Consider the following 288,358-nt stretch of genomic DNA (forward strand, 5'->3'; position numbering starts at 1 on the left):
AACATTAAAAGAAAGACAAATACCAAATAATATCCTAAAAGCTGTCACAAGTATATATGAAAATAATCAAATACAAATAAGATTAAATCATGAGCTATCATATGCAAGAGAGATAAACCAAGGGGGACAGTAATATTGTAATATCTACTTAAATTTTCATTTAAGTAGATATTAAAAAGAGTTGCTGTCCCCTCTCAGCAGCTCTTTTTAATATCTACTCATCATCATCAAATTCCTGCCATATACCCTCAAGGGGTGTACAGGATATGACAGTACTACATGAAAAAATTACATCGTTACTAACTTCCTATCTACAATTTTTATCCAAATCAGTCTGTTACTTGTCAAGATTCCAACATTATCAGATCTTATATTTCTATCATCTAAAGCACTTTGTACCATATCAATCCACCTATATCTTGGTCTTCCTCTGGGTCGTTTTCCTGCCAACCTGGCAGAGAACACTTGTTTTGCTAATCTTTCCTCTCCCATTCTATTTAAGTGACCATACCACCTGAGATTAGCTCTGCTAACGCATTCCTGGATGCTGACAATGTCAAGTTCTTTCCTAATATCCTCGTTTTTAATATGATATTGCCATTGATGCCATCTGTTCATGCTATAATCTTTCTCAGGACTCTCATATCTGTGGTCTCTAGTCTTTGGTCAAGTGTTTTACTTCTGACCCAGCTCTCAGATCCATAAGTTAAAACTGGTTTGAACACTGTCTTGTATACAGCTAATTTAGTGATCCGACTAATTTCTCTCTTATTCCATATGAATTTATTCAATTGACTTCCCACCATACCAGCTTTGCTGATTCTGTTGTCTATTTCTATATTTAATTTACCATCTTCGGTAAAAATCGTGCCTAAGTAGCTGAAATGTTTTACTTGTTCCACAGGTTCTCCATTCACAACACAGTTGACATTTTCAATGATTCTGCCTATTTTCATTGTCTTTTTTATTTCTGACCTTCATACCATATCTATTACAACGGTTATTCAATTTAGTCAGGGAATCTTGCAGAATTGTAGCAGATTTATTTAGAAGTATAACATTGTCTGCATAAAGCAAAGAGCTGACATTAACGTCTCCAATTTTGATATCAGGTTTAATACCACTTTCCTTCATAATGTGATCCATATAGATAATGAATAACAGAGGGGATAATGTACATCCTTGTCTCACACCAGATTTAACATTAAACCATCTTCCTGTACTTCCTACAATCCTAACTGCTGATTTACAACTCAAATAAAGACTAAGTATTGCTTGATATAATGCCCCTTTGACACCATATAACTGCAGCGTATTGAATAGCTTCTCTCTTAGCACCTTATCATATGCGTTTTTCAAATCGACAAAACTTAAATACAGATCTTTGTTGTATTCCCATGCTTTCTCAACTATTTGTCGTAAAGTGAAGATCTGATCCTGACAGCCTCTATATGGCCTGAATTCAGCTTGCTCTTCACCAAGCTTTTCTTCCACAATTCTTCTCAACCGTTTCTCAAGTATACTAGCATAAATCTTATCAGGAACACTCAGTAGAGAAATACCTCTGTAATTCTCAAATTCAGTTTTATTTCCCTTTTTATATATGGGTACTATGAGAGCTCTACTCCAATCATCGAGAATTCATCTCTCTCTGACCACACCTTCTGAACTATGCAGTGCAGCCACTGTACGACTTTTATACCACCGTACTTCAGCATTTCTGGTCGAATATCATCTCCTGCTACCTTTCCACATTTCAAGCCTTTGATAGCTTTTTCTACTTCAAGTATGGATATGTATTCCTGACTGTTTGCTTGTTGAGTATTTTTTATCACTGTGTTATCACTGCTTGTTTCATTTAGCAGTTTTTCAAAGTAATTACTCCATACTTCAAGGATATCTTTTTCTCCTGTTTTCATGTCACCTTTATCATCTCTAACTCCTTTTACAGCACTCTTTCTTCCATTTCTGAGCTTCTTCAACAACCTCCAGAATATTTTGCCACCTTCTTGATATTTATTTTCTATATTCTTGCCAAAGTCCTCCCATGACTTTTGTTTAGCTAGTTTTACACACTGTTTAGCTTTCTTACATTTGTCTCTGTATTCTGTAAGAGTAAAAGCTGACTTATTTGCCAGGAACTTTTGATATGCTTTCTTCTTTTCCTTCACTGCCTCTTTAACTTCCTGTGTCCACCAGGGAGTTCTGATTTTTTTTTATCCTTGCACACAACCTCACCACATGCCTCTCTGGCAGAATCAATCAATGTTTTCTTCAAAGTTTGCCACTGAATCTCCAAGGTTTGATATCTACTGTTTTAATATCTATGTTTAAACTATATTTTAATATCTACTTAAATGAAATAATAATAAAATGGAATAAAAATTTACATCAAGGAATTAAACTTTCTCCTACAGTAAACATAAACACTCTCCTCTTTGCCGACGACCAAATAATAATTACAAATTCTGAAGATAAACTACAGAAAGCTATTTTAGATCTAAATGAGATATCCAAAGATTATGGTATGATAATATCAACAGAAAAATCAAAAACTATGGCCTTTAAAGGACAAGATCCAGCAAGAACTAAAATAGTAATAGATAACAAGATCTTAGAACAGGTGAATTCATTTAACTATCTAGGATGTACGATCACATATGAAAATGAAAAAGATATAAATGTAAAAATTGCAAAATATTTAAAAATAACAGGTGTAATTAACTCTATATTTAAACTAAACCTAGTTCAAAAACAAACCAGACTAAAAGTATACAATGCATAAGCCCTACCAGTCTTAATGTATGGAAGCTTAATCTGGACAATAAAATAAAAAGACAAACAAAGATTAACAACAGCAGAAATGAAGTTTATGAGAAAAACTGCAAAGTATACTCTATTTGATCACAAAAGAAATTATGAAAGAATTAAAACAAGAACCAGTAATAGAAAAAATTAAAAAATATAAACATAAATGGAAGGAACATGTTCAAAGAACGAAAACCAAAAGATTACCAAAACAAGCCATTAGGAAAAAGAAAACCAGGACGTCCTCTTAAACGATGACTTCTAAGGCCGGAACAGGCCATGCTAGGCCTAAATCCTTGATATGCATGATGACGATGATGATGATTTTTCAGATTTACAAACTAGTGTGACTGGAAAGTGATAAAGTCCTTTTGTCACAATGTAAATTTGTGCCAATGTGTTATGAACACAAAAAGATCCCATTTACTGTCCTTCTCATGCAATTAAACAAAATAAATTATCCCCATGTACAAGTTCCAACTCAATATTCAAAAGAAGAAGAATAAACTCAATATCAGAAGAACTGAAGATAGGAACCATTAATATAAGGAACATTAATGGAAAGGAAGTCGAACTTGCAGAAGAATTGGAAAAGTACCACATGGACATAATTGGGCATTACTGAGACAGAAGACAAAAACAGGTGAGATATTACTAAATAATAAAGAATAAGATGCTATTTTCAGGCAATAATGATCAAGAAAAGGAAGGAGTAGCAATAGCATCCAACACCGAACATGAAGATAAACTATTTGATTGGAAAGCAGTTCCAAGTAGAATTATATGGACAACTTCCAAATGGGGAAATGGACAATGAAACTATTTGTGCCTATTGTCCCACAGAAGGTTCTTCTAAGGAAGAAGAAGAGTCATTGGAACAGGCAGCTAAAGAAAATGGAAAAAGTGGTTCTTGTTGGAGACCTGAACAGCAGAGTAGGAAATGAATCTCAGCAGGCATATAGGAATATTTTGGGAAATGGAGAAAAGGGCAAAGTTAATAATAATGGTAGGTATTTGCTGACTTATGCTCAAGATACAGACTAGTCATCATTACTAACACCATGTTTCAACATGAAGATATATGCACAAGTTGACATGGAGAGAAGACACAAGAAATAAGAAAGCCTCATTGACTACATCATTGTTGATAGTGATAGCATAAAGCTGATTTAGGATACAAGAATGTACACAGAATTTGAAATTGGAAGTGACTATTAATTAGTACTAAGCGGGATAAAAATGAATATCACATTGAAAAGAACAGTATGTAAGAAAGTTTAAAAATAATTAAAGCTGAGCAGCTTTTATAGGCAAATTGTAGACTCAACTATGCAAACATTATTAAAGAAAATTTGCAGCAGTTTGAAAACAAGAACCAAACATTGGAGTCTCAGTGGCAAACTCTGAAGAAGACATTAATTGATTAACCTAGGGAGATATGTGGTGAAGTTGTATGCAAGGATAGAAAAATAAAAAGACCATGGTGGACACAAGAAATTAACATAGCAGTCTGGGAAAAGAAGGAAGCATACAAAACATTTCTAGCATATAAGTCAGCAGATGCCTTAAAAAGAATACAGAGAAAAATGTAAGTGAGCTAAGTTAGGTCTAAAAGTAGCTAAACAAAGGTCATGGGGAGATTTTGGTAAGATTATGGAAAATAAATATCAGGAAGGTACAAACTGTTCTGGAGACTATTGAAGAAGCTTAGAAATGAAGGAAAGAGTACTGTAAAAGAAATCAAAGATGATAAAGGTGACATGAAAACTGAAGATAAGAATATCCTAGATGTCTGGAGTAATTACTTTGAAAGACTTAAATGAACCAAGCAGTGACAGAACCATACTAGAAAATTTTCAAGTGCAATGCAAAGAGCAGTACATATCGACTTGAAGTAGAAAAAGCCGTCCAAAACTTGAAATGTGGAAAGGCAGCTGGAGTAGATGATATTTGACCAGAAATGCTTAAGTATGGAGGTATAAAAGTTTTGCAGTGTCTACACTGCATAATTCACAGGGCCTGGACAGAAGGTCAAATTCCCAGTGATTAGAGTAAAGCTCACATACTACCCATCTATCTATATATATATATAAAAAGGAATAAAGCTGAATGTGAGAATTACAGAGGAATTTCTCTATTGAGTGTTCCAGGTAAGATTTATGCAAGAATACTTGAAAAGAGGTTGGGAAAGGGTGTGGAAGAGAAACTTGGAGAAGAACAAGCATTGTTCAGGCCAAATAGAGGTTGACAAGATCAGATCTGAAAAAGACATACAAGGTGCCCAGAGAAAAGCTTTTCAAAACACTACAATTATATGGGGCCAATGGATCATTATACAGAGCAATCCATAGTCTATATTTAAGTTGTCAGTTAGCAGTCAGAATTGAAGTTAATACAGGAAGATGGTTTGATGTAAAATCAGGGGTAAGACAAGGATGCATATTATCTCCACTCTTATTCATAATCTATATGGATCACATTATGAAAGAAAGTGGCATCAGGCCTGATATTAGAATTAGAGATGTCAAACTTAGCTGTTTGCTTTATGCAGGTGTATTCCAAAACACATCTAGTGCAAAGTTTCCAGAATTCTCTAACAAAATCGAATAATAGTTGTAAAAATCAGCAATAAAAAGACCAAAACTATGAAAATAGGCAGGAACATAGAAAACTTCAGCTGTATTCTGAATGTGATCCTATAGAACAAGTAAAATATTTCAGCTATTCAGGCATAATTTGTAGAAGATGGCAGAACTAACACAAATTAAATTAAATCTGGAAATAGACAACAAAATAAGAAGCTGGTATGATGGGTAGCCAGCTGAATAAATTTATATGGAACAAGGGAGAAATTAGCCAAAACACCAAACTAGCACTATACAAGACTGTGTTCAAACCAGTTTAAGTTATGGATTTGAGAGTTAGGTTAGAAATAAGGGACTTGATCAAAGACCAGAGACCACAGATGAGGGTTCTGAGAAAAATTATGGGAGTGAACCGATGGCAGAATCATATTAAAAATGAAGATATTAGAAAGGAACTTGATGTTATTAGCATTCAAGAATGCATCAGCTGAGTTAATCTAAGGTGGTATTGGCCACTAAAATAGAATGAGAGGAAGGAGTTAATAAAACAGGTGTTTTTGCCAAGATGGTAAGAAAGAGACCCAGAGGAAGACCAAGGTCTAGGTGGATTGAATCAGTAAAAACTGCCTTAGAAGAATGAAATGTTAGATATGACAATATAGGAGTGCTTACAAATAATAGACTAATTTGGAGGAAAATTGTGAACAGGAGATTAATAATATAAACTTAATCATTCAGTGATGTCATAGTAAATTGAATACCCCTTAGGGATACAGATCAGGAAACTTATGAATTACTCCAGTGTACTCTCAAACCAGCCCAATTTCCAAATACTCTCAAGTCAACCACACTCTTAACACAATTCACAAAAAGTCATGCGGCTAACTAAGTTTTCAGCACCCATCATGTTTGCTGCTGACTTACTATGCATATAAGGTTTTTTTTTTTTTTTTTTTTCAGTTCTTTCAACAAACTAATTCATAACATGGGAGTTTTCCCAGAAATAATATACCTAATTCATAATTTCTGCTCAGTCATCACTATCTTCCATTCATCACTTTGAATTGCATACTGTCTCGGTTCTGATCAAATCTTGTGTGTAGTTTTTACAATCTTTACCTTCGAAGTTTTTTTTTTTTTTTTTTACATAGGTATGTAAATTAATATCCTTTCATTAAAACCTCATTACAAAGGGACTGCTCCATCGCCATAAATAGCTTAGCTTTTTCTTTCATACAAAGTTAATTTTTTTTACTGTTAAGATTAAAAATGTGTGGAATGGTCTTCAGCAATGGGTTACAAAATTAATTTATGTGCCTATAAGAAAATTAGATAGTTATGGCTGAATAAAAATTATAATTTAGCACCGTTGCAAATATTGGTGTCACTGCCATGTTTGTATGTAAATATACATAAAAAACTTGGATGAGAGAAAATGAAAAGCTACTACAAGTGTGAATGTAACTAAGCCAATCTGTACCTGGAGGAGTGGTGAATTTTGTTCCACATACATTTACAAAGTAGTGGGTATTAGGGAGAAGTGTAAACAGTTCCCTGATGCTGGTACCTCTCTCTAGCACTAGGTCGGTCATCATTTCTGAAGGGTATAAAAGAATATTGCAACAAATAAGATAACAAAATAATAATTATAATAAAAAAAAAAAAACAGTAAAAGATAACTAAAACTAAGATAAATAAGTGGCTAACATTTTGATGGATTTTAAATCAGCATCTTTGAAGCCCAACTGCTTGTCATGATACACAAATGATAATGAGAATTGATAAAATTAATACAGTCTTTTTTTTGAGGTTGAAATCCTTGGTGATAACTTTAACAGTTCACTTGACTAAGGGCAATTTGTGTACTATCCTTGTCGTTCAACTTTTGTCAGGCAAAATGGATGCATTAGCCAATTGTATACTAATACTATAGCATGGCTGCTGCTGTCCACAAATAATTCCAGAACGAGGCTACTTTGGAAAACACTAAATATCTCTTGCTGTGCTGCAGTACAGTGATCTCCGTATAGGTGCTTTTATACCAGTACAAATTACACTGGCCAACAAAAAAAAAATTTTTTTTCTGCTGATTATGATCTGACACTTATTTTTTTTTACTAATTTGGGTGCGCTAATTTCAAATATTAAACCTATTTTTCTCTATCACGTCAGGTTTTTCCTCTATGGCATTTTCTTTTTGCAAATTTGTAAGTTTTTGATAGTTTTAAGGAGGCAGTACTATTTAGAGGATCAAAAAAATCGATTTTTTAATATTATTTTCTGAAAGTATGTACTTCTAAAAATCTGTTCCTAACTTTTTATGAAAAAATTCGAAAAATTCCCGAAGATATAGCCTATTATTCAAAGTGGTGCGCAGATCAGAATCTGAGCGCTCACCACTCTCGCTTGTTAGTAAACGAATAAACGCATAAGAACCTGCAATGGCACGTACTGGCGCTTTGAATGCGAGAGAGTCCGATAACCGACCTAATACATTTAGGTCATGAAAAGTAGGCGATGACAACTGCCTAAAACAAATGAATGCTATATGCGTCATAGCGGACAAAGAACGATCGAAACCAGTCAATTGTTAATCGATCGTGAAAGTATGACGAGCGCTTATAACGTTTCAATAAAGTCTCTGTTTTTCTTTGTCTGGTTAATTGCATGTTAGTCGGCAGTGAAGAAAACACATCATGTCTACTACTCGAAAATGTGTCAATAGTGTAGATTCCTTCTGCTACATTTGTGGCAGCTTTACTGTTCCCAGTCAAAGGACAAATATCACTGATTTCATTAAGAAAGTGTACTTTGCATACTTTGACGTAAAACTTGCAGACCAGGACAATTCATGGGTTCCAAATCAAGTGTGTAAGTCATGTGTAGAAAATTTACAACAGTGGAGCAAGGGAAAATGCCAAAAATTAGCTTTTGGCATTCCAATGATTTGGCGTGAACCGAAAAATCACATAGACGATTGCTATTTTTGTTTAGTTCAGACTTCTGGTCATAATAAGAAGAATAAGAAAAAAATTGTGTATCCAAATCTCGACTCAGCAATTTGGCCAGTTGCTCATTCCAATGAAATAGCCGTGCTAATTTATAAAGGACTTCCTTTACTTGAGAACGAGCACGATCGGGATATGCCACATGTTCTTGAGGAGCAAGACCTGGATGTTGATTTAGACAATGAAAATTTATTTCTAGTTCTGGACCGCAACGTTTTACTCAAGCAGAATTGAATGACTTAGTAAGAGATTTGGGCCTATAAAAGGAATCATCGGAATTGTTAGCTTCAAGATTAAATGAAAAAAACTTACTGGAGCAAGATACGAAGATAACTTTTTATCGTAATAGAGAAAGTAATCTTGTACAATATTTTAAACGCGAGTGTGGGTTTGTTTACTGTAACAATGTGTCAGGTTTACTAACTGAAATGAGTTGTACAATATCATCCAAATGAGTGGCATTTATTTATCAACAGTTCAAGCAGAAGTCTCAAGTGTGTCTTACTACACAATGGGAATGTATATGGCTCAATTCCTATTGGCTATTCAGTCCACTTAAAGGAAACATATGAGGACATTAAAAAAGTTCTGAAGTTATTAAAATATACAGACCATAACTGGATCATCTGTGTGGATCTTAAAATGGTGAACTTTTTACTTGGCTTTCAAAGAGGATATACAAAGTTTCCGTGTTTTCAATGCTTCTGGGATAGTCGAGCTAGAAACCAACACTGGAGTCAGAAACATTGGCCTCTTAGAATATCCTTAAATGTTGGACAACAGAATGTTATAAATCAACCTTTAATCGACAGAGAAAAAATCATTTTTCCACCTCTACACATCAAACTAGGTCTTATGAAGCAGTATGTTAAAGCTTTAGATTTACAAAGTGACTGTTTCCAATACATATGTGAAAAATTTCCACGACTTAGTTATGAAAAAATTAAAGTCATCAATTTGCGGTCCATCAAAAAAAAATATTTGATGGACCGCAAATTAGAACTTTAATGAGAGCCCCAAATTTCATCAACTCTATGAATGAAATTGAGAAAGAGGCTTGGACTTCATTTATGATGGTTGCGAATAATTTTCTTGGAAACAAAAAAGCATGCAATTACAAAGATCTAGTGGAAACAATGCTTGAAAATTTCCAGCGCCTAGGTTGCAACATGAGCATAAAGCTTCATTTCCTATACAGTCATCTTGATAGATTTCATCAAGACTTAAAAACTATGGAAGATCGGTAGCAAGGAAGATGGGATTCTCACATGATGGCTGACTACTGTTGGAGTATTCAAAGGGATTGCCAAAACAGAACAGACAGCAGAAATTGCTACAAACAAAAATTTATTCCCTGAAACTCATGTGTAAGTAAAATTGCTATTTTTTTTATAAATATTCTTGTAATTTTTAATGAATATTGTTAAATTATGTATCTAATTATCGGCCTCTCTCGCATTCAAAGTGCCAGTACATGCTGTTGCAGGTTCTTACGCATTTATTTGTTTACTAACAAGCGAGAGCGGCGAGCGCTCCGATTCTGATCTGCACACCGCTTTGAATAATAGGCTATATCTTCGGGAATTTTTCGAATTTCTTGATAAAAAGTTAGGAACAGATTTTTTAAAAGTACATACTTTCAAAAAATATTAAAAAATCGATTTTTTTGATCCTCTAAATAGTACTGCCTCTTTAAAACTATCAAAAACTTACAAATTTGCAAAAAGAAAATGCCATAGAGGAAAAATCTGATGTGATAGAGAAAAATAGGTTTGATATTTGAAATCGGCGCACCCAAATTAGTCAAAAAACAAGTCTCATATAAAAGTCAGCAAAAATTGTGTTGGACTGTGTTATCTGTGGCACATGGAATAGGAATGGTACATAGACTCTAAAAATTCTCCACTGTTTGTGTGTTGCACTGTAATTTTGGTGTACATTTGCATTTTCCATTTTCATGCTTAAATGAAACTGAAAATGGTCTTTAAGGATATTATAAATAAAATATGAATATGTTGAGGAGACAGTGATTTAATTTTCAAATAATACATAAAAACTGGATTTTTTTTCCCCTTCTATATAATCTATTTTACAAGTTCACACAAAATTTAAAACTATGCAGTTCGACAAAATAGAAGTAATATTATACATGTGGTATGTATGATATCTACATCCTGTAAAGCAAATCAAATGCAAAAAGTTGCACATTAAAATTAGACATAGCCATTATATAATATCAAAATTATTTCTGCAATTAAGTTAAACTGAAGCTATAACGTAACATTACCTAATTCCTGATAACAGCCTAGAGAAAATGCAATTCATACTTTAAATGTTTTCAAATGCATTAATGCCCTTTATATATCTTCAGTACATATTTATCTATATCTTAAGTTATCAGGTAGTCACTCAACATTCTAATCAATCCATATTTGTGAAATTAATAGGCACTATAAATTATAAAATTCTTTCTTGTTTCATCTGTTTATTTACATTATAGCAGTGATCTTTATTAACACTATTCACTGCATTAGCATTTCTGAACAGCAAAATTTAACTGTATATCTTTATTTAAAACTAAAAATTATTCAGAAGCCTTCAGTCTTGGGAAGTGTGGAGGGAGGAATTACAGAACACATAAAATGTTTAGCCTAAATTTTAATAGCATTATACACAAGATTCAAGCAATAGTTGATCTGCTGTGAATTAGGCTTCATTTACAACAAAAGAGGCACTAGTATGTGATATCACGGGATTCGGGAACAGGAAGAAAATATTTTCTAGTCCACATCATTCATATATACAAGATGACAAACTTTCAGCATATGTCATCTGAGAACCTTTTTCATACAAAAGAAATTTTTATTAATTCAATAAGAAAGACCAGCCTTTTGTCTACACTTCTGCATAAGAGCCCTTAACAAGAACTGCTTCCTTGAAAGATGACGAACATGCTGAAAGAGAAAAATGCATACATTCAAATTCACTATAAGTGCTTTTTTATATAGCCATACATGCAACTTGAAACATAGGTAAAGAATTTAAAAATAAGATCACAACTTTTGCAATTGCATAAGCACTCTTAAATATCTGAAGTCACTGCAGAACAGAACATGCTTAAATATTCTAGACCAATAAAGTTCAAATAACAGCAAGCTGCAATTTATCAGAATGTATGCTGCATGATATGTTAGTAAGATAACAGATTGCATTTTCATCATCATCAAATTCCTGACATGTACCGTCAAGGAGTGTACATGATATTTAGAGTACTACATGAAAAACTTACATCATTACTAACTTCCTATCAACAATTTTCCTCCAAATCAATCTGTTATCCGTCAAGACTCCAACATTATCAGATCTTATTTCTGTCTTCTAAGGCACTTTTTACTGTATCAATCCACCTACATCTTGGGCTTCCTCTGGGTCTTTTTCCTGGCAACCTGGCAGAGAACTCTGTTCATGCAACTAATCTTTTTGAGGACTCTCATATCTTTGGTCTCTGGTCAAGAGTTTTATTTCTAACCCAGCTCTCAGATCACACTGTCTTGTATACAGCTAATTTAATGTTTTGACTAATTCTATCTTATTCCATATAAATTTATTGATTTGACTACCTAACATGCTGGCTTTCTTCATTCTGTTGTTTATTTCCAAATTTAATTTGCCATCTTCAGTAAAAATTTGCCTAAATAGCTAAAATGTTTTACTTATTCTATAGGTTCTCCATTCACGATGCAGTTGATATTGTGTGCGGAGACTGGAAAGAGTGTTGCTGAATGAAGTGAAAATGGATGTGCAAAACCAGGGAAACTAGAACTACCAAGGGGGGGGGGGGGAATGGATATGCATACATCAGTGAGACAGATGAGTGTAAGAATGTATATAATGTACCCGAGCCAGCACTAAGGACAAAAAATGGGAATGGGTCATTTAGAATAACCTATCAATATAGGGGTGGGACTAAGGGATCACTGCATTTCAGGTATACTAATGCCAGGAGTATTAGGAACAAGAAGGAAGAATTTTTGGCCTTGATTGGCTCTTCCTGGCCACAGGTTATTGGCATTAGTAAAACATGGCTGACGGAAGAAGATATAGTTAGTGGGATAGAATGTGTAGGTTATAGTGTGTTTAGGAGGGACAGAGAGAATAAAATGGGGGGAGGGGTATTATTGATGATAGCTGATGAACTGCAGCCAAGGAGAATTGAAGTTGTATCGCAGGATAGTGAAAGGAGCTCATTTGAGGCTATTTGGTGTGAGATTGAGACTGGCAGAATAAAATATACAGTTGGGTGCTGCTATAGACCAGGTGATGGAATAGATGGTGGAGATAGTATGCATAGGGAAATTGATGAAATGAGTGGAAGGAGGGTAATTATTATGGGGGATTTCAACTATGGTAACATTGATTAGCAGGAGGAGAGGACACATGTGAGGAAGGAAAAGGATTTTATTCAATTATTAAGGGATAACTATCTGAGACAGCATGTAATTGAAAATACTAGGGGTGTGAGAGTGCTTGACCTGGTAATAGCATCTGAGAATTTGACTGTAATGAATATGACCATGTTGCCACCTATTGGTGAGAGTGATCATAAGGTCTTGACCTGGGAGGTGGCTAAATGTGTGGAATTTTCGATTAAGACAGGGTATATGTGGAATTACCGTGCTGGCAAGTATGACAAGCTTAGGAGATTGCTTGGATCAGTGCCATGGCATGTACAACTGCAAGGGCTGGACGTCGATAGAGCATGGGAAGTGGTCAAGGAGCATTTACAGGAGGTAATGGCTGATTGTATACCTAGGGTCCGAATAATAAAACAAGTAGGGGTTAAATGGATGAATAACACCATTAAGCTTGAGCTGCAAAAAAAGAAACAACTGTGGAGGGAATTTAAAGAAAGGGGTGACCTGCAGGCACACGAACGGTATAAAGTGCAGGCCAGAAAGGTAACGAGTGTGGTAAAAAAAGCAAAAGGGGATTATGAAAGGAAACTAGCTTTGCAAGCAAAAGAGAATCCAAAACAGTTCTTTCAATATGCTGCAAGCAAGAAAAAAACTGTACACGGTAAAATGATTTTAAGGAATGACGATGGTAAGGAGGTCACTGAATCAGTCGATATAGTGGAGTTACTGAGCACGCACTTTGCAAAAGCATATCATCCAGGTGGTGACATTGAAAAAATGAAGGAACCATTAGTTTATACGGGAATAGTGATGAATGAAGTGGAGGTGACTAGTCTATTACAGAACCTTAATGTGAACACATCTGTGGGATTGGATGGTATACCGGCACGGGTCTTGCGTGAAGTGGCTAAAGAATTATCAGTGCCCTTGACCATGTTGTTTAATCTGAGTCTCAGATCTGGCTTAGTCCCGAAGGTGTGGAAAGAAGGGAAAATAGTTTCACTGCATAAAGGAGGATCCAAGACTACGGTTGCAAATTACCGACCGATCAGCATATCAGGAGTCGTTGTCAAGGTCTTAGAGAAAGTAGTCAAGGGAAAAATACAGGAATGGATTGATGAAAACGAGATACTGTACAGGGGACAGCATGGCTTTGTGAAGGGTAGATCATGCTTCAGTAACTTGCTCAAGTTTTATAACAAGGTGATGGCTGAACTGGATAAGGGAAATGGGTTTACAGTGATACTGCTGGACCTGGCAAAGGCGTTTGACAGGATACCACATGGAATACTAATCCGTAAACTACAACATATGGGAATGGATATAGGGTTGGTGAGGTGGATAGGTGGTTGGTTGATGGAGAGATATCAAAGAGTAGTTTATTCAGGAGTAGAGTCCAAAAGATGGCCTGTGAGTAGTGGTGTGCCGCAGGGTTCTGTTCTTGGACCACTGCTGTTTAATCTGTTCATTAACGATATAGGGAAGGATCTAAGTGGAACAATTCATTTGCTCGCTGATGATGCAAAGTTGAGTAGGGCAATAGTGAATGCAGAAGATGTCAAAGTCTTGCAGGATGACTTAGATAGATTGGAGTTCTGGGCTAAGGAGAATGGATGTCAATTTAATGTGACAAAATGTGAGGTTATGCATTTTGGAGTGAAAAGATTAGCAGCAGTATACCACATTGGTGGAACTGTACTCCAAGAGATTGATGAGGCCAGGTACTTGGGAGTGTTGGTGGATAGGGAGATGAAGTTTAGGGGGCACACTGCAAAAGTAGCTAAATCAGCTCATCAACTCACTTGGTTGTTGAAAAATACCTTGACGAGCAGAGACAAGCAAGTTATTGTACCTCTGTACCGAGCCTTGATAAGACCTCATCTCGACTACTGTGCCCAGATTTGGTCACCTCGGTTCCTTCTTGATGGGGAGGAGGTGGAGAGGATCCAGAGGCGAGTGACTAAGATGATAACAGGTCTATGGAATGAACCATATGAGAACAGGTTGAAGATTTGTGGGTTTCAGAAACTAGTTGATAGGCGGAGGAGGGGAGATATGATTGAGACATTCAAATTGCTAAAGGGATTCTATAGGATTAATTCAGAGGATATTTTTGAGATCAGGACTGGTGGTGGGAGAACTAGGGGACACCTATGGAAGCTAGGCAAGAGTGTGGTTAGCAGGGGTGTTAGAGCTGGGTTCTTTACTTTTAGAGTGGTAAATGAGTGGAATAAGCTGCCAGAGTCTGCTGTGGGTGCTATGACGGTGAACGAGTTCAAGACAAGGTATGATAGATACTGTGAGAACGTAATCGCATAGTTGTGTGGACATGATGTTTAGGGCCTCCCTCGATGAGTCTAAGGACTCCTGGAGTCGCCCGAAATAATAATAATAATATTTTCAATGTTCATTATCTTTGTCTTGTTATTGATGATTTTCATATCAAATTTATTACAACAGTTATTCAATTTAATCAGGGAATCTTGCAGACTTGTACTGGATTTATTTAATAGTATAACATCATCTGCATAAAGTAAACAGCTGAGATTAACATCTCCAATTTCAATATCAGGTTTAATACCAATTCTTTCATAATGTGGTCCACATAGATAATAACAGAGGGGATAATATACATCCTTGTCTGACACCAGATTTAACATTAAACCATCTTCCTGTACTTCCTTCAATTCTAATTGCTGACTTACAACTCAAATAAAAACTACATATTGCTTGATATAATGCCCCATTCACACCATGTAACTGTAGCTTTTTGAATAGCTTTGGCCCTGGCACCTTGTCACATGCCTTTTACAGGTCTACAAAACTTAAATACAGATCTTTGTTATATTCCTACAATTTCTCAACTATTTGTTGTATGAAAATCTGATTCTGACAGCTTCTATTTGGCCTGAATCCAACTTGTTCTTCACCAAGCTTCTCTTTCACAATCCTTCTCAATCGTTTCTCATGCAAAAATCATACCAGGAACACTCATTAGGGAAATACCTCTAATTCTCAGATTCAGTTTTATTTTCCTATTTGTATATGGGTACTATGAGAGCTCTACTCCAATCATCTGGAATTCATCCCTCCATCCAAGCCTTCTGAACTATGCAGTGTAGTGCAGCCATTGCAAGCTTTTTATACTTCCATGCTTCAGCATTACTGGTCAAATATCATCTATTACTGCTGCCTTTCCACATTTCAATGCTTTTGATGGCATTTTCTACTTCAAGTATGGATATGTATTCCTGATTGCATGTCTGTTGTTTTTTTTACCACTGTGCTGTTACTGCTTGTTTCAATTTGCAATTTTTCTAAGTAATTCCTCCATACACAAAGGATAGCTTTTCATCAGTTTTCATGTTCACCCTTATGATCTCTAATTCCTTTTACAACACTTTTTCGTCATTTCTGAGCTTTATCAACAGCCTCCAGAATATTCTGCCACCTTCGTGATATTTCTTTTTTCATCCTTACACGGTGATCAGAATACATCACGAAAAAAGCTTTTTTTTTTTTTTTCGTTTGTTACCAGCATACTTTAGGACTAAGCAATTTTCAGCTTGTATTGGAAACTATTCCATACCAATTGGTTGAAATTTATATATATAGTCACATAGTTTTTGTTTGGTTTATATATATATATATATAAAAACATGCTCTCCAGCCCAATTTAATTTTGTAACCTAATAGATAATAATAGGACTCTAGGTTTGATGTAGTAAAGGTTTTTTTTTTTTTTCCCCCCTCACCAGAGGTCAGGCCAATAATTTTTGTAATGGTTGGTCAGTAACTTCATAAACCATGTAGATTGTTGTGCAGCTTGTTCCTTTGTATATATGTGTATGCTCCAGATGAGCCTTGATATGAAGGTCGAAACGTCGAGTGTTCATTTTGGTTTATATTAAACTAAAATTTTGCTCTAACACGGTAGTTGTCTCCATAATTTTTTCATGATGCTTCCTGATATTTATTTTGTATGTTCTTACCAAAGTCTTCCCATGACTTTTGTTTAGTTAGTTGTACAGTGTTTAGTTTTCTTACATTTGCCTCTGTATTCTCTAAGAGCACAAGCTGACTTATTTGCCATGAACTTTTGATATGTCCTCTTCTTTTCCTTCACTGCCTCAACTTTCTGGGTTCACCACGGAGTTCTGATTTTTCTATCCTTGCAACCTCACACATGCCTCTCTGGCTGAATCTCCAAGGTTTGGCTTCTGTTCTCAAACTCTTTCATTGTTTCTTGAGTAGTGTTTGTATATTTTAAGTCTATAGTTCACATCTGAGAGCTGCTCGACTTTTATTCGCTTTAAAACTTTCTTATATGTTCTTTTCAATATGAAATTCAATTTGCCGGCCTGGTTGGCTGAGTGGTTAGCATGTCTGCTCTCCAGCCAAAAGGCTGCAGGTTCGAATCCCGTCGTGGGCATGGATGTCTGTGAAAATAATAGTGGTGATGGTGGACAGTAAATGCCATTGGTGTAGATAAGGCGGTTTGTGCATGAGGTTCAGTGGTGGAGAAGGAGAGTTGTAGAGTAGGTGCCCTCCCTTGATGAGTCTTAGGACTCTCTGAAGGTGTCAAATAATAATAATAATAATTTTATCCTGCTCAAGACTAAATGGTGATCACTTCCAATTTCAAATCCTCTGTACATTCTAGTGTCCTGCATCAGTGAGAAAACATCACTATCAACAATAACATAGTCAAATGAGACTTTTCTTATTCTTTGCTTCTCTCCATGTGAATTTTGTGCACATTTTTACATTGGAACATTGTGTTAGTAATAACCAGTCCATGGCCTGAGCTGAAATTCAACAGATATTTGCCATTATTATTATATTTGCTTTTTTCTGAAAATTTTCCCAAAATATTTCTGTATGTCTGACAATCACTTCCTACTCTGCTATTTAGATTTCCACCAAGTACCAACTTTTCTTTTTTCATTCTGTCAGTTGCTTTCTTTAAAGCTTCAAAAAATTCCTCCACTTCTATCTTAGTAGAGCCTTCTGTGGGACCATAGGTACAAATAAGTCTCATTGTCCAGTTCCCCATTCTGATATTTGCACATCACTCTACTTGATCATGCCTGCCATTCAAGAAGATTAGCCTCGTATTTGATGTTGAATACTATAGCTACTCCTTCTGTTCCCCGATTGTTATTGCCTGAATATAACATTTTGTATTTACTGCTTAGAAAGGTCTCACCAGTTTTTGTCTGTTTTGTTTCAGTAACCCGTATTATGTCGATTTGGTAATTATCCAATTCCTCAGCCAGCTCCATTTCTTTGCCGTTCAGGCTTCTTATGTTGACAGTACTGATCTTGAACTCTGATGATGTTGAGTTGGGCTGTGTTTCAGGATTTGTTCCAGTAGCTGACTTTTCACTGTTCGGCCTGTTTCCCTGACAAAAACAATGGGGTCTTGTAAACCAAGTGAGACACCCCAGACAGCATGAAATTCTGTCATTTTGTACCATTATTTTACATTGTGATTTACGACAATAAGAATACAATTTGGTCGGCTAAATCCTAAATTTCCAGCCCATCCTCATTTGTTTGATATCCAGGTAGATACCTAACAGTGTACACCATGAAAAGGTGGGTATTGGACATTAAGTTAGAAGTCCTGGTGTCCTTTCTCTGCATTCTTTTAAAAGCTATGTGGAGGTCTCCTCTCAGTTATACAAGCTTTGACCCTTAAGCACCTCGTGCATTTTCATTTACATCTGTAAATAATTTCATTAATAAAATTTTCATATTTCATTTAGCTTCTTGTAAGTTTGAGAATAATACATCATAATTCATTCCAAAGTAAACTGGCATAGGAGATCAATAAAATCATTCACCAATCTGTTTTACATTTTTTCCCCTTCATGTTTTGAAATGACATTAACTCATTGGATCTCTCATTACTGTTTGTAATATTACTCATGAAATGTTGCAAACCTATCATTCATTAGCTGTGTGTAAATGATGCTGTGGGTGGGCTAGCAATTTATTTTTTAAAATTGTTTATATTTTACATAATCCTGTAAAAAAAATATAATCTGCAGATCAAACATAGAACTTTCAAGCCACTTTAGGCCCCCAATAAGTAGGAGAGTAGCATATCAAGTGATGAAACTCATCTATTTACAGCATTCACAAAATTCCCACAGAAGGATTTGAACCTGCAGCCTGTTGGTTGGAAAATGAGTATTATTTCCCTTCTTGAATTCATAGTTATGTGTCAGCCTGATTCATCAAGTTGTTACACTTGGTGAATCAGGCTGGCACATGATAACTATGAATTCAATAAAGGAAATAATGCAACTGCAAGAAAAACACTCGAGGAAATTTTAAATTCTGAACTCACTACAGCTAAGTTGATGAAGTGTGCTCATAATAACCTAGTCAATTCAATGACAATCAGCTGTTACCAAAACAGCAGAGAATACTGATGTGATTGCAAGATTCTCAAGAACTTGTGCAGAGGCCAGTTCAAGATACTATTCAATACTGCTTGTAACAGCTGAGACTTGGAAGGTTCTGAATCTTATTTTCTCCTTAACATCTCAAGCTCAATGGCTTTTACCAAGCAAGTAACTGGGCCTCATGGAAATCTAATTTGAACTATGACAGGATGAGTCTGCATAGCCTCATCCTGTCATAGTTTAATGAATGTATTTTCAGTCTGGTTTATCTGTATTATGAGCAGAGAAAATTCCTTATACCTCTACATGGAATCAGCTGAAGGTTAGTTAGCTGCTTTGCATCATAGTTATGACCTATGTCCTGCCCTTTGAAAGAACTAGGACACTTACAATTCCCGATTTAAATGACACTGGCATGTTCATTTAAAAATCAGGATTACAGTAGGACCCCCCCCCCGCCACTTTATAACCTAACTGATTTCCAGAAAACATTATTAAGAAAGCCATCATAAATCAAATGCTAATTTCTCACATACTCAGTTTCATGAATTGGGGGTTACATTTTCATGTCAATAGTTTTAATTCTATATAATATCAACTTTTTATGTATGTTTTAAGATGGTGCATATTGCAGAAGAACACAATAATTGAAACTTGGAGTAAATTCCATCAATTTCATACCAGATTCATGAAGACTAAAAATGTCATGGTTCTAAATCAATCACAGAACTGACATTATTTCAGACAGTAACATGTCCTATTAGGGTTAGGTACCAGAGATAGCAGCGCTTGTTTGCCCATCTCTTTATCCGTGCTGCCTATAATTAGTGATAGACATAGGCCAGCTATTTTTGATTAGCTACCGGTGGAGACTGAACTGCCCATTCAGTCTCCAAAAGCTATATAGGGTTTAAAGGCCTCATATATACTACCTATAAGGGAATAAAAGGCATTAGCTGATTATTATTATTATTTTTTTTTAATGTTAATGGCTTTCTGCTTCTAAGGATTTGTATTCTCAAATGTACTTTTCCTCTTTCAAGAGATTTTTGAGGCATAATTTTAAACTGAAAATAAATAAAAAGTGATCCAGGCAACTAAGTGTAAAAAAATATATATCATCATCAAATTCCTGCCATGTACCCTCAAGGGGTGTACAGGATATGATAGTATTACATGAAAAAAATTACATCATTACTAACTTCCTATCTACAATTTTCCTCCAAATCAGTCTGTTACTTGTCAAGACTCCAACATTATCAGATCTTATATTTCTATCGTCTAAGGCACTTTGTACCGTATCAATCCACCTATATCTTAGTCTTCCTCTGGGTCGTTTTCCTGCCAACCTGGCAGAGAACACTTGTTTTGCTAATCTTTCCTCGCCCATTCTGTTTAAGTGACCATACCACCTGAGATTAGCTCTGCTAACGCATTCCTGGATGCTGACAATGTCAAGTTCTTTCCTAATATCCTCGTTTTTAATATGATATTGCCATTGATGCCATCTGTTCATGCCTATAATCTTTCTCAGGACTCTCATATCTGTGGTCTCTAGTCTTTGGTCAAGTGTTTTACTTCTGACCCAGCTCTCAGATCCATAAGTTAAAACTGGTTTGAACACTGTCTTGTATACAGCTAATTTAGTGTTCCGACTAATTTCTCTCTTATTCCACATGAATTTATTCAATTGACTTCCCACCATACCAGCTTTGCTGATTCTGTTGTCTATTTCTATATTTAATTTACCATCTTCAGTAAAAATCGTGCCTAAATAGCTGAAATGTTTCACTTGTTCCACAGGTTCTCCATTCACAACACAGTTGACGTTTTCAATGATTCTGCCTATTTTCATTGTCTTTGTCTTTTTATTGTTGACCTTTTCATACCATATCTATTACAACAGCTATTCAATTTAGTCAGAGAATCTTGCAGACTTGTAGCAGATTTATTTAGAAGTATAACATCATCCGCATAAAGCAAAGAGCTGACATTAACATCTCCAATTTTGATATCATGTTTAATACCACTTTCCTTCATAAAAAATATAAATATATATATATATATATATTATTTTTTTTTAATGTAAATGTAAAAAAAAAAACCAAAATATTTTGCAATGTAAAACTCAAAGCTTTGGATAAGAATAAATCTTGTTGATTCAGTTATCAGAAATTATTTATACTAATTAAAATATTATGTTCTCAGTTGTGTACTGTGATCTCATTCAGTCAGCAACCTCAGATTAATATGATTCTACCAAGGATGCTGCTGTTCATTAACAGAATCATAAAATTAATTTTTCTCCTAATTTTTCTCAGAGCTCTCATCTGTTGCCTCTAATCTGATCAACATTTTTTTAAACCTAACATCAGATCCATATATTAAAATTATTCAAAACTGTCCTTGTAACAGCTTTTTCTTTTGCTACTTAAAGTTCATTCCACTGTTTGTCCCACTATATCTGAATTATATATTCTATCATAATTTAGTTTGCTATCTTCACTAAAAACTGTTATTTTTTCTGTTGCATTGGATCTCTTCTATAGATCTAATGCTGAGAATGCAGTTGTTTTCTGTTTATTTTCATATTTTCATGGTTAAATCATCAATAAAAAGTATCAAACTTTTTATTGCTGATTTTGTACCATATTTGTCAGAGCAATTACTGAATCCGGCTAAAGACTCTTGAAGACATATCAGGTTTATTTTAAGGGAACAGCACAGAATCTCATAATATGCAATTTATTTCTTGTGTTCAGTTTTTACAATATTGCAAATATATTCAACTGTAAATAGTTGAATTTAAATTTCCTTCACATAAGTGAAAGAAATTTAAACAAATCAGTGCACAGGCTGCCACTGTTACTGAACTTACTTTATGCATAGATAAAGACATTGTGAAGGAAAATTATAGAAGTGTAACAACTGAACTGCTTATCTGATAAAACAATCCTTTAAGAAGTGAGCAAAATACTAATATGATTTTGTATAGTTGTATGTTTAACACACACATTTGTAATATGAAATATTTGCTGTGAAATGAATGTTGTCACATAAGATTAGTTCTGGGTAGGGATGATTATGTTTATGTGTAATGCTAAAAGAATCAAACATTCAGTCACTCACATATGGAAATGTGTGTGTGTGTGTGTGTGTGTGTGTGTGTGTGTGTGTGTGTGTGTGTGTGTGTGTGTGTGTGTGTGAGGGATTGAGAGAGAGAGAGAGAGAGAGATCAAGAACAAAAAATCACATAGGGACTGTGTGAATTCCCAAACCATTTTACATATATTACTATGAATTTAAAAACAACAGTAACTGACAACATAGAAGGGCATAGTGCTATACAGTAGTAGTAGGCATACTACTGTATAACATTGTCATTAAGCAGCAACAATCAAATAAATCGGCCTGGCCAACAAAGTGGATATGTCCCTTTTTACCAGAAGGCTGCATGTTTGAATCTCACTACAAGTACATGGATATGAAAGAACATTTTCAGGTAGATGATTACTGATTGAAGTGAGAACAGCACCAGGCTTACTACAGGTCTGAAGTGGCTTGAAAAAGTACTATGTTTGGTCTTTAAGATAATTATGGTTCCAAATTGTTTTAACATTAACAGAGTTCAAGATAGGTACTATCAACATACGAAGCATCAATGGAAAAGAAATGGAACTAGCAGAAGAATTGGATAAGTACCAGATTTACATAATAGGTGTAAAAACAAAGAAGACAAAAACAGTTAAGATCTTTCTAAGCAGCAAATACAAAATGTTATATTCTGGCAATAATAATCCGGGAAAAGAGGGAGTAGCCATAGTATTCAAATATGAGGATAATCTTGAATGGCAGACAATATCAAGTAGAGTAATTTGGGAAAATATCAGAATGGGGAAACTGGATAATGAGACTTATTTGTTCTTATCGTCCCACAGAAGAGTCTACCAAGGAAGAAATGGAGGAATTTTTTGAGGCATTAGAGAAGGAGGAAGCTGCTCAATGAAAAAAAGAAAAGTTGATACTGGTTGAAGATCTAAACAGTAGAGTAGGAAATCATTAACAGACATATAGAAATGTTTTGAAAAAAATTGGAGAAAAGTGCAATGCTAATAATACTAACGGTAAATACCTGCTACATTTCTGTTCAGGACATGGATTAGTTATTAACACCACATTCCAACATAAAAATGTGCAAATTCACATGGAGAGAAGATGCAAGGAATAAGAAAAGTCTCACTGATTATGTTGTAGTTGACAGTGAAGGTTTTCCACTGGTTCCATACATAAGAGAATACAAAGGATTTGAAATAGTAAGTGATAACCATTTAGTGTTAGACAGGATAAATCTGAACTTCATATTAAAAAAAGGGTGTGTAAGAAAGTTTTGAAATGAATTAAAGTTGAGCAACTTTCAGAGGTAACTTAAATGCAAAACATTATTCAAAAAAAAAAAAAAAAGATGTTGCAAACAAGAACCAAATCTTCGAGATTTAGTAAGAAATCCAGAGAGGCATGTGGTGAGGTTATCGGTAAGGACAGTAAAATTGGAACTCCATGGTGGACAAGGAAGTTAAAGAGGCAGTGAAGGAAAAGAAGAAAGCATATTGAAAGTTCCTGGTAATAAATCAACTTTTGCTCTTAGAAAATACAGAGAAAAAGTAAGAAAGCAAAAGGACTGTGTAAAACTAGCTAAACAAAAGTCATTGGAAGACTTTGTAGTAAGAATATAGAAAATAAATATCAGAACGGTGGCAAAATATTCTCGTAGCTATTGAAAAAGCTTAGAAATAGAGGAAAGAGTACTGTAACAGGAATCAGCGATGATAAAAGTGACATGAAAACTGAAGATAAAAATATTCTAGATGTCTGGAGTAATAACCTTGAAAGACTGCTAAATGAAAGCAGTGTCAGTATGATGGTAGAAAAACTCCCAACAGGAATGTAGTCAGGAATACATATCCAATCCTTGGATATGTATTCCTGAAGTACTTGAAGTAGAAAAAGTCAAAAACCTGAAATGTGGAAAGGCAAATTGAGTAGATGAAATTCAGCCAGAAATGCTCAAGTATGGAGTTATAAAAGTTATACAGGGGCTGTATTGCATAATTCAGAAGGCCTGGTCAGAGAGTCGAATTCCAGATGATTGCAGCAATGATCTAGTAGTACCCATCAATAAAAAGGGAAATAAAACTGAATGCAAGAATTACAGAAGTAGTTCCCTAGTGAATGTTCCTGGTAAGATTTATACAAGTATACTAGAGAAATGGCTAGGAAAACTTGTGGAAGGGAAGCATGGCAAAGAACAAATGCATTCAGGCCAAACAGATTTTCACCTTAAGACAAATAGTTGAGAAATCTTGGGAACATAACAAGGATTTGTATTTAAAGTTCTGTTGATCTGGAAAAGGCATATGACAAGGTGCCAAGAGGAAAGCTCTTCAAAACATTCTGTTATATGGTATAAATGGGACATTATATCAAGCAATACATAGTCTGTATTTAAGTTATAAATCAGCAATTAGACTTGGAGGTACAGGAATATGGTCTGAGGTAAAATCAGGTATGTGACTCAGGTGAACATTATCTTCACTCTTATTCATTATCTATATGGATTGCATTATGAAGAAAAGTGGTATTAAATCTGATATCAAAAGTGGCGATGTTAATCTCAGTTCTTTACTTTATGCAAATGATGTTATACTTCTGAATAAATCCAGCACAGGTCTGCAAGATCCCCTGACTAAATTGGATAACTGTATAAATTTGATATGAAAATCTGCAATAAATAGACAAAAACAATGAAAATAGGCAGAATCATTGAAAAATCAACTGTCTTGAATGGTGAACCCATTAGTGGAGTGAATAGATGGCATCAATCACATTAAAAATGAGGATATTAGGAAAGAACTTACCATTGTTGACATTCAGGAATGTGTTAATAGAGCTAATCTCAGGTGTTGTGGTCACTTAAACAGAATGTGACAAGAAATATTAGCTAAACAAGAGTTCTTTGCCTGGTTGGCAGGGAAAAGATTCAGAGGAAGACCAAGATGTATGAGGGTGTGCTGAAAAGTTGTGATAATCACCGTGAAGTAATTCAGGTAGAACCATGTAACTTACACATTATTCTATATATTCCCCATGAAGTGTTATACACTTGTTACAACACTGCTGCATCATTTGCAATCCTCTGAGAAAAAGGTCTTTCCCTTGTTGCACAAACCAGTCTCAACTACAGATATGACTTCATTATTTTGTTCCTTTCAAAATTTCTTTAAATTTGGGAATAGGAAATAGGCAGATGTGGCAGACGGTGAAAGCCCAAGTTGTGTAGCATCTGTTGGATTTCATGAGCAGCGTGAGCAGGTGCATTGTCCTGCAAAAGCAACATGCCTCTGTCAGTTTGCAGTGTTTTTTCCTTCAGTACTTTCTTTAATTCATTCATTCAGTTATTGAATAAACAGTTTCATTTTATTGAGGTATCCGGTAAGGATTATACCATCCATATCCCAAAAGATAATGGCAAGAAAGAACCTTCCCTGCTGGCTTTTAAGTTCGGAACTTCTTTGGCCGTGGAGAACCTCTGGGTTTCCACTCCATTGACTGTTGTTTAGTCTCTGGGTCATAGTGATGAAGCTATGTTCCATCAACAGTCACAATATGAGCCAAAAAATTTGCACCTGATTTCTCAAAATGACCCAAAATCCCTTGAGATGACAGGGATTTTGGGACCCACTTTGCTGAGAGATTTTTCATGTCCTGTTGTTGGTGGATAATGACCCCAACTCATTCTCTGGATATCCCCAGAGTCTTTGCAATGTTTTGCTGTTATTTATCATCAAGGATCATGGCATGCACTGCATTGATGTTTCAGGTGTGATTGTTGTGGAAAGTCTTCCTGACCTTCTTAATGTTTATTTCATTATAATTATCAGAATGAGGACCAAGTTTCTTTGTGAGAGATAAATATTCCCTCTCTTCTCCAGAGTTCTAATTTAGTGCAAGGACATCTGGAGCCTCTGGAGCTCAGGCGAAGCCTGTTCGTCGGAAAGACCTGGGTTCGATTCCTGTATATGATGTGAAGAAACTTTATCTGGTCTTATTCGGCTAAAGGTGAGTTAGCCAATCTCACATGAAAGTAAAGGGGTTTTTCACTTGGAAACTCAGATTTTTTTGTCCCTCAGAACTGGCAAACCTAGTCCCACGAACATACACTGATTTACAGCCATGAATACTTAAGACAATATGTGGAAGAGATAGGGTCATTATAATGGCCAATACTGGGATAACTAAGAATGTAATTAACTCACTGTTTCAAATTTCAGCACTGAGGTTAACAGATAGATGTCTTTCCATCCTATTGAAGTGCCATCTCCTATCCAGGGGGTTGACTACCATGATGTGACTCATGGTTAACTATAGGCGTAACAACATGTGATGAGGACCCTATCTCTTACACATATTAACTTAATTTTAATAATGTTGTAATTATGTCTCAGTTCTGAGTAAAATGAGATTGCACATACCATAGATGGCAAACCTATGGCACGTCTCAGAATTTTGCTGGCATGTCAACGATTTACAGGTGATATCCTTTTATACTCATAAATTATTCAGCTTTTTTTTTTTTTTTTAATTGTTACAATATGTACAAGTTAAATTTTGTTTTACAGGAGAGAGCAGCTATGAAGACGTGCATATGATTGGTGCGGTATTAAAAGATAGCGTGACCCAAAGGCAACCAACTATTTTTGAAATAGTCGGTTGTCTAGTGGTGAAATACTAATTCTCTTCAACCTAATTCTATAACATCTGAAGCTGACAAAACAACATTGACTATATATTTCTTAGTTTTAACACATACACGAAGGGATGTCGTTTGTCTCTTTCCGACGGAATTTCTCATTACCAGTGGACTCAACTCGCATAAAGTTTCAACCCTTAGTTGCATTTTATTGCTGCCTATTTGAGCTGGCAGACAAACTCACGCACGCATTATATAGCATGTTTCAATTCGTCGTAGAATTTTATTTGAGGTTAGCCTTTGTGATCTGTCATAATGACATCGAGAATTTCAAATGCAATAAAACAAATACTTATTTCATGTAATTGAAAAATTGGACAATAGTTTTTAGTTAGATACTGTGTTTCTGATGCAACATATGGTTTTGCTTGAGTCTATACAGCATAGTTTCTGTGAGAGTGGACATGTGATTCATCAGTTAGCGCCGTTTTTATTCCAGCTGTCTGTAATTGCACCATTTGTTGAGAAATATATTACACACACACACAGCAAAAGGCTCTGCACCTTATTCTGGGATACAATAAAACTACTTGTTTTTCTTGCATCTGCAGTATAATGGCTGTTGGGGAGGGTGTGTTCTTAACCACGGGGATCGAGTTATCGCCTCGACGTGAACATGTTCAAACATCGAATTATATATTTAGTTTAATCCTTTATCCAAGTATAAGCTAGTTAAGTTTGCACCTGAAGTATCTTCAGGACTGGGATTCGTGGCAAAGGTAGACTGACTTCACATCACTTGCCTTAGTATCCCATAATGCAAAGCACATCTCCTTGCAGACATGTATAATGCTATGCATTAAGGGAAGAGTCACTACCCAGACCCAAAGGTGATACCAAGGTTGAAATAATGCAGAAGTCATATTTTCCTATACCAGTTGCCAAAAGGTGTCATACCTTATTATTAAATTACTCTGGATTAGAGAAAGATATTGGAAGTTTTTTTCACTTATCTTAGTATCCCATAAGGCAAAGCACATCTCCTTGTGGATATGTATAATGCTATGCAGTATGGGAAGGGTCACTACCCAGACTGGCATCGACCTTCATTGAGGTCTCTTCAGTGGGAGCCAGACACAGAGGTGATACCAAAGTTGAAGTAATGCAGAAGTCATATTTTCCTATACCAGTTGCCAAAAGGTGTCACACTTCCAACATCTTTCTCTAATCCAGAGTAATTTAAAAATAAGGTGTGAAAATATGATTTCTGCATTACTTCAACCTTGGTATCACTACTGGATCTGGTTCTCACTGAAGAGACCTCAATAAAGATCGAAATCGGTCTGGGTAGTGATCCTTCCCTTAATGCATAGCGGTATACATGTCCACAAGGAGATGTGCTTTGCATTATGGTATACTAAGGCAAGTAATGTGAAGTCAGTCCACTTTTGCCACGAGTTGCCCCAGTCCTGAAGATACTTCAGGTGCAAACTTCATTTGCTTGCACTTGGATAAAGGATTAAACTAAATATATAATTTATAGTCTAACCAAGTGAAAAAAGTTTCAATGTTCAAACATTTTTCGTCTATGAGATATATGCAAAACTTTTTAATGTCTGTTTTCATAAAGTAAAAGCATGGGTGCGAGTTATACTCTAGGACAAGTTATATTCGAGTAAATACAGTAAGCATTTCGCCGACAAGTTGACATCCTTCTGCTGCTGCTTCCCCTGCTCAGCTGGCTTCTAAGGTGAGTTACAATGCATAAATATTTTTCTCATTACCGTTTTTTTTTCCAAACCAACATCATTAAAATCAATTTAATAATACAATAATCAATTTTACACTGAATAATAGGTCAAAGCTGTAGCTGAGAGGAGACCTCCACATAGCCTTTAAAGGAATGCGGAGAACCAACCAGGGCTTCTGATCTAATGTCCAATCCTCACTTTCTTGTGGTGCACCCTGTTGGGCATCTACCTGGATGCTAAATGAACAAGGATGGGCTGGCAATTTGGGATTTAGCCTACCAAATTGTATTCTTATTGGCTTAAACCAAAATACAAAATCATGGTACAACATGACAAAATTTCATGCCAGCTGGGGCTTCGCCCGGTTAAACAAGGCTCCCACTGTTTTTGCTAGGAACCAGGGCGAACAGCAAAAAGTCAGCTACTGGAACAAACCCTAAACACACCCCAACTCAATATCACCAGAGTTGAAGATCGGTACTATCAACATAAAAAGCCTGAATGGCAAAGAAATGGAGCTAGCTGAGGAATTAATTAAGTACCAGATCAACATAATAGGGTGACAAACAAAAAAGGCAAAAACTGGTGAGACCTTTCAGAGCAATAAATACAAAATGTTATATTCAGGCAATGACAATTAAGGAAAAGAAGGAGTAGCCATAGTATTCAACACTAAATATGAGGCTAATCTTCTTAAATGGCAAGCAGTCTCAAGTAGAGTGATATGGGCAAATATGAGAATGGGGAACCGGACAATGAGACTAATTTGCACCTATGGTCCCACAGAAGGCTCTACTACGGTAGAAGTGGAAGAATTTTTTGAGGCTCTAGAGAAAGCTATTGACACAATGAAAAAGGAACACTTGGTCCTTGTTGGGGATCTAAATAGCAGAGTAGGAAGTGATTGTGAGACATACAAAATATTTTGGGGAAATTTGGAGAAAAGAGCAAAGCTAATAATAATGGCAAATACCTGTTTGATTTCTTCTCATGACATGGACTGGTTATTACTAACACCATGTTCCAACATAAAAATGTGCACAAATTCACATGGAGAGAAGAGGCAAGGAATAAGAAAAGTCTCATTGACTATATTATTGTTGATAGTGATGTATTCTCCCTGGTGCAAGACACCAGAGTGTACACAGGATTTGAAATTGGAAGTGATCACTATTTAGTCTTGAGCAGGATAAAATTGAATTTCACAATTAAAAAGAATAAAATGTAAGAAAGTTTTAAAGAGAATAAAAGTTGAGCAGCTCTCAGATGTGAACTGTAGACTAAAATACACAAAGATTATTGAAGAAAAAATGAAAGAGTTTGAGAATAGGAACCAAACCTTGAAGAAAACCCTGATTGATTCAGCCAGAGAGGCATGTGGTGAGGTTGTTTGCAAGAATACAAAAATCAGAACTCCATGGCAGATACAAAAAGAAGGAAGCATATCAAAATTTCCTGGCAAATAAGTCAGCTTGTGCTCTTAGAGAATACAGAGACAAATGTAAGAAAGCTAAACAGTGTGTAAAACTAGCTAAATAAAAGTCATGGGAGGACTTTGGCAAGAACATAGAAAAGAAATATCAAGACGGTGGCAAAATATTCTGGAGGTTGTTGAAGAAGCTCAGAAATGGAAGAAAGAGTGCTGTAAAAGGAGTTAGAGATGATAAAGGTGACATGAAAACAGGAGAAAAAGATATCCTTGAAGTATGGAGTAATTACTTTGAAAAACTGCTAAATGAAACAAGCAGTGATAACACAGTGATAAAAAATACTCAACAAGCAAACAGTCAGGAATACATATCCATACTTGAAGTAGAAAAAGCTATCAAAGGCTTGAAATGTGGAAAGGTAGCAGGAGATGATATTCGACCAGAAATGCTGAAGTACGGTGGTATAAAAGTCGTACAGTGGCTGCACTGCATAGTTCAGAAGGTGTGGTCAGAGAGAGATGAATTCTCGATGATTGGAGTAGAGCTCTCATAGTACCCATATATAAAAAGGGAAATAAAACTGAATTTGAGAATTACAGAGGTATTTCTCTACTGAGTGTTCCTGATAAGATTTATGCTAGTATACTTGAGAAACGGTTGAGAAGAATTGTGGAAGAAAAGCTTGGTGAAGAGCAAGCTGAATTCAGGCCATATAGAGGCTGTCAGGATCAGATCTTCACTTTACGACAAATAGTTGAGAAAGCATGGGAATACAACAAAGATCTGTATTTAAGTTTTGTCGATTTGAAAAACGCATATGATAAGGTGCTAAGAGAGAAGCTATTCAATACGCTGCAGTTATATGGTGTCAAAGGGGCATTATATCAAGCAATACTTAGTCTTTATTTGAGTTGTAAATCAGCAGTTAAGATTGTAGGAAGTACAGGAAGATGGTTTAATGTTAAATCTGGTGTGAGACAAGGATGTACATTATCTCCTCTTTTATTCATTATCTATATGGATCACATTATGAAGGAAAGTGGTATTAAACCTGATATCAAAATTGGAGACGTTAATGTCAGCTCTTTGCTTTATGCAGACAATGTTATACTTCTAAATAAATCTGCTACAATTCTGCAAGATTCCCTGACTAAATTGAATAACCGTTGTAATAGATATGGTATGAAGGTCAGAAATAAAAAAGACAATGAAAAAAAGCAGAGTCATTGAAAATGTCAACTGTGTTGTGAATGGAGAACCTGTGGAACAAGTAAAATATTTCAGCTACTTAGGCACGATTTTTAGTGAAGATGGTAAATTAAATATGGAAACAGACAACAGAATCAACAAAGCTGGTCTGGTAGGAAGTCAATTGAATAAATTCATATGGAATAAGAGAAATTAGTCAGAACACTAAATTAGCTGTATACAAGACCGTGTTCAAACCAGTTTTAACGTACGGATCTGAGAGCTAGGTCAGAAGTAAAATACTTGACTAAAGACCGCAGATATGAGAGTCCTGAGAAAAATTAGAGGCATGAACAGATGGCATCAATGGCAATATCATATTAAAAACGAGGATATTAGGAAAGAACTTGACACTGTCAGCATCCAGGAATGTGTTAGCAGAGCTAATGTAAGATGGTATGGACACTTAAACAAAATGGGCGAGGAAAGATTGGCAAAACAAGGGTTCTCTGCCAGGTTGGCAGGAAAATGACCCAGAAGAAGACCAAGATATAGGTGGATTGATACGGTACAAAGTGCCTTAGACGATAGAAATATAAGATCTGATAATGTTGGAGTCTTGACAAGTTACAGACTGATTTGGAGGAAAATTGTAGATAGGAAGTTAGTAATGATGTAAATTTTTCATGTAATACTATCATATCCTGTACACTCCTTGAGGGTGCATGGCAGGAATTTGATGATGATTTGAATATAAATAAAATTATAAATAATTATTTATAAAATATTATACATATATATATATATATATACATATATATATATATATATATATATATATATTATAAATTCATAAATAAATAAATAAATTAAGTTAGATTAATTTTCTATTAAGTTTTCCTCTATTAAAAACTGCCTGGCACGTCAGCAACTCGATTGGTAAATTTTTGGCACACCGCCATGTCAGCAACCGATTTGTAAATGTTTCGAACGAGCACATAAAAAGGTTCACCACCACTGGGATATACCATATCATATAAATTAATAATGTATATATTTAAATTTGAAAGAATATATAAATATTTCTTTTGTCTTGATCCTTCTCCTCCATTGCATTTATCACATGGATTTTGAAGTTAATGTGCCAGGAACAAAGGACATAAATTCTTATTTAATCTAACCAATCATATAACCTATACTTGAAGTCAAGACAGGTTGATTAAGGAAAGGTATCTGCACAGAATAAAGAGCTGGACCAGAATAATATACCTTTATGAGTGATTTTAAGAAATGAGTGATAAACTTTTCAAAAGTTTGAAAATCATGTACTTATTATATGAAAGAGAAAACATAACACTGTCAGTCTTACCTTTAGAAAGACATCTAAATCTATAATTCCTTTCCTTAAAGCCTCTCCTAAATAATAAATGGCATCCTCAGTGGCATTTTCTTCTGCAAATGCATTGAGTAACCTAGGAGGAACAAAAAAAGTCTACAGAGTCCTAACAGTATAAATATCTAAAATACAACTGTCTTGCTAGGCACAGAAACAATGTTATAGGTGATAGTTTGCAGCAGTTTTAGCTATAGTGAGCATCAAAATAGTATTATGGCATGTGTCCATTTAATGTCAGTTACATAAACATGAAAGTTTTAGTCAATTAAAGAAATAGACTGAAAATGAAAAATAAAAAAAATTCAACTGAAGAGAATCTAGGAAAAAAAAAGTTAATCTCATCACATAGAATCAAACCTATAACTTTTGTCTTCAGCCAGTCTAGTATTCAAGTAGTCATGAGGCTGTGCATATTATCATAGAAATAATATGGATAAGAAATGTGTATATTTTGCCCACATGGCCAATTAGGTGGATAAAAATAACACCTATGTTTAATCTTCACACACACACACCTTAACTTTTTTTTTTTTTAAAGAAGTAGATTTCATATTTATCATACAAATATTTACACGGATTAACTGTTCAGCATGTGCTTGTTTTTCATATATCCAGGAGCAGTTATGATACAATTTCCAATAAGCAAAAAACACATAATGTAATTTTATGTCTGCAGTTACTCTACATAGGAACCGCAGACATAAAATTACATTATGTATTTTTTGCTTATTGGAAATTGTATCATAACTGCTCCTGGATATATGAAAAACAAGCACATGCTGAACAGTTAATCTGTGTAAATATTTGTATGATAAATATGAAATCTACTTCTTTAAAAAAAAAAGAAGTAAGGTGTGTGTGTGTGTGTGTGTGAAGATTAAACATAGGTGTTACTTTTATCCACTTAATTGGCCATGTGGGCAAAATATACACACTTCTTATCCATATTATTTCTATAACATCCAAAGGTTATATTGACTTCAATAGGCACTTCACATCCATGTAATCATCATCATCATCATCATCAAATTCCTGCCATGTACCCTCAAGGGGTGTACAGGATATGACAGTACTACATGAAAAAATTACATCATTACTAACTTCCTATCTACAATTTTCCTCCAAATCAGTCTGTTACTTGTCAAGACTCCAACATTATCAGATCTTATATTTCTATCGTCTAAGGCACTTTGTACCGTATCAATCCACCTATATCTTGGTCTTCCTCTGGGTCGTTTTCCTGTAAACCTGGCAGAGAACACTTGTTTTGCTAATCTTTCCTCTCCCATTCTATTTAAGTGACCATACCATCTGAGATTAGCTCTGCTAAAGCATTCCTGGATGCTGACAATGTCAAGTTCTTTCCTAATATCCTCATTTTTAATATGATATTGCCATTGATGCCATCTGTTCACGCCTCTAATCTTTCTCAGGACTCTCATATCTGCGGTCTCTAGTCTTTGGTCAAGTGTTTTACTTCTGACCCAGCTCTCAGATCCATAAGTTAAAATTGGTTTGAACACAGTTTTGTATACAGCTAATTTAGTGTTCCGACTAATTTCTTTCTTATTCCATATGAATTTATTCAATTGACTTCCCACGATACCAGCTTTGCTGATTCTGTTGTCTATTTCTATATTTAGTTTACCATCTTCAGTAAAAATTGTGCCCAAGTAGCTAAAATGTTTTACTTGTTCCACAGGTTCTCCATTCACAACACAGTTGACATTTTCAATGATTCTGCCTATTTTCATTGTCTTTGTCTTTTTATTGCTAACCTTCATACCATATCTATTACAACAGCTATTCAATTTAGTCAGAGAATCTTGCAGACTTGTAGCGGATTTATTTAGAAGTATAACATCATCCGCATAAAGCAAAGAGCTGACATTAACATCTCCAATTTTGATATCAGGTTTAATACCACATTCCTTCATAATGTGATCCATATAGATAATGAATAACAGAGGGGATAATGTACATCCTTGTCTCACACCAGATTTAACATTAAACCATCTTCCTGTACTTCCTTCAATTCTAACTGCTGACTCACAACTCAAATACAGACTAAGTATTGCTTGATATAATGCCCCATTGACACCATATAACTGCAGCGTATTGAATAGCTTCTCTCTTGGCACATTGTCATATGCCTTTTCCAAATCAACAAAACTTAAATACAGATCTTTGTTATATTCCCATGCTTTCTCGACTATTTGTCGTAAAGTGAAGATCTGATCCTGACAGCCTCTATTTGGCCTGAATCCAGCTTGTTCTTCACCAAGCTTTTCTTCCACAATTCTTCTCAACCGTTTCTCAAGTATACTTGCATAGATCTTGCCAGGAACACTCAGTAGGGAAATACCTCTGTAATTCTCACATTCAGTTTTATTTCCCTTTTTATATATGGGTACTATGAGAGCTCTACTCCAATCATAAGGAATTCGTCCCTCTGTCCAGGCTTTCTGAACTATGCAGTGCAGCCACTGTAAGACTCTTATACCACCATACTTCAGCATTTCTGGTCGAATATCATCTACTCCTCCTGCCTTTCCACATTTCAAGCCTTTGATGGCTTTTTCTACTTCAAGTATGGATATGTATTCCTGACTGCATGCCTGGTCAGTGTTTTTTATCACTGTGCTGTCATCACTGCTTGTTTCATTTAGCAGTTTTTCAAAGTAATTACGCCATACTTCAAGGATATCTTTTTCTCCTGTTTTCATTTCACCTTTATCATCTCTAATTCCTTTTACAGCACTCTTTCCTCCATTCCTAAGCTTCTTCAACAACCTCCAGAATATTTTGCCACCTTCTTGATATTTATTTTCTATATTCTTGCCAAAGTCCTCCCATGACTTTTGTTTAGCTAGTTTTACACACTGTTTAGCTTTCTTGCACTTGTCTCTGTATTCTGTAAGAGTAAAAGCTGACTTATTTGCCAGGAACTTTTGATATGCTTTCTTCTTTTCCTTCACTGCCTCTTTAACTTCCTGTGTCCACCAGGGAGTTCTGATTTTTTTATCTTTGCACACAACCTCACCACATGCCTCTCTGGCAGAATCAATCAATGTTTCCTTCAGAGTTTGCCACTGAATCTCCAAGGTTTGATTCCTGTTCTCAAACTCTTTCATTTTCTTTTCAATAATATTTCTGTATTTTAGTCTACAGTTTACATCTGAGAGCTGCTCAACTTTTATTCGCTTTAAAACTTTCTTACATGTTATTCTTTTCAATATGAAATTCAATTTTATCCTGCTCAAGACTAAATAGTGATCACTTCCAATTTCAAATCCTCTGTACACTCTGGTGTCCTGCACCAGGGAGAAAACATCACTATCAACAATAACATAGTCAATGAGACTTTTCTTATTCCTAGCCTCTTCTCTCCATGTGAATTTGTGCACATTTTTATGTTGGAACATGGTGTTAGTAATAACCAGTCCATGTCCTGAGCAGAAATCCAACAGATATTTGCCATTATTATTAGTTTTGCTCTTTTCTCCAAATTTTCCCAAAATATTTTTGTATGTCTCACAATCATTTCCTACTCTACTATTTAGATCCCCAACAAGGACCAACTTTTCCTTTTTCATTGTGTCAGTTGCTTTTTCTAAAGCCTCAAAAAATTCCTCCACTTCTACCTTAGTAGAGCCTTCTGTGGGACCATAGGCACAAATAAGTCTCATTGTCCAGTTCCCCATTCGGATATTTGCCCACATTACTCTACTTGAGACTGACTGCCATTCAAGAAGATTAGCCTCGTATTTTGTGTTGAATACTATGGCTACTCCTTCTTTTCCTTGATTGTTATTGCCTGAATATAACATTTTGTATTTATTGCTCAGAAAGATCTCACCAGTTTTGGTCTTTTTTGTTTCAGTCACCCCTATTATGTCGATCTGGTACTTATCTAATTCCTCAGCTAACTCCATTTCTTTGCCATTCAGGCTTCTTACGTTGATAGTACCGATCTTTAACTCTGGTGATGTTGAGTTGGGGTTTGTTTTCAGATTTGTTCCAGTAGCTGACTTTTCGCTGTTCGCCCTGGTTCCCTGGCAAAAACAACGGGGGCCTTGTTTAACCGGGCGACGCCCCAGCCGGCATGAAATTTTGTCATGTTGTACCATCATTTTTTATTTTGGTTTAACCAATAAGAATACAATTTGGTCGGCTAAATCCCAAATTGCCAGCCCATCCTCGTTCGTTCAGTATCAAAGTAGATACCCAACAGGGTGCACCACGAGAAGGTGAGGATTGGACATTAGGTCAGAAGCCCTGGTCGGTTCTCCGCATTCCTTTAAAGGCTATGTGGAGGTCTCCTCTCAGTTATACAGCTTTGACCCTTAAGCACCCCCATGTAATTATGGACATATATAATACAAGTCCAGGCTAGTGCGATCGTTAATCCTAACAATGTTATAATCATGTTTTTGTTATTCAAACGTAAGTCTGTATAAACTAATGGTTGTCTTCAGACTGAAACACAAAATAAAAATATAATTATTAAAGCAGTTGTAAAATTTTTGACTCGGCAGATATTACTGAGGGTGTTATTTAGGACAGTTTTAAACTCCCACTTGCTATAATAATGTATATATGTTTAGTCTAAATAAGTTTTTTTTTTTTTTTTTTTTGTTTTTCTTTTCCGTCTGACAATCTTTGGTGTGTTTGGTGCAGAGAAGTAAGATGTTTTTTTCTCATGAAAACAGATTTTTAACTCCACACCTCATTAAAAAAAACAAACAATTCACTATTTCAAACCATAATAAAATTCATGATTACAACATGTAGCAGTTGTCTGCTATATACTTTTTCACTTTTAAGTCTACAAATTGTTGGCAGAAATAAATTTCACTATAATTACTGATGATGAAAAGGTGAAGACTGGCAACTTACTTGTTTAGGGCTAAGAGTTTTTTGACTACCCTTTGGAAAATAAAAATGCCCAAGATCTGTTCTTAAGTAAAGTGTCCACATTACCTCCGATTAGAGCAATTCATGTGGTAGAGACTTGGAAGGCTGCAAAGTTTGTGTATTTTTCTCTTAAAAAGGGGTGAGTGTATGCAGAATCACAGGATAGGTGATTATAACCAGCTTCGGAAGTAGCTAGCAGGCCTTCCATAGAATAAAAATATACAGGTGATGGATGTTAGTAGTGCATGGGAGATAGTCTACCAGTATCTGAAGGAAGCAATATCAGAATGTATTCCCATGGTCAGGAAGATAATTGAGGTAGGCATTAAATGGATAACTAGTAGAATTAGGAGTGATCGGAAAGAAATGTTATGGAGAATTTATGAGAAAGGTGATCAGCAAGCTCATGAGCAGCACAAAGCTCAGGCTAGAAAGGTTATTAGCATTGTAAGTCAGGCTAAATCTGATTATGAGATGACTTCAGCCAAGAAGGTCAAAGGAAATTTGAAGGGAGATAATCAGTTGTCAGCTCATGGTGTAAAACTGGGTAGTGTAATAACTTCAGTCGCTGCTGTGGCAATTATTTGGAAACACAATTTATCGGATGGTAATTTGTCAAAAACCAACAATTCATTGAAAAATCAAAATTCACCGAAACTACAAATCATTGAATGAACAGCTCACCAAAAAATGACTATAAAATGTGAAGTGAAGAGTATTTATCAAAAATAACTATAGTTTAGTTTTTAATGGATTAACTTGTGATACAACTGAACCTTAGTATGATATTCCCTTTATGTTATGTAAACAAGACTGGATTTTTATTTTTATTTTTTTAGGAATATTCCTTTAAGTCATTATTTGCGTTTTGTTTGTTTTATGTGGGTTTTATACAATCTGGAAAAGAGTATGTAAAAAATCTTTTCTCGAGACTAAGCATGCATTTTTTTCACAAAGACTTCCTTCAAGCCTCCAATAAGCAGAATGGCTGCCTCACACAGGAAAATAAAATTTTCCTGTGTGAAAAAACATCACAGGAAAATGGATTTCAGAAGCAAGAAAAAACATCAGCTGTCTTCTTGGACCTAACAGCAGTCTATGATACAGTATGGCGTGAAGGTCTTATATACAAATTTCTTAGCATTGTCCCATGTAAACGGACTGCACACTTAATTTCCTCCATGCTCACTGAACATTCTTTCAAGTTATATTAGGAAATAAAATGTCCTAACAACGAAAACTTAATAACGGTCTTCCACAAGGGTCAGTATTGGCACCTTTAATTTATAACCTATACACATGACCTGCCTGTTACCATCTTACGCAAGTTCTGTTATGCTGATGACACTGTAATTGCCATTCGACACAAAAACATGAGTCAGGCTGAAGATGTACTTACAAAAGATCTGAAAACTATAGGTGAATATTATAAAAAATGGAGGCTCCAGCTCAATCCAGACAAAACAGAAGTATGAAGCTTTCACCTTAATAATCACATGGCAGATGTCACTTTACATATCTTCTTTGAAGGATGTTTACTACGACACAATAAGTTTCTAAAGTACTTGGGCATTACCCTGGACCGCACGCTCTCTTACAAGCAACACCTAACAAACGTTTCTGCTAAGTTAAGAACCCGTAACAACATAATACAAAAACTAATAGGCACGACATGGGGAGCAACAGCCGATAATCTGCGGATTACTGCTCTTGGTCTAGTTTTCTCTGTTGCCAAATATTGCTCACCAGTGTGGCTAAATAGCACACATGTTAAACTTGTTGATAGCCAACTAAATAATACAATGAGACTGATTTCTGGCACAATTAAATCAACACCCACACACTGGCTTCCAGCTCTTAGTAACATTGTTCCACCAAATCTGCGCAGGACTAAGGCTCTCTTACATGAGTATAAGAAAATCTTGGAGAACACAGCCCTACCAATACATTTAGATCTCCCAGACTTAAGTGTACGACGATTAAGATCAAGACATCCACCATTACAATTAGCCCAACTACTACTACATTCTAACTTTGACTTGAAGCAAAAGTGGCAAGAACAGTGGGAGAGCCATACAGATGACATCACAAAATTTTCTCTCAATGAATTACAAGAAAGTTTTGATGCTTGCTCACACCTCCCACGAAAATCCTGGACTCAGCTTAATAGAATACGAACTGGTCATGGTGTATGTGCGGACATGCTTTTTAAATGGGGTAAACGACCATCCCTGCATTGTGATTGTGGAGCTCAGAGACAAACTGTGAACCATATTGTGACTCAGTATTATCTCAGAGCATATTCAGGAGACAAATTGGACTTTTTAAATGCTACACCCGAAGCTATGAACTATCTGACCAATATGGATGTAACCTTTTAATTTTATTGGTTTTTAAAATGACTTTTGACTTTTAATTTTATATGTTATTAAAGTGTATTGTACAGCATGTTTTGATATTCATGCCATACGAATAAACAAATAACTTCATCATGTGCATTGCCACATGTTATAGGCAACTATTAAGAATGCTGATGGTCAGTAATCGTCAATAATGTTGATCCCAATGGGATAAACGAAGGATCTTTCAGAGTTCGATAAAGGACTTATTGTGGGTGCCCATCTGGCTCAAGCCATAATTCTGAAAACAGCAGAGCTGACTGGTTTCTCAAAAGGTGAAATATACCAGGTGGAAAATATCAGTGGAAAAATAACGACATTGTTTATCTAAGAGGCATAACTGTGGTCCTAAGCCTGTGATCTTTCAGAAACAAGATTGCTGTCATCTGAGAAGGCTTGTATAACAAACAGAACTTGATGTGTGCAGCAAATGACCGAAGCATTTAATGAAAGCTGTTCCCAATCCATATCTCACCGAATTATATGCAGGGAATTGAAGAGAATTTGTATTATCAGTCACATGACTATACGTAAAATAAAAAAAACTTTCTAATTCAGTGTATTTTTTCATCCTGACAGTGCATGAATGTTGTTGATGGAATGTTCCAGGGAGTAAAGAACAGCTTTAATTTAATTGTTTAACATGATTCCTAGATTTTCCTAAGTTCCAAAGGAATGAAAAGAGGAGAAAATTGTTCAACTTCATAAAGGGGCTGATGAGACTAAGGCTTTGAATTACAGGCCAATCTATTTTTCTGGAGTTGTGGTAAGGGTGTTAGAGAGAAAGTTAATGAGGACCAGGATTCAGAATTGGGTTGATGATACACAGCATGTGTTTGCTAAAGGAAGATTGTGTTTTAGCAATCTACTTACTATAACAAGGTGACAGGTGCCTTGTATAAAGGGGATGCATGCACAGTGGTATATACAGATTTTGGTAAATCATTTGATTGCCACATGACAATCTGGTAATTAAACTTGAACTGCAGCAAATGGGGTTAGATAGTCGAGTAGTGCACTGGATTGGAGATTAGTTGTTTGATAAGTATCAGCAAATGGTGCCTAGGGACACATATCCCAGAAGTGGAAAATCACTAGTAGTGTTCCCCAAGGGTCTGTTTTGGGGCAATTGCTGTTTAATTTATATATGAATGATATTGGGAAGAGCTGCTTGAATAGTGATCTACAGTTGTTTGCAGATGATGCAAAGTCTTGCAAATGGACTTGAATAGGCGAATGAAGGGGCTACCAGTTCAACACAGCAATGTATAAAGTTTATTATGGCAATGATGCGGAGAATACTGACATGTAGTAGTAAGGATAGTATGATTCTTTTGTATAAGGGTTTCATCAGACCTCATATGGATTATTGTGCACAGATTTGGTCATCAGGTTTTCAAAAGGATGATGAGATGTTGGAAGGGGTTCAAAGACAATTGACTAAGGTGGTTTCTGGTCGTTGGAATGTTGAATATGAAGACAGATTCGGGGAATGCAAATTGTGGAGTCGAGTAGATAGAAGATACAATGTATCTTCTATCCACTCGACAGATATAATGTATGGACATGATCTAGACATGAATGATAGATACAATGTAGGGATATGATCTAGACATAAGCTGGTAAGGGGTAATTACCAGATTAATGTGGATCAAATTTTTCACGGAATGGATGGGGACAGGGAAGAGTGAAAAAGAGGCCATCCGTGGACACTGCATAAAAAGGACATGAGCAAATGGGCGAGGATATTTTTTGCATTGAGAGTTGTGACTGATTTAAATGTGTCCCTTGGAAGTGTAGTGGATGTGGAGACAGTGAATGCATCAAGTCACAGTATGATGAGCTGTGTGTGTGTGTGTGTGTGTGTGTGTGTGTGTGTGTGGTGGAGGATCTCCCACGATGAGTCACTGACTTCAGGGAGGTCCGAAAATAATAATACAGGTATACTTCAGTAATACGACACATTAAGTACCAGACCACCACCATACAGCGAATATAATTATTAACGAATCACTGACTTTTTTTTTTTTTTTTTTTTTTTTTATCACTTGTGGAATGCATATAATAATTAAATAACGTTGCAGTCATATATATATATATGCATAAATAACATAAATAAAGCACTAGTTTATGTGAATTATGGAAAAGAAAAATTTACAATAATTTTTGAGAACTTAAGTTATTCTGAATAGACTGGTTTAAGTGAACGCACCAACCTGTGCGGTCATCATTCTACACGATTAAAAGTTTCTCATCTCATCAATAAGACTGTCATGTTTGCAGATAACTGTATCACGTTTATAGATAATGTTACTCATGTAACACTTTTCACTTTACTATGAACTTTATCTTTGTTTTTAACAAATGTAACATAGCAGTGAGAGGTAAGTTTAGCCTGTGGCCTCTCTCAATGTGCGATTCCCCACATCACTAAATTTAATAATCTGATTTTAATCTTAGCATGTAATGTAATAAGTTTACGTGTCTTCTTGTCACTGGAAGCCAGTGTTGATAATAATGGCAGATAGATATCTGCCATTATTATCAACACTAAAATAAAATATTAGTTATAAACATTTACAATTCATATCAAAACACCAAAACACAAAGATGTAGCAAGCAACGAACATCGTAAACAAATAGTGATGGAAACTGTGCATCGCTTAATTCATGGGAGTGTCGTGTTGCTAAAACCACTGTATTTTGTACATCTGATTGAAAAGCGTTGTATAAGTGGATCCTCATAAAGTGAATCGTCGTAAGACTGGTATTATTAAAATAATAATAACTCAAAACTTCGGGGAAATACTAGTCTTGGGAACAATAATCTGGTGTTGTAGAACATGCAATCATTCCTATGAGACATCCAATGAGCCCATCGTATATCTGATCATTAATCTTCCAGGTGAAACCAGTTAGTCAGTATAATCCTCTATAACTGGTGCCTTGAGATATGAAATGTTTCTAATGAAAATATACTAATCTCCATCCGGTTTCTTAGTACGTAATGGTTGCATGAAACACGTCCAATGAGCCCATCATATATCAGATCATTAATCTCCGAAACACATCACATACATGATCCACTTTACAATATTTCAAGGATAAAGACTTTCTGCTTCACATTTTATTGATTCCGTTTGTTCACAAGAAAAAGGAGTTCACAATTGCCAGATCAAACGCTACTGCAAAGTCCAAAATCCTCTCTCCTTCCTGGTTCATTATTTCCACTCCATGGCCACCATGCACCCCTTTCACAGTTCCTATTCTGTCTCTCTATGTGTCCATTCAAGCCTCTGCCGACAATCATCATCTCAATTTCTTCCAGTTCCCTCATTTCTTCATTTAACACGTTCCAGAATTCATCTTTCTCCTTCTGCTGCATAGCCAACTTGTGGGGCATATACACATAAGACAACCAGTTGCTCTTCTCCAAGACCCAGTTTCATTCGCATGATCCTGTCTTCCCTCCTACCCACTTCCAGTATTCACCCTTCATTCTGTCACACACCACAATTTCTTCCCTCTTTATTCGCTCCAGAGTAGAACAATTTATACCAATCTCCTAGTTCCTTAGCCTTTTCCCCCTTCCACCTTGTCTCCTGCATGCATAAAATGTCCAACTTCCTCTTCCTCATCATGTCTGCCACCTCTCTTCTCCTTCCAGTCATGCTTCCAACATTTAGAAGTGGCAACAATAGTTCACAGATTGAAAACATTTTGACTAGAAGAAAACAACTTAAGGCAGTAACAAATTGTAAGGTGATACCAACAGATCAAGTGGCACAGCAAGATCGGCTGCTGTACGCAGTCTTTAAAATAAAGTCGAAGATAAGAACCTTTGGAAGCTATGGGAAGAAGAAAATTAAGTGGTTTCGTTTAAAAGAAGAGCGTGTGAGGAACCATTTTAGGGAGAAGGTGTTAGACAGGAATTAAGATGGATTAGAAAGTGTACAAGACTGGTGGAGACATAATTCAAAAGTAATTATAAGCTGTGCAATTGAGGTGCTTGGTGAAATATTCAGAAAGATTAGAGAGCAGAAGGTGGGGTGGTGGTGGAATAATAATTTACAAGAAGCAGTGATGGCTAAGAGGAAGCAAAGCAGAAGTGGGACGAGTCAAGAGTGGAAGAGGACAGAGAGAAAACGCGAGAAGCCAAGAGAGTTGTTGCACAGGCGAAGGCTATGGCATATCAAGACCTTGATGATCAATTAGAAACAAAGGAAGAACAGAGAAAGATTTATTGGTTGGCAAAATGTAGAAATAAGGCATCAAAGGACATCATACACGTGAGGCAGATCAAAGACTCTGGAGGAAGGGTATTAAGGAAGGGTGTAGATAAGAAGCAGATGGAGCTACTTTGAAGGGCTTTTTGAATGAAGAAAATGCAAGGACTCACAGAGAAGATGGGGAGCTTTATGAGGAGATGGTGCAGGACATTAATAGAGTGGAAGTGAAGGAAGCCAGAAAGAGGATGAAGAATGGAAAATCGGTGGGCCCTGACAGGATCCCAGTGGAGGCATGGAAGGCACTGGGGGAAGAGGGAATTGACCTGCTGTGGGACCTGTTAATAAAAGTTTGTCAACAGGAAATGGGGAATGGAAAGAAAGTACTCTTGTCCCCATCTACAAGAGTAAAGGGGATACACAAGACTAAGAATTTCAGAGGAATAAAGTTGATGTCCCATACAATGAAAATCCTAAAGAGGGTTCTTGATGGAAGACTGAGGATGGAGGTGGAGATTGCAAAGGAGCAATTTGGTTTCATGCCTGGTTGATCGAACAGATGCTATCTTTGGGTCATGACAGATGATGGAAACGTTTCGAGAGAAGCAACGGGAGCTACATCTGGTATTTATTGATCTGGAGAAAGTGTATGATAGAGTGCCAAGGCAGGAAGTCTGGAGGTCTCTGAGGGAGAAGAAGGTACTGAAGAAATATGTCTGTCAGGCTGGTGCAGGAGATGTATAGAAATGTGAAGATGAATTCAAACCCGCCTGGGAGAGACAAAGTTTTCCATTGACAGTTGGCTTGCATCAAGGGTCAGCATTGAGTCTGTTCCTGTTTAATACAGGGTGTTTCAAAAAGAATGTTCCGATTTGAAAATTGTATATCTCTGCAACCACGAACCACAAATGAATGCCACTTGTACCATGTGAACGGCTTTGGCCCAGAGTTTGATACGACGACCGGCAGGTGGAGGGCACATTGAGCATTTGTAATTGTGGTGAGTGCAACTTTATTTTATTTTGTAACTGTACCACATTTTCATTATTAAATATAATTATTTGAAATTGGGTCATTCTTTTTGAAACACCCTGCATTGTGATGGAGGTGGTGATGGAGGAGGAGGTGAGAGAAGACGCACCTTGGACTATGGTGTATGCAGATGACGTCATGCTGTGTGCAGTATCAAGAGAAGAAGTGGCAGCTAAACTGGAAAGTTGGAGGAAAGTACTGGAAGAGAGAGGTATGAGACTGAGCAGAAGTAAGACAGTGTATGTGTTGCAAAGTGGATGGCAGCCAGAAGACGGATCTGGAAGGAAGTGGGATACGGGATACAAGCAGGATGGAGGAACTGGAGAGAGATGACTGGAGTGCTATGCAATAAGAGGGTGCCGATCAATCTAAAAGGCAAAATCCACAGGACAGTAGTGAGACCAGCTATGACATATGCTATGGAAACTATTGCCCTGAGGAAAAGAAAAATAACATCAGAAGGATGGAGGTAGCAGAGATGAGAATGCCTAGGTGGATATGCGGTGTGACCAGAAAGGATCGTCTGAGAAATGACTATGTAAGGGGAACGGTGAAAGTTACGAAATTGGAGCAAAAATAGAGGAGGTATGGTTGAGATGATTTGAGATGAGGAGGGAGGAAGAGTATGTGGGAAGAAAGGTCATGCAGATGGATGTGCAGGGGATGAGGAAGCACAGGCAGCCAAAGAAGAGATGGAGAGAGATGGTGGAGGAGGACTTGAGGATGAAGAACTTGGATGTGGCTACAGTCCAAGACAGGAGGTTGTGGAGGAGACTCACCATAAACAGCGACCCTACTTAGGTGGGAAAAGCTGCAGAAGAAGAAGTTTGTTCACAAGAAACTTAAAATTTCACATGTGTGAATATAAAATAAATTACATTTGTTTTGAAATATAAGATCAAACTTAGCAATGCATTTGTTATTACTGGCAATACTTGCTATCTTTTATTCTTCCAATCAGCGCAAGAATAAGGTATTTTAATCAGTATCTTTAATTTTTCAGAAAAAATTGCAGAAATTTTTTGTGCTATTTCAAATGCTTTCAAGAAAATAACTATGTTAAAAAAATATGAAAAACATGGTTTCAAATAAAATTTATTGAAATATATGAACTTTTTCTTTCCTTTACAACTAGATATGCTATTGTTAATCACAACATTATTATACTGGCAAGTCCATGGAGGTTGGAGACATCGCAGGAGACCCAAATAATCTACACAATGCCAATCATACCTCTCCCTGAACTCATTGACAGATTAAGCACTCACAACTGACTGGCAACACCTTCTACTCATTTACTACTCATGCACCAAAAAAATCCAATCCTCATTTCCTTGTTAATTAACCACCCACTGTTAATTAATTTCCAGGGATGACTTCTTGTCCTTCTACCACTAGCCAACTGCCTGAAATATTTTCTGTGCATCAATGCTATAAAATCCTTTTAGTAACAAATGGTTCTATCATACTTCCTCTTCCCCTGCCTATCGACCAACTTCTGCAACCCACAAACTCAATCTATCAGCATAGGGAGCATTCTTCACACAACTCCCATTTTGGTTACTCACTCACTTCTGAATCTTCTCTACCAATTTCTCATCGTCAAGGAATCCAGGCAACCAGACCTGAGCACACCGTAATATGTGCTCATATGTGGACATATCAATGCCTTATAAAGAGAATTAATAACTTTATCTCTGTATGTTAGCTTGTTCTTCAATAACCAAGTAATCCTATGAGCTTAGCAACATGCTCTCTGAACTTCAACTCTTTATTCACACCAATACTCCCCAAGTCCCTAGCCTCATCAATTTCTTGGAGTACAGTTTCATCAATGTGTTGCACAGCTTGCAATCTTTTAATCCCAAAACATATAACTTTACACTTTTCCCACATACAGCTGGCTTATTTAAATCATCCTGGAAGCTCTCTCTACATCAGTTTAATTATTATGCTACCCAACTTCACATCATTAACAAAGATTGAATATCTCCCTTCAACCTTCAAAGCATTTTCTATTTCATTTATGTAAAATTGAACAATAATAGTCCAAACAGATTGCATCACACCACTGGTTGCCTGTATCATCCTGGACTCTGCCCCTCCATACACTACATTTTTTTGCTATCTTCTTCATCGGCCATTCTAGCATTCAGGTCACCAGTTTAATATCTATCACCATTAGTTCCAATAAACAGTATTCCATGGGTTATCCTGCCAAACACTAGCAAAATCCAGCAGTATCACTGTGTAGTAATTCCCCTTGTCTAACTCAGCTGTCACTATTATAAAAAGTCAATAAATTACTAAGGCAAGCCTAACCTTTAACAAAATCATGTCCCCCCCCCCCCCAATAGAGTATTACATTCTTATCCACTCATTCCTGAATTCTGTCTTTAACCAACCTTTTCAACACTTTTACCACAACTCCCGAGATGGTGATCAGCCTGTAATTTTCTACTGCAGCCTTAGAGCTTCCTTTATGTAAAGGAACTATTTATCCACCTTACCCCCCCCCTCTAGGAACCTTATCAGGGCTTAGACTTAAACAGCCAAGTAAGAGGCAATGACAATTCCCTTGCATATTCATGCTGGCCTGGTTGGCTGAGCAGTTAGTGTATCAGCTCTCCAGCCAAAAGGCTGCAGTTTCGAATCCTGCTAGTGGGGATGGATGTTTGTGATTGTCTGTGAAAATACTAGTGGTGGTGGTGGGTGGTAGATGCTGTTGGAATAGATGATGGTAGTTGTGGTTCGTTGTAGTTGATGAATTGAGTGGTCAAGACAGAGTTGTAGAGTAGGTGCCCTCTCTCAATGAGTCTTTGGACTCCCTGGAGGAATCGTGTAATAATAATAATAATATCCCATTCAAACTCATAGCAGTATTTAAATTCTTCAATATTCTAAGTACCTTTGATTCATTAACCTCAATTCTCATATCAGTTATTGCTACTAAGATACAGAAATATCCTCACTTGAATGATAAGGTTTTGAAAAGACACTCAATAACTCTACTATTACATATTATTACATAAAGTTATTATGCTACCCAGTTTTATACCATGAGCAGAATAACCGAACATCCCTTCAAATTTCCTTTCACTTGCTTGGCTAAGGTCATCTCATAATCAGATTTAGCCTGACTTACAATGATGGTAACCTTTTTAACCTGAGCTTTGTGCTACTCGTGAGCTTGCCGATCACCTTTCTTCTCATAAATCCTCCATAACATTTTCTTACTTTCTTTACCCCCTTCCCTCGATCACACCTAATACTACTAGTTATCCATCTAATGCCTACCTTATTTATCATCCTGACCATAGCAATATAATCTTATATTGCTTCCTTCAGATACCAGTAGACTATCTCCCATGCACTGCTAACATCCATCACTTGCATATTCTTGTGCTATGGAGGGACTGCAAGCTTTTTCCAAAGCTGGTTATAATTATCTATCCTGTAATTCTGCATATAAACCCCTCCCACGCTTTTTAAGAGAAAAATACAAATTTTTCAACCACCCAAGTCAATACAACATGAACCACTCTAATCGGACGTAATGCGAATACTTATGAACAGATCTTCTGAACCTGTGACCAGATCCAACACCTTCACACCATTGATCGCTTTAAGTCACATGCTGTTTCAAGTAATCATCTCTTAGGTGTATAAATTCCATTTCTCTCTTTCCAGTCGATATCACCATAGTTAAAATCCCTCATAATAATCACTTGAGCTGCACTCACTGCACTAATTTGCTAACGTATGTCTTCCACATCACTCCTGGTATCCCCCAGAACTACAGCAGCAACAACTGTAAACAAACAAAGTTTGTGCCTGAAGTATCTTCAGGACTAGGGCAATTATGGGATACTAAGGTAAGTGATGAGAACTTAGTCCACCTTTGCCACGAGTTGCCCCAGTCCTGAAGATACTTCAGGCGCAATCTTTGTTTGCTAACACTTGGATAAAGGATTAAACTAAATATATAATTTATAGTCTAACCAAGTGGGAAAAAAACTTCAACAATATATTTTATTCCACTGCCAATTTTCCAACCAGATTGCCTCAAATAAACTACCATTAACATGTTTTTCTTCTTGATATCCTACTTTTTTTTGGCTTCAGTTCTTCAGCAATACCCCCCCCCCACGTTCTATCCTCCCTGAAAATACTATAGCCATCACATTCAATTCAGGTAACCACATCTGCTGTTGTCAGCCAAGTTTCACTAATTCCTATAACTTTTGGCGAGATTGTATGACTAATGTCAAAAACTCCTCCATGCTATTTCGAATTCTTCTTGTATTAATATACAAAAAACTGTAGACTTCCTTTATTTCTCATATCAAATTTCTTATAAGCTATTTCAAATTCTTCTTGTATTAATATACAAAAAACTGTAGACTTCCTTTATTTCTCATATCACCTTTACATCTTATATACTTTTCAGCAGTTTCCATTTCCATATTTTCATTAGTCCCAAACTAATTTTTATTCACTATTATCCAAATTATTCCACAAGACACGATTATCTGAAACACATTCCTTACATGATCCTCTCCCTCCTATTCTCAATCTTAATTCTACTGTAGATTCTCTATGCAAATACTTTGATTTGTTCGGAAAACAGCAACCCTCTTCAAGCGCTTATGACCTTCCACATTTAGATGCAACTCATCTTTTGCATACAGTTCTCTTTTGCCATCAAACACACTCCAAACATCAACATATTCCAGATCTCATTTTCAACACATTCTTGTAATCATATCATTCATTATTACTGCTCTTCTACTTAACTCATAGTTATCAAAACGAGGCAGTGCACTCAATATTTTCCATTTGGACACTTCTGTTTCATGATATCTAATGTTGTTCTTAAATCCTTTGACACCTGATTTACTACCTGATAAATCAGATTCCCTGTTAGGCTTTAAGGTTGGCATGTCACTTGATGAGAAAACTATTGCCACATCATCAATGCATCTGATTCGGTTCCCTTTCAATTAAATTGAACAGGGGTAATTTATGAAGATCAAATAATAACAATAATAACAGCATCCCAGAAGTGAACCTTGGGGAACATCAGTTTTCATGAGTTGGGAATCGCTAAAGATGACATTTATTTAAACTACTCGTCTGTTTTCTAAATATGATCGATAGGCAATGGAAATTCTCGGAAAGAAATTTTATTTGTAAATTAATTTGACTTAAAAGTAATCTAATCAGGAAAAAAAAAAGTGAATGCAGATAAATGATTCAAATTAGTACATTCAGTTTTACATAACCGGGCGTATTGAATAAAATAAGTGTAAAGTTGATCATAATGGCATGTGTAGCACTATGACCTCACAAGCAAACAGTATAAACACCACAGTATACTATAGTTACAGGCATGGGAATAAACGTTTTATACCCTGCTTGGCAGTCTATAAAAGCAAAAGGCAGCACACATTTATTTCTTTCAAGGAAGAAGTGGAAGAAGTAGAAATATGGGTGTTTACAAGATGTCTACATTGTTTATATGGGGAAAATCGTGGGAGGTAGTAGTGGTAGAGTAAATCCAGTGCGGCGAATGAATCTCTTACAGAATATATAATTACTTGCTTGACTGAATGTTAGAAACACATATTCCAAAACATGCAAGATTAAAATAGTTTCATATTAAGCTTTTTAAAATTTAATCAGTGAACTGGAATTAATATAGGCAAAGCTTGTGGGGAAAAAACCAGTTGCATTCTGTGAAACTGCTGCTGATTTACTTATACTGTATTTGTTTAAATACAAGCACAAGAATTTTGGCAAAAGTGATTTGTAATTATTATTCCCCCTTATCCTCCTCTCTCTTCAACCAAATGGTTGTTGGAGAAGCAACGCTATTTTACTAGGGAATAATGAGAGAACAAGATGGTTTCCCATTGTCTTCCTTGTCTGGTAAGTGTTTTATGTTCATGGGGACTGGTTTGTGAGATGAAACGCCTGAACTTCCAGAAGTCAAAACCCTGCCATCTCCATATCACTTGGAGATATGGAGATGGCAGGGTTAACTCATAACTGATAAAAATTCTTCATGCATGCACAGGATTCAAACTCAGATCTTTCTAAACTAAAGGGCTTTGTTTATACCGACTGAACTACAGAGGTTCTATTATTAGTAGTAATAGTAGTATTAGTATGTGATGTCTGCACACGCACCAGTTATGATGAATTTTACTCCTATTTAGTATTTGAATCTTTTACAAAAATTTGTTGAACCATTCCAGTTTTCAGTTCAACTATATTCAGGGATAAAAAGGGACAATGTGTTGAAATTTTATATTGCAATAACTCTCTAGCTTAGTGGAATAAGCACAAATGTCAGAATTTGCAAAACGCACAAGAAATCAGTGTGGTTCAGTTTTAGTTCCAACAAGATCACTTTTATTAAAAAATTTTAGTAAAAAAGTTTCGAAATGGCATTAATAATTCCGCTCCAAATTTATTTATTTATTTATTTATTCTTATGGCAAAAGGAATACAGAACTTTTGCTACAGGTCAATGTCCAGTCTGGAAAGCCAATTCAAGGCCTCATCTGTCACCTTGTGGACGTCCTGTAGATCATCATCGTGAAATTGGCACTTTGGGCAGTTGTTTACAATATGAGTAATCGTCTGAGCCACAGGAGAACTATCACAATAAGGGTGGTCTAACAGCCCCCATTTATGTAGTAGGTAGCCACATCTGCCCTGGTTAGTTCTGATCCTGTTGACTGATGACCAAATCTTCCTAGGAAAAGCAAAACCAGGCTGCAGAGCACAGGGGTTACCAGGAAGCCGTTTGTTGGGAGCCTGTTGGACCAGTATCCTGTCCACATGTCAGGTGTTGATGGCAGGGCAGCTGAAGAGAGTTCGTCCATGGACCAGAAAGGCTTTCTAGATTTTAGGTGAAGACTAGGTGGATTTATGAGAGTCTGGTGCAGGGGAAGGAGTGAGTTGCTCATTGCTTTATTAAATTCTTTAATCGAATTGATGAAATTTTATAGTTAAGATCTATATTAAAATTTGTGTTTAGATTTTGATCTGACTATTGTGAAAAAATTTCAGTAAAATGAACTTTTCTGTCTAGAGATTAATGGTTACCTACACAATGAAGAAGCAGGTATGCTTACAGAATAATGTTGTAAAAAACAACAAAATAACTCCACCTACATATCTTGTCTACATCTTGGGTGATGTTAGGTATCATATTGAAAACTTTAAAGCAACAGTTTTCAAGAAAATTCATTTTCCAATGAATTATCAGTGAATTAATTTTTTTTTTTGAACAATTGCATTTGCGACGAATTGTCGTGCAATGAACTGTCATTCAATGAATTGTTTATTCAATAAATTTCCTTGTCAATGAATTGCCATTTGGTAAACTCTCTTTTGGTGAAGTTTCATAGAAACTATCCAGTCAGCTACCAGAAATTTCTTTTGTTGATGCCTCTACATCTTTTAAAAACATTACAGAATGTATGGCCTTACTCAACTCGATGAATCCACCGGTATTTAGATGGATAACAGCACCATCAAACCATTTCAAATTACAAACAAACTGATCTCAAATTAATAAAGCTACAATTGCATGCAGTTCACCGTACTTTGACTTCATTAACAGCCATTAAGAATTACAGATGTTTCTTTAATATCAAATGTAGTAGAAATTCAAAAAGATATAATTTAGAAACATTGCACTGACTGAATTTTAAAGTATTTATATATGTGAACTTACTGTTTATAAATAGGTGCTGTTGTGATTACAGCATCATCAATAATTAGGTCTTCCTGATTTTCCATTTTTGTAAGTAAATTTTTCATTTCATCATTTTTGTCTTGCAAAATATGGACATTTTTTTCTAGTTCCATCTAAAAACAATCAAGTAAACATAAGCAATGCAGACAGATGATATTTAAACAACTTAATTTTTAAAAGTGGTGTTATTTAAAAAAAAAAGTTAACTCACAAAAAGTAAATTTCTTCAGCTATTTAACTTTAATAAATTTATTGGACATGGAGTAGTTTAAAGGAGAAAAATTATGGTTGAACACAATGCAGAAATAAGGAACTATACAAGCACAGTGATATATGGCCAGCATGGCTGTCCGAAGTTAGCGTATCCGCTCTCCAGCCAAAAGGCTGCGGGTTCTAATCCTGCCGTAGGCATGGATGTTTGTGGAAATACTGGTGGTGATTGGCGATAGGTGGTGTTGGTGTAGTTGTGGTCAGTTAGTGGATTGCGAGTGGTGGAGACAGAGTTGTAGAGCATTGAGTCTTTGAACTCACTGGAGGTGACAAATAATAATAATAGTAATAATAATAATATATATATATCAGTGAAAGGAAGAAAATAGGCTGAAGCTAACTATAAAAAATGACTTAAAATATAAAATATTTTCTGGTGTTTCATGAAAGGGTGTAGCATATGTAATCCAATACAATATTTCATTACAACTCTCTTCTAAAATGGTCAGTTATTATTTCATATCACTAATTTGATCAGCTATTTTTTAAAGTACTCCTAAAATGCATCAGTCTACTGCATCTTTTTTCCTATCATTTTTGTCCCTACTATTTCTGTTTAGCTTCTCAAATTTCCCCTCAGCTATTTCCAATAATTTTCAGGATTTACAGTATAAAAATTAATCTGAACAATACCTTGTATACCTGCCAGCATGGCATTTCAGCTGATTTCTCTCTCTGATTCCATATATTCAACACTCTTCTACTATACCAGCCTTATTTGATTTATCAATTTCCATACTGAATATATCATGTTTACCAAAATCTTTGAACTGTAGAAAGGTTTATTTATTCTGTTGAGATGACTGGATCTTTCAGAATGCAGATGTTTTTTTTTTGCTTATTTTCCTCATAATGCTGCAGCAATTTCCTATATAATGTAATCTATATCTAATAGTATTTATAAGCTTGAGTATACTGAGATAGAAGGAACAACTTGGTCTTTCACATTGTGAAAGATGATGCAATCTGAAGTTACATGAAGACAAAAATTTTATGGTAATGCCATGGACACTATTATTATTATTATTAAGAGAGACCTCAAAGGAGTCAGGGACTAGTCAAGGGAGGCTACATACTACACGCACCAGCTATCATATACTTATTCTTGAATTCATTCACACTGCTTGCATGCACACAACATCCAATGGCAATCCATTTCAATCATGCACCACTCTATGAGAGAAAAATCTAGATCTACCCTTCTTGGCATCATTCATTCTCAGCTTCCAAGGATGCTCACTCTTGTCCTTTACCCCACCCTCTATAAAATGAAAAATTCCATCAACTGAAATCCTGTATACCTCTGTCAGAAGTTTTTAAGTCTCAATGATATCACACCTCTTTCTCCTGTTTGCTGTCTGCAGTCTACAAATTCTCAATCTGTCTTCATAATCAGTATTCCACAATCCTGATATCATTTTTAACATTCTTCTTTGCACTCTCTCCACTGTATCAAAATCACAATGGAAACCAAGAAACCAGACCTGCACACAATAGTTCAAGTGTGGTCTTATCACTCCAAAATCCCTAGTCTGATCAGTTTCTTCTAGCATAATCCCATAAACATAATACATTGGATATCGAATCATGACAAAGTGCATTAACTTTACATTTACTGACATTGAACCGACATCCATTTTCCCATGCCCACAATTCCAGCCTATTCAAATCATTCTGCAAGTACCACATCAGCAGTATTCCTGATTACCCTACCTATCTTTTCAACATCATCAAAGAGCTGTATCGCCTGTCAAATCCTTCCCAATATCATTAAATGTACAGAGTGAATAACAGTGGACCAAGGACTGATCCTTGTAGTACACCACCGGTTATCTTACATCTTGCAGACTCACATCCCCCATACACCACTTTTTTGATATTTAATATTTTAGTGTACCAGTTTCAACTCTCTACCTGCGTCATTCAGTTGGAGGCACTTGTTTGACTAACATGTGGCATGCTAACTTGTTGTAATGTTAAAAATTGAGTACTGTGCTGTGATAAAGTTTTTCACCAAAAAAGGGCTTTTTCCAAGTGCTATCAAAGAGCAATTGGATGGTGTTTATGGGGCAGTTTCTCCTTCATATTCCACCATGAAGGAATGGGCTAAACAATTTTGCCTAGGAAGAGAGACCATCAAAGATGATCCTCGTGATAGTCGACCTGTGAAAGTGATGACTGAGGAAAATGTCTCTCTTGTTGAACTTCTCAATGACAGACTGCCGAAACCCAAAGAAATCTCAGCAAGGTTAGGGCTTTCTATAACAACCATCTTTTGCATCATTCACAATAAGCTTCAAGTAATGAAGGTCAGTGCAAGGTGGGTGCCCCGACTTCTCTCTTCAATTCAGAAGGAGCATTGTGTGACCTGTTCCTACAAGTGTATAGAGCTTTGCCAAGGGAATCGGAGAGAAGCGCTGGAATCCATTGTCACCAGGGATGAAACAATGGTCCTTTATTATGATCCTCTTTCCAAAAGTGAATCCATGGAGCAACACAAACCAGGCGAAGCAGAGCCTAGAAAAGCCAAGGTCACCCAGTCTGTCAAGGTCATGGCAACAATCTTTTGGGATTGCTGGGGAATTCTCTTGATCGACTTCAAGGAAAGGAATACCACCATGAATGAAGAATATGATGCTTTACTTCTGTACAAACTGCACGATGCCATAAAGGAGAAGAAACGAGGAATGCTGAGTTATGGTGTTGGCCTACTTCATGACAATGCTCCAGTCCATACGGCTATTGTTGCGAAGGCTGCAATGTAGGACTGTGGCATCCAGGAGATTGAACACATACCCTACAGCCCAGTTCTAGCACCCAATGACTATTACCTCTTTTCAAAACTGAAGAAAGACCTTCAAGGAAGAAAATTTGCAGATGACAATGGTGAAAGATGCAGTTTTAGGCCATTTTGTCTGCAAAATGTACTTTTGTAGACAAAAAGACTATTTTTTCAAGGGCAAAGAAATGTTATTCAACGATGTGAAAAGTGTGTTGAAGTAAACGGAGATTATGTTGAAAAGTGACACAGTTGTTTTCTTTCTATCACCTCTAAAAGTTAGTCAAGCTGGAAACTTATGGAACCACCCTCTTACCATGTGAACATAATTGGTGTTACTGAGACAGAGAAGACTAAAACAGGTAGATCCTACTAAATATAGAATGCTACATTTGGGCAATAATCAAAGAAAGAAAGAAAGAAAGAAAGGAAGGAGTAATGACAGCATTCACCACCAAACACAAAGATCAACTTCTTGAGTGAAAGACAGTTTCAAGTAGAATTATGTGGGCGAACTTCAAAACAGAGAAATGGAAAAACTTATTTGTGCCTATGGTCCCACAGAAGGTTTACCTAAGGAAGAAATGGAGGAATTTTTCAATTTATTGGAGCAGGCAACTGACAAAGAAAATGGAAAAGGTGATCCTTGATGAAGACCAAACAGCAGAGTAAGAAATTTAAGTACCCATATGACCTAAGATTAGCTCTGCTCACATATTCTTGAATTGTGAAAATTTTTTTTTGCTTGATTTTAAATTAAATTAAAAATGCCAAGAAATTATATTCTTATTAAACAATATTTTTTCTTGACCACAGAAGCTATGTAACATTGACTATTTGGGAAATGTTGATCAAGTATCTGAGAAAAAAATATTTTAATACCAACTAGTTTCACCAACTTAAGCTGTTGGCATCTTCAGGGTACAGGACTGATGATAGGAACTAAAGCTAACAAAACATGTTACAGACTAGACATTAACAGAATTCTAATTATAAATTACAAAACAACACTGAACGTGTGCAATACATATGTGGCGCGTACATGATTTCACTTGTTGTTTAGGAACGTTTTATAGTTGGTACTAAAGTTCATTTCTTGTGTGTTTAAAGATCTAATTAGAGTGTTCCAGATCTTGGATAAGATTAAACCTTGGTTCCTATTAAGATTTTCTACAGAACGGGCGACTGTTGTGGCTTCTTTAAAAATACAAGAGCGGTAATCCTGTTCTATGTAAGGGATACAGCTTTTATCCCACTCAATGACATGGTTGGTTGTGGAGAAATGGGAAGATAAGCCCGATATATCTTGTCTGTTGTTTTTGACATATCCGATGTGTTCTCTCTGTCTTATCTCAAGGCTTCTTGAAGTTTGGCCGATGTAACAAACTGCATGAGCATGGGATATTGTAAACTCCAGCATATTTAAAGAAAGGATGGAAGTCTTTTGGAGATCTCAAGAGTTTACGAATTGTATCTTTAGGTTTAAAGGTCACTCTTATTTTATGTGGTTTGAGGAGTTTAGCAACCTTGTTAGAGGCTGTCCCCATGTATGGAATGATGATTGTGGTAATATATTGAGTGTCTTCTTGTTTTCTTTGTGGTGGATAAGAGAACAGAATCTTGTTAACAAGTCTCTGGGGTAGCCATTCAAGATGAGGTTGTTGGATATCAGTGTCAATTCATCTTGGAGATCTTTTTGGTCTGTTGTAATCCTGACAGCTCTCTTCTTTAGCATATGTACAATGCTGAGTTTTTGAGAAATGTGGTGGGAGGAGCTGAAGTGTAAATAACATCCTGTATTCGTGGGTTTTCTATAAACTGAGAGGTTGAAACGACCATTAGCTTGCTTCTTAATTAGGATATCCAGAAATGGTAGTTGTTTTTCTTTTTCAAGGTCCAGAGTGAATTTGATTGAATGGTGAAAGGAGTTGATCTTATTTAGAAATTCAAATAAGTAATCTTTTTTGTGGTTCCACACAATGAAGATGTCATCCACATATCTCCACCATATTGTGGGTTTGGGATCTACTTGAGATAAAATTCTACTTTCAAGATCTTCCATGAAAAGATCAGCACAAGATGGTGAGAGGGGACTACCCATTGTCAAGCCAGTCAACTGCTGGTAAATGGTTTTCTTAGATAAAAAATAGTTTAATGTTAGGCAATGACTAAACAGCGAAGCAATATCTTGTGGAAACAAAGTACCTAAAATGTTGATGACTTCTACCACAGGGATGTTTGTAAATAAAGATTGGACATCTAAGCTGGCCAGTAGATCGTTTTCAGAGATGGAGATCTTTTTTAATTTCGCTACAAAATGTTGCGAGTTTCTAATATAAGTATCCGAATTATGGATATGCTGTTGTAGGAGTTTTGCAAGGTGCTTAGAAAAGAGATAGGTAGGAGAGTTGATACCGTCCACAATCTGTATCCCTTACATAGAAGAGGATTACTGCTCTCGTATTTTTAAAGAAGCCACAACAGTCGCCCGTTCTGTAGAAAATCTTAATAGGAACCAAGGTTTAATCTTATCCGAGATCTGGAACACCCTAATTAGATCTTTAAACACACAAGAAATGAACTTTAGTACCAGTACCAACTATAAAACGTTCCTAAACAACAAGTGAAATCATGTATGCGCCACACATGCATTGCACACGTTCAGTGTTGTTTTGTATTTATAATTAGAATTCTGTTAATGTCTAGTCTGTAACATGTTTTGTTAGCTTTAGTTCCTATCATCAGTCCTGTACCCTGAAGATGCTAACAGCTTAAGTTGGTGAAACTAGTTGGTATTAAAATATTTTTTTCTCAGATACTTGATCAACATTTCCCAAATAGTCAATTTTACATAAATTATATTCTTGTTTATCCAAGTGTAAGCAAATAAAATTTGCATGTGAAGCATCTTCAAGACTAGGCTATTTGTATATAGAGGACGGTGACTTCACATTAATTGCCTTAGTATTCCATAATACAAAGCACATATCCATTTGGATAAAGGATTAAACAAGAATATAATTTCTTGGCATCTTTAATTCTTGAATGCTGCAGATAATGTCAAAATCTTTCCTAATATCTTCATATTTTAATATGATCCTGCCCCTAATGCTAATCTGTTCACTTCTTTAATTTTTCTCAGATCTCATGCATTTATGGTCTCAAGTCTCTGATCAATTGTTTTATTTCTAATCCAACTCCCATAAGTTCCTACTGATTTGAACACTGTCCTGTATACTGCTTGCTTAATGTTTTAGTAATTTTTCTTTTAATCAACATACATTTATTCAAGTGACTCCCCATCTATATGCCATCTTCACTAAAATCTGTACCAATATGAAATGACTTATTCTATGGATTCTCCATTGGAAATGCAGTTAATGTTTTTACATGTTTCTTTTTTCCTTCCTATTTCCATAGCATCTTTTTATTGCTAATTTTCACACCAAATTTGCTACAACAGTTTCCTGATGTGTCCTGAAGACAGATTTATTTAAAAGCACATCATCTGCATAAAGTAAAGTGCCGAGTTTGATATCTCCGATTTTTAAAACGTTTAACATCACTTTCTTGCATAACATGATCACTGCAGATGATGAAACAGCAAAGAAAGCATTCACCCATATACCTGATTTTATATCCTTTAATTGCCGACTTACAACTTAAGTACAATATAAGATAGGTACTTGTCCCATTTACAATATATAATTGGACTTTTGAACAGGCTTCTACCACAATTTCTCACCTGTCTTAAAGTTAAAATCCATCTCTGGTACCTATGTGACAGAATCCAATTTATTATCAAATTTTTCTTAACCTCCTCAAGTATGCTTGCATAAATCTTACTTAGAATACTCAGAAGGGAATTTATACTAATTCTCATTTTCAAATTCATTTTACTTTTGCAGTTAGGTACTATGAAAACTGTAATCATCCAGAATGATATTCTTATGAAGCTTTTGGACTTCTGCAGCATGACCACTGTAAAACTTCTGTATCCATATTTCAGTGTTTCTAGTCAAATATCGCCTATTACAGCATTTCCCATTTCAAATTTTCTAAAAGCTTTTTCTACTTCTAATACTAAAACAATATTGAAATATACTCATGACTACATTTCCTTATGGATATTTTTTACCAATGGATATGTTTTGTCACTGCATATGTCATATAATAATTTCAAAGTAATTATTTATGGCCAGCCTGGTTGGCCGAGTGGTTAGCGTATCCGCTCTCCAGCCAAAAGGCTGCGGGTTCGAATCCCGCCATGGGCATGGATGTTATGATTGTCTGTGAAAGTACCAGTGGTGGTAGTCGGCAGTAGATGCCGTTGGTGGAGTAATGAGACGAAGAGTTGTAGAGTAGATGTCCTCCCTCGATGAGTCTTTGGACTCCCTGGAGGTGTGATGTAATAATAATAATAATAATTTCAAGACATCCAAGAATATCTTTCTATCTTCAGTTTTTATGTCTCCATTATCTGATTCCTTTTATGCAACTCTCTGATTTACAAAATTAATCTTCACATGCAATGAATACAATAGTTTCTTTCTTTTTCTTAATCACTGTTGCTTGGATATAACATTTATTTAGCTCTTTCCAATCAAAGGACCTCATTAAAACCAACTGAGTTATGGAGGATTAATTAAGACACCCATTGTTTTAATGTACTGTTTATGCATGTTTATTGTATAACACACTCAAATTTTAAACTACATCAAGTACATTCATAACAGTGCTTCAAGGTAACTACAAAATTTTACCACATAACATAATATTCAAAATCTGAGCTTAAATAGTTTAAAACATTTGAAATACCTGTTCATTCTGTAGCTTGGCAGTTATTTGCTGTAATTTTACTTTCCCTTTGTTTAAATCATCTTGTGTTTTCTTCAGTACATCCATTTCTGCCTGAAAATTTATTTTTACTTATTATTATTACTTCCCTGACCTCTATGTTTATGAAATGCTATATGAATGCACATTAAAAAAAAAAAATCAAAACAGCAATGGACATGCATGATTATACTTTTTTTTTTTAATCTAGATTCACTTAGGGGAATCAGAGATGATTTTTCTAGGTATGTTTATTATAATCATTACTGACAAATTTGGGTACAATAGTGTATTGTACTTTTAAAGTGCATTCTGAAGAACAAATCTATTGTCGTGACGTTCTATTTTCATGTTGTGTTCTAATCCGCCATCTTGTTACTAGTCGCTTTCATAAAATAAAACACAACTAATTGTAAATTAATCACTAATCCAAGGGTAGAGAAATTTCTATTATACTGCGCCACTCTATCCTTAGATAAATCTATATAAAACAGTACGATCAATTCCAAGTTAGTTAGCAGTCCTTTCATTCAATCAGGCCAAAGTATTTATTTTCCTTCTGCGATTCCCGCTTGATTCGAATTTTTGTGAACGGTGCAGTAATAAGAAATTCAGGCAAATACAATAGTTAGATTAACCAATGAAACATTTAATATAGCTCATATAACACATACATAAATTTTACTTCTAATTTCTATATTCTAGAAACAAGTCAAACATTAAGTTTAGATAATCTCAATAGCACAATCTTCCAAGTCTTCACATGTACTTTCTCAGCTTCTGGGTTACAAAGTTTCTACACTTAAATTAATATAATGGAACATCCAATCTAGTCAGTTTTCACACAATTCTCAGTCATGCTATAAGTTCAAAATATTACAAGCACTAATAGCTGAAAATATCTTTCAAACAATTCTTATCTCCAACTCTCATTCACAAAGAGTTTCCACAGTTAAAGTAGCGTTAAGCATAGCGTAATTAACACACAATTCTTCAAGCATAGAAATAATACACTATGATAAACCTTACCGGAAATAGTTCCTAATACATCAATCATGTTGTGAGCAAACCCTTGGAACTTATTTATCTTACTTAATAAAACACATCTACAAGACTTATCCACGGTTATACTTAAAGCACTATCAAACGCACTTCAGAATTCTAGACTTCAATTACAGGGTACTTCAACTATCGTCGTTACCACTCATAAACTAATTAAACACCGTGAAGTTCTTTTTAGGGCAAATCGGAAATAAGCCACAATTCTAGAATAGCCGGGTTTATTCAGAATTCTTCCTTAAACATCCAGCTTTTTATTTTATCCGATTGTAGTATTAATTTCCTTTTCATTATTACTGCTGATTATACTTTCAGCTAACTATAAAGCTCTTTTCGTCCTTGCTCACTTATAAAAAAATATCCACTCAGCTCCTACCCTTAAGAACCTTTTATTTACTTCTACTTCTCTAGTTTATCTCCTTGCTACCTTTTAGTCCCAAAATTCCGTTCCAACTCTCCTACTACGTATATTTTCTCTTCTTATTTAGCCCACGCTCCCTTCCACTCACGCTCGTTTATTTCACGTCTCTATGACAATCGATAAACGTAAACATTCTCGCGAATGTTACATTAGGCTATACAACTACATTCAGTTATTACATAACGTTAAACTTTCACAAACAAGAATAAATAGAATATTTGCATTTCAATAAATGCGTAGTTAAATTACAAATACAAGTTCTTATAATATTGACATAACAATAAATAAAATAACTTATTAATATTTAATACAGTCTTTTCATTATTCATACATATATCTTTGATTAAATAATTAAATATTAGACAAAATTAAGGCAGTTATATGAATATTAAATTTTAAAATAAGTTATATACATTAAATAATATTTACAAGTCTAGCCTTTGTGATGGAAGATCATGTTTGATTCTGAAGCAAATAATAATTACTCTAATCTCTACATAATCAGAATCCAACACTATTCTGTTTAGACTTGTTGATAGACAATGATGATGGTAAGACCTGGCACAAGACATTTCTCTTTCTCACTATACTCTGACTTTATGCAAATAGCAAAGTCTATATGCACTATATGAATTCTAATAATGTATCTATGAAAGGAAGGCAGCTATTTATTTATCAGTGATGAATAAGAGATTAACTTCTAAATTGGATTAAGATTTGAGAATTAGCGGTGTGGGAAGAGGAGGAGGAGAGAAATGATTTTATCGTGTTTCTCAAAGCAATAACAAATCTGGAATGATAGATAAATGCATTATGACTGAGAATGGAGCCATCATCTTTAGAGTAGAAACATAATCGTACAATATATGTGAATTCCAGGTGAAATGCATAGTGGTGTTTTATTCTTTCGAATGATGGGCCAAATCCAAGAAGCTATGTAGTTTCTCACACTCCAATTCCAATAGTCTGTACAATGTAAGAAAGACAAAAGATCCCTATTGATTATCTCCAGGCCCTACCATCAGGGCAAAAGAATATAAACTGGAAATGATTAATAAAAACAAAGCCTCAATAGTCCAACCAACCAACCACACACACACACGCTGCTGACAACAGACAAAGATGAAAAGGTCAAATCAATTTCTGGATTACAAATTGATGCTTAATTAAGTTCTCTTAGATTAATGGTCACTCTCTTGGAATATCTTATTTCTGCTCCCAGTTATTCTTAGCAGAAGAAATTTTTCAGTCAAGCAATCTGACAATTTTTACAGCTTCTACTACTGGGTGCACTGGTAATAAATCAAGTGCACTGGCAATAAGTCAATTATATTGTGTAATCCCCCCCAAGGTTGAAAGTTAAGTCGGTTTTTGAACACTTTTTCCTTCTATGTATAGAAGTTCTGGAAAACTTTGGTAAGAACATAAAGAGAGAGAGAGAAGGTAAATATCAGGAAGATTGCAAAATGTTCTAGAGGTTATTAAAAACAGCTTAGAAATGAAGGAAATGAGAGGAAGCAGAGATAAAAGTGACATGAAAACCAAAGGTTTTCATGATAATTAACCCAATGCGTGCTAAGCAAAATCACGTTAAGTGAATATAATAAACAATAAGAATAATGATAATTCATCCATCTAGTTAGCGTAAATTTGAAAAAAAAACAGTATAAGCTATATTAGAGAATAAAATCATAAAAAAAATTACTCCAAACATTCTAGATGTTTGGAGTAATTACTTTGAAAGATTGCTAAATGAAAGATGCAACCATATATTCCCATTCCCAAATGGTTGAAATTTGTCAATAATTGTACACGCATCATTTCACTACAATTATACTTGCTATAGTAAGCATCTGCTGGGTTACTTTTTACGTCACTTCTATTTTACAAATGCAAATTTCTACAGTAAAGATAAACTACATAAAGCTTCAATGGTTGCAGCCATATGCTACATGCTGGATTAATAATATTTAAATACTGCATATTTGTTACTGATTATCAAATATCAGTAATGCAATTTCAGTACATTATTTCATAAAGTAAGGATATCACAAATATTTTCCATAATGATAATAAATGAACAATACCTGAGACTGGGAAACTACTTCACGAAATCTTTTCTTTAGCTTATCCTCTACAGCTGAAAGAAGTGATGCTCTGATATGTTCTTCTGAGATTGTGCCCATGTTATTTAAACCACTTGGCTGTGTTACAGTTGTTGTTGTTGTTGGAGGATTTGGTGGATAGCCAGCACTTGGGGTTGGAGTATAACTACTAGTTGTTGGTGGATAACTAGAAGGGAAGCCACTGTATGGGTAACTACTAGCTGAAGGATAGCCTATAATCAAATTTTTTTTTTCAAAATGAACACCAACATTTATAGGAAACTATTTTTTACATATAAAAACATTTATATCTCATATTTGATATTTATGCAATGGCAAATATGCTAAGCATTATTTGCAATTTCTCAGAGAAGTCCATGAAATACTATACAATTCTGTTTCAAGTATTCCAATATTTATATGCAGTGCACATATGCAATACAGTTGGGTTAATTAATGCGATTAATTAACCCAATTCATGTGCACTAAGCAAAATCACGTTAAGTGAATACAATAAACAATAGGAATAATGATAATTCATCCATCAAGTTAGCGTAAATTTGAAAAAAGAAAAAAAAATACAGTATAAGCTATATTAGAGAATAAAATCATCAAAGTTAATAAAAATCGATTGCTTAAATTTTTATTTAATGTCTAAACATTTGATTGAGGTACTTTTTTACAAGATGATTTTTTCATCTCGTCACACAATTTGCAATAGCTGGCAACCGGTTTATCAAGATTTTGACGGACTTCGAAGCTGCATTCCATATCAGGATCAACATCAAACAAAATTTCCTTAGCATACTCAATGTGATTGAAAACTAGCTCAAGTTTTTTGCAGTTAGCTTCTTAGTCGTCACTGAAGGAGATCATTCTTGCTTAACTGTTCTGAATGGAAATCGAGCAAGTTTATCACATCTTCATTATCCAGTTCATTAAATCTAATTTTTTTTTCCAATTATGCTGATTTCTTCAATAATGTAGACCTTGGATTTTGTGCACAATAAACTAACATAGGCTTGATGTTGGGAGTTTTATCACTTAGACTATAAATTATATATTTAGTTTAATTCTTTATCCAAGTGTAAGCAAACAAAGTTCACCTAAAGTATCTTCAGGACTGGGGCAACCCGTGGCAAAGGTGGACTAACTTCTCATCACTTGCCTTAGTATCCCATAATGCAAAGCACCTCTCCTTGCGAACATATATAATGCTATGCATTATGGGAAGGGTCACCAGACTGGTTTCGGCCTTTATTGAGGTCTCTTCAGCAGGAGCCACACCCAGAGGTGATACCAAGGTTGAAGCAATGCAGAAGTCATATTTCCATATACGAGTTGCCAAAAGGTGTCATACCTTATTATTAAATTACTCTGGATTAGAGAAAGATGTTGGAAGTTTTTTCACTTGGTCAGACTATAACTTACATATTTAGTTTAATCCTTTATCCAAGTGTAAGCAAACAAAGTTTGCGCCTGAAGTATCTTCAGGACTGGGCAACTCGTGGCAAATGATTAAACTAAATATATAATTTAACACAGGGTTGAGTTTAAAGTCGCCTTTTGCATTGCCTCTTAATAAAAGCATAAGATGATCTTTAAATACTTTATATCCTGGTTAAGATGCTTCAGTTTTAGCTAAGAAAGTTTTTGTTGGCATATGCTTCCAAAGTGGACCAGTTTCATTGATGTTCAATATTTGCCAATCGTCATAATCACCCTCCTGAATTATCCTTTGCAATTCTTGCCCACAGAATCTTTATCAGCACTAGTAGATTCTCCAGTTATTCTTACGTCATGCAGTCCAGCTCAATTTTTAAAACGGTCAAAACCATCCTAAACTCCCAGTATATATATATATATATATATATATATATATATTGCCAGCCTGGTTGGTCAAGTGGTTAGCATATTCACATTCCTCTTGAAATTTGGTTTCTTTCAATGAGGTAAAAATATTAAGAGCTTTTGCCTGAATATTCCTGTACTAAGAGGTATATTCTTTTTTGGTTATAATCCTCAATCCAGAGTGATAGAATACGCTCCATTTCGATCATTAAATGTTTTTTTTTTTTTTTTTAAGGTGATCTGCATGCTTAAAGAAGCAACAGCAACTTTTCCTTGTTCTTTGTATTCTTTGCTCTTATTTAATATAGTCCCGACTGTAGACTCATGGAATCGCGGGTCTTGCACAATCATTGTATTACTGGTGCCACTTTCATGTCTCTTAATGAGACTTCCATCTTTTCCACTCACTGCAGATTGGTGGCAAAAAATTTCGCACATTGTAAAAAAAATTGCTTTATCACTTGCTTAAAGCGGAAAATAGTATCATTTCACTCAATCGTGCTAACTGATTATTGTGCATATCAAATTCGCGTTAAGCAGGGTTTTCCTGTACTTAGTTAAACACCAAATATCAGGTATAGTTATAAGTTAGTTAACTATCCTTAACTGCTGAATAAAATGTGAATGTAAAAGATTTATTTTCTTCCTTCTATTTGCCACACAATCCCATATATGCCACCACATTTGAATTAAAGTATATCTCTCACAAAAAAAAAAGCATACGTATATGTATATATATATATATATATATATATATATATATATATTGCCAGCCTGGTTGGTCAAGTGGTTAGCGTATCTGCTCTCCAGCCAAAAGGCTGCGGGTTTGAATCCCACTGTGGGCAGTAGATGGCGCTGGTGTGGATGATTAAGGTAGTTGCGGTTAGTGGAGTGGTGGAGATGGAGAGCTGTAGAGTAGGTGTCCTCCTTCGAGGAGTCCTTGGACTCCCTGGAGGTGTTATGTAATAATAATATATACAAAAAAAAGTTTACATCAACTTTAACAAGTTTAGTATCTATAAGTAAAGGTGCGCATCAACGATGTGCACCTTCACTTATATGTATCTAAACCTGATCTGCTATTCATCAATGAACCTCAATGGGCACTTCTATGACTATAGTGCACCTAACTTTCACTATTACATCATGCATGATGTCTTTTGTACAGAGGATTGAACATGTGCTTTTGTCAGGTCTGATGTCCATGCCAAAAGTCATCAGACCTGGAATCCCCTTTACATGATCTGCTATGGCTCAAGATGTCTATGCTTCATTTTATTCCCTTCATTTGCTGCTTTTACCATTCTCTTAATTCTGATGACTATACTGACTTTTTTTTTTAATCACCGGAAACTGATCAAATATAGAGTAATTATCCAAACAATGAGATTTCAAGATCCATAATTCACACTAGATTTCTTTCTCTAACTTCACAAACCAAACTGGAAGAAAAGCAGAACTGTCCTTGTCAAATATTTAATTTTGACAAGGAGTCATTTAATGACAAATTTTACAGAGTTTAAACCTCTACAAGTTTCACATACATTATATTATAGTACATTTCATTAAGTGAAAAAAAAAAAAAAAAAAAAACATACAACTCAGCTAAACAATCAAAAAAAAATTAATGGAAAGTAACAGAATATTTGAAAAAAAGATTGTGAGATTATGATTCATATTATACTATTATGGTGGCTAGCTATGTGATAAGAACATCTGAGATCTATGCGCTGTCTTTGATAATAGATGACCGAATGTGATATGGGATCAAACCCTGTTTCTTATTGCATGTGGTTTAACATTTACGATGATTTTGAATGCCATAAGAAAGAAACATTATTCAATGTAGTCACTGACTACAATTTCTTCAATGTTAAAAAAAAAAAAAAAAACATTTGATGAAAAATGATCAAACATGAATCCTACATCATATTTGGTCATCTTTCATCAAAAACCTAAGGTATGCAGTTCTTTAACTTTCTCATCACATAGCCATCATAATACATGAATCACGCGTGCTCACTGTTTCTTTTTTCAAACATTCTGTTACTGTTTCTGTTAATTTACTTGTTTATTCAATCACTGTATTTTATTTTCCCAGTGAAGAATACCATAATGAACATGAAACTAATGGATGTTTAAAGTCAATAACATTTGTCAACCTCCTTGTGGTGCTACCAGACAATGGTTAGAAAGGTTCTGAAGCCTTAGAAGCAAGTACCATTTACTGTCAGTAGTAATCTAACACAAATCATCCACCAACCTGGCAGAATACCAGATAATTTTTATCATGCTCCCAAGATCCTGTACTTTTAAACAGCTCTCCCTCCAAATACAACACTGATATTAGTTCTTCTTTTGGCAACCATAACTTGTTTGTAAGTTTATTAGAGACTGTCCTTCTCCCAGCCAATCATCTCGTACCCAATGACACCACAATGATGAAAACTGGGATGACCATTGGGGATTTTTATGCCTCTTTTCCATTGTCTGAATGTTTCTACTCTCCCCAGTCACATGCTTCAATCAAATAGCTGAAATTCTTGTTGGGATGAGTGCCTTTATCAAAACCCTTGAACTCTATCCGAGTAGTGGTTCTCCAATGTGCCAAAGCATATCAAAAATCAGCACATTCAATTGCTCAAAGTCTAAATCTAATAATTAACTAAATTTAGCAAATCAGATTACTACACCAATATTTTGCGTTAGTCACCAAGGCATTTTCATGGGCACAAAGTGATATACTGATCATATGCACACTAGTAGGATGGCAAACACGGTGATTGTAAAAGATGGCTCTAACATCACTGCACCCACAGAGGATACAGTGATGGACATTTGCTGAAGGTCTCCAGATTTTTGGCAATGTCATGCAGTGGAATTTGTTTAAAGTAGGGAAATGTGTAGTGCTATGGAGGATTTCAGACATATCTCTCTGATTTAAGCAATACAATACTCCTCAAACTTAAAACAAATTTGGCTGCATCACATTGCCAAAAATCTAAGAGAACACCATTTAGAGCCATTTAGCAAGTATCCATCACTGTACCCATAAACAGGGACAACTTTTAACAATCAGTCTGTGTTTGTCTTCCTACTAGTGTGCCTGCATGTGCTCAATATAACTCTTTGTACCCAAGATGATGATTCTGTGGTGATTGAGGTAAAACATTGCTTAGTAATCTAATTAGCCAAATCAATTGAGTTAATTATTAGCTGTATGTTTTTTTTTTTTCACTAATCAACATGAGTGATAATCAACATCCATACCAGATTCAATGTCTCAGTTAAGAACCTCAGCTACAAATCAAGTTTGGCTCTTACAAAATCAAGCAGATTTTGTAAGAGCCAAATGTGCTAAGCTTGCCTCCTGCTCAAATGGTAGTCAAGATTTCTAGACCCTCACCTACTGCTGGGTAAATCTTTTGTCACATATTTCCTTTCCACCTCTCTCTCATCCTAATGGATGAAACTCTTAGTCCTCTAAACTTTTGTTTAGAGGACCTCTAACAACCCATGGCAAGCACACCCTCTAATATTTTGTCAGAAAGACATCAGAAAAAGAAAAAGGTAGTAATAGGTCTCTTGGTCCAGATGGTATCCCTCCACTTGTGCACCAATATTAACACACAACCTGCATCACCTGTACAAGCTATCATACTTATCTTCTAGCATCTCCTCATTGCAAGTTTCTCCAAATGGAGGCAACCATTTATCCAACCTATCCCTAAAAATGAAGCTAACTCAGCCATCAAATTCTTATCCTATTGTAATTCTACAACAGACTTCCTTGCTAACTTTACTCACATTTGGACAGACCAGGGAGAAACTTGCAATGACGTTTAATGTTTCCACGGCATTTGTGTCTGGCAAAGTGGGATCTTCTTACCAGTACCTTATGGCCACCTTCTGCCTTTTGGAATTGGATTGCAAGTTTCCTCTCTGGTGTCATGGCAGACAGCTTCCTTTAATCAGATGTTGAAGTACCACAGGGTTCTGTACACTCACATACACTTCCTTCTTTCTATACATCAATGATCCCCCCCATCTAAATTCAAATCCTATCCATAATGATGCTGCTTATGCTCTCCATTCTTCATTTAAGAAACCACATATACTCAAACGATTCATGCTTCAAGATCGATGCCTTAAACATAGATCTCACCATTCAAGTGGGATGAAGATAACTGAATGAATTTCAATGCTATCAAACTTATCAATCTTATTACCTAGAAGAAACATCTTACTTTTGATAATGCTCTGATTTTTTTTATCCAGTCAGTATCAATTTCCCCCTTCCGGGATGGACTTTCATCTTTAGCTTATGCTAGCATAAAATATCATATCAATAGCACTCGCCCCCCTCCCTCCCATCAAAAGTATTACTTTTCATTCAAAACACTACTTCTCTCTTGCTCAATTATCACATTCTGGGTGGTAATCCAAAGCTTCTTTTGGATTACCATCCAGGTTAACAGAAAGGACAATCTTGCTAATAAGTGAACCAACTCCTCTAACACACTCTTTCCAGTCATTTTTTTTAAAGGTACTTTCATGGGCATTGCTCCACCAAATCAGCCACCACCATTCCATGCTTTCCTCTAATTACATAAGAACATGAACAGCCACTTGGTCAACATCCATACACAGTTCAATTCCAAATATGCTAAACCAACTTCTTTTCCTTGCTTCCACTAACGTCCATTCTTTGAAAAGGCCATCCCTATGAGTAGAATCTCCAGCTTTTCAAGAAGTGTGTTAATAGATTCCTTCTTTCCTGTAACCACTTGTCCACACATGGCATTATTGTATTAGAGGCTCAATGATCTTTCACTTGTGGATTAATAAGAAAAACTGGAAAGTAAATTATACTTGCTAAGAAATTATATTACTGCTTAATCCTAACTCAAGTGTAAGCAAACAAAGTTTGCACATGAAATATCTTCTTGACAAGACTATGTGTATATTGCTATTCATTATGGGAAAGGCCACTATCCATACAGGTTTCGACCTTTATTGAGATCTCCTCAGTGGGAGTCAGAACCAGAAAGATACCAAGGTTGAATTAATGCAGAGGTCAATTAAACATATAAAAGTAGTAAAAAGGTCTTCTTCCCTTCACGTATTAGACCTAGTGGCCTGTACAGGGCTATCCTTAGCTCTTCTAAGCCGTACCCATCCCGAGGATAAGGTGGCTAGCCCTATGCCTTCCGATGTGTCCTATGACTGTAGCCTGTGTGTTCACAAGGCCGGTTTGCCTGCTTGCGGGATGAAAAACCCCAGATAAACTGGGGAGAAAAACCCTACTGTCCACCACACCAAAGACTGGCTAACTTGGCTATGGCTGAGAAAGATCCTTAAGCATCTCACGACAGCGATGGGAATCGAACCTAGGACACTCCTTCCCAGGCATAGCCACTCGGATAGTAAAAAAGGTGTATCACCTTATTAAAATCTTTTGGATCAGAGATAGCTACAGAAAGTTTTTTCACTTGGTTACAAACCAGTTTGGGTAGTGGCCCTTCCCATATGCATAGCAATATACACATCCAAAAAAGAATGTGCACTTTGCATTATGGGATACTGAGGCAATAGACATGACATCACATCTGTTGCCTCAATATCACTTACAGCTGATCAGAGCAGATGTAGCAATGGAGAAAATTCCCAAACTGAGCTGTTACAAAGGTAATAGCATCCTATCTGCTATGCTGAAAGTCACTAACTTTTCAGTACAGCCCATTTTACTTAATGTTTGTCAATGATGATTGCAAGACTATGTACTTCCTTAAATTCCTGTATGAACCACAGCTGTGTTGTACATCCATTACTATGAAGAGGTGTCTGGACATTTTCAAATTGGATAGCAAGTGAGCAAATTTCTTATTTATTATATGGAGGTGGTGTACATGTAATATTTTCAGTCTCTTTGAATTTCCTGAAAAGTATTGTGGTCCATACAAGATATTTGTTGCCGAAATTTTTGTTTGTTGTATGGAATGATGGTTCAGATTTGTTTTTCTTTAATATCTTTGATATGTTTATTCCTGTTTGTCCTATGTGGCATTATACTGCAAGCACAGTGTAAATTCTGTTTTTTGAGATTTTGCTCAAGACTTTTTACATCCTCAGAAGGTAAAAGCAACTTTTATACCTTGCTATATATAAAGTATTTTTCACTTGGTCAAGTAAATTATGCTTGATAAGAAGTGCTTAAGAATCAAAGCTATATAACTGAGAAGAGACTTCTACATAGCCTTTAAAGGAATGTGGAGAACTGACCAGGGCTTCTGACCTAATGTCCATTCCTCACCTTCCTGTAGTGCACCCTGTTAGGTATCCACCTGGATACTGAATGAATGAGGATAGGCTGGCAATTTGGGATTTGGCCTACCAAATTGTATTCTTATTGGCTTAAACCAAAATAAAAAATGATGGTACAACATGACAGAATTTCATGCCGGATGGGCGTTGCCAGATTAAACAAGGCCCCTGTTGTTTTTGCCAGGGAATCAGGGCAAACAGCGAAAAGGCTACTGTAACAAATCCTAAAACCCGTCCCAACTCAACATTAGAGTTCAAGATCGGTACTATCAACATAAGAAGCCTGAATGGTAAAGAAATGGAGCTAGCTGAGGAATTGGATAAGTACCAGATTGACATAACAGGGATAACAAACAAAAAAAGGCAAAAACTGGTGACATCTTTCTGAGCAATAAATACAAAATGTTATATTCAGGCAATAACAATCAAGGAAAAGGAGTAGCCATAGTATTCAACACTAAATATGAGTCTGATCTTCTTGAATGGCAGGCACTATCAAGTAGAGTCATGTGGGCAAATATGAGAATGGGGAACTGGACAAGGACTTATTTGTGCCATAGGCACAAATAAGTCTTTGTCCAGTTCCCCACAGAAGGTTCTACTAAGGTAGAAATAGAGGAATTTGCGGCTTTAGAGAAAGCAACTGACACAATGAAAAATGAAAAGTTGGTCCTTGTTGGGGATCTAAATAGCAGAGTAGGAAATGATTGTCAGACATACAAAAACATGTTGGGAAAATTTGGTGAAAAGAGCAAAACTAATAATAATATCAAATACCTGTTGGATTTCTGCTCAGGACATGGACTGGTTGTTATTATTATTATGTGACACTTCCAGGGAGTCCAAAGACTCATCGAGGGAGAGTGTGCCAATAGCATTGAACAATTGAACCCCTTCGAACTACTAACCACGCTCAAACTTGCTTAAATTTTTGCATGAGCCATTAGTAGCAGAGGTTCTACCAATTGACCAACCTTTGCTGGCTGGTCAAAAATCAAAGTGTAGTATCTGTTCTTATGTCTTAATGTCTGATACGGGTCTCATCAGGACCCAAGATATTAAACTGATTTTTGGAAAGTGGCAGAGCTTGGAGCTTGCTCCACCTCTGCCACGAGTTGCACTGGTATTGCACTACTTCCAGGGTCAGCTCATTACTAAAGGAATCAAAGCATAGCCGAACGTCAGCGTGTGCTTGGATCTTTCTCCACCTTTGCCACGAGTTGCCTTGGTATTGCACTACTTCCAGGGTCAGCTCATCACTAAAGCAATCAAAGAATAGTTGAACGTTTTGATTGTGGGAGGGTGGGTGGAAGGGTGCAAGTAACATGAGGGTTGAGTTAAGCTAAATGAAAGTGAGCGGCTTCAGCAGTGCTCTGGAGGCAATTTGTTGTCTTTAGAAAGAAAATTACAAGCGTGCACACATGACCTGTGATCGCCTGCAGTCAGACAACATGGTGTCGTTATCACTTCTTGGCCTTTTGGCTAAGTTCAAAGTGCAAGGTCAAGATCAGCAGCCATCTTACCACGACCGTGGATGAAAGCTCCAGTCCGAGTTCGCCTTTAAGCCCAGTTCCAGCATAGTATTGGCACAAGCGACCGTCATCGAGAGCTTCCAGTTTGGTAAGAACTTAAGTTTATACTGCATTCTCAGGCCCTCTCCTGTTCCCTACCTTGTGCCCATCAATAATCTTCCGCCTCTTAGATGGAGATTTTGACTACCGGATTACACTTGGTAGTAGAAGGGACAGGGCAGGTCCTAGCTTACGGGATCCCCAACCCACCCCAGCAGACTCTTGCTGAAAAGATGACCAGCCAGAGGATGGCTAGGAACCTCACCGTCTGTTTCACCCTACGCGATGCCATAAAACCTGAAGACCTCGCTGAGGCCACTGTTAACGCTGTCGGAGTGCATAACGTCTGCAACATAAACTGTTGGGACTTCCACAGGGGCCTATACAAAGTCACCCTAAAGTACTACCCAGCCAGAGACAAACTGATAGAAGAAGGTGTAATTATAGATAACGAACAACATACCCCCATTCTTGTCACCTCCGGAATAAAGTTCATCTACTTCAGGAAACTCCCTGCAGAGATCACCGACGAGATTCTGAAAGCCACGTTTAAGGAATATGGAACCGTCTTGGAAATCGGCAGTACCAAATTCAAAAAGTATCCAATGATAGAACAAGGAGACAAAATTTATATCAAGTTAAAAATGGAAAAAACCATACCCAATTTCATTAATATAAAAGGATATTCTGTAATAGTCAACTACCAAGGAATGGCCAAACTGTGCAGCCGCTGCTGCCAGGAGGACCACATTGCAAAAGACTGCCCCCACAACAGGTGCGGGAACTGTGCAACCATGGGGCACTCGCAACCTACGTGCACACAACCCTGCAATCTATGCGGAAAACAGACACATAGAAAATATCAGTGCTTATTGACATCACACTGTATTGGCAAAGGAAAACTTCCCACCACTAACAAACACTGGAAGCACCAATTTTGAAAAAAGTCTGGAAATATTTGTTTGTTCCTGCTGTTGAACCCTGAATATTCAAGGGTTCAACAGCAGGAACAAACAAGACTGGTTGTACCACCAAATGACACACTCCAACTGGGATATAGTTTTCCTCCAGGAGACCTACATAAATCAACTAATCATAGTAAAGAACCTAGAAAAGAAATGGAAGAACAAAACCTTTTGGAGTTTTGGGACCAACAGAAGCAGAGGAGTGGGGATCCTGTTTAACCCCTGCTTCCAAGGGAAAATCCTGTACCCCAAACAAGATAAAGAAGGCAGAATAATAGCAGTAAATATTAAAATATGCAATCACAGCATTAAGCTGGTAAACATCTATGCCCCAACAGAGAAATCAGAACGAAAAAAATTTATAAAAGAATTATATCCCTACCTTGAAGGCCCATCAGAGATCATCTTAGGCAGGGATTTCAATTTTGTCATGGACACCCAGGTGGACAAGAAAGGAGGAGACCTCCCCCAAACAAGGCAAAGTAGGCAAATACCAGCTGGCCGAACTATGTCATGAACTGGACATTTCCAAAGCCTGGAACATCCTTCACCCAGGGAAAAAAGAGACAATCTAGCGCTGCAGTAGAAATATTAGCACTATATTGGATTGCTTCTATATATCCCACAGCCTAATCGACCGCTTAAGCAGTACAACAAACAACCACGACAGCCAATCAACCCAAATCTCCGACCATGCAGCAGTCCAAATGGTCATTAGACATCCTGACGGAAGAATTCCATGGGGTGGGCTACTGGAGGTTTGATCCTGCTCTGCTAGAACACCCGAAACAGAAATAAAGCAGCTACTCATTCAACTAACAGACAGAGACAATGTGGAGAACAAAGTTGAATGGTGGGAAAATATAAAATACTGCAAAGCTAACTATAGCTGCACTAGCCACACAAATAAAACAGGAAGAAAATCGGAAATATGCACAAGCTAATAGCAATCTTCCAACAGGGCCCAACAATAGGAACATCTCCCCCGCCCCCAAGTACAGCAAGCAATTGAACACTACAGGGAAAAATTACAACACTAGAACAAGAAGAAATTAAAGCACAGCAGTTAAAAGCAAGAGTAAAAAAAATATCCGCAGAAAGGCATTTTTTCAGAATCTTCTACTGGCAAATCAAAAATGACAGGAAGGAAAACACCACCCAGGAAATAATATACAACGAGAAGCTCTCCGACCAGAAAGAACACATCATAGAAGCCTTCCAATTCTACTACATGCACCTCTACACCACAGAACCAGTAGAGGAAACACTCTGACCAACCCTACTGAAGAACAACTGAAAACTGTCAGAGAACCAAAGAAAACAACTGGAGAAACCAATATCGCTTGGAGAATTAGAAGCTGCCACGAAGAGCCTCAAGAAGCACTCCGTGCCTGGGAGAGATGGCCTATCATCAGAATTTTACCTGGGGCCAGCCCTACCAAAAGCAATTAAGTACTGCATCAATTGGGGAATGCTGACGGAAATTAAAAAAACTGGCCTCATAACCCTCATCCTGAAAAAAGGAAACACCAAAGTAACCAACTGGCGACCGATAACACTCCTAAATGTGAATTACAAGATCCTGGCCAAATGCATCACAAGACGCCTGTCACAAGCTCTAACGACCATCATCCAGAACGGACAGGCTTGCGCAGTACCAGGTAGAGACATGACCTATAACATCTCTTTCCTTAGGGACGTCATCGCCTACCTGAAACACATCAAATTGCCTGCCATGTTGATCATGTTGGACCAGAGCAAAGCTTTTGACTGAGTATCACACAAACTACTGTGGGAAACCCTAACACACCATGGGATAGGCCCGACCTTCCTCCACAGCATAAGAACCATGTACAAAGGAATCTGTAGCAGAATATCCATTAATAATATCATCACGGACCCCATCAACATCTCGAGAGGAGTCCGGCAAGGGTTTCCGCTATTGCCAGTTCTCTATGTGATCTACATAGAGATACTGGCCGCTCACATCAGACAAAACCAAGAAATCAAAGGCATAGAACTATCCCAACCAGCAGGCCACCGCTTAAATGTCTGATGTACGCGGACAACATCACCCTAATAACTAGAAATGAAAAATCAAGAGAAGGTATAGCCAACTCCATTGGCATATTCGAGAGAGGCATCAGGCTCGAAAATAAACGCAGAAAAAACCTCCAGGCTTCCCATCGGTAAGACCCCCACCACACAAGTGGAAATACTCAGTGTGTAAAGTGGAAATGCTTTAACAACCACAACACGTCTGCAATGAAAGGAAAATCATATCCAAACTTAAGAAGATAAAAGAAACATGGAACTCCTGCATCCTTGACTTCAGAAGCAGAGCACAAATAATCAAACAGCTCATGTGGCCAGTGATCGCATATTACGTCACCCCACTCAGCACAACCAAGAAACTCCTAAAGGAATGTGAAAAAGTAATCTTTATCTTCCTCTGGCAAGACATAAAAGATAGAATCGAGAGGATTAAAATGACAAGACCCATCAGAGGGGGGGGGGGACTCAACATTCTCCTGATCCCAGAAGCCATCGCAGCAATTAGAATAGAGGAACTAACCCAAATAATAAGTAACCCCCAACACATCGCCCACGGCCTAATCAAATACTGGCTAGGCACTAGGTACTGCAAGCTATTCGACCTAAAATATGCAGGACCACAAGCAATTTTCCCTTCCAAATACCACCAAACCGTAATCAACACTATCCAAAACCTAATGCTGCAGCTCGAAGGAATCAACATTGCAGCACACAAAAGAATAACTATCTTATGAGAGCTTGAGGAAGCTCTGTGCCACGAACCTGTTGACAGAAGAGGAAAGGACCACATAGAAACACAACACACTACCTTTCTTATATGCCACGAGAAGGGAACTAAATTTCAAAATTAGCCACAAGATCCTCCCTGTAAACCATTTGGTAAGTAAATGGGCGGCAGACCAGTGCGTCTTCTGCCAGGAGCCCGAAACCATAAACCATCTTTTTTCGACTGCTTCACAGCACAGGCAGTGGCGGCTAGTCGAACAAAGATTCCACACCAGCATCACCAAAAATCTGGCCATAAGGCTCATCAACGTTCCTACAAACATCAGCCAAAACCAATGCAAACTACTTGTATTTTCAGTCAAAGAATTTTGTTACCACATCTGGAGGATCTGCAACATTGCACACTTCCAGAAGTGCAGGAAAGGACTACCCGACATCATCAGAAGCTTCAGAACTTCGGTGAAGAACTACTTGGAAACGGAACTCCAAGCGCTAGGACCAGCACAGTTCCAGAGGCAGTGGTGCTCCCCGGGTAACCTGGCTTACCTTGGGAACAGTAAGGTTAAGATCAAAATTTAACCCCCCTCCTCATAATTAACAGTTTATCATTCCAAAACGCTAAAAAGTCTTCCCCACCTTAACTGTTCAACGTTAAAACTTTGTGATTAGCCTCATAGTTGGCTCCCTCTTATTCTAAACTCCACCCTCTCCCTGTCACCCCGAGGGCTCACATTATGTGTACCTTCCGGGTGACCGGGCAAAGACGGACAATGCTAACCAAATTAGCTACGTCAGCTCATGATAGGGTACCACTAGCTGGTAAACTGCAACTGCTGGGGTGAGGGTTATCCCCCCCCCCCGAAATGCAGAGTCAGGAAAAAGTTAAGACCTTAACAGATTATAGAATCTGTTTTAAAGTCACCTTCCAAAGTAGAGCTTCGAAAGGTGACTTTAAAACTCTACGATCAGAGATGATGACTAGGTGATGCTACAAAGTGAATTTGTGTACATTTTTATGTTGGAATATTGTATTATTCCAACATAAAAATGTACACAAATTTACGTGGAGAGAAGAGGCAAAGAATAAGAAAGTCTCATTGACTATGTTATTGTTGATAGTGATGTTTTCTCCCTGGTGCAGGACACCAGTGTACAGAGGATTTGAAACTGGAAATGATCACCATTTTTTCTTAAACTAAAAGAGAGGAAAACGATCACCATTTAGTCTCGAGCAAGATAAAATTGAATTTCATATTGAAAAGAGGAACATGTAAGAAAGTTTTAAACTAAATAAAAGTTGAGCAGCTCTCGGATGGGAACTGTAGACTAAAATACACCAACATGATTGAAGAAAAAATTGGAGTTTGAGAACAGGAACCAAACCTTGGAAATTCAGTGGCAAGCCCTGAAGAAAACACTGATTGATTCAGCCAGAGAGGAATGTGGTGAGGTTGTCTGTTAGGATAGAGAAATCAGAATTCCATGGTGGACACAGGAACTTAAAGAGGCAGTGAAAGAAAAGAAGAAAGCATATCAAGAGTTCCTGGCAAATAAGTCAGCTTGTGCTCTTAGAGAATACAGAGACAAATGTAAGAAAGATAAACACTGTGTAAAACTAGCTAAACAAAACTCATGGGAGGACTTTGGTAAGGACATAGAACAAAAATATCAAGAAGGTGGCAAGATATTCTGAAGGTTGCTGAAGCAGCTCAGAAATGGAGGAAAGAATGCTGTAAAAGGAATTAGAGATGATAAAGGTGACATGAAATCAGGAAAAAAAGATATCCTTGAAGTACTGAGTAATTACTTCGAAAAATTGCTAAATGAAACAAGCAGTGATGACAGCACAGTAGTAAAAAAAACATTGACCTGGCAATGCAGTCAGGAATACATATCCATACTTGAAGTAGAAAAAGCGATCAAAAGCCTGAAATGTGGAAAGGCAACAGGAGTAGATGATATTCGACCAGAAATGCTCAAGTATGGAGATATAAAAGACTTTCAGTGGCTGCTTTATCTAATAGAAGACCTGCCATAAGAACTGCCAGTAATCTTCTTAGCCAGAATGACAGTATGGTGAGTAGGTGGGATGCACTGTGGTCCCAAGCAGTATCACCCGAAGTTCTTAATTACATAAACATCTTCCAAAAATCATCGGGATTTGACCTGCCCAGGAATACATGGATGATGGCTAACAGGATTCGTACAGGCCATGGTGCATGTGGAGACTTACTTTCAAAGTGGGGTAAGATACCAAATCCCCACTGTCCCTGAGGAGCCAAGATCCAAACCATTCGCCATATAGTACAGGAATGTGAGCTGACGGCATATCCAGGTGACTTTAAGAATATCTTTGACCTATCCCCAGATGCGATCAACTGGATTAAAAGCTAAATGTTAAAATATGATTAATTTTCTGTCTGATGCTTGTCATAAATTTCATATTTGTATTTGCATGAATGTAGATATTTTACTTTTTTTTTTATTTATATTATCATAAATGTGTATCATCTATATTCATGTGTATTTTATCTTATTCTCTTTTAACCATGTGTACAAGCCATACGATAAATAAATAGTAGCTGCACTGCATAGTTCTGGACAGAGGGACAAATTCCAGATGATTGGGGTAGCTCTCATAGTACCCATATACAAAAAGGGAAATAAAACTGAATGTGAAAATTACAGAGGTATTTCTCTACTGAGTGTTCCTGGTAAGTTATATGTAAGTATACTTGAGAAACAGTTGAGAAGGATTATGGAAGAGAAGCTTGGTGAAGAACCAGCTGGATTCAGGCCAAATAGAGGCTGTCAGGATTAGATTTTCACTTTATGACAGATAGTTGAGAAATCATGGGAATATAAAGATCTGATATTTAAGTTTTGTAGATCTGGAAAATGCATTTGACAAGGAGCCAAGAGATAGGCTATTCAAAATGCTACAGTTATATGGTGTCAATGGGGCATTATATCAAGAATTGACGTATAAGAAGGTGGTTTAATGTTAAATCTGGTATCAGACAAGGATGTACTTTATCCTCCTCCTTTGTTCATTATCTATATGGATCACATTATGAAGGAAAGTGGTATTAAACCTGATATCAAAATTGGAGATGTTAATCTCAGCTCTTTGCTTTATGCAGATGATGTCATACTTCTAAATAAATCCTCTACAAGTCTGCAATATTCCTTGACTAAAGTGAGTAACTGTTGTAAGAGATTTGGTATGAAGGTCAGCATTAAAAACTCAAAGACAATGAAAATAGGCAGAAACATTGAAAATATCAACTGCATTGTGAATGGAGAACCTATAGAATAAGTAAAACATTTTAGCTACCTAGGCACAATTTTTAGTGAAGGTGGTAAATTAAATATGGAAATAGACAATAGAATCAACAAAGCTGGTATGGTAGGAAGTCAACTGAATAAATTATTCAAAACACTAAATTAACTATATACAAGATAGTATTCAAGCCAATTTAAATTATGGATCTGAGAGCTGGATCAGAAGTTACTTGACCAGAGACCAAAGATATGAGAGTCCCGAGAAAGATTAGGGGCATGAACAGATGGCGATGTTGAAAGTTTATTTTTCACTTGGTTAGAGTATAAAAATTTTTTATTTTTATATTTAGTTTAATCTTTTATCCAAGTGTGAGCAAAACAAAGTTTGTGCCTGAAAGTATCTTCAGGACTGGGCTAAGGTGGTACAACACCAGGACAACTCGTTGCAAAGGTGGAGCAAGCTACCAACGTTCCTATCTCAGTATCTCCTATAATGCGAAATAAAGGTTGAAACTAGTCTGGGTAGTGGCCCTTCCCTTAATGCATAACATTAGACATATCCGCAAGGAGATGCGTTTTGCATTATAGGAGATACTGAGATAGGAATCTTGGTAGCTTGCTCCACCTTTGTAATGAGTTGCCCTGGTGTTGTACCACCTTAACCCAGTCCTGAAGATACTTTCAGGTGCAAACTTTGCTTTGCTCACACTTGGATAAAGGATTAAACTAAATTTTTTATTTTATGAACAGATGGCATCAATGGCAATATCATATTAAAAACGAGGATATTAAGAAAGAACTTGACATTGTCAGCATCCAGGAATGTGTTAGCAGAGCTAATCTCAGGTGGTACGGTCAAACATAATGGGAAAGGGAAGATTAGTAAAAAAGTGTTCTCTGCCAGGTGGGCAGGAAAATGATCCAGAGGAAGACCAAGATATAGGTGGATTGATACAGTAAAAAGTGCCTTAGAAGATAGAAATATAAGATCTGATATTGTTGGAGTCTTGACAGGTAACAGACTGATTTGGAGGAAAATTGTAGAAAGGAAGTTAGTAATGATGTAGTTTTTCATGTAGTACTATCATATCCTGTACACCCCTTGAAGGTATATCAGGAATTTGATGATGAAGAAATTGTCTAATCCCTTAGTGTTATCTTCCTGCATCTGATTCCTAATGAGACCTCAATATATTTTGAATCCTGTCAGTATTGGCCCTTCCCATAATGCAGAGCAAAATACACATCTGAAAGTGTGATTTGCATTATGGGATACTGAGGCAATTGAAATCAACAGCTTCTATATACGAGTAGCCTAGTCAAAGATATTTCATGTGCAAACTTTGTTTGCTCACACTTGGGTAAAGGATTAAACAAGAATATAATTTGTCAAGTATAATTTATTTTGTAACCAAATGAAAAACTCAACAACTATCTCTGATTGAGAGTATTTTAATAATGTGATACACATTATTTGTATATACAAATTGTATATACTATTTGTATATACAAACAGTAAAATAAACCACTTCTGTATTAATTCAACTTTGATATTTTCCTGGATCTGGGTTCCACTGATGAGACTTCAATAAACATCAAATGAAACAGGTCTGGATAGTGATCTGTCCCATAATGGATTATAACGTATACATCTGAAATGAAGCGTCTTTGCATTATGGGATACTAAGGCAATTGATGCGACGTCAACAAACTATATACAAGCAACCTAGTCATGAAGATACTTCACACATACATAGCTTACACTTCGGTAAAAAATTAAACAAGAATATAATTTATTGCTGAATATCATTTCTTGTCATGTATAATTTACTGCTGAAAGTATCTTTGATATTTTTCTGTTACATACTGAGTATATAGAAGAGGTACTGTTCCTCTTCCTGGGTAACAGCAGTTCCTTTGGAAGGCTTTGTAAGATTTGCATTATTCATGATGACACCTGTTTTGGGCAGAGTACTTAAGTTCTTGGCTCCTTTCTCTGTGCTACTAGTAATGTACAATGCCGTCTTGAAGAGTTGCAATTATTCTTGTTTTTTTTTGGTGTGTGTATGTCTGGAGAGGTGGTGAGATGTATCACTAAGTAATATTCCAGTATGGGTTGGTTTTCTATACACAAAATAAGTATTTTCCTCAGAGATGTCTAGGAAGATATCTGAAAATGTCAGAAATTATTTTCCAATTTTGGAGTGAAGTTGATATACAGGAATGTAGGTTATTCAGTAAATTTTAAATTCTACCATTTTCTTTGTGGATCCTGCCCTGATAATGTCATACAGAGCTTGCTTATCAAAGAATTCCATTAATAAGTTTGCTACAAGAGTAGAACGTGATAATCCTTTTTATTCATATTTTCTTTGAAACTGGAACATGTTTTCCATGCAGTGTTTATATATTGTGAATGTATTTGCAAGTATTTAAAAAATGCTGAACATAAAATAAGTTTTTCCAGTTTTAAGGGAAATATATGAAGAGAAAAAAGGCCAAGCAGTAGGTTCACCACTTTCTTCTGTTCTAGCAAACTTATTGATGGATTACCTTGAAAAGCAAGCTGGATAATTACCATTTAAAACTGAATATATAGCCACGCTGCATGGATATTATCATTATCAAGCCAGGATTCATGAAGCAACTAGTAGAATTTATTACCTGACTAAATTGCATCCTTATGTAAACTTTGGAAACAAACATTGTTTGGAAGATAGACTTGTTGCGACTGAGGTTCAGGAAGTATTATAGAGTATCAATGTGGTCTTTGAATAAATGTTCATATTTACATATACAGTCATCACTCGACTTACGTTGATGTTTCTGTTCCATCAGGCAGGACGTAAGTTGATACATTAAATCAATAGGTTATAGATAGATGTTAGGAACTTAACAGTAATAAGTATACTGTCATTTTAATTTTTAAACCTTATTATAAAACTGTACTGTGCATTACTGGCACTATAAAACAGGAGAATAATCACCCAAATCTTCCTCCACAATCACATCTTCATTACCTTCCCTATGTGAAGGACTAGGCTGTGGCTCTTCTGGTGTAACCCTTTTTTTTGATGAAAAAATATCCGATGCGCTTTGCTTATTGTTGTTCTTTTCATTGTAAATTTGTTTATAGCAAGCAAACACATAATGTACTTTCCTTTCTACTAATAAGTAGCGTTCAACATTGGGGCCCATCTCCAACTATACTGAGAACACCGACAACTGCAGAGAACATTTTTACAAGACCCTTTACTGTGAATTATTTAACCACCTCTCCTTGTTTCCCTTTTTCCTCTTCCGCAACACGCTGTTCCTCCAGTTTGACTAATTCTTCATTGGTCAACTTTTCAGGGGGAATTTCCTGAGTTGAACTATGTTGTTATCATTCACTTAGAGATTCAGGTTGTTTGCTAGGCCCGCTATTTCTTCACTCAATTTACAAAGGTCTTAATTTTTTCAAAACTTCCAAAATTGTGCACAAACCTTTTTAATGTGTTTTTCCATTTGCCACTTACCCATTGAGAGATCACTTCGTCCTAAACTACAGCAATATTTTTAATAGCATGAAAAATATTGAATGCTTTCCAGAATTGCATGAGAGTCTGGTCGTTTCCTTCATTAGCAGAAATGGCTCGTGAAAAAGTTCTCCATAGATAATAAACGTTAAACACTACTAGAATTTCCTGATCCATCGGTTGGATCAATGAAGTAGTGTTTGGAGGGAGAAAACATGACCTTGATCTTTGGGTGAAGATCACCGATGTAAGGTAGATGGCCTGAAACATTATCTAGAATTAATAAAATTTTAAATTCTACATTTTCTTTCACACAATAGCTTTTCATTTCACTCGCATAACAGTTGATTAAGGCATCCACAAACAATTTTGGAGTCATCCATGACTTCTTATTGCTCCGCTAATGAATTGGAAGAGTTTTCTAATGTTTTTGAAGGCTCATGGATTCTCACTGTGCCATATTACAAATGGTTTCAGTTTATATCCAGCCACGTTACCCCCTACCAGAATCGTAACACAGTCTTTAAGAGCTTTGAAACCAGGCATAGATTTTAGCTTTTCTGGATGAATTGTCCGCTCAGGCATTTTTTTTCCGAAACAAGGAGGTCTCATCTACATTAAATATTTGCTGTTGCAAATAATTTTCCTCCATAATAATTTTATCCAATTTCTCCACAACTCCTTGCAGCCTTCTCATTGGCACTTGCAGATTTACCATACATTTCACACATTATGCAGCGCAAAAATCTGCTTGAATCTCATGAACCAACAGGAAGAAGCGTTGAATTCATAGTCTTAATCGGGTCCATCTTTCTCCTGTTGAAGTGCCTCAGCGGTCATGGTCATAGTGCAAAGAGGTATGTGCTTTTGATTCAGGTCCTCTATGCATGATGGAAGTAACTTTTCCAGTCAGTGACAGGACCTTGTTGTTGCTTCGTTGAACTTGCAAGTTTGTTTCAAGATCAACTGCTCACCTCTTTTTCTGAGATTCTTCAAATAGGTTTTTTAATTGGGCATGTAGGGGCCATGTTGCACAAAATATTGCAAAATATTTAACGACAAATACACAAATAACATATTTTTCAAACCCGAAATCAACAGAGGAACTGTCGAAGCCAAGTGCTGAATGCCAAGGGAGGTTGCTGCTGAATGCACTGTTGCCACTGCATTGTTGCTAAATAGAAACCTTTTTACTTTATGCTCGCTTGCATCTTGTTTGAAAGTATAGTCGAAAATGTTATTTATTCCATAATGGAATAAATAACATTTATTCCATTATGGGATCATGGACGTATCTTCGAAAGGATATAAGTCAAGGGATGACTGTACTTCTATGTAGCAACTTGGTATAACTGCAATGAATCCAATGACTAGCATCAATTTCCATATTCTGAAGTTTAAATTATTTCAATATAACTTTGATGTTCACAAATATGTTTTTAATTGATCTGCCTGTTTGACCAAAGTATGATAAGATGAAAGAATGTTGGACTTGACATACACTACATGGCAGTAAGGAAGGAAGCTTATTTTTAGGGAAAAGTAACAGATAACAGATTCAGTTGATAGTTGTATTAAACTTAAACTATAGCTGTATTAAACTGTTGTGCACAACAGAGACTATTAATTTTAAAGGTAGCATCTCCATTCCATACATTAGCACAGTCTCTAAGAAAATAGCTAAAGTCCTTAAAAAATATAATATCAGGACCTTCTTCACCACACTTCCAAAAATCCGCTCTCTAATCAGCCATCCAAAACCTACTCATCACAACCTTAAGTACCCTGGAGTATATAAATTGTGGTGTGATTGCAATATCCCATACTTTGGTCAAACTAACAAATCTATTGAACAACGCATAGAAGAGCATAAGAGAGACATCTCATACAAAAGATCTCATGCAACTGCGTTATCCAGTCATGTTCTTTTTTTCAAATAATCCTAATGATGACCAACAAAGCCACTCTGTATGCTGGAATAGATCAGAAAATATTTTTCGCTGTGAAGATGAGTTTGAAAGGAAAATCGTAGAATCAAGGGATATCCTACTGAACCCGGTCCACTTAAATAATAATTTAAGTTATAACATCCCAGATAGCCATGCTGCAGTTATTCAATATTGGCGTTCACGTGAACTTGCACGTACAATTGCAACAAACAATGGCACGCCAGTTGGAACAACTTGAAAAATACAACGTTTTTATGTATCGATTATGTGAGGCAATTTGTACCTGTAATTTCCAGTTTGTTTAAATAATTCAATGTTTATTAGTATTCCTTTCCTTTATAAATACCTGAAGAAGGCTGCTATATGCCGAAACTAGTAGTATTTATCATTAAAATCTTTATATGTTATCTCGGTCTTGGAGTCATTAAATCTATTTTTTGAAATATATATATATATATATATATATCAAATTTGTCAAAGTAATTATTTATTATTTAATTTGATTAAAGATTTTTCAAGACTTATCTACATAAAGAATTCTTTATATTCTTTAATAAATGTCAGGTTTAATATAATCTGCTGAATAATGTGATCCACAAAAATTAGGAATTAGACTGGTATTTTTAGAGATAGCAAACAATCCTGCATAACAAATCATCTTCCTGTATACTTGACTTGTATGGTGCAAATCATACATAGTTGAAGTGTTCTGAGTAGCTTTTATCTTGGCATATTATGGTATATATTAAACTTAGTTTGTCTATGCTTAGTATATTAAAGTCTAAAGAGTCTTATCTTTAAAATTGTGTATTTGTATTGTATTCACTGCTGGTAAAGAATTTCAGCTGGTATAGATTTATCAGAAACTTTCAGAAGAGCAAATATAAATAGCTGTTGGCCAAAGTTCTAGAAATATCCAATTTTGTGAAGGATGATGGCAGAAAGAGAACTGCTGACTGATAAGTGTGGATAAATTTCCCAATAATGCAAAAGGAGTGTCCTGTGACATTTCTTTTAATTTGTGTAGAAATGAAAGTCAGGTGTAATTCTTTTTCATGGGTGAACTTTATTTTAGGGTGAATTTTCTTCAAATATGAAAGAAGGACAAAGAGTTCCAGAACAGTAGAACTAAAATGCAAAAACCTTGCCATAATGTTTCAAGAAAGCTCATCCTCAAAGTGCTGCATATAACTAGCAAATGATAAGGGGTAAACCTTACCACAATACCATTTTGTACACAGCACTGCTTTCTTGCTATAAGGAAACAAGACAAAGAGGGACACTAACATTATTGGGACACATTGCTATCAATATGAGAGAGAGATTTTATTTTAATAGGTATATATCGACAAGTCTTTGGACTCCCTGGAGGTGTCTAATAATAATATTATAGCAAACAAACTATACTGAAGCTTACCACATGACTGTCTAGTAAAGCAAATTCATGCATTTATGAGAGCAAGGAAATTATTGATAAAAGAAAATAACATTTTACTGTACAGTTACACTCCCGAGTTACATAACAAGCAACTTACATAAATTCGCAGCTACGTAATAAATCTACTAGCGCATATGAACACGTTTGAGGCTTTGCGCAGGTGCTTCTTTGACAGCATTATTGCAGTACAGTACAGTAGATACCTTGTGCGGTTAGCTCAGCTTGTTATCACTGCTAGTTTCGTTGTTTCCTTCCCCTTCCCCCCAAAATGGAATACAAACACAAAACCGAATGCGCTGGTAATAAATCTAAAAAACAAAGGTCTGCAATTACTTTACAAGAAAAGCTAAAAATAATTCTTATGTATAAAGGCAGGAAAATTCACAAATTCAACTTATGTAAAATTTGAGTTACGTAAAGGTTTATGGAACGCATTACTTGCATAACTCAGGGCATAACTGTATATTCTTTATATTACTGTGAGCAGATGTTTGGCTAAGGTGTATGTTATGAATAGTCTATGAACTATTTCTCAACATGTGGTCATGTTAAGAAATGCTAGTCATAAGTTTAGATGCATTGGGTTTCTTAGAAATAATATCCCAAATATTACTTAAAGACTTCTTTCTTAAGAGAAGTCGAAATTGAAATTAATAAGTAAAATTAATATATTTCACACTGTGAAGTCAGGTTATTCTTTGTTTCATTGAGAATAATAAAGCAACTGTTTTCTAGCGTCTACATACAAGGGAACAAGATATTATCATAATATTAATCCTACCAGCTGCACCATTGTTTAAATATAGGATTTTTATTTATTTAATCCTGTATATAGAAATGATCTCTGTTCAACAATTATTTTTATTTTCGAGTGTTACCTATATATATACAAGGATTCACTCCGATTGGTGCAATAACCTCTTTTTTACTATTTCTTTCAGAATCCAAATAATCACTGATTCAAGACCAAAATACAAAATAAATACATTTAATAAAACAAAAACAATATATATACACTTCAAACAAATTTTACAAAACTATAACTAACTACAGAATTAATTGGATCCAAGGCCTTTTAAAAATAAACTTACACTTAAGACTAGACTAAACACTTTGTTTTCATAATGACAAAATGTTCATAGCCAGTTTCTTTCTCTGTCAAGGCCCTTTTCCGAAGATATATGACTTTATTCTTCATTTTCATAGGCTCCTTTCTCATCACTCATGTAGCACACATTAATTCTTCCTGACTCAATTCCATCTCCTTTTCAATAGAAATAATAGTTAGATCTGGTGTCCTTAATACAGATGAAACTTCTTAATCAGAGTTTTCTTGAACATTCCTTTAGAACGTAAATAGCAATTTCTTTTATTCACTAATGCTTATTGACACATTAATTCTTCCTGACTCAATTCTATCTCCTTTTCAATAGAAATAATAGTTAGATCTGGTGTCCTTAATACAGATGAAACTTCTTAATCAGAGTTTTCTTGAACATTCCTTCAGAACGTAAATAGCAATTTCTTTTATTCACTAATGCTTATTGACAGTCTTAACTCTTCCCACTTTAAAAAATTCACAGTTCTATGATTCCCTTTTCGGAATTTACTATAAATCTTCCAATTAGCGTTTCCTCGAATATTCCTTTTAAAACGATCTATAGCAATATTTTCTTTTATTTATCAATACTTATTCCACTTTGACACTTCATAGTTCCACGATTCCTTTTTTGGAATATACTATTAATTTTCCTCAGACTGTCACATAAAAAAACCTTAAGTTCCTCTGAATCTAAATATCTGCTGGCCTGTGTTCTAATTTTCTCTCCGAACACTCTTCTTATTTACACCCGTTCCTCTTTTCTGCTCTCAAATCTTATTCCAAAAATGTATTGATCAAAACAAGGAAGTATTCATTTGCTTCATTGACTTCGAGAAAGCATTTGATAAAGTCCAACGTACTAAAATGATTGCCTATTAAAGGGAATTGGATTAGATGGTAAAGACATCAGGATCATTCAAAACTTATATTGGAACCAAAAGGCATCTGTTCAAGTTGATGACATTATTACAGACCCCATTAACATCAAACGAGAAGTAAGGCAAGGATGTGTACTGTCACCTCTTCTTTTTAACATATACTCAGAAGCCATATTTCAAAAAATCTTAAAAGGAAGAGAGGAAGGGATTAATGTAAATGGTGAAATTATCAGTAACATCCGATATGCTGATGACACTACTCTCCTGGCTGACAATATTCAGGATATTCAAAATCTTCTGGAACTAGTGAATGAAGAGAGTGAAAAAATGAGATTAAAAATAAATATCACCAAAACTAAATTCATGGTCATAAGCAAGAAACCAATTCTTAATTCATCACTTTCTTTAAATGGGAAACGAATAGAAAGAGTGACAAAGTTTAAATATCTCGGATGCTAGTTAAATGAAGAATGCAATCCAGAAATGGAAATAAAAGTTAGAATTGAAATGGCAAGAAAAAATTTTATCCTGATGAAATCAACACTGTGTAACCGCAACTTAAACTTAGAGTACACATGGTTAAATGCTAAGTATGGTCTATACTGCTGTACGGTGCAGAAACTTGGACCTTGAAGACAACATCAATAAAAAACTTGACGCCTTTGAGATGTGGTTATACAGACAAATGTTAAAAATCCAATGGACAGCAAAAACGTCCAATCAGGAAGTACTGGAACAAACGGGGAAGTCACGTGAACTTTTAGATACCATAAAAAGAAGGAAAACTGTCATCTACTTCGTAATGAAAAATATAAAATACTTCAATTGCTTATAAAGGGGAAGATAAATGGAAGAAGAGGACAAGGAAGACTAAGAAAATCTTGGCTGGCAGACATCAGACTGGCATGAGCTCTGAGGGACTATTTAGAGTGGCTGAGGATCGCTCAAAATTTGCCAAGGTGGTCACCGACCTCTGATAGGCGATGGTACTCAAAGAAGAAGACATACAAGGGATGTTTTAGATAAGACAGTCCAATATTTCATTACTTGTTTCCAGTTTTATCTTATTTTAGCTTCTCCACAACCCACCATTTCATTCATATGCTTACAGCCTGTGAACGAAATGGTATGATTCCTGTTCCTGACTTACAATTCAATCTGATTAATTTTCATGTGTAATAGCTTCACATTCATTAATCAACAATGCTTCGTGATATTAACCAGCCAGCCTAATTGGCAAAGTGGACAGCATACCTGCTCTCCAACTAGCAGACTAATGGTTCAAATCCTGATGTGGGCATGGGTGTTTGCAAATGTCTTTAGGCAGAGGATGAATTTCATCTCACATTGCCACAATTACTGGAGGCTTGAAAATGCTTGTTCTGTGTAGATTTCCAGATTTTGTAACAAAATGAAATAATAAACCTTGGCCTACCTACATAAAAAACAAACAAACATTACTCTGTTGTTGTCATTCTGTTTTATTTCATTATTTCACATAAAAAAAATATGAAATTACATTTTTATTGCATATGCTATCTAGAAGTGATGTGAATCTAAAATTTTCTATGGTGGAAAACCACCCAAGTTCTATATACGAAGCAACAGTATGCAACTAAACATATTTGAATTAGAACCTAATGTTTAATGGATTTATGAACTTTTGTCGGAAAGTGCATGACAGCAAAAAAGAAAAAAAAAAGATAAAACTTCATGTCAGTCGCTCAGTAATTCATCTTGGATGTCTTTTCAGAAAGTTCTGACACACTTGGGAACTTAAATTAACAGAATTTTTAATGAAACAAATTTTGATTATTGATTCAAGACCTGAATGTTTTGCTGTTTTTTTGGCATAAATGACATTATTTTGTTCATCCCATGAGGGGGGGGGGGGATGAAGGAAAAAAATCACTGGAGACAAGTAAACGCGAGGTAACTCCAGACACAACAAAGTCATTTTTTAAAAAAATGTGGTGTTCCCACTACTGATGAAAAACCAACATTTCTTAATTCTTCCCATCTCCTCCACCTCCAAATGACAACTAGAACAATCTGCATCTGGAAGAAACTTGAGATAAAACTGTGCAGTAACAGTTTTTCCAAAGAAAAGTCTGATCATACCCTTCTTTTGCTTCTTGCTCTTTTCATGTCTTGGATGCTTAGATGAAACAAACTATTTTGGTTATGGCCAAAATGATTGATCTCTATGGTTTTCTAGTAATTTACATAACTTGTATATCATTTAAGAGCCTGTGTAGCTCAGTGGATGTGGCGTTTGCACACCACCGCGCTAGGCCGCACGAAGGAAGTCTTGGTTTCGAGTCTAGTCGGCGACTAGAGGAAATTTTTCTAAGCCTTTTTTCGACCGGTTCCCGAGTTAGTCGATCTCTGGCACGGGCAAGCAGGTTTTTCCTCCCGGAAACTCGGGTTTTTCGTCCTGTAAATTCAAGAAAATCGACCGTAGAACCCACATCATTTCAGACATTAAATATATTGTGTTAGGGTTAGAGACCACGAGATGGCGGCACATTTGAGCCGCCTCTCTTCACTGCGTACCGCTTAATTAGTGATAGCCTTGGGCCATCTGTCTCTGATTGGGTACCAGTGGAGATTGAACTGCCCACTCAGTCTCCAAAAAAAAGTTAGATAGGGCTAAATGGCCTCGCCTACTCCCGTATATACGGGAATAAAAAGGCGTTAGCTGATTTTTTTTTTTTTTTTTTGTATATCATTTATTTTCACTAAATTACAGGAAGGCATGAGATTCATACTGCCTATATTGTGTTAGTAATTTTAACAAACATAAAAAGCAGAAACAGGTTTCCCTTAAAAATGGATGCAGAAACCTTTCATTTCTGAGATTCAGTCAGCTGTAGTTGTAGCAAATGCTGACAAAATGCAAAGCAGATAAAAGCCATTGTATCAATCATATGACCATAAACAACCAGAACAGATTACATGCAAGCTGTGCATGGAGCTGCAATGTCTAATAAATTTGCCTTGCATAAGGTAAGGCAGTTGTCATTTGTTTCACTTTCTAAGTAATACGCTGGTGTTTTGCAATGGAGGACAAGTTCACATTTACTGAGCCAGCAGATGTGCACTTTTATAATGAATGTACCAACAAAAATACACAAGCACATTGGATTAATCAAGAGAACTTCTCTGGTCACTGAATTCTACTCTCAAACATTCACTCATCTTCATCACCCACTTTTTGAAAATAGAAATTGCTTAACCACAAAATGAAGGAAGGATGAAGAACCATGAGGATAGCAGAAACTGAAGAAAACACTGTCTAGGATCATGGAATTCACGTACTAGCATATATATGGCATTGGCATGCTTCATGCCAAAGCCACATAAAAAAAAAAAATTTGAATCAGAAAATCGGACTTGCTTTTGATAAGGTCATCTCTCAAGCAGCTTATGTATGTATGAGGACACTTGCATGAAAATCAGTTTTACCTGCACCATTTTGGTCAGATTCAAGCACTTGACAGTTAGTAATTTATTGACATTCTACAACAATATAAGAATTATTGAATTATTTGGTGTTCTTTTACATAGATGTTCACTCAAGATGGTATTTTCAGGTATTGCAACAATCACATGTGGACCAATCAAAATTGACATGCAGTTATTCAGTCAAGACACCAGCAATTCTTTACCACATAGGCAAGTATCTTTGGTAACAGATTATTATGGTAGTATGTTTTGCCAAACCGCTCATAGATCTTTAGATCATGCAAAACTAGTATAACACATTCTTCATGATGGATTTGATGTTTGATTGGTGTAGATAAAATATATGGTTTATGCACAATTCAGCTTCACATTTCAAGTGCAAGGCACAAGGATATCTTGTGTTCTTTTGAGTTACAGGTATGTATAATGCATAGCATTATACATATCCGTAAAGTGATGTGAAGTCATAAGCTTCTATATATGAGTTGCCCCATTCCTGAAAATAGTTCAGGTGCAAACTTGTTTACTTACACTTGGATAAAGGATTAAACCAAGTATATAATTCTTGGTATCTTTAATTTATAATTTAAAACCAAGCTAAGCTAGTGTCCACATGGAATATTTTGAAATATTATTACCTGGATATGCTGGATAAGTTGTGGATGTTGGAGGATAGGGACCTGATCCTGAGGTAGGAGGATATGGAGGATAAGTGGTACCACCACCACTACCAACATGTGGCATTGGCATGAAGCCTAAAAAAAAAAGAATTTGAAAATCAGACTAGTAAAATTAAATGTAATCCATTAACCTAAGATATAACTAATGTTCAAATATTTATATGCCATTTATATTACTTAACTGGATAGAAATCAAGTTTCTGTCCAGTTTGATTTTATGATTTAGTACATTTTATCAATCTAATTCAGAGAGACATGGTTTTAAACACAGCAAACAAAATGTTTATTGTGACTACCACATTTTGTATGATACATTAAAACCATTTTTTATTTAAAGAATGTTGTAAAATCTTAAAATGACATCAAGCCATGTGGGCAGGAGAGGAAATAACCAGAAGATAGCATATAGGTAAAACAAATTGTTGAAGTTATGAATTCACCAGTTCTCTTAATATGATACTGCAAATTCCACTTTCAAATCTCTATACAGTGTAGCCATAATTAAAGAGGTGTTCAGTCCTGTAGCAAAAAATGTATTGGACAAAATTCAACCAAACTTAGTGTAACTACACGCTGGAACATGGGATTTTTATTTACAGAAATAAAAAAAATAGTACAAAATTCTGCCAACAGGGGACATTTAGTGCTAGAATTGTGTGATATTTGCATAATTTCACTATTGATACTGACGAGTTGGCCATTATGATAAGACTGAAGTGCTATGGATATCACCTTACTAGAATGTGCTTTGCTAGTCAAGATTTACTATGAACAACGTAGTAATGCTGATGTCTTGCTTCAAGAATTCCAGCATATGAGGGATAGGAGAAAAGGTCCAATGATAACAAATATTAGAAAAATGATTTTACAATTTGAAAATAACGAATCTTTAGCAGTGAGGCCAGGATTGAGGGTGCAAACGGATTATTCCTTAACAAGTTGATGAAGTTGCAACTGCCATGTGGAACACAGAATGAATAACACAGGCAATATCAAGGTAACTGAACATGTCACACTCAACTGTGTGGAAAATTCTGCACAAAATGCTGAAATTTTTCCCCCTACAAGATCTCCATACTCAAGCTTTGCTTCATGGTGATGCAGAAACACAAATGCAGTTTGCCCTGATCGAATGACGGTGGATGCATGGTCGTAGAAGATCTTGTGGAGTGATGAGGCGCATTTTTATCTGAACGGAGTGTTACCTCACACAATTGCTGCATTTGGGCTGCGAATAACCCTCATGTGTTCCACAGATCCCTTTACACTCACTGAAAGTCATAGTGTGGTGTGGTTTCACTGCAGTTTATTATCGGTCTGTAGTTTTTTTGAAGAACTTCGCCCAATAGGACCAGTAACTTGTATTGTCTCTGCTGTTAGGTATCCAGAGATGCAGTGCAACTTTGTTTTTCCACAACTGCTGCAGTGAAAATGCCTCGACTCTACCATATTCATGCAGGATGGAGCGTCACCTCACATTGGATTGCCGGTACAGCAAATATTATGAAAACACTTCACCTCATTCATCTGATCTCAACCTGTGACTTTTGGTCGTGGGGCCATCTGAAATGCATGGTGTATGAAAGACATATTCCTGATTTAGCAACCTTGAAAGACAGAATAATGCAGATCTGTTGCGTTAAGTTGTAGAAAATATCATTCAGAGAATGCAGTTCTTAGAAAACACCTGAGAGGAGGACATATTGACCTACATCTGTAAGTTATATGAACATGAAAATTGATTTGTTGTCTCACTTCTAGCCATTACTGTTTAATTAATCCCAAAACCTGCACTTATAGCAACAATGTCCCCTGATGACAGAATTCTGTACTATTTTTTATCTTTTGTAAATAAAAACCCCATGTTTTAGAGTCTGGTTGAATTTCGTCCAATACATTTTTCACTACAGAGCTCTGAACACTTCTTTAATTATGGCCACTCTGTATAATAAACAAGTAGTCATCTGAATTTTTTTAAATTTTCTGTGCATTAATAAAATTACAATTTCAAAAAATTATATCATAACAACTTAGAACTCGAAAGTTAAGTGTAATTGAGGTTAAATTTTAATACATAATCTACATTTTAATTTCATTTTCAACAGGAATCAGTGACAAATATCCATAAAAGTTTCTATAAATTGTATTTTGGGAGGAAAAAATTCTTTATAGTGAATGCATGCAGCCCATGTACTTTTGAATAGGTGAAATGTTTTCTCATGGTAGAGATGTTCCTTATGAACAAGTAATCTGGATCTCTGGTACTAGACTATAACAAAAGTGCTGGTGAAGAGAAAGAAAAAAAAAAAAAAAAAAAAAAAAAAAAGCAAGCAGTTTAATATGAATGAACAAGGCATATTAACTATTAAATAACAGAAATTATATACCAAAAGAAAAAATATGAGCAATTTTGATCAGGAAGAATACATAAAAGATGGTTTCAAAAACCACCTGCATAGAGAAGAGACTTTTCACTAGAATCAAATCAAGGCATTGCATACAATACCATGTTGAAAGTACACCAGTTCAACAACTTAACAGAAAATAATTTCTTGTTGTTCTGAAGGTTAGTTACAGAAAGGGTTTGATCACTGCAATTGTAATTAATTTTTGTATTTATTATTGTACTCTTAAGGAGAATAGGTATATAGGACACTATGATACAAGGGTTGTAAATAAAGTAGTGGCAACACTGTCAGGAGATGTAGTTGGTAATTCAAATGTTACTTTTTCACAGATAGAAGTGCTAGTTCTACACAGGTGCACAAGGCAACACAGCCCATTCTAACGTGTCCTTGTGGGCAGAAGTGGTTAAAGTCAATGTCTCGGTGGGCAATGCTCTAAGGCATGTTCACAAGATTAGAACAATGATCCTGGATCAAGGTCCAGGTTGCACAAGATAAAACTGCAAGTGACTGTTATTGTGGCCTTAGGGAAGAGGCCTGTAGTGATAATATCCTACCGTACTGGACTGTTGCATGCAGTGGCGCTCGTGGCTTGAAATCGTGGGGGTGCTGCAACTTTCAAAATATATACACACTGTAAGTACAGTGTAAACGTGTTTGGATAAAATATCAAAATTATGGTAAAAATTTTAAAAAAAAATGAAACATGAAAAAATATTGTTTATTATCGATAAAATTATACAGTTTAGTATAATTCAAAATTACTTAAAAATAAAATCCATTATCATAACTCCAACAATGTTCTAAAATAAAATCTATAACAAATGTTATGTCTAATTGTAATGTCCAAATATTTAAAGAGACGGAGTAAACACAATAAGCATTATGAACACTCTACTACTGGCGCAAACTGCATATAAACAACAGTGGAACTGCGCGACGGACAGTGCCACATTACGCTAATAGCTCGCATTTCACTGTGACGTGCATATGCTTGCGTGCGTAGCAATATGGTACTGTGGTAAACACTGTGCTGTTAGCGTCCTTCACCCTCCTAAGTGCTACAAGATGGATTTTTATTATTTTTTATACAAAATAAGAGAATTGTATAGGATTATTGATGATAAAATTAAATATTACAAGCAAATATAAATAAATTAATAAATATATTTATGTATCGAGAAAAACTGGGGATGCTGCAGTTCCGTAGTGTCTATGTGCGAGTCACCCCTGGTTGCAAGATGGGTCACAGGAGATCATGCATTGTCATGCAACAAACCCTGTGGAGAATGACAATGCATGATGTCACGTATTGCTACTGGTGATTGATGTTGGACAGTTGGGAAGTATTGGAATATTTTCTTTCACCAGATAGAGTCCTTGCAACTTGACTTGTTCCCTGAAATGAAAGAATCCCTTAGAGGTCTATGGTTTCATGATGTGCAACAGGTTCTTTGAGCTGTAGGTTCTACTATCACTACAGGCAATACTCTGCTGATGGTATCTAGTGTTACCCACGAATTTGGAAACAGGTGCAGAACATGGCAGAGATTATATTGAATGGACGTAGTTGTATAGACTTGAAAAATAAACTATTTTACATTTTGTGTACATGTTGCCACTACTTTATTTATAACCCTCGTACATTATTAGTAATAAACTTAATCATGTAGTGCTATCATAGTATCCACCCCCCCAAGACGCACATGGGGAATTTCATGCTTTATTAGGGATGTTGTGTTACGTTATTGTTGAATCTTGAAGAGATATCACAGAATGGAATAAACTATCATTTAACTGCATAATACAATTGTAATGTCAGTATCAATACTACTAAAACATCTTCTATAGATAAAAGGACAATGAGATATGAACACATATGCTTCCCCCCCCCCCCCAGTCATCAGGGACTACTTAAATATCATGTATCAAAGTCAGCCTTCAATCATAGAAATTAGATGACTCCTCAAAAATGCATTCATTCATCTATCATCACATACTCCTTTTTCAAAACAAAAGGTCCTGAAATTTTAGAAAAGCAAACTGAAAAAAAAAAAAAAAGAAAAAAGAAAAAAAAAAGATTATTTTTCTTTTTTCAAGCCACACCCTGAACAATGCCGAACTCATGTTGCTGAATAAAGGACTGAACTATGCAATAGCGCCTAAAAAGGTAAACAAATTAGATTTTATCTACCACATTGAAAGAGGCATCAGATCCCTACCTAACAACATAGCAGACAAAATACGACTAGAAACCAGTAATGTCCTAAATACCAAGAAAACCATACAGAACAACCTGACTAAAACAGAATTAGCAGCAATTAAATCATTAAAAGCCAAACAAAACATAATAATAATGAAAGCTGATAAAGGCAGTGCCACTGTTGCCCTTGACAGGTCAACATACATACTGCAAATGAACCAACTAGTAGCCGATAACAACACATATAAAATGGTAAATTATAACCCAACAAAGAGGATAAAGGACAAAACAGAACTACTACTAAAGTCCGTCACTTCTTGGCCACCAGACACAGTTAAAAAACTCAAACCCCACTACGCCCCTCCCCCCCAGAATATATGGGGTTCCAAAAATACACAAACAAAATGTGCCCCTTCGACCAATAGTGGAAGGAATAGACAGTCCCAATCACCACCTAGCCAAGAAATTAGTGGCAACACTCAAGGAGTTGGTAGGTCATTCCCCCTCCTACATAAAAAACACACAACACTTTATAAACATAATCAAAAACATAACACTCGACAAAGACGACTTACTAGTCAGTTTTGACGTTTCTGCCCTTTTCACTAATGTCCCCATCAATGACACAATTCTCCTACTACAGAACAAATTTCCGCCCGACATTACGGCCCTCTTTGCCCACGTGCTAAAGTCCAGTTACTTCGTGTGGCAAAACAAATTCTACCTACAAAAGGAAGGTACAGCCATGGGCTCACTATTATCCCCCCCCCCCCCAATCGCGAACTTCTACATGGAAACCTTTGAGCAAAGGGCTCTTGATTCCGCCATGCTTCGACCGACAATCTGGCTCAGATACGTTGACGACGTGTTCGCGATCTGGCCGCACAGGCGACAAATGCTAAACACATTCCTCAGCCACCTAAACAAACAACACGAACGCATACAATTTACCATCGAAATCGAAAGCCAAAATTCGCTCCCATTCCTAGACACACTAGTTACATGTCTTCCTTCAGGCAGTCTATCCTTCACGGTCTACCGAAAACCGACACACACGGGCCAATACATACATGCGAATTCATACCACCATCCAGCACAAAAATATGGAGTCATAAACACCCTTAAAAACAGAGCCACAACTATTTGCTCTAACCAGCAAGCCCTGAAAAAAGAACTAAAAATCATTAGTGACACATTCATAAACAATGGCTATAACAAAAATACTGTCAATAAAATACTCTATAAAACCACAACAAAAACGAATCTAGATTACAGTAAAATCATAGCCATCCCATACATTAAAGGGTTATCAGAAAAAATCAACAGAATCCTACAACATTATAACCTCAATGCCACCTTTAAACCACCCACTAAACTTAAAACCACATTCAGCTCCTCTAAGGCTCCTCTCCTCCCATTAGCACATCCTGGAGTCTATTGCATCTGCTGCACCAGTAACTTACCGTACATTGGTGAAACAGGACGGACAATCCCTATACGCAAGAAAGAACACATTAGACACATTAAATATAACCATTATGGTGAAGCAGGCCTCTCAGACCATGCACTTAACACCCTACACCAAATCAACTGGAAAAGCACCTGCTCCTTACACCGCACAAAAACATGGTATGAAAGAAAATTTAAAGAATACTGCAAAATCCTGATAAACCACCCAAATATCAACAATAAAGATGGTATGAAAATTCCAAGGATCTGGATGGCACACATTCAACCAACCTAATATGAAAGATTCAACATAAGTCAGGACTCTAGCCAATCCGCTAGTATTAGAAACCATTCTACTCCAACTGGCTGGAATGATGTTAATATATGTATATAGTAGACAACACAAATAATAGGACTCTAGCATTGATGTATAATTTTTTTTTTTTCCACCAGAGGTCAGGCCAACAATTGTGGTAGCGGTTAGTCAGTGTCTTTAACGAACCAGTATGATTGTAGTATAGCTTGTTTCTTGTGTATATTTGTACGCTCCAGAAGATGACCTTCACATAAAGGTCGAAACGTCGAATTGTAAAATTTTAGTAATAGTAAACTAAAGTTTTTATTCAAACACAGTAGTTGTCTCCATAATTTCCAAAAATGCAAACTGCAAGTTCAGTCTATTTCTGCAAACCAGAATTAAGAAATCTGATAACTTAAAGCACAACACTATGGCAAAGATAAACTGACACCAAAAATTCTACAGGAGGATAAGAATCATTCATATAAAACATCTACAGATGCAATAAAAGAAAAGCTAAATCAGTATATACAAGCCAAAAATCACTCTCTGGATCAATACTTAGTTTTTGAATGTATGATACACCATGGATCCAAGGTAAAGAAATTACTAAATAGTCAACTTTATTTTGAAGTTGAAAAACTTCAAATCTTTGTACCCACTATATGAAACAGAGAAAGCATGTAACACCTATAGACCTCTAGCCCTTACTAATATCCTCAGACTAAATGAATGTATAATATAACAAAAGGTGGCTAAACAAGAAACAAAAATTAAACATCTACTAAACAGCATACAGAGTACAGCACAGCAATGACTCATCTACCTGCACCAATCAATAATAGATTGCTTTCAAGAAAGAGAGAAACTTGTAACCATACAATACAGAAATACAAGGTAATGGTCTAATATGAATATCAGATTTTCTGCATAAATTAAATGAAGATAAAATGCAGTATTCCCCAAAGAGAGAAGAGCACATTCTGAGATCCTTCAAAGATCTACAATTGGTGTTCTTTCTTTATACAAGGAAACATATCTGCACTTCATGGATGAGACAGAAGTTTCTTATGGTGCGAATGATAGTTATCAGGCACACCAGTGAAACCAAACTTCAGACATTAGGAAAAAAAAATCTTAATGTCTTTTATGAAGGCATTATGAAAGGAAATTGGAAATTAATTCAAAACAAAGCCAAATTGTCTTCAAAACAGGAAGAAAACCAAATTGAATTTCTCTCTCAATCTTGAAAAACAAATGCAATTCGCAAATCATATTATTATTATTATCAAGAGAGCCCTCCAGGGAGTCAGGGACTCATTGAGGGAGGCCACCTACTACATGCACCAGCTATCATACTTATTCTTGAATTCATTCACACTGCTTGCACTCACAACATTCAATGGCAATCCATACCAATCATGCACCACCTTATGAGAGATAAATCTAGCCCTCATACCCTTCTTGGCAGCCTTCATTCTCAGCTTCCGAGGATGCCCTCTTGTCCTTTCCCCAGCCTCCATAACTGAAATCCTGTATGACCCTTTCAGAACTTTGTTAAGTCTCAATCATAGCACCCCTCTTTCCTCTGTTTGCTAGTGTCTGCACTCTACAAATTCTCAATCTGTCTTAGTAATCCTTCAACAATCCTGATTGTAATTTTAACACTCTCCTTTGCACTCTCTAATATATATCAGAATCACAACAGAAACCAGACCTGTGCACAATAGTCCAAGTGAAGTCTTATCTCTTGTAAAGAGGCAAAATGACATCTTCATCTTTACATGTGAATGTCTGTTTCAACATTGCAATTATCTTTTGAGTTGCATTTCAATCTTTGCTACATGGGCCTCTGAACTTCAACTTCTTATCTAGTAACACTCCACGATCCCTAGCCTCATCAGTTTCTTCTAGCATAATCCCACCAATATAATATGACATTGAATATCTCATTAAAGTGAACAACATTACATTTATTGACACTGAACTGACATCCATTTTCCCATGCCCACAATTCCAGCCTATTTAAATCATTCTGCAAGTACTGCATATCAGCAGCATTCCTGATTACCTTACCTATCCTTGCATCATCAGCAAACAGCTGTATGTCGCTTGTCAAAGCCTTCCAAATATCATTAATATACAGACTGAATAACAGTGGAAGAAGCACTGATCCTTGTGGTAAACCATTTGCTACCTTAAACCTTGCAGACTCAGATCCCCATATACCACTTTTTGATATCTGTCAGTCAGCCATCCTCTTATCCATGCTAATATTGTATAACCCAAACCCATTTTTTCCAATTTATGCAGCCGTCTGCCAAGCTGTATTCTGTCACAAGCCTTAGCAAATCCACAAGTATCATGGTGTATCCATTCCCCTCATCTAGTTCAATGGTAACATTGTTATAGAATGTGAGCAAGTTGCTAAAATATGACCTTCCCTTAGTAAACTCATGTTGCTCATTGCAAAGTAGAGATTCAACACATTTCTGAATGCAAGCCCTAACCACTTTTCCCAAAATCTTCACCTGAGATACTAATTGGTTGATAGTTGCATACATCAGTCCTTGCACCACCCTTGTGCAATGGAATTACCATACATTCTTTCCATTCCTGCAGAATCTTCCTTGTTCTGAGATTCATATGAAACAGCCTGGTCAAAGGAATAACCCTTTTAGCATACCTGCTGATATTCCATCAGTCCCTATTACCGAATTCTTATTCCATTTGTGCAACAGCTATAATATCTCGTCCTCATAAACCTACTAAGTTTCTTCATCCATTGAAGAGATAGCAGTGAGCTCAATGTTGATATCTTTTAACAAAATGGGCACTCATTAATTGAATAACCTCTTCTGCATCTGTTATCCTTACGTATCTGCATTTAGAAGAGTTATTCTTTCATATTCATTCTTTCTTTTATTTGCAGCATATCTATAGAATTCTTGTGAGTTGTCTTTAACATGAAGAGCCAGTTTCTTTTCATGCTCAGTGCTTTCCATAGAACAGTTGTGACTATTCTAGCATGCTGCTTATAATTTTCATAATGGACATCATCCTTATGCACATGGTATTCCTTCCACATCATCCTTTTCTTACAAATCTCTTGCTTAATAAGATTACAGATCCATTTGACTCTTACCCTATTTATTCTTCAAACTCTCGGGAGACGCATTCTGATACTGCATCATTTCAGTATTGTTTAAATGCTTCCTGTGCACTGTCGATATTCTTCCCATCCAGCAACTGATCCTAATCCACTGAACTCAGTATACTCCTCAGGTGGTCATAATTTCCTGCTTTGTAGTTCACCATGTAACCTTTTCTGAATGGAACATTCATAAAATTAGTCACTTCCCAAGTGAATACCGTATGATCACTGTCACCAAGTCGAGGCAGAATAGTTAAGTCTTTAACTGAAATGCCCTTTGACACTACTTTATATAAAGCATTAAAGAAACTTAAAATAAAATAAAATAGGGGAAAAGGCTATTAACAGTCAAAATAATCTACAACAATTAATCAGGCCAAAGCTGAGTATATGATTGAAATACTTCTTTTGTTAACTTTAATAATATGCAATCTCCCAACAGCAAGTCATCAAATAAAAGGAAAATGCATAACTTCAAAATCTGCTGAAAGAAGAAAGATGCACAAAAATAAAATAAAATAAAAATAAGTAAATAAAAAGTATACCTGAAAATCATATTTCATACAAAATGACAACTGCATGAGATAAGGAAATGATGAAACCACAAACTTATTCACTATACTGAAGGACCCATCCTTCTTTAGCCAAAACATTCAATTTAGCTATAAAGATGAAACAAATGAAACCAAAGAACCACCATGTATCCTGAAGAGAAAAAGCCATTTCATTAGACTAGTCATCACTTTGTTTCATTGGTTGCATTTTACTGCTACTTCAACAAAGGAAGTGATTAACCATAACAATATTTTAATGGTGGTTATAAAACTCTTAAAACATGACAACAGTGTAAAATCTCGCATGATAAATTAATTTAGTTAATTTGTCAAGCTTGATTTTAATGCATCAAATCAAAATAATTTAGAGAATATGATGTATAAATGTTCCTTGAATGTAAATTAACTACTTTGTGAAATGTATTCAATATCACCTATGTGACTATAGTGTTTAAAAATAGAGGAATGGGATTATACCTTATTAAGTGAGGAGTCAGCAAAAACAAAAAAATAAATAAATAAAAGAAAGGATATTAAGCTGGCCAGATTAAGTAAGTAATAAGATAACACATCAGAAGGGAAAGATTCGCAACAACTTGCAAACAAATTAGGCAACTAAAACAGACTTTCAGAAAGAGAGAACCCAAGTGACATCATTGTGCTGGAGGGTAATAGCAAACACTGAGTAGGAACAAAGAACAAGGAGGATATTTAAGAAGCTGAAAGGGGGAGAAAAAGGACTGGCTTTTGTGTTTTTCTTTTGGCTGTACCAGAAGAGAAGAGGTGATGACTCGTGGCTGGAGGTTTGGTAGTTCGTACATCGTGACCATGATAGTTTATCGTCAGAATTGCGTCAACGGTAAGTCTCCCTGAAGTTTTCCAGGTAGTTTCCAAGGTATGTCCACTGATGTATCCCACCGTATGGCAGACCATGCTCCCCCCATTAAATCAAGAACGACTATTCGGGGTCCGATGGATAAACATCGCAGGCAAATTCAGAGGTTCTCCAGATGCCTACTAGTGTAATCAACAGACAGGCACCAGCTGTAGAAGAAAAAAGGAAGAATATCATTTGCTACTCAGGCCAAAACAACAGTGACGGTATACAGAGTACAGAAACGTCCAAGTTAAAGAAGTATCCAGATTAATGCAAAGATTCAAGATGTCCCAATAATAAAAACTTTGTTCGTGGTAAAGGACTTTTTATAAAGAAAAAGAACTGTGAGTAAGCACATCATATCGATGTTTCCTGGATTGTAGATATGTGAAAATTGTATATAAATATGTTAAGCAAGTGTCTGTGCTAAATTTTGTAAAATACTGAGTAGACTGTCAGAGTGGCATAAATGTTTTATTTGTACAAGGTAAATTTCTGAAGTTAGCTATGCTGGGAGAAGCAGTTATTCCCCAATACATACTAGAATATTTGTCTAAGTACGTATTGTATAATAAGCAGTGTGTGTGTGTGGTGTGTTAGGGTTGCATGAACATGGAATGTGTAATGTATTTTCTGGAGTTAGCTATGCTGGGAGAAACAGTTATTTCCCATTATTTGTCTAGCTTGTAATCTCAGGTTTTTTTTTTTTTTTATTTATTTTTTTTTTTTTTTTATTTTTTTTAGTTAGAATAAAATGCTTTGCTTGAACAACAATTTGATCTGATCATTGCCAATGCAGTATCTTCAAAAATTACAGACCTGTGTGTGTTAATTAGATATTGCTATGACTTCCTGTATCGTTAAGAAAATTTTAACTAGATTTTGCCTTTATTCCATTTCTTTAATTTCTCACTCTCTATTACTCTGTCTGACTGGCGCAGTCTTAAATCAAATAAATTTGTAAGGCCGAAGAGTGTGAGAAATTGAATATACCACAATTGTATAGCCGGTGTTAGTTAAATTAGAGCATGCCTTGCATGCAGTAGGAACAAAGAGTAAAAACAGGAAGAAGGGGGGGGGGGACAAAATCTAAGATATAATCGTAAATACTCTTTATGATTATGCCATAATTAATTATTAATACATTACAAAATAACCAAGGTGTTCTGTGAAAATTTCAGGATTTGTGAAGTGTTCCGTCGCAGGAAAAATCTGGGAAATGCTGGTCTAGAGCAAGGTTTCCACAGACTAAAAAAATAAAATAAAATAAATTTTAAAAATCATTAGCCCATCTATTGTACTAATGAATTATAGGTTTACAACCTTTTAAGGTTGGGCAGACGAGATCACATAGATGGAATCATATTTTCAGATTTATGCTTAACAATGCTTACACCATCACAACCTTAATACTACTTTTAAATAACATACAGAATTAAAAAAAACATTCAATTCCTATTTCCAGATCACTCCAGAGTATACTCGAATCCAGAACACTCATAACTTATCTCATATTGGTGAAACAACTGTACATAGTTACAATCTATAAAACAAGCACAACAACAAATCAAGTTTAATACCTTTGGTAAATCAGGACTCTCTGGTCACAGTTTTAACATCCTACACCAAACTGATTGGAAAGGAATCAATTCTGGGAGGAGACTTCCAGATAGCCTTTTAAGGAAGAACCGACTGGGGCTTCTGACCTAACGTGCAATCCTCATCTTGCGGTGCACCCTGTTAGATACATATTTGGATGCTGAATGAACGAGGATGGGCTGGCAATTTGGAATTTAGCCGACCAAATTGTATTCTTATCAGCTTAAACCACAATGTAAAATAATGGTACAACATAACAGAATTTCATGCTGGCTGAGGTGTCACACAGTTAAACAAGACCCCTGTTGTTTTCGTCAGGAAACCAGGACTAACAAGAAAAGTCAGCGATTGGAACAAATCACAGAACACGCCCCAACTCAACACCAACAGAGTTCAAGATTGGTACTATCAACATAAAAAGCATCAATGGAAAAGAAATGGAACTAGCAGAAGAATTGGATAAGTAACCAGATTGACATAATAAGCATCACTGAAACAAAGACAAAAACAGGTGAGATTCTTCTAAGTAACAAATACAAAATGTTATATTCAGGCAATAACAATCAGGAAAATGAGGGAGTAGCTATAGTACTCTACACGAAATATGAGGATAATCTTCTTGAATAGCAGGCAATATCAAGTAGAGTGATCTCGGCAAATATCAGACTGGGGAATTGGACAATGAGACTTAAGGTTCTATCAAGGAAGAAATGGAGTTTTTGCTTTGAGGCATTATAGAAGGCAAATGATTTGATGAAAAAGGAAAAGTTGGTAGTTGTTGGAGATCTAAATAGCTGTGAAGGAAACGATTACCAGACATACAGAAATGTTTTTTGGGAAAATTCGGAGTAAAGTGCAAAGCTAATAATAATGGTAAATGACTGCTGGATTTCTGTTCAGGACATGGACTAGTTATTACTAACACCATGTTCCCTGTAGCGCAGCAAAGGGGGGGGGGTCTGCCCACGGCAGCACTTTGCGTTTAAGAAATCTTGTCATACTATCTACAGAACAGTAACTGAGTGATGAAATAGACTTCGACAATGTCATTGACGATATTTCTAACAGAAAAGCAAGAAAAATAACATTTTAGAATGTTGGAATTAAGGTTTTACTACAAAAATAAACATAGTGTTTTAATTTATTTCCTTATATTGTTTTGACTTTTTGTAGTATTTCTGGTGTGTTTTGAGAGGGGTGGCAAAAGCTCTAGCTACACCACTGCATATTCCAACATAAAAATGTGCACAAATTCACATGGAGAGAAGATTCAAGAAATAAGAAGTATCATTGACTGTTATAGTTGATGTTTTAACATTGGTTCAGGACACAAGAGTATAGAGGATTTGAAACAGAAAGTGTTCACTATTTAGTTTTGAGCAGGATACAATTGAATTTCATATTGAAAAGAAGAGTGTGTAAGAAAGTTTTAAAACAAATCAAGGTTGAGTAGCTTTCAGAGCTGAATTGCAGAACTCAAATACATAAACATTGCTCAAGGAAAAAAATGAAAGAATTTGAAAACAAGAATCAAACCTTGGAGATTCAATGGCAAATCCTGAAGAAAAACATTGATTGTTTCAGCCAGAGAGGTTGTCTGTAAGGGTATAAAAATAGAACTCCATGGTGGACTTTTCGTGGTAACGCCATTGAAGTTAAAGAGGCAGCAAAAGAAAAGAAGAAAGCATATTGAAAGTTCCTGGCAAATAAGTCAGCTTGTGCTCTTAGTGAATAGAAAAAAATATAAGAAAGTGTAGCACTACATAAAACTAGCTAAACAAAAATCATGGGAAGACTTTGATAAGAACATAGAGAAAGTAAATATCAGGAAGGTGGCAAAATATTCTGGAAGCTATTAAAAAATCTTAGAAATGAAGGAAAAAGTACTGTAAAAGGATTCAAAGATGATATTTTAGATGCTTGGAGTAATTACTTTGAAAGCCCACTAAATGAAACAAGCAGTATCAGCATGATGGTAGAAAACTCTCAACAGGTATATATCCCTACTGGAAGGAGAATAAGTAATGAAAAACCTGAAACGTGGAAAGGCAGCTGAAGTAGATGAAATTCGACCAGAAATGCTCAAATATGGAGGTATAAAACTTTTATAGTGGCTCCGCTGCATAATTCAGAAGGCATGGTCAGAGGATCAAATTCCAGAGGATTGGAGCAGAGATCTCATAGTACCCATATATAAAAAAGGAAATAAAACTGAATGTGAAAATTACAGAGGCATTTCCCTACTGAGTGTTCCTGGCAAGATTTATGCAAGTATACTTGAGAAATTGTTGGAAAGAATTGTGGAAGGGAAGCTTGGTGAAGAATAAGTTGGATTCAGACTAAACAGAGGCTGTCAGCATCAGATTTTCACTTTAAGACAAATAGTTGAGAAATCTTGGGAATATTACAAGGATTTTATTTAAATTTTGTTGATCTAGAAAAGGCATATGACACTGTGCCAAGAGGAAAGCTCTACAAAACACTACGGTTATATAGTGTGAAAAAAAGACATATCAAGCAAACACTAGGGTGCACTGTTATCTCCACTGTTATTATTATCTAAATGGATCACATTATGAAGGAAATGCAGTATTAAATCTGATATCAAAATTGGTGATATTAATCTCGGTTCTTTACTTTATGCAGTAAAGAACTGAGATTAACAGTTCTTTACTTTATGCAGACAATGTTATAGTTCTGAATAAATCCAGTACAAGACTGCAAGTTTCTCTGACTAAACTGAATAACTGTTGTAATAACTTTGGTAAGAAAATCGGCAATAAAAAACAATGACAATGAAAATGAAAATAAGCAGAAACATTGAAAACATCAATGTTTTCAATATCCTGAATAGGAAATCTATAGAAGAAGTTAAACATTTCAGCTACTTAGCACAATATTTAGTGAAAATGGTATATTAAATCTGGAAATAGACAACAGGATTAGTAAAGCTGCAATTATAGGAAATCAGCTGAATAAATTTATATGGAATAAGAAAGAAATTAGTGCTTAAGGGTCAAAGCTGTATAACTGAGAGGAGACCTCCACATAGCCTTTAAAGGAATGTGGAGAACCGACCAGGGCTTCTGACCTAATGTCCAATCCTCACCTTCTCGTGGTGCACCCTGTTGGGTATTTACTTTGATACTGAACGAACGAGGATGGGCTGGCAATTTGGGATTTAGCCGACCAAATCGTATTTTTATTGGTTAAACCAAAATAAAAAACGATGGTATACAACATGACAAAATTTCGTGTCGGCTGGGGCGTCACCCGGTTAAACAAGGCCCCCGTTGTTTTCGCCAGGGAACCAGGGCAAACAGCGAAAAGTCTGCTACTGGAACAAATACCATCTTGTTCCAGTAGCAGACTGGAATCGGTACTATCAACGTAAGAAGCCTGAATGGCAAAGAAATGGAGCTAGCTGAGGAATTAGATAAGTACCAGATCGACATAATAGGGGTGATTGAAACAAAAAAGACCAAAACTGGTGAGATCTTTCTGAGCAAGAAATATAAAATGTTATATTCAGGCAATGACAATCAACGAAAAGAAGGAGTAGCCATAGTATTCAACACAAAATACGAGGCTAATCTTCTTGAATGGCAGTCAGTCTCAAGTAGAGTAATGTGGGCAAATATGAGAATGGGGAACTGGACAATGAGACTTATTTGTGCCTATGGTGCCACAGAAGGTTCTACTAAGGTAGAAGTGGAGGAATTTTTTTGAGGCTTTAGAAAAAGCAACTGACACAATGAAAAAGGAAAAGTCAGTCCTTTTGGGGATCTAAATAGCAGAGTAGGAAATGATTGTGAGACATACAAAAATATTTTGGGAAAATATGGAGAAAAGAGCAAAGCTAATAATAATGGCAAATATCTGTTGGATTTCTGATCAGGACATGGACTGGTTATTACTAACACCATGTTCCAACATAAAAATGTGCACAAATTCACATGGAGAGAAGAGGCTAGGAATAAGAAAAGTCTCATTGACTATGCTATTGTTGATAGTGATGTTTTCTCCCTGGTGCAGGACACCAGAGTGTACAGAGGATTTGAAATTGGAAGTGATCACTATTTAGTCTTGAGCAGGATAAGATTGAATTTCATATTGAAAAGAATAACATGTAAGAGAGTTTTAAAGCGAATAAAAGTTGAGCAGCTCTCAGATGTGAACTGTAGACTAAAATACAGAAAGATTATTGAAAAGAAAATGAAAGAGTTTGAGAACAGGAATCAAACCTTGGAGATTCAGTCGCAAACTCTGAAGAAAACATTGATTGATTCTACCAGAGAATCATGTGGTGAGGTTGTGTGCAAGGATAAAAAAATCAGAACTCCCTGGTGGACACAGGAAGTTAAAGAGGCAGTGAAGGAAAAGAAGAAAGCATATCAAAAGTTCCTGGCAAATAAGTCAGCTGTTACTCTTACAGAATACAGAGACAAATGTAAGAAAGCTAAACAGTGTGTAAAACTAGCTAAACAAAAGTCATAGGAGGACTTTGGCAAGAATATAGAAAATAAATATCAAGAAGGTGGCAAAATATTCTGGAGGTTGTTGAAGAAGCTTAGGAATGGAGGAAAGAGTGCTTTAAAAGGAATTAGAGATGATAAAGGTGACATGAAAACAGGAGAAAAAGATATCCTTGAAGTATGGAGTAATTACTTTGAAAAACTGCTAAATGAAACAAGCAGTGATGACAGCACAGTGATAAAAAACACTTACCAGGCATGCAGTCAGGAATACATATCCATACTTGAAGTAGAAAAAGCCATCAAAGGCTTGAAATGTGGAAAGGCAGCAGGAGTAGATGATATTCGACCAGAAATGCTGAAGCATGGTGGTATAAGAGTCTTATAGTGGCTGCACTTCATAGTTCAGAAAGCCTGGACAGAGGGACGAATTCCTGATGATTGGAGTAGAGCTCTCATAGTACCCATATATAAAAAGGGAAATAAAACTGAATGTGAGAATTACAGAGGTATTTCCCTACTGAGTGTTCTGGCAAGATCAATGCAAGTATACTTGAGAAACGGTTGAGAAGAATTGTGGAAGAAAAGCTTGGTGAAGAACAAGCTGGATTCAGGCCAAATAGAGGCTGTCAGGATCAGATCTTCCCTTTACGACAAATAGTCGAGAAAGCATGGGAATATAACAAAGATCTGTATTTAAGTTTTGTCGATTTGGAAAAGGCATATGACAAGGTGCCAAGAAAGAAGCTATTTAATATGCTGCAGTTATATGGTGTCAATGGGGCATTATATCAAGCAATACTTAGTCTTTATTTGAGTTGTAAGTCTGCAGTTAGAATTGAAGGAAGTACAGGAAGATGGTTTAATGTTAAATCTGGTGTGAGACAAGTATGTACATTATCCACTCTGTTATTCATTATCTATATGGATCACATTATGAAGGAATGTGGTATTAAACCCGATATCAAAATTGGAGATGTTAATGTCAGTTTTTTGCTTTATGCGGATGATGTTATACTTCTAAATAAATCCGCTACAAGTCTGCAAGATTCTCTGACTAAATTGAATAGCTGTTGTAATAGATATGGTATGAAGGTCAGCAATAAAAAGACAAAGACAATGAAAATAGGCAGAATCATTGAAAATGTCAACTGTGTTGTGAATGGAGAACCTGTGGAACAAGTAAAACATTTTAGCTACTTAGGCACAATTTTTACTGAAGATGGTAAATTAAATATAGAAATAGACAACAGAATCAGCAAAGCTAGTATGGTGGGAAGTCAATTGAATAAATTCATATGGAATAAGAAAGAAATTAGTCGGAACACTAAATTAGCTGTATACAAGACAGTGTTCAAACCAGTTTTAACTTATGGATCTGAGAGCTGGGTCAGAAGTAAAACACTTGACCAAAGACTAGAGACCGCAGATATGAGAGTCCTGAGAAAGATTAGAGGCGTGAACAGATGGCATCAATGGCAATATCATATTAAAAATGAGGATATTAGGAAAGAACTTGACATTGCCAGCATCCAGGAATGCGTTAGCAGAGCTAATCTCAGGTGGTATGGTCACTTAAATAGAATGGGAGAGGAAAGATTAGCAAAACAAGTGTTCTCTGCCAGGTTGGCAGGAAAACGACCCAGAGGAAGACCAAGTTATAGGTGGATTGATACGGTACAAAGTGCCTTAGACGATAGAAATATATGATCTGATAATGTTAGAGTCTTGACAAGTAACAGACTGATTTGGAGGAAAATTGTAGAAATGAAGTTAGTAATGATGTAATTTTTCACGTAATACTGTCATATCCTGTACACCCCTTGAGGGTACATGGCAGGAATTTGATGATGATGATGATGTGAAAGAAATTAGACAAAACACTAAAGTAATTGTATACAAGATGGTGTTCAAACCAGTTTTAACTTATGGATCTGAGAGCTGGGTTAGAAATAAAACATTTAATGAAAGGCTGGACACCTGTGATCTAAGTTCTGAGATAGATTAGTGGAATGAACAGATGGCATTAATGGCAGTATCACATTAAAAATTAGGATATTAGGAAAGAACTGACCATTGTTAGTATTCAGGAATGTGCTAGTAGAGCTAATCTCAGGTGGTATGGTTACTTAAATAAATAGGAGATGAAAGATTAGCAAAACAAGTGTTTGCCAGGAAAAAGACCCAGAGGAAGACCAAGATGTAATGTAGATGAATTGATACAGTAAAAAGTGCCTTAAAAGACAGAAATATGAGATCTGATAATATTGGAATCTTGACAAATAACAGATTTGGAGGAAAATTATAGATCAGTAGTTAGTAATCATGTAACTTTTTCATGTAGTACTATCATAATTATCCTGTACACCCACTGAGGGTTTTTCGGAATTTCGTGATGATGGAATTGGTTCTTAATACCAAAAACTTCATATGAATGCAAATTTAAGGAAACCTGTGAAATTTTGATCAACCCTCCTATTAATCAACTAAGTAATCTGATATATATGGTCAAGAATTTTGAAAGTTTTGGGGATACATGCAAAAACCTATGGTTGAATTATTTTTAGTTTGTTTTTGAAAGTAACACACTGAAGTTTCCTGCAGGAGAGGCTTGTTACCCGTGTATCAGATTAACTTTCAGTTGAAAAAAACATTTAAAATGTTACATTAAATGCTAGATCAAGCAAGTCTTGCCAATTAAAATACATGTTCCTCTTGTGACCACAAAATTCAGGATAAACTTTTTATTAATTTATATAGACAGATAATTTAAATAGAATTTTTTTTATAGATTTAAGATTTCTCTCTCCTTCTCCTTTTTTTTTTTACTGTAGTGATATTTGATCTACTGAATGTGCTAAAGTGGTAGGATACATGTAAGAAAGTGATATGCTAAGAGGTACACAAAATACTAATAAGCAATTCATGCAATGCAGAAATTAGTTTTTTAATTGAATTTTTTTTTCAAACTATTTTTAGAAACCTCTGGTGCAAAACAGTGTGAAATGTGTCAATCATAGTGCATCAGATTTTACCCTTTGGTCAGTAAAATTTGAATTCAAATCCTGTTTGAGATGTGATGAGCTTTTCAATTTATTTTTGGTGACTTCCATCCACAAAAGGTTAAACCTATAGCAGATTAATACTGATGGTAGGCTAAAGATTTTTCTTTTTTTTCCAGTTTTAAGGTTTTATATTTGTTATTTTTAATATAGTCTAGAGATCCAGCATGGAACGTTTTCTAGCCAATTCAGGCCTCCAATAAGTGAACTTATACCGTGCAATGAAATTCATCTCTCTCTCTCTCTCTCCTAAAGAAATTTATAAATATTCAAACTCACAGCTCGTTGGAGAACAAGTATGCTAGCTGCTTAGGTCAGAATTGAAGATATACTGAATCCATGGCACAAGTAAGCTAAATGTGCATGTGTGTACACACACACCCCCATTAACAGACATAATATACCGAAGACAGTATATTATGTCTGTTAATAGGGGAGGGTGTATATTCGAATATACACACACGAATATTCGTAGCTTTGACTAAGTGATGAAGTCCTCCATCACTCTTCCAAATAGCTCTTTTGAGTGTGAAAGTGAAAGAGCAAATCTGAGGTAGAATTGTTTTAAGTAAAATAGAGGACTAAAGCTTTCACTTGAATATTAAGACAACTCAAAAGCTTTTGTTATTTTGATATTTTTACTTTAACACTTTTTAAAATCATTGAAAAGCACATGCCAGCATGTTTAATTGTTTTCGATTTCTGCAAACTGTTAATTTCTCTATGATATAAGTATAAAGCTCAACTACTGAAGAAACCTCAACTTTGACATCAGCAAAGCATCATCCACATAAGAAGCTATCAATCAGAAGTAGTGATAATCAGATGGTGCTAAGGTCTGGTGAACTATATGCATGAGAAAAACACACTTCAGCTTTAGATCTTCCCCCTGCCTTCATTTCTGAAATGCTGTGTATGTGTGAGATGGTCTTACAGGAAAAGTATTCACTTTTTAAGTTGGGCTTGCACAAAATAGCATACTCACTAGTTGAGATTAGAGGTCTATGTTCATGATATGCTCATGTAAAATCAGATCAAAGTCGACTATGTCTTGCAATTCCATACATGAACCTGTTTTCAAACCAACTTATTACCACAAACAGAAGATTTGATTCTCGATTCCCTGTGTGAGAGTGAGAGAGGAGATAGTCATTTTTCATCACAGAAACTTGAGGAAAAATTCATCCCATGATTGGCAAGCAATTCTCTATGACCATCAGCATAATGTGAAACATGTTCTGGCATCAATTCATGGAGAACATTTGAACATTTCTAATGACTTTGCCAAGCTAGTGAATATTCCACTGCAGTATCTGAAATTTGAAAAACAGTCTTCTAGAATACTGTTGCTAGCCTTGAAACGAATGAATGACTTGTCAGTATTCTGGTCTTTCACTCTGCAGGGTGTTATACATCTAAAGAAAAATAACTTACATATTAAAAATTTATATAATTTCCCTCACCAGAACAAGCTCTATTTTATTACACAAAATGGATAATGCATTGTCATGATAACGTATACCACTTTCAGTAGTGATGTATACTTCTAAATGTCATGCTTTTGAGTTCAACTGTGTCCCAGTCTTTTGAAGTAGAGAAAGATGAAATAGTGATATTTTAGCATGTCATATATGTGCAGAGGGCTGAAGCAATAAAAAAGTGCAATACATTAAAGACCAATTATGAAAAATTTTAGAATTTTTTTAAAATTTTCACTTGGTTAGACTATAAATTATATATTTAGCTTAATCTTTTATCCAAGTGTAAGTAAACAAAGTTTGCACCTGAAGTATCTTCAGGACTGGGGCAACGTGTGGCAAAGATGGAATAACTAATCATCACTTGCCTTAGTATCCCATAATGCAAAACACATATCCTTGCCAACATGTATAATGCTATGCATTATGGGAAGGGTCACTACCCAGACCGGTTTCAATCTTTATTGAGGTCTCTTCAGTGGGAGCCAGACCCAGAGTTGATACCAAAGTTGAAACAATGCAGAAGTCATATTTCACTTGGTTAGGCTTGGTCTAACCAAGTGAAATTCTTCAACCTTGGTATCACCTCTTGGTCTAGTTCACACTAAAGAGACCTCAATAAAGGTCAAAACTGGCCTGGGTAGTAATCCTTTCCATAATGCATAGCATTATACATGTCCGCAAGGACATGTGCTTTGCATTATGGGATACTAAGGAAAGTGATCAGAACTCAGTCCACCTTTACCACAAGTTGCTCCAGTCCTGAAGATACTTCAGTGCACACTTTGTTTGCTTACACTTGGATAAAGGATCAAACTAAATATATGTAATTTAAATTAAGGGGATATTAAATCCCACATTGTTTTAAAACCGAATAGGAAACTCAAAGATCGGAATCAAAGAGTTTCATGCTGAATATAGTAACTATAAAAGTATCGGCGACCACTAACGTCATGCACTAATGACCATAAACTAGGGCAACTCACAGCAAAGTTGGAGAAAGTTCCGATTGCTATTCTTAGTATTTGACATAATGTAAAACCATCTTCTAGGAGATGAATGATGTTATACATTATGTTATAGTGGGAAGTCACCACCCAGACCGGTTTTGATCTTTATTGAGATCTCATCAGTGAGTAGCTAGACCAAATATAATACTAAGGGTATAGTGAAAAGAACTTATATACTCTGCTATAAGAGTTGTCAAAAAGGTGCACCCATAAATTATTTAAAATAAATAAAGAGCCAATAGGCTTCATTTCGGTATAATGCATAGCATTATACATGTCTGCAAGTACCTGTGCTTTGCATTATGGGATACTAAGGAAAGTGATCAGAACTCACTCCACCTTTGCCACAAGTTGCTCCAGTCGCTTCATTTCGGTATAATGCATAGCATTATACATGTCTGCAAGGACATGTGCTTTTCATTATGGGATACTAAGGAAAGTGATCAGAACTCAGTCCACCCAGACCAGTGGACTGAGTTCGGTGGTTATACCCGAAACGAAGCCTATTGGCTCTTTATTTATTTTAAATAATTTATGGGTGCACCTTTTTGACAACTCGTATAGCAGAGTATATAAGTGCTTTTCGCTATACCCTTAGTATTATATTTGGTCTAGCTACTCACCTATGAGATCTCAATAAAGACAAACTGGTCTGGGCGGTGACTTCCCACCATAACATAATGCATAACATCATTCATCTCCTAGGAGATGGGTTTTACATTATGTGAAATACTAAGAATAGTGATCAGAACTTTCTCCACCTTTGTTGCGAGTTGCCCTAGTTTGTACTACTTACTTGAACTACGTGCTTTAGCTTACGCTAGTAGTAGCCGATACTTTTATAGTTACTATATTCGGCATGAAACTCTTTGATTCCGATCTTTGAGTTTCTTATTTGGTTTTAAAACAATGTGGGTTTTAATATCCCCTTAATTTAAATAATGTTTACATCGCCGAAATGAAGCCTATTGGCTCTTTATTTATTTTAAATTATTCTAAATATATAATTTATAGTTTAACCAAGTGGGAGGGAAAAAAAACTTCCAACATCTTTCTCTAATCCAAAGTAATTTAATAATAAGGTGCGACACCTTAAAAAAACTTTCAACATCTTTCGCTAATCCAAAGTAATTTAATAATAAGGTGTGACACCTTTTGGAAACTGGCATATGACTTCTGCATTGCTTCAACCTTGGTATCACCCCTGAATCTGACTCCCACTGAAGATACCTCAATAAAGGTCGAAACCAGTCTGGGTAGCGACCCTTTCCATAATGCATAACATTATACATGTCCGCAAGTAGAAGTGCTTTGCATTATGGGATACTGAGGAAAGTGATCAGAACTCAGTCCACCTTTGTCATGAGTTGCTCCAGTCCTGAAGATACTTCCGGTGCAAACTTTGTTTGCTTACACTTGGATAAAGGATTAAACTAAATATATAATTTAGGAAAAATTTTGTATCACATTAATAAAACAAAGTATTTTCTTCAACAACTCTTAATATAAGAAATTCTAAAATCGAACTGCATTTCTAATCCAAAGCAGGTCCATGTACAAAGTTTCATTTGAACACTGTCTCATATGCTGGTAGGCTGAGGTCTTTCAAAAACCATCATGAGGAAAAAAAGTAAATAGTCACAATTTAAAATAGAAAAACCTCCCAGAAAGAAACACTTCAATGTATGGCCTAAATATGAACATAAATGGCAATACCACCCTGATACCCAGATCTGATTTCTTCAAGAAATCTTTATAGTGAAAATAAGATGCGACAATTGAATTTGTATGATTTCTTCTTCCATGATAGTATTAGTGCATGCTATTTGAAGATCCCATGCTAGTGAAAGCCAATTTTTTTGTTTTTTGGTTCAAAATTTTCTTGGCACAATTTTTTTTTTATTTTATTTCCCTTCTAGTGTTCGATATGGTGATTAATACTGTTTGTTTATACTCTGTGCAGCCTGTACAGAATAAAATTTAAAAATACAACTTTTGTAGAATTAATAATATTTAAGTATATCAATCACATAATCAAATACATCCATTTCTGAATATATACATATACACATATATGTTAAAGATACCAAGTTATTTTAAACCTGGTTTTACTCCATTTCCCAAGTAAGCAAACAGACAAACAAGTCAAGTTTGCACCTGCACGTATTGGAAGTCTAGCTGACCCTCAAAGTAGTGCAAGTCAAGGCAACTCATGGAAAAGGTAGGATAAGCTCTGATCACTATTCTTAATATTTACCCTTAATACACAGCCCATCTCCTTGAGGAGATGTATGATGCTACGTATTAAAGGCAAAGGGCCACTACCCAGACCGTTTTCGACCTTTATTGAGGTCTCATCAGTGGGAGCCAGGCTAAAAATACCAAGATTTTAGTAATACAGGGCTTATAAGTATTTTACCAGAACAAGTTACCATACGGTGTTTTAACCTTATTAAATAAAAATCTCTGGATGAGATATAAATGTAGAAAGTATTTTACCTTGGGTATAATAAATGTTAAAGATACCAAGTTATTTTAAACCTGGTTTTACTCCATTTCCCAAGTAAGCAAACTTGACTTGTTTGTCTGTTTGCTTACATGGGAAATGGAGTAAAACCAGGTTTAAAATAACTTGGTATCTTTAACATTTATTATACCCAAGGTAAAACACTTTCTACATACATACATATATATATATATATATAATAAATCGAAATAAAAAGTATATTTACCTGACTGATGGGATGGGTATGGTGTATTGCCATAAGAGGGATCTTGTACTTTTGGTTTAGAATACACTGGGGGCATTTCACCAAACACAATTATCATAACTTGTATTAGACCTAATAAATCTGAAGAAGTCTGAAAAGTGAAAAAAAGGCTAATATGCATATAATTTCAATCAGATAATCTCTCACATTTAATATCAGAATTATTTTCACAGACTTGAAATGCAATGTATAAAATTTTGTAACTTTTGACTATTTACTTATATAAGCATGGATGAATTTAGACTTAACCAATAACAAATGCCCCTCCCTTTGGGAGTGTGGGGTAGAGAAGGCTCTAACCAATTTTTCAAGGACAAACTTTCCTCTTCATTTCCTTACTATTCAGATTCAAATTTACTTGAAAAAAAAAAAGTCCATTCCACTTCTATAAGAAAGTGGAAACTTTTTCATGGAAGTGGAATTTTAACTGCTATCTTCCTATTAAATTCTCTTCTTATCTAAGGAAGAGAAATTCTTCCAACCATCAACCTCCAATCAACAATTCTAGCTCAACCCAGGTGCATGCTCATTTTCTTTTGTATGAACACTTAAAAATCTCATGTTAAGGTGCCTATAATTAGACTGATAGTTTGTCCTAGTGTTCTGCTTAAACTGGATCTTATGAAAGATTTAATCAAAAGAAATATAATAATGAAGGAAAACTCGTGTTAAAAACTTTATTAATTCCAAAATTTAGAATTCCAAAATTTAGAATTCTAAAAAGTGCCACTTGAGTAACTAATGTAAGATAACTACATAAAGTCAATTTCCTAACTAAAAAAAAAAATATATATATATATATATATATATATATATATATAACATACACAAAATAAAGTGAAGAAAAATTAGCAGATTTAAAAATTAATATCTCCCATAAAGTGGATACACATATACCACTAGATCTGATTAAAATAGGGCAGTGAAGTAAAGTTTCACATATTTCTTTATAGACATTCTATGGAGAAATGCTTTTATAAAGGACTCATGTTCCAATAAACTATGTTTAATGTCAACAGCATACTCTGCAAGTCCAGACTATTCAGGTTCATGGTTTTTAATATAAGACACATGTTCTTTTAGATGATAAAGGAAGATCTTCCAGTCTGTCCAAAATAAGATAACCTGCAAGAGCAAGGAATCTCGTAATGATGATGATTTATGGTTTTAATGGTCCAATGATAGCAGAGATCATACTGCACCATATCAAATGTTACAGCAGTACACAAGGTAAGACAATCACAAACATTCCTGCTGCAGCAAGATTCGAACCATTGGTTAGAGAGCATGTAGATGTGTGAAAACTTATAGGTAGAAGCATGTCCTTAGGAGAAGTGAGTAAGGTGGAGATTTTTCTGATAGAGTGAAAGGTAACAAAAATATTTAGTGGTTTAAAAACTTCTACTATGCATTCAGAAATCCTTCACACATAAAGGATAGGAATGAGAGTTATGTTTGTATTGGAAGAGGTAGAGATACCACAGCTGTTAAAATATTTTTTGATAAAAGAATCCTTAAAACCATTATATAAAAAGGTAGAATTAGTATGTTGTAATTCTTTCTGTAAAAGTTTGTCTGAAGAACATAAAGAATGAGCATGATGCACTCAAGTCTTAATAGTTCCAGCCTTTTGTCTAGAATGGTGGTGAGATTTAACATGGATATAACAACCTGTATGAGTCTTGTCCTAAAAAAATGAAAAATGTAAGCTTCCATCTGGATGATGAAGAATTAGAAGATCTAAAAACACTAACTGGTTATTTCTTCTTCTTTTAAAGTGAATTGGATATCGTGGGATGAAGTGCATTTAATTTGGAAAGAAACTGCTGCAACTCAGAGGAAGAGCCATTCCAAACTGCAAAAATATCACCATAAATCTGTACCAATGTGTAGGTTTAGGTGAAACATTATCACAGATACCTTGTTCAAAGTGTCCCATGAAGAAGTTGGTAATAATAGGAGAAATAGGATTGCCCATGACTGTTCCTTTGATTTGTTGATATAATGTTTTTAAAGAAGAAATAACTAGAATATATTACAAAATCAAATAGCTGAACAATATGTGAAGGAAATTCTACTTGAAGTAATTCAACGTTATCAGATAAAGGAATATTAGTAAACAGTGAAAACTAAATAAGGTTAATAATTTCCTAACTTAAAAGATTATGCATACACACACACACTTGCAAAATAAAGTTATTTTTTTTTAAATCTGCAGATCATTCCTATCTCCCATAAAGGGGATAGAGGTAGATCATTGGATCTTTTAAGTTAGAACAATGAAATAAAGTTTCACATGTTTCTTTATAAAGATGCTCTATGAGGAAACAATTTTTATGAAGAACTACTGTTTTGTTCCAATAAACTATGTTTAGTGTCGATAGTATGCTCTGCAAGTCCAGACAGTTTGGGCTTATGGTATTTAATATAAGACTTGGGGTGTAATCTAGCTCGCCTCCTCGTGGTGCACCCTGGGTAACGCTAATTGAGCAAGAGTGATATGGCAGCCAGACTAACAATTAGTTCTCCTGGCTAAGGCATGCAGTCAAACAATACTGATTTTTCTAATTTTATTGATGATGCTGACAAAAAACTGGGATTTAGCCTTAAGATGTGTCAACTGAATATCGAGGGAATTAACAGAGCAAAATGTGACTATCTCTGCAAAATACTACAAGAAAATAACATTGACGTTGTGCTTCTTCAAGAAACACATGCTGAAAACGAAGACGACCTTAATAGAAGGGGAAAAATAACTGGTTACACTCTGATTGGTGCTACATACCAGCGGAATTATGGCATTGCAACATATATCAAGGATGATATAGAAAATGCTTCTGCCCTGACAACGAGATGTGATAACGATACCCATCTTGTGAGCGTGAAAATTCACAACATAACAATAGTGAATGTCTATAAACCTCCATTAACATCATGGTTTATATATGTGATACCTACTTATCAACATACAACAGTATGGATTGGTGATTGTAATAGCCATCATGAAGAATGGAAGTACCGTGATAACAACGACTGAGGGACTACCTCATTCAATGGGCAGAAATAAATAATATACACCTTGTATTTGATGCCAAAGATAGAAACACCTTTAGATCATCAGCATGGCAAACAGAGTCTAATCCAGACTTATGTTTTGTTTCAATAAACACAGAAGGGCAAACATCACCAGCAAAACGATATGTACTTTCTAACTTCCCACACAGTCAACATCAACCGGTGTTACTGGAAATTGGTATGACACTACCTCTAGCAAGATCCTTTCCATGACCACGTTGGAATTTTAAAAAAGCAAATTGGAGAAATTTTGCGAATGAATTGGATAAATGTGTTCAGTGGATACCTGCTAGAGTTGCAGAGTACAAGAGATTTGTAGGAGCAATCATATCAACTGCGAAAAAATATATCCCTAGAGGTTACAGAAAAGATTATGTCCCTGGATGGAATGAAGAGAGTGAACATCTCTACAGAGAGTTCCTGAAAAGTGAAGATCCTGAAATAGCAGATGAATTACTACATAGCCTGAACTCATCTCGAAAAACAAAATGGATTGATACGGTTGAAAACCTTGACTTCAAACAATCAAGTAGAAAAGCTTGGAATCTTCTCCAACAACTATCCACAACTAATCTACCTAAAAGAAAAAGCACAATCATCTCCCCTGAGAAAATAGCTAATCAAATCGTTAATATGTCAAGAGCACCTAGGGACCGTGAACATACCAAGAAAGTTAAGAAATAACTTAGAGCTTTAAAAATAAATGTCCCCGCTTTCTCACAATATGCCTCAATCTTCACTATAGATGAAGTAAAAGCGTCATAAAAGATATCAAAGCAGGCAAGGCCCCAGGCTTCGACGGTGTCCATCCTGAATTTCTGATTAATAGCGGGCCAAATACTATAAAATGGCTCTGTGAATTCTTTTCTGATATATTATTGACTGGCCGATTACCTTGCCAGTTTAAGAAGTCAAAATAGTTGCTATTCTTAAACCTGGAAAACTACCCCAGGAGGCAAAAAGTTACAGACCTATTGCTTTATTGAGTTGCACCTATAAAATGTTAGAACGCCTTCTGTACAACAGATTGTCCACACCAATTATGCAGCATGTCCCGATTGAGCAAGCTGGTTTTAGAGAAAAACGTGGCTGCTGTGATCAAGTGCTCACTTTAACATCATACATAGAAGCTGGATTTCAGAAGCAAGAAAAAACATCAGCTGTCTTCTTGGACCTAACAGCAGCCTATGATACAGTATGGCGTGAAGGTCTTATATACAAATTTCTTAACATTGTTCCATGTAAACGGACTGCACACTTAATTTCCTCCATGCTCACTGAACATTTCTTTCAAGTTATATTAGGAAATAAAATGTCCCAACAATGAAAACTTAATAATGGTCTTCACAAGGGTCGGTATTGGCACCCTTACTTTATAACCTATACACATATGACTTGCCTGCTACCATCTCACGCAAGTTCTGTTATGCTGATGACACTGTAATTGCCATTCGACACAAAAACATGAGTCAGGCTGAAGACGTACTTACAAAAGATCTGAAAACTATAGGTGAACATTATAAAAAATGGAGGCTCCAGCTCAATCCAGACAAAACAGAAGTATCAAACTTTCACCTTAATAATCACATGGCAGATGTCACTTTACATATCTTCTTTGAAAGATGTTTACTACGACACAATAAGTTTCCAAAGTACTTGGCCACCCTGGACCGCACGCTCTCTTACAAGCAACACCTAACAAACGTTTCTGCTAAGTTAAGAACCCGTAACAACATAATACAAAAACTAATAGGCATAACATGGGGAGCAACAGCCGATAATCTGCGGATTACTGCTCTTGGTCTAGTTTTCTCTGTTGCCGAATATTGCTCACCAGTGTGGGTTGATAGCACACACCTAAATAGCACACAAGTTAAACTTGTTGATAGCCAACTAAATAATACGAGACTGATTTCTGGCACAATTAAATCAACGCCCACAAACTGGCTTCCAGCTCTTAGTAACATAACATTGTTCCACCGAATCTGCGCAGGACTAAGGCTCTCTTACATGAGTATAAGAAAATCTTGAGGAAGACAGCCCTACCAATACATTTAGATCTCCCAGACTGAAGTGTACGACGATTGAGATCAAGACATCCACCACTACAATTAGCCCAACTACTACTACATTCTAACTTTGACTTGAAGCAAAAGTGGCAAGAACAGTGGGAGAGCCATACAGATGATATCACAAAATTTTCTCTCAATGAATTACAAGAAAGTTTTGATGCTTGCTCACACCTCCCACGAAAATCCTGGACTCAGCTTAATAGAATACGAACTGGTCATGGTGTATGTGCGGACATGCTTTTTAAATGGGGTAAATGACCATCCCCGCATTGTGATTGTGGAGCTCAGAGACAAACTGTGAACCATATTGTGACTCAATGTTATCTCAGAGCATATTCAGGAGACAAATTGGACTTTTTAAGTGCTACACCCGAAGCTATGAACTATCTGACCAATATGGATGTAACCTTTTAATTTTATTGGTTTTTAAAATGACTTTTGACTTTTAATTTTATATATTATTAAAGTGTATTGTACTGCATGTTTTGATATTCATGCCATACGAATAAATAAATAAATATAAGACTTGTCAAAATAGGATAACTAAAACTGTACCAAGGTTATGGTTTTGTCAAGTATGTTTATACTTGTTAATAGCAGTGGTTTTTGGTTATGACAGTTTTTATGAATGTGAATTCTACCCATGAAAGATTATAAACCCAACAAGCATACTACCATGGGTGGTGGGCTAAGGGGGTTAGATAATCCATTTCTCCCTCCTCTAGAAACTAATCATGGTACTTTTTCAAGTCACTTCAGTCTTCTAATTAGGAGGGTAATGGTCTCTACTGGGAAATAAAGACAGTCCATCACCTAAAGATTGTGGTGAAGTTTATTAATAAGGAAACACACACACAAACCTGTTAATCATTTAAAGCATTTTATTTATTCAAAGGAATTTGATAATTACAGTAGGGTACAGTTACTGTACCCTACATTGGGGCAATTTGTATTGTAAAAATAAATAAAGATTTCAATTATTCAATTTCATGTTTGATATTATGAAAATACGCTAAATTACAAAAGTGTGCTATTGTTTTTCAGGAATTTGCATGCTTTATTAACAAATGGTCTTCACAAAGTCAAGACACATTGCTGCAAAATACATACCCTACATGATGGGAAGCCTATCATAACTGGCCTTAAAATGTCTTCACATGGATCAATCTCATTCCATGCAAAAATTCTATTATATTATCATCCTTTATATAATATCATATAATTTGGGAAAGGATGAGAACACCCTTTAGTGCTTTCATCCCACTACTGCCTTTCAGAAAACTTTCTTGCCATGTATCCAGTAACTACTCTCAAATTCATGTCTTAATATCGTTTTGAAACATGGACCATAAAAAAGGAAAGATGAAAAATGAATTCAAACAGCAGGAAAGAAATTTCTCAGCTGGATATACCAAGTCTTACTATAAAACAAATGAAGAAATTTTACAATTACTGAATATAAAAATAATTACTACATAAGACAGTATAAACAAAAATGGATAGAACATTTAAATCGAATGGACAACAGCAGACTACCGAAAATATTACACAGATATAAAATAAGTGAAAAAAAAAAAAAAGAATTGGAAGACCAAGAAAGAGATGGCATGAGATCGGAACAGGCCATCTAGCCTAAAATTCATGTTAGGAAGCAGAAGATATCATTTTACAGATGACATTTTCTTAATCTTCAATCTAATATTCAACTTATTACCTTTGTATTACAGAACAAAATAGCTGAGTTAAAAAGCAGTCCAGAAGGGATGTCACCCTTTGGATGCCAGGTTGGAGACATTAGTTTCACATGCACCCTGCAGGGTGAATCAGGGCAGATGCAGCTATCTCCTACATAAATGGAATATGGCAAACAGCCCTTATTGTGGATGCATACTCTACAGACTACCATATCAGTGACTGCCCCTTTCACGGTTTTCATGGCAAACTGCAGGAGATACATGAAGTGTCAAAGGAGCCTCTAGAGTGGCTTTCAACATTGGACGTTGAACTTAGCCATAAGAATATACATACATACATACAGAACAAAAAATTATACTTCTCAATTTATGTCTAATGAATGTTAATTTTATGTTATGACTATAATATTGTAAAATCATAATATCTATTGTTAAATAGTCAGTTTAATGTTATCATACATTAATTTACTGTTTCTTGAATCTATCCTTTTGCTTACTTAAAACCTTTTACAATCAAAATCATACCAGCTACTCTATTGTTATGTCGCTGCTTTTTCTATATTATATCTTGTTCTACCTCTATAATAACTCTCCTTCTAATCTACTGTCGTGCCCTTAAGATATTAATTCAGATCTATCTCCTCTTCGGATATTGGCAAAATTTATATTTTGCTGCGCCAGCCAACATCCTATAACAGAAGAGACTCTTGTTCAGGGAAATATTTCTAAATTCTAAAGGGATATACACAGTTATTTTATCTCACGCTAGAGCTGTGCAGATTCAGTTAGCAGTCGTAGACCGAATCTCACTTAAGCAATTATATCTAAATTCCTTCCCGCCAAAAAGGTTCTATTTCATAAGTGGTTGTTTGAATTTGTAATCAGGCATAAACTCAGGTATAAGGTACAAAACATGTTTATTGGAAAAACATAAAACATTTACAGTTATGTAAGTTAAACTACTCAATGGTTCAGAATTCACTCTAAGTTAAGGGTTGGTTATACTAAGTCACAATGAATCAGAGCAAGTTAAATTCTTCAATTATGAAAGGATAAGATTAGGTTTAAGCATAATACTACTACTATATAATTCCTTTCACAAGTTATTCAGAGAATACGCATTGAACACTTTCATTAATACTCTATCAATAATTATCTTAATTCTAAATTTCATTTAAGCAAGTCTAGCCAGTCACAAATTACTGCCTATTAACAACTCTTCTTTGTTCCACAAGGGCTTAATTAATTCAGTCAAATTCTCACTAAAAGTTCTCTACTAGTGTCCTTTAGTTACAATGCACACAAATTTCTTGTTCTTCTAAGCGAATCTTAACATAGAACGAAAACTTTTACATTACCGGGATCTTTTCAGATTTCATGCCGCCATCTCATGTAGGTCTAGATTACCTTACTGCATATTCTTCGGCCGTCTTTGCACCTGGCGATGTACTACGCTTTTTCTTCTAATCGTTTCCGACTGTTGCATGCTGTCTACCGCTCCGCAGGAAACTTTCTCCAATGGAACATTCTGCTAAGGCTCAATTCCACATAGGCCATCATATCGCGATCAGCTCCACTTGAAAATCTTCAAGCATTCTCAAGAAAAGAACCTGCCGTCCGTCATTACCGTAGTCAGCCCACCGCTCTCTCACAAATCCACTCCCCCTAAAACTCGAATCCAGCCACCCAAGATCAGAAGGTCAAGAAGCCTCCCTAAAACAGCATGCTTCGTCTTTTATTTGCCCTATTCAGGCGCCCTCTATTCGATGTGGTTTTCACCCACTAACCCATCGTTCATGCCTCTTGGGTGATCCTACACTCTCCCTAACCTGTCAGGTTACACTATTCTTGGTAGCTGCTCTGACGTCATTTTTCCATGTAGGTATAGCCTCCATCGCTACGCTCGACTTGTACAGATTATACGCAATTATTCCGGATTACTACTTATAATTTTTCTCAGAATTTCGCAATGTACTAGACAGCTTACTTGGGAATTACAAATAACCTAACAATAACTCTCACTATATGGCACACATGGACTACACATTATTACAAAACATAAATCAATACTTCATAATTATTAGCTGATGTGTAGATATCTCCTTAATTAGTAGTAGTTTATCATGTTAAATCCTGAATAAAGAATTTACTTGCAAAGCTCTCCATTCAGGATCTAACAATATTGATGCATTAAATCAAGGTTCCCAAAGTGGATGGTACTGCACCCCAGTGGGCGCTGAAGCCTTCTAGGGGAGGGCTATAGTGGGATCAGAAGCATTTGGGGGCGTTCAGACGGCTCTTTATAGAAATTAATAATATATATTTAAAAATTAATTATTTTTGTGATTTTGCGATTAGATAATCATTTAAAATTTAAATATTGCATTTTAATTCATCTTTCTTATGTCCATCTTACACGATCAATTTTTTTATCAATTTTTCTATTTCAATTATTTAATCATTTGAAAATTTACCATATCAGATAGAAATAGATGTCAATTTTCTATATCAATGAGAAAATAGAGCATGTATATACATGTGTATAATAGGTTATGTTTACAGCAGCAAATATATTCGTTATATTTCATTTCAAAATATATATAAAACCACTTTTCTAATTGATTTGTACAAAAATAAACCCGATTTTATATAATTTAATATTACGAGTAAAAATAATAATGGCAAGAAAGAAATAAAATCGTAAATTTTAGTTAGCACTAACTTATATTGTTAACTAGAGGGAAAAAACAAAGCAAATATTATTCGAAACTTATTACACTGTTTTCTGTGATTATGTTTTGTAGGTTTGTTGTTTATATCTTGTGTAATTATTTTATTTATTAATTATTATTTATAATTATTCGGACAATGTCGTGGTCAGACGAACAAAATGCGCTTGCATACAAAATAAAAAATCGAACGTGTCATACAGGATATTTTAACTTCTATTTTTTATATACTTAAAAAATTTATTCATTTTTTGCTATTGTAAAAATTGATCGTGCCATACAGGCTTTAGTCAATCCATGCAGCAGAGGAGTCTTAACTAGTAGTATGTTGGTCAACCATCACGTAGGTAATTCACTCAATTCAGCATATTTTGACAGGAATATGGGTGCTTGTAGTGACTTGTTCAAAGCATGAACAAGTATGTTCATGTTTGCGATACGATGGTATCGCAAACGAGTCAATGCATGCAAGTCGATTCGGGCTAGATTTCAAATCTATAAATACCAGTGGGTTAGGAATAAGTTTCATTATTTTTTGTGTTCTTTGCCACAATCATCAGTCGAAAGTGTGATAGATAAGTGGAGTCATACAAAGTGTAAATTGAATCTTTTATTTTGTGAATATTTTTGCAAATTTTATTACTTCATTATGTCTGAATATAGGAAGAAATGTTGACAGTACAGTATTGAGTATTTGAAATATGGTTTTATTCAGTCTCCTACAAACCAATTATTATCCATGTGCTTGATTTGGCAAAAAGTATATTTTCAAATGAAGCAATGAAGCCTTCTAGGCTACAAGAGCATTCGACTAAAATGCATGCTGACAAAAAGTATAAAGATTTGTCCTATTTTCAAGTACTAGAAGAAAAATATTTTAAACGTCTAACTATATCAAAACTTTTTACATCGTCAACTAAACAAGATAATAACGGATTACAAGATTTTTATAATAGTTCATTATTAATCACAAAAGCGGGAAAACCACACACAATTGGTGAGGAATTAATCTTGCCGGCAGTAAAAGAAGTAATAAACACTGTGCTTCTTAAGCCAGCATCAGATATCATCAGGAAAATTCCTTAGAGCAATAATTCAGTGCAAAGAAGAATCAATGAAATGGCTAAAGACTTTGAAAAATCATTGTGCAATTATTTGAAGACATGCCAATTTTCCATTCAACTTGATGAATCAACTCTCCCAAATAATGAACCACAACTCTTATCATATGTACGATTCATAAAAGAAGAAAAAGTTTGTCAAGAATTATTATTTGCTAAAAACTTGGAAGTGGATACAAAGGGAGAATCTATGTTTAATATCATGAATAAGTTTTTTCAAGAGAAAGACATTCCTATTCATATTTGTCTGCTGCTACTGATGGTGCTCCAGCAATGACAGGGCACCACAAGGGTTTCATAGTGCATTTGAAACAAGCAGTACCAAATGTACTCACTATACATTGTGTTCTTCATCATCAACATTTGGTTGCAAATAGTTTAAGTGAACACCTGCACATGTCGCTCCATTACGTTATTAGAGTAGTCAACAAGAGTAGAAGCAATTCATTGAGTGACAGATTGTTTAGCCAACTTTGTACTGAAAACGATGAAGATTTCAATCGTTTGCTGCTTCACACAGAAGTTCGCTGGCTTTCAAAAGGTATTTGTCTGAATCGATTTTACAAATTGTTTGATTCAGTACTAAAGTTCCTAGAAAACAGAGACGATGGATTGCAGGCCAACCTGATTACATCCAAAAATGACATTATTTGATAGACCTCTATAAAATATTTAATGAAGTCAATCTACAACTACATGGTGATGAATTGAATTTAATTAAAACAAAAAACGTTATTGCCACTTTTGTAGGGAAACTTCTTCTGTTCAAGCAGAATATGGGCCGAGGGGAATATAGCCACTTTTCAAATTTATCAGCAGTGTCTCTCAAAAAGGAAGATTTACTTACATACTGCCAACACTTGGAGGTTCTCCATGCTGAGTTCTGGCTTCAAAAATCAATACTGACACTGTACCCTGGATTATGGGAAACAGTGCAGAAATTTTTAATTGCATTTCCATCTTATTTGGCTGAGCGTGGGTTTAGTGCTGTAATGAATTTACTATCTAAGAAAAGGAACCAATTGCATATAACTGAGCATGCCGATTTACGACTGTTTTTAACGAAAGTTGAACCCATTATTAACAAACTTTTAAAAATGCACCAGGCTCATCCTTCACATTAATTTGTTATTTTTTCTTTGTATTTTTACTTTGTAAGTTCGAAATAAACAATTTTCTAATACATTTGATGGTGTTTTAATTATTACAATAAGATTCTTACTAATGCAATGCAATCTCTTAATTGTATTCCATATTTTCATATTTAAACCATTGTACGAAACTGTGCATAATGTTATTCGAGCATACATTTTACAATCTTTACATATTGGCTACGTTTCATCAAAATCGGTATAGCAATAACTGTGTTCAAGATGAAGCACATACTGGCCACTTCTTTTTAAAAATTTAACGGCATAAGCAGTAATATCATTAGTTGCTATTTACGTCAAAAATATCAAATGGCTTGAACGTGGGAAAACTGTTATAATGGGGGGGCATTACAAAAGTTATGTCTTGCAAAGTGGGCAGTGGCCCGAAAAAGTTTGGGAACCTATGCATTAAATGATTCAAACGAAGCTAGTCATATTAAAGAAACTAATTGATCTAAAGTATTGCATTCAATAAACTATGAACTGCTATTATAAACACAGACATGTAACATATACTTTTGTGTATAAAACATTACACACTAACTTAGAACTTTGCTTTTATGCAGATGTTGTACTCCTAACCAAGTCTCCAGGATTACCCAACTAAATTGAATAACAGCTGTAACAAATGTGGCATGGAAATCAGCCATAAAAAAAACAAACTTAAGAAAATAGGCAGAAACATAGAAAACTTCAACTGCATTCTTAATGGAGAACTTACAAAACAAGTAAAATATTTCAGCTATTTAGATAAAGTTTTTAGTGAAAATGGCAAATTAAATTTAGAAATAGACAAAAGAATAAGCAAAACTAGTATGGTGGGGAGCCAGTGGCATAAATGTATATGGAATAAGAGAAAAATTAGCCAAAACACTAAACTAGTAGTATACAAATCAGTTTTAAGTTATGGATCTGAAACACTTGATCAAAGATTAGCAACCACAGATCTTAGAAAAATTAGAGGCCGTAATGGCAGAATCATACGAAGATATTACGAAGGAATTTGACATTGTTAGCATTCAATATATGTGAACAGGGCTAATCTAAGGTGGTATAGTCACCGAAACAAAATGGGAGAGAGGAAAGATTAGCCAAACAGGTGTTTAATACCAAGATAGCAAGAAAAAAGACCTAGAGGAAGACAAGATATAGATGGATATAAATTTTTCTCCCCATTTATCTGGGGGTTTTCATCCCACAAGCAGGCAAACCAGCCTTGAGAACTCAATGCTTCTAAAGATATGGGATACGCCGAAAGACACAGGGGTAATCACCTTATCCTTGTGTCTGGTTGCGGTTAAATGAATAGAAAATCATGGACACTGCAAGGAAAAAAGGAAGAAGTGGATAGATTTGCTTAAAATAGAAGATAAAAATATTCTTGATGTATGGACTAATTACTTTGAAAGACTGATATATGAAACAAACGATGACAGCATGGTGGTAGAAAGTACACAACAGGAATACCATCTTGAATATATATCTGTACTTGAAGTAGAAAGAGCTATCACAGGCAGCTGGAGTAGATGATATTCAACCAAAAATGCCAAAACATAGAAATGTAAAAGTTTTACAGTGGCTACATTGCATAATTCAGAAAGTCTGGTTAAAAGACTGAATTCCAGATGATTAGAGTAGAGCACTCATAGCATCCATCTATAAAAAAAATAAAAGGAATAAAGCTGAATGTGAGAATTACAGAGGAATTTCTCTACTGAGTGTTCCTGATAAGATTTATGAAAGTATTCTTGAGAAATGGCTAAGACTTTCACTTTAAGACAAATAGTTGAGAAATCATGGGAATATAACAAGGATCTGTATTTTAAAGTTATGTAGATATGGAAAAAGGCATATGACAAATTGCCAAGAGGAAAACTCTACTCTACTGAGTGTTCTTGGCAGTGCCGTAACTAGCTTTTTATGAGCCTTGTGCAAGTTATCAATTAATTGTTAACTTTAACCAAAAATGTTACGGAATTGGCCCCCACAGCAACAAAATTTAAAATTTGAAATTGAAAATATAATACTGTTTATTTTTTTGATACCCCATTTCAGGTCCCCTTTGTCCTGGGCTCTGTGCCTGGGCACCAGTTGCACCTGCCTAGTTACAGCACTGGTTCCTGGTAAGACTTACAAGTATTCTTGAGAAATGGCTAAGACAAATCGTGGAGGAGAAGAACAAGTTATGTTAATGCCAAACAGAAATTGTCAGGATCAGATTTTCACTTTAAGACAAATAGCTGAGAAATCATCGAATATAACAAGGATCTGTAGTTAAGTTTTGTAGATCTGGAAAAGGCATATGACATGTTACCAAGAGGAAAGCTGTTCAAAACACTCCAGTTATATGGTATAAATGGGACATTATATTATTATTATTATTAAGAGAGACCTCCATGGAGTCAGACACTCATCGAGAGAGGCCACATACTATACACACCAGCTTTAATACTTATTCTTGAATTCATTCAACACTGCCTGCACTCGTAATATCCGATGGCAATCCATTCCAATCACACACCACCCTCTGAGAGAAAAATCTAGCCCTCATACCCTTCTTGGCGGTCTTCATTCTCAGCTTCCAAGGATGCTCTCTCGTTCTTTCCCAACCCTCCATAAATTGAAAAATTCAATCAATTGAAATCTCGTATGAGCCTTTCAGAAGTTTGAGTCTCAATCATATCACCCCTCTTTCTCCTGTTTGTTAGTGTCTGCAGTCTACAAATTCTCAATCTGTCTTCATAGTCAGTATTCCACAATCCTGATATCATTTTTGACACTCCTTTGTACTCTCTCCAATATATCAGAATCACAATGGAAAACAGACCTGGTCACAATAGTCCAAGTGAGTCTTATCAAGGCCTTGTAAAGAGGCAAAATAATATCCTCATCTTTACATGTGAACGTTTGTTTCAGCATTGCAATTATCTTTTCAGTTGTATTTGCAATCTTTGCCACATGGCCCCTAAACTTCAACTTCCTATCTATTAACACTCCAAGATCCCTAGCCTCATCAGTTTCTTCTAACCTAATCGCACCAATATAATAGGACATTGGATATCTAATCATGCCTAAGTGAATGACTTTACATTTACTGATATTGAACTGACACACCCATTTTCCCATTCCTGACCAAATTGAATAATTGCTGTAATAAATTTGGTATGAAAATCAGCATTTAAAAGACAATGAAAATAGGCAGAAACATTGAAAACATCACATGGAGAATTGATAGAACAAGTAAAACATTTCAGCTATTCGAGCACAATTTTTAGTGAAGATGGCAAATTAAATTTGGAAATAGCAGAATTAGCAAAGTTAATAAGTGAATAAATTTATATGGAATAAGAGAGAAATTAGTCAAAACACTAAACTAGCTATATACAAGAGTGTTCAAACCATTCTTAACTTATGGATTCAAGAGCTAGGTTAGAAATAAAACTCTTGATCAAAGACTGGAGACCACAGATATGAGTTCTGTGAAAGATTAGGGAAGTGAACAGATGGCATCAGTGCAGAGGGGGCAGTGCAACCCAGGTGGCACTTTGAATTTTTTTGAACTTTTGCAGTTAATTCTTAATTACAGTCTCCAGAATTCAGTTCCAAATATTGTAATACTAATGCAAATTTTCCTCACAATTGCTGGAGGTCTTTTTCTAAATAAAATTGATTAAGAATTACCTACATTACTATGAAATAGATTTCCTCCAATGTCATCGATGATTTTGCTAACAGAAAAGCAAGAAAAATAACATTTTAGAATGTTGAAATTACAGTTTTACTTCAAAAATAAACATTGTGTTGTAATTTATTTCCCTATACGTCATTTTGACTTTATGTAGTATTTTTGTGTATTGAGAGGGATGACAAATGCTCTGGCTACACTACTGCATCAGTGGCAATATCATATCAAAAACAAGGATGTTAGGAAAGAACTTGACATGGTTAGCATTCAAGGGTGTGTTAGCAAAGCTAATCTCAGGTAGTATGGCCACTTAAACAAGTGGTATGGCAGGAAAAAGACCCAGAGGAAAGACCAAAATGTAGGTGGATTGATACTGTAAAAAAAGTGCATTAGAAGACAGAAATATAAGATCTGATAATATTAGAATGTTGACAGACAACAGACTAATCTGGAGGAAAACTGTTTATAGGAAGTTAGTAATGATGTAACTTTTCATGTAGTACTATCCGAAGATCATGCATACCCCCCCCCCCGGGGGAATTTACGTCAGGAATTTGATGAATGACTATCAGCTCAAATTAAAAAAGTACCTATATAGGTACATGCTCCCAAAGTGAAGTACATTATTCCCTTATAATCAGAAATATCCCTAAATGAGTAGTCAGGTAATTTAAATATTTTCCTACACACTCACAAAAACAAACTAGCTGAACTAAATTTGTAATACAGATAAATCCCCCCCCCCCAACAGGCAACTGTATCGGACTGAAAAGGTATGACAAATGTATCAAATCACTTATAATTTTCTGATAATAAAATAGAACATGATTATTATGTGGTCATTGGGATGATTAGACAGATGAATGAACTTAGGATGATACTATATTTTGATACAAAAAATACACAACAACTCTAAAAAAGAAATACTACCACATTTGTTTAGAATCGATCAAAAGAATGAAAACGAAAGAACTTCCCAATATACACTGGATTACTGCTCAGGGCTCTTTAGTATACCTTCTTGGAAGTGTTCTTTCTTAATAATTGCGAGTAATCTCAGTTTTCAGCATGGAGGTTAGGGCAGAAAGAATTATTAGCTAGTATATCTAAGATAAACCTGAGTTCAGAAAAAATGGCAACCGTTAGCAGCTGTAATAACATTCAGGACTTTTTTAAAAGGAAAAAAAAGTAGCACTCAAAACTAACTTTTATGGAATAAATGTAAACTATTTTTTATAGAGAGAAATATAACACAGAATCTATTTGTAAAAATTAGGATAATTTGAGCTGTTCACCATCTCCTAAAACTGATGCCACATCCTGAAGGAAAAGAAAATAATAGCTGGAATAATCAAATTGCAAAGAAAAGTCCAGCTTTAAAAGCATATGTTTCTGCTTATTTTATTTCTTTTCTTGAACCAGTCATTAAGCAATAGATTTTGGATACTGGAAATGTAAAATTTCAAACCAGTAGGAAATTAGACAAAAGTTGGTTATTAGAAAGAATTTTATTAATATGCTGCAAATAAAAGAAAAAATGAATATGGAAGAATGACTTCAGTGAATGCAGATGGTAACCTTGTGTCAGAAGGAGACTGTTCAAATGAGTGCTCACTTTGTTAATATTTCTTAACCAGGTATATTTTAACCATGTGTACAAGCCATCGTATGGCTTGTACACATGGTTAAAATATGGTAAGACAAGCATTGTACACATGGTTAAAAGACAATAAGATAAAATACACATGAATATAGATAAGATACACATATATGATAATATGAATAAAAGAAAGTAAAACATCTACATTCAGGCAAAAACAAATATGAAATTTATGACAAGCATCAGACAGAAGATTAATCATATTTTAACATTTAGGTTTTTAATCCAGTTGATCGCCTCAGGGGACGGGTCAAAGATATCCTTAAAGTCACCTGGATATGCCGTCAGCTCACATTTCTGTACTATATGGCAAATGGTTTGGGTCTCGACTCCACAGGGACAGTGGGGATTTGGTATCTTACCAAATGTAATCTAACCAGGTGTATGTAACATGGTACATGATACAATGGATAAAGATGATTTATGGTTCTAATGGCACAAGGACAGCAAAGGTCATACTACACCATATTGAAGATTATAGCACACAAGGTAAGACAAGCAGTGTACAATCACAAACATTCATGCCCAGAGCAGGATTCGAACCATCAACCTGTTGATTGGAGAGCAGATATGCAGATACACTAACTGGATAAAGAGAGAGGTGCATAAGAATGAGGTTCAAGAACTGCTGCATAACCTGGATATCAATTCAGCAATAGAAAAATACATAGAAAAAGTAAATATCAGGAAGGTGGCAAAATATTCTGGAAGCTATTAAAAAATCTTAGAAATGGAGGAAAAAGTACTGTAAAAGGATTCAAAGATGATAATGCTGACATGAAAAACTGAAGATGATATTTTAGGTGCCCGGAGTAATTACTTTGAAAGACCACTAAATGAAACAAGCAGTATACAAGTAATACACATTTAACATCATTTGTTGTTCGTAACAGCGGAACAACAATGTATCAAAGTGATGGCCTGGTTTGCTGAGTGATTAGCATATCTGCTCTCCAGCCAAAAGGCTGTAGATTTGAATCCTCCTATGGGCATGGATGTTTGTGATTCTCTGTGGAAATACTAGTGGTGGTGAGCAGTAGATGGCGTTGATGTAGATGATGCAGTTCGCTGTAGTTGGTGAATTGAGTGGTGGAGACAGATGTAGAGTAGGTGCCCTCCCTCAATGAGTCTTTGGACTCTTTGAAGGTGTCACGAAATAGTAATAATAATATCCATATTCAGAATTTTGTAAGAAAAAAAAATAAATTAAAAAATGTTCAAATAACAATTTTTTTATAAATGTTATTTAATAAAACTTTCTTTCAGATATTTAAAGACATTTTTGAAGCAAACTAGTGTCAAAATTTCTGGAATATTTTCATGAAAAAAATCTGAACAACATTTCAATGAAGTGGTTTTAAAAATAAAAGACTGCACATATTTTGAAACAGACATTATTTATTTTCAAGACATGAAATTCCTTTTTATCTCTCTAGCAAACAAACAACAAATGTAAATCAAAATCTTAAAATATTGAAAGAATTTATGGCATAGGAAACTACATGTAAAACATTGTCAAGTAGTCTCTATGGTCACAACTAGACCTACAGGGTTTGGAGAGTGGTTAGGGTATCTGATATTCTGGTAGGAATATGAATAATTGCTGTAAGATCATTGATGATAGGAAACAAATATCTTAATATCTCCACCTACTAGATCCATATAACTGGAAAATGAAAGACAGATGGAGTTGTGAATTTTAAAATCTCCAAGGAAGATTGTCTCACTATTAGGAAAGTTGGACTGCAGAAAAGCAACATTTAGTTGCTTATTTGCAGTCCAACTTTTTCATTTCCTTAAATAAGAAAGGAAATAAAAAAGATGGCTCCTAATACCACTAATCTGAAATTTCTGATTTTCTTTCAAAGAAAAACGAATCCAAAATTTCAGATTGGTGGTGTTAGGAGAGCAACAGATTGCACATTTATAAGGCTAGAACTAAGACAATGTATGCTTGTGAAATGAATCTGGAAGGTTTTAGGTTTGTTTTCAAATACAAACTATCTCTCTCTCTCTCTCTCTCTCTTAAACAAGATGGGAGTTGTTTAAATTTTCATAGTTGAGCTGAAACGGGGAGGAACAAGGAATATCCTCGGCAGAGTAGCAGCGGCAAGATTATTCAGACTCAGAAGCCTCAAAGTTTTACGATTCATTTTATTCATTTCAATATACTATAGAGTAATCTCCAGATCAACAAAGAACAAAAAAGTAATTGGATCTATGCGCTGAATCCAAACAGTTCTGGCCACTTCAAGCTCCTGATAAGCAAAGTAGTGCCATTACACTAGATCAGCATTTCTCAACATTTCTAAGCGCAGCACCAGTAAAATGCCTAAAACAATACTACAGACCACTAAATTTTTTTTTCAATCATTTTACTTACTTATTCAATTTTAATTTGTTTTGTTTGGATAATTAAAAAATATATATTTATTTAATTAATTTAAGTCTGCCTGCAGACCACAGGTTGAGCAACTCAACTAAAATTTTTTTTTAATAATTTTACTTACTTATTCAATTTTCATTTGTTTTGTTTGAATAAAAAAAATATATATTTATTTAATTAATTTAAGTCTGCCTGCGGACCACCTGTGCCATCGTTGCAGACCACAGGTTGAGAAACACTGCACTAGATGATGAAACTTATCCATCACCTAGCAGTGCCTGGAACCACCAAGGTTTGGTCTTCCCTTTCAGTTGTGTGAACCACCTGAACCACTGCTTACATTAGCTCACTTCTAGATAGCCTCTTCTAGTCTGATGATCTAATGCCTGTTGACCAGGAGGGAAAGGGGAGGGAGACATGTAGTGCTACTAACAGGCCTATCCATATGAAGATATAGGTAGAAAATATGGTTGTTGCACAGTGACTAGACTTACTGATGTTTGATATACTTCACATTATGATGGCTAGAATTGCAACTGGTAGTGATCAAAGATATTCTCTTTGGAATAGCCATGATAGTTTGCTATGCCAAGAAAATGTTTCTGGTATCCTTTTAGGCCTATGTGAGTAGAGCTAATCTAATTTGGCATGATCACTTCAACAGTATGATAGTAACAATGGGCAAAACAAGGGTTTGATGCAAAAAACACTGAGGAGGACAACCAAGATATAGCTAAGCTGATGCAGTCAGAAGTATTTAAAAGGACTGAAATTAAAGAGCTGATCAAATCAGATATCTCAAAAATAGCAAACCCTTTTGGAAGAGGGAGATGTCAACAAAAAACTGGTAAAGAAATACGGACTTTTTATAACATTTTTTAAGGGTATACGCCAGCAAATCAGTGCATCATATCTGATGTTTGTTTTTTTTTCCAATTCACTTTTCTAAATATCAGAAAATAAAGCACTGTTTATTTTCTCATATTTCTAATGTATAGTGAAAATACTCCAGAATGAAAACAAATTGAAATAAATCAAAGACAGATTAAAATAATTCATACAAATATCTAGGACAGATCATTATAAATAACCATAAACTTGATAATGAAATTTCAGCTAGAATAACAATAGGACGGAAAGTTTTAACCTAGTGTGTACCCCCAACAATGACCTATGGTAGTGAAACCTGGAGTCTGACTAAAATATCCTTAGAGAAACTGAAAATAACACATGAAAAGAGCCATTCTGGGAATAAGGAAGCAAACAGGTGTTGACAGAAAGTTAGTAATGATGCAAGTTCTTCACATAGTACTATCATAATACCCCCCCCCCCCCTTGAGGGTGTATATGTCAGGAATTTGATGATGATAATAAAGGTAATGGATATTGCATTAGTAATAAAAGGCAACAAATGGCACTGGGCAGGATGTGATGAGAATGTCTGACAATCGACAGACAAAGAGAACAACAGAATGGATACCAATATTTGGTTATTAGAAACTGGGTGGACCAGTGGTAAGATGAGATAAGAAGTTATAGATATTTATGGCAGAGAGATGAAAGACTGGCCAAAATGGAAGCAGCATGGAGAGGCATTCATCCAGTAGTGGACTGAAGAAAGCTTGATGGTGATAATAAAAGCACAATTTGGTCATTATTTACTTGCCAGTTAACTAACAGCACAATTAACACTATTGGGCAGCACTATATCAGCAGTCAGTTGACATGCCAATTAATTTAAGGATTGGCATTAACTGATAAATATATTGAAATTCCTGATAATTGATCACTATATATATATATATATATATTAAAATATTTAAAATCTATAAATGGTATTATACATGTTACTTGCATTCAGTACCAGTGCCATATGACATTGAATTATTATTTTTTTTGAAAAAAATTAGCATTGGATTTTAACTTAAATGTGAAAATATAACTGAAATTTAGTTAACTGGGAGTAAGAAAAATAGGTTATACAGATGTAATATTTCTAACTAACACTGGTTATGTTAATATCTGCTTACTTTATAAAATGCATAGTAGAATTTACTAAAGGACACTTTTGTACCTATCATGTGCAATCAAATTTACACTTAAAATACAATGGTAAAATGTCTTACAGGATTCCATTCATGCAAATATGGAAGATAAATTCTGCCACTATTATCTACATGCCGGGATGCCTTAATCTGCATGTCTGATGTTGGTTTGACATAACACATTGGAGATGTATAAGGATGAGTATCTAGAAGCCAGATACATATTGGAATGTTATATATATTTCCTGAAAAAATAAAAAAATTATAACATCCAATATTTCAATCTACACTGAAATAAAAAGAATAAGATAAGTTTGTTGAATTATGTAAACTGATAATTGTGATAACTATTTATATATTATATGAATTAGACTATTGCTTCTTATAAAGCATCTTAGTTAAAAAGCAACAGTCTAATTCAAATGGAGGAGAAAGAGTCTTTCACCTGTTCATCTCCATCTCTGCAAAGGAAATCCAGACAGAAATAAACACAAGATCCACTCTAATCATATAACAGTCAGTGAACAAAGATTGGCTTGAAGTAATATGTTAAGCTTTTCAAATGCAGTCCTTAAATCCATTCACTATGACAGATGCAAATTGCCTATTTCACAGTCTATCATACATAATGCTGTGCATGAGGAAATGTAGCTTAGAGCTTATATAATTTAGTTCTTTTAAAAAAAACTTCATGCTAATCCACCATAAGTTTGTTCAACTTGTGTAAAAGTTACAAGCAAATAATAAGCCTAACTGGTACACACACTGGAAACATCATGGGCAGATACAAACAGACAGACAAAGAGAACAACAGAATGGATACCAATATTTGGTTATTAGAAACCAGGTGGACCAGTGGTAAAATGGGAAGATGAGATAAGAAGTTGAAAGTTTATTTTTCACTTGGTTAGAGTATAATAAATCTAGTTTAATCCTTTATCCAAGTGTGAGCAAACAAAGTTTGCGCCTGAAAGTATCTTCAGGACTGGAGTAAGGTGGTACAACACCAGGAAACTCCTTGCAAAGGTGGAGCAAGCTACCAACACTCCTATCTCAGTATCTGACATAATGCAAAACACATCTCCTTGCGGATATGTCTAATGTTATGCATTAAGGGAATGGTATCATGCCCTGGTATCTCCACTTAGGAGGGCCCTGGTGTTGTACCACCTTACCCCAGTCCTGAAGATACTTTCAGGAGCAAACTTTGTTTGCTCACACTTGGATAAAGGATTAAACTAGATTTATTATACTCTAATCAAGTGAAAAATAAACTTTCAACATCTTTCTCTAAATCCAGAGTAATTTATTAAAAAAGGGTGGCACACCATTTGGCAACTCCTATAGGTAGAGATGACCTGCTAATGCTTCTGCCTGGTATCTCCACTTGGGCCTGGCTCCCACTGAAGAGACCTCAATAAAGGTCGAAACTAGTCTGGGTTGTGGCCCTTCCCTTAATGCATAACATTAGACATATCTGCAAGGAGATGTGTTTTGCATTATGGGAGATACTAAGATAGGAGTGTTGATAGCTTGCTCCACCTTTGCAAAGAGTTCCCTGGTGTTGTACCACCTTACCCCAGTCCTGAAGATACTTTCAGGTGCAAACTTTGTTTGATCACACTTGGATAAAGGATTAAACTAGATTTATTATAGAGATAAGAAGTTATGGATATTTATGGCAGGATGGCACTGATTGATCAAGTTACCTTTCCTGATTTTTTTTTTTTTTTTTTAAACTTGCTTTCACCCATCAAAGGTTTATTTGTAAGCTTATAGTAGTACATTTGTGCTGTGGGCAAGCTAAGGAACCCTCCCCCCCCCTTTTATATTGATTTTATATTTTTTTTAAATATATTTTTAATTTTTACATAGCCCAGAAATCCAGATCTAAAAACCAAATAGGGAACTTTTTAAGTTTTAGACCTCAATAAGAGGGCAGTGGTCTCACACCAGGTCAAGAGCATGACAGTCAAAGTGAACATGTACTGTATTCCAACTTTAGATTCTGTGATTATACCATGTTTCTGCTCATGTTAGTACAGCTTTCATGAGAACATGTACCTGAACATGCTGCCAAATTGTACAATACAGCATGCTGACTTACGCGAATCCGGAGTTACGCGGTTTCTTATATGTAGGTATTCCCGTCCCGTTTCACCACTAGTCGTATCTTTCAGGCACCGGCCGCATTCGCTAGTGTCGCACATGCTGTGAACAAGCACTGACGTGTTTTGCGCAGTCTCCATTCATACACAATTTTTATAGTCTACGAACCTTGCGGTTGTTTAATGTTATGTTCTTGATAAAAATTTTATTACATAAAAAATAATAATGCCATTCAAAAGAAGCAAGTCTGATTCTTCTACAGCTAGGAAGAAAAGAAAAGCCTGGTAGGCTCCCCTATCCGCCATCCAGGGGTGGAAACAACAAAAAAAAAATAATACACATAGCAAACTGGAATGTAAGAGGAATAGCATATAAAGAAAGAGAATTAGACCAGTTATTAAATGAAAGAAATTTTAAAATAGCAGTAATCACTGAAACAAAAAAGAAATTAAAAGGAACTATGAGAACTGAAAATTTTAATGTGATATACAGTGGAGTAGACAGAGACCAAAGAGCACAAGCAGGAGTCATGATTTGGATTCATAACTCCCTTTCAAAACAGTTAAAACACTATAAATTACGGAATGAAAGAATAATAGAAGCTGGAATAAAAATAGATAGAGGCTATTTAACAATAATTGGTTTATATGCCCCAGAAGAAGGAAGAGAACAAGATAATATTGATTTTTATAATCAGCTACAAAACATATATAATAAAATAAATAAAAATGATTACAGAATTTTAGCAGGAGACTTAAATGCAAGAATTAGAAACACGAAAATTAATAATAATATAGGAATACATGGAGAACACACTCTAAACAGAAATGGTAAAAAATTGATTGACTTTGTAGTTTATAATAACCTAAAAATAATGAATTCCTTCTATAAACATAAAGACATACATAAATATATTTGGGCAGCAAGAGGATGAAAATCAATATTAGATTACTTCATATTAAATGAAAAGACATCAAAATTTTCACTAGATGTTAGAGTTCACAGAGGATATGAAATAAGCAGTGACCACTTCCTTGTTAAAATAAAATTAAGACTACCACCTAAATAGCTACAAGTAACAAGAACAGAAAGAAAAATTGAAACATTTGTTTATAAAACTAGACTATTGAATGACACAAATGTACAATGGCCATATGAACAAAGAATTAACCAATATCTAGACAAAATAAAACAAAATGAAGAAATAGAACGGCTTAATATAAAAACGATACTAAATGCAGCAGCAAATGAAAGCTTAGGAAAGACCAACAAATTCAATAAAAGAAAAAAAATGAAGATTTGGGTTAATACAATCAAAGAAATAATCAAAAAGAAAAAAGAAGCCTATCACAAATGGTTAAGCAATAAAAGATTAAAAGATGAAATACAATATATAAGAATAAGAGCCATAGCTAAAAGAGAAGTCAGAAAAAGACAGAGAATCATGGAATAAATTTGTTTCTAATTTAGAACACGATTTATATAAAATAAGACCCAATGTATATATGATTTTGAAACACTTAAATGCAGATACCAAAGAAAACATAAAATTAAACACTGAATTGAAATTAGAAGAATTTCTAAATTACTACACAGAACTGTGGACAGACAAATATTTTAAAAAAGACAACTGGCAAACAATTAACAAAAATGAAAAGGAAATAATTGAAGAAGAATTAGAAATCAGCCTGAAAGGAACAAGAAACGGAAAATCACCTGGAGAAGATAAACTAGGTTCAGAACTATATAAATACGCAGGAACAAGATTCAAAAAAGACTCTTATTATTTTTAAATAAAATTTACTCAACTGGTATCCCCCCCAATAGAATGGAAAAAAGCAATTGTGATTCCTATCTTTAAGAAAGGTAATAGAGATGACCCTAAAAACTACAGAGGTATCAGTATACTAAATTCCTGTTACAAAATATATAGCAGAATCTTAAATAACAAACTAATGAAATATTCCAAAAACTTTATTTTAGAAGTACAGGATGGATTTAGAAAAGGACAATCATGTATAGACCCAGCCTTCTGCCTAAAATTAATAACAGAGAAATGAAGAGAATATAATTTAGAAACACATATTGCATTAATTGACTTTGAAAAAGCATTTGACAAAGTTAAAAGAAACATTATTTAACATATTAAAAGAAAGACAAATACCAAATAATATCCTAATAGCTATCACAAGTATATATGAAAATAATCAAATAAAAATAAGATTAAATCACGAGCTATCATATACGAGAGAGATAAACCAAGTGGTCCGACATGGATGTCCCCTCTCAGCAACTCTTTTTAATATCTACTCAAATGAAATAATAATAAAATGGAGTAAAAATTTACATCAAGGAATTAAACTTTCTCCTACAGTTAACTTAAACACTCTCCTCTTTGCCGACGACCAAATAACTTACAGAAAGCTATCTTAAATCTAAATGAGATATCCAAAGATTATGGTATGATAATATCAACAGAAAAATCAAAAACTATGGCCTTTAAAGGACAAGATCCAGCAAGAACTAAAATAGTAATAGATAACAAGATCATAGAACAGGTGAATTCATTTAACTACCTAGGATGTACGATCACATATGAAAATGAAAAAGATATAAACGTAAAAATTGCAAAATATTTTAAAATAACAGGTGTAATTAACTCTATATTTAAACCAAACCTAGTTCATAAACAAACCAGGCTATAAGTATACAATACATTAGCCCTACTGGTCTTAATGTATGGAAGCGAAATCTGGAGAATAAAACAAAAAGACAAACAAAGATTAACAACAGCAGAAATGAAGTTTATGAGAAAAACTGAAAAGTATACCCTATTTGATCACAAAAGAAACGAAGATATTATGAAAGAATTAAACCAAAAACCAGTAATAGAAAAAATTAAAAAATATAAACATAAATGGATGGAACACGTTCAAAGAATGAAAACAGAAAGATTACCAAAACAAACCTTAAAGTACAAGCCATTAGGAAAAAGAAAACCAGGACGTCCTCTTAAACGATTCAGCGATGACTTCTAAGGCCGGAACAGGCCATGCTAGGCCTAAATCCTTGATACGCATGATGATGATGACATTAAAATTTTTCAAGTAAAAAAAAAAAAAAGCTCCATTATTATTATTGGATTCTAAGGATGGCGATTGCATAACATTATGAAGTCTTTGACTTCATGGTATATAACATATAGTCTTTCCCATTCAAATACCAACCTCACCTTCTTGTAGTATAACCTGTTATCAACAAATGAGACTCTGGCGATTATCAGTATAGCTGAAACGTAACAGTAAGTCGTTTCCGGATGGAGAATGGTAAAAAGGATCTCATAGTACTATGAGATCAGGCCGTACTATGAGAAATGCTTGCATATAAAATACGCAGCCTGTCTGGCCAAGTGGTTAGCATATCTGCTCTACAGTCAAAAGGCTGCAGGTTTCAATCCTGCCACGGGCATGGATGTTTGCGATTGTCTTTGGAAATACTAGTGGTGATGGTCGACGGTAGATGGCATTGGTGTAGTTGCAGTCAGTTGGTGGATTGAGTGGCAGAGACAGAGTTGTAGAGTAGGTGCCCTCCCTCGACGAGTCTTTGGATTCCCTGGAGGTGTCTAATAATAATAATAATAAAAATGCCTGCCTGGATGCTGAAGCAGTAATTCCTACCACCAGAATAGGAGCCCTGTGGGCTAACGACCAGCAAGTCTCCAAAAATTTTAAAAATTGTTTTCAAGTCAGATAAATGTAAAAATCAGGTGGACTCCTTGGCAATGACTAAAGCTTGAAAATTAGGAATTGACCATTGGAATGTTAAAACACTTATCAAACAGGAAAGCTAGCAAAATTAAGAAAGGAGATGGGAAAAATGTAAGATTGAATCATTGTGGGTAAATGAAGTAAGGTGGAATGGTACTGGTAGAATGAATTGTACCAGTGGGAGTGTATTTCTTTATTCAGGGATGCCTAATATAACTAGTATACATCAAAATGGAGTTGGAATCCTCATGAGCAAAATATTTAGTGAAGCCAATTGAGTGGAACCAATTTCAGAATGAATAACAGTAAATCTTAAAATTAAATTTGGAAGGCTAACAGTTGTACAGTGCTATGCCCCAACTGAGAATGCATTCTTTGAAAAAAAAGAAAAAGGTTTACGGTCAAGCTTGATAAGACCTTGATGATGACAAACAGTAATGAGAGCATACTTCTCAAGGATGACTTGAATGTTAAATTGGTTCAAATAATGAAAGGGAAAATGTAATGGGTAAGCATGGTTTGGCAGAGAATTGTGAATTATTGGCAGAACTATGTGGCAAATATAACTTAGTAATAGGTGGCACAATCTTCAAGCATAAGAGAACACAAAGTAACCTGGTGTCACCATATGGCAAAACAATCAAATTGATCATATTGCCATCAGCCAAAGGGTGCTTAAGGGTCAAAGCTGTATAACTGAGAGGAGACCTCCACATAGCCTTTAAAGGAATGCAGAGAACCGACCAGGGCTTCTGACCTAATGTCCAATCCTCACCTTCTCGTGGTGCACCCTGTTGGGTATCTACTTTGTTACTGAACGAACAAGGATTGGCTGGCAATTTGGGATTTAGTCGACCAAATTGTATTATTATTGGTTAAACCAAAATAAAAAATGATGGTACAACATGACAAAATTTCATGCTGACTGGGGCGTTGCCCGGTTAAACAAGGCCCACGTTGTTTTCGCCAGGGAACCAGGGCGAACAGCGAAAAGTCAGCTACTGGAACAAATCCGAAAACAAACCCCAACTCAATACCACCAGAGTTAAAGATCGGTACTATCAACGTAAGAAGCCTGAATGGAAAAGAAATGGAGCTAGCTGAGGAATTAGATAAGTACCAGATCGACATAATAGGGGTGACTGAAACAAAAAAGACCAAAACTGGTGAGATCTTTCTGAGCAATAAATACAAAATGTTATATTCAGGCAATGACAATCAAGGAAAAGAAGGAGTAGCCACAGTATTCAACACAAAATACGAAGCTAATCTTCTTGAATGGCAGTCAGTCTCAAGTAGAGTAATGTGGGCAAATATGAGAATGGGGAACTGGACAATGAGACTTATTTGTGCCTATGGTCCCAAAGAAGGTTCTACTAAGATAGAAGTGGAGGAATTTTTTGAGGCTTTAGAAAAAGCAACTGACACAATGAAAAAGGAAAAGTTGGTCCTTGTTGGGGATCTAAATAGCAGAGTAGGAAATGATTGTGAGACATACAACAATATTTTGTGAAAATTTGGAGAAAAGAGCAAAGCTAATAATAATGGCAAATATCTGTTGGATTTCTGCTCAGGACATGGACTGGTTATTACTAACACCATGTTCCAACATAAAAATGTGCACAAATTCACATGGAGAGAAGAGGCTAGGAATAAGAAAAGTCTCATCGACTATGTTATTGTTGATAGTGATGTTTTCTCCATGGTGCAGGACACCAGAGTGTACAGAGGATTTGAAATTGGAAGTGATCACTATTTAGTCTTGAGAAGGATAAAATTGAATTTCATATTGAAAAGAATAATATGTAAGAAAGTTTTAAAGCGAATAAAAGTTGAGCAGCTCTCAGATGTGAACTGTAGACTAAAATACAAAGATTATTGAAAAGAAAATGAAAGAGTTTGAGAACAGGAATCAAACCCTGGAGATTCAGTAGCAAACTCTGAAGAAAACATTGATTGATTCTGCCAGAGAAGCATGTGGTGAGGTTGTGCGCAAGGATAAAAAAATCAGAACTCCCTGGTGGACACAGGAAGTTAAAGAGGCAGTGAAGGAAAAGAAGAAAGCATATCAAAAGTTCCTGGCAAATAAGTCAGCTTTTACTCCTACAGAATACAGAAACAAATGTAAGAAAGCTAAACAGTGTGTAAAACTAGCTAAACAAAAGTCATGGGAGGACTTTGGCAAGAATATAGAAAATAAATATCAAGAAGGTGGCAAAATATTCTGGAGGTTGTTGAAGAAGCTTAGGAATGGAGGAAAGAGTGCTGTAAAAGGAGTTAGAGATGATAAAGGTGACATGAAAACAGGAGAAAAAGATATCCTTGAAGTATGGAGTAATTACTTTGAAAAACTGCTAAATGAAACAAGCAGTGATGACAGCATAGTGATAAAAAACACTGACCAGGCATGCAGTCAGGAATACATATCCATACTTGAAGTAGAAAAAGCCATCAAAGGCTTGAAATGTGGAAAGGCAGCAGGAGTCGATGATATTCGACCAGAAATGCTGAAGTATGGTGGTATAAAAGTCTTACAGTGGCTGCACTGCATAGTTCAGAAAGCCTGGACAGAGGGACAAATTCCCGATGATTGGAGTAGAGCTCTCATAGCACCCATATATAAAAAGGGAAATAAAACTGAATGTGAGAATTACAGATGTATTTCCCTACTGAGTGTTCCTGGCAAGATCTATGCAAGTATACTTGAGAAATGGTTGAGAAGAATTGTGGAAGAAAAGCTTGGTGAAGAACAAGCTGGATTCAGGCCAAATAGAGGCTGTGAGGATCAGATCTTCACTTTATGACACATAGTCGAGAAAGCATGGGAATATAACAAAGATCTGTATTTAAGTTTTGTCGATTTGGAAAAGGCATATGACAAGGTGCCAAGAGAGAAGCTATTCAATACGCTGCAGTTATATGATGTCAATGGGGCATTATATCAAGCAATACTTAGTCTTTATTTGAGTTGTAAGTCAGCAGTTAGAATTGAAGGAAGTACAGGAAGATGGTTTAATGTTAAATCTGGTGTGAGACAAGGATGTACATTCTCCCCTCTGTTATTCATTATCTATATGGATCACATTATGAAGGAAAGTGGTATTAAACCTGATATCAAAATTGGAGAGGTTAAGGTCAGCGCTTTGCTTTATGCAGATGATGTTATACTTCTAAATAAATCCGCTACATGTCTGCAAGATTCTCTGACTAAATTGAATAGCTGTTGTAATAGATATTGTATGAAGGTCAGCAATAAAAAGACAAAGACAATGAAAATAGGCAGAATCATTGAAAATGTCAACTGTGTTGTGAATGGAGAACCTATGGAACAAGTAAAACATTTCAGCTACTTAGGCACGATTTTTACTGAAGATGGTAAATTAAATAAAGAAATAGACCTGGTATGGTGGGAAGTCAACTGAATAAATTCATATGGAATAAGAGAGAAATTAGTCGGAACACTAAATTAGCTGTATACAAGACAGTGTTCAAACCAGTTTTAACTTATGGATCTGAGAGCTGGATCAGAAGTAAAACACTTGACCAAAGACTAGAGACCGCAGATATGAGAGTCCTGAGAAAGATTAGAGGCGTGAACAGATGGCATCAATGGCAATATCATATTAAAAATGAGGATATTAGGAAAGAACTTGACATTGTCAGCATCCAGGAATGCATTAGCAGAGCTAATCTCAGGTGGTATGGTCACTTAAATAGAATGGGAAAGGAAAGATTAGCAAAACAAGTGTTCTCTGCCAGGTTGGTAGGAAAACGACCCAGAGCAAGACCAAGATATAAGTGGATTGATACGGTACAAAGTGCCTTAGACGATAGAAATATAAGATCTGATAATGTTGGAGTCTTGACAAGTAACAGACTGATTTGGAGGAAAATTGTAGATATGAAGTTAGTAATGATGTAATTTTTTCATGTAGTACTGTCATATCCTATACACCCCTTGAGGGTACATGGCAGGAATTTGATGATGATGATGCCATCAGCCAAAAGTGGAGGACAATGTTATTTGATCTTCAAAATCAAAGAAGTATTGATATTGGCACAGATTCATATGATTACTGAATCCATTCAGATATGTATTTGAAAAAAATCATCTGGGGAAAACAGCTAATGGATGCAAATTTGATATTGCCAGATTACAAAATGAAGAAGTCTGTAACAAGTTTAAAATAAAGAAAAAAAAATATAGTAATTTTGATGGAGAAGAAAATATAATAAATGATATATAGGATAAACGAAAAAAAAGTCCTTAAATAAAATGGCAGAAAGTTTTAGGATATTAAAAAAAAGTTCAAAGAACTGGCATCAAGGGCACAACAAGCTACAGACAAATATAATAGTAGAGTTAAACATTATCAGACTTTCTGGAGAAGCAGTGCAAAAGAATGTCCCAGTGAAAGATATCTCAATGGAAAAATTCTAGTGTCAACAGAAGAGACTGGAAAGTTGGGGACATCATTTCAGTCCAATCTGAAATAATAGCAATGATAGAATACAAACAGAAATAAAAAAGGAATAGATAAATTAATAACTGATACCAGTCCACCATCTAAACTGGAGATAAATTCTATTAAAGAAATGAAAAATGGGAAAGCTGCAAGACGTGGTGGTATCACTGCAGAGGTTCTAAAAATTGACATCAAATATCATAGATATGTTCTATGCACTATTCCAGGATATTTGGGAAAAAGACATTCCCTAATGGTTGGAATACAGGGATAATAGCAAAAATACCAAGAAAGGAAATTTAGGAATTTGTGATAATTGGAGGAGCATAAACCTGCTATGTGTCATTTTCTGCAAAATTATTCTTTCAAGAATCTTCAATGTGTTGAATGAGGGCATGAGAAAAGAGAAGTCTGGTTTTAGGCCAAATATATCATGTTGAGACCACATTAATACCTTAAGAATAAGAATCAGGTGAATTTAACTTTCCTTTATATTTGCTGTTTGCAGACAAGAAAAAGCCTTTGAATCCATTGCATGGTTATGTGTGGAGTGCACTTCAAAACAAAAAGTATATCACCGAAGATAATAAACTTCATAAAGGATGGATATACTGAATCCCAATGTCAAGTATTGCATGAGGAATATTTGTCAAAGCCTTTTCAAAGTGTATTATCCTTGTTGCACTCAAGATATTTGAGTGCAACAAGGATGTTTTCTATTTCCCTTATTATTTGTACTGGTGTTAGATCATGTTCTAGAACAGACAATAATGATACATACCAGAGAAATATCATGGAAAATAAATAAAACGGTGTGATATAGAAAATGCAGAGAGTGTATATCTGATTGCTCACAGACATGAAGATATCCAAAATATGAGGGTGCCTGAAAAGTTCTTGGCCTCAACCATAGATGGCAACATTATCAACAAGAGATTTTTTTTTCTAAGTTGGTACGTTTGTCATAAGCATCCATATGAAATTGCAAGTCATTCTATCAAGTAGTTTGTTTTATACAACTGCCTGAAGCAAAAGTGTTGTTTGTATCCCTTGAAATGGATAAAATTGAATATTGTGCAGTTATAAAATTCTTTGTAAAAGAAGGTTTAAGTTCATAAAAGTTTATGGGCACTATTTTCCATCATTTTCGACAATTAAGAAATGGGCTGCCGAGTTTAAACGTGGGCGTACCAGCCTTGAAGATGATCAAGGCTGTGAAGGATGTCCAAAAAGTGCAACAACACCAGAAATCATTGATCAAGTGCATGATATGGTATTGGATGGATGACCAGTGAGTCCAAGTGAGTGAAATTGCTGAGACTACAGGCATTTCAAAAGGAAGTGTAGGATAAATGTTGCATGAAGAATTGCATATGAAAAAGCTTTGCACAAGATGGGTGCCATGCTTGCTCATTGCAAATCAAAAATGCACTCGCATGAAAATCTCTGAACAGTGCTTGGAGCGATTTAACAAGAATAAAACTGATTTTGTGCATCGATTTTTTACTGTGGATGAGACTTGGATTCACCATTACACAACAGAATCCAAACAGAGTCAAAACAGTGGACAGAAGCCTGTTTAGTGCCAAAGAAGACAAAGTTGGTTCCATCAGCAGGAAAGAAGGATCATGGCATCAGTGTTTTGGGATGCTAAAGGCATTTTGTTTATTAATTATCTTGAAAAGGGTAAAACAATAACCAGGGAATATTATTCTGATCTTTTAACCAGACTAGACGAAAAAATTCATGAGAAAAGACCTGGTTTGCAGAAGAAAAAATTATCTTTCATCAGGACAATGCACCTGCCCACAAAAGTGTTTTGGCAATGGGAAAATTAAGGGATCTGCACTATGAATTGTTGGAACATCCACCTGATTCCCCAGATTTAGCTCCCTCTGACTTCTATCTCTTTCCAAAACAAACTCTTCCTCGCTGGTCAGTGTTTTTTTTCGAATCAACAGGTGACTGCAGCTGTAGAGGGGTATTCTGCATATCTTACTGAGAACCACTACAGGGACGGCATTATGGTGCTGGAGCATCGCTGGAATAAATGTATTAGTCTTAAGGGAGATTATGTTGAAATTATAAATTCGTTTTTTCATTGTTAGGCCAATAATTTTTCAGACAACCTTTGTAAACTAAGCACATTATAAGAATAATCACTGAAAGTTGGTTTGAAAATAAATACAAACAAAACAAAAGAAATGGGAATCAATGTGCACAGCATAGTACTGAGTGGAATTGAAAATGAAAAAAATTGATGCTGTTCCCAATTTCATGAATCTTGGGAATGTTTTACTAGCAGATGGAGGAACAACTAGAGATGTTGATATAAGGATTCAAAAAGCATAGTACTGAGTGGAAATTGAAAATGAAAAAAATTGAAGCTTTTCCAAATTTCATGAATCTTGGGAATGTTTTACTAGCAGATGGAAGAACAACTAGAGATGTTGATATAAGGATTCAAAAAGCAAGAAGTGCATATACACTCGGGTCTCTTTTTATGCAGATCTTTTTTATGCGGTGCATAACTTCAAAACTTATGTATAGTACGCTCATAGATACGAGACCTTTCAACACTTCTGTGCATGTGAACAGAAGGAGAATCCATTCCGATAATAGGGTAATCCAGCGTTTCCCAAACTTTTCCTACGATGGAACACTTCACAAATCCTGAAATTTTCATGGAGCAATCGATAATTAATTGTTAATTTAGATGATTTTTATTATTATTAATAATTGATCATTAATTATAAATTAATTAAATTTGGCTCAATGGAGGAAAAAAGCATCAAAGAAAAGCAATTTCTTTGGAAATGAAAATTGCAATACTAGATCGCTTAGCAAAAGGGGAGGGATCTACAGCGATTTGTAAACATTTTAATTCAGGCAAATCTACTATAAGAGAAATTAAAAAGAATGAAGTCGCAATAAGAAAATCTGTCATTTTTGGCACAAAACTAAGTGCCAAATTATCATCGTACTCAAGGGATACTTTATTAGAAAACACGGAACGATCGCTCATAATTCGGATTGAAGAATTAACTCGAAGAATTCCTATAAGTGGTTATTTAATTAAACAAAAAGCTCTTCAGTTTTATGAACAGATGAAGCAATTGGAGCCATCTACTTCCGCTTCCCAGGCTGATAAAGAATTTTTGGCTAGCAAAGGATGATTAACCGGGTTTTTAAAAAGGAATGCACTTCATAACGTGAAGATTACAGGTGAGGTTGCGGCAGCAGATGAAGAAGCAGTCAAAAATTTTCAAGAGAAGTTAGCCAAAATTATTGAAGATGGTGGATGTTGTCCCAATCAAGTGTTCAATGCTGACAAAACAGGATTGTTTTGGAAGAAAATGCCTAGTTGAACTTACATCGCAAAGTCTGAAAAAAAAACGCAACTGGGTTTAAAGCAAGCAAAGATCGAATGTTGAAACCACTAGTAAATCGATTTTTAAGACCATGTGCTCTAAAAGGCAAAGATCTAAAACAGTTACCAGTATATTGGATGGCTAATACAAAGGCCTGGGTAACAAATGCTGTATTTACTGAATGGTTCAATAATTGCTTTGTACCAGAAGTGGAAACATATATGAAGCAAAAAAAGCTCTCGATTTTAAAGTTTTATTAATTGTTGACAACACCAAATCATCCGCATTTAGAACATCCAAATGTACAGGTAGTGTTTTTTCCACCCAATACAACAAGCATTATTCAGCCATTATATCAAGGCATAATTGCTACTTTTAAAAAATATTACGTTAAGCACACTTTTCAATTTATATTGGATAAATTAGAAAATGATTCATTAACAGTAACTGACGTTTGGAAAAAAAATTTCTATTTTAGACTGCTTAAATTATGTTGCATCTGCTATCGCTGAAATAAGACCACAAACTTTAAATGCCTGCTGGAAAGCAGCTTGGACTGGTTGTGTTGCAAACATCTATATTATCAGCTGAAATCATTACTTTGGCACATGAAATTGGTGGAGAAGGTTTGACACATTTAGCCAGAACGATGTAGACGAATCGCTTGTGAATAATGCCTCAAGTGACGATGATATCATTGGATATCGACAAACTTTAAATGCCTGCTGGAAAGCAGCTTGGACTGGTTGTGTTGCAAACATCTATATTATCAGCTGAAATCATTACTTTGGCACATGAAATTGGTGGAGAAGGTTTGATACATTTAGCCAGAACGATGTAGACGAATCGCTTGTGAATAATGCCTCAAGTGACGATGATATCATTGGATATCGTTTAACTTTAGATATCGTCGAAATCCAAAAAACGATAGTGAAGCGGAAGAAAAACCTGTCTGCCTCACTGCAAATATAATTCAAGAAGGTCTTTAACTGTGCGATAAATTGGAAAATCATTTTCTTGTTAATGGCACACATTCTGAACGAGCCTTTAAATTCCAACATGAGCTGAAGAACTGTATTTCTGGATATCGTGAGCTGTATAAAAAATTTGTAAAATGATCATCGCAAAGTTTAATCACTGATTACATTGTCAGAAGAAAAAAATCAGCACAGAATGAGGGTGAAGCTAATTCTGTTTGTGAAGAACCATTGCCTTTACCATACATATCTGATGCGTTGAGTATCTCTTCTGGGGATGAAAGTGATTTCGCACCAGTTCGCAAACGTTGCTGAATATTGTCTAATAGCGACGATAATTCTGATAAAAAAAAAAATTTAAATAAAAAATTTAAAAAAAAATTACTTTTCAATAAACGATAGTGAAGTGGAAGAAAAACCTGTCCCCCTCACTGCAAATATAATTCGAGAAGGTCTTGAACTGTGCAATAAATTTTCCAATTTATTGCACACTTGTTAATGACACATTCTGAACGAGCCTTTAAATTCCAATGTGAGCTGAAGAACTGTATAAGAAAATTTAAGAAAATTAAATGAATAAAGCTTTAAAACAAACTTAGGCATTCTTATTTTCCTGAATTTTCATAAAATTATGTGATATTAGGTTTATTTTAATTCACTGCTTCGGTTTTATGCAGTTTTAGAAAAGTATGGAACATATCCCTAATTTTTCAATGTAAGTTAGGCCTTTTTTGTGTGATTTTCTGTGGAGCGTATCTACCGCATAAAAAGAGACCCGACTGTACTAAATTTAGTCGAGTATGAGAGCCTCTGTAGCTCATTCGGTATAGACGAAGCCTTTCATTTGGAAAGACCTGGGTTCGATTCCCATCCATGAGAAACTATTATCTGGTCTCTTTCGAATAATAGTGAGTTCTCCAGTCTCATAGAGAGGTAGAGGGTTTTTCTCACCAGGAAACTCTGGTTTTTTGTCCCTCAGAACAGGCAAACCAGCCTTGTGACTACACACAGATCTACAATCATAAAATACATACTTAATCTCTCATTAGGAGGAATTAACCCATCCCTTAGGATGGGGGGATCCCCCATATGAAATTAAAAAAAGAGTATGGAAAATCGAAAAATATTCAGAGATACAAAGATAAAAATATTTAATACATGTACTAAATCAGTTATTTTATATGGTTCTGAAACATAGTTGGTTTCAAAAGAAATACATAGAAAGTTGCAAGCATTCATAAACTGATGCCTGTAGAGTATACTTCGAATTTGGTGGTTACAAATTATTATTAATCAAGACTTCTGGAAAAGAACAAATCAGCAAAAAGTCAACCTGGAAATCAGAAAATGAAAATTAAGATGGATTGGACATACACTTAGGAAAGATCATCAAGAAATTTGTCATGCACTCCTGAAATGGAATACACAAGGAAAGCCTGGCTGTACTAAAAATATACTTTATATAAATGTGAAGAATTTTTGCTGACTAAGACCAACAGCAAGGATAATGAACTGATGGAAGCATTTTACAGACTCTTCATGTTCCTGATGGAATTTGGGAAAGAAGATTTTTTTTTTTTTTTTTTTTTTACAAAAGAAATGTCGTAATCATCATACTTATCGTTGTACTGCTCTAGACAGATAATTTCCTAGCATGTGAATAATTTCAAGTTAAAGCAAATTGTTTGTATAAATAGTATTGAAAAAAAATAAAAAAATCAAATATTTTCATTATTCAAAATAACTATTTTGCCATAAGTTAATTGCTACCATTTGTAACTTGCCTTTATATGGAACTGGTATGGTTCCATCCAGACATACAAGTTCTCTCCTTGTACCATCATTGAATACTATTGAAGAAAAAATACAATTGATTTTAATTTGTATTAATATAGTTGAATATTGCATTTTATTAGAAACACAACACAAAAGCATTAGAATTTTAATTTTCAATTTGTACCAAGTTTAAATTGACTAATGAGTTCTACAAATAAGGCTGTACAAAATTTGACTACAAAATTACATAATAAATATTGAAAGAAAAACAAAGCAAAGTATATTCTAGAAATGCAAAGCATGCTCTATCAAATGTGTTCTTTACTGTGTATTTCAGGATGAACCCAAGATCTTGAATTTATGAATGCCAAGATAAAAGTGTACTACATAATCTCATTAAATGTTAACTCATCATCATCCAAAAATTCCTGACTGTACCCTCAAGGGGTGTACAAAATATGTAAACTAAAAAACTGAAATCTTACATCATTACTAACTTCTTATCTATAATTTTCCTAAAAATCAATCTGTTACCTGTCAAGACTCCAACATTATCAGATTTTATATTTCTATCTTCTAAGGCACTTTTTACTGTATCAATCCACCTATACCTTGGTCTTCCTCTGGGTCCTTTTCCTGCCAACCTGGTAGGGAACACTTGTTTGGCTAATCTTTCCTCTCCCATTCTGTTTAAGTGACCGCGTACCACCTGAGATTAGCTTTGCTAACAATGTCAAGTTCTATCCTAATATCCTAATCTTTCTCAGGACTCTCATATCTACGGTCTCTAGTCTTTGGTCAAGTGCTTTATTTCTAACCTAGTTCTCAGGTCAATAAGTAAAAATTGGTTTGAACACTGCCTTGTATACAGCTAATTTAGTGTTTTGACTAATTTCTCTCTTATTCCAGATAAAGTTATTTAGTTAACTTTCCTACCATACTGACTTTGTTGATTCTGTTGTTTATTTCCAAATTTAATTTGTCATTTTTATTAAAAATTGTGCCTAAGTAGCTGAAATGTACTTGTTCTATAGGTTCGCCATTCACAATGTTGATATTTTCAATTCTTCTGCCTATTTTCATTGTCTTGTTATTGCTGACCTTCATATCATAACTATTACAACAGTTATTCAATTTAGTCAGGAATCTTGAAGACTTGTAACAGATTTATTTAGAAGTATAACATCATCCGCATAAAACAAAGAGCTGAGATTGACATCTCCAATTTTGATACCACTTTCCTTCATAATGCGATCCATATAGATAATGAATAACAGAGGGGGATAATGTACATCCTTGTTTGACACCAGATTTAACATTAAACCCTCTTCCTGTACTTCTTTCAATTCTAACTGCTGACTTACAACTCAAATAAAGACTATTGCTTGATATAATGCCACAATTTTAAAGAGCTTCTCTCTTGGCACCTTGTCATATGCCTTTTCCAGATCAACAAAGGTTAAATACAGATCTTGTTATGTTCCCATGGTTTCTCAACTATTTGTCATAAAGTGAAAATCTGATCTTGACAGCCTCTATTTGGCCTGAATCTAGCTTGTTCTTTACCAAGCTTCCCTTCCACAATCCTTCTCAACTGTTTCTCAAATTTCCCAGGAACACTCAGAGAAATACCTCTGTAATTCTCACATTCAGTTTTATTTCCCTTTTTATATATGGGTACTACTGAGAGGTCTACTCCAATCATTTGGGATTCGTCCTGAATTATGCAGTGTAGCCTTTCCAGCTGCCTTTCCTTATTTCAGGCTTTTGATGGCTTTTTCTACTTCAAGTCATCATCATTATCAAATTCCTGCCATGTACCCTCAAGGGGTGTACAGGATATGATAGTACTACATGAAAAATATTACATCATTATTAATTTCCTATCTACAATTTTCCTCCAAATCAGTCTGTTACTTGTCAAGACTCCAACATTATCAGATCTTATATTTCTATCGTCTAAGGCACTTTGTACCGTATCAATCCACCTATATCTCGGTCTTCCTCTGGGTCGTTTTGCTGCCAACCTGGCAGAGAACACTTGTTTTGCTAATCTTTCCTTGCCCATTCTGTTTAAGTGATCATACCACCTGAGATTAGCTCTGCTAATGCATTCCTGGATGCTGACAATGTCAAGTTCTTTCCTAATATCCTCGTTTTTAATATGATATTGCCATTGATGCCATCTGTTCACGCCTGTAATCTTTCTCAGGACTCTCATATCTGTGGTCTCTAGTCTTTGGTCAAGTGTTTTACTTCTGACCCAGCTCTCAGATCCATAAGTTAAAACTGGTTTGAACACTGTCTTGTATACAGCTAATTTAGTGTTCCGACTAATTTCTCTCTTATTCCATATGAATTTATTCAATTGACTTCCCACCATACCAGCTTTGCTGATTCTGTGGTCTAATTCTATATTTAATTTACCATCTTCAGTAAAAATTGTGCCTAAATAGCTGAAATGTTTTACTTGTTCCACAGGTTCTCCATTCACAACACAGTTGACATTTTCAATGATTCTGCCTATTTTCATTGTCTTTGTCTTTTTATTGCTAACCTTCATACCATATCTATTACAACAGCTATTCAATTTAGTCAGAGTATCTTGCAGACTTGTAGCGGATTTATTTAGAAGTATACCATCATCTGCATAAAGCAAAGAGCTGACATTAACATCTCCAATTTTGATATCATGTTTAATACCACTTTCCTTCATAATGTGATCCATATAGATAATGAATAACAGAGGGGATAATGTACATCCTTGTCTCACACCAGATTTAACATTAAACCATCTTCCTGTACTTCCTTCAATTTTAACTGCTGACTTACAACTCAAATAAAGACTAAGTATTGCTTGATATAATGCCCGATTGACACCATATAACTGCAGCGTATTGAATAGCTTCTCTCTCTTGGCACCTTGTCATATGCCTTTTCCAGATCGACAAAACATAAATACAGATCTTTGATATATTACCATGCTTTCTCGACTATTTGTCGTAAAGTGAAGATCTGATCCTGACAGCCTCTATTTGGCCTGAATCCAGCTTGTTCTTCACCAAGCTTTTCTTCCACAATTCTTCTCCACCGTTTCTCAAGTATACTTGCATAGATCTTGCCAGGAACACTCAGTAGGGAAATACCTCTGTAATTCTCACATTCAGTTTTATTTCCCTTTTTATATATGGGTACTATGAGAGCTCTACTCCAATCATCAGGAATTCGTCCCTCTGTCCAGGCTTTCTGAACTATGAAGTGCAGCCACTGTAAGACTCTTATACCACCATGCTTCAGCATTTCTGGTCGAATATCATCGACTCCTGCTGCCTTTCCACATTTCAAGCCTTTGATGGCTTTTTCTACTTCAAGTATGGATATGTAATCCTGACTGCATGCCTGGTCAGTGTTTTTTACCACTGTGCTGTCATCACTGCTTGTTTCATTTAGCAGTTTTTCAAAGTAATTGCTCCATACTTCAAGGATATCTTTTTCCCGTTTTCATGTCACCTTTATCATCTCTAATTCCTTTTAGAACACTCTTTCCTCCATTCCTAAGCTTCTTCAACAACCTCCAGAATATTTTGCCACCTTCTTGATATTTATTTTCTATATTCTTGCCAAAGTCCTCCCATGACTTTTGTTTAGCTAGTTTTACACAGTGTTTAGCATTCTTGCATTTGTCTCTATATTCTCTAAGAGCACAAGCTGACTTATTTGACAGGAACTTTTGGTATGCTTTCTTCTTTTCCTTCACTGCCTCTTTAACTTCCTGTGGCCACCAGGAAGTTCTGATTTTTTTATCCTTACAGACAACCTCACCACATGCCTCTCTGGCAGAATCAATCAATGTTTTGTTCAGATTTTGCCACTGAATCTCCAAGGTTTGATTCCTGTTCTCAAACTCTTTCATTTTTTCTTCAATAATCTGTGTATTTTAGTCTACAGTTCACATCTGAGAGCTGCTCAACTTTCATTCACTTTAAAACTTTCTTACATATTATTCTTTTCAATATGAAATTCAAATTTATCCTGCTCAAGACTAAATAGTGATCACTTCCAATTTCAAATCCTCTGTACACTCTGGTGTCCTGCACCAGGGAGAAAACATCACTATCAACAATAACATAGTCAATGAGACTTTTCTTATTCCTTGCCTCTCTCCATGTGAATTTGTGCACATTTTTATGTTGGAACATGGTGTTAGTAATAACCAGTCCATGTCCTGAGCAGAAATCCAACAGATGTTTGCCATTATTATTAGCTTTGCTCTTTTCTCCAAATTTTCCCAAAATATTTTTGTATGTCTCACAATCATTCCCTACTCTGCTATTTAGATCACAACAAGGACCAACTTTGCAATTTTTTTTTGTGTCAGTTGCTTTTTCTAAAGCCTCAAAAAATTTCTCCACTTCTACTTTAGTAGAACCTTCTGTGGGACCATAGGCACAAATAAGTCTCATTGTCCAGTTCCCCATTCTCATATTTGCCCACATTACTCTACTTGAGACTGACCTGCCATTCAAGAAGATTATCCTCGTATTTTGTGTTGAATACTATGGCTACTTCTTCTTTTCCTTGATTTTCATTGCCTGAATATAACATTTTGTATTTATTGCTCATAACGATCTCACCAGTTTTGGTCTTTTTTGTTTCAGTCACCCCTATTATGTCGATCTGGTACTTATCCAATTCCTCAGCCAGCTCCATTTCTTTGACATTCAGGTTTCTTATGTTGATAGTACCTATCTTCAACTCTGGTAATGTTGAGTTGGGGTGTGTTAGGATTTGTTCCAGTAGCTGACTTAGCACTGTCCCCCCTGGTTCCCTGGCAAAAACAATGGGGGCCTTGTTTAACAGGCAATGCCCCAGTCAGCATGAAATTTTGTCATGTTGTACCATCATTTTATATTGTGGTTTAAGCCAATAAGAATACAATTTGGTTGGCTAAATCCCAAATTGTTAGCCTATTCTTGTTCGTTCAGTATCATCCAAGTAGATAACTAACAGGGTGCACCACGAGAAGGTGAGGATTGGACATTAGGTCAGAAGCCCTGGTTAGCTCTTTGCATTCCTTTGAACGATGTGGAGGTCTACTCTCAGTTATACAGCTTTGACCCTTAAGCATCCTACTAAATTCATACTAACTCTTACTATATAAAAATACAATTGTACACAATTAAATTTATTATGTTAGCACATTGATGCTGGGCAGTGTCTGCAGCACATGCCAACACTGTCAGCAGGAATGTGCTTTAACCACGCTACCGGCCAGGACGTATATATACGTCCACATTTGCATGGATGCGAAGTGCATATTAAAATTGTAATACCATTGATATTACATTTGCAATATCAATGTAATTTAATGTCCAGCAAGGTGGTTAACACATGTATGTCACTTCCATGTTGGGTGGGCACCTTATGGAAGGGAGAGAAGGGCTTGAATAAAAGATGGCAGTATGAAAAAGGTGTCGAATGATTCGGGAGGTGTGGTAAATGAAAAGGTGCATAAGGTTTGCTTTCCAGGAGAGATTGTATAGAGTGATTGAAGCAGTGCATATGAGGAAGTGAGCAAGAGAGTTGATAATGGTGGCAGGCACAAATGATCTAGATGGCAACAAGGAAAATGTAAGGATGGATTATCAGAAGATTGCTGAGGAGAATAAAAGATAAGCATGGTAAGAAATTTAGTCAGCATGAATGCGATGCTAGTTGAGATGTGCGAATTAAAAGGAATTCATTTTGTGAATGTGTAGGATGAATTTGAGAGAGAGATGGAGCTGTATAAAAGAGATTCAAATAAAAGGGCTTCACTTGAATCGATCTAGTATGAGGTAGCTGGAAAAACCACTGCTATAAGAGAGTGATGACCAAAGTGAATGGAAGACCTGAAGAAGCAGGATGTGACGTGGAACAGCAAGTAGAGTAAGAGTGCCCGTGAATGCTGAGGCAAGTAACATGAGAAGACAATGAGAGAGAAAAGGAACACAAGACAAAACAGAGAAATGAAGGAGGTCAGGGTGGAGAGGGAGACACTGCATGGGAAGAGTGGATGACGGATAGAGGATCTGAGGTATGTGTGTAAAACACAAGTTGGGATGACCAGGGATGTGGGGGAAACAAACAGGTTTGAGGTGCAAGATCAGTGATAATAGAGATAAGTAGCTTGGGAAGGGGGATATGAAGGAATCACATATGAGGAGTAGGGTTGGGAAGGCTTGTTATAGAACCAGAAATAAACTAATATGTATGTTCACAAATGCCAGAAGTATTTGAAATAAATGAAATGAAACTAGCATTAATAGGCATATTTGCCCAAAAATTGTGGGAATAAGTGAGACATGGACAGATGATGAGATTCTGACTGGAATAGAGATGGATGGAAATGTTTTTCGTGAGGATAGGCAAGATACAAGGGAGGAGGAGTGCTGTTAATGGCAGCAGCAAAGTTACATCCAACTAAAGTGGAGATAAAAGGACCAAACAATGGGAGTGGTTTTGAAGTAGTAGGGTGAATGGAAGTAAACAGAATGAAGTATCTAGCTGGGTATTGCTATAGACCTGGTAATATGAGGGCATGAGAAAAACGTATAGACAAATTAGTCTAGCTACTAAGAAAGCGTGATCATTTTGGATAATTTTAATTATGGTAATATAGAATGGAATGAAGAAACAGGATCTGGGAGCAAAGAGAATGAATTTCTTGAGTTTGAGGGACAACTATCTTGGGCAGTATATAACAGAGTATACATGGATCAAGGGTTTGATTATCTTATCAGAGGATGTTATTGTAAATGAGGTGCTGACTCTCCCTCCAGTTGGTGAGTGAACATGAGGTGATTACATTAGGTGGTGGCCAATCACATGAGGACTTCTGTGAGAAAGGGATATATGTGGAACTATAAGGTTGGTGATATTGAGGAGTTCGGGAGGCAGCTTGCAACTATATCATCGAATGAAGAATCGGAATAAAAAAAAAAGGGGGGGGGGGGATCAGTGTTGCTTGTGACCTGTTCAGGAACTCTCTGATAGAGGCAATGTGTGAATGCATTCCAAAAGGCCAAGAGGTCAAATCAGATGGCTGCAACATGGATGAATGAAGAGCTGAAGCATGCAATCTGGAAGAAGGCATTATGGAGGCAGCATAAAATGAGTGGTGGTGGTGGTGGTGGTGGTGGTAGTAACTACGGTTGCATGAGGAGTACAAAGAGCAAGCAAGCAAGGTAAGAGAGAGGTAACTCACATGGTAAGGGCAGCAAACGTGCAGTATGAATTAGATAATGAGACCAAAAGAAATCCTAAGGAGTTTTTTTTTTTTTTATATGTGGCAAGTAGAAGAAAGAATGATTATGGAAAGATGATACTGGTCAGAGAGAATGATAACTACTGAGGAGGATATAGTAGAGATGTTGAATGAGCAGCTCATAAAGGTATTTCACTCTCATGAAAGTAGCATCATGCAGAACTTAAAAGCAGTGGGAAGGGAGGAAGAGTCACTGATAGTAAGTGAACAAGAGGTATGAGGAATTAAGTAAACTTGATGCCAATAAAGCCACCAGATTTGATGGTATATCACTACGTGTCTTGAAGGAATGTTCCAGGAAGTTAACAACAGCTTTAACTTACCTCTTTAACTTGAGTCTTAGACTTGCCTAAGTACCAAAGGAGTGGAAAGAGGGCAAAATTGTTCCACTTCATAAAGCTGATAAAACTAAAGCTCCAAATTACAGACCAATCTGTTTGTCTGGAGTTGTAGTAAGGTGTTAGAGGCAAGTGAGAACCAGAATTCAGAATTGGTTTGATGACAACATTCTCTTTGATGAACAGCATGGGTTTGCTAAAGGAGGGTCATGTTTTAGAAATCCACTTACTTACTATAACAAGTGCATTGGATAAAGGGGAAGCATATATAGTGGTATATTTAGAGTTTGTTAAAGCCTTTGATAGATTGCCACATCACAAGCTGGTAATTAAACAGGAAGAGATGGGGCTGGATATAAGATTAGTGCACTAGATTGGAGACCAGCTGTCTGATAGGTATCAGCAAGTTATGTATGGGGGGGGGGGTGATATTCCAAAGGAAGAAAGTCACCTGTGGTGTACCCCAGGAAGCTATTTCGGATCTGATGCTGTTTATTTTGTATGTAAATGATATTAGGAAAGACTTGGATGGTGATACACAGTGGTTTACAGATGATGTAAAGTTGGAAAAACTATGAGGAGTACAATGGATGTTGTGGCCTTGAAAGGATTTGAATTGACTTTCTGAATGGGCAAATGAATCGAGGCTACCAGTTAAAGTGTAAAGTTTTAAAATTTGATGCATGTATATAGCATAGCATTTGTGAGAGGGAATGTTTTTCATTATGAAGGATTGTTCAAGTTGTCTAATTACACTAATTGTATTTAGTATTTGCTATAACTGTATTTAGTGACAATAAAAACTACTTGTTTCTCTTGCTCCTGCAGTATACTGTCTGTTGGTGAAAGTCCCTTCCCCCATAGTGTTTGTGTGTGGACACACAAACACTATGCAAACATTTTAATTCCAGTCTTTGGAAAGAACAGATGTAGTAAATAAAAATTCATATATTCCTGAATAAAAATCAATCCTATGGATTATAAAGTGGACTGCATCCATTGATCTCCAACAAAATACTAGCATATGTGAGATACCTATTATTGATAAGACAGAAGAGCTGTGATAAAAAGAGCAGAAAAAAAAATGGATTATAAGGTGGACTGCATCCATTGATCTCCAACAAAATACCAGCATATGTAAGATACCTATTATTGATAAGACAGAAGAGCTGTGATAAAAAGAGCAGAAAAAAAAAGAAAAAAGTAATGAATGTGGGATTTGCAGAAAGGTGAAAAATTCTGATGACTGGAAATTATTTATACGTATGTATATATTAATATGAAAAATGAATACTGATCATTAGTGAATAAAAGAATTTCTTAGAAAACAAAGCAAAATTAATTATAAATAAACTATAAATATAATCACAACGAACTGCATAAAATGATTTGCTGCTCCATAAATCCACATGCATTCCTGCCACAGTTAGATGAATGACCTGATTAACATTAGTTTTATTAACATTAATTATCATTAGGTCATTAGTTCTTAGGATAAACCCTCTAGCTATTTACTGGGCAACACAGTCACTATTTATTATTGGTTAGTTATTTATATTTTATTTAGCAAACAAATCTCTTTCCATCTCCTCATAAGTTTTTTTTTTTTTTTTTGGTATTATTCCCATTATAAATGCAAACTTCTCGTAGACAGGCTTATACGTTGGTTATGCATTTCTAAATCACTTAGGGAATTGAAACAACGTAGATCCGAATATAAATTAAATTATACTTTAATAGATATTTCCGATATTTCGGCAATGTCACATTGCCATTTTCTAAAGGAGCTTACAAAAAGGCAGGTGCACACAGGCACTAACAATACAGTAACCGAGAATGAAGATATGAAGCTATCGTTCTCCTAGAAGTCCTGATGGTGCCCTCTGGCGGGCTAAGTAGGTGTTCTTGGCCGTTGGGCTGAAGGTCTGCTGATGTATGCCTCCCAAATTTGGGGCAGTCGCATACAACCAAATTTGTTGAGGTTTGGAGAGTTCTTAGGGCAGAGGCTGATTCCATAAATAATCTTTCGAATTTATATTTGCTCCAGTGTATTATTGTTGCTTTCTTCCACCGTATTCTGTGGCAAGTATCCAGAGCATGGTCTGCAAGACCAGAATGGCTATACTTGTAAAACCGGATGTAGTCCTTGTGTTCAGAAATTCTGATATTCGCTGTCCTGCCTGTTTGGCCAAAGTACGACAGTTTACAACTGCAAGGGACCTGGTATACACCAGGTAGGTCTAGGGGAAGTGGTTGGTCTTTGGTAGAGCGGATAAGGGATGCCAATTTTCTGTAAGGCCTGTAACAGGAGGTGAGGTCATGTTTTTTTAGACTTTTGGTAATTTTTTCTGAGGTGCCTTGGATGTAGGGAATGGTGATGGATTTAGAGTAATCTTTTTTGTGGAGGGGGGAGGAGGGGAGCTGTGGTTTGTAGGTTTTAATATTTTTTGGATTTTTTTTTGGGGGGGGGGGGGGGTTAGCCATTGGCTGAGAAGTGTTGAGGATGTGATTTAGTTCAGTGTTAAGGGCTATGTCGTTAGAACAGATTAGTTTAGCCCTGTTGTATAGTGTTTTTACCACTCCATATTGTTGTGGGGGGGGGGGGGGGGATGATGGGATTGTTGGTCGATATATCTGCCTGTATGGGTGGGTTTTCTGTAAAGAATGCCTACTTAGCCCGCCAGAGGGCGCCATCAGGACTTCTAGGAGAACGATAGCTTCATATCTTCATTCTCAGTTACTGTATTGTTAGTGCCTGCGTGCACCTGCCTTTTTGTAAGTTCCTTTAGAAAATGGCAATGTGACATTGCCGAAATATCAAAAATACTATTAAAGTATAATTTAATTTATATTCGGATCTACATTGTTTCAATTCCCTAACTGATTTAGAAATGCATAACCAACGTATAAGCCTGTCTACGAGAATCAACATCATCCACGGAGATACGATCGCACAGAAGGCTCGCCAATATGGTAAAATGAAGTTGAAGCTGTTTAGACAATTAAATCGTCTGACGTTCCTGAAACGCTGCCGGGATAACAAGGTAATCCCGAACTGTGTAAAATTGAAGCACCGTTTTGTTTCGCAAAAAGCGCTCCGTATATACAACCGCGCTAGCTACGCGTTACTTCGCGAACAAATCACCGCCACGCGGTTAGACTTAGCCGAAATTAACGAAGCTATTCGCACCCTCGAAGATGAACTTTCATTCACTTTGAATCACGAACTGTGGTCGATTTCACATGACATCTCGTGTACCGCTGCAGACAAAGAGTTTGAAAAGATATGAGGCCGACAGATGAAGAAATTCGATAAATTAAAAAAGAATTCTACCGTCAATCCAAAACTTGCTACCAACACCGTAATCAACCTTTCTTCAGTCACCCTGAAGCCTGAAGCTCTCAACGTGCTTTCACGTGGCCACAACTTCGCCATTGCTCCCAGAAAAATACCAAGTGCGGATATTATGATCCAGATTGAAAGAGGAGTCCGCCACCTTTCACATCAAATCGCCAACAGTGTAAGACTGGATGTAGCTTGTGTCCTTTCCATAGCAAAACCACCCAAAACCAATATATCCAACAAGGAATTTAAAGCCCTACAGGAATTGAGAAATAATAAAGAATTAGTTATCACCAAAGCGGATAAAGGAAATGCAACTGTAGTACTTAACCAAAAGGACTACAAAGGTAAGCTGAATGCTCTTCTATTAGATCGGGCTACTTACCTCCCTATCAATTACAATCCCACCAACTCACAAATTAGAAAACTTCACAGGTTCCTTAAGAAAGTCACTTCTTGGCCTGTAGAAGTTACCAACAGATTAAAACCGTTTAACTCTATACCCCCCCCCCCGTATTTACGGACTCCTAAAAATACATAAAGAAAATGTGCCATTACGTCCCATAGTGGATGGCATTGATTCCCCCACATACAAATTAGTAAACATTTGGCCAAAGAGCTCACACACTATACTGGCAACACACCATCACACATAAAAAACTCAGCCCACTTCAAAGCCAGCATAGAAAACCTTACACTCCAACATACTGACATAATGGTCAGCTTCGACGTCTCCTCCTTATTCACAAATGTCCCACTCAAGGAAACTTTAGAGCTAATCCAAGCTAAATTTTCCCCCGATATCTCAGCCCTATTTCAGTTCACAATGAACTCAGGCTATTTCGTTTGGCAGGGAAAATTCTACAAACAAATAGAGGGGACAGCCATGGGCTCACCACTCTCCCCACCCTTGGCCAATTTCTTTATGGAGACCTTTGAGGAAAAAGCCTTAGCCTCTGTCCCACAAAAACCAACCATATGGCTTCGCTACGTTGATGATGTGTTCGCTATTTGGTCACATGGCTCTGAAACACTCCTCTCCTTCCTTACACACTTAAACAACCAACAAGCCAGAATCAAGTTCACCCTGGAAAAAGAGGAAAACAACTGCCTCCCTTTCCTAGACACACTCGTCACCCGCCAGCCTGATGGAACTTTGGTTTTCTCAGTTTACAGAAAACCCACCCATATAGGCAGATACATCCACCAACAATCTCCCCCACCCCCTCACAACAATATGGAGTGGTAAAAACACTATACAACAGGGCTAAACTAATCTGTTCTAACGACATAACCCTTAACACTGAACTAAATCACATCCTCAACACTTTCTCAGCCAATGGCTACCCCCCCAAAAAATCCAAAAAATATTAAAACCTACAAACCACAGCTCCCCTCCTCCCCCCCTCCACAAAAAAGATTACTCTAAATCCATCACCATTCCCTACATCCGAGGCACCTCAGAAAAAATTACCAAAATTCTAAAAAAACATGACCTCACCTCCTGTTACAGGCCTTACAGAAAATTGGCATCCCTTATCCGCTCTACCAAAGACCAACCACTTCCCCTAGACCTACCTGGTGTATACCAGGTCCCTTGCAGTTGTAAACTGTCATACTTTGGCCAAACAGGCAGGACAGCGAATATCAGAATTTCTGAACACAAGGACTACATCCGGTTTTACAAGTATAGCCATTCTGGTCTTGCAGACCATGCTCTGGATACTCTCCACAGAATACAGTGGAAGAAAGCAACAATAATACACCGGAGCAAATATAAATTCGTAAGATTATTTATGGAATCAGCCTCTGCCCTAAGAAACTCTCCAAACCTCAACAAATTTGGTTGTATGCGACTGCCCCAAATTTGGGAGGCATACATCAGCAGACCTTCAGCCCAACGGCCAAGAACACCTACTTAGCCCGCCAGAGGGCACCATCAGGACTTCTAGGAGAACGATAGCTTCATATCTTCATTCTCAGTTACTGTATTGTTAGTGCCTGTGTGCACCTGCCTTTTTGTAAGTTCCTTTAGGAAATGGCAATGTGACATTGCCGAAATATCGGAAATATCTATTAAAGTATAATTTAATTTATATTCGGATCTACGTTGTTTCAATTCCCTAAGTGATTTAGAAAAGAAATATAAATGCAAACATTCATGTGTAAAGTTTATAGGATCACATGTTGTTCGCTCCATCCTAGTAACTTATAGGACAAACACATATAACATCACAAATGTTAATTATTAATAATTCATTTATCAGTAATGAAAGTATTTTTATTCATGCCTGTTCTTTTTCTCCCTTATATCTGCCATACTCAAATGGCTGATTAATATTGATTCACATATTCACACTTTTTACTAATTAAAATATACCAACCCAATATGGTATTCTCCTTAATGACTGTTTTCTAATATATCCTAAACAAGCACATTTGTTTCCTACCCCTTTCTAAGCAGATGTAGTTAGAGTCCAGAGAACCTGTCACAATGTGGTGCATCCACTGATACAAAAAGAGTACATTATGGCAGAGTGAAGCGTATTCTCTCTCTCTTGACCCACCAGATGGTGAAGATAGTGGTGGGGGTGTTTCAAACACCACAACATGAATGTGTTCATATTGCACATTGTTCACTTAATATGTGCCTATTCTTTTATTTGCCTACTGCTTCAACATATAATTTCAGTATTAGCATTAAAAACGGTTTATGAATGACAGTGGAAGAGCAAAGAATGAATTACTTTTTACCTTCAACATTCCAAAGGTATGTTTTTACTAAAAAAATAATTTGGTCATTAGCATATTTGTTTTAATCACTGAACTACAGAGTTCAAACAAGTGAGTTTGACAAAAGGGGTCCTAAACATAAGCTTGCTATTATAAATCCTACATTTATTGTTCTTGCAGAATGTAACCACTGCTAGTTTCACTTTTCTGTTGATGCCTTAAGCTGATGATGACTATCTTTAATAATTCAAGTCTGATGTTGATTCGAGTTCCTGCAGCTAACATTTTACTGTTTTCCCTAGTATCATGCTGCTCCTCCTACTATCATCTGTCTATTGGTTTAAACCAACACAGAATACAATTTGGCCGTCGGTCTGGGTCAGATGAACAGTTAGTGTCTCCACTCTCCAGCCAAAAGACTGCAGGTTATAATCCTGCCATGGGCATGGATGTTGGTGATTGTCTGTAGTATGTGTATACTAGTGGTGGTGACAGGCAGTAGATGGCATTGGTGTGGTTGCAGTTAGTTGTAGTTGGCAGATTGAGTGGTGGAGACAGAGTTATAGAGTAAGTGTCCTCCCTCGATGAGTCATGTTGTAATAATAATAATAAAAAAAATCCCAAATTGCCAGCTCATCCCTGTTCAACCACATGAAGGTGATAATTTGGATGCATATGTATTCCTCCTCCTCAACACTGATATTATACAAAAAATAAGCATAATTAAGTGCATCAATAAAAAATGCACTTGATTATGCTTAGTTTTTAAATTATATGTTATGAATTTTTATTTATTTATTTTTTTAAATAAGAACTAATAAAAATATGCTTTCAGGATTTTTTTTTCTTTTCTCATGGTTCTTGATCCAATAAAGATTACCATCCTTAGAAAAGAGTGATAAGTGACATAAACAAAAGAAAATGGAATGAATTATTTAAATAGAAAACTAATAGGGTTAGGTATAGAATTTAATATAATCACAATCATATTCTAATGGTTTCCAAAAACAGGTATATAAAAGAAAATGCAGCAATAATGAAAAAGTTCACTGGTTTAGAATGTAGCAATATTTACTGTTTTATTGTTTATGAAAAAAAGGATCAATGTAGAATTTGTTTTAATGTAGTGTATATTCTCTAAAGATGATAGCATTTAAATCTGTGAGCACTGAACGCTAATGTAATACAGAGAAGTAAACAGATTGGTGATATTTTGGTAAAATTATGGAGACCACTAATTACTAAAATGAATGCTGATCTCTGTAACATTAAAAGGAAAGAATGGTGATATGCTTGAATGCAGTTACATATATAAGGCTGCATTCATCAATTTTTAATTAAAATTGATGAATGCATAATTAAAACCTTAAAAATAGTTTCCTTGAAAATCTAAAATGTAATAAGAAATACCAAAACATTTGCTACACTAAGTAAATCTAAATTTTCAGATGATTACCAATGATGTTAATTAAAACTTACCAAAGTTTTCTAACTTTGCAAATAGTCCTCTGTACTGCTGCAATGCATGACATACATCTCGTTTAGCTCTGTCAGGATACTGGTACTATATGAAAAATTAGTCAATTTTAATCAAAGCACACATTTCTGAATCCCAATGTCTTCAAAAGAGCTAGTAATCAGTAAGATTGATTACTAGCTCTTTTACAAACAGAACAAATCATGTCACTTAAAATTATCTTAATTTCAACAGAAATGACCCCACTGTATAGTGGGAAAAAAAAAAGTTTTGCCCCTTTTATGTTAGTAATTAACTGTATTGTACGTAACCTGTCCTGAATAACCTAATTAATGCTATATAGATCAGTTTATTTTATCTGCATGGTAAGCTATATCTATCAATTGTGTTTATTTTCAGGCAGTTTATTTCTTTTGGGAGAGAAAATGCCAAGTTTTTGGGAAGGGAAACCAAGGCACGATCTGCACATTTAGTGACAAGATTGCATCCTAAACAGCATTTGAGCCCAGCACTCTTAATACTGACTGAGCCATAAAGGCAATCGATAAAACTTTCTATTTGACAGTAATTTCTTATATTTGAGTAACCAACTGCACTTAAAAGCATCATTAAAAAAAAAAAAATGCTGCAGAAAACAATTGAACAGTTACAAAATTCACAAGTACAGTTTATTCTTAAAAACTACACAAAACTAAAAACTTATCTTTGTTTTGTGTAGTTTTTTAGAATAAACTTAGGGATATGCAAGCAGTCATTCTAATTAAAAATGCTACACTCCAGCGTTTCCCAAAGTGTGACAGGCATACTCCTTGGGGTGGGGAAGGAGTGTCATACTTTGGGAAAGGTGTTTGGGAGAAGCAACACGCTTTTTTTAAAATCTTGATTACTCTTTTTCCCCGTTTAATATTTTTGCCTTCATATCGTTGAAGATAAGTATGAGTCTATTCTAGAATTAATTTTTCAATTACTAAAACAATCTGAAGTTTTAAACGTGCCTTTTGGCATGTATTGATTGATCTCCGTTAGGACATAGTGGGTAGATGTCATATCATGTCCTAATTGTTTGCTTGAAAATCTGCTAAATTTCATTTGTCTCGTTAAATTTTTTTTTTTTTATAAATTTAAATGATTTAATAATTAGTTGCAAACATGTGAAACAATTTTTTTGTCATCATGCAAATTTTAAAAAATCAATGTTTATAATTATTTGTGTTTAAATGATTAGAAGATTCTTTAAGGAATCTTCTGAAACCAAATTTGCTTCTGTGCAATACAGTAAAACTCTGGAACACTATCCTGTTCAGCATTGTTTTGTTAGAACATCGTTTTATAAATGCTCAGTAAAACAATAATTCCCTGAACTTGCCACCTTCAAGTGATAACACTAGGTAACTGCAGATAATTTCTCAAATTCTCTAACTTCAAGTGATGATACTGATTATACCAACTTCCTTAGTAATTCAATGCACTTGGTAAAAATTATACACGTTAAGTTATTAAATACACAGTTATTAAATATAATATTAAAAAATAATATATTATTGGTTAAAAAAAATTTAACCAATAATATAATAACCAATAACTCATAATATCATCAATAATGAAGCAAAATTTCTAGCTTTTTATGACATCTTTCTATGGCTTTCTTTTCAAAAGACTGTAGATCAGTAGCCAGCACTGGAAATAAGGGAGAGCCTAGTGAGAGACTTTGTGTTTGTTCCCAATACAAATCCTGAGATCAAAAACAAATGTTTTCTAAGCAGTGTTGGAACATCACAATAGTATCCAGTGTAAAAGGATCTTGAAGAAGATCCAAACATTTGTAAACAGACTGGTAACATCTAAGCAAGCCAAATATCTGATGTCCCTAGAGACACCCATAAATAACACCCATTTTATCTATGTATGGTATTATCAGCTGAAAGATATTTTGCCAAACTGGAGGCAGATGAATCAATGGATCTACAATGGGTCTCAATGGTACCTCTGGTTTATAAAGCTTTGGGACTCCAAAATGTTTTAGAATCTAAGGATGTTTTAAAGCAAGACATTTTATTTTCTTCAGGCCAGGTGACAAGATTCCTTATCAAGTCATTGGTCTTATGTGTACGCCAAGTGAGATCTAAATCTAGAGCAGTATAGGTGTTGTTCTCCCTAGTAGGCTTTTCATTCTTGTTGTGCATTCTTCAGAACCCATCATGACTGAGGCATTTTCTTTATCCGGTTTAACGACCATGATGTCATAATTTTAAGAGCTGTCATTTCCATTTTCAGGAATGTTTCTAGCTGGTAATTTAGTCCCTAGTAGTATCTACTACTATCCACGATATCTTGGACCTCCCCCACCTCTGTTACTAGCTAACTTATGAAATCTTTTGAAAAGAAAGCCACAGAAGGATACAAGGATAAGACTTAATTTCTAAGTGTACAGGAAGCCCACCAACACTGGTAGATTCTTATGTACTTCTATTCCCCATAGAGAGAGAGAAGGCACAATGAAAACACTGATGGACAGAGTCTACATCTCCTAAAAGAAACTTAGAACTTTATCATCTCACACATACATCATCTCTTAAAAGATATGGGCTCAAGACGATCAAGAAGATTTTAAAAACTCCATCTGATTCTATATTTACTAACAAACAGGAATTTAAAGGTGGTATAATTAAACCTCCCTACATCTGCAACATCACTTGATAGAATCTCTTATTTACTGTGGATCTATGACAAAACTGGCTTTCACTTCACATTACCCGCTACCCAGGTTCTCACAGTCTCCAAATCCCTCTCCCCAACAAAGAGCATGTCAAGCATTTCAGAGATCCTGAAAAGAAAAGTCCAGATTAGCCTTTCACACAACCAATGTCAACAATCCAGCACTGTGGCAAAAAACAAATGCTTTACATTAAACATCACTGTTTTGTAAGAATGTTGAAGGAGACTGGAAATTATATGTACCTCATACTCAGTGCAATAAAAACCAAGCTTAATAGTGCGCTAGGTTTGGTCTTCTGACATCAACACACTTGGGCTGCAACTTACATTACATTATAGAACATGACACTGCCAACTAGTTATCTTGCCTTTACACATTTCATTTTGACCCAAGTTATGTTAACCTCTGTTTTTTTTTTTAACCTTTTGTGTGATAAGCCCTTGACAAAGTGGGCAGCTTGAAAAACTAGTACAGCTTTAAGTATAATTTGGTTATATTCTTTACATTATGTGGTGATTATATCAAAATCATGATGGTTGACAAAGGATTACTGGTCAGCAAATAAATGAAGATGGTTTCAAAATCTGACATGAAAATTAGTTTCCCAAAACTAAATCTTAGATTTAGTTTTGGGAAATATGAAATTCAATGCAGTCACTCTACTCCATACAGAAATTGATGATGTACATATGCTAAAGAATGATTCTGTTAAGTTAGCTGGTGAATTTAACTTTGATCCCAAAAAAAGTCAGCTTTGGACCCACAAATAAAAGAAAAGAATAAACTTCCCACACCTCGTAAAAGTGACCCACAAACAAGTATATCAGATTTAATAGCGGTAGTGAACAACACGTTATAAAGGCACTGCCCCCCCCAGACACACGAATTGTGTGTGCAAGCCCAGTGCATCTGACCTTCAACTGGGAATGTGTTAACAACAAGAAAAACACCAAAGTGGTGATGACAACTGGATCATTGAATACAAAAAAAAGGCATATCAGTTACAAAGTCAAGTGCTAGTACTAATCACTGCAAAAATCAGAACATAGGCACTGCATTAGGAAATGCCCATGATGCAAGTGGTCAACAAACTCCACAATACCTTCTAACCCACTTCACAAATATACATGGTCTCAGCCACCATCAGTGTTCATTTCACTCTCCAGTTTGAAATACCCCCACCTACTTTTCTTGGTAGAAACTCGAATTTAAATTCCCTCAAACACTGCTCGTCTCAGGTTTCCCAACTACACACTGACCTTTTTCTTTTCTTTTTTTTCCCGCCTCAAGGATGGTGGTGTCTGTGCATATGTTTACTCTCACATACTGTACCAGAGAACATCCAACCTAGAATCGGTTGAGTGACCCGCACTGACCGAAAATCTCTCTACCTAACTCAAATTCATCTGCTGTCTCTATTGTTGGATCTCGGCCTTTTGGCTAAGATCAAAGTGTAGTATTGTATTATGTTATTAATAGAATAATAGTATCCATGCTAATATATGTTTTCTCCTAGAATTACAGCTTTACCAAGGATTTTGCAGACTTGTTCCAGAGTTTCGACATCTGAAGAAGAAGAAGTGCCTGGAGCTTGCCCCACGACTGACACGAGCCGCCCTGGTGAAGGACTACCTCAAGGATCAGCTCACTCCGGTGCCGTGACGTCATCCTGCCAGAATACCTGGAATCGCCCTGCCCAGGATTCAACGGACGCCGACGTCCGAGGGAGCTTCAAACTTGCGGAAGGCCTGGGAAAGACTGCATGTGTGGTAAGAAACCTTTGTTCTCTTTCCCGCGTTTTCCTTTGTTTGAGGTTTGCTCTTTGTTGGCTCGAATTGGAGCGGGAGCTTTATCTTACAACATAGAGCTCTTACTTATTTCTTGAGCAATGTCTGCAGCCTTACATAGGGTGAGAACCCTTGGCTTTGAGATAGACGAGGCAATCGACAAGAGGGTCTTTGCTAAAACGATCAGCAAAAATGTAGGGGCGGAAAATATCTCTGGCTTTACACCATACGGGGGTGGCAGGTTCCAGGTGGTCTGTAAAACCGTTGGTACAAAAGAAAAATTACTGAAAGGGATCGAATGCGAGGGGAAAACGTTTTTCCCATTTGTAGTGGGAAAGACAATTAAAATAGTTAGAATAGATAGATTCCCTATTGAACATCTGGAGGATGACGACAACATAATAACTAAAGTGTTTTCTCCGTATGGATTGGTTCGGAATGTAAAAATCAGCACAGACGGCGACTTCCCACAGTGGAAATCGGGAGAAGTGTCCTTCTCCATCATGATGGACAAGGAAATCCCAAACTTGATAATGGTAGGCTCAGCCAGGGTAATGGTAACTTATCCTGGCGTGAGAAAACAATGTTTTAGATGCGGGTCACCCGAGCACCTGGCCGCAAATTGCCAGAAAGACAGATGCAAAAACTGCAGAAAGGCGGGTCACGAAACAGCGCACTGTAAAGCGCCCTGCCTGAAGTGTAGAGATGCTACTCACAAGATCACCACCTGCCCTAAAAGAACAGCGGCAGAAAGAGCAAGAGGCACCATTTCGCCAATCCCGGATAATAGTCCTATAAATCCAAGACCTGTGGACAGCTCTATGCCGGACGGAACTGTGAGGGTGGCTCGCGATACAGTTGCGACTACAACAGACGCTGAAGCCCTCCCCATTCCTCCCCAGTCGGATAACACGTCACCTCAACCAGCTAAAGAAAAAGAAACAGGAAATATGGAAACTGAGCCAGCTGGAGAAAAAGAAAATATGGAGGCGGTCACTACTAAAACGACAGCGGTGGAAGCTACCCTTCCACGACCAGAGGTCGGAACAGTTGAATGGTTCCACAGCCCAGAGCGGGAAAAGTTAGGCCTTACATACAGCGAAGCTTTTGACATCATGGACGCATACAACAAAAGAAAAGAAAGAGAAGCTCGCGTTGTTGCAAAAGTAACCCCATCAAGCGAGGAACCCTCATCAGAGGAATCCGAATCAGAAGTAGAAGGAAGCAATGTGCAGGATACGGAACCGGCTGTAAACGAAGTCACGAACGGCTCCGTAATCCTAAAACACTCTAAGCAACCCCAGTATGTTAAAGACAAGCTATTCAAAAAAATGGGCAAAGACGGGGAACCTTCGTTCTTATTCCTCAGGAACAGCACGGGGTTCAAATGGGGAGAACTGTACTTCGCGGATATTACCAAGGCCGAACCAGATCCAATCCAGTGTCACCTAAAACTGAACCAGACCCAAGCTACCGCGTTTTGCGAATTGCTAAATTCGCTGTCGCATGCGGAAATGAGGACACAACATCCACAAACCCTCATGGAGTATGCTAGGAAGTTTGCAAAGAAGTAGGGGAAAAAAAAAAAAAAAAAGGTCCATATCTAGTTCAAATAGGAAGGGGAAGATCTGGAATCCCGAGCTGCGAAGGCTTACGTCGAGGCGGTGCAGCTCCTTGTGGGCTGCATCACTCGGGCCAGGCTCCTCCCCTCTCCCTGTCTATTCCCATATCTGTCTAGTGAAATGTATGTTTGTATGTGTAAATGTATGTGTATCCTCTATGCATTTGTTTTCCACTCACTCTCCCCGGACAGCCACCTGAAGAGGTGACTGGCCGGGGGGGGGAGAGCAGATGGAGGGAGGAGATGTCTGATTTTATGATTGTGTGTGTATCCTCTGTTCATTTGTTTTCCACTCACTCTCCCCGGACAGCTACCTGAAGAGGTGACTGGCCGGGGGGGGCTGGGAGGGAGGAAATGTCTGATTGTATGATTGTATGTGTATCCTCTATTCATTTGTTTTCCACTCACTCTCCCCGGACAGCCACCTGAAGAGGTGACTGGCCGGGGGGGGGGGGGGGGGGGGGGGGGGGGGGGGGGGGGCTGGGAGGGGGAGCGGATGGAGGGAGGAAATGTCTGATTGTATGATCGTATGTGTATCCTCTATTCATTTGTTTTCCACTCACTCTCCCCGGACAGCCACCTGAAGAGGTGACTGGCCGGGGGGGGCTGGGAAAAAGAACGGATGGAGGGAGGAAATGTCGGAGATCTGTTTGGTTTCTCACTCTTGAAGTGAGACCAGGCAGATCGACTGAGGCCTCTGTACCTAACTACCACTATCAACTCTACCTATTTACTCCTCTCTCACTATCCAGCTGACCCTCAGCACAACTTTGTACTCTTAAAAGGCCAATGATGAGATGATATGAACTCCCATTCTATCCTTCTTCTTCTCAATCTATACTTTGGATCCGACATGATTACTATTACAATGTTTTTAACTAATTGATAAGTTGTAAGTTGATTTCTAATTCAAATATAAAGAAAATTTATATTTAAAGACTGCGCCACTTTATATCTGAATTAGTTCAAGAATTGAAGATAAACCAACTCTCAACTACCCTTCCTTTATATGTTGTTATTTTATATACTGGCCGAGTATATTTAACTTACTTAATTTACCCGCTTTGGTTCGAATATTTATGAATGGTGCAGTAAAAGAGATTCAGGCAAAATACAACTTTGGATTAACAAAAACAAAAATTTAATTTTAGAATCAAATTTTACACTTAAGATCAAATTACTAATTAAGTTATTATAAACACTTCAGCCTTTCTGATAATACTGTCATACAAACTCAGACAATGGTAAATTTGTTATCTCTAATACAGTCTTCTCACAGTTCCTTAAGTTCCAAATACAATAAAATCGCAGTAACACCTCTTTTCAAGCAAACACTTTTAAATTTACACTTCAGCTAATCTTCGCAATAGTTACTGTTAACATAAGGAAATTATAGGATGAAACACACTCGCATCTCTGCAGAGGAATATTAATGGTTGGAATGTTCTTACCGATAATCTTCTTTCTTCATCAACTTACACACAAACACTTTTTATAACTGTAAACACTTTATACAATAAATGGCACTCATTGAAATAAAACTTCTAAGCAATAACTGAATTAATCAACGGTTACAATACACATAAACAAACGTTCTTGCATGAAGTATTACTGATCACTCATGAATTAAGGCAATACACAATAATTCCTTATCTTGAGGTTTTATACTTATAGTTGTTCATTCCTCCTGCATTCAAATAATTCTTTAGGCACTATAATTCTAAACACAGCTAACGGTAAACTTCAACTTTACAGCCTCTACTATTCTCTAGTAACTTCGTGCTTTGCTTCAAGGTTCTGCATGTCCTTGAAAGGTCGGCGCTGAAATTAAATCTCAACTCAAGTATTGCTAGTCTATTTAATAGTCTCTCAGCTGTTTTCCGTAGCTATAATTGTTATTCTACAACTTATTAGCTAACTGCTTCTCGACTAGTAGACTTAAATTAGCTCCTTGAGTGACTTGCCGACTCTCTAATATCGCACTCCGATTCCCCGAATGCTGAATGCTACGATTCCAACTGAATGCCAATCTCTCTCTTTTTCCTCTCTAATCTCTCTATTTTTTCAGCATTCTTCCCTTTTATATCCATTCTTCCCGCCTAAATTGCTTTCGTGATCTCTTTAACTAAAACTCTTTTCAATCAACATTCTCCTCATGCTCTGTTCCAAACTTGTGCAAGCTATCTAACATACGTTTCCATGACAACAAAACAAAACATAATAAAATTGAGGTATTGCATAACGATAAACTTCTACAAATAGGAATAAATAAAGAATATTTACATTTCAATTAATGCACAGTTAAAATATCAAATACAAATTCTTATAATATTAACATAGCAATAAATAAAATAGCTTAATAATATTTAATAGTCTTTTCATTATTAATACATATATCTTTGATTAATTAATTAAATATTAGATAAAATTAAAGGTAGTTATATGAATATTAAATTGTAAAATAAGTTGTTTACATTAAATAATATTTACAAGTCTAGCCTTTGTGATGGAAGATCATGTTGGATTGTGAACCAAATAATTACTCTAATCTCTACATAATCAGAATCAGGGCAGCATTTATACTGTTGGAGGCCTGAGGCGCAACATCATTATGAGGCCCTCAAAAATAGGCATTTTTTTAGTTTATTGAAAATAAAACTCAACATTTCCATAATAACTCATTTTAATAACACAATACAACATTGGCATACAGATATTTGCATTTTAAAAAAGTATAAAAATAAATCAGTTCAAATTTAAATAAAAAAATTAATAAATAAAAAGTTTTTTTTTCTGGCTTTGGTTTTAGCAAATATATCTATAATGTCATCATAACTGATCAAGTCCATTACATCCGATTCAATGCATAATAACGACATGTTACTTGTTTTTATTTTGGTGCAAGTTGCTTCTTAAATGATTTTTTATTCGTCTCAACACTGAAAATGAGCGGTCAGCACTTGCATTTGAAATAGGCATCGTCAAAAATATTTTTAAAATTGTAAAATATAAGTTTGTAAAATTTTATCAATACTAGTCTTGTACTTGTCTTGATCTATATCTTCCTCCAAAAAAATCTCAAACATATCTAATATGTGGAAATAGCTTTTTGTTCTTTCATTAATTTCCATGTAATATTTTGGAAATAAATTTCCAAAATATAGAATTAGAAAGAAAATTTCCCATGTAATATAATTTCATTGTTAGATTGTGAAACTTCGTCACTCATTTTTTCCTCGTTTTTTAACTCTTTACTTTTCATCTTTAAATTTTGTCTCATCTGTAAATAAATTCGCTTCTTCATTTATAGCAACAAAACTATTTCTTAGCGATGAAGTTTTTTTTTTAAAAGAATTTAAATGGAATCAAATTAAGCTTGCTAATCAAGGTAAAAATTGGAACTTCATGAACTATAGAGTTCAGATATTCTCACTAAAAATAAAAATTTTGAATTTATGGTAATAAAAATTATTGCAAAAATCATATTTATGGAATTACAACATTTATTTATTACAAGATTTATTCAACTCCAGCTTTGATTTTGTTAAGTTGCAGTAATAAGCATGATAATTCCAGCTTTAGTTAAAACGTAGAGGCAATAAATAGTAACAATAACTTGCTATACTCGCTAACATCCACTTTTTTACTCAACATTTTACCCCAAAATGACTAGAATCTTGATGCACAAAAAAATGAACTGAAAAATTAATTTAATTTATTAATAATAATAAACTTGAAATTCAAATGCTCTATTTATGTGATATAGAAACTACTCTTACCAACTAATTAATACAAATAGCAGCAGCACACAAAAAAACCTCTGTTGTCTGGAACTTGTTTCCAAATGATCGCAAAAACTTTCTTTAACTCAAAAACTTATTTACTCTGTTTACAATTTTCAATTATTAAACATCTAGTATACATGCAAAGAGGTTAGCTAACTCTCTAAGATACTTTTACAAACTGTATATCAACTTCAAATATGCCAATAGTATCTCTTAATGACACTTCTTGTTACTGTTAATCTAAATCTTAATTGTCCAACTAAAACACGTTATAAGAGGAATTGTACAAAGGTATATAACTTACAAAAGCTCTGTATCGCACATTCAGTCAAAGGTCTTGCACAGAAAGTTCTAAGGCAATTCTCTCATCTCAGATCTTGAGCTTCCTTCAGGAAATCTTGCTTCAGAAGTATCTCATTGGGAAAACAGCGGACTGAGAGCTGCACCCTACGGTACTCATATACAGCTCTGGCAAAAAAGTTATTCTCCCATGGCAAACAGAAAAACTTCTGAGCAAAGGTGCTTCGGATAATTTTTCTCGCCTTTTCTTCTATGCTTGGGCTCGCCAAAAATGCCTGGATGACTGCCTTATTTTTCTGTCACCTCCACTAACTTGAATTGCTGTCAACCGGGATTCCTCTCTGGCCTGGAAGCTTTTCTCCGGCGATTGGAGCATCTCCTTTCAGCAACTCGAAGATTTCTCTTAAGACTGGAACCGGGAAGCTCCTCTCTAGCAATGTCTGGAAACAGGAAGCCCTCTCTCTATAGCGACTTCTGGATCTGGGAAGCCCTATATGCTTAGCTCTGTCCCCTTTTATTATGCCTTCTCTGAGACCTCGCACAAAGTTTGTAACGCCTGATTCGGCATGATTCTTTCATCTTAAGTTTCAAGTTCGGCATGCTCTTTGTTCTCTTCTGTGCCTTCTTTTGATTGTAAGTTGCCGACCATCAGAAAGTTGTTTGAACCTTTCTGACTGAATTTGGAGGTGTTTATGTAGAGCTTGTAAGCCTTTCTCATACACACAAAATTTAATAAACAACCTTTCTAATGCTGCCATGTAGATCTATTGCATACAGCTCTGGCGAAAAGCATTGCATTTGTTTTTAGCACTCTAACATATTGTTATTAAAGAAGTATATATAGTCAATTTCCAAAGGGCTATTTACAAAAATATCTAATCCAAAATATACAGAGGCAAACAAGGTTATTTTTCACAACATTCTTATGGGGACTTGACCTAAGTAAAAAATCGATGTAACGTGCTTTGGAATATTTAAGCTACAATCGAGTTTTTACAATATTGATAAGAACGATAGTCTAAAAGTCCAGGTAGTCCAGCGAAAACCATCTGTGACAAAATGAAATTAGCTTATTTATTTAAAAACACAAAAATACAAATTTATTAAGTACAGGAATACCTTGTATAGTGTGGTTAATTGGTTCCAAGAAGAGTCAGCGCTATGCAAAACCGTGTTGTTCGAGGTCTATTTATAAAGGTTTTCAATTTAATTTGTTTATTACAAAAATTTAGGATAATAAAAATGTTTAAAAATGAAAAAAAATGTTATTTTTATTAATCAATAAAATAACTAATAATAACTAAATAAGAAATAAAATCCTTTTAAACTGATATAAAAGTTGTAGAAAACAAAACAAATAGTGCTTCAATTTTAGCATACCGTAATTTTACTTTTTACTAAAGTAGTCTTTTAGTATTCATTGAACCATCCTTGTCTCTTCAAGTACTAGATCTCTGTAGAATTTGATGGCATTATTGAGACTTTGTCTCACTTTAATGCTTCTTTCCAAATTCAGGTCGGCATTTATGAGAAAGTCGGAAGCTTCGTCGATTTTTCTCACAAAAGTTGAAAGGTCAGAAAAGGCAAATTCTTCAACCATGACATCAGTGGGGTCATCTTCGTCTTCATCTGCTTCATAGGCTTGTTGTTGTTCCAACTCCAAAAGGGTTTCATCATCCAGATCATTTGAATGAGAATCAATACAATCGTTCACATTGTTACAATTTCTGTTGAGATTTCCTCTTTCTGTGTCGCAAAGGCAACAAAGTCCTTTGAACAATGCAGCAAGATATTATGCCATACAGCTCTCATGTTGCTTTGAGTCACCTCTTGCCAAGATTCATAAATATTTTGAATGGCACCTTTTAGCATCTTTTATGTTAAATTTCTTCCAAAATTCACTCAAACTCCAAGAATCTTCTTCTGCTCCAACTTTAATAGCTTGAGCAAAAGTTCGTCTTAAATAGTAAGCCTGGAAAGTGGCGATAACGCCTTGATCCATCGGCTGCAGAATTGATGTTGTGTTTGGAGGGAAAAAATGAATCTTGACATTTTCATCTAAGTCAGTCAATAGAGTTGGATGGCCTGGCCCATGTCTAATAAAAGCAAAATTTTGAAAGGAATATCATTTTTTTACAATAGCTTTTAACTTAAGAGCAAAAACAAGTTTTAAACCAGTCTTCGAAAATTGAACGAGTCACCCACGCTTTTTTATTCGAACACCAATGAACAGATAAATTGTTCTTTGTAAAGTCCTTAAGAGCTCTTGGGTTTTCCGCTCTGTACACTAACAGTGGCTTCAATTTTAAATCACCTGATGCATTACCTTCTAGTAAAAGTGTCAATCGGTCTTTTGACACTTTATACCCAGCTTGTGTTTTTTCCTTCTCTGCTAGAAATGTGCGTCAGAAATGACGAGACTGAATGACGAAAAGAATGAATAAGTAGACTAGCATTCTTTTTTCAGAAGAATGCCAGTCTCGTTAGCATTAAAAATCTGATCATCTGTGTAGCCTTCCTTCTCAATAGGCTCCTTCAATTCATTGGGAAATAATTCTGCAGTTTTAGTGTCAGCACTTTCGCTTTCACATTGGATTCTTATGTTATGGAGTCCCATACGGCTTTTGAAATTGTAGAACCACCCGCAACTTGCTATAAAAGTTTCACTGGTTGTACCTCCTTCATTTTCGCTTTCAATTTCTTTTATTTTGTCATATAGACTTGTTGCTTTTGCCTGGATTATTATTTGACTCAAAGGAATATTTTTTTGATTACAATCTTCAATCCATATCATTAGAAGGCATTCCATATTTTTCATTGTAGAAGATCGATTTCTCGTGATCACTTTTGGCATATAAGAAGCGTTGTCATTCCATGTAATAAATTTAATCTTTTCTTTACTCTGAATAATTGTTCGTACAGACGACTCATTCATTGAATTCTCACATGCTATTTTAGCAAACGAAGCGCCATTCTCGTGACATTTTATAATTTCAAGTTTCTTCTCTAATGTCAACCACTTGCATTTTTTTGTTACTCCAACAGTGTCTTGTTTGTTTTGTCTCTTTTCACTCATACTTAAATAATAAAAAAATATTAAATACTAATATTAACGTAAATAATAAAATGCCATGGGGAAAGAACGTGTCTACGTGAGAGCAAATCGAATAACTACTGCATAAACGTGGCTCTCGACTGTCACTTGCGGCGCCCGGGAGTCGCTAGTCAGTGTTGACAATGTTAGTGTAATAATAAAAACCTCGTTAGACCAAAACCCATGTTGTTCAAAACCGCGCTATACAAGGTATTCCTGTATATCTTTATAGAGTTTATAATTAAAAGGACTAATAATAATAGTTTCTACAGATGTGTCTCATCTTGTTTTGGTATTATCAAAATTATCAAGTTATTCTGAAGCATTATGAATTTTGCTATTTTATTATTATGCCGCTACTATTTCTTCAAATGCGGCACTTTTTACAGCAAAGCTGGCTAAGTTATGTTGAATATATCTGTTCACAAATATACTCAAAATCCCTTTGACCTAATAAAAAGTCAGAATGCTGATGAAACTTCATCAGCGTTCTATCTGTTAAAATGCAACTACCCCCCCACCACCATTAACGGATTATTGTTGTTATGTGCACTGCATTTCTTGGATTGTCCCTTTTTTGCTGCACAATTTACTTATTGTGTCTCTTCCCAAATAAAAACGAATTTCACCAAGAAAGTTGAAATGCAAAAACCTACAGATTACATTATAAAAATTATCCATTACATGATATGATTCAAAATTTACGTATGATAACTAGCCTTCGAACTAAGATTATGAATAAAATAGGAAACTTAATTTGGAACAGGTGGAGTCAGTATTCATTTTTAGATTCAGATTTTCATGAATTTATAAAATAATTGTTTAACAAAAATAATTATCTTCAATCAAGTTCTTGGAGAATTTTAAAATGTATTGGTGATTAAAATAATTAGCAAAAAAATTGATAGTGACATTGATCTTCCAAAGTGATACAATATGAAGTATGAAAGGATTTTTTATTTTACGCTGGCATTAAAAACTATAATTATACAATAAAAACAAGCAGTAAAATGAATATAATTCATAGGTATTTAGTGTGATATAACTTAGATTGCAGTTACTGAGCAAAGGGCAAGCAACCACGTTTCTTGGTGTAGGCCACAGAACGTAGCTACGTACTCCAGGTAATGTAGTTAAGCGTTCTTTTCAGCGTGATGGACATGACGGTCAAACTACGCTTCTTAGCCATGTTCTTTTAGCAGGTGGACAGAATATTATCCAGGTTTGTTGGACGTATATACACGTCCAGCAAAGAAATGGTACGCTTACATACATGAAGGAAGCCTCACAAATTTTTCAGCGCCTCTAGTTTTTATATTATGAATTTAATATTTAAAAATAAGTATTCTATTTTGCAACTATAACTACGCTGTTTTTTTATTGTTCTTTGTGAGGAGTAAATTTTTAAAATGACGCCCCCATCTTGCGCCTAATGGTAAATGCGGCCCTGATCAGAATCCAACACTACGCTCCTCTAATGCCACCAACCATTCTGAATATTAATTCCCATCTTTGAATGCTGATATTTTGAGTCCCACTTTCTCAACAGTGAAAGTATCTTCCTTGCAGATGTTCCCATCGAGATGGGAACATCCTTCGAGATGTTCGAACAATTCCCATCTCGAAGGAAGGTTTCTTCCTTGGAGAAAACCACCAACCGGTTTTCCTCCTCTAATAGCAGAGATCAAGTAGAGATGCTGAAACATCTGTAATCATTAATGACCTTACACAAATTGTTCACATGTCCACCAGAATTGTGGACATGTTTACAATATTTCAACTAATAATACTCTTCCAAGTATGCTGTGAATGCTGTATATCCTTTAAGCAATTCAGACCACAATGTAGTGCCTATCTCTTCTCCAAAGGAACATTCAGAGGTAATCAAGAGTTCTTTGGCTTTTTAACAATGACAAGTGGGATGAGCTCCATAACTCTATGCCTTTTCCCCTTGGTTTTGGATTATATTTGACCTTCCAGTCCAAACATATGCATTGAATGTATCACAGAAGTAATCCTTACTGGTATGGAAATGTTCCCCACTCCACTCTAAATCACCATCCCTATCTAACCCTTGGTTCTCAACAAGACCTTTATTTTCCTTTACTGCTTGTATCACCCAAAACAGCCAAAAGAAGGAAACTTGCATTATGTGCAAATGGCAGTCAAGCCTTCTGATTACTTGTCAAAGCAATGGGTTGCAAATTCTGTCCAACACTTCTCCCATCCCTACTGCATCATCACCCATATAAAAAGCTAATTTCCTGGTTAATTACTCTCAAATGCATGCATATAGCTGATTTTGGTAAATGTCAACACTCAATTCTCTCTATATTCTTTCATCAGAAATAGATCAGAAGAATACTGTCCCAATTAGACACCAAAAAGTCTAATGATCCCAATGGCATTCCTCCAATTGTCCTGAAGATTTATTCTCCAGAGTTGACTCCTGTTCCATTTAACATTATGTTCTTATAAAGTACTGGCATCTATCCTACAGCCTGGAAAATGGCCATGTTGAATTTTTCTCAAGGGGTGACAAATTCCTACAATCAAATTACCTGAAGCAACTTCTAGTATGGATTCTGTTACTGCCAAATAACAGGGAATCTACTTGAATATCACTCATCTCTGGACTAATACCATGGAAATGTTGGCAAATCTCGAGTGGTTGCACTTGCCATATTCACAAAGGTCTGTTAAGTAAGCTCCCATCATTTATTCTGCCCATGACTTCTGCAACTGGACTGCCAACTTTCTAACTAGATGCAAGTTAGATGTGATGGTAGATTTTTTTTTTTTTTTAAACTATGCAACTAATGCTGGGGTTCCATAAGACTTCCTTCACACACTCTCTTTCTTCTGTATATCAGTAACCTACTTCAGTTGACAACCAACCCAATACACAGTTTTACTGATGACAGCACATTGCACTCCTTTTCATTTGACAAACCTTACACTATATAAATCATCTCAACTTACATAGCATCAACCTTCACTACTCACAATTCAGCTGCTGAACCAACTGCAAAAACTGAAAAGAATTTATGAAGCAGCAACAAGACATAAGTAACTCTAGAAATATTCTGGAGCAGAGATAGATTTTTTAAAAAATAATTATAAGATGATTTAGCTCTGGTAAATCACCGAAATGAAAGAGGACCATAATCATTATTACCATACATGAAGATTGTTGCGTCGTATATCTCTGATATTGATATATCGAGGCAATATATTTAACTTTATCCTTTCCTACTTCAGCCGCTTTATCAAATTCTATTGCATGTACCTCTTTGTTAAGTCGGTTGCGCCATTGTTATGTGATCTTCATTAATATTAATCTTAACATTAGGTCTCACTTCTCTTATACCTTTTCTCACGTAATTTAACCTTTTAAGGGCCACCAGAAATTACCTGATCCCTGAATTCCATGAGTTATCCTGGTCACTCAGCAAAATTTATTTTTTTTATCTGCGCCAGCCTGGGCCTTAAAGTTAGAGATAAACTCAGCCTTTAGGATAATCATAGAATATGAGGTGCCACTAATAATGCTAATTGAATTCTTAGAAGCCTTGGGTTCTCTGGCTTATTTTATTTGCAGTCGTGCCCTACTATTTTCAATTGGGGTATCCCCGCACACACACGATCACAAGTTCGATGTTTTATGAAAGGTCAGTCATCATGATCAGAAACACACGTAAGTAAGAAATCAAAATATTTATTAAACTCATTATATAATGCCATACAAGTTAAAGTAGTTATCAATTCTAATTTAATCTTCTACCTTTCTCTCACCCTCTCACTCTTAAAACAATTATGCATTGACTTCAAAATGCTAGCAAATTCAATGACTCAACATATAATACATTCTTAATTACAGCTCAATTGGACATTAAGGCATTTTAGCACATTTATAATCTCTCTCGGATTAATTACGACAGAATCTCTATCTAACTGAAAGTTCTTAAAGTTCTTTTTTTTAAAGCATAGTCATTTACATAAATCTTAGTTCTTCACTCTTTCTTCCATTACAAATTTAATGATGCATTCTCTTAACACTGTTAGTCAATTCTCAAAAGGGGCTAGAACAAGTGAGAGTACTTATTTATTCTTTATCCGTTTTCTTCCGTCCCTCCTTCTTTGTTTCGACTCTGGTTGTCTTGATCTTATCACCACGTGGGTTACACGTGCTTGCCTGAGCTGGGCGCTATCTCTCTGCTAAGGTTTTATGTTGATGACCTTCTCATTGACGGCCTACGGTTGATCTTGCCGAAATCTGCTGCAGTGTCATGCCGGAACTTTTCGTAAGTCAGCCCTCAGAAATGAGAGCTGAACTGCGATGAACTCTTGGAGCACACGAAGAGAAATGCAAGAACAAGAAAAAACGGGGCTGATTTACTTCCGTGTCGCAGGTTTCATACGCTCCCCTTGAGCGCAACCTTTCCGAGTTGGAATTTCTCTTATCGTCTCACCGATTGGTCTCAGGCTGGGTGACTTCACCGATCAACATACGGGACTTCTCGTTTCCGGGAACGTATGCATCATGATGTCTTCTCAGATGTGATGCCCGCGGGTGCTTACGCTGCTCTTATAGTATTAGGGCGATCTTTGCCCTATGTTGCTGAATAATACGCATCCTTTCATTTATAATATTTCACTAATGATTTCTCTCATATCTGCCCCATTTTGTTGACTTACATTCATGCTAGACATATAGATACATTAATTAAAATTCACATAATTCACAGTTTATCATACAAGATGTTGTTACAAAAAAAAAACAGTCACACTGTGCTAAAAGATAAGTATGCATATATATTTTTTGTTAATTGTTAGATTCTTGAACGGTGACGTCATGTAAAATTTGAAGTCGCCTATTTCAGATCTAACAAGATGAACTTTTTGAATGGGAGACAGCTTAACAGCAATGAGTGCAAATTTTGAAATGAAGAAATAGCATAATTATGAACACAAATTTATCTGACAATCTATGGTAGAAAATAACTATGCTTACTACACCAGACTAGAAATTATGTCAATTTTTTTTTTTTAAGCAAAACTTCTTTAACTGCTGAACAACTAAAGTAAATATGTGATAGATTATGCTATGTATTAATGGACAGTTGAGCGTGTTGAATAATGTTTGATGTAGGTGATAGTGCTGGGTGCCCTCCAATGAATCCATGGAGATGTCATGCAGTAATATCAAACTAAATGATAAATATAAGGCCCAGTCCAACTCAGAGTATACGTACTGTTACATCATATGTATTAAGAGAAATAGGCATGTCAACTGCTAAACTTTTCCTAGATTACAAGACGATGTTTCACTAAAATTTCTACCAATATATTACTAATTCCTTCTTACATTAAAAAAAAAAAAGGGTAATTTTTCACTTGGTTCGTGATAATCTGAGAATACAATGTAATTTACAATATCCTGTAACAAGTCAAATTTCACAGTGTTTCTTCTAATAATTTTCTTCTGATATTAACATCTCCAATTTTGATATCATGTTTAATACCACTTTTCTTCATAATGTGATCCATACAGATAATGAATAACAGAGGGAATAATGTACATTCTTGTCTCACACCAGATTTAACATTAAACCACCTTCTTTACGTCAATTCTAACTGCTGACTTATAACTCAAATAAAGACTAAGTATTGCTTGATATAATGCCTCATTGACACCATATAACTGTAGCATATTGAATAGCTTCTCTCTTGGCACCTTGTCATATTCCTTTCAGATCGACAAAACTTAAATACAGATCTTTGTTATATTCCCATGCTTTCTCGACTATTTGTCGTAAAGTGAAGATCTGATCCTGACAGCCTCTATTTGGCCTGAATCCAGCTTGTTCTTCACCAAGCTTTTCTTTCACAATTCTTCTCAATCGTTTCTCAAGTATACTTGCATAGATCTTGCCAGGAACACTTAGTAGGGAAATACCTCTGTAATTCTCACATTCAGTTTTATTTCCCTTTTTATATATGGGTACTATGAGAGCTCTACTCCAATCATCAGGAATTTGTGCCTCTGTCCAGGCCTTCTGAACTATGCAGTGCAGCCACTGTAAGACTCTTATACCACCATACTTCAGCATTTCTGGTCGAATATCATCGACTCCTGCTGCCTTTCCACATTTCAAGCCTTTGATGGCTTTTTCTACTTCAAGTATGAATATGTAATCCTGACTGCATGCCTGGTCAGTGTTTTTTACCACTGTGCTGTCATCACTGCTTGTTTCATTTAGCAGTTTTTCAAAGTAACTACTCCATACTTCAAGGATATCTTTTTCACGTTTTCATGTCACCTTTATCATCTCTAATTCCTTTTACAACACTCTTTCCTCCATTCCTAAGCTTCTTCAACAACCTCCAGAATATTTTGCCACCTTCTTGATATTTATTTTCTATATTCTTGCCAAAGTCCTCCCATGACTTTTGTTTAGCTAGTTTTACACAGTGTTTAGCATTCTTGCATTTGTCTCTGTATTCTCTAAGAGCACAAGATGACTTATTTGCCAGGAACTTTTGATATGCTTTCTTCTTTTCCTTCACTGCCTCTTTAACTTCCTGTGCCCACCATGGAGTTCTGATTTTTCTATCGTTGCAGACAACCTCAGTGTTATCTTCAAGACTTGCCAATGAATCTCCAAGGTTTGGTTGCTGTTCTCAAACTCTTTCATTTTTTCTTCAATAATCTTTGTGTATTTTAGTCTACAGTTCACATCTGAGAGATGCTCTACTTTTATTCTCTTTAAAATTTTCTTACATGTTATTCTTTTTAATTGTGAAATTCAATTTTATCCTGCTCAAGACTAAATAGTGATTACTTCCAATTTCAAATCCTTTGTACACTCTGGAGTCCTGCACCAGGGAGAAAACATCACTATCAACAATAACATAGTCAATGAAATAATAAACCAAAAGGCTATTTTACCAGCAATATAATATTATATTGCCAGTAAAATAGCCTTTTGGCTTATTATCTTAGTAATTAACATATAGTTGTACACCACTTCGGCAATTCGATAGTAGAGGTATGCAAGTTCGGTTCACTTAAAACCGTGATATTCCATTCCAGGTCTACCTACTCACTGATGAGACCTCAAAAAAGGTTGAAACCGGTCTGGGTAGTGACCTCTTCTCATAATGTAAAACAGTATATATACATCCCTTAGGAGCTGGGTTTTACATTATGAGAGAATATTAAAGTTAGTGATGGAGCTTGCTCCACCTTTGCATGGAGTTGCCTTGGTGTTGTACTACCCAAGTGATCATTTATACTTGGTTCTGCCGATAGTTTTTTCGGTATGAAACTCTATGGATTCTGATCTGAGTTTCGTACCCAGCTATAAAATAAAACGGGATTTACCATCCCCCTTTTAATTAATAGTCAATGAAATTTTTCTTATTCCTTGCCTCTTCTCTCCGTGTGAATTTGTGCACATTGTTATGTTGGAACATGGTGTTAGTAATAACCAGTCCATGTCCTGAGCAGAAATCCAACAGGTATTTACCATTATTAGCTTTACTCTTTTCTCCCAATTTTCCCAAAATATTTTTGTATGTCTCACAATCATTTCCTACTCTGCTATTTTGATCCCCAACAAGGACCAACTCTTCCTTTTACATTGTGTCAGTTACTTTCTCTAAAGCCTCAAAAAATTCTCCATTTCTACCTTAGTAGAACCTTCCGTGGGACCATAGGCACAAATAAGTCTCATTGTCCAATTTCCCATTCACATAATTGCCCACATCACTCTACTTGATAGTGCCTGCCATTCAAGAAGATTAGCTTCGTATTTAGTGTTGAATACTATGGCTATTCCTTCTTTTCCATGATTGTCATTGCCTGAATATAACATTTTGTATTTATTGCTCAGAAAAATCTCACCAGCTTTTGTCTTTTTTGTTTCAGTCACCCCTATTATGTCAATCTGGTATTTATCTAATTCCTCAGCTAGCTCTATTTCTTTGCCATTCGGGCTTCTTATGTTGACAGTACCGATCTTTAACTCTGGTGATGTTGAGTTGGGGTATGTTTTCAGATTTGTTCCAGTATCTGACTTTTCGCTGTGCACCCTGGTTTCCTGGCAAAAACCTTGATCTTCCTCAGTATACTTTAGTCTAAACAATATCAGAAAAATTACTCTGCTTCAGAAAGTTATCTATGAAGAGACAATAGGACAAATAGGTGTATTTGTCCATAAGTGGATAGCAGTTTGTTGTCATAGAAGATTGCAGTAGCAACTTCTTGTGTATATCAAGTCCAAATGATTTTACTGAGTGTTACATCAACAAAATCATCACTAACTATAGGGGTTCCTTGTCATCTGCCTCCCAAGAGGTGGTCCTTCATGCCATCATTTTTTGTTAAAGGTGTCTGTGAAGGAATAGCTAAACTGCTTAGATCTCTTGGCTTACATGTGTTATTTTACCTTATTAATGGGATTCCTGCATTTTTTTTTTTTTTAGGCTCTGCAAAAGATAGAATTGTGCCTTGTCCTACCTCAAATGTTAGTGTAAACAATGTCAGAAAAAAATTATATGTATGTATGTATTTTTTATGTATATTTTCTTAGTGTTTTTCCTGTACCTATAAAGCCAGGTTAGGCTTTATAGGTTTTTTAGCTTGTAGCATGAGGATCATTTAAGTATTTCTGGTTTCTTTTTTCTTTCCTCTATATTCATCTACTTTAAAATAGTTTTAGTTTTCCCCAAAACTATTAAAATCTCATATATTACATTCACTTATCTTAGTCTTATAAATAAGACAAAAGAAATACTGTTTAATACTGTTGATCTGTGATTAACCTCTCAAGTTCAGTAAGAGGAAACATCAAACGACAAGAATATCATCAATATATCTGTATAAGGGAGGTTCAGGAGAGATGCTGTTCAATATCTATTGTTCAAATCTCTCCATGAAGCACAGTCTTGCCATAAATACTGCTACAACTTCTGCACACCTCCATGCTGCCCACAAAATTACATGAGCCTGGTTCTGTTAGTGGCGCTGTGCGCAGCCAGCATTCATGTGTTTATCAGCAGAGAGAGAGTTGTCTAGCTGCACAGGTTAACATCAGTGGGAAGATTGTGAAAACCGCATAGCTGTAATAGCACTTCACAAGGTTGAAATGTAGCCACTTGTTATTTTCAACACGCTAAAAACACTCAGAATCAGTAGGATATTTGTGTACCGTTATAAAAATACAGAAGACATATCTGACTGCCAAAAGAACAGACTGACCACACTGCAATAGGATGCAACAGCTTGTGAGGACTGTAATTGTGGTGTTGTGAGAATTGTGTAATTGTGGTGTTGTGAGAATGCAGAAAGTGAAGTCTCAAGAGATGACTGTTTCACAGAGAATGACATCATACGTACTAACTCATGACCTGGGGATCGTCATTCTACTGGACACTTCACAACACAACAATTTATGCAGCACAGGGTGATAAAATCAAAGGGATATCTCTGTGTCTGTGTCATGTACCACCAGATAGTGATATGTGGTTGGGCACATCTCATCTCTTCATAGATGAGAAGATTTTCACCATTTAAGAGTCATTTAACTGTCAAAACAATTATGTATATGCCCCAGATGGTCACACAGCACATGCCATGACATCCAGTATTCAGAGAGGTCATCACCCAGCATCAGTGATGGTTTGGTTGGAAGTGACGTATTGGTGTGTGTGTGGGGGGGGGATCCAAGTTGCATTTCTGCAAGAAAGAGGTCAAAACCTCTGCCAAAGTGTATCAAGACACCATGCTGGCACCTGTGGTACCTGAACAACACCTTGTTTCACAGCAGGCAGTGGACCTTCCAACAGGACTCAGCCCATGCACACAAGGTGAGGACCACACAGTGGTTGGAGGCAAATGTGCCCAACCACATATCACTATCTGATTGGCAGTCTGTTATGTTAAAAAAAAAAAGATTTTGAAAATAGCATTAAACATAGATGGTCTTCAAATTAATATAATTTGTTTATTTGTTTTTGATGACTAACAAACTACACTCTACTGTGATATCCCCAAATAATGTAAATTACAGCCTGACAATAATTTCAAGGTACAGAAGCTCCCCCCCCCTTATCTGCAGGGGATATGCTCCAAGACCCAGTGCATACCTGAAACTGCAGATAGTACTGAACCCAATATATACTATGTTTTTTCCCTATACATATATACCTATGATAAAGTTCAATTTATAAATTAGGCAGAATAAGAGATTAACTACAATAACTAATAATAAAATAGAACAATTATAAGAATATACTGTAATAAAAGTTATGTGAATGGAATCTTAGCAACCTCATTGCGCTTTGGGGCCATTATTAAGTAACATAAGAGTGGCTTGAACACAAGCACTGTGAAACCGTGACAATCAATCTCATAACTGAGACAGCTGCTAAGTGACTAATGAGTGGGTAGCACATACAGTACAGTGTGGATATGCTGGACAAAGGGATGATTCACATCCCAGGCAGGGATGTGAATCATCCCTTTGCAAGTTTCATCTGGCTATTCAGAATGGCATGCAATTTAATACTTATGAATTGTTTATTTCTGGAATTTTCCATTTAATATTTTTGGATTGAGGTTGACTGTGGGTAACTGAAATCATGGAAAGTGAACCCGTGGATAAGGGGGAATACTATACCGAGAAAGGTTATTATATTATCAAGTAAACAGCAAGGAAATATAGCATGAATAAAAAGTGGTCTATAATAAAAGGTTAAGCTAATCCTCTAATTATAACAGTAACTATTTTGTTTGCAAAATAACACTAGCGCATGTTTTAGATCAATTATGTTTGTCCTTGTGATTAGAAAATGTAATAAACAGGAAATCAAAGTTAAAAACAGCTAAACTACTCACTTTTGAGAGCAGTTGACCAACATATGCATCAAATGATTCTTGTGGCATTTTCTATACTTGAATACCTATTTATACAACAGAAAACTACAATAAATAATATAATGAATAAATAATTGATATATAAAAAATCTCTGCAAATTAATTAAAACATTTAAAACAAATTTTATACTCTTGGCTCAAGATTACATATTCATGATTTCAGTTATCAAATGAAGCATACTGATGAGAACTTATTTCCATTCTTTTGATGTCACATCACCATCAGGTAATTAAAATGACATTATCAAAAACTTGATGTGTGACATCAAAAGGGACTGATACTTAGAGTCATACAAACAATCAATTTCTCCCAATGGTTTCATGGAGTGATGACTATGGAACAATGATGTGAAAATTTTTACCTTTGAATCAAAGGTAAAAATTTTCATATCAAACACAGAACAGCTATATAAACAGAATAGAACAGGACAGGTTAGTAAAGCAAATTTTTTTTTTTTGCCAGGATGGTAGGAAAAAGATGCAGAGGAGATCAAGATCTAGGTGGAGTGAGACAGTAAGAAATGCCCTAGACAACAAATATAAGATTCGACAAGACTGGAGTCCTCATAGATAACAGATTAATTTGGAGAAAAATTGTCAACAGGAAGTTGGTAATGATGTAGACTTCTCATGTAGCACTATCATAATATCCTGCACATCCCTGAGGGTACATATCAGGAATCTGATGAACACAGAACAGACTAAAGAAATCAATAATAAAATTAACTAGAAAGGCAAAAAAGCACATGCTTGCTACAAAGCTTTGCATGACATATACACTTCTGAGATCATCCCAGGAGTATAAGTAGTAGATACATACTAGCCATACATACAATTGTAGATACATACAATTAAACCAATCCTAATGCTAACTAGCCCCTTTGCAATTAATTGCCATCTGGTGGAGGGGGGGGGGTTAAAATGTAATCAGATATTTCAGCAGATTCATCTGGAGTGATGAGTGCCAGAACAAGCATAATAGTTAACCATGGAGCCCAGGACTAGATATGTTCTTTTGTGATGAGTCCTCATTACATCAACAACTGATTTAATGAGGCTTTACCATCGGAGTGCTTATAGATATATTAACCACTGAGGTAAGGAGACTGACTGCCTTCTCAGCAATCAATTATTTCCATTTATGTTTTGTGGCATAGCAGGTCACTGTCAGCATTTCAATTAAAATGACTAAAGATTTCTGTGAGTAATGCAAGACTTTTACTTAAATGTAACTAAATGTACTTAAACTAAACATATTTTCTTGCAAAATTTCATGATCAAATGCTATACAGAAGTGGCAGAATTATATCAACCAATTATGTGTATAGACAAAAGAGATCAAAGTTCCATAAACTACACATTAACTTTAAGTGTGCACCCCCCCCCCCAAAAAAAAGTATCACTGTTACATACATCTTGTTGAATACTGTAAATTTGCTAAACATCAACAATTCTTGAGAAGTAAGGGGGGGAATACAAATTATTGAAAAATATATTTAGGCTTATTTGCTGGTTGAAGCTCATGTTAAGGTTAAATGGCATGAAAACAGCACAATAAAAGAAATAGGTTTATTCACCATTATCCCAATTCTGATATTTTAACTTTACTTAAAAATGTTTCCCCTAAACATTGCTCTCCAATTTTATTATCCATGTCAGTTATTCACTTGGAAGGACACTATACATAAGAGAGGGTGCAGCAATAGGTTCTCTCCTCCCCTACAAAACTTCTGTATGGATTTCAAAAGACGCCTTCAATACTGCAGTTTTCAAACTTCCTATCTAGCTGGGATATGTATATATTCTCCAGTTGGATACACAGCCAGCACCTTTTCTAAACACTTTAATCATAGATTTCCCCTAACAAAACTCTTTCTCATGTTACAGAAAAGTTACTCAAACAGGTAGATATATTCAAGCTTTCCCATTTCCTCCTCTCTTCCACACATGCCAACAATAATATTATAATAAAAAAGTTGTTAACAAGAGCCATCAACTGTTCCAACCAGAACTTCTCTTGCAGCTGAACTCTCCTTTATTCATCACACATTCTTATACAGTGGCTACAATAATATATATATTTTTAAAAAAAAGAATTGAATGACTAGAACCAAGATTTAAGTAAAAAGGTTTTAATATAAAAACACAACTAGTTTTGGCTTATAACAGCCTTCATCAGGTGACATTATAAAAGAAAGAAAAAAGACTAAAACACTGAAGCTTAAATAAACTATGAACATCATAGAGAGAGTCTCTATACATAATTGACATTAAATCGTTGTGGCTGTATTTAAAGCTGTTCTTTTGTTTGTTGCATTGTTGGGAAAGTACGTGCTAGTAGCAGCATCTTATGAAAGCCAGTACAATTAAAGCTGACTGACTATCTGGGAGGTTGTAGCTCAAGTTATTTAGATGAACAGGATTGAAGATGATTTCCCTAGATTCTACGATTTTTCTCTCTAGTTCATCATTGCAACGGAAGATGTTAGTAGAATTTTCCCAGCAGACTTTGTGACTTTGAGTTTCATCACTAGGATTAGCCGAGAAAAGGATATGACTTGATAATGCACTGGCTCACTGTCTCTTGTAAGTAATGGCCCTCATATGTTCTTCCATATGCAATTCAACAGATTTGTCTGTCTGCCCAAAATAAGGAATATCACAATCACACAATATTTTATATACACCAGGGTATTTGAGATGATGATGATGACAAGATTTTTGGGTGGCTTATTAAGAAACGGATCTTTGGAAGTGGAGTGAATAAGATTCCGATATTGTATTTTCTTAGAACTTTTGCTAATTTATGCGAAACTGTACTTATGTAAGGAATAGATATATTGCCTTTGAATCTATTTGTTTCTTCTGAACGATGTCTAGGAGGATTAAGAAAGAATCTTTCAATGATTCTCTTGGAATATCCATTAACTTTGAAAGAAGTTTTGAGATGGTTTATTTCTGTTAGTTCATTTGGGTCATCCAGAAGAGAACGGGTTCTATGTCCAAAGGTGAAAATTATTCCACGCTTATGAGGAGGGAAGTGATAGGACTGACTATGCAGATATCTGTTGGTATGTGTGGGCTTTATATATATCGATATTTTGAGTTAACCAGAAGAGTGGGTCAGTTTGACATCAAGAAAAGGCAGGGAATTATCCATTTCAAGCTCGGCAGTAAACTTAATACTATGATGTATTAAGTTCACTACGCCCCATTGTAGAAGGTATCAATTCTCCGACGTACAACCTTTCAAAATATCTTGCCAAATACCTAGTATTTGTAAGTCCTTTATGAAGAACATTACAGATTTCGTTACATACATCAAGGATATAACAGTTAATCAAGATGAAATCATGGCTAGCTTGGACATAACTTCTCTGTTCACTAATGTCCCAACAGATGAAGTCCTAACATTACTCAAGGACAAGTTATCCAAAAAAATGTTAGCCTTGCTTACACATTGCATCAAGTCCAGTTACTTCAGATTTCAAGATACTATATACAAGCAAAATCATGGACTGGCTATGAGTAATCCTTTATCACCTGTACTTGCAAATATTTACTTAGAGGATTTTGAAACCAAGACTATCTCTTCCTTTATTTTAACAGCTAAAGTTTGGAAACACTATGTAGATGATGTCTTCATTATTTGGAGCCATGGACATGATTCCCTTATGGTTTTCCTCAAACATCTCAATAGTCATCATAGTATTATGTTTACTGCCGAGCTTGAAACGGATAATTCCCTGCCTTTTCTTGATGTCAAACTGACCCGCTCTTCTGGTAAACTCAAAATATCGATATATAGAAAGCCCACACATACTAGATATCTGCATAGTCAGTCTCATCACTTCCCTCCTCATAAACTTGGAATAATTTCTACCTTGGGACATAGAGCCCGTTCTCTTCTGGATGACCCAAATGAACTTCTTACAGAAATAAACCATCTCAAAACTTCTTTCGAAGTTAATGGATATTCCAAGAGAATCATTGAAAGATTCTTTCTTAATCCTCCTAGACATCGTTCAGAAGAAACAAATAGATTCAAAGGCAATATATCTATTCCTTACATAAGTACAGTTTCACATAAATTAGCAAAAGTTCTAAGAAAATACAATATCAGAACCTTGTTCACTCCGCTTCCAAAGATCCTTTTCTTAATAAGCCACCCAAAAACCTTGTCATCATCATCTCAAATACCATGGAGCATATAAAATATTGTGTGATTGTGATATTCCTTATTTTGGGCAGACAGACAAATCTGTTGAATTGCATATGGAAGAACACATGAGGGACATTACTTACAAGAGACAGTGAGCCAGTGCATTATCAAGTCATATCCTTTTCTCAGCTAATCCTAATGATGAAACCCAAAGTCTGCTGGAAAAAATCTACTAACATCTTCCGTTGCAATGATGAACTAGAGAGAAAAATCGTGGAATCTAGAGAAATCATCTTCAGTCTTGTTCATCTAAATAATGACTTGAGCTACAACCTCCCAGATAGTCAATTCAGCTGTAATCATGTACTGGCGTTCACAAGATGCTACTAGCACGTAGATTCCCAACTATACAACAAACAAAAAAACTTTAAATACAACCACAACAATTTAATGTCAATTATGTATAGAGAATCTCTATGATGTTCATAGTTTATTTAAGCTTCAGTGTTTTAGTGTATTTTCTTTCTTTTATAATGTCACCTGATGAAGGCTGTTACAAGCCGAAACTAGTCGTGTTTTTATATTAAAACCTTTTTACTTAAATCTCGGTTCTAGTCATTCAATTCTTGTTAAAAAATATGTATGTTAACCGAGTTAATGATCATTCTTTCATATATATATATATATATATATATATATATAAAATAATAATAATGAAAATTAACATGATACCTGCTCCTACCTGCATTTTATATCTCTCAATATACAGATCGCAATTATGCTATTATCTGTCCCTTATATCCAAGGGCATTAAAAACAGCTGGAACTTGAAAGAAATAACGTTTACTGCTTTCAAACCTTATATGAAGCAACCTGCTTTTATCCATTCTCAAGATCAACTCCCTACCCTCTCAGTTCAAGGTGTATTACTAAATTCCTTGTAAGAACTCATCCTCTTATGGCCTAATTGGAAGCTCTGCCAACATCAATCTTAAAGAACAAGAGATATATTCACTACCACAATTAATGTCAGTGGTCTAGATCAGAGTTTCTCAACCTGACAACCTGGTCCACGACGACGGGACAGATGGTCTGCAGGCAGACGTAAATTAATTAAATAAATATATATTTTTTAATTATCCAAACAAAACAAATTAAAATTGAATAAGTAAGTAGAAAGTATTGAAATCAAACTGAGACATAAAAAAATAAATAAATAGCGTCAGAATGTTAAAAAGGCGGAAGCAATAAAACTATATTGCTGTTCACGTCACCCCTCGTTTATTATTCGTCACTCTGCTGCTAAATTTGTATCAGCAGAATGATGAATAATAAAAGAGGGGTAAAGTGAACAACAATATAGTTTTATTGCTTCTGTCTTCCCTTGCTGTTTTGTCAGATTTGAAGTGAGCATGTGTTATCTACATTTCAACCAAATGCTGAAGATTTCCCTCTTTCAACCAAGGCTCAGTATATCTTCAGAAGTGCTAAGTGATACTTGGACAAAGTGCGTCGTGAGTTAAGCCTTTGTTAAGAATTTATATATTTTTCAAAAACTATTTTAATAATGGAAATGTGGCTTAGAACTAGGGCTTTGAAAAGAAGAGCAAATGGAACAGGTGATGCTAACCCCTAATTGTGATACATGTGTTGTAACGGCAAGTAAATCTGATACTATTAAAGTAGAAGAAATAAGCAGTTCAAAGAAAAAATACAGCAGGAAATATAACAGTTCATATTTGGAATTCAGGTTTACTTGGTGTGGAAATGAACGTGAACAGAAACCTCAATGTTTTGTGTTATGAAGTGTTGTCGAACTAGTGCATGAAACCCGCGAAACTCCGACATTTAGAAATTAAACATTGTGATGTGAAAAATAAGCAAATAGAATTTTTTCAGCGACGCTTAGGGACATTAAATCATAGGAAAGATATAGTTTCGGCCATGGGTTTGATTAATGGCAAGGCACTGGAAGCATCCTATCTCTTAAGTTTGCGCATAGTGAAAATAGGGAAACCTCATTGTATTAGGGAATTTACTACTTCCAGCTATACAAGATGTGGTAAAAACTATGTTTGGCAACAAATTACTAAATGATGCTTGATTCCTCTTTCAAATGACAGTGTCGGTCGCAGAATTAATGATATGGCAGGCGACGTAGAATCTCAGTTAATCGAAAGAGTTAAGAAGAGCCCTTATTATGCATATCTATAAGATATGCATAATAAGATATGCGCATTATAACATTCATGACAATATTCTGTTTTGTAGAATTTTGTCATCCCGAACAACTTGAGAAGAAATATTTCACACTCTCAATAATTACATACTACACAAAGGGATGCAGTGGGGAAAATGTATGGGCTTCTGTTCAGATGGAGCTCGCGCCCTTACAGGCAGGCATAGTGGGATTGTTTCTAAGTTCAACAAAGTAGTTCCGGATATGAACTGGGTACATTGTTTCATATCCGAAATATATATAGGGAAATAAAGATAGGGAAGCGTTAGCCTCCAAAGGAATTCCACTAGAATTTAAAACTGTGCTATACAATGCTGTAAAGCTAGTTAATTTTATTAAGGCTTGACCGATAAATAACAGGTTATTTTCAGTATTCTGCAATGAAATGGACAGCAAATATATACAACTTCTGCTTCATTCTGAAATTCGCTGGCTTTCCAGAGGCCAAGTACTAATACCTGTTATTTCAATTAAGGCATGAAGTTTTATTGTTTGTAAATGAACGTAATTCTAATTTTGCATCACTCCTTGTTGATAAAGCATGGTTATCAACACTATCTTTCAGAAATTTTTTTTCAAAATTAAACGAACTAAATCTCTTCCTTCAGGGAAATTCTTTAACTGTTCTTGATGCCTACGACAAAATAAAGGCATTCGAGAAAAAAACTGGTTTTATGGATTAATTATGTAAAAGACAGACAATTTGCACCTTTTCCAACATTGGAATCTTTTTCGAGGAAAATGATCTTTTTGTTGATTCTGAGTTTCTGGAAAGGGTTTGGGACCATCTCAAAACTCTGAAACAGAATTTTGAAATATATTTTCCGAATAATGTTTATAAGAAATTTCTGTGGGTTAGCGATCCATTTCAGGTTTACAGTCATGAGAATGACCTTTCGTTATCAAAAAAAGAACAGTTTATTGAGCTTTCAAGTGACAGTGGGCTTAAAATGCAATTTCGTGATCTTGGTTAGGATCGATTTTGGATCTCGCCTTAGCGGGAAGTGAATTTCCCGAATTATCAGAAGCAGCACTGAAAATCGTCATGCAGTTTTCTACAACCTATCTTTGTGAGAAAGGATTTTCACTGCTCCTGCAAATAAAAACAAAAGTACAGAAATCGTCTTAGTGTGTATGTCTATCTTCGACTGAAGTACCAATATTGAGCCATATATCCATCAATTCTGCATGAGCCAAGAAGCTCAACCATCTCATTAAAAGTAAGTAGTAACATAATTATATCATATTATTCATTTGTTTAATAAAAATTAAAACTTTGTTCAATGATGATACACGTAATAGTTTACTTAAAGTTTAATTAATTATGTATCCATATGTATTCAAAACATGATTTTAGATTTATTATGTTATAAATGGCACAGTTTTTTCGAAATGTTGGTAATTCCTACATAGGTTTTTTAAAAAATTACAAAACGCCAGAACTACGTAAAGGGAAATAAATTAAAAACACTATGTTTCTTTTTGAAGTAAAACTTTAATTCCAACATTCTAAAATGTTATTTTCTTGCTTTTCTGTTTGCAAAATCGTCGATGACATTATCAAGGTCTATTTCATTCAGTTGCTGTTTTATAGACAGTATAGCAAGATTTCTTAAATGCCAAAAAAAGTGCCACCAGGAGGGGATTTTTTTTGTTTTTTTGAATAAAGCGAATAAACGAACAGGAAATGAAAAACAAATGAAAACCGCTTTACAGTATAATGTTACCTACGGATTAGTCCTGCTTATACAAATTTTCAAAATAATATAAAATAGCAATATAAAGTTAAGAGATTTATTCACGTATTCTTTATATTAATTTTGCTAAAAGGGACTCGTCGTCTGGCTTTCATTTTAGTGAAATCCTGTCGCAGTACAATGTTGATAGACTGAGCAATATTATTTTCTACTGAAATTAGTGCCAAACCATTTAGTTTTTTTTGACTCATGCTTGATCACAGGTGGATTTTATTAATTGTAATTCAAAAAATGTTCTCTCTCCCTTAGCAACTGAAACAGGCAAAGTCAATAGTATTCTCAATGCAATCAGTCAATTTGCAAAGAGTTCTTCAAGGTTGCTGTTATAAATCCACTTCAAAACCATTTCTGGTGTACTATTTTTCTTCTACTTCACCCCAAATTTCTGCAAATCTTTTTTAACCTAGTTACATAGGTACATTTCTTCTAAAGCAAGTGAAATATCCTACCTTTATGTCTTTTATACAAAACAATATTTCTTTTACACCAACAATTGTTCAATATAACTTGTTGGAAATGTTACAGAATACTAGCCTACTTAGTTCTCTCAGGAAGATTCAATGAAAATAGATAAGAGAATTTTACAAGAATGTTTCGCATTGGACTCGAGAGTTCGCCGATTATTTTGGGTCGCTGATGCCGCCCTAACAGCCTGCTAACATAACAGGCTCGAATGTCAAGAGGAATGAATTATCAGTAGTAAGCCGACTTTTAGGGTCGGACCACATGCATCCGATATGATTAAAATTAGGATACGGCCCTTACACGGAACTCAACAATTAATCATAGGTTGATTTATGATACATCAAAGAATAAAGAAGATCTATTTTAGGTATAATTTCGTAAATTTTAATAAAAAAGTACAGTGATATAATCGGGTCGAGGATACAATTTCAGAATTTATTTATTCGTTTCCGGGAAGATCTGAAGGGGCCCAAACGGAAGACGACGTACATTCATAATTATATGTACCATTCGTTGTTTGTTTAAACTCTTATCTCATATTTTTTGACATCTTTTAGGCACCTGTGTATATTTCATACGCCACCAGCTGGGCCTGCACACACTACATCTTCTTTATTAGAAAGGATCGTTTTGTTTTCGAAGTTTTTATTCTATTTTCGTAATAAAACACCTTGGCCCGAAGGAAAAATTGTTTTTTTTCTAGTATGGCAGTCAATGTGCTAGAGACCAAACATGGAACATTTTCAAGCCGCTAATAAGCAGGGAGGTTGGTCTCACACCAAGTGATAAAATTCATCTTCCACCTACAGATACCACAGACAAAATGCACATTAAATTTTTGAAATTATGGCTCCAATATAGAAAAATTAAAATTTAGCCACATAAAAGATAATCCATTACTGGCCAACACAAACCCTCTGATCTATCAGAGTGTATATTATCTGATACTGATGAAACTAGTCCAAAATTTAGACGATTTTAGGATAGTGCAATTTCGTGTCAGCAACCATCTCAAAACATAAATTAAAATAATTAAATGAAATTATCACCACTAAATTTAAAAAAAATTCACAAAACGTTTGCATTTCACATAGTAGCACTCAATCCATGAGTGAGAGATTCCACACTGAATGCTTTGCATAACATTTTGTTTTGCAAAACTGTCGTTTTACAATTGTGATATACAAATCCCAAACATTAAAAAAAAAAAATGAACTTTATCCTTGCAATCAATGTTCATGTGCAAATATTTGATTATTCTTCATGTCCTATTTTTGAGGATAAAGTAAAGAAGTTCCACAGGCTGGCCAACAGTGTATGGGAGGACAGACTAACCGGGATGGCCACACATCTAGAAGGCTTCCTACTCAGCTGGTGCATAATCTTGCTACCATCTACACTACCAGATTGTGCCTGGCAGTGTAGTAGATAGCAGCACTGTCAGGTCATGCCTGGATGGAGACTAATTGCATGCAAGAGGCACTGTCGAAGACATGATGGCATGGAGATGGATATTCTCTATACTGGCAATACATTTAAGAACATCTCCTCTCACTATGTTCCCCTGCTATTTTTTTTCCTATTCATCTTCATAATGCCAGTATAAAAATAAACATCAATAAATAGTGTAACTGTGATTAAATTGAATAATAAACCTTAAAGAAACTTCCCCCAAAAATTTAAAAAAAAAAAAAAAAAATTCTTCCATACTCACTTCATTTGTGGTATAACACCAACCTAAATGATGTGCATCATCACCTGCAGGTACCCAAATCTGATCTCCTGTTTTGACTGAACCCCAAACTATGTCACAACCACAGTCCATCTTAATTACATAAACTACAACATATACTTAAGTATAAAGAGCTAATAAGCTTCATTTCGGCAATGAAAACATTACTTAAATTAAGGGGATATTAAATCCCACATAGTTTTAAAACCGAATAAGAAACTCAAAGATCGGAATCAGAGAGTTTCTTGCCGAATATAGTAAACTATAAAGTATCGGCGACACTAGCGTTAGCCAATGCAAGTGATCCTAGTACGTAGTACAATACCAGGGCAACTCGTTGCAAAGGTGGGGGAAAAGTTCAGATCGCTATTCTTAGGTATTTTCCATAATGTAAAAACACATTTCCTAGGAAATGTATGCTGTTATTACATTATGGAGGGAGGTCACTACCCAGACCGGTTTCAGCCTTTTTTGAGGCTTCATCAGTGAGTAGCTAGACCTAATACCAAAGTGAATAGCGAAAAGAACTTATGTACTCTGCGAATGAGTTTTCCAAACAGGTTACTTATACTTAAGTAACTTAATGGTTGCACCTGTTTGGAAAACTCGTTCGCAGAGTACATAAGTTCTTTTCGCTATACACTTTGGTATTAGGTCTAGCTACTCACTGATGAAGCCTCAAAAAAGGCTGAAACTGGTCTGGGTAGTGACCTCCCTCCATAATGTAATAACAGCATACATTTCCTAGGAAATGTGTTTTTACATTATGGAAAATACCTAAGAATAGCGATCTGAACTTTTCCCCCACCTTTGCAACGAGTTGCCCTGGTATTGTACTACGTACTAGGATCACTTGCATTGGCTAACGCTAGTGTCGCCGATACTTTATAGTTTACTATATTCGGCAAGAAACTCTCTGATTCCGATCTTTGAGTTTCTTGTTCGGTTTTAAAACTACGTGGGATTTAATATCCCCTTAATTTAAGTAATGTTTTCATTGCCGAAATGAAGCTTATTAGCTCTTTATACTTAAGTAACTTAATGGTTGCACCTGTTTGGAAAACTCGTTCGCAGAGTACATAAGTTCTTTTCGCTATACACTTTGGTATTAGGTCTAGCTACTCACTGATGAATTCCAGTTCGTTCCAGTATGAGTTCCAGTTTGTGAGGAGAGTCCGATCCAACGAATCTAGAAGAAAGCTGCATGTTCCAGTCCTGCTGCCAGAAACTTCCAGCTTTGGTGAGAAATTTTTTTTAGTTATTTTTCCTCTCTTTTTGCCTTGTGCCTGCTTGTAGTCTTCTGCCTCTATGTAGTGTAGCAGGAGATTTCTGCAAACGGGGAACGCTTGGCCCTGGTTTAAAGGTCTATCCATTTTTCCGGGAGTTAATTCATAGTGAGATATTTTTCTCTCTTCCAAATGATTTCATTTCTGCCGCGAGTGAAGACCCTCGGTATAGAGGCAGGCGTCAACATACCGAAGAGAACTTTAGCGAGAGCTCTCGCCGACATAGTAGGGGCACAAAAGATATTTGGTTTTACCCCTTATGGAGCAGGTAGATACCAGGTAGTTGTGAAAGATATAGAAACCAGGAATAAGTTAATGGCAGGTGTAGAATGTGAAGGGAAAATGATCTATCCCTTCGTAGTAGAAAGTCTACTGAAGACACTACGAATAGAAAGGTTCCCTGTAGAATATCTCGAGGAAGGGAGTGAGATAATCGAAAAGGTTTTCTCAAAATGGGGAGACGTACAGAACGTCAAAATCACCAACAATGCCGACTACCCCGACTGGAAGACTGGCAAGGTGACCTTCCTTATGGAGATGAAGGCTGAGGTCCCCAACTTTGTATTTCTAGGCTCTGCCAGGGTAGTAGTCAACTACCCTGGTGTAAGAAAGCAATGTTTTCGGTGCGGATCACTTGAACATCTAGGTGCAGACTGCCCGAAGAACAAATGCAGGAACTGCATGGCGGCAGGACATGCTCTAGGTCAGTGTGAGGCACCTTGCTTGAATTGTGGAAATACAACCCACAAAGTAGACATTTGTCCCAACAGGACACAAGCAGAACGAATAGGAGGTGCTATATCGCCAACCCCAGCAGCCACTCCAGTAAATAAACCTGAACCCGAAAAAAAGGACGACATTCTAGTTATAGGCAAAACAGCAGAGGAGCCTAAAACAACGGAGCAGGAAGACTCTCCAGTCATTCAACCCACAGCTATCGTGACAGTAACAACAGGAAATCAAGCCGCCACCACGAAAAACTCAGAATGGAAAATAAAGAAAAAAAAGAAACGTAACGCAAGGAAAACTCGCATCGAGATGGAAGAGACCACAGAAGTAGAAGAAATGGAAGCCAGCAACAACACAGAAAAAAGACCAATCAGCCCTGAAGAAGGAGAAACGAAGAGAACAAAACCAGATAACACATGCCCAGAAGAAGTATCTGACTCTGAGGAAGAGGAAGAAAGGGAGATCAGAATAGAAAATCAAGAGACTGAAAAATCAAGAAAAGGCAATATTACCTCAGCCGAGGAATCGGAGGAAGAATCCATCCCCGCCGTGGACGCCCAAAGGGTTCTAATGCGTTTAATCCCAGAAGACTCCGAGGTAATCCTCCAAAGGGCAATAAACAAAATAGGAGCACCTATACTCCTCCTCACAGGTCCTGAGACCATAAGCTTAGAATGGGGAGACCTCTATATAGAAAGATTAAGTGAACTAAAACCAGCATAGCTAAAAGGAATCCCTGAATTAAACGAAGAAACAGAAAGGAGTCTGTATAAAGCTCTTCACCAAATAATAAATGGCCGGGAAAAAACAGTAGCTTCTCAAATCTTACAGAAAAATACAACAAAAAAAGAGTTCAGGGCAAACTAAAAACTTGTCCTCCTTTCAGGACCAACTAAATACTTAATTCTATTGTACAACTTATTGGTTTCTCTAGCTCACTAAGGAGTGGGTAGACCTGAGAACCCGGGCTGCGAAGGCTTACATCGAGGCGGTGCAGCTCCTTGTGGGCTGCATCACTCAGGCCGGGTTCTTCCCCCAACTCTCGGTTCTCTGGTTGATAAAGTCCACCTCAATACAGATTCCGCTATCGTAGTTTTTTTTCTCTTTTTTTTTTTCTTTTTCAGTTGTAAGGCATAGTTTAAGAAGAATCTAAGTTCCAAATTTTAACAAACGTTTTTCTTTTTTTTAGGAGTTACGAGATGACGTCTCCAGATACCTGGATTAATGTAACCTACAGTTATCTTTTTCGTATAAAGTGAAGTGTAAATTTTAAGTTTTTTTTTTTAGAACAGGTGTAAGGAGATTATGTTTAATAGACCTTTTAGCCACAACCTCTGGGTTACACAGCTAAACAGGTTGACTGAGGCCTCTTTTTATCTCCTACTATCCTACTCTACCTTTCTTTAATTTCCCCTATTACTACCTGCTGACCCTCAGCAATCTTTATACTCCAAAGGTCGATGATGAAAGACATGAACTCCCATTCTACTCACTGATGAAGCCTCAAAAAAGGCTGAAACCGGTCTGGGTAGTGACCTCCCTCCATAATGTAATAACAGCATACATTTCCTAGGAAATGTGTTTTTACATTATGGAAAATACCTAAGAATAGCGATCTGAACTTTCCCCCACCTTTGCAACGAGTTGCCCTGGTATTGTACTACGTACTAGGATCACTTGCATTGGCTAACGCTAGTGTCGCCAATACTTTATAGTTTACTATATTCGGCAAGAAACTACAACATATACAATTCCTTCAGCTACAAGATAGTACATGTGTAATGTAAAAGAAAATGCTAAGCAATTTTTTCAATGGAACAGACCCCCCCCATTGCCTACGCCTTAAAGATATAAATGCTGAAAACTTGACTATAAGACTTCATTAGAGCTGAGATATGCAATTTAGAGTGGTAGGTACCAGGTAGTAACAAATGAGAGTAGGAAAAACAAAGATGAAACAAGAATTTTAAACCAATGACGAAAAAGTTAAGATGAATGAATGATGAAAGGATGAATTTGAAACCTTTGAATTTTAAAGAACCAAGAACAAAACAAAACTTGTTATAGTAAGCCAACAATAAACATGACAGGTACTGGCAGTTTCATTTATGTCAAAAACATCATCAGATGAATAAAGAAGAAAACTGACTGTGAGCTAGCCATGTGGCCATTTTTTGCAGTGTTTAAGAGGAGTTGCAGTGTACAAGGAAAAAGAAGAAGAGAAAGAAAAAGAACAGATTGGATGGGAAATATTAAGGACTGGACCTTTTTGTCGTATGAAGAATGCAAATGAGAAGCACAAAACCATACATGGTGGAAGCTCATGGTAGTCAACCTCCTAGAAGGAGATGACATCTGACAGGAAAGACGAGTTTGATTGGTTTTAGTATTTGGGAACTGGGTTCGTTTGAGATACAGGGAAGTAATTTATTTAGTTTAATTGCAATGAAGGGGATAGTAAATATGGTCTTTTTGTGTTTATAGTACATTGTCTGGTTCTTATTTGCTAGAGATATTCAGAACAGCATAATTTAGATTCATTTTCTTGGAAATCAGTAATGATAACCTTTTTGATTTCAGGGGTATGTTTAGATTGCATTGCATGCAAGGATATTTCAGTGGTAGATTTTGGTTGTTTCTGGTATGTTTTTGTTTGTTTTTTCTTTGTAGTGGAAAGTAGGTAGTCATGTATGGGAATATTGCAGTCTCAAAAGTGTTCAATTAAGCGAGACTTGATAGAATGAATGATGGAACCAATATAACAGATGTTGCATTCTGACTGGCAACTCAACTTGTAAACTACTTTATGGCATAGTAGCATGTCAACCTGAGTTATTGTGGTTCTATGTTTTAGTAAATTTTGTACTTTGTTTGTTTGTAGCGAAGACAATTCTGTAATTTGAATATTTCAATATTTGTTTTGTGGCTTTATAAGTTTTCGACATATGGGAATTTTAAAGCTATATGTGGTGTGGATATGCTGCTCTGAGAATGTGATTTTTGGCTGAGTGAATAACATTGTCTATTATGGTGGTGGTGTGTGTGTGGGGGGGGAATCCTTGTATGCATGCCAAACATGGCACGCCAATGACTTTTTTCCTGGCACACAATCCAGGGCTCACCTTAAAAAATAATTAAATAAATAAATACAGTGGTACCTTGGATTGCGAATAACTTGGTCTGTGAGTGTTTTGCAAGACAAGCAAAAATTTTTAATAAATTTTAACTTGATAAACAAACGAGGTCTTGCAATACGAGTATTACCTATACGCTTTGTCTGCCGAGTGTCACGTGATCACAAGCCTCTCGGGATTGTGGGTAATCGTCTCGCATGCTCAGTCTCAGTCAGCATACCTCATTCGTATAGCCAACATTCGTGCTAACGTTGTGACCACGTGTGTGTGCGTAGAGCATTTTTTTATTTTGTGTCCAAATGTAGTGACTGTTCTTTATTAACTGTATGACGACAATGGCCCCAATGAAGAAAAGGGTTGAAAAGGAAGGCGGTAAGAAGGAGATGATTAGGGTGGAAGCACGAACAAAGTATGCAAGTGGCTGCCATCGCAAGATTTTATAAGAAGTCTACGTTAACGATTTGCACCGTATTAAAGAAGAAAGAACTAAGGGGGCTAGATGTAGCAAAAGGAGTCACGAGAGTATTGAAGCAACGGCCACGTATTCTGGAAGATGTAGAAAAGTTGCTTTTGGTGTGGATAAATGAGAAGAATTAGCAGGTGATACTGTGAACAAGAACTTGATCTGTGAGAAGGCAAAGGCCTTGTACGCCGACCTCATAAATAAACCAGCAAGCACGTCTACAGAAAACGAATTAGGCTTCAAGGCGAGTAGGGGATGGTTTGATAACTTTAAGAGGGGAAGTGACATCCATAGTGTTGTGACGCACAGAGAGGCTGTGAGTTTGGAATGAAAGGCAGCTGAGGCGTTCGCTGCCGAGTTCCAGAAGCTCATGGTTTCCGAGTGTTACCTGACGCAGCAAGTTTTTAACTGCGATGAGACGGGGCTTTTTTGGAAAAAGATGTCAAAGAGGACCTACATTACAGCAGAAGAGAATGCAATGCTCGGTCACAAGCCCATGAAAGACCATCTCACCCTCTTGCTCTGTGCTAATGCAAGCGGTGATTTCAAAGTCAAGCCCCTGCTCATGTATCATTCTGAGAATCCACAAGCCTTCAAGAAATGCAAGGTGCAGAAGAACCAGTTAAACGTTATGTGGAAGTCCAACAGTAAGGCTTGGGTCACTCGTATCTTGTTCGTTGAGTGGATTAACAAGGTCTTCGGTCCTGCAGTGAAGAAATACCTTTTAGAAAAAAATTGCCACTCAAAGTCTTGCTGATTATGGATAATGCTCCTGCTCATCCTCCAGGCGTTGAGAATGACTTATTGGAAGAATTCAAGTTCATTAAGGTCAAGTTCATATTTCCGTGAAATCCTCAAAAAGAGGCAAAAGCAAGTGTCATTGGATAGGTTTTCCTTGTTAAAGTCGCACAAAAGGAAAAAGAGTCAACAGATAGCAGTGATTCCGTTAGTGACAATGAAAGTTGTCCTACCCAATACAATTACTGTAATATGTAATTATAATGTAATTAATAAATTCGATTAATTTATGTATATTACATTTAAATAATAAAAATATAAAAAGGTATACATATATAAGGTATACGAAGGTATATGTATTTTGTATTAATCATTTTTATATGAATATTTTTGAGTTTTGGAACGAATCATCTGAGTCTCCATTATTTCTTATGGGGAAATTCGCTTTGATACACAAGTGCTTTGGATTACAAGCACGTTTCTGGAATGAATTATGCTCACAAATCAAGGTACCATTGTACATATCTGATATTTACGCCGAGTTGTATATTTCAACTTAATAGAATAAGATTTTATTAAGCAAAGCGATATCAAATAAAAATACAATAAAGAAACAAACACTATCAACTGTTTTAGTAATAATAAGTAATAAGAAAATCAAACAAACATCCTATTTCCAAGAAATTTATCTCTGCAATATACTGACATACAAGTTTTGTCCTGTTCAGCTGTTGGGCAGCTAGGCAGCCAGATCTGGTGCAACTCCTTTACTATCATTTTATATATTTTTTTATGTTGCATAAAGAATATCGGTTTTCTAAAGTGTGTATATACGTGGATTTGGATTTAATTAAATTGTAAGTCATTAAAATATGGATTGGAAGTATTTATTGTCAATTAATTAGATATAAATTTATTAGATAAAAATGCAAAATTTCTTTACATTGCCATAAACATAAGTTATTGTTAAAGCTATGTGAAATGTATTATCAAGATTCAGGATTATGAAGTGTTATCTGCATGTGATTAGATAGCATGCATACCATCTCTTTCATTTGCATGCATGTAGGTAGGCTTATATTTTGTCAGTGTCCACTTGTCTCTGTCCACATTTTTACACCCCATTATCTGATTTTCATTAAAGTTGGAAGCTATATGAAGAAAGCAATCATTTTTTGTATGTACCTTGTGGTTGTACAACTTTGATCATTCAGTTGTAATTTACTTTTTTCGTTTGCCTTTCGCTTTATGCCCTTTTTGGCTTCCTTTCTTTCTTCCTCCCTTTTTTTCTATTAATATTTATGCTATATATATAAACATACCATTATCGTATATTTTTATTTGCTTCCTGCCCTTTACAAATTGTACAGAATGTCACAACCACTAGCAAAGAAACAGACATTCAAATGAAGAGGATATTAGGAAATTCAAAGAATACTGGAATGAAAAAAATTGGTATGATTAAGAAAGATAATAAAGCATTATTCGTTTTATGTTCCGAATCAACTGTCTGTAGGACTTCTTCTGTAAAGAGACATTTTGAAAACTGTTCAAAAGAATTTAAGCAATAAAAGTGAGCAAGAACAAAGAGAATTAATCTCTCGTGAACTGAGCAAGATAAAAAAAAAAAAAACATCCAATACTTCGATGAAATTTATTTCAGGGAGGCCTACTTCCAACTCAGTTGGGCTAATTTTGAGGAGGTTTCAAAAGTTATTGCCCAATATGGAAAACCACTGAGTGATGGAGAATATATTAAGGCATGGCTGGAGAATGTGCTCCTTTCCTTTTTGACAATCTTTCAGAAAAGGTAAAAATTATTCAGCAGATTAAAGATTTGTCTGTGAGTAGAAAAACAGTTAAGGATAGGATACGTAAGTTGGAAATAAATACAACAGAACAATTAACAAAAAATTTGGCTTCATGTAAGTTCTTTTCTATTTTGTTGATCAGAGCACAGACATTACATCATCAGCTACACTAGCAATCTTTGCTCGATTTTGTAGGGTTGACAAAGTACGTGAAGAGATGATTAACCTTGAAAGACTACCTGAGCGTACCACTGGGGTTGATATATGTAAAGCAGTTATGAACGAATTATCTATTCGGCAAATTGATATTTCAAAAGTAGTATCCATCACAACAGATGGTGCAACCAGCATGATTGATTGGTATGGAAGCAGGATTTGTAAATCTGTTTGCAAAATATGTTGGTCATTCACTGATAGGTTTTCATACATGAGGAGGCTTTATGTGCATAACTTGATGTTATGTTCCTAAAGGAACTCCAAGAAGTGATGCAAACAGTAACCAAGGTTGTTAATTACATTTTTGCACATGCTTTGAATAAAAGAAAATTTCAGAATATATTGAATGAAGTGAATTCAGTGTACAAAGGACTAATAATGCACAACAATGTTCACTGGCATAGTTGAGGTCTTGTTCTGAAACGATTTGTGGAATGCCTGGATGAGATAAACCTCTTTTTGACTAATCAACAAATGTCTTATAAAGAAATATATGAATCGTGCAGTTTGTAAACTGTTTTTTTTGCAGATTTTTGCAAACATTTAAATTACTTGAACCTTAAACTACAAGGCTCTCTTAAGACTCTTGATGTTATGTTTGACGACATAAAGGCATCTGAAATGAAACTTTTTTAGAGTTTTTAAGAGGGATGAAGACAGTGAGATATTTTCCAAACCTAAAGAAATACATCAATAATCTCCAAAAGGATGACAAAACAGACCGCCAATGTCTTCAAAAGCTATTTTTAAATGTCACTATGTTAACTGTTAAGCAGTTCTCTCTGAGATTTGTTACGTTGAGAGAATTAGAAGGGACTGCAAAATCCATAAGTTTCCAGACACTATAAAACTGGATGAATTAAACTTGCAGATGTTTTCATGGATAAATATGGATGATTTTAAAATGCAATTCATTGATTTTCAAAGTAGCACAATTTGAAGGCAAAAATTTGTTGACCTCAGAGTTGACTTGGAAAACATTGAAAAGGAGCGATTAACAGAGAGAAGTACGGAAAACGAGGTACTAAGGACTTTGAATACTATTCCAAAAACCCTTGCAACAGCATTACTATCCATTTTTGCATCTACATATTCTTCTAAATTATTGTTCTCGGTGATGAACTTTGTTAAGTCTGGTAATAGGAAGTCTTACAGATGAAACTAGTAGCACATGCATATATTTACAGGTTACAAAATATAAACCTGATATAAATTATCTGTCATCAGTGATGCAGCAGCAAAAGTCTAATTGATGCTGAATAAATAAAACGTCCACTATTTTTCTTTCTCTAGTTTTGGTTTGATGTTTTCTGCTAAAAATGATTAAGATTTAAGTTTTGTTTAATATATTATGTAGGTAAAATAACATTTTATTTTATCTGTATTTTTTATGTATTACTCGTAAGGGATTAAGAATTAATAAAAGAATATCTTTAATTTTATTATGCTTTAGTCAGTAAAATCAGTAAAAGGAAACTGTTTGCAAGAGGATGAGGAGTGGTTTCTTTGCATGGAGGGTGGTTGAACCACAGAATGCATTGCCTGATGGAGCGGTGAGAGCGAGAACGGTCAGTGAGTTTAAGGAGTGGTATGATACTTCGTGTTTCTCAGGGGGGGGGGACCTCCCCTCGATGGGTCTTGATAGACTGTGTTTCTTAGGACTTCCCACAATGAGTCTTTTGACTCCATGGAGGCTTGAATAATAATAATAATAATAATAATAATAAAATGATTATAAGATTGTGCACTGTAATATATTGGAAAAGACTTAAGTAAAAATTCCATCACTAATTTTTACATTCATTCAATGTTACATGGCTTACAATAACTACTCTTACAATATTCTTTGATTTTACTGCTCTAATGTGATTTTTGATTATTTGAAAAGGTTCTCCCAATACTTAAAAGCCACCAAATAATTTCGGTTGGAATGTGAGAAAATTTTGCATCAAAGATTTCACGATTTTGGCATGAACACTTAAATTGCCCACCCTTGGTCTCTAAGTTGCTTGTGGATATTGTTGAGAGTTGAAGATATTTCAGATGAGCGATTTCTTGGTTTAAAAAAGCATCAAAAGATGAATATTTGTAAGTGTCAATGAATTGTGTTAATACAGTAGCGAACAAATTAATCCAAATGTTTGTCAATTTTTTGGTTTCGATTTACTACTTTCGGTTTTGGTTTTAGTTCACTATTTCGGTTGAGTGCTGTGTGTTTTAACTGTCTCTACGATGTTTATTTTAGCATTGTGCATTTTTAATAGTGTGAACAAGTTGATATTCACAGTGTTTTATTCATTTTGTGTAGCTATAAAATGGATACCATCTCCAAGAAAGAGTTCAAAAATATGTATTCTTCCTCAGCACACATTCATGACTCAAAGACAAATTGCCAATGAGTGTGGTGTTGGTTTGAGCACTGTTAATGCGATTTTAAAGAGGTTTAGGGTGTCAACCTTTCCAGAAAAGGAAAATCTGGTTGACAAGGAAAACTACATTTACTCAAGATTGTTTGTTAGTTAGGAACAACAAAATGAATCCAAGATTGTCTGTGTAGACTTAAATAGACTTGGCAGCTAGTATAGCAGTCCGTCATAGTTTGTTGGAAGTAGGAAAGACTGCCCACACACCAAAAAAGAAATAATTGTTGACGAAGGCTATGCAGTCTATGCTGGCAGAGTCCATCCACACCTAAGCAAATTAATGAACTTATTAGAAATAGAGGAGCACATATAAATTATTAATTCCAGTGGGCAAAAGTGTACAAAGATTGGAGTGCTGAGAAGTGGAAGGTCATTCTCAAATGCGAGCACTTTTTTTTTTCGTCCAAGAAGAGTGAGTACCCTAAGTTCACACATCAGTGGCTGAGAAGACTTCTGACCACATTCAACAAGCTCCTAAACACCCAGAATAAAAAGATTTTCTGTGGTTGTTTTACACATGACAGTCTAGAATCACTTGTGCATGTTGACTGCATGATGAAAAGTGACCAATACATAAAAAATACTGGAGAAAAGAGTGGTCCCACAGATCCAGAAAGACAAAGAACTCATCTTCCAACAAGATCTCGCTTCATGCCACTTCAAAAATAGTGAAAGTGTTCTCAAAAATCACAACATCTAATTGCTTCAGTGGCCAGGTAACTCATCTGACATTAACCCAATAGAAAATTTGTGGGCTATAGTGAAAGTGTCGTGGAAAATTAAATTGTGATACAAAGGATAACTTAATACAATCCATTATGAAAGAATGTTTCAAGATGCAGGAATAAGAAAAATGTGTTCTACACTGGTAGAGTCCACACCTAAGCAAATTAACGAACTTATTAGGAACCGAGGAGTACATAAATTATTAGGTAAAGTTGGAGTTTAATTTCTGTACTTATTCTCTTGCAAAATTAAAATTTTTCTTTAAAATGTGAGTGTTCAGATTAATTTGTTTGCTACTATATGACAGATTTTTTGACACAGTAAGGGTGATAGCAGGTGAAATGCAAATAATTTCTAATGATGATTTGGAAATTCAAGAAGTCTATGGTTTAATTTCTTCGTATTCAACTGATAATTTTAATCTTGGGTTAAAGGTGTTGAATCTACAGTCCACATATCTACAGTAATAAATGATGTTAATCAGCAGAGAGGGAAGTAAGAATTGTGTTTCCATATGAGCAAGAAAAAGTGCAGCAAGTATACTACTGATATTTTGGCCCATTAGGAGAGCAAAAATTTGTTCAAAAAATTAGTCATTGTATTTAAAGTAATTTTTTGAGATTATTAGTCTTATTACAGACAGAATAGGAGATAATTTTGTATGTTCCAATAAGGATTGATTATTTATAAGTGTAGAGGATGTTGAAGGCTTGGGGCACATCAACTTGCTTGACAAGTTGATATCCAACTTGTCAAAAGTTGTGTGATATCATTAGGAAAGAGTTCTTTTATAATGTTTATGACTTCTTAGACTGTATGTTTGTAAACAAGGATACAACATCAAGACTTGCCATTATGTCTGTCTTGGAAAGCTTAACATTCTTAAGTTTCTCCACAAAGTGTTGAGAGTTCCTTATGTAAGAGCAGTGTTTTTTTTCTGAAAAAAAAGGTGAGTAACATCTGCATGGTGAGTATCAGAGATACTCACTATGAAGATGTTATTACAGCAACTTCCAAACTTTTAACGTATCCATCATCTCGCTTTGTTGGCATACTTTGTGCGCTGCATTCTCTTTATGATCGTAAATCTTTTTTCTTAATGACATTAACTATTGTTTGCGAGATTCTCCAAAATGACTGATTTTACCATTTGGCCACTCTGCTGAAATTTTCATTCTCATGTGTTTATTGACGATAAGACTTCCAATATCACAACACGATTTGCAGAACAACATTTTATTCTTGACATACAACCATTTGTTTCTCTCACAGAAGTCATTTTTCTGCAAAAATGTCCAACATTCGGGCCAATCATTATCAGAAGCTGCTTCCTTTTCGGTGCTAGTTTTCTGTTTTACAGGATCGCAAGTAGATTCAACAATTTCTGCTTCTTCAGCCTTACTTTTTTTCTCATTGGCATAAAGTAACTACTTATTTTACTCATTTTGAACAATGATTGCACTGATTTAACTTAGATTAATTCAAAACTTACATGAACATGAATACCTGCCTGTTGCAGAGGGAATATCGAATTGATAAACCGATACTGGAAGCAATCGGAAGTGAACACAACTTCCTGTTTCCGGTTATGTACCAACCTATGAAACAGGAAAGCAGGGTACCAACTTATGAGTAATCAAAATGAAAATTCAATTCATGAACACAGTACCACCTAACAGAATATTTATAATACATTTTGCTGTCAATAAATCGTATATTTTTAAAAACTTAAGAAAAAAGGTGTGGTACTGCATACTGCCAAAAAAAAAAAAGCACTGTGTAAGAATCTAATTGTCTGATTTTTCCTTTTAACTTTCCCACATCTCCAAATCTCTATCTCAAAATGGGTATCCTCTAAACTTAATCAATAAAATGCTCTATAAAAACAACCTCCAGCAACAACGTATAGCGACTCAATACGTATCAACAGGACCGGCAGTAGAGGGCATGCAGAGCATGTGGGCAGCGCCGCCAGGTAATGGTTCATAAGTAAATTTTTAAGAAACAAAATTTTTATCATAAAAACAAAAAATTCTTAAAATGATCAATATTAAAATAAATAAGGCCGGAAAAAGCAAAATTAAAAAAAAAGTATACTGCCGCCTCTTTGATCAGCCGGCTGTTTACAATTTTGCAGCTAGAGCAGGCTAAGTGCTTGTCTGCAGAATGTTGTGTCTACTGCAATCTATCTAAAGTGAAATGGTGAATGGTTTTTATGTGCAGAAACGAATTTTCATACAAAACATTTGTTGCTAGTTAACCAGTCATATGGTACACATCTCAGTAGGCTACTGACAGTAGCGCAGTGCCGACTATTATTTCGTCTCTGTGTCGTGTTGTGTAATAATTTCTTGTGGGTATATTAGAAATGGAATCAAAAATTAAAAAAAGTTATTCGGTGCACAAAATCGTAAGCGTCATGCTGCGAAAGAATCAGATATTAAGAAACAAACTGGGGCTCTTAATAAATTTGTTAAAATATTCTGATGCAGATTGTAACAAACTCGATACTTCAGAAATCAGAGTTGAAGAACTGTGTACATCATCCAGTTTGCATGAAAGTACTATAGCAACTATTGAACAAGATAATTGAACAGGATTTAAGTGAAAAATAGTTAGTCAACTATTTAAAATTAAATAGGGCCTGTTCAAAATAAAAATATAATAGTATCCCAGAGATACATATGGTCGTAAATTTGGCGACACATACTATAATAGAAAAATGGAAAACGGGAGCATGTACCAAGAACATGGCTCATTTATTCCGAAACTTTAAATTCTGTTTTTTTGCAAACTTGTCGTACCTACTGAGTCTTGTAGAAGGTTACAACGATTGGAGAAATGCAAGTACAACTTTACATAGACATGAGACTAGTTTAACTCATATGAAAAATTTCTTAAAATGGAAGGAACTTGATAAAAATTTAAAAAAACAAAACTACTATTCATTTCCAGACTCAAAGCATGTATGAAATGGAAGAGAAACAATAATCAAGTATTTTAGAATGCCTGATTGAAATTATAAAATCCCTCGGTAGTCGAAATTTAGCTTTTTGCAGATCATCTGATAAATTATATGAAAGGAATAACGGCAAATTTTTAAAATTAGTCGAACTGTTTGCTATGTTTGATCCCGTTGTGGAAAATCATACTGAAAGGGGCCTACAATGAAACAATAGGGTACACTATTTGAGTAAAGACAGTCAAAAGGAAATATTGGAAACTTTAAGTAATGCAATCAGGGATACAATTTTATTATCAATTCGAAAATCTAAATATAATTCCATAATTTTAGACTGCACACCTGATGCAAGTAAAACAGAACAAATGACCATTATTATTTGCTTTGTTTCCTGTGACAATGGAATTGTCAAGATCAGAGAAAACTTTTTAGGTTTTGCAGATATATCAGATTCCACAGGACGTGGTTTATTTACAACAATAATGGAACATTCCCATTGAAGACATGCGAGGTCAAGTGTGTGACAATGGGGCAAATATGAAAGGGAAAAAATATGGGCTCCAAAATTTGCTTTTGAACAAAAATCCTCGAGCTTTTTACGTGCCATGTGCTGCTCATACTCTAAATTTAATCCTTAATGATGCAGCTAAAGTGAATGTAGATACAATTAGTTTCTTTGCAATTATTCAAAAAATATAAAATTTCTTTTCATTCTCTTACAAAAGTTGGGCAATCCTTATAAAGTTCGTAAAAAAATTAACATTGAAACAGCCATCAGAAACGCGATGGGAAAGTAAAATTAATGTAATCCGCCTTCTACGATATCAGTTAGGAGAAATTTATGATGCACTTTTTGAAATTTAAATAATGAAAATTTTAATAAATAAACTCAGCATGAAGCACAAACATTATATGCTAAAATAAAGGACTACAAATTTATTTGCTCTCTTATAACTTGGCATGATTTACTTAACAGAATAAACCCTGTGAGTAAAATGCTTCAAGACAAAAATATGAACATTACACTTGCTTTAGGATCTATCGAAAACTTAAAAATATTCTTACAAGAGTATCGATCAGATACAAATTTTAAAGAAGTTCTAAAAACGGCAAAAGAACTGAGTGAAGAGGTGGATGGAGAACAAGAATTTAAAACTGGTAAGGAAGTTCGACAATGAAAGAAGACTCGACAATTGGATTACGAGCATCATGACGAAACGCCACAATCACCAGAAGATAAATTTTGAGTGAATGTGTTTTATACACTTCTAGACTTTGCAATGTGTTTGCCAATAGAACATTTTGAACAACTAAAAATATATTAGAATAATTTTAATTTCTTGTATAGATTACTACAAATTAATATCGAAGATTTACGAAAAAATTGTGATGATTTAAACATTCTCTTGAAGGACTGCAACAATAAAGACGTAAATGCAATAGACCTATATGACGAGTTATGTGCTTTCCGGGATATTTTTCGGAAGGATAATTTAAATATTCAAAAGCCCTTTCGATATTCTTAATTTTATTGTGTCCAATAATTTATCTTTCCTTAACTTTTCAATTGCTTTAAGAATACTATTAACCTTAACTGCTAGTGTAGCGAGCGGTGAACGTTCCTTTTCCAAGTTGAAAATTGATGAAAATCTACTTAAGAACAAGTATGTCACAAAAAAGCCTCGTTAGTTTGACGTTAATAGCTATTGAAAATGATATATGTGTGGAATTAGACGTTAAGACCATTATTTCTAATTTTGTGAATATGAAATCAAAAACATTAAAATTTTAATAAAAAAAATTTCAAGTATATTTATGTAATTTAATTTATTTTCTGTTATTCTGTAAAGATGTTATTTTTTGAAAACTTATATTAAATGTTCTAATTATTTCTGAATTCTTTTCTTATTTTCTCATCTATCTTGAGTTTCTTTTATTTTCCTAAAAGATAGTTCCACTTATAAAAATTATTAAAAATTTTTTACAAGTTACTAAGAATTTAGTAACTTGTAGAATGCAAGAATTTTTTAAACTTTACTTCAAATAAATTTTAACTTTAATTAAAATTCGTTTTAATTTTGTTAGCGATTCGGGTCGGTGAGAAGGCTATAATCCCTGTATCATTATATTCAACGATTAAAGTGAAGTGGCTTTATCAAAATTTGCTTTAACTTTTGAGAATTTTTTGAATATTTTTGAAGGTTTTTAACGATTATCCTGCCTAATAAACACCCCCGGTTCGTTACATTTAGCAAACCAATGTGTGGCTGTTCTGTCAAAATTCATTTAAGAAATTTCAAATAAATTAAATTTTGATTATCGTAAAAGAACCACACACTCCCGGATCATTACAGGGGTGCTTAGATAGAAAGTGCATGCAGGCAGCAAAGACCCTAGCGCTGGCTCTGCGTATCAACCATTGTCATACCCTATGTTGGTTTAGTCTCCAATAAAATATCTAGAATTTTAAAGCTTATAACATCAGAGTGGTGTTTAAACTGACCGCTACCATTAGACAGTTTTTAAGATCCCCTAAAGAGAGTGTACCTTTTTTCAAATATGCAGGTGTTTACAGCATACCTTCTACGTGTGGACTATCCTACATAGGCCAAACTTCAAGAAGCTTAGAAATTAGACACAAGGAACATGTCGGAGACGTTAATCATAACAAAATAGACACCTCAGGTTTGGTGCATCACTTCTCAACTTCAAACCACACTATAGATTGGGATAACAGCTCAATGCCATATTTGGAGGAAGATTACAAATGTTGAATATTTAAAGAAGCTGGTCCTACAAACAGGAAACAACCTTAATAGAAACCAAGGATTAATATTAAAGGATATATGGAAAAATCTTATTAACTCATTAAGTTTAGCAGAACTACAGTATGCCAAAAGCTATGTAACGTGTATTTATAATAATGACTGAAGTATCTCGCTTCACGTATACCATATCACGTGGTGCCTTCCAATTTTGTTGTCTAACTGTTACTATATTCCTCCGTTTTTTTTGCATTTATTAGTTTTTTCACCGTTTAGTCTTGACAAAGCTTGCCAGTTTTGCTAGCGAAACTAGTTGACGAATTTGTATATATATGTATTAAACCTACGGTCTTATAATCCAAATATCTGTTTTGTGTTAATTATAGTTAATAAAGACCAAATAACCTTCAACATGTCTGTGTTTTTATATTGTATCTATAGCTAAGTGCTTGTTTTATGAGATATTGAGGTGTGATAGCAAATTTTTTTATTACATGGAATGGATTTATTTCCTTGTACTTTGGCAAATTTTGGTATGACATGATGAGAAAGGCATTTCTTTAAAAATTATATATGTTGTTTCTGTTTGTAGTATGGTAAAATCATGTTGGTATAAGCAAAAGTCACAATGGGTCACTCACAAACTCTCAGTAAAGTTTTGCTAGAAAAAGCACAAGACAGAATAATGGGGGATTTCAGCTACAATCAGACTGGAAGGTGGAAAGAAAATATGACAAAGTAAATGTATTGGAGGGCATCTGAAATAACATCTAAGGATATTTTCATAACCGGTTAACCATTTTTGTTGCCATATGGAGAAAATGATCATGCAATGCATTCTTGATGAGAGAGAGCTACACATATTATGGAATTTTTAGTTAAGAAGGAATACTCATAGAACCATAGATCTGGTGACTGACACTTAGAAAATAGCCTGGAACAATGCCATGACATACTCAATTGCAAAGAAAAGATGTTAACAGTGCACAGGAAATGGAGTGTTTCAGTGAAGCATCCAAGGTCAAACGCAGAAGAATCATGTGTAAGATAAATAGAGAAGCAGCAGCATTCCCCACCTCCCTTGCACAATAAAAAAAAAAAAAAAGCAATGTGGAGAATATGTAAAGAGAAAGTTGATCAGCAGATTCATGAGCAACAATGCACAGCACACGCAAGAAGGATGAGATGAGGAATGCAAGATCAGATTATGAGAGGAAATTAGCTATGAAGGCTAAAGAATGATTATAAAAATATAAATGTAATGAATGCAGGGTACAGGGAGGATACAGAAACAGAAAAAATAGCTGAAGTTGTGAGTATTCACTTTGTGAAGATGCATCATCCAAATAGAGATAAAAATAACAGATGTAAGAACAGAGATAGATGAACTGGAGATCCCTAGAATATTATGAAATGCCAATATAAGTAGATAATCATGGTAATGGATGAAAGAGTTATTCATGTTTAATGAGAAAATTTAAGAAAATTGGTAGTGCTTCTGACCAAGCTGTTTAAATCTCTCAGCACTGGCAGGGTTTTTCCAAGTGAGTAAAAACACAAGAAAGTTCCATTAGATAAAGGAGGCCTTTAGACAGAGTGCAAATTATAATCATCCAGCATCTCAGGAGAAGATACTGATACACACAGAATTCAGGAACAGATATGGTAGACATTGTGAAAGGTAGGTTTTAGTAATTTACTAATCTCATAAAATAAAATGACACAGTTGAAGTTGATAATTCGAGTATGAGGAAAGATTGAAAAGATGTAATTTGCAGAGACTAGTGGAGAGAAGGAAGAGGAGAGATATGATAGAGACCTACAAGTTGGTAAGGGGTTGCTATAGGATCAATGGTGGAGAAGTTCTACAGCGAATAGTGGGAGATCAGGGGAGAACCAGAGGTCATCCCTGGAAACTGTATAAAGAGGGTGTGAGTAGGGGAGTGAGAGGCAGGTTTTTTTTCGTGCAGAGTTGTGAATGATTGGAATGCCTTGCCTGAGAGTGTGGTGTCTGCAAGGAGTTTGAATGTGTTTAAGACCCGGTATGATGAGATGTGTGTGAGATAAAAGGACCTCCTAGATGAGTCTTTGACTCCATGAGGTCTTGTTTAATAATAATAATAATAATAATAATAATAATAATAATAATAAAGACAGCTACACTATGATATTCCTGAACTGGCAGGATACTGAAGAGAACCTAATAATATGAATAAACATTAAATAGTAAATGGTAGAGCAGAATCAAGAAAAAGGTTGGAGATGATGACATGCCAAAGGGCTCTCTACTTACCCAATACTGTTTTGCACATTAATTTTATTATTATTTTTATTTTATTTTAATGGCACAGACATCAAAGGTCATACTGCACCAAGCTACAGGTCACAGCAGTACATATGGTAACTGGTTAGTAGAATAATCACAAACATCCATGCCTTGGCAAGATTTGAATTCACAGCCTCTTGGCTGGAGAGCAGATATACTAACCACTCACCCAACCAGGCCAGCTTTGTACATTAATGATATAATATAAAGAATGATATGAGAGGGAATATCCATATTGCTGATTTCAAATTGGGGAGGACAGCAGATAATGACACTGTGATCCTGCAAGACAATTTAAATTAGCACTGAAGAAATTGTTGAAGCTAGAAATATGAGTAATCTCAGACAAAGAATTTAAGAAATGAATAGTGAAGCTCCTTATGAGGATTTTTTCACTGTCCGACTAGACTTCGACAGAAATTCAACCTTCAGATATAAGTAATCCAAGGTCAACGTAATTATCAGAATCTGAAGAGCAATAAACATAGCAAATGAATGTAAAGCAGGCCATTAGTGATTAGTGCCTACTTGGCTTAAGATCTTGACACCATTTATGAAAATTATGCATTTCATTTAGCATTCAACAGCAGCTAGGCACAATGCCAGGAATCTTGCATATATTGATAGTATCAGGTTATGAATATATAACTTGATAAATCACTCAATAGCCAACGACTATAGGAAAAACAGTGTGTGCGTATTTATACAAATAAATTGCTTTAAATAAGGTTGCTGTTATATATAGACCATGTATTTTTACTTCCTGATTATTAAATTTGTCTCCATTATTATTTAACCTTTATATCAATTAAATATTTAACCTTTATATCAATGACATTGTCCATGGATTGCAAGGGGATATTCTGTTGTTTGTGGATGATGCCAAACTGGGAAGGGTTATTAGTAATAGTGCAGATGTGGTAGCCCTGCAAGAGGATTTGAATAAGCTAGACAGATGGGCAAATGAATGGGGGTATCAGTTTAATGCAACAAAATATAAGGTCTTGAGGTTTGGGACACATCGATGGGATGCTGCATACTCTATGGGAGGAGTTAAGCTGGAGAAAGTAGGGGAGACGAGAGATATGGGGTTGATGATTGATAGAAAACTGAAATTTAGGGGACATACTGCAAAGGTAGTGAAGGTAACACAGAGGATTGCTGCAATAATAGAAGGACACTGACCTGCAGAGATAAAATGGTTATCATTCTGTTGTATAAGACTCTGATCAGACCACACTTTGACTATTGTGATCTAAGTGTGGTCTGATCTGGTCTCAGATCAGACCACAGATCTGTTCCCCAGGATTTGAAGGGGATAAATTAACTGTGTGGCTGAGAGAGTGTGGACTGCAAAGTTTGGTGGATAGAAGAAGGAGAGGTGATACGATTGAGACTTTTAAACTGTTGAAAGGTCGTTACAGGGTTGACACTGGGGAGTTCCTTCACTTGGTTGAACACTGGGGAGTTCCTTCACTTGTCATGATTCCTCGGGAAGGAATCATGACAAGGGGAAATTGCGAAAGGAAACTGTGAGAAAGAGGGTGAGGAGTGGTTTCTTTGCATGAAGGGTGGTTGAACCATGGAATGCATTGCCTGATGGAGTAGTGAGATTGAGAACAGTCAATGCGTTTAAGAAGTGGTATGATAGACTGTGTTTCCTGGGGGGGGGGAGAACCTCCCTGGATGAGTCTTGATAGACTTGTGTTTCTTAGAAAGGACATCCCAAGATGAGTCTTTTGACTCCATGTAGGCCTGAATAATAATAATAATAATTATTATTATTATTATTATTATTATAAGGTACTGTATAAAATAAATGAACTTGACCTTTATGATCTGGTGTAATAATAGCATGGGATAATAAAAAAAATAAAAAAAAAACTTTCTGATTATATTATACATGTTGATATGAACTCTTTAACAATTAGGAGCTATTTATTTTGGAACTATTTAGGATAAATACTGTAATGCAAGAAGACCATTGTGATGTACAAGCTTAAATGATAATCACGAAGCTGATTTTCTACAGTATTACATAAAGTTTTTATACTACTGAGCAGAAGTGTGAACTGCTGATTAAGCTTTAATCTGTTAAAATGTACTGAATCAAGTTAATAAAAATTAGAAACATGAAATGAAGGTCCTAGCTATTTATATTTGACTTTGAAGCTAAATGAAAATGTAATTCAAATGTCCAGAATAACTTGTGTTTCACCTTTTTCCATATTTCATGATTTGATATTCCTTTATCAACTAAGAAATGTGAATATTGCAGTTTAATAAAATGCAAACAGAAGTTTAACATGTTAATTTTAAAATTCACCTTTAATATAATTTTTGCAACTCGCAATCATTTAAGGTTGTAGACCCATAGCACATTACTACCATGGTTGTGCTAAGGATTTATATTTTTTAATTTTATATATATATTGCCCACTTTAGCCCTCCACTCCAATAAGCAGAGCAATCTCACACCAAGCAATGAAATTAATCTCCTGCCTAAACATCCCTACTAACCATTTGGCCAACCAAGCAGCTGGCAATTATTGGTTAAGATTAGTATTTATTCACATTTTATATTAAACCAAGGATATTGCTAGGAGAGAAGCCTAATGAAAAGAAAACAAATTAATGCTAGATATTCACAAATGATAAACATGTCTGATACTTACTGAAAGAAGTTGACACACCAAAGAGAGGAGGGAATCAAATTTAATGGACTTATAGGCTATGATCATAAGGCAGTATTAAAAATGAAATAAAAATTCATAAAATACTGAGAAGTTAGTGCAGAGGATGAATCTTTACAACAGTAGCTTCCAATGTGGATGGCAACCCATTAGCGATCATGAAATTAATTTAATTAGAATGATTATTAAAAATGAATTTTTACACAGTCTTACTGATTCAAATTCTTTAGTGACATTTTGATAATAGTAGAAACATTTTCTTGGCTTGCTTAATTAAATGTGAGATTGGAATAACTTGATAAAAAGTTTTTGAATCATCTACAAACTCTCTTATCACAACTCTCTCACTCTGACAGAACCTGTATGAAATATGACATTTAAAAAAAAATAATACACGAATAAATAATTTTTTATGAATTCTCTTTGTACTGTTCACCTTCTGTATTTAATTATTAATATATTCATCTATAACATTAGCCTATGTAATATTTTTAAATCTGTTATAACACAATTTGGATTGCGGTGCAAGTGTATTTCTGATGGGTCGTAATAATAATAATAATAATAATAAAAAAAACTATGAAAAGCACTGCTCTTGAAGGAATGATTTATAATAACTACGAACGTGCAAGCGACAGAAAATACAAGAAACTGACACGAAATATGACATAAAATGAAAGGATATTTAACTGGATAAGTTTACTTAAAAGTTGGATGTTTATGCAATGCGAAATGGTTAGCTAAAAATGTTTTAGGTCAAAAATGTTAACATAATTCATCACATCATAACATAAAGAAAAAACATTACTGCTTATATTATTATACGAATATTCAAAAATGGATTAAATCACCTCTCAAAAAATATCGCTTATCTATACACACACACACACACACATAGCAAGTAGATAATTACTAAGCGAATCAACCTCTGGAACCATCCATACAGATGTTAGAAGATATATCAATATTAAGAATGTTGTGTTCACATTATTACCTATACTCATTAAACATTTTCTTTTAATTTATTTCGTATTTTCATACCGTGCCAATTAATCATATCGTAATAAGGCACAGGAAAAGAGGTGAAACAGATGAATAGCATTCGTGAGTTAACAATCGTGGTGATTTTCTTAATAGCAATGCGAACTAAAAAAAAAAAAAAAGTGACATTATACCTTGTCACATCAGCCTAATAAATACTCAATAACAATCACAAGATAAAGAAAATAAAATGAAATCCATACCAAAACTTTATATTACTTCCCTTTTGATTACTATACAATGAGTCAGATGACAATATTTTTAATATTGCAAGACACTCCGACACTAGGTGGCAGATTCACAAAAACTGTATGAGATAAATACACTTTAAACATTTCTATTTTATTCGGAAATGGCTGGTCAAAAATCACTGAAATTCACATTACTAGGAGCTGATTAATTAATCGACAAATTTTAACAAGAAGTAGTAACGGCAATTAAATTTTAAAAGGAACAAAAACAAATTAAAATAAAGGAAGTTTTTTTCTTTTTGAAGCGTTACTTAGCTCTTGAAATTCTACTGCTTCCCGCTTTAATTTTTGTTTTTCTTTTTGGGAATTAGAGAAATTGAAAACTTTTTTCAATATGCTAAAAATATATCTTCTTTAGCTAAACTGCTCGAAGTGAATCAGTTTAACAATTTTGGAACGGGCATTATACCATATGAGCCTCCGTGGCTCAGTCGATATAGACGAGGTCGGAAAGACCTGGATTCGATTCCCGTCAGTGCCGTCGACAGGGTGTAGCATAGAGGCAGCTGCCTCACGAAGTGGCTTAATATGACGCTAGTTCAGCCATATTACGGTAGGCGCCGTCGCTGCGCTAATAATTCCTGCGTAGAAAGTGCGGAAAAAGGTTTTCCAAGCTTAAACCGATTAAAAATTATTCGCGAACAGCAATGACCCAAGAAAGATTGGTTGGGCTAGCAACTATATCGATAGAGGCGGACATAGCTTATAATTTAAATTTAGAAGAGCTGTTTTATAAACAGTTTTATTATGCGATATAAGGTTGGTCGATTGGTAGAGCCTCTGCTACTAATGGCCTAATTAAGTAAGTTTGAGCGCGGTTAGTAGTTGGACGGAGCCAACTGTTCGATGCTGTTGGCACACTCTCCCTCGATGAGTCCTTGGACTCCCTGGAGGTGTCAAATAATAATAATAATATCCCCCGTTGAGCAAACATTCAATTAATATTATCATCTAATTGTCTTGCATTAATGTTTCTATTGTAATAAAAACAAAATTGCAATTGGAGATTTTCTTATATTTTTGTCTTATAATCCGTCAGAGGAGATATTTAATTGTTTGCCTCAGGGCGCGATCAAATCTGGCGACGGCCCTGATTCCATCCATGACGTGAGGAACTTTTATCTGGTCTCTTCCGACTAAAGATAAGTTAACCGGTCTCATACGGAGGTGGTGTTTCTATCGGTAACTGGGGTTTTTCATCCCTCAAAACAGGCAAACAGGTCTACATGCACGGTTCTCGTGAACACACAAGGCTACAGTCATAAATACTTACCGGAAGGAAGGCAACGAGAAACACCTTGCATCATTATCTCCCTAGTAATCAGTTGCAACCCTCTCAAAGAGAGGAAGCCACAGGATGAGGGATTAGGATTATGCCATAACAACCAACTGAATATGCTGAATTTCATGGGCCTACTTTCATCAAATAAGGGGGAATCCTGTAACTGATTTCATTCCCCAAGAGGAGAAGATAAGGCCATTTTAGGCTAACTAAGGTGAGTTAACAATCAGAGATAACTTTTTTTTTTTTGAAGATGCGAAGCCAAACTCCAACTATCACCATTAGTGATAGCTTTCTGGCTATCAGTGGGTTCATGCACATATAGAGGAAAGTGCAGCAATTAACTAATTCCTTTAACGGGCTGTCAATTCCTATGAAGGGCTGTCAATTTCCAATCACAAATAACTGTCCCAAGACTATCAGTGATTTTAATAGAAAAAAGTACTGAAAACAACCCTCCCCCCCCCCAAAAAAAAAAGTTTCACTGAAGAAAAAATCTACTTGCCTGTGTCACAGATCAGTTTAGGAAAAAGGCTGAAGAAACGACTAGAAAAACTTCCTTTCGGGAGTTTGAATTTAACTTATGTCTTTCTTCTAGTGGGTAAGCTTTATGGAAACAAATGCCATTTCACACAAGCAACTCAGGAACTTCGATCAAATAACATAACAACATATCCTCTGTCCTTTTTACTTCCTAAAGGGAGCTGTTGACACCTATTTAATCCTAAAAACCTTTGGATATTATTTAGAAAGTGGTCGCAAATCTAATCATCATCAGTGGTTCATTTCAAGAATACTGATGTCTTAAAGTCTTCAGAAAGCAGTCTCTGGCAGAGAAATGTCTCCAGTTACTAAATTCTGATTAGTATTAAACTCATAAATCAGTATTAGTATTAATCTCATAAATCAGTATGAGTATTAGTATTACTCTCAAATTAGTATCCTAATTAGTATTACTCTCAAAAGCAGCATCAAGTGAAGAGATGGCAAACAAGTGCCGCGATCTCGTCGATAACTCAAACATAATATATTATTTGTATGAAATAGTATGAGATTTACGGTCGATTTTCTGGAGTTTACGGGATGAAAAACCAGAGGGGAAAAACCGCTTGCCCGTGACAGAAATCGACTAATTTGGAACTGGTTGAAGAAAAGCTTGGAAAAAGTTCTAATCGGCGACTAGAATTAAATTTAGGCTCTTCTTCCTCTGGAGAATACCAATGTGGATGCAATGGTGTTCTCCAGAGGAATTCTCACTTCCACTGAGCTATACAGGCTTCTTTAAGAGATTATTAAATGATATAAACAGTGAAAAAAGAGAGATAGAAAATAATCTACTGAAATGTAATCATGGATCAGAAATTGAGAGATAAATATTAGCTCAATAGATGATCTTTGACTAGAGACACACTCAAAACAATTAGGGGATATTTTGGTTTTCTTGTGAATTATAAAGTTTTAAATATAATTTACAAATGTAACACATTTATTTCAAAATTTTTTATAATATTCTTAATAATATACAACAATGTAGGACACGCAACTGCGTACAAAATCATGTTAAGACTTGTCGAAATGTGTCTTAGCCGTATTAGCGTATGAGGGGTATAAAAGAGTGATTGTTGCGCTCACTTCCAAAGTGCATAATTATCACTTCAACTGTAAACTTGTGTCTCCTACCAACCATTATATTGTTACAAAATGGCAGAGCAACATGATATCAGGTAATCCATGGGTTGGAGAGCCATTAATCGATTAGAAGCTGGACAAACGAAGCACGGTTTCGCTCATGGGTGTCATGTATCTCAAAGGATAATTTCGCGACTTTGGAATCGCTTTCTGGAGACGGGAAATGTTTGCTGAAGACAAGGTCAACGTCGCCATTCATCGACGACTCCATCAGACAATCAGTATTTGTCATTACTTGCCAGAAGAAATCGAACACTTAACGCAAAAAAACTTCAAAGTGAAGTTGCCGCAGCAACAGGGAGGCTGGTATCGACACAGACAGTACGAAATCGTCTTCATGACATAGGTGCATATGCTCGAAGACCAATGGTTTGCATTCCACTTACTGGAAATCACAAAAGAGCCCGAAGAATTGAGGCACAGGAACACCGCAATTGGTCAAGATTTCGAGTCTAGTCGGCGATTAGAGGAAATTTTTCTAAGCCTTTTTTCGACCGGTTTCCGAGTTAGTCGATCTCTGTCACGAGCAAGTGGGTTTTTTCTCCCAGAAACTCGGGTTTTTCCTCCCTTAAACTCAAGAAAATCGACCGTAGAACCCACATTATTTCAGACATTAAAAATATCGTGTTAGGGTTAGGAACCACAATAGCGGCAATTGTTGAGCCATTCTCTTCACTGTGTGCAGCTTAATTAGTGATAGCCTTGGGCCAGCTATCTCTGATTGGGTACGAATTGAGATTGAACTGCCCACTCAGTCTCCAAAAAGTTAGATAGGGCTAAACGGCCTCAACTATTCTCTATACGGGAATAAAAAAAGGCAGCCAGAAACATGAGGATGCTGAAAATACTTCAATTAAAATCATCAGCTCGTTTATGGTGAGACGCGATAGTGAAAGTGATAAAATTGCAACAAGTGAAGCTCTTGTTGCTTATCATATTGTTCGTCACGGCCAAAGTTTTTGCACAAATGAATGTTTGTCGACATTGATAAATAAAATTTATGAATGAAAATTTTCTTCTACACGTACCAAATCAGAAGCAATAGTTACCAACATTTTATCACTATACATATTGAGCAAAGTAACAGAGGCTTTGAATAAAACAAAAAGCCTTACAGTCAGTTTAGATGTAGCAAACAAAAACAAAAAAAAAAAACTTTTTCCAATCGTTATGCGGCACTTTTCGACATATTGTGGTGTTCAAGACAAAATTATAGACTTTATTTCCTTACCTGAAACACAGTCGCTCTCTCTACATCTACTTAAATTTTTGTATGAGTTCTGTCACTGAAGAATAATAGTAAGCTCAATATGTTTATTTAATATAACCTTATTTTATCGTGTTACTTTTTCATGAACACAGAATATTACATAACCCCGTCCCGTTTTTGTCTCAAGGAAATATGGTCAGCCTAGTATTTCAGGACATCAAAATGGAATTTGGATGGAATTACGCATTTAGATAAATGCGTCGTTTTATTTATTAAACGAGGAAAAATTAGCGACACTAGCAATTTTAATTTTGATTAAGAGAAATATATAAAAGCAACTAACAAATACCATAAATACCAAGGAATATTAGAAGCAGTGATATTTTGCTCTGGAAAGTTAAACAACAGGCAGCAGCCGGATATACCAAAATAGTTAAAAATATTCTTAAAACAAAACTAAATGGATTAAATGCCATTTGAGTAATAGAATTCTTGGGCTATACCAATGATCCGATACACAGCTAACATAATAGACTGGACAAAAGAAGACCTGGACCTATTGGACTGCAAAATTAGAAAATTAAGGACTATGCATCGTGAATTACATCCACGAAGTGATACTGACCGGTACACGTAGGTACACCACGTACGTGTACCGGTACACCTTCACGTAGGTACACCACCTAGTGATGTACCTACCAAGGAGAATAGGTGGATGGGATGGGGTCTGTTGCAAGTGAGACAGATTGTGGAAGAAGAAGAAATAAGTTTAAAAAGTAACTTCGACAATAGCTCTGAACAAATGCTTCAAGCATTGAACTGACATCCATTTTCCTATGCCCACAATTCCAGCCTATTCAAATCATTTTGCAAGTACTGCATATGAGCAGAATTCTTGATTACCCTACCAATATCACTTACCCAATATCATTAATGTACAGATTGAATAACAGTAGACTAAGCACTGATCCTTGTGGTACACCATTGTTACCATAAATCTTGCGGACTCACATTCCTCCATATATCACTTTTTGATATCTGTCAGTCAGCCATCTTCTTATCCACGCTAATATTCTCTAATTCAAACCCATATTCTCCAATTTATGCAACAGTCTTCCATGCGGTATTCTGTCAAAAGCCTTAGCAAAATCCAATATTATCATAGTGTATCCATTCCCCTTGTCTAGTTCAATGGTAACATTGTTATAGAATGTGAGCAAGTTGCTAAAACTTGACCTTCGCTTAGTAAACCTATGTTGCTCATTGCAAAGTAAGATTCACTGTCAATCCATTTCTGAATGCGAGCCCTGACCAATTTTTCCAAAATCTTCACCACCACTCCTGAGATACTAATTGGTCGATAGTTGGATAATCGGTCTCTGCACCCTTGATAATTATTATTATTATTATTATTATTACATTGTAACCTACTTTTCCTTTTTATTGTTGTATCTCACAGTTGTCCGCAAGGTTAGCCTAGTGGCTGTGCACTTCTCAACCATTTGCCTGGGGAAGGAGTGTCCTGGGTTCGATTCCCTTCGGAGGCGTGAGGAGCTTAAAGATCTTCTTCAGCTATAGCCAAGTTAGCTAAGGGCGTGGACAGTAGGGTTTTCCCCCCTAGTTTATCCTGGGATTTTTCATCCTAGAAACAGCCAAACCTGCCCCTGAACACATGATACAGCCATAGGATATAGTATGGCAAGGAAGGCAACGGGAAACCACCTTGCTCATAATCATCTCCCTAGATGATTATGAGCAAGGTGGAAGACCTTGCTCATAATTATCATATGGATGGTGGGGTAGCATAGCTCCCGTACCATCCGTATGGATGAAAAGAAAACTAATCATCATCATCATCATCATCTCACAGTTGCTACGTGTAGTTTGTATGTTGAATTCCCCGATAGCTCTTCCTCCCATTTGTTATGGTAAGATGTTGCTGCTTTCGACGAATACCAGCGAGGTTTCCTAAATCGAAAAATTTCAAGTCGAAGTGTATTTATAACTAAATTTTCCACAAATGACGAGAGATGCAACATTTCCCACTGTTTGCATATTTCATAGCGCACATTTGTGTTGTGGCTAAACGAGAAAGCATTAATGGCTGCAGTACAGTTAGAATTCTCATGTAAATATAGGAAAGATTTCTATGCATATTGTTACTGTGGAACATTACATGAAGAACACTTCTGTCCATATCATAGCACACTCAGTGCCTGGTTAATCATGCCCAACGGCAAGAATTTTGTGAGTGGCTGAATGCTAATCTCTGATTGCATCGACACATGTTGCCGTTGCAATAAAACTGAAATCACCGCAGTGGGTTCAACAACTATCACTTCACGTGTACAGTCAGGAACGAATACTCATGCCATTGTGAAAATTATTTTTCAACATCGCTTCAGTCAATATGTTGTGCTGAGTCCTCAATGATAAGTTAACTGTGCCTTTTATTTTTGAGAGATCTGAAGAGATTGGTGATGAGTACTGTGTTTAAGACATTGTTATGGTAGATCTTGAATCATTTGCGTACTGCAAGTTTTCTCGAAAGAAAAAGAGGAATGGAGAATACTGTCATCAACAATACTATGGATAGTATTTGAGTCAGAAAGAGAGAAAGAGAGAGAGAGAGAGAGAGAGAGAGAGAGAGAGAGAGAGAGAGAGAGAGAGAGAGAGATAACGTCAATAGTGTATAGGAATGAATAACGTGGATGAGAGTACAGAATCCGGTGGTATTCCAGTATTGATAAAGAAATCTGATCAGAAGAAGTTATCTGCCATTACACGCAATGAATGAGAAGAAGCTGCGAGTCGAATTACAGATGCAGGAGGGGAAACTGAAACTAGCTTAATAAGAAAGTCTCAATACTAGACACTAACGAATGACTTGAAAATATTAAAATCGATCATTTATATTTCTCTAACCTTCCCCCCCCCCCTTACCTGTGCCCAAAGGTGGTAAGGTAAGCGAAGAAGTCTACTGTAGAATGAGGGTGACTGAATCCATATTATTAGTCAGTAATTAACTGCCGAGTGTACAGGTAGTGAAGAAGCTAGTTGTTGATGACTTTCTCAATCACTTTCTGGAGTATTGAGATGAGAGCACTGGGACGATAGTTTGATTGCTGACTTTTATTTGTCTTTGTAGGGGCAGACTAGATAAGGGCTTTCTTCCTTGCCGTTGGGATAGATGATTATGTCGTTTATATTAGGGATAGATAGAGCACAAGTTTTTAGCATAACCGAAGAGGGACCAGGAGACTTATTACAATCAAACCTATTGGCATATTTTTGATATCCTTCTGACGCATGATTAGAAGAAGCATGCCATGGGGCATATGTCGAATAGTGGGAAAATTTAAACAAGAGTTGAAAGGAAAAACTGTTGCCGAAATTTCTGCATTATCTTTTAGAGATTCTACCATTAAAAGATAACTAGGCTAAGATTATGATCTGAACTGCAATGTGGAGCAAGCGTCTACAGTGCATTTGGAAGGAGAGGTTAAGTAAAGGTCTACAATATTTGCCGAATGAAGTAAAGGCCTACAATATTCTGGTTGGCAGATGATGAATTGTGTGGTAAATAGAAGTGATAGCAAATTTGGTTTGCCTTCCAGTTTGATCTTTGAAGTAAGCGAAGGGAGGCAGTTATAAAGTCTCCAAAGTAGATAATCTCATGAAAAAAATCACCTTCCTGAGATAAACAATCAAATACAGTAGGTTAGCATACTCTTCAATTAGGCGAGCGGTAAACGCAGCAAATGAAGACTGCAAAGTGAGTCAATGAAATCAAATCAGAGCAAATCGCATAGAGAGGATTTCAGGTTTAATCACCTTTGGCAATTAATGCCAGATTGGAAAAAAGTGCATATTTCGCCTGTCTTCTAAGGCATTATGCATGAGATAATTTGGGTAGAATAAGATGAACTGTAGTCGTAGAGGATGACAATTAAGATTCTGTAAGGAATAACAAATTGGTTTTGAAAGTATAGGTCAGGGGTGTTCAACCCGTCGATCGCGGAGCGATTTATGGTCGATTTCTTGTGTATTCCTCCTTACTTACAAATTTAATTAAAACTGAAAACATATTTTATTTATCATTATTTTGTATTATTTTTAATTCGCTTTAAGTGTATTGCTATTGTTTATTTATTTTTCGTTAAAATTGTGTCAAACCAGTAATTTTCTTATAAGTTCGGGTAAATGAATTAATTTGGATCAGTGGAAGTCAAACAGAGAGCCGAGTAAATACGATTATAAGCAGAGCCGGCACTAGGGTCTTTGCCGCCTGCATGTAATTTCTATCTATGCGCCCCTGTAACGATCCGGGCGTGTGTCGTTCTTTACGATAATATAAATTTAAATTATTTTATTCTTAAATAAATTTTGACAAACAACCACACGTTGGTTCGCTAAATATAGCGAACCGGGGGTGTTGTTGACTAGGCAGGATAATCGTTAAAAACTTGAATGTGCAAAAAATTCTCAAAAGTTAAAGCAAATTTTGATAAATCCACTTCACTTTAATCGTTGAATATAATGATACAGGGATTAATAGCCTTTTCACTGACCTGAATAGCTAACAAAATTAAAATGAATTTTAATTAAAGTTAAAATTTTTTTGAAGTAAAGTTTAAAAAATTCTTCATTTTACAAGTTACTAAATTCTTAGTAACTTCTAAAAAATTTTTAATAATTTTTATAAGTGGAACTATCTTTTAGGAAAATAAACGAAACGCAAGATAAATGCGAAAATAAGAAAAGAATTCAGAAATAATTAGAACATTTAATATAAGTGTTCAAAAAATAACATCTTTACAGAATAACAGAAAATAAATTAATTTACATAAATATACTTGAAATTTTTTAAATTAAAATTTTAGGGTTTTTGATTTCATATTCATAAAATTAGAAATAATGGTCTTAACGTCTAATTCCGCACATATGTCATTTTCAATAACTATTAACGCCAAACTAACAAGCCTTTTTTGTGACATAATACATGTTACATAATAATGTTAAGAATATACTTGTTCTTAAGTAGGTTTTAATCAATTTCAACTTGGAAAAGGAACGTTCACCGCTACACTAACAGGTAAGGGTAATAGTATTCTTAAAGAAATTGAAAAGTTAGGGAAAGATAAATTATTGGACACAATAAAATTAAGAATATCGAAAGGGTTTTGAATATTTAAATTATCCTTCCGAAAAATATCCCGGAAAGCACATAACTCGTCATATAGTTCTATTGCATTTACATCTTTATTGTCGCCGTCCTTCAAGAGAATCTCTAAATCGTCACAATTTTTTCGTAAATCTTCGTCATTAATTTGTAGTAATCTATACAATAAATTGAAATTATCATAATATGTTCTTAGTTGTTCAAAACGTTCTATTAACGAACACATTGCAAAGTCTAGAAGTGTATAAAACACATTCACTCTATATTTATCTTTTGGCGATTGTGGCGTTTCGTCATGATGCTCATAGTCAAATTGTCGTGTCTTCTTTCGTCGTCGAACTTCCGTACCAGTTTTAAATTCTTGTTCTCCATCCACCTCTTCACTCAGTTCTTTTGCCGTGTTTAGAACTTCTTTAAAATTTGTATCTGATCGATACTCTTGTAAGAATAATTTTAAGTTTTCGATAGATCCTAAAGCAAGTGTAATGTTCATATTTTTGCCTTGAAGCATTTTACTCACAGGGTTTATTCTGTTAAGTAAATCATGCCAAGTTATAAGAGAGCAAATAAATTTGTAGTCCTTTATTTTAGCACATAATGTTTGTGCTTCATGCCGAGTTTCTTTATTAAAATTTTCATTATTTAAAATTTTAAAAAGTGCATCGTAAATTTCTCCTAACTGATGTCATAGAATGCGGATTGCATTAATTTTACTTTCCCATCACGTTTCTGATGGCTGTTTCAATGTTAATTTTTTTACGAACTTTAAAAGGATTGCCCAACATTTGTAAGCGAATGAAAAGAAATTATGTATTTCTTGAATAATTGCAAAGAAACTAATTGTATCTGCATTCACTTTGGCTGCATTGTTAATGATTAAATTTAGAATATGAGCAGCATATGGCACGTAAATAGCTCGAGGATTTTTGTTCAAAAGCAAATTTTGGAGCCCATATTTTTTCCCTTTCATATTTGCCCCATTATCATGCTCTGTCTTCATTGAACATTCCCATTGAAGACATCCTCGCATGTCTTCAATGGGAATGTTCCATTTTTCCAGTTGTTCCATTATTGTTGCACATAAATCACGTCCTCTGGAATCTGATATATCTGCAAAACCTAAAAAGTTTTCCCTGATCTTGACAACTCCATTGTCACAGGAAACAAAGCGAATAATACTGGTCATTTGTTCTGTTTGACTTGCATCAGGTGTGCAGTCTAAAATTATGGAATAATATTTAGATTTTCGAATTGATAATAAAATTGTATCCCTGATTGCGTTACTTAAAGTTTCCAATATTTCATTTTGACTGTCTTTACTTAAATAGTGTACTGTATTGTTTCGTTGTAGGGCCCTTTCAACATGATTTTCCATAACGGGATCAAACATAGCAAACAGTTCGACTAATTTTAAAAAAATTGCCGTTATTCCTTTAACATAATTTATCAGATGATCCGCGAAAATCTAAATGTTGGCTACCACCGAATTTTATCATTTCAATCAAGCGTTCTAAAACACTCGTCCAATGTTTTTTTTCCATTTCATAATGCTTTGAGTCTGAAAATCAATAGTAGTTTTGTTTTTTTTAATTTTTATCAAGTTCCATCCATTTTAAGAAATTTTTCATGGGAGCTAAACTAGTCTCATGTCTATGCAAAGTTATACTTACATTTCTCCATTCGTTATAACTTTCTACAAGACTACTTGATTCAGTAGGTGCGAAAAGTTTGCAACAAAAGCCAGAAACGACCCCATTTCAATTAAAACAATTCGTAATTTTTCATCAATATTTCCCCATTCACCTGGATCTTCTACATTTACAAAGACTAACAATGTGTTAGTTTCTTGGTCAACTACAACTAAATCTTCTCCTAACTGTTTTTCACTTAAATCATGCTTCTTGTTATCTTGTTCAATAGTTGCAATAGTACTTTCATGAAAACTGGATGATGAGCAAGGTTCTTCAACTCTGATTTCTGAAGTATCGAGTTGGTTACAATCTGCATCAGCATATTTTAATATTTTAAAACATTTATTAAGAGACCCAGTTTATTAACAGACCGCAGCATGATGCGTACGATTTTGTGCACCGGATAACGTTTTTTTTTTTAATTTTTGATTCCACTTCTATTTTATACCCACAAGAAATTATTACACAACACGACACAGAGACGAAATAATAGTCCGCACTGCGCTACTGTAAGTAGTCTATTGAGATGCGTACCATATGACTGGTTAACTAGCAACAAATGTTTTGCACGAAAAGTCGTTTCTGCGCATAAAAACCGTCCACCGTTTCACTTTAGATAGACTGCAGTAGACACAACATTCTGCAGGCAAACATTTAGCTCTCGCTGCAAAATTGTAAACAGCCGGCTGATCAAAGAAGCGGCGAATATACAATTTTTTTAAATGTTTATTCGGTGTATCCGGGATTATTTAATTTAATATTGATCATTCTAAGAATTTTTTGTTTTTATGATAAAAATTTTGTTTCTTAAAAATGAACTTATGAACTGTGCCCTGGCGGCGGCGCCCCCTTCGTAGCGGCGCCCGCATGCTCTGCATGCCCGCTTCCATCGGCCCTGATTATAAGCAAAGTGCAAAAACTCGATTGTAGCTTAAATATTCCAAAGCACATTACATCGATTTTTTACTTAGGTTAAGTTCCATGTGAATATTGTAAAAAAATAAACTATTTTTGTCTCGGTATAGTTTGGTTAGATGTTTTTGTAAATAACTCTTTTGAAGCTAACAGTATATACTGCTTTAATAAGCGGCATTAGAAAGATTGTTATTGAAACTTGTATGTATGAGAAAGGCTTGCAGGCTGTAAGTGTAAACATCTTCGATGTCATAGTGATTTTCTTTCTTGACTACTTGTATAATAACTATAACACTTTTTTGAATGTTAGTCAAATTAGTTTTAATTTATCGTCCTACATGTTTCACCGATTTTTGCTATCCGCATCTTCAGGGAATCGTTTGGTGATCTCGTCGATCCTGTTCATGGTCAAGAAAGAAAATCACTATGAACAGGATCGACGAGATCACCAAACGATTCCCTGAAGATGCCGATAGCAAAAATCGGTGAAACATGTAGGACGATAAATTAAAACTCACTTGACTAACATTCAAAAAAGTGTTATAGTTATCTTCAAAGTCAGTCAGAAAGAGTTCAAACAACTTTCAAATGGCCAGCAACTTACAATCAAAAGAAAGCAGAGGAGAACAAAAGGCGTGCCGAACTTGAAACCTAAGATGAAAGACTCATACCGATTCTTTGGGGTTGCCAAACTTCATGCGAGGTCTCAGAGGAGGCCTAATAAAAAGGGACTGAAGGAAGCAGAAGGGGTCCCGGTTCCAGAATTGCTGTCAGAGAGGAGGCCGCCTGGTCCAGAGTCGCCGTCAGAGAGAGACTGTCCGGATCCACGTTGCTTGAGAGAGGAGTTTCCCGCTTCCAGAAAGGAGCTTCTCGGTTTGAGACGTCGCTAGAGAGAGAGAGAGACTACTTCTAGGCCGCAGACAAGGTTTCAAATTGCCAAAAGGAAGAGTTCCAATTGCCGGAGAAAAGTTTCCAGGAGAGGTTGATGTCAGACATTCACCAGTGTGTTGCGTTTTCATTACAATTTGATGAATCAAACCACTTCATTGATATTGCTCAGGTAATGGTATTTATTCGTATGGTATTTCAAGATTATTCAAGTAAAGAACTTTTGAAAATTATACCATTATTGGGAAGAACTATAGGAGAAGACATTTTTTCGTCATTTGATAAATTTGTGAAACAACACAAACTTCCGCTTTTTAAACTTGTGTCTATTACTACTGATGGTACTCCTGCAATGATAGGTAATAAATCAGGCTTCATTTCATTATGTAAAAACGATGACAAATATCCAGATTTTTTAACGTGCCACTGTATTATTCACCAACAAGTACTGTATAGTAAAAGATTAAACATAAAAGATGTTACGGATATTACATTTAAAATTGTAAATTCTGTTCGAGGAAAAGCCCTGCATCGGCGGTTATTTAAATTACAGGCAGATGATGATAGGGAACTTCTGTTGTACAATAATGTTCGCTGGCTCAGCAGAAGTCAATTTTTAGAAAGATTTCTTGTATTAATTAACGATATAAAATTTTTTCTTGATGAAAAAGGAGATATTTACCCACAATTGAGTGATAAAAGATGGTTGTTACACTTATCATTTTTAGTAGATTTCTGTACGAAATTAAGCAATTTAAATTTAGAGTTACAAGGTAGAGATAAAATTTAATTGACATGTTAAGTTCAATAAAAACTTTCCGACAATACTTACTTTTATTAAAGAAAAAGAAAAATGACCGCGAATTTAGACATCTCCCATATTTATTAAAATTTTTTGAATAAAATCAAGAAATGCTTCGCTATGATTTAAAAGAATTTATTCGTGAAATAGAATTAGTTGAGGGAGAAATAAATGCAAGATTTAAAGATTTTAATAAAACTGAAATGATTGTATCTTTTATCAATAATCCATTTCAAGAAAACTTGAACATCACAGAAATTTCAAATAAAATTAGTGGGCTGTTTGATATAAACCAAGCTGAAGTAGAACTTGAGATAATAAACATTCAGAAGAGTTTACATTTAAAATCAATAAACAATGAAGTCATTTGGAAGTAATGCACATAAAAATTCCCAATATTAACTGATATTGCGCGAAAAATTCTGTCGTTTTTCGGATCGACAAACTTGTCAGAATCCGCTTTTTCAAATATGACCGTCATAAAAAATCAATTAAGAAACCAAATTGCAAATGATCATTTGGATGATTGTCTGCGATTGGCCACTTCTTCATATCAACTTGACTATGAAAATATGGCGAGGTCCAAACAATGCCAAATTTCAGATTAACGTTTTTCTTTTTTTTTGATCAACCAGCATTTCCTGTAACTTGAGAGTTTGTAATCAATCTGTTGTTTTTTCTAACTTTGGTTTTCCAAAATAGAGAAATAAATATTTTATTTCAATATTTTTTTTTGTTGTATTAAAATAATTAAAAGTGATAAATAAATTTTTAAATACACAAATAAAGTTTTTAGTTGTGTATTTTTTTTAGTTGTTTATTTGTGCGTAATCAGATATCAGGTTGGGGGAACGTGATCTTTATAAGAGAGTAGATCGCCGAATAACTTTTTATAGAAAAGTAGCTCGCGTAGTAAAAAAAGGTTGAACACCACAGGTATAGGGCGTTTAAACATACTGGAAACTTACATTGTATGTGTGAGGGGGGGGGGGTGCGCAGAGATGGAGAATTTATGTACGTAACACTCTCAAGTAAGCTAGACTCCGGTCCAATGGTGGCCTCGACACTCCCGCACACCTTGTAGGCTGTTATACCCTCTTGGCGTCCCACCAGGTATGACCTGGTAAAGTAAGCAGGATTATTAACCAGCTGATCGAGAAGCCTTCAGATCATCACGCGGTTCAGTCCCGTCTACGATCGAGCGGCAGATCTTCAGAAACTGGTGTACTCTCGAATGGAGTAGATAGTGGCGCTCTAGTTGAGTTTTATATATTTATCCCACACATGAGAGTGTACAAGCCCCTATAGTATATCGGTGTCGTGTACGAGGTCCAGATGAGGGTTGAGAAAGAAGAAACGTATTGACATTCCTCTTAGAGGAAGTGGAGAAGTAGGTTCGATCAGAATGCAATTTTGCTAAAAAGGGATGTTGGAAAGTTGCTACTCTTGTTTTAACAGGCCCAACAGCAAGTGAAGGAACGATGGTCGCCAATTCACTGGAGAAGTGACCATGGAACTACCTGTACATGAGACAGAGCTGAAACATTGTACCTGTGAGATAGAGATTGTAGTGAGCCAGTGAGGGAAGGTTCATCTATGAACATAATTGCTCGCCTATGGATAGCATCAAGAATTTTTAAGGAGGTGTTAGGTTCACGACCCCAAATATGTGAACAGTATTCTAAGGATGGGCAGATTTGGATTTGTATAGGTTTAGAAGCTGGGTGGATGTAAAAGAGCTTCTAGATCAGAAAATAATTCTTACTTTTTTAGAGGCTGAGGAAGTTATTGATGCGATATGATTGTTCCAGGAGAGGCTGAAGATAAATGTTAGTCCAAGAAAAGATAGTTCGTCCTGTCTGGTGATGTGTGCATTACTGAAAATGAGGGAAGGTGAGCTGAGATCACATTTGTGAGAGAAAAGCCAGGAATGCATTTTGCCGGCATTGAACTTAACCACGCTACTGGCCAGGACGTATATATATGTCCAAGTAAACATGGATCCGAAGTGCATATTAAAATTGCAATACTATTGATATTACATTGAAATATAAGATGGATACGTATTTGATCCATAATGGCCGGTAAGGTGGTTTTAACTTAGGCCATTCTTGCCCCACTAAAGGATGATATGGAGATCAACGTTTAAAGCAATGGCTGCAGATGATCTTGATGTAAGAGATGTCTGAGAACTACATGATTTGTCAAAGGATTAGGATGAAGGGAGAGTGCTATCGTAGGCAAAACTATGAATAGGATTTGTAGCGATTGAGAGTGCCATTTATGTATAAAAGAAAGGGGATAGGTGAGAGAACGTAACATGCATTGGTGGCAAAGCTCGGGGAGAGAGTGCCGTCCACCATGACACGCAATGAATGAAGAGAAAAAGCTGGATATCCAGTTACAGAGGGTAGTGGCAGGTAGACCGAAGGAAGGCAGTTTGCAGAGCAGGCCTTGATGCCAAATACGATCAAAAGCCCTTGAAGTGGTACTGCCATCTGGATGAGAGAGAGAAAGAGAGAGAGAGAGAGAGAGAGAGAGAGAGAGAGAGAGAGAGAGAGAGAGAGAGGTGAAAGAGGAGGTGAACAGAAGTTGCATCCAATTTCTTTTGCGAGGTACCAGAAAGCACGACTTCCGTTTGGAAATGACATAAGTTTTCTGCTTTTGATATTTATGAAGTTGGATTTACTGATAGCTGAGACTGAGGATGAAGCTGGGGGCTCTTGATGAAAGCTGCCTGCGGTAAGCTGTTTTTTTTTCTCCTTTTTCTTTTGAAGGGCTTGGAAAGTAAACAGGAATTTTGGATGGAATGCCTTCATGCCAGTGTGGATGTGTTTGTCACAGTGCAGGTATCTGTGTCAGAGCAGTGGAAACAATAGTCACTATGGAAAAGAAGAGTAGCAGTAGTTCTAGACGTCATCCCACTTGGTACCTTTGTACTGCCAAAGGACACAACGATTGGCGTAGTCAGATGAGGGACGTTCTGCGAGACCAGAAACTTGCACAAGATTGTGGTCTGAGTTCCCGAGAGGAGACCTCTCCTTTACAGTGTGTCTGGAAGGAAAACCAAGTTACAAAAAGATCAAGATTATTGGGAAAGTGGATGGAATTAAAAGCTGGTCGATTGGTAGAGCCTCTGCTACTAATGGCTGGCAAAAAGCTAAGCAAGTTTGATCGCGGTTAGCAGTTGGAAGGGGTTCAATCATTCGATGCTATTGGCACACGCTCATTCGATGAGTCTTTGACTCCCTGGAGGTGTTACATAATAATAATTATTATTATCTTGAATTCGGGTAGGTAGGTAGCTGAACGATTTGTGTTAGACCAATGCTTATAGCAAAAACTTCCTCATCACGTCCAGTTTGTTCGGTAGTGTTGAAGAAGGGAAGCCAGTTATAGTTGTGGACATTTAGGTCACCTAGGAAAGTGACTTCACTGTTTGGACAGCTGGACTGAAGATGGTCGAGTTTCATGGAGAAAACGGCGAAAAGGTCGGAGTGGTTTTCAGAGTTTGGAGGCTGTTAAATGCAGCAGATGAATCTTATTAAGTGTGACAAGGAAACCATCAGTCAGAGGAAGTAAAAAGCAGGGGATTGCAAATTTGGCATTCTCTGACAGGCAATGTCAGAACACAAAGGCACAGGTGCCAAACTTGTGGCGAAATGAATCGGGAAGAGTAATAAGGTGAATTGTAGTTGATGTAGCTGCAATTTTTGGTTTTTCTGTTACGAGAAGGAGGTCTTTGGATGACTGTAAGTAGTGATGGACGTCATTATGTTGGAATTTACGCCGCGGATGTGTAAATGATTTTTTTTTTTTTTTGGAGGGGGGGGATCCTAGTATGTTTAAAATAATTTTTTTTTTTGGATGAACTGGTTGCCGAGAGAGATTTATTTTGTTCACAGTGTTGCCATCATTGTTCCTCTGTTTTATTTTTCATATTTGGTTTATTATTAGATGAAAGGAAAGAGTTGGGACATGCAATCGGAGCAGATAGATTCGTGAACATGACACCCATCCAGAGAGCGGCCAGTCTCCTCTCCATTCCATGGCCTCGACAGTACCTCCCGCATAATACTACTCGGTCTCCCTCACCAAGCACAACCTGGCAGAGTATGCTTACAGTAGGATTATGAGCTAGTTGACCGGGAAGCCTCCTTACTCTGAACAGGTCGAGCCCGTATACTCGCTGGCGGCCGACCTGCGTTACCACAATTTTAACTGATGTACCATCGAAATGAAGGATAGGCTAGGAGAAGAAAGGGAGGGATGGAGGCCAAACATAGCGCTAGCCACGTCAGGCTCCCACTAAGTAGGATGGTGATGTTTCACCGGGCAATGAAGATCATCTAGTGGTCTAGTTAACATTTCTTCCAACTACAAAGATATCCTTTTGCAGCTGGAATACTCGCTGCAAGCGGGAGCCCCTTTTGTGAAAACAGGACTGTATATTGCACATTCCTGCCCTTTACTTAATTAATTATAGTATGTTAAGCATGCTCAGCAAAGTTCTTGCTTGTGAAAAGAAAAGAAGTATAGAAACCGAAGACTCCACTCTGGAGAGGAAACGCAGCAGTAATCATTTCAAACTTCAAAAAAACAAGCCGTGGTGTTTTTCGAAAGTTAAACTCGGTCACTCGGAAACATTTGCAGGATAATATTCTCCCCAGATGTGTAATTTCAATTAATTTTACAATGTGCGAAGTCAAATTCAACTATTTAGAAAGAATTGAGTAGTTGCTGTGATGTCAAATGCGCCAACCATGTTTGCTTTTCACGTATTTTAAACATTTCTAAATATACTTTCAAAAACTCGAAAAATTGTCGAATACAAACATAACCCGGTTATTGATTTATCTTATGATTTCAAAACATGGCTGCAGGATATTAACGTTTGTAATTATTGAAATTACGAAAGCAGAAATGCATTGATTTTGAAGCTCTCTCTCTCTCTCTCTCTGTATATATATATATATATATATATATATATATAACTATAGCTCTCGACCATGGGACGCTTTGTCTGTCTTAAACAAATTTAAACACAAAAATACATTTTTAAAAGGTAAGTGTATTTAATTTAATATTATTTTACTTTTTAGTTTTATGAATTTTTTGCTTTTAAACTGAAATAATTTAATTTAGGATTTTGGGATTAATTAATTAGTTGATTTTTAGTAAAATATGAGGGTCAATTTTTTATACAGGGTGTTCGGGATAAATTTGACATATTTATAATTAATTATATTTTTCCGTAAGTTACATGTATTAACACACACTTCTCTTCATTTAAAAGTTTGGACCCTTCTTCATTCATATACAAGATGTCAGAAAGGATGGATAGCTGGAACCCACCTGAATCATGGAAGAGAATAACTTGTATCATGATGATTCGTGCCCGCCATCAAAATAAGGATATTACGACTGCTGCCCAATGCTCCCTGAATACAGTAAAAACAATCAGGCATGAACTAGAGACTTGCAATGGTGACTACGAGGATGTAGCAAGAAGAAAGATCCCTAGCAGACGATCTGATTGCGTTCGTACAGCAGAATTCCTCGCAAATCTGCAGGAACAGGTGTTGAAGAACCCCGGCATTGGAATTCGGGCTTTGTTCGTGGAGTTGCTAACTGTAGTCAAGCCCTGGATAACAAGGGTAGCCAATGGTAGGCCGTATGTATGGCAGCAGGATTCGGCCCCTTGCCACACCTCTGGGAAAAGTCAAAAATGGTTGTCTGAAAATTTCTACGACTTCACCAGTCCAAATGTTTGGCCTCCAAACTCCCCAGACCTTAACCCCATGGATTATTTTGTATGGGGCGCAGTTGAAAAAGACACCAATCGCACTTCCAGTAATACAAAAGCCCAGTTAATGGATAAAATTAAAACAGTTTTTGCGGCCCTTCCCAGGGAGACTGTAGCATCAGCTTGTTCGAGGTTCCGAAGCAGAATTGAAGCTGTGATCGATGCTAATGGTGGTTATTTTGAGTAAATCTTGTTGATAGTATTGTAATTAACTCTGCCTGTAATGTTTTTTTGTCAATTCATTAAATTTAATAGATACAAAGAAGATTTTCTTTTTCCTTACGAAACTGTCAAATTTATCCCGAACACCCTGTATATGAAATTGTGCTAAAAACTGTGTTAATTCTGATTATTTTTTCCCCAAGAATTTAAGATCATTAAAATCGATGTAAAATGAAAATAATGTGTATATAGTTTTATTCTAAAAAAAAAATATTTTCTTATTTGTGTTTCCCCTCTTTCAGAATAAATGTAAGGAATTATTTTCCTTCCCTAGAAAAAAATGCAAAAAAACGTAAAATAGAAATTGAGCAGGATACACAAGTTCGGATACACAAGTCGATCCGATTGCTGGAACATCGATTCAGAATGACTCTGTCGAGTCAATTCCATCAAATAATTTATTAGAATATGATATTGTTTCTTACGTTAAAGTTCCCGCTATAACACCAACTTTGAAATTTGAAATCCTTCTAATACTTACGATGTTCCCAACAAGGACTATGATTTCAAAAAAGATTCTTCTGGAAAGTTTAGATTTGCTTTGTTAGAGGAATACTCACCATGGTTGTGTTATTCAAAACTACAAAAAGATGCGTTTTGAAAATATTGCGTTCTGTTTGTACCAAAAGTACATCGGGGCTGTCAAGGCGCATTTATAAAAACTCCATTTATAAAATATAAAGATTTTAACTAATCCGCCAGAAAACAAATATCATCTCAATTGAAAGAAGCTGCTATTGATGCACAGAATTTCATAAATCCACAAACATACAGAAAAAGCAATAATTTGCCAAATTAGTAAATCAATACAATAACTATAGAGTCCAATAGAATTAAATTAGGTTCTATTTTATCAGCCATTGTATTTTGGGCCACACATGATTTGCCGTTACGAGGGAAAGGAGTGATTTTGGAAATTTACAGGATTTATTTCAATTTCGGATCGAAGGGGAGACTTAATTTTAAAAGATCATTTGATGAAACTCCTGCAAAAGGCCGGTACACTTCTGTAAGAACTGAACACCAACTAATAGAACTTTGTGAAATGGAAATAGGAGAAAGCATTGTATCTGCTGCAAATAAATCTATTGGATTTTCAATCTTGGCTGACGGAATCGCAGATATTGCTGGGATAGAAGCAGCTTTCACTTGGCATTAGGTTTGTTGACGAAAATAAAAATAAAAGGGAAGAATTTTTAGGATTTACAAAACTCTATGATATAGATGGGAAAAGTATTAGTTCTGCTATTTTAAATAAATGCACTGAATATAGTTTGGAAATGAACAAATTAATCGGACAAAGATACGATGGTTGTGCAAGTATGGCAGGAAAGGAAGCTGGTGTTCAAACCCAGATAAAATATATATATATATATATATATATATATATATATATATATATATCCAAAAGCCACTTACTTAGATTGTGCTTCTCACAGATTAAACTTAGTTGTGAATGACTTAAACATGACTTCGAAATATCAAAGTATATCGGTTTTTTTCAAAGAATTTTCAACTCAAAGATAATAAGCCGAAAGGCTATTTTACCGGCGAATTTGTTAATTAAGAGGGAGATGTTAAATCCCGTTATATTTTATAGCCGGGTGCGAAACCCATCGACATCCATAGAGTTTCAATGCCGAAAATACTATCGGCGGAACCAAGTGTACATCTCCCTCTTAATTAATTTTCAACTTATTTCAACAAATTACAAGAAATGTATGTGAACTGGACAGGATCAACACATCAAGAAACGCATCGCTTAGTAACATGTAGTACTTCAATGTTTATTATTTGTTTAAATATAATATCAAAATATTCTGCTACTCTCAAACCAATAACCTAAACATTACAAGCCATAGATGTAGATTTACTAGCTGCTCACCAACATATTGAGGACTTACTTAAAATATTTGCATTTCATAGGGAAAAATCTGAAGAAAAATTTGAAAAGATTTATAAACTTTCACTGGATATGGCTGAAAAATTAACAATAAAAATAGAAATGCCTATACGATGTTCCATACAGAAATATAGATGCAGTTATCCTGGAATCATACCTGAAGACTTTTATCGACAATCAATATTTATCCCATAGTTAGATTCTTTAATTTCATCCTTAAAATCAAGATTTCTCTCTCTAACAAAATAGCATTTACATTATTTCAGTTTCATCACAAGAATATTCTAAAAATAGATAAAATAAAGTTCAAAACAACGTCAAAAGAGTAAGCGAAAAATACAATTTATAATATTTAGAAATAGAAGCAACAACTTGGTATGAAAAATGGACAAATTTTCCTTCGACTGATATTCCCCAAACTCTACCAGAAGTTTTGGAACATTGCGACTATTTCCCTTCTATTAATTCGGCAATTAATACTTCTATTAATACCGAAATAAGTGTGAATTATCATGTGGGATAATAAATAGGGATAATAATTGTGATACACTGACTATCATATTTCTGCAGTTTTATACTGGTCTTTCGATTCCCAACGTCAAAAGAGTAAGCGAAAAATACAATTTATAATATTTAGAAATAGAAGCAACAACTTGGTATGAAAAATGGACAAATTTTCCTTCGACTGATATTCCCCAAACTCTACCAGAAGTTTTGGAACATTGCGACTATTTCCCTTCTATTAATTCGGCAATAACTATTGGTATCACATTAGCTGTTACGACCTGTACCATTGAAAGAAGTTTTGGCACCTTGAGACGTGTGAAAACATGGTTAAGGTCCACTATCTCAGAAACGCGCTTATCAGGTTTACGTATGATTAGTGTGCACAGGAAAAAACTAGAAGAGGAAGCGGTAAAGAAAAAAATTTATTGAAACCAGACGATCAGGGACTACCCTGAGTATCGAGGCTTCAAAATTCGAGTCTTCAGAATTCAAGGAGAAACGGCCTACCAGTCCGGAACACGGGGGATTGGGCGCCGTAGGCGCCAGGGGAGTGGAGCCCCCTAGTATCATATACGATTATATATATTAATTCTTGTTTCCTTCACATTGAAAATTTATATACATTATGTATGTGTTTTTGTACTAATGTAATACTGTATTCTATAATCTACTTGTGAAAAAAAAAAAAATAATAATAAAATTAAATTTTTTTGTCTCCAAGCTTTGCCCTCCTCCCTTGAAACTATATATATATATATATATATAGTTTCAAGGGAGGAGGACCTTTGCCCTTCTCCCTTGAAACTATAATATATATATATATATATATATATATATATATATTCTAGTCAGTTAAATATAAATTTTATAAATAAATAAATATATATATATATATATATATAATTAATTATATATATATAATAAATATATATATATATATATATAATTGTGACAATGTTACTTGCTTGAACCAAATTTAAAAATATAGAGACAAAGTAATGCTATTTAGTATTATTGTATGAAAATTTCGGTAATAATCCCCCTATTACCGAAATAAGTGTGAATTATCATGTGGGATAATAAATAGGGATAATAATTGTGATACACTGACTATCATATTTCTGCAGTTTTATACTGGTCTTTCGATTCCCACCGTTCAAAGGTGGGAATCGAAAGGAAGGCATCAAGCACATTTTACTGGGGTACTTCAAACTGTTGACTATGATCATTTTAATTCAAACTACCTGTTGACCGTGAAATAAATAATTCACTGCTTCTCCACGCATGGCAGACATGTTGTTGGCGTGGTAACACTACAGTTTTAGTTCTTGTATATTTTATGGCATGCCACAATCAATGTCAAACGTTTACTGATTACGAAACAGTCCTTATAAGGACTGGCTTAAAGGGGCGAGGCAAGAATGCTTTTCATCTTCCCCGTTATTTGTAGAGGACAGTGTAGGGATAAGGTGTTATTGAGCTATTAAAGCTCTGATCATGGCAGAAGGGTAACAGCAATAGCCAAGCCTCAGTTAGAACTTCATTGGCTACAGCATTGCCATCCATTACCCTCCAAGGGTATTAATCACCGCATCTCACAGTCGATTTTCCAATTAATTGCCACCCCCCGCCTGATTACGAAACAGAGGATAGGTGGGTCCTTTTATAGTAGCCGCAGGTGAGGTTGATATCACGCGTCACTTCGTTATCGTGCCGAATATGTAAATCGGGGGTGTTCCTAATGCAAATCTAACATCAACTGAAGATATGAAGTGCATGTACAAGACAACTGTAGTAGGCTTTGTAGGAGGGATAGAAATCGCTACACTCAGGAATTTCGCTAAAATAATATTGAAGATTATTAGTTATTTAACCAAATATAAATACCTCCCTTATTTTAAGTTATAATACTATTTAAAAAAAATTAATAAACATTTTAATTAAATGACGTGGATGAAGTAAGTAATATAGGGGAAAAACACACACAAAAATATTCAAGTATATTCCTCTGCAGTCTGGATCCACCACTGATTCCTATATGTTATTTAATAATTAATAATTGATTTCAATTAATAATTACTTTGCGACAATAATGAATTAACGACATGCCTTTTCAAATGATTATAATCATTTGAAAAGGCATTCGAGATTGAATTGCGTTCATTCACTGGTCATAACAACAACAACAATAAGAACTGTGCATTTACTATGCGATTAACTTAATCCTGTTGCATGATATTATCTCAATGTGATTACTATTCAGCCTGGTAATTATTTCTTATTGCTGGGTGAAGGCCTCTCCTATACGTGGGAGGATTAGCCTACCTTTCCCAAGGCGACTCTCACAAGATGGACTGGAAAAATACTCTCCCATTCCATTTTATCTATTTGTATCTATTTGTATGTGTGTTAATAAGTGAGACAATCACAAACATTCATGCTCACTACGGGATCCAAACCCGCAGCTTATTGGTGCAGAGCGGATTCGCTCCACCCCCAATTCGGCCAAAACCTTGCCAGAGTATGAATTTGTTTTTTTTTTTAACAACCAATAAAATGTGAATATATATTCATTTTTGCCATTTATGTTATTTCTTTTTTTTTTTTTTAATTTATTTAGACGGGAGGGACAAGCGAAAAGTCACAACTTCTATACATGTTGGTTTCGTAAACACACGATAATTGGAAAGATACGCCACCTGTCGGCAGTTTCTGTGCAGAAGAAATAATAAAACTATGAACCTCAGCATGCTGATCAGTTCCGGTTGTTAAACGAATAGCCGCGTTTGATTTTACTTCATTATATATACTTTATAAGTTCATATAAATCTTTATATGGACTTATAAAGTAACTTTTTAAGTCACAAAGATGTCCATAAATTTAACTGGCAGCTAGAGATCTTTAATTGATTGCATGATGACTAATAATAAACAAACATAATTAATAAATGGTATGAGTTTGCAGCTGTTAATCCTTTAAAAATATTCTCTACACCGGCAAGCAGCTCTGATTCCCTAGAAATTTGATATTAGATGAATTTAATAAAATGCCAGAGATAATGTTATGTATGGGAAAATAAGAGTTGTGATTTCTGTGTTCCGTCACTAGGTGATTAGTGCTACTCTTTGCTATGACAGCTACTAGCAGTCCTATTTTCTTATAGTTATTTTATATATAGAACTCCAGAATATGAAAAATGATGCATAAATGATAAATGTTGCTCCCCCCCCGAATTCTTTTGCATTATTAAACAACAAAAATTACAAAAAAAAAAAAGTTTTGAATTAAAAGTTTGAGCTTAACACACCTTTGTCACGAGTTGCCAAAGGGAAAAAAAAATTTTAAAAAAAAGGCCTAACTTAGCTCTTATAATACTTATATTGCAACTTTGTAGAGCTTCTGACAGATATGATAATTCCTGTAGGATATCAATCATTAATGCTAGATCTTTTAAAAATTCCCAATTGAGAAGTCGGTTTAAAAAGCCCTTATATTTATCTTCGATGTAAAATGCTTGCATAAAGTTGGGTAATTTCTCCACACAGCAAGAGCCGTTCGTAAGCTGCAAGTTGCCCATCGTGGTCCAAACACACGGCCGATCTTTAAAATTTCGATACCGAGGTCTTTTGTAATCGTATTTAATTATTATTATTATTATTATATGACACCTCCAGGGAGTCCAAAGACTCATCGAGGGAGAGTGTGCCAACAACATCGAACGATTAATCCCTTCCAACTACTAACTGCGCTCAAACTTGCTTAACTTTTTGCTGAGCCATTAATAGCAGAGGCTCTACCGATCGACCAACCTTTAATTCTCATTGATTTTTTGGTGATTGATGATAAAAAGCATATAATTTATCCATAAATATTTCAATTTCTTTAATGTTTTTTTTTTTTTTTTTAATCGAATCGTCTAATGCTAAGAGTAAACGATGAGCACCAAATCACAACGTTGGGAAATTTTTGTAGAAGTTTGATTGCAACACCTGATTTGTTTCTTAACATTACACCAGCTCCATCAGAACAAAATGCGATGAAATGATTTTTTATATAGTTATCAGAAAATCCACATGAATTTAAAGTAGCAATTATAGTAGCATGTATACATTCCACGGTGGTATTTTCTAGTTCTACAAAATTATTGAACAAGAAGAACAAGGGCTCGCAAATTTCAGAAAAATTTAACAAAGGCTCGCGCGAGCCTCCGCGAGCCCCTTATAGCCACTGGATAAAGCTCTTAGTGACTGCTATCCAAAGTTAACTGTGTATGTGTATAACTTTACTTTTTTTTTAGAAAGCATACTTGAAACTCGATCATATTTTCCATACTTTGCGTCAATATTCATTAATTTAGAACAATAGATGCAGGCAACACGTGTCAAAAGGCTTCGACACACAATAAATTATCTTATAAAATACAGGGGATCCTCGACCTACGTCGTCCTCGAGATGCGTCGTTTCGACTTTAAGGCGGTAATCCCGTAAATAATTTAAAAAATAAATTTCGACTTGAAGCAGCGCGAAGTAAAATTCAAACATCGCGGGCGAACTTGTCTGTGAGCGCGGGAAGAATACGCCGTTATGCGGCGTTTGTTTGGAAGAGGGGGCGTCGCTTGGGTCCCAGCGTACACTCTTTGGGTACCGCGTGCTTTGTTTACATCCGCTCTCTCACTTTTGTGTTTGTGTTCTTTTGTGACTTTTACCCTTCAATGTGGCTCCCAAACGTAAGGCAGACTCTTCTGATGGCAGTGTGTCGAAGAAAAGGAAAGCCATTACATTAGAAGTGAAATCAGACATTATTAAAAGGGCAAAAAAGGGAGAAATGCCAACGAACATCGGCCGCGCGTTGAACTTAAGTCGTACCACAGTCGGGGCTATTATCAAGGATAAAGTTCGCATCCTTGAACACGTGAAAGGATTGGCGCCCATGAAATCGACTGTGATTAAGAAAAACGCAGTAGGCTCATGATTGAGATGGAAAGGCTTCTTGTTCTTTGGCTGGAAGAACAGCATCAATGCCGTATCCCAATTAGCCTCATGTTAATTCAAGAAAAGGCAAAACGATTGTTTGAGGCATTGAAAAGTGAAAGGGGGGGGGGACGAGTGCAGGTGAAGAGTTTAATGCTAGTAAAGGTTGGTTTATGCGGTTTAAGGCTCGCGGCAATTTACATAACCTTAAGGTGCAAGCTGAAGCTGCTAGCGGTGATGATAAAGCAGTTGGTGAGTTTCCTGAGGGGTTGGTTGAGATAATAAGGGAGGGCGGCTACAGTGCTCAACAAGTGTTTAATGTGGACGAGACAGGCCTATTTTGGAAACGTATGCCTAATCGTACCTATATCGCCAACGAGAAGGCAGCACCAGGCCATAAAGCTGGTAAGGAGAGACTGACTTTGCTTCTTTGGGCTAATGCTGCTGGCGACTTAAAACTGAAGTCCTTGTTAGTCTATCAGGCTGAAAATCCAATGGCACTAAAGGGCATTTGGAAGGGTCAACTGCCTGTCATCTGGAGGACCAATAAGAAGGCATGGGTGACACTTCAAATCTTTGAGGACTGGTTTACCAACCATTTCGTGCCATAAGTTCAGTGGTACTGTACACCAAGGGTCTGTCCTTTAAGGCATTGTTAGTGCTAGACAATGCCCGTGGTCACCCTACCCGCTTGGATGACTTTCACCCTAATGTTAAGGGGGTTTACCTTCCACCAAACACCATAGCCCTTTTGCAGCCTATGGACCAGGGTGTTATTGCTTCCTTTAAGGCCTACTACCTCCGCAGGACATTTGTTATGGCTTTCAGGGCAACTGAAGAAGACAGGAACTTAACCCTCAAAGCCTTTTGGAAATCGTATAGCATTTATAATGCCATACAAAACATTGAGCATGCTTGGGATGAAGTGAAGCAGACAAATTTGAATAGTGTGAGGAAAAAACTGTGTCCCCAGTTTGTGAATGATTTCCATGGATATGAGGAGACAGTTGAAGCTGTCTTTTTCAGTTGCCCTGGGGAAGCAGATGAATTTGGAAGTGGAGGCCCAAGATGTCACAGAGCTTCTGGCATCTCATGGGGAGGAGTTGTCAGCAGAAGACCTCATTCAGTTAGAGAAGCAGCTGATTGAGGAGGAGGAAACGGTTCCAACCCCTGAACCCAGGAGATTCACCACGAAGGGCTTGGCAGAAAGCTTTGCCCTCATTGAGGATGGGCTGGCCAAGTTTGAGGCTGAGAATCCCAACGATGCTAGGTACACAAAGGTCTTCCTAGGGGTTATGGATTGCCTGCAGTGTTATAGGGAGATATACGAGGAGAAGAGGATGGTATCATTCCAGACTAGCCTGGAACGTTTTTTCACTAAGGAAGAGAGGCCTGCAGCAGGTGCTAGTACCTCAACTGTCTCTTCAACCACAGGATAAAAGGTAAAGAATTGTTTTCATTTTTTTTTAATCACCTGTACAGAATGTACAGTTTCATTTGTCATTTTGGGGATTGTTCTCATTTTTATGTGTTTTTTTTTTTTTATTACACTTTCATTTTTATCATTTTTCTGTACTTTACAGTAATTATGTTCTCCGTTTCATTTTCCTATGGCCTAGTTCTGTTTCTTGATATATACAGGGTGTTCGGGATAAATTTGACATATTTATAATTAATTATATTTTTCCGTAAGTTACATGTATTAACACACACTTCTCTTCATTTAAAAGTTTGGACCCTTCTTCATTCATATACAAGATGTCAGAAAGGATGGATAGCTGGAACCCACCTGAATCATGGAAGAGAATAACTTGTATCATGATGATTCGTGCCCGCCATCAAAATAAGGATATTACGACTGCTGCCCAATGCTCCCTGAATACAGTAAAAACAATCAGGCATGAACTAGAGACTTGCAATGGTGACTACGAGGATGTAGCAAGAAGAAAGATCCCTAGCAGACGATCTGATTGCGTTCGTACAGCAGAATTCCTCGCAAATCTGCAGGAACAGGTGTTGAAGAACCCTGGCATTGGAATTCGGGCTTTGTTCGTGGAGTTGCTAACTGTAGTCAAGCCCTGGATAACAAGGGTAGCCAATGGTAGGCCGTATGTATGGCAGCAGGATTCGGCCCCTTGCCACACCTCTGGGAAAAGTCAAAAATGGTTGTCTGAAAATTTCTACGATTTCACCAGTCCAAATGTTTGGCCTCCGAACTCCCCAGACCTTAACCCCATGGATTATTTTGTATGGGGCGCAGTTGAAAAAGACACCAATCGCACTTCCAGTAATACAAAAGCCCAGTTAATGGATAAAATTAAAACAGTTTTTCGGCCCTTCCCAGGGAGACTGTAGCATCAGCTTGTTCGAGGTTCCGAAGCAGAATTGAAGCTGTGATCGATGCTAATGGTGGTTATTTTGAGTAAATCTTGTTGATAGTATTGTAATTAACTCTGCCTGTAATGTTTTTTTGTCAATTCATTAAATTTAATAGATACAAAGAAGATTTTCTTTTTCCTTACGAAACTGTCAAATTTATCCCGAACACCCTGTACGTATGACTTTAGGGTGTTTTAGGTTAGGTAAGTAACTTAGGCTATGGTAATTCCGACTTGCATCGAAAATCGCCTTACAAGTCGGTAATTCCGACTTGCATCGAAAATCGAAAATCGTCCGTAGGAACGGATCTCCGACGTAACTCGAGCCCCCCCCCCCCCGTACGTATTTTTTCACAGTTCTTATTTCTTGTTAATATGTTCTTGTACTTATTTTTCCACAAATCTTATTGTTGTACTTATGTACAACAATAAGAATTGTGTTTAATACTATGTACAAGCACAGTTCTTATTGTTGTTGTTGTTATGACCAGTGAATGAACGCAATTCAATCTCGACATGCCTTTTCAAATGATTATTAATTAACATGTAGGAATCAGTGGTGGATCCAGATTGCAGAGGGACATACTTGAATATTTTTCCCCCTATATTACTTACTTCATCCACGTCATTTAATTAAAATGTTTATTAATTTTTTTTAAATAGTATTATAACTTAAAATAAGGGAGGTATTTATATTTGGTTAAATAACTGATAATCCTCAATATTATTTTAGCGAAATTCCTGAGTGTAGCGATTTCTATCCCTCCTACAAAGCCTACTACAGTTGTCTCGTACATGCACTTCATATCTTCAGTTGATGATATACACTGAGTTAGATTTGCATTAGGAACACCCCCGATTTACATATTCGGCACGTTAAGAAGTAACGCCTGATATCAACCTCACCTGCGGCTACTTTAAAAGGGCCCACCTATCCTCTGTTTCGTAATCAGTAAACGTTTGCCAGTAATGGGAAAAGGTGGCGACGTAAGCAATTTGACTGCGGGCAGATAGTTTGGGCCCAGAGGGCAGGCATCAGAATTTCAGAAACAGCCGCACTTGCTGGTTGCTCCCGTAATACTGTGGTGTACAAGGGTGTACCAGAACTGGATTAACCATGAACAAACATCCAGCAGAATGGCTCACATTGGTTAGCCACGTGTGGTTGATCCTAGAGGTGAGCGTCAGGTGTCACGAGTAGTATCTCAGCATCGAAGTGCAACAGTCACACAGTTCACCCACCAGTATAACAGCGGAGCTATTCGACTCATTTTTACATGCACATACGCCGTACATTGCTCGCCTGGGGTTCCACAGCTGGAGACTAACAAGGATACCCATGAGGACAGCCAAGCATCGCAAAAACAACGCCTCGCATGGGCCAAGGAATGTTGGCAATGGATCCTCAACAGATGGAACAAGGTCGTCCGGAGTGATGAGTCCCGTTTCCTGCTGATGGCCGGGTTCGCATTTGGCGTAAACAGCAGGAAGCCCTATCATCTAATTGCACAGTTGGGATTCAACAGGCCAGTGGAGGTGGTGTTACAGTCTGTGGAACGTTTTCCTGGCAGGCCCTAGGTCAGTTGGTTATCATCCAACAAACACTGAATGGTGAACGCTACAGGGACCTATTAGCCGACCACCTCCATCCATATCTGCAGGAGGATTCCCCCCCCCCCAACAGTGCCATCTTTCAACAGGACAGCGCACTTTGCCATCGGGCTCATACAACTACTGAGTGGTTGGAGGAACACCATAACGAATTCGCCGCATTGCATTGTCTTCCAAAATCTCCTGACTGTACACCGTTCTAGCATATCCCACGCATGTCCAATTGAACATGCGTGGGATATGCTAGAACCGGGTGTGAGAACTTCTGATCCTTTTCCACGGAATGAGGGTGAACTGACGGAGTTACTGCAGCCGGCATAGGTACAGTTATGCTTATGCATGGAGGATGTTCGACTCCTTATGGAATCTGTGCCAAGGCGTCTACGAGCCGTGATTGCACATAGACAGAGTGAGAAGTGGACCAACACGTTATTATTATGTGACACCTCCAGGGAGTCCAAAGACTCATCCAGGGAGGGCACTTGCTCTACAACTCTGTCTCTACCACTCAGTTCAGAAACTACAACGAACCGCAGCTACACCAACCCCATCTATCGCCCTACATCACCACTAGTATTTTCACAGACAATCACAAACACCCATGCCGACGACTGTGACGTCAGAATCCTTATCGAGGTTTTTCGATTAAAGGTGAGTTGTCACGTCTTATTAGGCTGCGGAGTGTTTTCTCCGAGAAACTTCGGTTTTTAGTCCTTCAAAACAGGCAAATCAGCCTTCTGAAGATACATCCACAGACATAAAATACTCTTCCCTTAGGGAGGGGGGGGTGCAGCAGTAGAGAGGCAAACCGGCTGCATTAACTGCCTAAAACTCGTAATTTGGGAAAGGAGGAGCCCTTCTCGGACAGACGGGAACTGGAAAGACACGTCTGACTGTATCAATCTATAGATTGACCCAGAAAAAAATGACCAAGATCTAATAGATCTTGGTAATCTTCTAGGTCTTTTCCCTGCCATATTGGCAAAGAAATACTTGTTTTGTTCTCCCTTCTGTTTAAATGACCACATTAGATTAGCTCTGCTCACGCATTCCTGAATGATAACTGTTAAGCGCTTCCCTAATATCCTCATTTTTAATATGGTTCTGCCATTGAAAGAATAGGAGAGCTATTCGCTCCTCTATTCTTCCTCAGAACTGATATCGGGTGTCTCTAGTCGTTGATCAAGTGCTTTGTTTCTAATCCAGTTCTACTGTTGTTTATATTTTCTTGTAAACTTATCACTTGTTCCTTCTCATGATTTACGATTGAGGTCTACACAAAGAAAATGCCATTAAAAGTTTGTTTTTTGGGGTTGACGTCAATGGCAAATCCAGAAGGAAGAGGTATATGATCACTCCTTCCTTCGAAAAATTCTTACAAAGTAATAATGTGGATATTAATTTAAAAATCATAGCGAAATCATCTATGACGTTTTATTAGTTATAATACGAATTAAAATTTCACATTAATGTTATTAAGTGAAGAACTGAAGAAATAGTTATAAACAGTTTTAAAATTTAATCGAACTTTTAAGACATCTCTTAATATTCCAATCGTTCTCTAATATTTTGCCTTTCCCAAGGTTAAAGTATGGACTCAGTATGAGCATTTTAAAAACTCAAGGCATTGTTTGCATTATATAATGGAATGATTATCGAGTTTTCCATAGATTTAGGCAAGAACCGTAATCATATAGAACAATAAAAAATTTTTGTTAACCGGAAAATACCTTCATCTCCTAAATTTTTCATTCCAGTTGTAACTAAATTTGGATCCAGTATTTTATTTTACTTTTTAAGTCCTGTTTTTTAACTTACTCAGTTTGCAATTGAAAGGCCATCTGTTTATCTCCTTTCTTCTAACACCACATCCCAATATTCCTGACTAGTGCGTTCTGGAACCATTAATGTACACTTTCTTAGCTGCTGAAGATGCTTTCGCAAATTTATCTCTCTGTTCATTTACTCCTTACAATGAGATATTTAAAAAAATATTTTAATTCTGTTTCATGATAAAAATTAATTAACTGGTTTAGAATGAAGTTATTTATTTTTTGTTATTTGTCATTTATTTTCATTATTTTTGTTTATTTTGTGTTAAATTAAACTTTAATAAACGCAAATAAGAATCAGTTTTTAGCAAGCAACAACATTTTTCAATCAAGTTATTAATAATATCGACGCCCCTCTGTTTTAGGTTCGCCATTATTAATCTACGAGTTGTGGCCACCCATTAGCGGGTTGTAAAATCAATTTAGAGCATCAACCAGCTTTATTATAAATGAAATGAAATAAAATATATCAGAGTGAACTCAATCAACTCGTAGTTTTAAAACACTTTGATTTGATTTTGTCTGTGTTCGAAAACTATAAAACAGGATGGTATCGTGTTAAAAAAAGTCAATGTCGGTCCTAAGAGACCCAGATCAATCAGTTGTGACACTAATAATTCAAAAAACTCTGACCATGTTAAGAAGAAATGTAAGAAGAAAACAAAGCAATAACTGGAATATCGGGATGTGGTGTTAGAAGACACAGAAAGGAGATAAACAGATGGTCTTTCAATTGCAACTGAGTAAGTTTTAAAAAAAAAAGCACTTAAAAAGTAAAATAAAATACTAGATCCAAATTTAGTTACAAATGGAATGGAAAAATTTAGGAGGTGAAGATATTTTCCCGTTAAATAAAAAAATAATTTAAAAAAATATTAATTAATTTTTGTTTTGGCATTTTATATGTTGAGTTTTTTTTCTATGTTGTACTTAAATGTTAATAAAAATATTTGATAATACCTTTGTTATGTTTTTCTTTATTTTATTATATTTAGCAAGGGCATAGACTGTTTCGTGAAGCGTTTCTTTCAGTTTACTACATAACATACACACACAAGTAGTTTGAAAACCACTTCCCTGAAGGTAGTGAAATAGCAGGGTAACTGGAGAAACGGTGTTGCAACTCCAAGCACCTTGCGCATTCAAAAAATAATTTATTGGGCCACCATGAATCCATATGGGGTATTACGCTGATAAGAATAGATACTATACTTTCCGTGTCTCGGTCTCTTGACTAAGATCAAAGTGCAGTATGTATGTTTATCAGCTTAATAACTGACTAAACAGATCAGACGAGTACCGAACACTTTAGTGGTGTTACCCAATCACCATTTCTGTTTTAGAGCTAAAGAACTCTAGTTCTTAGGGTAAACTTTGAAGAAAACTGGATTCTATATTCCATTAAACCTAACTTTTAGCCTATTCGTGCATTTCGTGGAGTGGTGAGAAAGCCACCTCCACGAGGTTGCAGTAGAATCTCTAGGTTAACTATGACCTAAACTTAATAAAGAAAAAACTAAGCAATCAACAGTCTCAATATATCACTTCATTGGCTGTCCTTGCTATCAGTTAATAAATAGTAGTGATCCTGTTGTCTAGAGGAGCGTGCAATGTAGCCTCTCGAGAGAACAGGGAAGTAGAAAATTTAGATTTAGCAAGGAGTTTAAAGAAATGAGATTAACTTTTTAGATTGTTACATAATTTAACAGAATTTTGATGACTTTGAAAAAACATGGTGTGAAAATTTACATTAGGAAAAAAACAGTTATTGCTTTGTTTTCTTCTTACATTTCTTCTTAACATGGTCAAAGTTTTTTGAATTATTAGCGTCACAACTGATTGATCTGGGTCTCTTAGGACCTACATTTTCAGGGTTTTCTACAGCCATGTCATCAACAATGACTGTACACTGTTTGATTAAATTAACTTTCCTATTATTTAGTTTTGGAATTTCTTGTTCAGTCGACGTGTTATAATATTCATCTCACTTTTCCAATAACTGATCGAGCACATCAATGTCATTGCCAGTTTCAGGGTTGTAGTTAGTAAATATGTCTTCTAACATTAATGAACTTAATGTTTCACGATCTTTTTTAAATAGGTTTGAATCTGTAACATTATTTGACTTTTGGGTTTCTTCTATTATAGTAGCGTTTGTAGAATCTTCCACAATGGGCACAGTTGAAGAAAGAAAACTTTGTTCCTCTTCTACAGTATATAAAGCTTGTTCTTCCTCTTCAACACCAGAAACCTTCTTATCTGTTGTAGAGAGAGTACATTTCGGTTTAGCCTGACTAGTAATATCTCTTTTTGCAGTAGGTAGAGGGGGTAACTCCTCTAAAGACTATCGATGTTTTAGGCTTTGGACTTGGAAATCTGTGAGAAGAATTTTCACATTGGTTGCACGGTTCAATGCAGCTTAGTTGTGAATGACTAAACAGATGCTACACTTAATAACAGTAAACATACCTTGGGTCTCTTCGGGGCACACTTGTTTACACTCGCTAACGCGCCTAATTAGGGCAAAGTTTGCGACATTTACCTTCACTAGATGCTTCTAGCGTGTCCAGTCTTTCTAAGTATTAGAAAAAAAAACCATTTAGTTATATATAAAAAGATAAGCCGAAATTTGAAACATTTTTATGTCACGTTTTTTGTCTCTTCATTGTTTCGAAAGGTCCCACAAAGTGTTTGCCTTCATGAGACAACAATTTGTTGGACGATTCAAAACCAATGAGAACCGGCTTACTAGCCAGGAACTCGGGGGTTAGGGCGCCGTAGGCGCCGGGGGGGGAGATCCCCCCTAGTATATATATATATATATATATATATATATATATATATCATTAGCCATCGTCAATCCACTGCTGGTCTCGTGGAATCCAATCGAGTACTTCTTTTGTCCATCGTTGATCTTGTCTTCGAGCAATATGCCCAGCCCATTGCCACTTCAGATGTTTCATTCTTCCTATGATGTCAAAGACTGGTTTGATTTCTTATCCATGTATTCCTTTTGTGATCCAGTCTTGTGATACCAAGCATACTTCTTTCCATACTAAATTGTGTTGCTCTTAATTTTTGAATTTCCTTTGCATTCAGTGTTTCACAGCCATATGTCAATATAGGAAGAACACACTGGTTCAACATTTTTCTCTTCAGGCATAATGGTAGTTGGCTTTTGAATATTGAATGTAATTTTCCAAATGCTTTCCACACAAGCATCGCGCGCCTTTTAATTTTGTCCATGATATTTCGTTCCATTGATATCTGTTGTCATAAGTATATGTAATGATCTACTTGTTTAATTTCATCATTACTGATTTTTATTATTTCTGGTTGGACATAGCTATTGAACATAACTTGGGTCTTCTTTAGGTTTATCTTTATATCAGCTGTTTTGCTAGCAATTTGGAATCCATTGATACGAGTCTGTAATTCATGCGCAGTTGAAGTAAAGATAACTATGTCATCTTCAAAGCGTAAATGGCTTAAATAGCTTCCATTTAACTTCAGACCTTTTCCTTCCCAATCAAGAAGTTTGAATATTTCTTCTGGGCACGCTGTGAATAATTTCGGATATATTGTGTCACTCTGTCTTATACCTCTCTGTATTCCTAGAGTAGAGATGTTTCCATTGAAATGAATTGTTCCTGTGGCATTGGAATATGCTGATTTGATGGTCCTGACGTATGGCACCTCCACTTGTTGATTTTAATGCTTTAAGTTTTGCACAAGGTTTTACTGAATCAAAGGTTTTCTCGTAGTCAATAATAATAAGACATAGCAGTAATTGATATTTATTACACCATTCAATAATGTGTTGTACAACTTGAATATGGTCCATTGTACTAAGGCCACTTCGAAAGCCTGCATATTCTTTTGGTACTGCTAGGCCGAGAGTAGCACAAAGCCTATGAGCTAAGACTTTAGTAAACCACTGATAGTAGGCTGAGTCTTCTACCTCACCTTCTACAAGTCTTCTACCTCACCTTTTTCATGCATCAGAAATAGGGTAGCCTTCTTCCATGTTCTTGGTACATAATTTTTCTTCAGGCATAAAGTAAATTGTTTTGCTAAAAGTTTGTAGATTGTTTCTCCACCTGTTTTTAGAAGTTCAGCTATGACTCCATCCTCACATGCAGCTTTTCCATGTTGCAAGCTTTGGATGCTCCACATAACTTCTAGTAGAATGAGTGGTACTTCATCTATTTCGTAGTTGTCTTCTTCTTCTTCATTTAATTCATCATCCTGATATAATGAATTTCATTATATGAGTAAAATTCTTCAACTCATTTTCTGTTGCATATCTATCGCCACAACCATCTGTTTGTTGCTGTTCATCGATTGCCGTTTGGCTTTCTTGAGACTATGGTTGTTTTCAATTGTTTGCTGTATGAATTTAGAATTGAATTTTCTGATTTCTTCTGTGATACGTTTTCTGATCGTTTTGCACAATTCAGTGCATTCAATTTTATTCTGAAGTTTAATTGATTGTTTCCTTTCTCTTCGTTTCTACATGAGCTGTTTTATTTCTTCAGATTTTGTCTTGTTTCTGTTCTGTGGTACCAGCTCTTTCAAGTGATCGTTGTGAAAGGTTTTGGGTAATAATATCGTTACTTTCTGATGGATCAGCATTGTCATCTATAATGACAATGAGATTATTAATATTATTAATTAAAACATTATTTATATTAATTAATTAATGATAATTAATTATTTTTAATTAATTATCATTAATTAAATTGTGATCGTCCTCTAGATTTGGGCACACGATGCCGCATTTGTGTCCAAGGTGTAGGAGGGACTGTCAGCATTTCTTTTTCAATTTGTTGTTCTAATTTTTAACAATAGCTATTTTACGGTTTAACAATATTACTTTATTAATACTCAATCTTTAAATGTAACGGGATAAGAATCTGAAAGCTTATATTCGACAATTCATGATAAATTAAATTCTAGTCCGACTTACCAAGAGTCGAACTAAAACTGCTTAAAACACACGTTTGGAGATTAAATTCACATTTGTTTATTTATCTATTTATTTTCAAAGAGAAATCTGAAAAATGCAAACGCTTTAAGATGTATGGAGTTCTTTTAGCAGTACTACCGTGTAACTGATGGTAAAAACAGATGCCATATTTGATTGAATTTAGAAGTGCATAAAGGTATAAGCTGCGAACTACTACAAAGAAGTCAGACGTCAGTTGTAATACATAAAGTTTTATCTTGTTTATTTTTAATACAAATTATCGTTTCAAATAGAATAATAAAAAAAAAATCCGATTAGCAAACAGCGTACATAATGTGCGCTGTATATTACGTACAATGCATATTATTAGAAATCGATTCAGAAATTGGTGGACCACATCCCGTACCTTGCCCTTATCTGCGGGTTGCAGCCACATGTTTGCCCCATAAATTTCCCTCGTTAAATAGGACGCATTGAAGAGCTATCTCACAGTGCGAAAACAGGCTGTGGGAAACTACTAATGGACCAATAATCAGCAAATTTCAGGTTCACTGGACTTATCAAATGTGAAAATAAATAAATAAAGGTATTTATTTTTTCCTGAAATGTATTGCAAATACAGAGATATTTCCGGTTAATGTGCTAAAATTGTTTATTCAAATTTTTTGCACAACATTAATAAATGTAGTGAAAAATGTTCTTTATCTGAAAATCACTTTAAAGAAAAAAAATCTAGTTAATTTTGCAAAACATTCTTCCGTTTTATCTAGTAACTGCACAAATCTATTTTATTTTATTTAGTTATTTTCTTCATTGCTTTCAGAATGTAAATCAAATGAATCATGCGTGTGTTTTTTAATGTATTGGAATTTCCGAACTTATGCTAGACTTAATTACCTATGAATATATTGGTCAAATGTTTCACGATGCGTTTTCGTCCTTGCATCTACTACTAAACATTGCTTCAACTCTAGCGAAATTAATTACTTCTTGACTGTCCGTTTCACAGCCGATAATCATTGAGACCTTGAACTGACATAGAAAATAAATATTAGTAACAACTTTTTTGTACCACCAAATGATAAACATACTATAATGATAAAGAATTATGACTAATCATTTTGATTCGATAAACGAACTATTATTTAATATGCGTTTTCATTAAGTGGGTTTATTTATATTTATTTCGCTAAAGGTAGCAGTTGTTAAAAGTTACACAAGCTAATTCCAATGGCGCTGCTATTTATTGCCTGTCTGGGTATCCGCGACTTAATTTTTGTTTCCACTGTAGATCGTAAATTACCACAACAATTTTACAAATTAAATTAAAAACATGAAAATACAGCGCCCACCACTCTCGGGTGGGTAATATGCTAGAAACGCCACAATGGTTTTGGTTTCAATAAACCCAAAGACGATTAACATTTCTGACTTTAAGGGTGAAGCAAGCACTTTTCATGTTCCCCGCTATCTGACATGGAAACAACGAGTGGAAAGGTTTGTGAGCTACTTGTTCGCCCTTGGAGGTTAAACGTCAGAATAGGGAGGTTAGGATCGCTTTGGGTCTTTTGTATTTGAAGCAGTCTCTGGCATCGTAATTTGCAGCTAGTTGGACCAGTTCATTGGGGTGTGCAGATGCTTTTGTGAAGACCTTTGCTACTGTAGTTTGCAGAAAAGTGTAAATGTAGGGGACATCTGTGTCCCAATGGAGTTACACAGTTCTAACGAACTATGGAGCGTTTAGGATCATGCGAAGGCATTTATTTTCTACTCGTTGTAACTTGAGAATGTTAGTATCGGCGGTATGACTCCAGGCTAGAGAAGCATAGGTGAGTATAGGACGGACCATCAGTTTGTAGATAAGCAGTTTGATTCTGGTGTTTAGCTTACTGTTCCTGTTGATTAGAGGATAGAGTTCAGTAATGGCTTTTGATGCCTTTGCACAGAGAGCCTTGATGTGAGAGAGTTGAAATTTAGCCTTCTGTCTAGTAGTACACCAAGGTATTTGACTGCTATTTCCCAAGGGATTTTTGTGTTGAATAGGAGGATGTCCCCTTTGGGAAGCATCGGTCTTCTGGTGAATACCATGACTATGCTCTTCTGGGGTTTACTTGTAGTCTCCATTTGGAGAACCACTTCTCAATCTGTAGTAGGTTTTCTTGTAGTTTTTTGATGGGAGTGTGTGGTTGTAGAGATCTGGTTAATACTGCTGTATCATCTGTGTAGAGGACCAGGATGGATGACAATGGATTGTGTGGGATATCAGCCATGTATGGAAAACAGAATCGGAGCTGGTAATGATCCTTTTGAGTCTCACATTCTGCAGTATGACAATGTCCAAGACATCAGCAGTGCCATATGTGTTGTGATGGGTAGGTTCAGTGGAACCTTCCACGATCTTATATTGGTTAGGTGTACAATGGCTATTCGAGGCAGCAACTTGATTACTTTGTTGGTGATGCTATCTGGACCAGGAGCCTTCTTATTCTTTAATTTCTTGATTATGTCATGTATAGTGCAGGTTTCAGAAGGTTTTAATGAACATCCGATGTGTCGATGAATCTTGTAGATATGATTGAAGTCTAGATGTTCATATGAGGGTTTACATTGCTTGTCTAAGTTTTCTGCTATTGCTTCTGCTTTATCTACATCAGAGTGTATGGAACCCAGATCTGACTGGAGGGAGAGGGAGGGTTTTGCTTTTGTTTTTGATGTTTCTTATCAGTTTCCATGTGGAGTGATTGTCAGGAGTGATAGAAGTCAATCTTTTTTTCTCCAGAGTTGACTTCTATGTGCTTTAAGGGCATCTCTCACCTCAGAGTTTAGTCTTTTCAGGACTGGTTTGTCTTGTGGTGCACGGGTATTATGAAACCTTTTTCTTGCTTTATTTTTCTCCTTCATTAGATTCGTGATGTTGTCTGGTAGGTGGTTCGGGATGAGAGCAGTTGTGGCTGCAGTGACTGTCAAAAGGGCTGTATTGATTTGTTGGGTAAGATCTTTAACAGCTGTTTCAATTTATTCTTTAGATTTTACAAGTGGAACAGGACCTATATAATTTGGAAGTACTTTGGACAATTTATCCCATGATATGAATGTGTGGGGGGGGATGGGACAGTTTTTCTTGGTTTCCCAGCTGTAGCAGTATAGGATTATGGTCAGATGAAAGGTAATTTAGTGTCACCAAACTGTGCTGGAGTCTCACATTCTACTGTATGACTATGTCCAAGACATCAGCAGTGCCATGTGTGTGTTGTGACGGGTAGGTTCAGTGGGACCTTCCACGACCGCGTAGTTTGATCCTGTATAGTTGACGAGTATGGCCATTTCTGTTGGTAGCTCGACTGTTCCAGGCAGGGTGTTTGGCATTTAAGTCCCCAGCAATGATGACAGGCTCTCAGATGCCCAGGATGGTATTCACATCCGATGGCAGTAAAGATGTTAATGGAGCATTGTATGCTGCGTAGATTTTTAGTCTACCAGCCGAACTCGTGAGAAGTTCCACGCCTGTAACCACAAGATTGGTGGTAGTTGGGATGTTTACAGTGTGGTGACTAATGTAGTTCATTATGATAATGGCCGTGCCTCCGCCTCTGCAGCTTAACCTGTCAGTTCTATATATGTGATGTCCTCTAATTCTGTGGCAGCCCACTGATCTCAGATGTGTCTCACTTATCAAGATGTCTGGGTGATGTCTTTCGGTGAATTCCTGGATCTCCAAATTTTTTTTTCTGAGGCCATTTGCGTTCCATGCGATTATCTTTATGGAATATGGGGTGATTGTGTGTCTTTTCATTAGGGAGTGCAGCTAAGATAGACTGGGATTCATGCAGAAATCTTTTTGTGGTCTAATGACGGGTTTGCATTTACAAAATCCTGTAGCATAATTTTAAGAGAAACATTGATAGTAGCTTCTAGATTTGGGGATGATGTCGAGTAGATCTGGACTTGCATAGTCCAGATCTGCCCGAGTTTTGATGAGCGGGCCACATCAGCATAGGATCTTGTCTGTTGTTGATGACAGGTTGTTTTAAGTGCCTCAGTCTGCGATGATGGAACCACTGTCACTCTTTTTGAAACACTGTGAGACTGTGGAGTTGTAGTTGATGATCGCGAACTGGTAGAAGAGATATTCTGGTTGTTAAATTCTGTCTGTCTGTTTTTTCGATGCTTAATACATTCTCTGTACTTGGCTGGGTGGAGTCTACCACAGTTGGCACACTTAGCCTGGGTGGATTTTGACTTGGTGCAGGTGTTTGTGGGGTGGCTCTGCCCACATTTTAGACATTTGAAATCTGTTCTACAGTTTCTGAGCGTGGTCGAACTTCTGACAGAGGTGCATTGTCCTGATGATGCCCTTTTTCTTAAGGGCTCTGGCCTAATCTTGAGGCCACAGACCGTTGTCAGGTTGTAAATATTTTTGTAGGCCTGGTGAATTTCTACCAAGACCAGTGGCATCGGAGTTTTATCCGCTCTGACCATTCTGCTAACTTTAACAGGTGGCAAATCTTGGGAGCTGAGATCTTCAGCTATTTCATCTGTGGATGTGTCCTCGGAAATACCTCTAAGTACCACCTTGTTTTTCTCCGAGCTCAGGGAGAAAGTATGGTATTTCACACCTTTTGAGTTCATTTCATTGGTTAGTTTTCTGTAGTCCATTACCGTGGTCGGGTGGATTTTAATGCCGTCATCTGTGTTTTTGGCCATTTTGTAGGATATCTGCTGTTCCGACATGGTGGCCCTAATCCACCTGTGCTTTTCAAGAAGAATGATGGAGGAGCACCTTCTCTTTGGTATGGCAGTGGAGCCTGAATCGGGACCGTCTTCTTCCATTTCGTTATCTTTGGGAGGGGGTCTATGGCTGTTCTGCGCTTCTTCCGCGTGCGAACCTCCTCTAATTCCGAGGGAGTAGAGTTCGCCGAGTGCAACTGCTCCTCCGTTTTAGCGATGTCATCACCTATGACAACTACGAGGGGAAATGTATCGTAAAGGTTTACTTTTCCTGGCTAGTTGTTGCTAAGTACTTCACCTAATCTGATGAATTCGCGATACACTTCCTCAAATATCGTCTCATCTATTTGATTTTCCGTGTCTATATGTATATGTTAACTTCAATTATCAGAGAGGGGAAAAAATAAATAAAAATAAAAAATAGAAACATACTTACTGTGCAGTTGTAATTCGGCCTGTGTCTTCGCGATGTTCTGAATTTTCAGGGAGAAATCACTATCATAAATGTCGGGATCTCTGAAGCTCATCAGCGACAAGTCTTGCAAGATCTAGTTCAAATTCAGTCACTCTATCTTGACCACTATCACCTTCGTTCACAACCAAACAAACCTTATAAGGACTGGCTTAAAGGGGCGAAGCAAGAATGCTTTTCATCTTCCCCGTTATCTGTAGAGGACAGTGTATGGATAAGGTGTTATTGAGCTATTAAAGCTCTGATCATGGCAGGAGGGTAACAGCAATAGCCGAGCCTCAGTTAGAACTTCATTGGCTACAGCATTGCCATCCATTACCCTCCAAGGGTATTGGAATGAATGAATTAATCACCGCATCTCACGGTGGACCTCCTGATTCACCCCCAAACAAACCTATTGATAACATAAGAGGTATATTATAATTTAACAATATTTAAAATATGTTTATAAAATTATCAAATAATTTTAATAGTATTTAAAAATAAATTTTATTTTATTTATGATTTCTAACATAGTTATGCACAAGTAGACGGAAAAGAGGAAGAGACAGAAGAATTTTACGGAAAACTTAAGGAATGTATTGATGAAACAAATAAAAACGAAGCAACAATCTTGATGGGAGATTTCAACGCTAGAACGGGAAATAACCCAATAACAGGATGCATTGGATCAGAGGGAGAATCAGTAATCAATAACAATGGAATTTTATTAAGCGACTTCTGCATATTTAACAGTCTAAAAATCAGCAAGACTTTCTTCAGGCATAAAAATATACACATGGGGAGCAAGAGGAACTAAATCAATAATAGATTACATTATTATTAACAACAAACTAAATAATAATATCATGAATACAAGGGTTTTTAGAGGGAGCGAAATTGAAAGTGATCACATGTTAGTTGAAAGCAGATTCGAATTCATAAAAAGAACCACATACCTCAAAAGAAAAAAAAAAAAAAAAAACGAACCAATATCTAATAAACAGTTTAAAATTCACCTCCTAGAACAGGAGAGTATCAGAAACTTATATAAAAGCAGAATTAGAGATAAAATAAAACCAACCGCAAACAATATTGAAACTAACTGGAAAAATATAAAGGCAACCGTACTAAAAGCAGCAGAAGAAAGTTTAGATACAAATCAAGGAAAAAGAAAAAATGGTGTTTAGAACTTGGAATGATGACTTAAATCGAAAGGAAAAAATAGGCTTCTAAAATCTGTCTGCAAAATAGACTAAATAGAAAAAAAAACTGCTGATTATATACAATATAAGAAATTACGAGCTGAAGGCAGATAGCTTTCCAGAAGTATAGAAGATTGGAGTAAATATATTTAGTCATTAGAGTAGGATATCACTGGATCACAGAGAATAGGTTTTAAAATTTTCAGGCAGCGACAAACAACAAAAAAAGACCAATTAAGAAATAATCTAATTTCCAAAGCGGATTAGATAGAATACTATAAAACATCGTGGAATGAAAAACAAGAAATACAAAACAATGGCAAAACTCACAAAATTGAAGATATCAACAGAGCATATAAGAAATAGAAATGGAAGAATTAGAAAAAGAATTTAAAAATTATAGAAATAGAAAAAGCCTAGGCGTGGATGGAATATGCGTTGAGCTCTTTAAATATGCAGACAATGGCTTAAAAGAAAACCTACTTAAACTCTTCAATAATAACTGGAAATATCAAAAGAATGGGAAACTGGAGCAGTAATAAATATTCATAAAAAGGTCCCAGGGAAAAATGTGGAAATGACAGAGGCATTACTCTCTTAATAATAGCATCTAAACTATATGCTAACATCTTAAAGAACAGACTAATTAAATATATAGAAAATTATTTAGAAGAAGAGCAGTGTGGTTTTAGAAGAGGGAGAGGATGCACAGATGCCTCTTTCACAATGCAACAGATCCTAGAAAAGAGAAAAGAATTTAATGTTGCCACTTTTCTTCTATTTATTGACTACGAAAAGGATGAAACAAAAATTTGCATCAGATTTGCAGATGGAACATTATCAACCTGTAACTGTAAATAAAGCAGTAAGAAAAGTTGTGGCTTATCCCTAATCCCATTCAACGTTTATATAAACAGAATCCTAAAAGAATGGAAAACAACTGTCCAAGATGGAATTAAAGTAACAAATAAAAAATAGTTAAATACAATACTTTATGCAGATGATCGAGTACTAATTTGGAATTCAGAAGATAAACTCCAAATTGGAACTAACCATATAAATTAAATAACAAAAAACATTTTTAATGAAAATCTCTGAAACAAAATCTCTGAAACAAAATCTATGGCAATGCGTGAAATACCATTCAAAAAGTCAAAATCATGCTTAACAATAAAATAACAGAACAAGATACAGAATTCAAATACTTGGGAAATATAATCTCGCCGTACAATACTGATTCACAATTGGAAGAAAGACTATAAATTTACAATAGAATGAATGGCATAATTAAAATAAATTTTGGAAAACGAATGACTAAAGAAACTCAATTAAGATTACGTAATATGACCTCTAAACCATCTCTCAAATTTGGAAGTGAAACTTGGATTCAAAAACAAAGAAAGAAACAAAGATTGGAAGCAGCACAGATGAAGTTTCTAAGACCTCTGCTGGGACTCACTACGTTAGATAAAAAGAAAAACACAGAAATAAGAGAACGATTAGATGCAAAGAACATCGTACAAGAAATAGAAGAATATCAGCAAAATTGGCTACGCCACACGGAAAGGACGAATAATAAGAGGATTCCCAAACTAGCATATAAACCTACACGAAGAAGAGACCGCGAACGTCCAAGATTAAGGTGGAAAGAGACCTCATCTGCAGAGCAGGAACAGGACACCAAAAGCATACAAAGAAATTTCAGAAAAGTTTCTTAAATATAAATATAAAGAGCCAACAGGCTTCATTTCGGCGATATAAACATTATTTAAATTATTTAAAAACATAGCAGAGTATATAAGTTCTTTTCGCTATACCCTTTGGTATTAATTTGGTCTAGCTACGCACTGATGAAGCCTCAAAAAAGGCTGAAACCGGTCTGGGTAGTGACCTCCCTCCATAATGTAATAACAGCATACATTTCCTAAGAAATGTGTTTTTACATTATGGAAAATACCAAGAATAGCGATCAGAACTTTAACCGCTTTTGCAACGAGTTGCCCGATATTGTACTACATACTAGGACTACTTGCATTAGCTCACGCTAGTAATCGCCGATATTTTTATAGTTTACTATATTCGGCATGAAACTCTCTGATTCCAATCTTTGAGTTTCTTATTCGGTTTTAAAACTATGTGGGATCTAATATCCCCTTAATTTAAATAATAAAAAGTTTTTTAGAATTTTTAAATATTCATCTTTTAAATCCGTTTTTGACTGTTATTTGGTATAGACGAGTCCTTTGGTTGAAAAGGTCATGGTTCGAATCCCGTCTACGACATCAGGAACCTTTTTTGGGTCTTAAATGGTGAGTCAGTCGGTCTCATAGCGGTAGAGGGTTTATTCCGGAAATCCTGTTTTTCGTCCCTCCTTCCCTCCGAACAGGAAAACCTGCCCCTTGAAGCCACAATGGCAAGCAGCTGGATTAAATTGCCTGGATCCTCTAATCAGATGATTCAACCTGTCTTGGACGATGAGAAATGGGTGGAAATGCAATTTTAATATCTAATTAAATTTAATATCTAGAATTTAAATGGATATTAAGTAATTTAAAGATTATAATTATTAATGAAACAGGTTTCGTTGTTGATTACCCGATCGTTAATCTTTCTAGGACGTTTTTATGAAAGATGGTAAACTAATCATACATACCGTTGGTTAGCTAGATAATTCGGATAAATTGGTTTTCTCTTAGTAATCGAACATGAAACTCTTTCTGTCTCTAGCAAGCCGGATAGTGGCCTCATACCGTGAAATGAAATTCATTGCCACCTAAAGACACTGACAGACATCTATATCACAATGGAATTCGAACCAATAACCAGTTTGTTGAAAAGTAGAGACGTTGTTCAATCGATCAACCAGGGCTGCATTCACCAAATAAGTATCATCCAGTGGCGACCGGTGAAAATTTGAAGTGGGGGTGCTGCATATACAAAATAAAAAAATAAAATTCTCTTTTTCCTAATCAGTAACCAATTTATTAATAAATAAATTTACATATTAAAAAATTGCTTTATTAAAAATATTTCTTCCTCACAAACACCGATGATAAAAGTTTCATATCTTACAGAAATGACGCGCGCATGCGTACAATTTTATCTGTAAGTGACACCGCCCAAACGAGCAGTGTCGGAATGCCAAGCGTAAACGAATATTGGCGAGACTAGCTGCAATTGGCGCAATAATTCTCACACTGCGTTAGATCGCAGTGTATTTGTTTCGTATTACGATAATTGAAAAAATATAATTATTTTCATATTTTCAACGGTGATGACACTCGTCATAATTCAGCTTTGTATCTATAATAAATAAATAATTATATGTTATTTTAACAGAATCAAATAAGATTTGCAAAAAATAGTTCACCCTCACCATGAACAGGCACCAATAATAAAAGTTTCGTATCGCCCAGAAATAACGTGCCCAAGCATATGATACACTGCCCAAACGAGCAGTGTCGGAATCACTTGTAACGTGCAATGAGAAGCGCAAACGAATATCGGCGAGGCTAGCTGCAATTGGCCTAACCTGATAATTTTGACCCTGCGTTAGATCGCAGTGCATTTGGGTCGTAATCTAAAGCATTAATCGAACAATTCCAGTTATTAACTATTCAATTAATGTCAAAACATAAGCTGTAACCTTTAACATGTTGTATTGCATTTATATAATGTTGAAAGCCATCGTTTCTCAAACTGTGGTACATGAACCACTAATGGTACATTACGTTATTTTTGGTGGTACAATTTTTACACAAAATATTTAAATAAATGTTCAGAAAAATGTATTTTAATATTGTAACGAGTATACTGTTCCAAGAATTTGGCTTGGCGAATCGAATAAATCGATAATATAAATTTAAAATGTTTTATTCTTTGATTATAAACACTCCATTTGGGATGTATTGATTTTTAATCGGGAAATGCTTTTATGGTGGTACGTATATTTTTTTATTCTTATTTATGTGGTACAAAATTTAAAAAGTTTGAGAACCCCTGTTGTAAGCATGGTTATTTTTTATAAACACAAACAAAATTTAATTTTTTCATTTTTTCCTTGGCGGTGTTGCAGTGCTTATGTACGAGCCGCCACTGGTATCATCCCCCAAGGTTCTGGTTTGCAGAGAGGCGACTTGCTATGGAAATGTTGATGCGCGCGCGCTGTCTTATATAGATGGTTATTCAGAATTCATTTTAGCTGTTCTTGATGAAAGCCATTGGTTTCCTCTTAAGATATGAATTTGATGAGAAGATATTATTTTTTTGTAGATGATTCAGAAGTGTTTCCCCAAAAGCAAAGCCCGAATAGTCAACAACAACAACAAAAAAAAAAAGAAAAATAATAATAAATAAATAAATTACCAGATGCTCTTACTTCTCCTTCTTTTCCCAAACCTTGTTGCAGTTTGCGTGTCAATTAAGTTTTAGCATACATCAATTTTGGCATCCTTTCCAATCGCTATTGCAGATGGGTATTATTGTAACAAATTTCTGACATGTACACTCAAGGGTGTACATAATACTGTCATTGTACTACATGAAAGTATTATATTTGACTTTATTATTAACTTCCTATCAACAATTTTCCTCCTCCTGCTATGTGTCAGAAAGCAATGTTTTCCCATCTCATATTTAGATCTACGCTCTTCTAATTGCATCATTCCACCTCGATCTTGGTCTTCCTCCGTGTCTTTTTCTTGCATTTTTGCATCAAACACCTGCTCTGCTCTCTCAATCTGTTCAAGTGAGTACTACATGAGATTAGTTTTGTTCAAACATTCCTGAATGCCAGCAATATCAAGTTCCTTCCTAATATATTTAATAATATGCTGCTACTATCTGTTCACTCACCTAATTTTTCTCAGAATTGTCATATCTCTGGGCCCTAGATTTGATTAACTTTGATTAACTATTTTATTTTTAACTCAACTCACAGATTCATAAGTTTAAAATTGGTTTGAACTCTGACACATAGTAGTTTAGTGCTTTGACTAATTTTTCTCCCTTCTATATAAATTTATCCCGTTAGCTTCCAACCTAGATATGGTTAATGACCAGAAAGCAGAAACGGTTGTGTTTGCAAATGATATAGTGATTAGGGAAAATTCAGAACTACAGAAGAACAAACGGAATAGTGTGACACAGAACTATGAATTACATATTAATAGTGGAAAGAGTGTGAGCGTGATTTTAAATCGTAGTGGAAATATAAATATTAATGGTGTAAGGCTCAATGGATATGAAGAGTAGCGAAAACTTCAAATATCTGGGAAGTATACATTTTAATGATGGAAGTTTAAACCAGGCGATTATGAGGAGGAGGATTTGAATGGGACAAACCTTTTTTAACACTGTAAGTAGGCTACTTCGGAACAGTGTGGTCCCAAACGGAGGTCAAGCTTTTGATTAACAGAATACACTTTTTGCCCATTTTGTCACATGGCCGACATGGAAACTAACAAAAGAGAAAGAAAGAGAGAGAGAAATAGAACGAATGCAATGGAAACGACAGTTTTAAGGACAATGTTGGCAAAAACAAGGAAAGACAGAATACGAAATATGATATAATGAATAATTTAGGGTTAAAACGTGTTGGAGAAGTGCTTATGGACTCTCGATTGAAGTGGACATCCATTGAGAATGAATTTAGAAAGAACACCAAGGAAAATTTTTGAAATGAAATTTGACAAGAGACCAAGACCACAGAAAAGGTGAAGAGATCAGATACGAGAAATCTGAATTTCCGCAGTGCTCATGAAGGAAAATGGGAGGATAGAAAGAAATGGAGAGCTTTTATTCGCATGACCTGACAGTTTCGGTTGGAACAGCTGTTGCTAAAGAAGAAGAGAACTCCCAATCAAACCTGCTTTACTCCTCAACTTAATATTTCCATATTAATTTACAGGATAAATGGAATATTTCCCAATTGAATTTACCCTCTCAATAGCCGAATTCGAATTATTTTACATGTTCTATAAGTCCTCCACTGAGAATGCGGTTGAAGTTTTTCATGTTCTGCCTATTTTCACGATGTTTGCCGACATTTTAAGCAGTTATTCAATTTAATCGAAGAATCCTGAAGAAGTGCACTTCATTATTTAAGAATTTAAAATAATCTGCAAAAAGTAAATGCCAAGAGAAAAGCTGTTCAAAACTATGTATTGTATACCGGACATTATACCGAGCAATACGTAGTCTATGTTTAAGTTGTAACCAGCAGCTAGAATTAAAGGAAGTGAAGGTAGATAGTCGGATGTAAAATCAAATGTAAGACAAGGATGGACACTATCTCCACCGTTATTCCTCTTTATACGGATCACATTATGAAAGAGTTTAATATGAAAAAACTGTTACCAAAATTGAATATATTAAACTCTTTCATAATGTGATCCATATAAAGAGGAATAACAGTGGAGATAGTGCCCATTATTGTCTTACATTTGATTTTACATCCGACTATCTACCTTCACTTCCTTTAATTCTAGCTGCTGATTGCAACTTAAATGCGGTATAATGTCCGGTATACAATACAAACTTTTGAACAGCTCTTTTCTCTTGGCACCTTGTCATATGACTTTCCGAATTTTATTTACAGATCCTTGTTATTTTCTCGTGATTTTTCGATCATTTGTCTTAAAGTGATTATCCGGTCCTGACATTTCTTGTTTAACCTGAATCTTTCTTGTTTTTCTCCAATCAGTTGTTTCACATTTTTCTCAGTCTCTTCTTATGCTTGCATAACCTGCAACTCCCTCTGGGGGAATTCCATTGCAACAATTGTTATGGTCAGCTTAATTTTTTTACCGAATGATATTCTGAGGATTCTACTCCATTCATCTGGAATTCGACTCTCTGACCAGCTTTCGAAATTGTAGCCACTGTAAAACAATGAGGTATATAAAATATTTTTTTATATACGTCATATTTCAGCATTTCTGGTCGAATATCATCTACTCCGGATGCTTTTTCACATTTCAGGCATCTGATGGCTTTTTCTACCTCAAGTGTCGATATGTACTTCTGCTTTCTCTTGAATTCCTCTTGCATATTTTTTTAGAGGAATTCCTCTTACAAAAGGTTTGCATTCCTCTTGAATATTTTCTAGCATGGTTCTGTCGCTGCTTGATTCATTTAACAATATTTCAAAATATTTACTTCACACATTCGGTATATCTTTATCTTCAGTTTTTATATCACCTTTATCATCTCCGATTCGTTTTACAGCAGTACTTTTTCCTGTTGGCTTTTTTAAAAAGAAAAGGAGACTTCGCGATATTTTTATTAACTAAAAATATTCTTGATTTGTAAAAATATATTCTTTAAAAAAATTTAAATATACGGTTAAGTAATATGTGTGTGTATGTCTTTGCATTAACAACAACACACACAAGAGGTTACAAAACCTAGGGAATCAGTAAGCATGAGCAAATGAAAAATAAATAAATTATATATATTATTTCGGAAACTTAGATTGTCATCCCATAAAAACAGGCAAAACTGTATATTCGACCTATAGCACTCGCGAGTATGTTAAATTGCAGCTACCTTATAATGAAAAAAAAAATTAAATAATCGAAGAAACGAACGCTACTACTTATAATGCATCTTATTTGTTTACCTCATCCGGACTAATTACCGGATGAGATGTGCTGGAACCACCAATTTTAAAGCACAACCAATCAAAATTCACCACTCTTCTGGTAAAATATTATATACTTACAATTTAATATATAATGTAAGGTGTTTGGGGTTTTTATAATACATTTTCTAATATTCTAAAATAATTTTAAATTATTATTTTAAATTGAAAAGAAAATATAACTTACATAAATATTTCTGAGAGAAATTACTTATATCCTGAGATTAATAACAAAAATGAATATTGGAAACATGCCGGTGAAATCTATACACTATTTGCAGTAAGACATGATGGAAATCTATACTTAAAAGAGTGAGCTAATAAAAGCCTCTTTATCGGAGTCGAGTAAAATACTTTAGTTACAGAGGATATTTTTGCACCAAGCGAAAGGCTTTCAACACATAAAATCCTAAGGTAATCATTATTTCTAAATAATGAAAATCTTCAGAAAAGAAGTGTCTCTAAACGGTCCTACGATCGTTTCCGTCGTATTTCCGACACCAAATAAAAACGATAGTATAAGCGAAGACAGGAACTGTACTTATTTTATAGCAAGATAATTTTTTTAAATCTGTAATTTTCAGATCGTTATATCACCAAAGATACTTACTACGCAAAAACGGTGTTTAAATGTCTACCAACAAATCACGAATATCAAATTTTCTTCCAAAGCATTGACAGTTAAGCCAGTTATAGACACATTGTTATCTTTGGAGTAATTATTAAGGTATTAGAGAGGCTGGGAGAAATCGCATTCAGAGGAGAAGCGGATTAATTTTGCTCTTTGTATAGAAGGGTACGGTTTTGTTAAAGGTCTTGTTCTGTCAATCTATTCACGTTTTGCAATACCGTAAGAGGGAGTTGGATAAGGGGACTGTTGTAGTTAGTTATATTTCACAGAATGAAACAAAGGAGGTGATTATACAAACTCAGGCTGATGAGTATGCAAAATAGGCTTGTGGTATGGATTGGAACATGGTCACATGACAAATATCAAAGAGGGAGTGAGATATGGAGGAGCTGAATCTAAGAAAGCGAGGATGACTATTAGGATATACTGCCCTTGGACCATTGCCGCTCCTGTTTAACTTGCATAATAATGATATTGAAGATAGTTCTGGAAGAAGACGTTCAATTATATGTTGATGATGCAAACTAGGATCGCCTAATGAATATCAGTTTGATCTTTCTAAGAGTGGGGTTTTGTATTTTTAAGTTTGAAGTTATAGATATTATATTAATGCTAAGTATCATATTAATGGGAATTTGCTGCAATTGGTACTGTAAGAATTAAAGAGGAATAAAGTTGATGTCCCACACAATGACGATCCTAGAGAGGGTTCTTGATGGAAAACTGAGGAAGGAGGTGGAGATTGCAAAGGAGCAAATTGGCTTCATGCCTGGTCGATCGACGACATATGCTATCTTTGCATTGCGACAGATGATGGAAAAGTTTCGAGAGAAGCAACGGGAGCTACATCTGGTTTTTATTGATCTCGAGATAGCGCATGATAGAGTTCCAAGGCAAGAAGTCTGGAGGGTTTGAGGGAGAAGAAGGTATACCGGAGAAATATGTCAGGTTGGTGCAGGAGATGTATAGAAATGTGAAGACAAGAGTTCGAACCTGCCTGGGAGAGACAGAAAGTTTTCCAGTGAGAGTTGGCTTGCATCAAGGGTCAGCATTAAATCCGTTCCTGTTTTTAATATTGTGATGGAGGTGGTGACGGAGGAGGTGATAGAAGACGCACCTTGGACTATGTTGTATGCAGATGACATCGTGCTGGGTGCAGAATCAAGAGAAGAAGCGGGAACTAAACTGGAAAGATGGAGAAAAGTACTGGAAGAGAGAGGTATGAGACTGAGCAGAAGTAAGACCGAATATATGTGTTGCAATGTGGATGGGAACCAGGAGACAGATCTAGAGCTGGAAGGAAATGTCATCAGGAAGGTCAGTGACTTTAGATACTTAGGTTCAACAATGAAAGAGGATGGTGAGGCTGAGAAGGAAGTGGGATGCAGGATACAAGCAGGATGGAAGAACTGGAGAGAGATGGCTGCAGTGCTATGCGATAAGAGGGTGCCGATCAATCTTAAAGGCAAAATCTACAGGACAGTAGTGAGACCAGCTATGACGTATGCTATGGATACTCTGGCCCTGAGAAAAATAACATCGGCAGGATGGAGGTAGCGGAGATGATAATGCTTAGGTGGATGTGCGGTGTGACCAGAAAGGATCGTCTGAGAAATGACTATGTAAGGGGAACGGTGAAAGTTACGAACTTAGGAACAAAGATACAGGAGGCGAGATTGAGATGGTTTGGTCATGTGATGAGGAGGGAGGACGAATATGTGGGAAGAAGGGTCATGCAAATGGATGTGCAGGGGAGGAGGAAACGCGGACTCCCAAAGAAGAGATGGAGGGAGATGGTGGAGGAGGACTTGAGGATGAAGAACTTGGATGTGGCTACAGCCCAAGACAGGAGGTTGTGGAGGAGACTCACCACAAATAGCGACCCTACTTAAGTGGGAAAAGCTGCAGAAGAAGAAGATTCTGTATTCTGTGCAGCATATTTTTTTTCTACCATATCATTGATATATGTGACTTTTTTATATTATGTCAAGTTTAAAATTAAAAAAAAAAGCTCACGGTATCAAGATTAAAATCCGCATTCAATTGTTTAAATGTTATTTATTGTTCTGCATGTGTAGAACCACATATTATCCTCATTTCAGTTTCTTTCTTACATAGAAATATATTCCTTTCAGTACCGGCCATTATTTCGGCTTTGCAATAATGTTAGATCTTTAGGATGCACTATTTCTATATAAATAATAACATTTTAAAACGAGTTAATTCAGCGACTTATTTAGGATGCATACGAAAATGAAAAATACAAAATACAGCAATCCCTCGATTAGTGCGCCTAATACGTTTTCTTTAAAACAGGCGCATTAATCGAAAACGCACCAATCGAGTATAATAATCTATTGGAAAAATTCAAATTTCTTTTTTGAACCTTACTTTTTTTTATGAAAGTATTAAGGTATGTCTCAGGGCCTAGTTAAAGGAAAACCATGAAGCTGAAGGACAATAAAACATATTCAGAATATAAATTTTATTATTCTACTTCTTAACAAAGAAAACGTAGTTTGGTGGGCATTTTGTTTCTTTTTTTCATACAACCAACGGTATGGCCCTATTGCCTCTTCTGCAAATTTTACTGCTTCTCTCTTCATCAGGGTCAGTCTCTAAGCATTGCTGCTTAAAAACTTCGATTGTACGAAAAATATTTTCAAATTGTTTCTGTAAAATCTCTTTTGGTGACTATCAGTGTTTAAATTTTCTTCATATTCTAAATTCATCATCTAAATTTAGCAGATCGGAATCACTAAATTCTTCAAAATGAAATTTAATTAACTCTTGGACGTTATAACTGAAGGGGAGAAAGAAATGAAGGACGTATGAATTGGTCGCCAACTCGCGAAATCACGTGCTTTATAGATAAAATTTCCCAACTGTTATACAAGCAAAATAGTTACTACTTTAAAAACCACAATGATCATAAAAGAGAAGTTAATTTTACGACGTGTAATAATAAACAACTCATCCCAGAAGACGGATTGATTACCTTATTATCGGAATGTGAGTGATTTTTTTAAAATAGTTAGCCATAAAAATTTATAGATAGAAAACTTTTAAAATCTGTAACATTTATTTTTAAGATGTATGTATGTAGGCGCACTAATCAAATTTTAGAGACGCACTAATCGAATTTGTGTATCGAAAAAAAATGACGCAGTAATCGAAAACGCACTAATCGGGGGCGCATTAATCGAGGGATTACTGTACTACACGGTTATAACGGGTGGAATGAATTCTCTGCTGCCTGCCCTTCTTTTAACAAACCCAACAGAAAGTGGAGGAACAATGTTTGTCAGTTCACCGGGGCATTGATCATGGAACTACTTCTAGAAGAGACAGACAAAGCTGTCTGTGAAGGAAAGGTCAGCTATGAGTGGAACTGCACTCCTCTGAACAGCATCAAGAATTTTTAGGGAGTTGTTAGATGCACCATCCCAAAAGTGTGAACCGTATCCTAAGGATGGATGGATTCGAGATTTATATAGGGTTAGTAGGGTGGGTGTAAAATATCTTCTTGAGCAGAAAAGAATGCCTAGTTTTTTAAGGAGAGAGAGAGAGAGAGAGAGAGAGAGAGAGAGAGAGAGGGAGGGAGAGAGAGAGAGAGAGAGAGAGAGAGAGAGAGAGAGGGAGAGAGAGAGATCTGATCTTGTCTGTGATTTATGTCTTATGAGGTATTTTAATGATAGATGGATGGCAAGCTGAGATCCCTTTTGCAAGAGAAAAGACAGAGGACTCTTTTGCAGCATTGAAGGTGGGCAGCTTATTTTGCCCATTGTCTGAGAGATGTTTGGTTTGTTGAAAGAATAGGATGGATGGAGGGTTCATCAGTAGAGCTGTCGATAGGATTAGTGGTGATTAAGAGTAAGTTGTTTATGAAAAGAAGAAAGAATAGGTGATAGAAAAGGCCTCAATGCCAAATACGATCAAAAGCGCTCGCAATGTCAAGAACGATAGCACACATTTTTCTGAACCATTCCATGGCAAGTATCCAGTGCGGTGATGTCGGCCGGTGGTTTTCAACCTTTTCCATAATACACCACACCTAGACTAATTATTAAAATTCTGCGGCACACTAAAAATATATTCTTTTAATTTTTTTGAGGATTTGGCACAAAATAGACATAATTTTGATTGCTTTACATACAGAAGATATTAATAATAGTAAATACTTATCCTTTTTGGGTGCTTCAAGGGAATAAATAAGCAAATGACGACATTATTTCTTTCAATTAATTTGTTTTCACAAATCTCGAGGCACACCCGAAGACCTCTCGCGGCACACCGATTGAAAACCGCTGATGTAGGCTAAGAAATCAGCTATGATCTAGATTGGAGGCATCCATACTGGTGGGCTTTTGAGTAGTAGAGAAGTTGACTGCTGATAACTTTCTCCATGATTTTGGAAAGGATTGATGTGATGGTGAATGGTTGCCAACACCTCAATTTTTTCCTTTCCTTTCCTCCCATTATGGTAACGTGGGATTGACTTGAGAGAGGCTGTATATTGTGCATCCCTGCCCATTAGTAGCTGCAAAGTTGACATGCTATTAATGATAACCAGAACCTGTCATCAAATGCAAAGAAATCTGATGTTTATCCTTAGAGAGGAAGATGCCATGATAAACATTTTCTAAGATATCACACTCTGCAGCTGTTTGAGCCTGAAATGTTGTCTCCCACC

General features: G+C 35.7%; 1 protein-coding gene, 1 non-coding gene and 1 pseudogene across 3 annotated transcripts; 2 read left to right on the plus strand and 1 right to left on the minus strand.

The window, feature by feature from the left end:
- Window positions 1–10,416: 10,416 nt before the first annotated feature.
- On the minus strand, window positions 10,417–231,183 carry TSG101 (tumor susceptibility gene 101). Of its 2 annotated transcripts, none has more exons than XM_090407519.1 (12): window positions 231,102–231,183; window positions 197,192–197,256; window positions 172,988–173,072; window positions 157,797–157,862; window positions 141,404–141,567; window positions 119,666–119,795; window positions 94,328–94,444; window positions 64,542–64,792; window positions 60,957–61,049; window positions 53,069–53,202; window positions 32,718–32,820; window positions 10,417–11,355 (listed from the first exon to the last, which is right to left on the minus strand). In XM_090407519.1, exons 2-12 carry the CDS (start codon window positions 197,237–197,239, stop codon window positions 11,272–11,274), a joined length of 1,275 nt encoding a protein of 424 aa, XP_090263645.1. In that variant the 5' UTR covers window positions 197,240–197,256; window positions 231,102–231,183; the 3' UTR covers window positions 10,417–11,271. The 2 variants fall into 2 exon arrangements, with proteins under 2 accessions (XP_090263645.1, XP_090263644.1); XM_090407518.1 differs by having other exon boundaries at window positions 197,192–197,275; window positions 231,102–231,172.
- Window positions 73,705–73,891, plus strand: LOC150097817 (U2 spliceosomal RNA). The gene has a single exon (XR_016549719.1). It is a non-coding gene; the product is annotated as a U2 spliceosomal RNA (small nuclear RNA).
- Window positions 177,122–177,355, plus strand: LOC150097818 (U2 spliceosomal RNA; annotated as a pseudogene).
- Window positions 231,184–288,358: the final 57,175 nt, after the last annotated feature.

The sequence above is a fragment of the Typopeltis vanoorti genome, chromosome 17, assembly GCF_054136105.1.
Source record: "Typopeltis vanoorti isolate ZY-2024b chromosome 17, IOZ_Tvanoo_1.0, whole genome shotgun sequence".
NCBI classification, from domain to species: domain Eukaryota; kingdom Metazoa; phylum Arthropoda; class Arachnida; order Uropygi; family Thelyphonidae; genus Typopeltis; species Typopeltis vanoorti.

Bases quoted from the DNA above. Each gene is read 5' to 3' on its own strand.
- TSG101 (XM_090407519.1), bottom strand. From the start codon at position 197,239: ATGCCACAAGAATCATTTGATGCATATGTTGGTCAACTGCTCTCAAAA. The intron at 157,863-172,987 runs GTAAGTTTTAAT...TTTCTTCAATAG, and splicing joins TGCAAAGTTAGAAAACTTTG to TATTCAATGATGGTACAAGG. The intron at 11,356-32,717 runs GTAAGACTGACA...TTTCTCTTTCAG, and splicing joins ATTTAGATGTCTTTCTAAAG to CATGTTCGTCATCTTTCAAG.